General features: G+C 40.1%; 3 protein-coding genes across 6 annotated transcripts in view; 1 reads left to right on the plus strand and 2 right to left on the minus strand.

Moving 5' to 3' along the window:
• Positions 1-59197: 59197 nt before the first annotated feature.
• Positions 59198-148778, plus strand: GLS (glutaminase). 3 transcript variants are annotated; one of them, XM_070731954.1, is made up of 18 exons: positions 59212-59692; positions 78449-78539; positions 81050-81171; positions 81496-81625; positions 84245-84324; positions 89133-89296; positions 93580-93638; positions 103152-103184; positions 103636-103694; positions 104813-104879; positions 106843-106893; positions 107995-108171; positions 108862-108993; positions 109719-109811; positions 139872-139933; positions 142698-142774; positions 142865-142928; positions 146763-148778. In XM_070731954.1, the coding sequence occupies exons 1-18, from the start codon at positions 59337-59339 to the stop codon at positions 146920-146922; spliced, it is 1977 nt and encodes a 658-aa protein (XP_070588055.1). In that variant the 5' UTR covers positions 59212-59336; the 3' UTR covers positions 146923-148778. The 3 variants fall into 3 exon arrangements, with proteins under 3 accessions (XP_070588056.1, XP_070588055.1, XP_070588058.1); XM_070731955.1 differs by lacking the exons at positions 139872-139933; positions 142698-142774; positions 142865-142928; positions 146763-148778 and adding an exon at positions 112563-113670 and having other exon boundaries at positions 59198-59692; XM_070731957.1 differs by lacking the exons at positions 139872-139933; positions 142698-142774; positions 142865-142928; positions 146763-148778 and adding an exon at positions 116345-117503 and having other exon boundaries at positions 59217-59692.
• A 287-nt stretch (positions 148779-149065) lies between these two features.
• On the minus strand, positions 149066-191870 carry STAT1 (signal transducer and activator of transcription 1). Of its 2 annotated transcripts, none has more exons than XM_070731953.1 (24): positions 191782-191870; positions 189168-189296; positions 187767-187911; positions 186051-186149; positions 185424-185513; positions 184343-184421; positions 181428-181522; positions 179366-179517; positions 178040-178198; positions 177062-177154; positions 175550-175609; positions 173675-173704; positions 173494-173584; positions 170944-170982; positions 169799-169882; positions 166318-166416; positions 164596-164731; positions 162583-162632; positions 161229-161323; positions 160165-160304; positions 154454-154639; positions 153676-153745; positions 151407-151503; positions 149066-150296 (listed from the first exon to the last, which is right to left on the minus strand). In XM_070731953.1, the coding sequence occupies exons 2-24, from the start codon at positions 189293-189295 to the stop codon at positions 150273-150275; spliced, it is 2241 nt and encodes a 746-aa protein (XP_070588054.1). In that variant the 5' UTR covers position 189296; positions 191782-191870; the 3' UTR covers positions 149066-150272. The 2 variants fall into 2 exon arrangements, with proteins under 2 accessions (XP_070588054.1, XP_070588053.1); XM_070731952.1 differs by having other exon boundaries at positions 191645-191870.
• An 11223-nt stretch (positions 191871-203093) lies between these two features.
• STAT4 (signal transducer and activator of transcription 4) overlaps positions 203094-212235 on the minus strand; it is a 56014-nt gene continuing 46872 nt past the window's right edge. The window contains exons 17-22 of the mRNA XM_070755943.1: positions 206965-206972; positions 206684-206876; positions 206184-206375; positions 205981-206047; positions 204029-204137; positions 203094-203244 (exon numbers count right to left, since the gene is read on the minus strand). Of these exons, the coding sequence (XP_070612044.1) occupies positions 203218-203244; positions 204029-204137; positions 205981-206047; positions 206184-206375; positions 206684-206876; positions 206965-206972 (596 nt within the window). The 3' untranslated portion in view covers positions 203094-203217. The remainder of the gene's footprint in view (positions 203245-204028; positions 204138-205980; positions 206048-206183; positions 206376-206683; positions 206877-206964; positions 206973-212235) is intronic.

Here is a 212235-nt window from a genome sequence, read left to right on the forward strand (position 1 = left end):
CGCATCATTCCCATCATCATTTTCCTCCCACGTAGGACTGTATGACTGTAACTTGTTGCTTGTATCCTAAGATTTGTATTAATATTGATTGTTTCTTCATTGCTTATTTGATCCCTATGACAATCATTAAGTGTTGTACCACATGATTCTTGACAAATGTATCTTTTTCTTTTATGTACACTGAGAGCATATGTACCAAGACAAATTCCTTGTGTGTCCAATCACACTTGGCCAATAAAATTCTATTCTATTCTATTCTATTCTATTCTATTCTATTCTATTCTAGGGCTGTCCCAGCCCATTCCCTCTCACTCTCACTCTCCTCCACTTGAGAATCCTTGCCATCCTGCCTTCTGCTACCCCAGCTGATCTTTACCACCAACATTTTGCTCCTGCTGCTAACAAGGTGTGCTCAGCTTTGCTGCTTTGCATGGCTTTGCATGGCAAAAGGGAGGGGGGGGAGCGCAAAGCAGTTTAAAGGGACCAAAATCATGCCAAAATGCCTCTTTGCACCATACTCCTGTGATACACAGGGTGGGCTTAATGCTGTGGAATAGAATAGAATAGAATTTTATTGGCCAAGTGTGATTTCCCCCAAACAAATGGGGGGAAAGCCTAATGTAACTCTTCCCTTATCTGGAACACACCAAAACGCCCCTTTTCAATATGTGCCTGGGTTGTATAGAGCTGACTTTGCACTGGGGGGAAAAAAATTGCTTTTGGCTTTTTTAATAGCAACAACCATAATTTTGGACTCGGGTCTCTTTGTTCACCACTGGAGACTCCTTGTTTAAGCCATTCCCTATGCAGGAATCTATTGATTCAGAAAAGGGAAAGTCATCACTATTCCAAAGCAGGTTGTTCCATTGCTTAACAACTCATAGAAACATAGAAAATTGATGGCAGAAAAAGACCTCGTGGCCCATCTAGTCTGCCCTTATACTATTTCCTGTATTTTATTTTAGGATGGATATATGTTTATCCCAGGTATGTTTAAATTCAGTTACTGTGGATCAGTGATGGGCTACCAAAATTTTTACTACCACACTGTGGGCGTGGCTTATGCATTTTGTTTCAATGTCTTTCCGTGCAAATTGGGTGCTCTGGGGTGGAGCTCCAAATTTTGCTACCGGAACTGCATTCCTGACCGTTCCCCTAGGAGCCCATCACTGCTGTGGATTTACCAGCCATATCTGCTGGAAGTTTGTTATCTACTAGATATCTACTCATATGATGTGGAATCAGGAAAGCTTCTGGACCAGTAATGGGTTTCACTTAAGTTTGCTACCGGTTTGGAGATGTGTATGCGCAGATCAAACCTGTAGCAACTCACCACTGTTCTGCACCAAACAGAAGAATGGTAAAATTCCTCATTTCAGTTACATTATTTATATCACATTTATATGTCTGTCCATCTCACAAAAAGTTATTCTGCATGGCACATAACACATTTTGAAGGTAGCTAATCATATTTTAGTCTTATAGGGTGGAAAGTAACATTTATTTTCTCTTATGACACATTTTTTGGGGGAAAAAAGATCATTACCCTTTATTAAGCATTAAGTAATGGTACCATGAAAGCTTTGAAGTTTTTGTCCAAAGAATGCAAATGACTTACAAAGACTGAGTGACAACGCATATATTAAAATAATTTTCACATAAATGGTTTAATCCCAATGTCCTCAAGGTCTTAGAAATTCCAGAGCCATTGAATATATTAGAGAGGACTTTTACTGAGACTAAATCAACAATTTATTATTTTTTTCCAGTTTGATTATGGAAATGATCGATGATTTTTCCAAATTGATTATTTTAATATACTATAGGATGCAAATAACACAATATATTATCTAGCCGCAGTGACATTTACACAATATTACTTACACATTTCACTTTTTAAAAATACTTTATTGGCTTTTAAAATAGCATTTTTAAAAACAATATCCTAAATAAACTTTCAGTAAATCTGCATCAATTCATAAACAAAAGAAAAATAATTGGTCACATATGTCTTTTTCATCACAATATTTATATTCAAACATCTCTTTAACACATCAATCAATATAGTTATATAATGTTACTTGCAACCTAGGACAGTGATGGAGAACCTATGGCATGGGTGCCACAAGTGACATGTGGAGCCATATCTGCTGGCATATGAGCCGTTGCCCTAGCTCAGCTCCAACGTGCATGTGTGTGTCAGCCAGCTGTTTTTTGACTTGCACAGAGGCTCTGGGAGGGTGTTTTTGGCTTCTAGAGAGCCTCGGGAGGATGGGGGAGGGAATTTTTACCTTCCCCTGGCTCCAGGGAAGCCTTTGAAGCCATGGGAGGGAGAAACATGAGCTTACTGAGCCCACCAGAGATTAGGAAACAGGCCATTTTTGATCTCCAGAGGGCCTCCAGGGGGTGGGGGGTGCTGTTTTCACCCTCCCCAGCAATTGAATCATGCGTGTGGGCACTTGCACATGTGTGATAGTGTGTGCACATGCTCTTTCGGCACACAAGGGGAAAAAAGGTTCGCCATCACTGACCTAGGACATCAATCAATTTAATTGTATATTACTATTTACAATTACATGATTTATATACTGTATTTGCATTTTCCATCACTATTAACTCTGACTATCACTTATGGTTTTTCTGTTTATTTTTCTTAATTCCATCCATTTGTTCCATTGCCCCCATATTTGATAATATTCTGACCTCTTAATTCCAAAATAAGTTTGTCCATCTCAGAGCAATCATAAATTTTATTAATTATTGCTTTTCCTGGGGGTGTCTCAATATTTTTCCAAAATTGGGTAAAGACTATTCTAGCTGTAGCTGTTATGTGTAATATCAGTTATTTCCCCCCTTGTTATAATCTTTTTTGAAAATTCCCAATAGGAGCAGCTCTGATGTGAATTCTACTGTTACATATGTAATTTCCTGTAGCCATTTGTGTATTTTCTTCCAGAATTTTCTTGATTCAGAGCGCAACAGACATTTTAATATTATAATAATTTTAGATGGCTTCAAACTTTAAAGGTAAAAAAATATACTAACTATGCTTTCTGAAAATGCAAAGAAATTATATGTTGTATTTATAGAGAAAAGGATAGTTACAAAGAATCCAGTTAAAAGGAATAGGGAACCGGTGAAGATTAAAAGAGGCAGAGGAACTCTGAGGGAAAGAAAATTGAATGGGGATGGAAAGGCCTAAACAAGGAGCCTTCAGCCAAGCAGATTATAATTATAAACAAAAGTGATAATGACGCATTCTAGGAATCAACTTAAATAAGAGAATGCTGCAAAAGAATACATAATAGAGTTCCCCAACAATTCCAGCTTTGAGAACTGGTGGTGGGAGGGGTCTACTGGTCTGTAGCTTCTTGGTGCAGATCTGTTCTCGTCTCTTTTTGGATACTTAACAAACTGTGATCCAGTCTAGAACTAAGGAGACATTTCCTGACAGCAAGAACAATTAATCAGTGACACGGCTTTACTTGTCACTGGAAATTTTCAAGAAGAGATTCTCTGGAATGGTACCTGCTTGAGCAGGGGGGCTTATTTTGTTATTTTGCTTGTTTGTTTGTATGCTGCCCATCTCCCTAGGGACTCTAAGCAGAAGACCTCAAAGACCCTTCCAATTCTTTTAATCTGCATACTGTGTTCTGGATATTGGGTTGGCTCTTCACCAATCCCTCTGTTTTCAAAGATTACAGTCAGCAGCAATAAATCAGAAGGAGACTAGTAGCATCTTTTCAAACTAACAAGCAGCTAATCTTTGGGCTGACTTCAAAAAATGCTACCGGAATCCTTTTGATTTTTAGCTATCCTAAATTAACGTGGGTTTCCTATAAACTCACCAACAGCAATGTTAGATCTGGTTTTCTGCTAAAGGTGCTGCAATTCCAGAGGATTCCAGTGTGTGGCACTAGTGAACCACAGATGGAAATATAGCTTGCTTTTACTATTTTACATTTATGTTACTATTAGGGCATTTAGAAAATTATTGAACATTTCTGAAAAATCGGATTTTGTGTACAATTAGATAACTGAGTAAGAAGAAATAAGAGTTGTGATTCTAAGGTCGAAGTGTTATTAAATTATTTTGATGAATAGTTTTATTATAGAAGTAACTCAAGGTGATAGATATATCTACTACTCCTTCTCATTTTATTTTCTCCACACAACTGTGTGAGTTGGACTGAGAGAGAATGATTGGCCCAAAGCCAGCCAGCCCCCTTTCATGCTTAAGGCAGGACTAGAACTCACAATCTCCTCAGACTTTAATCAACAAACCAAAGTGGCATTTTTTAAACTTGCTAAATTAATGTTGCTAAATTAATTAAAAAAACCTCCCTATGTGACTATTATTTGTTGGGAGTTTAAAAATAAATTTTGATTTGTGATGCAGTCTTACTGGCATTCTGATTCTTATTTATTTATGGGAGATTATATATATTACAAATTCCCAGAGATAGGAAATATTGTGCCTTTCTAGACAGAACCTCCCCGAGTCTTCGGAGAGGGGCGACATATAAATCCAATTAAATAAATAAAAATAAACTGATCTGGTCAATTATTGCCTAAAATAGAGATATATGCAGCAAGCCAGATTTAGTCAAAACGATGAAACCTGCATCATGATATCACGATGCAAATACTGTCTTTTAAACTTTGCATGACAAGCTTAAACAAATAGAAAATAATTGGAATTTGCATTGATCCTATTATTATTTGTTCCCCACCTTCCCCTTGTGCACAGTTATGGTTTGATGAGTTTTATTATCAAATTAGATGTGCAGAATCTTTACTGAAAGTGGATGGAACAGACAAATATATTTTTGTTACTTAGTAATTACCCTATTTTTCAGAGCATAAGACGCACCTTTTCACCTTCCCAAAAGAGGGTGAAAACTTGGGTGTATCATACATCGAATGTAGTCCCACCCAGCCACCCCCACTGTTTGGTCTCTGCCTGCCAGCAATTTACCTCTTTGCAGCAGACAGCAGCAGAGCCTGATTAGCACAGGCCACTAATTATCTGCCTCCTGACACTCAAGATTTTATTGACGTTGCCTGCAAGCCCACTTGCTTAAATAAAAGTGAAACTAAAGCTGCACAAGGCAAGTTTCTGGGGCGAGAGGCAAAGGCTGAAATTGGATGTTTGTTTTTTTTGCTGCAAAGATAACTATATAATAACTATAAATGTTCATAGGTAAGTCCATAACTATTGAATGTTCAAATTACAGCTTCATAGGTAAGTCAATAACTATTGAATGTTCAAATTACAGGTTCATAGGTAAGTCAATAACTATTGGATGTTCAAATTATTAGTTTTATTTTTTTAAAGACTGCTTTATTATTGTTTTAGACAACTGAAGAAGCTTTTAAAAATAAATGCTTGATCTGAAGAGGCCCAGAACCATTGCATCTTCTTTTAAATAGCAGAGAATACTTCCAGAAAGCCACATCAATTTTAAAGATCTGTAAAAATATAATCTGAAATGTCCTCTTTTAGTATTAGTATTAAGTATTATTATTAAGATAAGGCAGCTAAGTTAAACCCTGACTTAGTCATGTTTGGAGTAGATCTATTTAAATAATTAGGAGGAGTTAGTGTGATTACATTTAAGAAAACTTTCTGGGATTAATATACTGCCATAATGTACATTTCTCCAACTCTTTGCTATTTCTATGGGTCAGGCACACATGCACAAAAATACACAGCAAACAGTATACAGTGATCCCTCGATTTTCGCGGTCTCGATTTTCGTGAAACGCTATACCACGGTTTTTCAAAAAATAATAATTAAAAAATACTCCGCGTTTTTTTTTCTATACCACGGTTTTCCCCACCCGATGACGTCATACGTCATCACCAAGAATCACTTCTCTGTCTCTTTCTCTTTCTTTCCTGTCATTCTCTCTCTTTCTCTATCTCTCCCCCTCTTGCTCTCTCTCTTTTTCTCACTTTCCCTCTCTTGTTTTCTTTCTCTTCGCCCGCGGGTGGGCGGGCGAACGGGTGAATGGCAAGCGGGCGGGCAAGCGGCGGGCGGGCGGGCGGGTGAGCGGCGGGCGGGCAGGCGAGCGGCCGGCGGGCGGGCGGCGGGCAGCGGGCGGGCGGTGAACGGGCGGGCGAACGGACGAGCGGCGAACGGGCGAGCGGCGAGCGGGCGGGCGGGCAAACGGCGGGCGGCGAACGAGCAGCGAGCGGGCGAACGGCGGGCGAACGGGCGAGCGGCGAACGGCAAACGGTGGGCGGGCGGGTGCCTACGGAGAACGGTGGCCACCAGCGCTGCTGCAGGAGGACCCGTGTCCGAAGAAAGCCGGTGAGAGGGGTAGTTTTTGGCTGTCCATAGCCAAAAATGGTGTTTTTACTTCCGCGCCGCTATATCGCGGAAAATTGATTATCGCGGGAGGTCTTGGAACGTAACCCCCGTGATAATCGAGGGATCACTGTATATCATCTGTGCTGTTTGCTGTTTGGCAAATTGCTGGGAGACAGAGGCCTTTTTTCTTTGTTTTCTTCCCCCAAAACTAAAATTTGTTTTTTACTCCAATGCATCTTATACTCCGAAAAATACAGTACATTTGTAAATTGCCCACTTCATCGCTAAAGCTACATTGTCAGATAAGCAAGCAGGATATAGTATAGAAAGATAGAAATCATGTCAAATAAGGGTGTTATCCATCACCAGATTAAAGCTCCTTTTGTGGCTTTTGACTTGATTCCCAGAGATAACTTTGGTGGAAACTGGAACATTTCTACATCTACTGACATCTGTTACTGTTAATTAAAATATTACAAAGTGACATCTCAGTGTGAGTTGGATGTGTCAGTAGGATAGCTTGTCAGCTCCTATGCTTTTATAGACAGGAACAAGAAAAGGATAGCTCTAGGCATATCTGCTATGGACACTTTGTCCTGTCCTGGAAAACTGAAATCTTACTTCAGTCATACGTTTCTGTGGTTGTTGAATTTTGTGTTGGGGATACGGCTCCAAAGCATTCACTCTTTGAATCTTTAATTCCACTGATCACAAGGGATATTAAGAGTAGAAACAAACAAAAGGATATTCATTTTGTTCCAGTTGCACTCACTAATGCCAGTTTTTCCCAACCGTGGCCACTTGAAGATATCTGGACTTCAACTTCCAGAATTGTGTGAGGAGGAGTGGAGGACTCTTCTTGTGAAGTATTTCTGGACTCCTTCAATTGTATTAATGTCTGTTAATGCAGTGTGGATTCCATACAGATGAGCTGTATTCAAGAATTGGTCTGACAAATGTTTTCTATGCTCTGGTTAGTAGATCGGTGCTTCTAGAGAAGAAGCTGCATAGAATTAAGTTTGTGACTCCTAGGGTTTTTTAGAATTTTTAGAATTATCCAACAATCTTTCAGAACACAAATCCCCTTCATTGCACCACTCCTAGAACAGTCACAGAAACCTATAAAGATCCATCCACTCATTCAACCATTTGGTCAGCTGTCCCAGAATCACTTGTGGTTGGTGGTTTTGCTTCATCAATAAATGGAACCTTTCTATCCAATCAGCCTCCAGCCTCCATTTTATTTCCAGCGCCTTTCTCCCGGCTTGGAACTGAACCAGATGGATTTTCCTTCCAACAGGCTGGGTTCCAGTCCTACACAGATATTCTGCTAAATATAGACCTCATAGAATGAACTGGAGAATTCTACCCTGAAAAGGTTACCTCAAAATCTGCCCCACAGTTTGCTTGATGATATCTTTTCTTGACAAGTATAGAAAAGGTGTGGAAAGCAGCAGTCAATCTAGGTTTTAATTCCCTTGCACTAGTGAATTGATTAAGCCTATTCATTCAAAATGAAGTCCTATAGTATTCTGTAGGGTTGACTCCCAGAGAAATAGGAAAATAACTGCAACCTTGAAAGCTTAAAAAAGCCCAAATCTATTATTTTCTCATATGTTGGCCTTTTAAGCACTTTTCTAAAAGAAAAAATGTTTATCCAGCATCAGTCAGCGCGGTCTGTAATTTCCTTGTCGCCAGTGTAAAATCTGCCCAATAAGACACCGGTAGGCCAGATAACATCCACAGGTTTATTGAACGAAGGTAAAGAGTAACGTGCAACTAGAACTGATTACAACAAAACAACTATGGCCACGCCTGGCAGCCAATCCCCAGTCTGTGTTTTCCCACCCAGGGTAAGGGGCGGGTACATTCCTCAACTGTCCTCTGGACACAACAAGTGTGTTGTAATAATGTTTTCCAATAAGAACTGTGTCTTTTAGATATGAAAAGATGAATGGAAGGTGTTCTGCCGGGCTCTCTGATAGGAGCCTCCCAAAAATTCAAGGGTACAAATTTCAGACACACACACATGTTTGAAAATTCAAAACAATGTTCTTTATCACAAAAGTCAAAATAAACTAAGCACTCTTTGTGTATTGCAAAGAGCACTCGTCCCAAAACAACCGGGTAGTCTGTACAATTTCCCTTAAGCAGTCATTAAGTACTTAGCTAGCAGCTGTGAAGAAACTTCACACCCCTTCTTCTTCCAACGAAGTGAGTCACACACACATGTTGCTCTGCTTTGTTTTCCAAGGCATGAAAAAGCAACAAAGTCCAGACACCACAGGATTCCTGACGAACTCGATCAGATATTCTTCCACAACGGCCAAACCCACATGCTGCTATTTATAGCAGCAGCCCTAATTACTGGAGCCCCACCCAAACACAGGTGGCCTCACTTATTTCTTGTAATATGTTCTTACTTGGTCTCTTTTACGCACAATTCTGCGCTTGCGTGGGTCCAAAACATCATCATCTGAATCAAGGGAAGATAAGGGAGATTGACTGCCTGGGCTGTGTGCCAAGCCCTCCTCTGCTGAGTCACTCCCACCTTCTTCTTCGTCCGAGGAAACTACACTCTGAACTGATTCTGTCGGCAATAACACAGGCCTCTGACATGTTGAATTTTCCCCTGCAACCACCTCCCCATTCCCTGGGGCAGGAGCTGGGCCAGAGCCAACCACAATAAAAGGTACCTTCGGAGGAACAGAATTGTGTTTGGATTTGAGGCATTAATTCTTAATGTTAGAAAGTTCTTGCAAGAACAAGATTGAATGGAAATAGTTTGAGAAGAGACTGAGCTAATCAGCCATGTTGCCAAAATGAACGCAGACTTCCACTTCTCCTCCAATGTATACTAGTTGGATCAGGAGGCTCCTCCAGCCACCTTCCTTGGATCACGAAGCTCTTCTCATAGTCACTCATGCCCTCGTCACCTCAACACTAGACTATTGCAATGTGCTCTACATGGGGCTACCCCTGAAGAGTGTTCGGAGACTACAGTTGGTCCAGAATGCAGCCATATGAATGGCTGTGGGTGCACATTACACCAATTCTCCATGGACTGCATTGGCTCCCAATTGGTCTCTGGACACAACTCAAGGTGTTGGTCATTACCTTTAAAACCCTACATGGCTTACGGCCAGACTATCTTCAAGACTGCCTTCTACCACATAGCTCTCGGCAACCAGTAAGGGCCCACAGGGATGGTTTTCTCCGGGTCCCATCAGCTAAACAGTGTCGGTTGCTGGATCTGCGGGGGAGGGCCTTCTCTGTGGCTACTCCAACTCTCTGGAACCGGTTACCTCCTGAGATCCGTACTACCCCCTGTTCTGTCTTGCACAGCAGCCATCCAGTAATTATCCCCAAATTAAAACTCAAACACACAGGTTTCAAACAAAACAAGAACCTTTTTACAAGACGTTTGTTGAACTGCACAAACACAAACAATGTCTTTTCCCCTGCTAAAATCCAGGTGTGAGGCCAACTTGATACGATAAAGTCACACACACTAATAATCACATCTTTCCGAGTGTTCGGAAACTTCAGATCATGCAGAACGTGGCCGAGAGAGCTATCGTAGGGCTACCCAGATTTGCCCACGTCTCTCCAACACTCCATGGCCTGCACTGACTGCTGATCAGTTTCCGGTCAGAATTCAAAGTGTTGGTAATGACCTATAAAACCCTACATTGCATCAGACCAGAATACCTTCAGGACCGTCTTCTGCCGCACGAATCCCAGCGACTGATAAGATTCCACAGAATTGGCCTTCTCCGGGTCCTGTCAACTAAACAATATCGTCTGGCGGGCCCCAAGGGAAGAGCCTTCTCTGTGGTGGCTCCAGCCCTCTGGAATCAACTCCCCCCAGAGATTAGAACCGCCCCCACCCTCCTTGCATTTCGTAAGTTACTAAAGACCCACTTTTGTCGCCAGGCATGGGGGAACTGAGATATCCCCCAGGCTTATACAGTTTACGCATGGTATGATTGCATTGTATGATTCCAATGTTGGGTTTTAGAATGTTTTTAATATTAGATTTGTTACACTGTCACTATTTTGTTGTGAGCCGCCCCGAGTCTACGGAGAGGGGTGGCATACAAATATATTATTATTGTTGTTGTTGTTGTTGTTGTTGTTGTTATTGTTATTATTATTATTATTATCTTGTAGCTTGAACACTTTGTTTGTTTGTGTAATATATTTATTGCCATTAGATTTTTATCCCACCTTTAGTAATGTGTACAATACAATAAGTAATGTTTATTTAATACATATACAGTATAAACATAAATAAAATACAACTGGAAAAAATAAAAATGATCCAGCTCCTTAACATCTTTCTACATGAATTGTGTGTGCATACTTAACAATTCTGTAAAAAATATGTCTAAAGAAAGAGGGATTACACATTTTCTGTAAACCCACACTTTGGAACACACATAAAATATTTACACACACACACCTATTTAAGTACATAGTATGAAGAAATGCTCAAATATAGGAATATTTCTATAAATTAATGAATTAATCTTGGTTGATTTTATGTGATACTCTGCTGCCATGTAGTGGGGTAATGATGAAACTGGAATACAGTACTTGGGTTTTATATATTAAGCTATTGCATTGCTGTGAATTCATAAGTTACTAAGTAGTATTTAGAAGAAGTGATTGACATCATGTAATGTGGGAGGGAGGATATATTGCTGATGACCATACTCACATCCCATAAGTCATAACCCTTCCTCAGCTCACTATCTCGGAGTGGAATCCACTGGGATGCAGACAGAAATCCTTCTAATTGTGAAACTGGGTGGAAGTTCATGCCTGCAAAGTAAAGTCTCAAGAATTAGAGAGTCTCAAGAATTAAGGAGACCTCCAGAATAGAAGCAGAGTGCAGGAGAATGAAGGAGTAATTCTGTCGAGTCACTCTGGTATAGCCAAATGTGGGAGGGTACATATTGCTTCTGCAAAAATGCAAATTTGAAAATATATACTATACATATGTAACATATTTTTGCTGATAATTGGAAAGGAAGGAAGCCTATTATAGATGTATTTTGAGCTTGTTATGCTCTCATCAGTTAAACATACCCTTGCCGGGTTTTGTGTAGACTTCTGCCTGCAAGGCAGGATATTAACCTCTAGGCTACAGGCTCCCCTCCAAATCAGCTTTTACCGGGGAAAGACCATATGTTTGTTTTGTGTGTGTATGTGTGCATGTGTGTGTTTCTGTCAAATCATCCTGATATACCCAAATATGGGAGGGAGCTTCCTTTTTGCCTCTTGGCCCCTCCAAGGGCCATACTCAAGGCAGCTAATTTTTTTTAGCTGGCAAACTATATTCTAAATGTGTAACATATTTTTGATGATAATGTCTCCCTTCATTATCAGCAAAAATATGTTTAACAATTCTGAATAATAAACCTGAATATGCCAAGACACATACACAAACACACATACACACGTATGTATGTATGTCTTGGCATATTTGGGTCTTTTCTCATGTAAGAGTGATAGAATCTTGATGACATTTCAATGAGGTCCCATTCATTATCTTCAGGTTAGTGCTTTCAGCTTCAAGCTAGGGCAAATGAAGTGTGGTCAGAGCTGCCGTCCTTCGATAAATACTGGTGGAGGTTTGTGGAGTGCTGGTTCAAAAGCTGCAAGCGGGTTAGTTGGCTGTGTTGTAACATCCTGATTGATTGATGGGGTAACACCTTGAGTAGTTGATGCAGTTGATGTTTGCAGATTAGGGGTGACATCTTGAGTAGTTGTTGCAGTTGATGCCTGCAGACTAGTCAGCTGTTTTGTACTGTATGTACTCATCTGCAAACACCAACTGCATCAACTGTTTTTATAGAGGGACGGCAGCTCAGACCGCATTTTGTTTGCCCTAGCATGAAGCCAAAAGCACCAGCCTGAAGATGACGAGTGGGATTTCATTGAAACATCGCCAAGATTCTATCAACCTTACATGGGAAAAGACCCAAATACGCCAAGACCTATATATCTATACCCATAAAAATATTTGAAAACATATACAGTGATACCTTGTCTTACAAACCCCTCGTCATACAAACTTTTCAAGATACAAACACGGGGTTTAAGATTTTTTTGCCTCTTCTTCCAAACTATTTTCACCTTACAAACCCAAGCCGTCGCCACTGGGATGCCCTGCCTCCGGACTTCTGTTGCCAGCGAAGCGCCCATTTTTGCGCTGCTGGAATTCCCCTGAGGCTCCCCCCCATGGGAAACACCACCTCCGGACTTCCATGTTTTTGCAATGCTGCAGGGAAAACCCAGCAGCGCAAAAATGGGTGCTTCGCTGGCAATGGAAGTCCGGAGGTGGGGTTTCCCAGTGAGGGGAGCCTCAGTGAAATCGCAGCATCACAAAAACACGGAAGTCTGGAGGTGGGGTTTCGAGGACTTTCGTGTTTTTGCAATGCTGCAATTTTGCTGGGAAACCCCATCTCCGGACTTCCGTTGCCAGTGAAGCACCTGTTTTTGTGCTGCTGGAATTCCCTGCAGCATCACAAAAACACGGAAATCCGGAGGTGAGGTTTCCCATGGAGGGGAGCCTCAGGGGAATCCCAGCAGTGCAAAAACAGGCGCTTCGGCTGGCAAAAGGGGTGAGTTAATCGCTTTTCCATTGATTCCTATGGGAAACATTGTTTTGTCTTACAAACTTTTTATCTTACAAACCTCATCCCAGAACCAATTAAGTTCGTAAGACAAAGTATCACTGTATACTGTATATGTGTATGTGTATGTATATGTATATGTATATATGTATATATGTGTATATATTTCTGAACTTCCAGTTGGTTCATTGGGCCAGTTTTTGCCATCCACAGCTTCCGGGAGGTTTCTTGAATTCTAGGAAGGGTGAAAAATGGCCCAATGGCCCAAATGAGAGTTTGGAAACAAAGTTCTGGTTAGCCCGTTGGCCCATTATTCACCATCACAGGCTTCTGGAAAGCCTCCTGAAGCCTGGGTCCAGTGAAAAATGGCCCGAAGGGCCTACTGGAAATCCAAAGGCTTCAGTCAAGTCTGCACCCATGTGTGGGGGCAGCATGGGGAGTTGTGCACGCATAGGTCTGAGAGAAGGCATTGCATTATGTGTGGGCACACACACATGCGCTATTGGGCATGCACCCACCGTTTTGGCACCCAAGCAAAAAAAAAAAAAAGGTTCGCCATCGCTGAGCTGGATCATTAGGGCTGGAATCAGGGCCTGATCTGAACATTAGACTCTCAATTTTAGAGTCTCATTCCAGGAATAAATCTTCGTCAACCATACAGCAACAAGGAAAACCACAGCAGCAGCTGTGTAAACAATGTAAGACTGGTCAGGATATAGATGTGAAATTTTCATTTAGCTCTTCTCGGGTTTTTGTAGGTCACTGTAGCTTGACTCAGATTAAAAAATAAAACCCTTTACTCTTTTGGTCAAAAATTAAATTTTAATCTGATCCATTTATTGCTGTGGAATATGGAGGCCTGTTAAAGAGGTGGATTAACTAAGGGTCAAAGCAGGACAGCAATAGGGAATCTTATTTTCTCAGATAAATTCGAGGTTACACAGCAAATATTAATATCCTCTGGCTCTCCTTTCCCAACGTAACACAAATAAATGGTCTTACTCTGAAGAGCTTGTATTTCAATAGAAGTATATGTAAGTCTTAATTTACAACTTATGATTGAGCCCAAAGTTGCCAGGTGAGAAATTTGTTAAGTGAGTTTTGCCCCATTTTACGACTTTTCCCACCCCATTTGTTAAGCGACTCCTTGCAATTCTTAAATTAGTAACATGGTTGTTAAATGAATTTGGTTTCCTCATTGACATTGCTGACCAGGTGGCCAAAGAAGATCACATGACTCTGGGACACTGCAACTGTCATAAATGTGAGCCAATGATCAAACTTCGAAATGTAAATCACGTGACCAAGAGGATGCCGCAATGGTTTTCAGTGTGAAAATTGGTCTTAGGTCATTTTTTTCAGCGCCGTTGTAAAGTTTGAACATTCACCAAATGAAAGTTTTTAAGTCGAGAACTACTTGTAGTCCTTGGGTTATGATAGCATTTGGGACCACACTCTACATTGCTCGGCAATGCAGTCACAAAATATGATGTTATGTGATAGTGTCACTGAGTGTCAGCAATTTCAGCAGCTCCAATTGCATCATTGAATGAGGTCGGTGCAGGATGTTAGGTGAGGATCTCACCCAGGGGTGGGTTTTGGTTTACCTCGATACCAGTCCACTCTTTTTTTTAATAAAACTTTATTGATTTTTCATAAAAAGAACATACAGACATACAAACATTTAAACACATAGTAGGGGTTACAATTACCCCTCTCTTCTTACCGTGTTTCCCCGATAGTAAGACCCCCCCGATTGTAAGACATATGGGGGGTTTCAGGGGGGTCGGCTTATATAAGCCATATCCTGAAAGTAAGACATATGTCTTACTTTCGGGGAAACACGGTAGTATAAAAGGAATTAAAGGGGGAAAAAACTAGACAAATACTATTGCTGCGCCCTCCTTCACCAGCCTCCTTTCCGGCAGCTCCCTGCGCGCCCCTCGCCTTTGCTCGCCACGGCGCCACCGCCTCTTCCCCTGCCGAGGCTCAGCTGCAAGCGGCCAGCGAGGCCGATCGGCTCCGAGGCGAGCGGCCGGAGCTGCGCCCTCCTTCGCCTGCCTCCTTTCCGCTCGCCTCGGAGCCGATCGGCCTCGCTGGCCGCTTGCAGCTGAGCCTCGGCAGGGGAAGAGGTGGTGGCGCCGCGGCGAGCGAAGGCGAGGGGCGCACAGGGAGCTGCCGGAAAGGAGGCTGGTGAAGGAGGGCGCAGCTCCGGCCGCTCGCCTCGGAGCCGATCGGCCTCGCTGGCCGCTTCCCTTGCCGAGGCTCAGCTGCAAGCGGCCAGCGAGGCCGATCGGCTCCGAGGCGAGCGGCCGGAGCTGCGCCCTCCTTCACCAGCCTCCTTTCCGGCAGCTCCCTGCGCGCCCCTCGCCTTCGCTCGCCGCGGCGCCACTGCCTCTTCCCCTGCCGAGGCTCAGCTGCAAGCGGCCAGCGAGGCCGATCGGCTCCGAGGCGAGCGGAAAGAAGAGTGGCGCGGTCAGGCGCCCTCCTTCGCCCGCCTCCTTTCCGGCAGCTCCCCGTGCCCGAAGACGAGCCGGCCCCGATGTACCCCCAAAGTAAGACACAGTGGGGCTTTTGGGGGTAAAAAGATAGTAAGACACTGCCTTACTATCGGGGAAACACGGTAGAAGTTAATTTTTAATACAGAAAAAAGACTATATTCTTAAATCGTTAAGTCAACATATTAATCTAGATGAAAAGAAGAATTTTTCTTACACATTCTAATAAACTTAAAATTAAGTTAATAAAAGAGAAAAATTCTAAAGTCATTTTTATATATTCATACATTTCTCATAACATTTAATTTTTATTTTTATTTTTATCTACCCACTTATAAACTTTATTCCAAATAGTATAAAATTCAGATTCTTCTTGGTCGTTCAATCTTCTTGTCATCATATCCATCTCTGCGCAATCCATTTTTTTTAACTACATCTTCTTTTTGGGGGACATTTTCACCCTTCCAATTTTGTGCATAAACTATCCTGTTAAAATATGTACAACTAAATAAAAATATCTTTTTTATATTTCTGCTTAGTTATGCCTAGAAGGTAAAATTCTGGGTTTTTTTCTATCTCTTGAAGTGTAATCTCTTTTAACATCTTTTCTATCATTTTCCAATATATCTTATATATATATTGGGGAAAAAAGATACCAGTCCACTCTTTGATGTGCCACGCGGGCACACTGTGCAAGCATGCGCACATGTGCAGTGCTAAAAAACCAGCTTCTATGCATGCGCAGAAGCATAAAACAAGATGGTAGTTTCTATGGCGTTACTGAGAGAATTGGTTCCGGGGCGTGGCATGCCTGTGTCACTGCCAGTTCCAGCGACCCAGACCGCCAAGTTACTACTGGTTCCAAAGAACTGGTCCGAACCGGGAGAAACATACCTATGATATCATCTGATCATGACTTCTAACTTGCTGCCACCTTTTCCATTTTGACTTGGCTTGTGGGAGTCCAGGAAGAAATATTAAAAATCATGATTATGTGACCAAAAGGAATGCTACTGTAACAGCCAGAACTCCAAGACCCTTTCGTAACACCCCCTTGTTCAGTGCCATGACAGGCACACAGGTGGGGGAGCCAATGGTGGTGAGCGGGGCGAACGGCCACGGCAAGCAGCCACTTACCCTTTTTTAGGCTATTCCCAGGCTTTTTTTGCTTTTGGGCATGGGGTTGCTTTTACTCCTGAACTGACTCCCATTGTCCGTGACTCGTGTCATGTGAAGGCTAAGTCAATCAACACAATGTTAATTGTATTCCTTATTCCTAGATTTGCACTCTGAAAATGCGGCTTCTTGTTGGCATTGTATTCAGAATAATAATAATAATAATAATAATAATAATTATTATTATTATTATTATTATTATTATTATTTATTAGATTTGTATGCCGCCACTCTCCGAAGACTCCAAAGACAGAAGCTGCCCACCCAGAATCAGATACGATATCAGGAACTGGAGATGTTTCAGAATGAAGACAATACAGCAGGAATTCTTGAGAAGACATTTACTTCTTGTTTGTAGCAAAACTATACTCTCTATATTCTATTTACATAACACCAACACTATCTTGCTAGATGACGCACCACCACTAACCACAATCATAAATCAACCACAGACTAACCACGGATAAACCACACCTGTGCAAAGGTGCATTACAGTATATACAGTTCTTAACCAATCAGGTCGTAGCATGTTATGCTGATCCACCATGACTCAGCATTCCTTTTAATTTACACTAATTACATTCTACTTCACTGTAACTGGAATATTACCTCAAGTACTACTCCTGATAGTTCTGCAGGCTAAGATTTCTTAAAGTATATTGGTCTCTTTACATCACCAAACTGCCAAGCAAATATTTCTTCTGACAGATCAGCTTAATGCCTTGGCCAGTGCTAAAGGAAATTCTCAGAAGGGCTATGACAAAGACCCAAGGTGGCTTGAAGCGGCACCTGGAAGGGAAAAGTCAGCCTATGCTTCTGTGCTTTAAGGCGTTGCAAGGCATGAAATCACTTATGGAAGAGAAGCTGTTGGAACACCTTGATTTATACAGGCCTAATGTGCGATTGCAACTTCCAACAGAGTGACAGCGTGGCCAAGTGGAGGTAATAGCAACCTAAACTAATCATCAGCAGGCAGAGAGATCGACCTAACAGCTCCATCTACAGTCCCCAGGGCTTTGGGGCACTATATGCAGCAGAAACTGGTGTCTTGGTATCAGATTATCTTTATGAGGTACTCTTATGATCTGTCTATACCTTCAGACAAATGTTGCTGCATTCAGGAATTTGTAGGCTCTGAAAGGTCTAGTTAAAACCCTAGACATGCATATTTCTTTTGTCTGAAATAGTATTGCTTGCGTGACTAAAAGTAATCAAACACTAGGAACTCTAAGGCACATTGGATATAATAAGCACTAATAAGATAAGTGGAAAAGTTAACCTCAGGAATACAAACCAGTGGTCTGCTAAAAATTAACAATTAGTGCTGGGAAACTCAGGGCTTTTAGATAGCAGCTATGATAAAATAACATTTTTTTAAAATGGATTCTGTTGTATCCTGTAATGGCTACCTTGTAACTCTGTAAATAGTTTGTTCCTCTTTCAGCGCTGTCTGAGCCCAAGCAGGAAGTCGCTCCTGATTGGCTCAGACGCGGCCGGTTCTGGCTTTGGCGGGAACCGCAAATATATAAAAGGAGCGGTTTCTCCAGCCAGAGTCAGTCGGTACTCGCTGAATTGTCACTTTACCTTGCTGAGCTGTCACTTATTCTCTGAGCTGAATAAAAGTACCGATTGCTCCAAACCCTGTCTCTGGGTCTACTTCACTGGCGACGAACGGACGGAAGAAACTTCGCGTGCAACAATGGACAAAATCCAGATCGGCCAGGCTCCGGAACTCTTCGATCCCGAGAAATCGACATGGGACGAGTACATGGCCACCTTCGAGATCTTCCTCGAGGCGGCGGGAATGCAGGACGCCGAAGCCGATCGCAGACGGGCTATTTTCCTTAACTACTGCGGCGCAGAAATCCGCAGACTAGCCCAAACTCTCACCGAACCAGAACAAGCAAGAGCCACAGCGTGGGACGTCCTACAACAAAAACTGGCGAGCCACTTCAAGCCGACCAAACCAGCCATGGTTTTTCGGCATCAATTCCACATGATGGTTCAGAGGGAAACCGAGTCGATCAGCCAGTTTACAACGCGGCTGCGAACGGTACTTGCTCAATGCAAGTTTAAAGACCCGGAAGCTCGCCTCACCGACGCCCTGGTTTTCGGCATGAAAAGCAACACGGTGAGAAATAAACTCCTCATCGAAGAAGAGCCGACTCTACAAACCGTAATTAAACTGGCGCAAACCGCAGAAGCAGCCGACGCGGCGGCGAGAGAATTGAAAGAGCACGGAAGGCGAGAACTCATTGCAAAAATCGACTCCGCGTCTCCCAGCGCCGTGGAAACAGACAACCCCAGCCAACAAAGTTCCAGCGGAGACAACTGCCTCCTGGTGCAAGACCAGCCGAGACACCTGAGAGCTACTCACCCAGCCCCCTGCGCGGGCTGCCGGGGAAATCACCAGCGCCATCGATGCCCCTTCCGAGACGCTACATGCCGCCGTTGCAACCGGAGAGGCCACATCGCCATCGCATGCAGAGCAACAGCGCCAGAGGACACATTTGCCACACCGCAATACCAGCGACCTCAAAACCAGACCCCCCAAGCGCGAGAAAGGAGACCATTCCGCAACACGGGTCAAAGGAACTACTCAACCGCTAACCGCGACTACTATAGAGGTAACTCTCAATTTTCCGTGAATAACACGGCAACCAAAAAGGGGGCTAAAATTGTTATATCACTGTTACTCAATAACCAACCTTGCTCAATGGAGCTGGATACGGGCTCTAGATATACCATCATGCCCTGGGAAAAATTTAAACTGTATATGCCTAATGTATCTAAGGCTGACCTAAATCAAACCTCTTTGGTGATTAGAGACTTTCAGGGGGGAGTAATCTCGGTCTTGGGAACAGCAAATGTACCTATCGCATTCAAGAATGTTAAATGTACCCTTCCCATGCTTATTGTAACAGGGGCCAAGCACTCTCTTCTGGGTTTAGCATGGATGGAACCACTGGGAATCGAGATTTCGGGTGTGTGTAATGTAAACTGTTATGATATGCCTAACTTTGTGAAAGAGTTCCCTGAAGTGTTCAGCCCCACACTGGGATTGTATAAGGGGCCCCCTATATCTTTCTCTATTGACCCCAAGGTCCCACCGATCAGACTAAAACCTCGCAGGGTCCCCCTGCCGCTCCTCCCCAAACTAGACATACAGCTGGACAAACTCATTAGCCAAGGTATTTTGGTCCCTGTGGAGCAGGGGCCATGGGAAACTCCCATAGTTACCCCTCTGAAGCCAGATGGCTCGTTAAGAGTTTGCGCTGATTACAAATCGACCCTAAACAAGGCACTCCAACACCACCCCTACCCCATCCCGGTTGTGCAACAACTGCTACACTCCCTGGGGGAGGGGAAAAGGTTCGCAAAGATCGACCTGGCGCAGGCTTACCAGCAACTTCCGGTCGATGAACAAACAGCAAACGCTCAAACAATTGTAACGCACAGGGGGGCTTTCAAATGCACGAGGTTACAGTTTGGGGTAAGCATAGCCCCAGGAATATTCCAGAGCATTATGGAACGCCTATTGTCAGGGGTAAATGGGGCCATTCCATACTTTGATGACATCTTAATTGCAGGGGAAAACCAGGAACAAGTAAACAAAAGAATAAGGGAAGTACTTAAGAGGTTACAGGACAAAGGTTTAAGAATCAAGCCTGATAAATGTGTCTGGGGAACCAACAGTATAGAATTCCTAGGATATAAAATAGATAAGGAAGGTATCCACCCCACAACAGAGAAGCTGAGAGCAATTAGAGAAGCCCCAGAGCCACGAGATAAGAATGAGTTGCAGGCATTTTTGGGCCTCCTTAATTTTTATTCCGTTTTTTTAAAGCAGAAGGCAACAGTAGCAGAGCCTCTCCATCGTTTACTCCAGAAGGAAGCCCGCTGGACATGGGGGAAAACTGAACGTGAAGCTTTTTCTCAAATAAAAAATTTATTAACCTCTAAAAGTGTAGTAGTCCAATATAGTGCTTCACTACCCATTAGGCTCATGTGCGACGCTTCGCCGTACGGCATAGGAGGAGTCCTAGCTCACGTTCTACCTAATAAGACAGAGGCCCCAATAGCATTTTTTTCTAGAACCATGACCAGCACAGAAAGGAATTATAGCCAGTTAGACAAGGAGGCTCTAGCATTAGTGGCAGGGGTAAAGAAGTTTCACAATTACATTTTTGGAAGAAGCTTTGAGCTAGTTACTGACCACAAACCCTTACTAGGCCTGCTAGCCCCCAACAAGCCCACTCCACCTTTCATGTCTCCAAGACTAATCAGATGGGCTCTTTTCCTCTCAGGGTATCAGTATGAGCTCACCCACAAGGGGGGGAAGGAAATCAATCATGCAGACGGCCTAAGCAGATGCCCCATAGCAGACTTAGTGGAAGACCCTGTTCCTTCCACAGATGTGTTAATGATAGAACTCGAGGAAAACCCACTAACCACAGCAAAAGAGGTAGCTGCACACACGCAGCAAGATCAAATCCTTAAACAAGTGGTGAACTGTGTTCTAAAGGGATGGCAAAATGATGTTGTGAAACCTGAATTGTGTGATTTTAAAAACAAAAGACTTGAATTATCGTATGTAAAAGGTTGTTTACTGTGGGGGGATAGAGTGATCATTCCCAAAAGCCTAAGGGGAAAGGTACTCAAAATGTTACATGTGGGTCATCCTGGGATTGTCAGGATGAAGAGCCTGGCAAGGGGGCATTTATGGTGGCCAGGGCTGGATGCTGATATTGAAAATTGGGTTTCAAAGTGTGATCCGTGCCAAGAGTCACGACCCAGTCCCCCCAAAACAACTCCGGCTGAGTGGGAACAGCCTGCTGGTCCTTGGTCTAGAATCCACATTGATTTTGCTGGCCCAGTGGGGTCTCAGTATTTTTTAATAGTGGTTGATGCTTTCTCCAAATGGTTGGAAATAATAGCAATGAACAACATAACCACAAGTGCCACTATCAAGGTATTGAGCAGACTGTTTGCATCCCATGGTTGCCCAGATCTCTTAGTGTCTGACAATGGGCCACAGCTAACAGCCAGGCAATTCGAATTGTTCCTAGATGGCCTAGGGGTCAGGCATGCCCTCATCTCGCCTTATTCGCCCTGGGCTAACGGATTGGCAGAACGTTACGTACGGGTGGCAAAGGAGGCATTGCGCAGATCAGGCCCTGGGGATGTGCAACAGAACTTGGACCAATTCTTACTCACCCAACACATTACCCCTAACTCGCACACACATGTAAGCCCTGCAGAGTTATTGATGGGAAGGAAGTTGAGGTCACCACTAGACAGGTTAAACCCAAGGTTCTGTGTTAATAATAACCAAATGTGTACAAAACCTGAAAGAGAAATGTATTTGGGACAAAATGTATATGTAAAAAGTTTTGATGGAAATGTAAACTGGATGAAGGGAATTATTGTTAAGCAAAATGCACCTAAGACCTATGTTGTTAAACTAGAGGATGGTCGTTTGTGGAAACGACACATAGACCACATTCGGAAGCGAACAGAAAATCAATTGCCACAAACCGCTGACATGGACTCTCCCCCTTCAACAGACTTTAGTACGTTGCCCGAAATAAGAGACACGCAAAGAGACTTATCGGGCCAGGGGGAACCATCCAGCGACGCCGAACCATCCTCGTCCTCCGAAGCCTTCGTTGGGCCCGCCAGGCCAAGTCCGCAACACCGGGAGAACAGCGGCGAGCCATCCTCCACAGTCGGTGGCGAAGGAGAAATTGAACTGCGCAGGTCAGCGCGAGCTCCTCAGAGGCCCCACCGATTGGACGACTTTGTCACATGGCTTTCTTGATGGATGTGTCCAACTATGAGGGGAGGGGTGTTGTATCCTGTAATGGCTACCTTGTAACTCTGTAAATAGTTTGTTCCTCTTTCAGCGCTGTCTGAGCCCAAGCAGGAAGTCACTCCTGATTGGCTCAGACGCGGCCGGCTCTGGCTTTGGCGGGAACCGCAAATATATAAAAGGAGCGGTTTCTCCAGCCAGAGTCAGTCGGTACTCGCTGAATTGTCACTTTACCTTGCTGAGCTGTCACTTATTCTCTGAGCTGAATAAAAGTACCGATTGCTCCAAACCCTGTCTCTGGGTCTACTTCAGATTCCTAGACTACTTTATTTAAACAAAAGAATTCAATGCTTAAGGGAAGTATTATCTCCTTCCCCCTCTCCTTATTAAGAGTTTTCAATATGTATTTGAAAGAACCCAATTAATTAAACATTGGTGGCTATTTCTTGTCACATGTCAAGTAACTATTTCTAGGTTTTTTTAATTGTAACCTTTCAAATGAAAGAATAATTTGCATATACAGTGATCCCTCGATTTTCGCGGTCTCAATTTTCGCGAAACGCTATACCACGGTTTTTCAAAAAATATTAATTAAAAAATACACCACGGTTTTTTTTGCTATACCACGATTTTTCCCACCCGATGACGTCATACGTCATCACCAAGAGTCACTTCTCTGTCTCTCTCTTTCTTTCCTCTCATTCTCTGCTTCAATCATTTTCTCATTTCTCTTTTTTTCTCCCCTTTTTTCTATCATTTCTTTCTCTCTTCCTTCCACTCTTCTCTCTCTCTCTTTCTTCCTCTCTCACACTCTCTTCCTCCCTCTCTCATCTCTTTCTTTCTTTCCTTCTCTCTCTTTCTCTATCTCTCCCCCTCTTGCTCTCGAGCGGCCGGGCAAACGGCGGGTAGCCGGGCGAGCAGCGAGCGAGCGAACGGGTGAGCGAATGGGTGAGCGGCGAGCGAGTGAGCGGCCGGGCGAGCGGCCGGGCGAGCGGCGAGAGAGAGAGAGCGGCCGGGCGAGCGAACGGGCGAGCGGCGAGAGAGAGAGCGGCCGGGCGAGCGGCCGGGCGAGCGGCGAGAGAGAGAGCGGCCGGGCGAGCGGCGAACAGCGGGCGAGCGGGTGCTGGGGGGGCGGGGGCAGCCGACATTCAAAGCAATCTTTGTCGGCTTCCGCACTTTCGTCGCTCCCCGCCTCCACCATCTGTGCATGCGCGGCCATGGAAAAAAAAGGGCGCGCATGCGCAGATGGTGTTTTTACTTCCGCGTCGCTATATCGCGGATAATCGATTTTCGCGGGAGGTCTTGGAACGTAACCCCCGCGAAAATCGAGGGATCACTGTACAGTGGGCTTGTAACGCCATCTCCCTAGGCGTCTTCATTCTGCCTCTCGTCTGGGATCTATTAATAAATCAATTTGTGCTTCAATATCATTATGCCTGGAACACGAGTTTAAAGGTACCTTGAAAAAATTCTCTTTCGCCCACTCTTGCTTAGCTGAGTCCTCAATGAAAATCTTTTGGTGTAGGTTCTATCTTTGCTGTATGCCAGTACAGGCAATCCTCGATTTAGGACCACAATTGAGCTCAAAAGTTCTGTTGTTAAGTCCGACATTTGTTAAGTGAATTTTGCCCCATTTTACGGCTTTTCTTGTCTCGGTTGTTAAGTGAATCACTACAGTTGATAAGTTAGTAACCCAGTTGTTAAGTAAATCTGCTGATGATGTCTTGAGACGCAGCAATGGTCATAAAGGTGAACCAATTGCCAAGCATCTGAATTTTGATCACACAATCATGGAGATGCCACAAAGATCATAACTGTGAAAAATGGTCATAATTCACTTTTTTCAGTGCTATTGTAACTTTGAATGATCATTAAATTAATGTTGTAAGTTGGGGACTGCCTGTATTTAGAAGGAGATGGAATGTCAAGTGTTGAAATGTTTAAGAAACTTTGATTTAGTCATTCTGCCTCTTGTTTATTTCTATTTTTTCATTGTTTTTTTTTTAAATTAGTTTTAGTTGGCTGGTAAAAAGAAAAGAAAATATGTCAGTTTATTGGGCATCTCTGCAGCAGCAGGAAGCACTTCAGAAATGTCCACCACTTATCAGACTGAGTCATTGAAGACTGTGAACTGCTAACGCACAGAGAAAGTTAATTGGCATGGGGAGCAGTTGACTCTCAAGTGATGTCAAAATGGATAATAGATGTCAACTTTCTTTAATGGATTGTAATATATGAAACTTAGATTTCATAGTTGTGTCAGCTACATTGAAGTCCAACTCCACCATGGGATTGTGCTATCTCAACTGATCTTCTTGCGATCTTTTCACCCCGCTGAGAGAAAACATTATCCATCCATCCTTGAGTTCCATTTAATTTATTGTTCCCATAGCCAAACCCTACTCTGCTTTGGTTGCAGCTGTTCCAAGATATTGTCAAATGGAGTCCTAACTGGTCAGTGTACTCCCTCATAAGTAAGCAGATTGGTTTTCTCCTCTAGCTTTGCCATTGTGCTCCTTCAGAATGTAACTAGAGAGTAGGGAGTAGAGAGAATGCTGGTAATGACCTTTAAAGCCCTACATGGCATTGGACCAGAATACCTCCGGAACCGTCTTCTACCGCACGAATCCCAGCGGCTGATAAGGTCCCACAGAGTTGGCCTTCTCCGTGTCCCATTGACCAAACAATGTCGTTTGGCGGGCCCCAGGGGAAGAACCTTCTCTGTGGCGGCCCCAGCCCTCTGGAATCAACTTCCCCTGGAGATTAGAATGGCTCCCACCCTCCTTGTCTTTTGCAAGTTACTTATGACCCACCTATATCGCCAGGCATGGGGGAACTAAGACATCTCCCCCAGGCTTATTATATTTCATGTTTGATGTGTATGTGCTGTATGGTTTTTAATTGCTGAGGTTTTTATATATTTTATTGTTAGATTTGTTCCATTGTTCTACTGTTTTTATTCTGTTGTGAGCCGCCCCGAGTCTTCGGAGAGGGGCGGCATACAAATCTAATAAATTGAATTGAACTGAACATGAGAATCTGGCTTCTGAGCTGTGTTTGGAAATCTCTCAGCTGGTTTATTGGCCATTCCCACAACATCTCACTTCTGCATTTCCCAAGCTTCAATTCATGCAGAATAAAGAAACATACTGTATGGGAATACAGCAGGACAGAAATGGAAGGAAGGAAGGAGAGAGAGAGAAAGAGAGAGAGAGAGAGAGAGAGAAAGAGAGAGAGAGAAAGGGTTAAAGGGAGAAAGAAAGGGAAAAAGGGGGAAAGGGAGAAAAGGAAGAGAAAGCACTGCCATCATTGGTCAAATAGCTAAATTCTAAAACTTAACAGCAGCTGGCAAAACAGGTATTTTGCTTCACAGGGAAGAAGCAGTGGAGACACAAATTACAGGAAAGCTGGCTAATAAGCAATAAAATCAACCCTCCTCTTCCATAACTTTTATTCAAGATTAGCTTGACAGACCCCATAGGAATAAAATTTCTCATTGTTTTTAGGGTGACTGTTTCAGTAGACTGGATGCTGCATGATGTTTCTGTATTTGAAGCTGACTCACACACTTTGATCTGCTTCCTCAGAAAACCAGGTAGACTTCTCCTTGCATGCAAAGAAATCAAAAGAAAGATGTGAGACCTTTCTGGCTCCTGATCAATCATCCCAGCAACAAATCAAAGCCAAATCAACATTGATGTTGAGTTCTGTTCCCTCAACCTCAGAGGTACATGTATATTTCGTGAAGCTCTGGGACTTTTTAAAAACAAAAAAATTGTGAGCAAAAATAAACCTCTTTTTCTTTTTGAACTACTTCTGGCGGGGGAGAGAGAGTAAAGTTTATCCCTTTCCACCACCAAATTAACAAATGTTCTACAAAGAAGGACAAGGTGAGGTCAGGAAATTAGTCACTTTAGAACAATGATGTGAAATATTACCAAGAAATAAGCCACAATAAGAAAAAGGATTTGTCCTCTCTATAAACTTTCTGACTGAATAATTCTTACACATGTCTAGTTAGAGATTATCCTCCTGTTGTCTCCAGGTATCAATATGGGGAGGTAATGTTCTTCCTGATTTATCAACAAAATCCAATAAACTGATGCTCAGACGAACAGATATCGGACTTTAATATACAAATCAATTATGTCCTAACCCCATATGGGCGTCAAAGGATATGAATTGTATTCCGGCTACATAGATGAATCAGGGTAAAAAGAGATGTTAGCCAAGTTCACATATCATGGTGTCAAGTGAATTCAATAATCCAATTGCAGTTAAATAAATTTTTAAAAATCTTGTTTAAGTTGTTTTACCACAAAACAATCAGTCATTGTTGTCCAGGTGTTTAATGTGTATCATCTCATCTTTCCATCATTGTAGCATCTAGTAATGTAATGTTATGTTTTGTCTAACAACATTCCTTTAGGAAATCTAATTATTCTGTTTTTCTATCAGCTTAATGTTACATTGTGACTCACATTCTTCTGTGGAACTATTAAGTCTGACTTTTTGACTCTGAAAGTCTCCTTTTCACCTAAATCATTTCCTCCTTCTTCTAGAATTTTCTGAGTAGCATTACGGAAGTGCTTCTCAATTATTTTCTGTTATTTCCCATCCCCCAGGAAGAAGTAACTATTTCGTGCACCCCCAACTCTCTTTCGGGATGCTTGTTTGCAATATTCGGCACATTTTCGCTGAAAAAATTTACCTGCCTTATCAGCGTAATTGGGGTGTAATGTATTTAAGTGATATGTTAATTTATTTGGCTTCATGCTGTCTGCTGCCAACATTTTTAGACACAGTAAACATATAGGTCTTTCCTTGTCTCCCACCACAGACACATACGCAGGGGTGGGCTGATGCCCGGACAGGGGAAGCACAGTGGGGTAGTGAAAATGGACCTCCACCCCAGAGCACCAAATTTTCACTGAAAGATGTTGAAAAAAATTGCAGGGTGTCCTGCATAAGCCACGCCCACAGTGTGATAGTAAAAATTTTGGTAGCCCTTCACAGTACATAGGCTTCATCATATTTCCCTGTCTTAGCTTTCAGGAGATTTACGTTTGTCTCATTATCTTTGTCTCTCTCCTCCTTTCTTTTCACACCTGTTAAATATTTTTCCATGGTGTCTCTTAAGGGTTTGTTATCTGTGCTTTTTCATATCTCCTGCTCTGTGCTGTGTCCTATAATTTGGTGCAAAAAAACCCTACTCCCTGCGGCAAAAAAGCACCTTCCCAGGGTCAGGCACCCCCCTCTGGCATTGCTGCATGCCCCCCCAGGGGCCCCCGCCACACTATTTGTGAAGCACTGCAATATGGAGGCATGCAAAAGATAAACTTTGGCAGGAGGTCAGCGTTGCAAAATCAGACAAAACTTCCCATAAGAGCTCAGTTTCTCTGCAGGTTAATCACTATAATTTAACAGCAGGAAGGCAAGCAATGACAAGCAGTTCAGTTTGCTAAAAAACCTGCCACAATGTAACTTGATCTACTTAAAATATAGCAGGCTTACCATGTATTTTATTTTATGTGTTTACCATGTATTTTATAGCCATGATTAATCACAGTGCTTAAGTGCAAGAGCTACTTATTGTATTGTTATTAATTAGTATTGATCAGATTTGATCAGAGAGTAGTGACTGAAATCAAAAAGAGGAATGCTTAATTTTCTTGAAATCTGTAGGTTATAGTGGTTAGATGGGGTGATCATGCTTCAGCTCCCGCTAGCCTGGAGGTTTGATGGGTGATGTCAGGCTAATTATTCACCTCAGCCTAATTTGCCTCACAATATCTTTATGAAGATAAACTGACAGAAGGTCCCATGCTATCTAATATGGAATACTATGACAACGTATATAATCCTGTTCTTGTGCCAAGTGGAATATTTTGAAATAGAATAGAGTAGCATAGAATAGAATAGAATAGAATAGAATAGAATAGAATAGAATTTTATTGGCCAAGTGTGATTGGACTCACAAGGAATTTGTCTTGGTGCATATGCTCTCAGCGTACATAAAAGAAAAAGATACATTTGTCAAGAATCATGTGGTACAACACTTAATGATTGTCATAGGGGTCAAATAAGCAATGAAGAAACAATCAATATTAATAAAAATCTTAGGATACAAGCAACAAGTTACAGTCATACAGTCCTAAGTGGGAGGAAAAGGATGATAGGAATGATGAGAAAAATTAGTAGAACAGAAGTGCAGATTTAGTAAAAAGTCTGACAGTGTTGAGGGAATTATTTGTTTAGTGGAGTGATGGCGTTCGGGGAAAAACTGTCCTTGTGTCTAGTTGCACTGCTTATGCTACAATGATTAATACTTCATTGTAGAAGGAGTCAGGGTCAGCTATTTGTGAATTATATTCTATACAGTTTCTTCCTGATGTCAGTTACTTGTTGGATATTTTGGGTCATACCTCTCAGAACTAATAAGATTCAGTTTTGCCACAAATGTTACAAGGGGCAAAAGGAAATCACATCTCTTTGCATTTAATTGATACCGGTGGTCCTTGACTTACGATCACAATTAAACCCAACATTTATGTTGCTCAGTGAGACTGATGTTGAGTTTGCCCCACTTTACAACCTTTCTTGCCACAGTTGGTAAGTGAATCACTGCAGTAGTTAAATTAGTAATATGGTTGTTATGTGAATCTGGCTTCCCCATTGTCTTTTATTGCCAGAAGGTTGCAAAAGATTGTCACATGGACATTGCAACCCTCATAAATATGAACCAGTTGCCAAGTGTCTGAATTTTGATCACATGACCCTGGGGATTCTGCAACAGTTGTGTGAAAAATGGAATGGATGATATAGACTAGAACAGAACAGAACAGAATTCTTTATTGGCCAGGTATGTTTGGACACACAAGGAATTTGTCTTTGATGCATATGCACTCAATGTACATGAAGAAAAATAGAATATATTTATCAAGAATCATAAGATATAACACTTAATGATTGTCATAGATTACTACTAAGCAATCAAATCATACTAGGAAACAAATAAACAATACAAATTGTAAGATACAAGCAACATGGTTATAGTCATAAGTGGGAAAAGTTAGGTACTAGGAAGGATGAGAAGATTAATAGTAATACAGTTTTAGTAAATAATTTGACAGTGTTGTGAGAATTAGTTGTTTAGCAGAATGATGGCATTCAGGGAAAAACTGTCCTTGTGTCTGGTTGTTCTGATGTACAGTGCCTTGTAGCATCATTTTGAGGATAGATGTTGAAATAATTTATGTCCAGGATGTGAGGGGTCTGTAGATATTTTCATAGCCCTCTTTTTGACTCATGCAGTATACAGGTCCTCAATGGAAGGCAGGTTGATAGCAATTGTCCGTCCCCCCCGCCCACTCTAATTATTTGTTGAAGTTTGTGTCTGTCTTGTTGGGTTGCAGAGCCAAACCAGACAGTTATAAAGGTGCAGATGACAGATTTAATAATTCCTCTATAGAACTGAATTAGCCGCTCTTTGGGCAGTTTGAGCTTTATGAGTTGGTGCAGAAAAAACATTCTTTGTTGTACATTTTGATGATGTTTTTGATGTTAGGTGTCCATTTTAAGTGTTGAGATATGATAGCCTAGAAACTTAAAGGTCTCTACTGTTGATATTGGGTTGTCTAGTATTGTAAAAGTATAGGAGGGTTTTTCCTAAAATCTACCACCATTTCTATGTGAAGAAATGAATGTACAGTGCCCTGTAGCATCATTTTGAGCATAGATGTTGAAATAATTGATGTCCAGGATGTGAGGGGTCTGTAGATATTTTCACAGTTATAACTGGAGGACTACCGTATTTAGAAATACCAGGTTGTGTTCCTGAGTCTGCCTGTTGCACCCATTCCTTCTGAGAAAAAGGAAAAAAAAGAGCTTGTAAATTAGACAAAAAGGGAGAAGGTCAAGATCAGAAAGGGATTTATTTCCTTCCTTCCTTTTCTGGACCTCCAGCTCATATCTCAAGATTAGTATGTAGGTCATATCAGGAATGATTGTCAAACAAGAATACAGGTCTGAATGGTTGTCAGCCCCTAGCACAAAGGTTAAAATGATAACTTCAGCGCTTTAGGAGAAGACATAAATGATGAGCTGGGTGGAGAGAGCTTGAGGCAGCTTGCTAGACTGTGAAGAGTAGTCAAAGAACTGAAATTAGGATGTTCAGGAAATCCTGTGGCAAAAATGGACATGGGACAGGAATCTTTTGCACTGCTTATGCTACAAATCTCCTATCATATGCTCCTCCTGAATATATCACAGGTCAATTTGGGTTGATACCAACTTATCAGCATTTGAAGTGTAGCACATATTCAAAACAATTCAGGAAAGCCAAGTAGAATCTAAAAACTGATGACAGCCTCTTCAGAAGGAAAGCAGAGAAAAAGCCACAAGAGGACTGCAGCAATTTTAAAATTAAAAGGACAGATGTGTTTTTGAAACTGAAAGACTCAAATATTTTGGTTTTTCTAATAAATCCCTTATGGTTTTGCTACCTTATTTGCTCTTTATGTGATTATTTGTCAGTACAGCATGTCTCTTCTAAGTACATATAGGTGAAACTCAAAAAATTAGAATAGCATGTAGAAGTTCATTTAGTTCAGTAATGCAACTTAAAAGGTGAAACGTAATATATGAGAGAGACTCATTACGTGCAAGGCAAGATCGTTCAAGCCATGATTTGTCATAATTGTGATGATTATGGAGTACAGCTCATGAAAACCCAAAATCCACCATCTCAGAAAATTAAAATATTACATGCAATCAATAAAACAAGGATTGTACATAGAATAATACTGGACCTCTGAAAGGTATAAGCATGCATATGTACTCAGTACTTGGTTTGGGCCCCTTTTGCACCAATTACTGCCTCAATGCAGCGTGGCATGGAAACTATCAGCCTGTGGCATTGCGGAAGTTTTATGGAAGATCAGGATGCTTCAATAGCGGCCTTCAGCTCTTCTGCATTGTTTGGTCACATAACTCTAATCTTTCTCTTGACAGTCCCCATAGAGTCTCTATGGGGTTCAGGTCAGATGAGGTTTCTGGCCAATCAAGCACAGTAATCCTACTATCATTGTACCAGTTTCTGGTGCTTTTGGCAGTGTGGGCAGGTGCCAAGTCCTGCTGGAAAATAGAAGTCAGCATCCCAATAAAGCTCAGCTGCAGAAGGAAGCAAGAATTACTCCAAAATATCCTGGTAGACGGCTGGAAACTTTTTCATCTCATTTGGAAACCAAGGACCCAGAGTATGGGGAGAGGCACACACACAGCAAGATGCTTGAGGAGTAGTGTGAAGTTTCCACAGTCTGTGTTGATTTGGGGAGCCATGCCATCTGCTGGAGTTGATCCACTGTGTTTCATTAAGTCCAGGGTCCGTGCAGCTGTCTCCCGGGATATGGGTAAAGAGGATACTTGATAGACATTCTTTTTCAGTGCATTGGTTTAATAATATATAATAATGTTTTTATTTGAATTGATTAGCTTTGCTCAAAGTCTAGGGAGATTCTTACCATCCAGGTCATGGTTGCCCCAAAGGTACATTTTCAGGAGGCAACTAGACTTTTCTTTTCTTTTAAGACTTTTTGTTTCTCATCTATAAAACTTGTTCAGCTCCGACTGGATGGTGAGGAATGGAAGGATTTATATCCCTTGCAGGCAACTGGTCATTTGCATCCTTTTAGAGAGTCATTGAGGCATTTAGAGTTTTACCTGTGTTCTCAGGGTCACTTAAAGAGTGCAAATGTTCCTGTAGTTTGCATTTTTTCCTAGAAATCCATTCATACCATTTGAAGGATGTTCATCCCAAAGTGTATGGTTAAAAGTCTATGGACTTTTCTTCTTTGAAGTCTCATCCAGCTTTTTGAAGAAGAAAAAAACAAGAAAAGCCCCTTTGGGGCAACCGTGACCTGGATGACTGAGAATCTCCATAGATTTTATCCATGCAGTTTGAGATGAACACCCTTCGAATGGTGTGGGAGTATGAATGGATTTCCAGGAACAAGTGCAGACTACAGGAACATTTGCACCACTCAGGTAACACTGAGGACACAAGATAAACCTCCAAGTGCCTCAAAGAGTCTCTAAAAGGTTGAAAGGATTATAAATCCTTCCATTCCATACCATCCAGTCAGAGCTAAAGAAATTTATTTATTTATTTATTTATTCATTCATTCATTCATTCATTCATTTATTAGATTTGTATGCCGCCCCTCTTCGAAGACTCGGGGCGGCTAACAACAGTATAAAAAGACAATGTAAACAAATCTAATATTAAAAACAATCTAAAAGACCTCAATTAAATAACCACTCATACATACAAGCATACCATGTATAAATTCTATAAGCCTAGGGGGAAGGGAAATTTCAATTCCCCCATGCCTGACGACAGAGGTGGGTTTTAAGGAGCTTGCGAAAGGCAAGGAGGGTGGGGGCAACTCTGATATCTGGGGGGAGATGGTTCCAGATGGTCGGGGCCACCACAGAGAAGGCTCTTTTTCTGGGTCCCGCCAAACGACATTGCTTAGTCGATGGGACCCGGAGAAGGCCAACTCTGTGGGACCTAACCGGTCGCTGGGATTCATGCGGCAGAAGGCGGTCCCGGAGATAATCTGGTCCGATGCCATGAAGGGCTTTATAGATCATAACCAACACTTTGAATTGTGACCGGAAATTGATCGGCAACCAATGCAGACTGTGGAGTGTTGGTGTAACATGGGCATACTTTGGGAAGCCCATGATTGCTCTCGCAGCGAAACATCTTCAAAGAAAAAAACAAGAAAAATCCAGTTGACTCCCGAAATGTGATATGAGTGTTCCTCCTTAGTTTTTATTAGTTGATCATATTTTAGTAGCATACGGTTGTTGGTTTTTTTTAAAAAAATGCAAGCTGATTTATAAAAGCTTTTTGTCTGATAACAGAGTTTGCCTACATTGTCAAATAAAAAGTAAATAAGCTTGATATTTTGAAGCTGGGAATAGACAATTCCCTCTGGACTGTGTGGGTTGTTTTTTTTTTTGCTGCACCCCCAATCTCTTGAGCTTCCAGTGTAATGGAATAATTATGTAGCAGTGTCAATGATTAATCAGGTCCTTTTCCTTGCTATAGTTTGGTCAATGTCATAAACCTTCAGTCATTGACAGAAGTGCTCACACATAGGCACGATTTGAAAGATCAGAATCTTATTCAAACATATTGTAAATGACCTTACAGTGTAATGGAGCATTGGGTAATGCTGCTGGTAGCAAGCTAAAAACAATCAAAAATAGCAGGTATTTTTTTTCCCTACAGAGAAGAAATTAATATCTCTTTCAACATCTATTAGTCATATGTGGCTGTAGGCATCCAAACAAAAATAAACACTGGAAAGAAAAAAACAAGATTCATGCTCACAGTTTGTAAAATGTGAACATTTAAAGCCTGAAGTATATTTTATTCTGAGTTTCAAGGATTATTTACATTTCTCAAGCTGGTCAATGAAATAAAACTAATTCCCCCCTTCCTCCGTCCCTTCTCATATGACTCAGTAACTATTATTTACATTGATAAAATGTTGATTTTTTTAAAATGTCCAACAAGATGGAAAAAAGTAGTTCCATAAATTATGCAAAAGAGATATTCAAGTCATATAAATGTTGTATTACATTAACTAATGCAAAAATTATTGTTTAATTGTAAAAAAAAAAATTATAGATAGATATTCATATTCCTTTAGAATTTTGCACCTTGAACAAGAATACCATATCTCTTCCTCCAGCCAAGGGAAGTCCTTGGAGATTCTCCAGAGTCTGTACATTAATATACATTACTCTTTTTATATAATAATAATAATAATAATAATAATAATAATAATAATAATAATATTTATTAGATTTGTATGCCGCCCCTCTCTGAAGACTGGAAAATAAAGTCATTTAAGTTAATAAAACCCTGGAGTTCAAAGGGACCTAGGAGGTCATCAATTCCCTTCATGCCACAAGATTCACTGCATCATCCCTGATAGATGTCTAGTCAACCTTGGCTTGAAAACCTCCAGTAAAGGAGAAGGAACCACTCCTTGCGGTAATCTAGTCCACAGTTTGACAGCTCCTACCCTTAAAAGGTTCTTCTTAACATTTAATTTGTAGCCACATCTTTAAAGTTTCATCCCATTAGTTCTATTATTACCTTCTGAAGCAAGTGAAAATCTGTCAAAAGGAAAAACACAGGACAACCTGTTAAGTTCCAGTTAAGATTTATTGCTCAAACCCATACACAAGAATCTAGTCAACTAATGGTCAGTATTAAATTGGCACTAGATAAGAATTAACGGAATTCAAGGGGTGCTGGACTTGGTTCGCTTGTGGGAGCATAATACGCCAGACTGATTGCTTCGTTGACTCTACTTCCTGTTCTATCGGGCTCTCTGGTAGACTCCTCCCAAAAATTCACAGGTACAAATTTCAGACACACACACGTTTGAAAATTCAAAACAATGTTCTTTATAATGAAAATTCACTTAACCTAAGCCCTCTTTTGGTATAGCAAAGAGCACTCGTCTCCACACAAACTGGTAGTTTGTACAAGTCCCTTATCAGTTCTGTGATACTTAGCTTGCAGCTGTGAGGCAATTCACAGTCCTTCTTCTTTCACAAAGTGAAACACACTTTGCTCTGGTTTAGTTTCAAAGCGGGGAAAAATCAGCACACAAAAGGTCAAAGTCAGTAAAGCAGTCACGAAACACAACGATCAGATAATCCTCCACAATGGCCAAACCCACAGGCTGCTATTTATAGCAGCCTCACTAATTACTACAGCCCCACCCAACCACAGGTGGCCTCATTTTCTTTGATAATCTCTCAGTTGTTGTTGCCTATGCATCGCTCTCCGCATGTGTGGCTGTATCATTAACTCTTGTTCTGAATCCAAGGAGGAGCTAGATAATTGATCTCCTTCTGAGATGTCTGCCACACTCTCCTCCTCCCTGTCACTCATGTCTTCTTGGTCAGAGGAGCCTTCATCATCAGATTCCACCGCGGGCAAAACAGGCCTGCAGCATGTGGATGTCTCCCCCACATCCACAGTCCTTGGGGCAGGAGCTGGGCCAGAGCTAACCACAACACTTCCAGGCTTTTCTTCGCCTATAGCAGTGTTTCCCAACCTTTTTTGAGCCGCGGCACATTATTCACATTTACAAAATCCTGGGGAACATTGAGTGGGGGGGGGGGCTAAAAAAAAGTTTGGACAAAAAATATCTCTCTTCCTCCCTTTCGCTCTATTTCTCTCTCTCTCCCTCTTTCTCTCTCTCTCTCCCTTCCTTCCTCTTTCTTTCCCCCTCTCTCTCCATCTCTCTTTGTTTCTCCCTTCCTTCCTCTCTTTTTTGCCCTCCTTCTCTCTCCCTCCTTCCCTCCCTCTATGTCTTTCCCTCACCCTCCTTCCCCCCTCTTTCTCTCTCTCTCTCTTGCTGTCTTTCTCTCTCCCCCTCTCTCTCCCTCTCTCTTTCTCTCTCTTGCTATCTCTCTTTCTCTCTCTCTCTTTTGCTTTTTCTCTTTCTCTCCCCCTCTCTCTCCCTCTTTCTCTCTCTCCCTCTCTTGCTATCTCTTTCTCTCTCTTTCTCTCCCCCCTCTCTTCCTCTCTTTCTCTCTCTCCCTCTCTTGCTATCTCTTTCTCTCCCCCTCTCTCCCTCTCTCTTTCTCTCTCCCTCTCTTGCTATCTCTTTCTCTCTCCCTCTCTCTTTCTCTCCCTCTCTCCCTCTCTTGCTATCTCTTTCTCTCTCTTTCTCTCCCCCTCTCTCCCTCTCTCCCTCCCTCTTTCTGTCTCTTTCTCTCTCTTTCTATCCCCCCTCTCCCTTTCTCTTTCTCTCACTCCCTCTCTTGCTATCTCTTTCTCTCTCTTTCTATCCCCCCATCTCCCTCTCTCTTTCTCTCTCTCCCTCTCTTGCTATCTCTTTCTCTCCCCCCTCTCTACCTCTCTTGCTATCTCTTTCTCTCTCTTTCTCTCCCCCCTCTCTCCCTCTCTCTTTCTCTCTCTCCCTCTCTTGCTATCTCTTTCTCTCTCTTTCTCCCCCCTCTCCCTCTCTCTTTCACTTGCCTGCTGGCTGGGCCAGGACAGAGGCTCCAGCCCTATGTCCATGCCCAGCGCAACGCCAGAAATGTACGGCGTCTAGCAACACGTCTAGCCGCCGCCGTCGGTGCCTCTGTTCCGGAGCTCCGCCTCACAGCTGATCACCCTGACGTCACCCCACGGCTACTGCCCAATGCCGCTGCTGAGAGAAAGAGAGAGGGAGAGAGGGGGGAGATAAAGAGATAGCAAGAGAGGGAGAGAGAGAGGGACCACCCTGCCGCCACCCCACGGCTACAGCAACATGTCCAGCCGCCGCCGGTCGGTGCCTCCATTCCGGAGCTCTGCCTCACAGCTGACCACCCTGGTGCCGCCCCATGGCTACTGCCCGCTGCCGCCGCCATCACCCTCCCGCTGTGCGCCACCCTCCCACAGCCGCTGCCCTCCCACCAAGCCCCAAAGCTCACCTGCTGCCGTCGCCAGGGAAGCTCCAGCCGGGCAGGGTGCTGCAGCTGCTGGAAAACTTGGAAGGTGCAAAGAAGGAAGCTCAGCTTCCGGTCTCACAACTTTTTGCTCTTCGCAAAAAGTTGCGAGACCAGAAGCTGAGCTTCTTTCTTCGCGGCACACCTGACCATGTCTCGCGGCACACCAGTGTGCCGCGGCACACCGGTTGGGAAACACTGGCCTATAGAACCATGAACCAATGTGACTGCCTTTCAGATATTTGAAGATTGATGTCATATCTTCTCGCAACCTTCTCTTCTGCATGCTAAACATGCCCAAGTCTTTAAATTATTTCTCATATGATTTGGTTTCCAGTCCTTTCACTATCTCTTGTTTTGCTTCAGTTTATCAATGTTTTTTTTTTAATTGGACTCTGTAGAACCAAAACAATACTTCAGGTGAGACCTGACCAATTCAGAATACAGTGAGCAATCACCATATTTTTCAGAGTGTAAAATGCACCAAAATATAAGACACACCTTGATATTCATCTGGCTAGCATCCTTAATCTGGTCAACTTCAGCACATTATTTTATTCCCTGCTTAGGGCTTTAAAAAATCCTTATTCAGAAAGAGTATCAATGAAAGAGCTTTCAAACCAGTAAGAGCTGGGAACATCATTAGCACCTTGTTAGGGCTGAAAAGAAACAATCTGAGTAAGCAGACCAATGAAAAAAAAACATGCAAAAACTTAGGGCTTGGAAAACATTCTTCATAGAGAGAAACAATGAATGAGACTGCAAGTTAAGAGCTGAGAAGATTGTTAGCAGTTAGTTAGGGCTGAAAAAAAGCTTTAAAAAAAGCTACATTCAAAGCATAAGATACAGCCAAATTTTCAGCCTCTTTTAGGGAGGAAAAAGGTGTGTCTTATACTCCGAAAAATACAGTACTTCTCTATATTTCTCTTGAACTTCCTAGAAGTATTGCGTTGGCTTTATTACCCTGTTGGGATATCTGTTAGGCTGTAACTGTTGAGTCATACCTTGGACATAACTATTAATATCATTATTTCTGTATTATGACACATGGGTGACAGCAGTCTGTCTTTTTCCCCCAAACAAAACACCCTTCCAGAGAAATATTATGATAGCCTTAGTAATATCAGTTTTGCAATTTCTTTGACATTCATGTGGAATTATATTTTTCACATATCTGTCTACATAACAGGTGAACACTTCCTGTAGATGTATATATATGCATATCCAGCTACATGGATCCCATCTTGATCTCTTCAGTGATGTGAACATGATACAATGGATTCTCATGATGTTAAAAAATGTAATTGAGAAAAATCGTCATTGTGCCATGCTGCCCTTTCTCAGCCACAATAGACAACTCCCCCCCCAAGCAGTGGAAACGATGGTAGAAATAGCTACTGATCCATGATTGTCTTGTCTGTACTATTCATGCACCTTGCCTCCAACCTGATTTTTAATAGACGAGATTCTTTCTTTTTGAATTATAAAATTTTCTCTGCCGAATAACTAAATTTGTTTTATCCCGTTGATAACCAGTTGTATTTTTTCTGGCTAGAAAATAGTCAGCTGAAAGCTTGCACAATAAGCTGGTGGAAATTGTACAACAATATATCTTTCCCGTACGTATCATGTACTTCCTTTGCAGCCAGCAAATACATCCGCTGAACTATTGTAATTTGCTGGAATGTTGCCACAGCTGAGGAAGTATTGATAAGAGAGAGAGATGGGGAGAAAATGAGTTACTAATCAAATACAGTTTGGATATGTCAAAAAGTATGCCAAAGAGCCAATGAAATTCAATAACTTAAAAAAAGATGTCAGTACCAAGCATCTATCTTTTAAAAAAAGTACTTTTTCATCAGTTTTGTAAAGAGATCAAGAAACTGTATTTCCATTTTTACTGAAACATTCTGGCAGAGATTTGAAATTGTTTGAAACATTTTGATTATGGGATGAATATATTCTAGTCACAAGGAATATTGCTATATTTGTGTAGACAACCATACCAATTAGGGCAAAGACTGCCAGAGTTTACCAGCTTGGCGATTGTGGATATTGGTGTCAGGGCAACTATGATGAAAATCTTCATACAAATCTTTACTTACCATGAAACTATCTGAATGACCTTGGGTCAACTTTTCACCTTCAACTTTACAGGGTTGCACTATGGAAAGGAGAACCATATATTCCACAGAATTTATTAAGAAAAAGGAAGAAGAATCTGGAAGAATTAAGAATTCTTATTAAGAATCTGGAAGAAAAGAGGGAGGCATATGCAGTTCATACTTAAAAAACATACTTTACATACTTAAAGAATATATTTTGCACTGTAGTAAAGAACAGCTTGCTTTTCTGTAAATTAGAAGTCAATCCAAATTGTGTAAAGCTACCCTGTGCTGAGTGATATTCTTCTAGGCTTTGGGAAAAGTGATGTCTAATGAACCAAATTATCTTGTTGGTGCAAGAGTGCAAAATTGAAATGCAATATAAATCAACATAATGTTTTTATTTTAGGCATAGACAATCTGTGACCTCCAGATATTTCTGAACTGCACTGAAGTCACCATAGCCGAAAATACTATTTCTTTTCCAAACTATCACAATGAAACTGAATAAACTTTTCTTCACCAACCTAAACAGAATAATTCGCAAGTTTATTTGGTTGAAAAGGAAAGCAAGAATGAAATCAAAAATAATGCAAGACCACAGGATTAGAGGTGGACTGGGACTCCCACATTGGGAAACTTATTATAAAGCAGCAGCCCTAACCTGGTTGAGAGAATGGATCCTTCTCAGAGATACAATAACTTTAACTGCTGGAAGGCTCAGACTTATTCATTTTATTTATTTTTATTTATTTATTTGTCAAACAAGTATAGCATTATAGTACATATTAGCATAACATAACGTAACATAACATAAGTAGAACGTAGTAATCGAAAGGATAATAAGAAAATAGTACAGGGACATTAGACACAAAGTGCACTTATGTACGCCCCTTACAGACCTCTTAGAAAAGGGGAGAGGTCAATTTTTGATAATGTAAGGTTGAAGATTTTGGGGTTGGGGGAGGCAACAACAGAGTCAGGTAATGAGTTCCAGATAGTGACCACTCTATTGCTGAAATCGTATTTTCTGCAGTCAAGTTTGGAGCGATTTACATTCCGTTTGTATCTATTATGTGCTCTTGTGTTGTTGTTGTTAAAGGTGAAGTAGTCACTGACAGGGAGTACATTATGATGTATGATTTTATGAACAACAGTTAAATCAGTTCGGAGACGACATAGTTGTAAATTTTCTAGATTTAGTATTTGAAGTTTGGAGGAGTAGGGTAATTTGTTACGTGAGGAGGAGTGAAGGACTCTTCTTGTGAAGTATTTCTGGACTCCTTCGATTGTATTAATATCTGATATGCAGTGTGGATTCCACACAGGTGAGCTATATTCTAGAATAGATCTGACAAATGTTTTGTATGCTCTGGTTAATAAATCAGTGTTTCTAGAGAAGAAGCTACATAATATTAGATTTACAATTCTTAATGCCTTTTTGGCAATGCTGTTACAGTGGGCTCTAGCACTTAGGTAATTGGAAATGAGTACTCCAAGGTCTTTGACTGAGTGAGGGTCCTCTGTTAGTTCAGTATTACCAAGTATGAATTTAGTATTCTGATTCTTTTTACCAATGTGTAGGATGGAGCATTTGTTGGTAGAGATTTGAAGTTGCCAGTTGTTAGACCATTCAGCTACATGGTCAAGGTCCTTTTGAAGGGTAGAAGTATTGTCAGTGGTATTAAATAGTTTAACCTCATCAGCAAAGAGAACACAATTGCTTGTGATATCATCACAGAGATCGTTTATGTAGAGTATAAAGAGAGTAGGTCCTAAAACACTGCCTTGTGGGACACCACTGTTAATTGGAGCAGGATTAGATATGGCATTACCTATTTTGACCACTTGTTGTCTGTTGGACAGGAATGCTGAAATCCAATCATGCAGAGGTCCAGAGTTGCCATAGGATTTTAGTTTCAGAAGAGATTTGTCATGAACTACTGAGTCAAAGGCTTTGTAAAAGTCTATATAGATTGCATCTATTGATCTACCCTACTTACACATGGGCTGGCACACTTTTCTTTTTGGAGATTAGGACAATTTTTTTCACACTTTAGACAACATTACTTTAGGAAAAGCTTACAAGAGGTATGGTCCCAAATAAGGAAAAATCACTACACCCAAATACCAAGATGGTTCTCTCCTACAGAAGCCGTATTCCACCCAAATACCTTAGATAATCCAAAACCATAACATATAGTTTATTAACAGATGAAAATTTATTTATTTATTTGATTTATTTGATTTTTATGCCGCCCTTCTCCTTAGACTCAGGGCGGCTTACAACACATTAGCAAAAGCACTTTTTAACAGAGCCAGCCTATTGCCCCCACAATCTGGGTCCTCATAAATTACCAATTAGTTACAAAAGAAATACTGAAAAATAAAGCTATAATCCTATACACCTACAAATCCAATCAAGATATAACAAAGATAAGGCGAAATAGTCTTCCAAAAAATAAACAGTCATACCTCGTCTTACGAACCTAATTGGTTCCAGGGGGAGGTTCGTAAGACGAAAGGTTCGTAAGACGAAACATTGTTTCCCATAGGAAACAATGTAAAGTCAATTAATCCGTGCAACCAAAAAAAAAACCCGCAAAAAAAACCACTGCCGCCCGGCTGTCACCTTTTAAAACAGCCTGGGGGCTTCTCAGCGACCTCCCGAATGCCGAATGCCAAACCCGAACTTCCGGGTTCGGCGTTCGGGAGGCCGCCGAGAAGCCCACAGGCTGTTTTAAAAGGTGACAGCCGGGCGGCGGGGCTTCCCAGCAGTCTCCGAACGCCGAACGCGGAAGTTCGGGTTTGGTGTTCGGCTTCGGGAAGCTGCTGGGAAGCCGCCCGGCTGTTTTAAAAGGTCACAGCCAGGCTGGGGGGCTTCCCAGCAACCTCCCGAACCCCAAACTGTTGCCGAACTTCCGGATTCGGGGTTTGGGAGGTTGCTGGGAAGCCCCCCAGCCCAGCTGTCACCTTTTAAAACAGCCGGGCGGCTTCCCAGCAGCTTCCCGAAACTGAACGCCAAACCCGAACTTCCACGTTCGGCATTCGGAGACTGCTGGGAAGCCGCGCGGTTGTTTTAAAAGGTGACAGCCAGGCTGGGGGGCTTCCCTGCAGCCTCCCGAACCCGGAAGTTCGGCAAAAGTTCAGGGTTCAGGAGGCTGCTGGGAAGTCCCCCAGCCCTGCTGCGACCTTTTAAAACAGCCGAGCGGCTTCCCAGCAGCCTCCCGAAGCCGAACGCCAAACCCGAACTTCCGTGTTCGGCGTTCGGCGGCTGCTGGGAAGCCGCCCGGCTGTTTTAAAAGGTCGCAGCTGGGCTGGGGGGCTTCCCAGCAGCCTCCTGAACCGAACCCGGGGTTCAGAAAAATTTTGCCTCTTCTTACGAACTTTTTTCGAGTTACGAACTGGCGTTCGGGAGGCTGCTGGGAAGCCCCGCCGCCCGGCTGTCACCTTTTAAAACAGCCGGGGGGCTTCCCAGCAGCCTCCCGAATGCCGGTTCGTAACTCGAAAAAAGTTCGTAAGAAGAGGCAAAATTTTTCTGAACCCCGGGTTTGTATCACGAGTTGTTCGTAAGATGAGGGGTTCGTATCTTGAGGTACCACTGTACTCTAGATAAAATCTTAACAGGCGCAGATAAACAAATAATGTCAAAACTTTATAGCTTTTTATTACAATTTGAACACTTTGATGAACAAGTTAAAGGTAATATGATTGCCTGGGCCCAAAATTTTGGATATCCAGTAACCTTAAGAGAATGGGAGAAAATTTGGACACTAAATTATAAATTAACCCAAGCATCAAATTACAAAGAAAATCTTTATAATATGTTTTATTGGTGGCATCTCCCCTCCCACATCCGTCTTGCCAAAATGTTTACATCCTTGTCCCCAACTTGCTGGAAATACAAGCAGGATCTTACTACCACCTATGGTAAACCTGTCCCAATTCAAAAACCTTCTGGCTAAAAATAAAAAATTGTTTGGAACAAATTGTTCTAAACCCTATCCCATTCAACCCAGAACTTTTCTTTCTAGGTATAATCAGGCACCAAATTGATAAAGAAGACAAGTATCTATTAATAAACATTTTAATTGTGGCAAGAATAGCCTTTGCTAAAAATTGGAAACTTGACCATACCCCCACGATTTTGCATTTTATTAATAAGACAATGGAGTGTGCTGACTTGACAAAGATGACCATGGAACTTCAAGACAAAGAAGTACCACAATTATACAAAGCCTGGGAGAAATAGTTCACCTGGCTAGATCAGAAAAAGAATCTCAAAATCTAACTGAATGACAAAAGAACTTAGAAATTTTTACATCTGATGTTGAAACCATACATAAATGACAACTCTAACAGGATAGAGCTTTAATCTTAGAAATCGAACTTTCTCCTATACAAACCTACGACTACAAAAACTTCAATAATCAACCGAAATGCAACAAGACTATAATGGCTGTGAGAAACAGAAGTCAACAAAGAGGTTGACCTGTACCTGTTGTACATATGTACAGTTGCTTTTCACTCTTTTTTCTTCTTTTCTTTGTTCCCTCCTTTTCTTTTCCTTCTTCTTCTCTTTTTCTATTCTTCCTTTTTACTTTTCCCCTTCTTATTATATTAAGATGTAATGCAAAAATGATATATCTGTATGTTTGCTTGTCCTCATATATTCTCCACATTTAAATTTTTCCTTTAAGACTACTACTTGTAGACACATTTGTACTGTTGTGTAGTTCTTTCTTTAATAAAGAAAATTATATATATATATTTTTCGTAGATTTTCACAGGTATATGTATGTAGATTGTTCTGAGTTCGGGTTTTACCACATGTAATATTTTGAGTGTCTATGCGACATTTCGGTACAATCATATTCACCATCATCAGGCTCAAGTTGTTAGCTTCGTGATGCTTTGAATGTAGTCTCTCTCTATATATAGTCTCTCTCTCTCTCTCTTTATATATATATATATATATATATATATATATATATATATATATATATATATATATATATATACCGTGTTTCCCCGAAAGTAAGACAGTGTCTTACTTTCTTTTTATCCCCAAAAGCCCCACTATGTCTTATTTTTGGGGTATGTCTTATATTGGAAAAAATAAGACCCACCCGGCCAACCCACCTACCCGAACCTGCAACACCCATGTCCGGTAAAAAGTAGTATTTTAAAAAATCTTCTTGAAAAATCTGGGTCTTCATTTTTACCCACCGGGGGGGACAAAGAGCCCGAAGCACCCTCCCCCCCACACAAACACACGGAGACACATCCGCATCCCCGCCTGCCCGCCCCGTCCGGGCCCCGCCATGACGTGGCAGCCGCGTCCGGTGCACAGGTCGGCCTTGACACGTGTCCGCCCACCCGGCGTCTCCGAAGCTTACCGGTCTCTGGCGGGCGCCGGGCTGCTTCGCTGCTTGTTCCCCGACGACGGACAACGTCCGGCCGGCTTAGCCGGGATGGGCAACACGGCATCCGCTTGAGACGCCGGCGGGAGCGGCGGGAGCAGCGGGAGCAGCAGGAACAGCAACATTTGGATCAGACGGAGGCGGCGGTGACGTATGGAGGGGGGGGCGGCGCGGAAGTGGGCAGGAGGCGGCAATACCCCCGTGTTTCCCCGAAAGCAAGACATATGTCTTACTTTCGGGGTACGGCTTATATTAGCCAACCCCCCTGAAACCCCCGATACGTCTTACAATCGGGGGTGTCTTACTATCGGGGAAACAGGGTATATATATATATATATATATATATATATATATATATATATATACCGTGTTTCCCCGATAGTAAGACCCCCCCGATTGTAAGACATATGGGGGGTTTCAGGGGGGTTGGCTAATATAAGCCATACCCCGAAAGTAAGACATATGTCTTACTTTCGGGGAAACACGGGGGTATTGCGGGGGGGGGAGCCCTGGGTCTTCCCCGCTGCACACGCTTTCTCGACGGGGAAGGAGGCTGAACCGCAGATATAACATTGGGAAGAAGGTGCAAGGAATCGCGCAAGGGGGGGATAGCGGCGGTGGTTTGGATTAAGCGATCGTAATCCCCCAAAAGGACGAACTCCAGCCTCGGAAGGCCAATGAACCGATGGCTATGAAATTAAGGCTTTTCTTTGAGAGAGAGAGAGAGAGTGGGGGATAGTCGTCGTCGGAGCGCTAAAGACCAGGGCAGAGAAAGCGCGAGCTGCATGCGGGAGAAGCGGAGGAGGAATCAGGCAAGCCGAATGGGAGCCTGTTCTGTGTGAGTCCGTTCCGGGTTTTGCTTACAGCCCCGGGCATTAGCAATAGCAGCGGCGGCAGGAGAGGCAGCCCTTTGCAATGTGGTCCGCCTGTCTCGGCACTTGCAGAGCGAGGATGTAGAGGTGGGTTTGCGGAGGAATTGCTGGCGGGGAATGGAGCGAGGGAGGGCAGGGGAGGGATTCCAATTCGGCTTGCCTGATTCCTCCTCCGCTTCTCCCGCATGCAGCTCGCGCTTTCTCTGCCCTGGTCTTTAGCGCTCCGACGACGACTATCCCCCACTCTCTCTCTCTCTCTCAAAGAAAAGCCTTAATTTCGTAGCCATCGGTTCATCGGCCTTCCGATGCTGGAGTTCATCCTTTTGGGGGATTACGATCGCTTAATCCAAACCACCGCCGCTATCCCTTCCCTGGGTCTTCCCCGCCGCCCACGCAAAGGGGAAACCCCAATCTTCGCCTCCTCGCTGCTGCGCCGCTAAAAGGACCCTTTCAATTTTTTTTTCAATGTAAGACATACCCCCATAGTAAGACATAGGGGGGCTTTTGGGGGTTAAAAAAAAGTAAGACACTGCCTTACTATCGGGGAAACACGGTATATATATATATATATATATTTGAATGTAGTCTCTCTCTATATATAGTCTCTCTCTCTCTCTCTCTCTCTCTATATATATATATATATATATATATATATATATATATATACACATACATACATACATACATATACCGGTGTATGTATGTATGTATGTATGTATGTATGTATGTATGTATGTATGTATATGATTCGACACAAAAATATGTAACCCTTCCCTGGTGCAGAGCTGAAGGGATTGGATACTGTAGCCTAGAAGTTAATTCTTTGCCTTACAAGGCAAAGGTTGCAGGTTCAAGTCCCAGTGAGGGTATGGCTAGCTGATGAGGCCAAAATAAGGCCGAAATAGATCTATCCTAGACTCCCTTAATTTTCAAATTTAGCAAAAAAATATTCAAAGCAGCACGAAGCTAACAACTTCAGCCTGATGGTGGTGAATGTGATTTCACCGAAAAGTCGCATATACGCTCAAAATATTACATGGGGTAAAACCCAAACTCAGAACAATCTACATATATATATATATAGAAGAAAGGCAGCTCAGGTCTCGCTGTGTTCGCCCTAGAACAAGGACAGAAGCACCAGCCTGAAGATGACAAGTGGGACCTCATCGAAACGTCGCCAGAAATTTCTAAATCCTACACGGGAAGAAACTCGAATAAGTCACCATAGCCAATAGTGAGGAAACATCAGTGTATAGAAGGAACAGGTTTGCCCCCATGACCTATTCTTATTTATTAGTCTGGGAAAGACCAAACCAATTACCTTGCTTTAAAATGTAAAACAAATCTTTCACTGATTTGTCCCCAACTAAAATGGCATGATCTTAGCCCAAATAACTACATAATTCATGATGACCACTAGCATACATCTAACAAGGATTGTTCTATCAAACACACACACACAGCCTTGACTTAAAATCAGCATTCTGCCTTGTAATTCTAAGTTTCATTTGGTTTAGATTATTCTGAAATGAAGCCATGTACCAGTAATTTCCCCAATGGCTGTAAGCAGAGTATTTATTTACCATTAAATATTATAGTCACATCAGCAAATTTTAAGGCAAAATGAGAGCTTTGAAAGGAGTGTCAAAAGATTACTTGCACACTCTGTCTACATACAGCGGCATTTTGCAGGCTAATTCATCCAGAAACCATGTTAGCTTACCAGATGTAATCTACTTTTATATACACATTTAAATCAGTCTAGGAGTACAGGGTATCAGGGAAGGTCAAGTCGATAAGATAAATGTATCAATGTTAAACGAGAACTTTCCCAATGAATGGACTGTGTGACTGTCTCGTGTGCGGAAGTGTTGCTACAAGAATTACCTGTCATCACTGTTTAATACTTTCTCAAAGAGATTTCATTGGGTGGGATGCAGTTGGGCTCATGATTAGGGTTTGTTTGTTTTTACTCATATCTGTTAATATTTTTAGAGTTTTGCAATGTTGGAAGTAATAGGATAAGCTTAGTTAAAATGTTCTTCCAAGGACTGGAGCTTCCTTATAGGTAAGATGAACCTACATATTTTAACTCCTTGTTGGCTGGTTATATCATTGAGATTGCTGAACCCAGGAGGAAAAAGCCCAGCATAATCTTAGCTTGCCAAATCAGATGAAATTAGTAACTTAGCACTATTGGCTAATATAAAATATTCAAATCTTTTGCCCCCATGACCTATTCTTATTTATTAGTCTGGGAAAGACCAAACCAATCACCTTGCTTTAAAATGTAAAACAAATCTTTCACTGATTTGTCCCCAACTAAAATGGCATGATCTTAGCCCAAATAACTACATAATTCATGATGACCACTAGCATACATCTAACATGGATTGTTCTATCAAAATTACACTCAAAGAGAAGATACTCAAGAGATTTCCACACAAGTCATTAATTATGAAATGTTATGGCTTTCTGTGGAACTGGAGACTGGGTGTGTTTGTGTGAAAAAGTCATGACGTTCTTACCAATTTCATTGTTCTTCTTGAATTAAAATGGGTTAAGGAAAGAAGATCACCATAGCTGCATCATGTTTGGATTGGTATAGCTCCAATTTGAAACAGCTAAGCCAGCAGAGCTACCCATTTTTGTCCTAAAGCAAGAAATAGAAAATTAATCACTGATTGTTGTTCTTCCCTTTGCTCAGGTTCTAAGTGTGCTAAAAGCAGAAAGCTCACTTTTTCTAAGACATTTGTATGTTTACGGGCAATCTGTTTTATTATAGTTACAATTTAGAAGTTATGTTAAAGTTTAATGTCTTACACTGTGACCCACTTAGGGTACTTTTTAATCCCAGCTGTAGTATGTATTCCCTCACTTGAGAATCACTGATCCAACTTAGAACATGGCTCTTTGACCAAACTCTAACTAGGTTTTCACATACAAGTTAATATGGCAATTATTAATGTGTCCACAAATATTAGACAAGAGTGATTTTTTCCATCGAAATAACTGTCTCGAAAGCAACAAGATTTCAATAATAAGATTGCTTAAAAATAACTGGAAAGCCAAAAAAACTGAACATAAATATAGACATGAAGAAAATCCTTAATTGTAATTGGAGTAATAAAACAAATGTGTTAATTTGGACTACATTCACAGAGAGAATGATTTAGAAAAAGTTTCCCAAAATTGAACAAATAAATAATGACATAGGGAATAAGGATTACACTTCTAAGTTTTTATTAATTAATTAATTAATAAGTTTGTTCCATAGTCAACCAGATGTTTATACTCGATTTGGCATCTTTATCTGCCTATCAAGTCCTTCCCAAGGACCAGGGATAGGCAGATGTTGATATTTGATAGTGTTAGAAGTACCACAACCACAACACCTTGTAGAATGTATGCTTGTAGGATGTATCCTCGAGGATGTATGTATCCTCTTAGGATGAATGTTACCTTTTGAAATTGACTGGTGGTGTGTAAAAATTGTAAAACTGTATGAAATATTGATAAAAAATTATCAAATGATTCAAAGTGTAGATTGTGCAGGAGAAACAGTAGGACATATACTCCTCTCATGCAAGAAGATCACACAAATCTAAAATTAAATAATGCTTGCAAGGATTTGTAGTTCGTAATGAATGATTACATTTTTATAAAACAGTACTGCATGTTCTTTTATAATCTTAACTCTTATATTTTGCTGGAAAATCAGTATGTATATCCACAAAAGAGAAAATACATATTTTGACCAAGACTTCCTAATGAATACTGAGACTGTCAGCTTCTTTAAAATGCTTTTATTCTTGGTAATAAAGCATACAGTTGCACTTGTGACTTCAGCTCTCGGCGCGACTGACTGAAACAGTGTCAGCTTGCTGCTTTTATACTTTCACTTTCCCGCTTAAATGCAACTGTCACCAACTTAAATTTTCCCGGTCAATTTTGACCCAATCAAATTCAACATGTCAAATTCAACTATTTACATTGACTCAATACATATTCAACACCCCTCCCTCCTTAGTTCAGAAAAAGGTTACACAGAAAGCCACGTGACAAAATTGTCCAATCAGTTTGGTCTGCGTACAACTCTTTCAGACCTGCGCAGATCATTCATGTCCTGGCAATCGGCTGAAGAAGAGATCGGCTCGTCAGCGACTGCACTGGCCGTTCCTGGCCTAGCCAGCAGAATGGTTCCAAGTGTTGAGTCTGCAGACACTTTGCCGGCCTCCCGGGATGCCATTCCCGCAACGCTAGATGGGTGCTGCGGGCTTGATGAGTAAATGTCTATGTCCATATTGTTTGATCCATAGTTGTTTTTCTGCACAGTCCATTTGTTAAGGTCCTCTGTGGGAAGCGAAGTTTGATAGTCTGTATTAGTGTCCAAAATTGTTTTTTGTTGTTGGGAGGTCGCTTGCTCCTGGCGCCTCCATAAATGGTCGATGTGCCGTTTCCACAGACGGCCATCGTCCAAACGAACATAATAAGTCTTTGGAGCAGTCTGTTGTATTATAGTCCCTTTTAACCAGTTCAGTCCCCCATCAAAGTTCTTGGTATATAAAGTCTGGCCAATAAACATAAATCTTTCAGGATTTGCATAAACATTTCTGTCTTCACAATACATTGAGTGTAATCTATCTATAGGGGACCTTAATTTTCTACCCATTAACAGTTCAGCAGGGCTTTTCTGCGTTCTTGCATGTTGTGTTAACAAAAATTGGTCTAGACGCTCTTGTACCTCCCCTGGTTCGGATCTCCTCAGGGCCTCCTTTTCCACCCTAACGTACCATTCTGCCAATCCGTTAGCCCAAGGGGAATAAGGTGAAATGAGTGCGTGTCTTATGCCTAATTGGTCTAAAAACAATTCCATTTGTCTTGAAGTGAATTGGGGGCCATTGTCTGAGACCAGTACGTCAGGGCAACCATGTGTTGCAAATAAGCAGCGCAGGGCCTTAATAGTGGCACTAGTGGTCACCATTTCAGATATATTTCTTTACCTAAATAGAGAAAGAGAATGAAAAAGGGCAGGGGTCAGTGTTCCCTCTAATTTTTTTGGGGGGTGGGCGGAAAAGTATAGTGTCTGAGCAGCAGTCCCTTCGGGACTGGGCGGCACTCTTTCCCTCTCACTCTTTCCCTCTCGACTTCTGTGCAGGTTTGAAAAACTCTGAGTTGATGATGATTTTTAAGTGAGCCATTGCTCACTGCTCAGCTTAGAGGGAACTATGGCAGGGGTAAAAACAGTAGGAACAGGAACAATTTCTGATTTTCTGTCAGTTTCCCCATTGAATTTCCTTGTGTGAATCCAGCAGAGATCATCAGAAATATTTCTTTTCTCCTCTGTCCCTCCCCATCCTTCCATTCACCCTTCCCTTTCCAGCAGACAGCTAGGTAACGCTGTTAGTTGGGTGATGGAACAAGAGATTGTAAGACTAGCTGGGAAACTATCACAGAACATTGAAAATTAATATTATGTGACCACAAGAGTGGTACGGTAGTGTAGCAGCAACCAGTAGCACTAAAGCAGCGACAATTTCCCTAAATTCTATTCCCTTGGGAATCATATGGCTTGGATTTTGGATGCACTCTGTAAGTTAACACATTTCAGATACCTTGATTCAATTTTTTTTTGCCTTATTATGCTCTGTTGCTCACAGTTAAAGGTATTCACAACAGAGTTTTAGTAGTACTGTATATATATATAACAAGATGGGGAGCCTTTGGCCTTCGAGGGACCACAAATCCCATCATGCTTACAAATTGGTTATAATTTCTGAAGCTGATTAAATTGGAATCAAACAATATCTAGTTATCTATTCCTGCTGGAGATGATTTCTAAAAAAACACTTTATTTTTGTGTGATAGGGAATTAACTTAAGGCTACTAAACAAAAATTTTAACCACTCTAAGATACTCCAAAAAGGCCATATTTATGTGTCTGCAGATTTCTATAGAGAGGTTTCCAACCCTGGCAACTTTAAGACTTGTGGACTTCAACTCTCGGAATTCCTCAGACAGCAAACTGGCTGAGGAACTCTGGGAATTAAAGTTCACAAGTCTTAAAGTTGCCTTGATTGGAGACCCCTGCTGTGCACTGCTTACTTTATCAGAATTATGCCATAAATTGAGCATCTCAATGTCTGGGACTGGTGGAACCACTGGATTTAAATATCATGTTGTACTCTAGAACAGTGTTTCCCAACCTTGGCAATGTGAAGATATCTGGACTTCAACTCCCAGAATTCCCCAGCCAGCATTTGCTGGCTGGGGAATTCTGGGAGTTGAAGTCCAAATATCTTCAAGTTGGCAAGGTTGGGAAACACTGCTCTAAAAGGCATAATCAGTGATTCAGTATGTATTTACCTGAGGACAAATTGGTATGTTTGCTCCCTGCCACCCCAGCCAACTTCGTACTAGAATCTTTACCATTTTGGAATATTGTTATGTTCTGCACAATCCCAAACCTTGGATATTTGGGTGCTTCTGGGCAGGAAAGCTGCAGAGGCATTACAGCTGATTTGTATTCCATGGTGATAGTTTCTCAGAAAATAAGTATGCATGGAATAAGCAGTTGTCTTTGCTCTATGTGGTTGTATCTGAATTAGTGAACTGCTTCCACCGGCAAATCATAACCTGGAGGCAATGTCTAATGATGCAACTTTTTTCCCCCTTTGTCAAAATGTTTTTCTAAGTGAAGCTTTTAACAAATTTTAAAGATAAACTACTCCAGAATAAAAATGTAAAAAAGAAGAAGCAATGTCTAAAATTATAAGTTAAAATGTTATAGAAATTTTTTTAGTGCACATAATTCCCTTTTGTTCCATTTGTTTTTCTGAGCATTAATCGCAACCTAAGTATATGTACTTTACATTGAACATTGAAGGATCTGCTTAAGTCACTTCATCAGTTATATTTATGTGTCTCATGGCTGTTTTCCAAGAATACATCTTCCAAATGTTTAAATTTGCCTTCTTGTGTGATGGGTGATATGTACTAATTATTCTGTGGACTACCGACTCAATTCTCACCGGCTCAAGGTTGACTTAGCTTCCCATCCTTCCGAGGTCAGTAAAATGAGATTTCAGACTGTTGGGGGCAATATGCTGACTCTGTAAACTGCTTAGAGTGTGCTGTAAAGCATTATAAAGTAGTATATAAGTCTAAGTGCTATTGCAATTGCTGCTGAAATTTCATTAGATTTTATTGTGGATATATACTGTGTTTGCACTTTTTATGTGTTCTTTTGCAGGAGGACTCATCATTCCTTCTTTCATATATGTATATCCTGTTTCAATCTGGTTATCAGATTACCTTTCCAAATGTTTGCTTCTGATGTGTTTTCGAGGTTAAAATTGCCATGGTTACTGTTGAGACTTCTGTTCTCTTTCCTCTGAGGAATCTGGTAAAAGGAACTATTCCCAGAAGAACTGGAATAATCCTGACAGATAATTGTAATTAGTACTAGTACTGTGTGTAAGTGTCTTTCTCTATGGGTGTATAGTTTTCACCATATGTAGTTAAAAACAACCCCAAGTATTATTTAATATATCCATTCATTTACTGTCAAAAACTGGATTTGACTGATAGGTTCACATGTTCTGAGAGCTACAGTATGTTCTACGCTGAATATGACATAGTCTGTTTAAATTAGTAACATAAAATTTTTTGTACCCTTTTCAAGTTAGTTACTAGTTTCTGCAACTTTTTGGAGATTCATCAAGAATATCTGATGAGAAAATTTATATTTTTTTCTATCTATTATTATTGATTATGCCAGAAAAACATCTTCCACTTTTCTTCCAGATACATTTCCCACTAATGGATTGATGTTTTTCTTGCACTGCAAAAGTAAAATGAAATTTAACAAAGGATTATTTGCAATTTGGATTGCTTGGGCTGATCTATGGATTGGATCCACAAAATCTTTCCAGTTAGAAAAACTCCTTGCATTGTTCAGAAACTTTTGATCCAGTAGAATTTGCTTGATGGATCAGATGTTATTCCTTATTTCTATCTTAGTTCCTTAGTTGCCGGCTAGTGGACTTGTTTAAATATTATTGCATGTTAGTATGATGATTCTGAACATGCAAAAGGAGCACAGCCTTAAGAAATATTACCTTATATTGCACATTTTTCCATTCAGGAACTACTTCTGATGAGAGAAAAAAATAGGTCCAACTGAGAATGAAGGATAAATGTACAATTAATATTTTATAGACAACATGGAATTATGGTGCTATAGATATAAATGCCTGTGGCTCTTACTAACATATAGGGGATCCACATAGAGTAGTATCATGACTAGTTGAATAAATAGAAAGCAAGCTGGTGCAACAAATAGAAAGTCAATTTTATTTTATAAATTCGCCTCAAAGAACAGATGGTACTAATTGTAGTTCAGAAATAGTTGAGCCATTTCCATTCTGAATTGAAATCTGCTTTACATATACAATCTCACCCTCTTCCTCCCTCTAAGGTGAGCTGTCAGATGAGCAATGGTTGAATCCTCTGGGAGTACATCTTTTCTTTCTGCCCATGTGTGAGTTGGCACATCCAAGTTCAGATGCAGCTTCCAGAATCTCACTACTTATAAAGAGGTTGCCAGTGAAGGATGCCAGGAGTTGGGGGGGGGGATGATAGATGGATGACAAATGGAACACCAACAGGACTTCCAACTCCTTTTCCTGTCCCTGCTGGTTTTCCAAATTTAAAAATAAACACATACTGTTAAGTCCAGGGATTGAAGAGGCTTGAGACAAGCTTTCAAGACAACAGATCCAGGCTGACAACTTCCCCTTTTATACCGAATTGTCAGATGGCTCAGCCAATCAGTGGTATCTATTTTCCTGCTTGAATAGCGGACCTTGGAGTGGTCAGGCAGTTTCAATATTTAACACTCCTCCACTCTTAGTTGGAACCATCCATTTAGTATGCGTAGTCCTGTAGCTAAGTGAGGCATGTAGGAACCCTAGTGGACCTGCATGGTTCAATAGTGGAGTTGGCTTTGAGAGGTTGGATGTGCTGTTGTCTCTGCTCGTGGAAACTCCTGGAAGCTTTCGGGGAGGGTTGTGGATTCTACTGGAACCAGTTCAGGGTTGGGACGTCACTGGAGCCCTGGGTCTTCAAAAAGGTGTTCCGTCGTCCTTGAGTTTAACTCAGCTGTAGGGAAAACATTATTTGGGTAATGTTGGTTATCTGCGTTTGCAGGTTGGTGGCAGCTCAGTTGGTCAATGTGCCACTGTCATTTTCTACCATCCACTAATAACACAATACAGTATAGGACTGGGGACCTATAAGGATCTCTTGGCAAAGTTCCTTGCAAACACTTGGGTCATTTATTTTAAATGATCTGGTTTGTTTCTGAGTGACCTGTTCCTTATGGTTGGAGTAATTGGGGTGCAACCTGTCTAGTACAGAGTGGTGCCACTGGCTCATTAGTAGCTTGGCTGGGCTTCATCTCATGGCTATGCTAGGTGTTATATGTTGTACTGGTAGAAATTTACCTACTCAAGCTTGCCAGTCACCTGGGCCTAGATATCCAAATGCCTCCTTGGCTGATCTGACCTTGCATTCAGCCTGACCATTACTGGCCAAATGGAAAGGAGTGGTCAATGTGTGGTGAATGCCTTGTTTGGCTAAGAAACCCTCTAATGGTGTGGCTGTAAACTGAGGCCTGATTCTGAAACTATCACATTTGGTAACCTGTGAGTGGCAAAAAGCTTTCGGAGCATTTGGATTACCGCCTTGGCAGTGGTTGACCCCATTAATATGACCTCCAGCCATTTGGAATATTCGTCAACCACTGCCAGAAATGTTTGGCCATGGACTGGACCCATGAAATCAATGTGGACCCTGAACCAGGATGCCCTAGGCCTCTCCCACTCCTGAACTGGGGCCTTGGGAGGTGACCCTAAACTCCTGGCAAAGCGTATAATTGACTACCAATTCTTCTATTTGCTTGTCCATGTTTGGCCACCAAATGTAGCTCTAGGCCAGTGCCTTCATCCTGACCACGAACATGACTGAAATAGAGGAGCCTGTGTCAACTTCCATTTCACAGGAAGACCCCTCCAGGAGCAGAGTTACATGGATTTTCTTGTGTCTAGTGGTACTCACCTGTCCAATCCTGGTATGGTTGGTCTCAGGTGCTCTGCTTTACTTGGCATGGCACTTGGGCTTTGGTGGATCTCATCTCTGACCTCATCTTGTTTCAGCTTGGTTTGCCTCTGGAGTGGCTTGATTGCTGGATGGTTGGTTTGCTCAGCAGATCTTAGCGAGGTGCCCAGGTCTCTCACAGTGCTGGTGAATGGTATACCATTTAATTAGCATTGGTGGGCATTTTTTTTTGGCCTTATTCTTCTGTCCTAACCATGTGCTGGAGATTATGGCTACTCCAAGGGTGGATTCCTTTTACCTTTTCCTACACATGCTCAGAAGGATAATTTTACTTCCGTGCATGTATAGAGAGCCAAAAAAATCACTAAAAATTACAAAAAAATTATGGCGATGTGCAAGGACCAGCACAGACAGCATTGGAGCTGTCACACCAAAATTGTGTCATCGACGGGCCACTACCAGAGCTGCCGCACCGGACCGCACCAGTAGGAACACACCCCTGGGCTACTTATCTGGAGCAGTGGCCAATGCATTTTAATTCTTGAATATAGGATAGCTAAATAAAGTAGCTACAATGACAGATCATTGTTTTTCTGTTTATATAAAGTGTTCACCTTCTTTCTAGCAAAAAGGAAGTTCAATAGTGACATACATGACCACACTTAGTTAAACATTAATTTATCTGATGGGGCACATTATAGTTGTATTAAATCTTCAATTGCTGTAGGTGCACAAAGCTAATGCAAACTATGCTCAAGGAACTGGAACATGTGCTTATTCTTCCATGACTATGTGGTCTACTGATGCATTGAGTATAAAGTGCAAATGGTTTCTTCTTAACAAATAATAATCTGTGCTAAAGATTACTATTTATTTCAAATGCTATAATACTTGTATTTGTATATAATACTTGTATTTTATATATGCAATATTTCTCAGTAACTTCCGGGTTCGGCATTCGGGAGGCCGCCAAGAAGCCCCCAGGCTGTTTTAAAAGGTGACAGCCGGGCGGCAGCGTTTTTTTTGCGGGGTTTTTTTTTTGGTTGCATGGATTAATTGACTTTACATTGTTTCCTATGGGAAACAAAGTTTCGTCTTACGAACCTTTCGTCTTACGAACCTCCCCCTGGAACCAATTAGGTTCGTAAGACGAATCTGAAGATCAGCAAGTAACTTGGAATCACATAACTGTAGGATGCTACAGCCAGTCAATATGAATTAGCTGTCGAAGGCCCAAATTGTCATCATATGACCTGAAGGTGATGCAATGGTTATAAATGCAAAAATAGGTTGTACAGCATTTTTTCTAACGCTGTCATAAATAAATAAATGGCTATAAACCAGGACTACTTGTAATCACTACCATTGTTTTGTCTTATTGAGCTAGAGAAGAGATTTTAGCACACGGCTTTGTTGATTATTGAATGTTATCTATACTTACTGTTGTCAATGACTATGAATCCTCAGTGTTATCATAAATATAGTACTACTTATTGATAGTTTCTCCTTCTCCCCAGAAGATGGCAGCATTCTGAAAGTCAAACTGTAACCATGGTAACTGTAGGGTGACATTACAGCTGTTCATTCTATAACACATTTGAAATCAGAAATAGAAAGTGCTATATATGTAATATGTGCTCAGATTAACACCTGCAGAAAAACGTCATTTGTTCTAATGCTAAGACGTCTTGAAAAATATCAGGTCCACACAGTAGACCTGATCAGAAAATCAACTCTGCAGGAAGATTCAAACCATACCTTATTGAGATAAACTATAACAACAGAATACAGTCTACTGCAAATTTGTTTATTTTCCTTCTCATATCTTAGTCAATCAAGGAGGTACCTGACTAAGTGTCCCTGAATTCTAACTATAAAAAAAAATGTTTCAGCCCACCTGGACTACAATATTTCTAGCCAATTTCCCTCAAGGTCACCTTCCTGTCACCCGATGAAAAAACCATCATGTGATTGCTGTCATGCTTATTTTCAGTTTGTCTCAACCTCTTCTTTGAGAGTCCTCTCCATTTATGCAAAGGAATATTTTAACACACCTTATGCCTGCAAATTTTAATAAACTTTGCCCCAGAATTATATATATATATATATATATATATATATATATATATATATATATATATATGTGTGTGTGTGTGTGTGTGTGTGTGTGTGTGTGTGTGTGTATATATAGGTGAAATCTAACATCTGTATTCTGCTTCTAAATGATTCTTTACCTTTGTTTCCATTCCAGCCAAATTCTCATCATCAAAAAGGGGAGGCGTTTCAGCCAAAAAGAGAAATACAGTAATAAAGTGTTGTAAGTATTACCATCATCAACTCAGTACTTCATTATCATAGTATGAAATATTATATTTTTGAGCATTATTGACCAACATGCCCCAATTTTGCTCTTATCCTTTTATAGGATACAAAGACTTTATCAGGACTTAGAATCTATAAAGACTATAATCAGGAGACATTAACCACTTGCTATAACAGTAATTTGATTCAGCAATTGGATGCTGCAAATGTCTTCTAGTAGTGTGTCTGACTGCCTGAGTTCTCCTGCTTGGTCTATTTTGCTGGTCTGATGGACTTTCTTGATAGATTTCTTTCTAACAAGCTGGTGGGAGTCTTCTCATTTAGGCTTTTCTTATCATCAGGGCTTTGACCATCACTCTGCTCTGTCACAATTTTTCCCCAAGCTGATGCTCTCCAGAACATTTTGCAGTACAATTCCATTATCCTCACTCAGCTCACTTTTATGACTCAATAGTATGCACAGAGATCTTTTACCTGCAACTGAAAAATAAGATTATGGAAGGCAGTCTGCAGGGAGAAAGTCTCAGATGGCCTCTTAATGACTAATTTATTAGGGCATCAGCTTTCGTGGATTGTAGAAAAGCTGATGTCATAATAAATCTAAGTATCTGAGGCGCCACAAGATTTTTCCAAGCGTTAACAGCACTGAATAGGAACAATTGCTTATCATGGTAATCAAGAAAGGAAAGGAATGCAGGGCATCAGGGACAGCAGGGGTCAGGTATTTTCCTCCTGATCCATGAATCTCTTGCTGGCCCCTTTTTGAACTATTTCTTCAGGCAATACTGTACTCTTCCCCCTACGCCCACTTTCTCCCATCCCCAGTGAACGCAAATGACCAGCTGTCTGCAAGTATAAATTCTTCCATTCCCCACCATCCAGTCAGAGATGAAGAAGCTTCTTGGATGATGTTCAAAGAAAACCCAGAAAGTCCAATTGCCTCTTGAAGGGGGAAAAAAAAGCACATTTGGAACAACCATGACCTGGATGAGTGAAAATCTCCATAGACCTATCTCCAGTGAAATGATGAGCCACAAAGTTTATAGTGTACTGCATTCCTGGTTTTAGATTGAATGTAACTTTATCAGTTATTCATTGCCACTTTTTTCAGAATATGCCTTAAAGCACTATAGCCCTCTGAAGGAGACCAGCAAGAGCAAAGAACAGCCCCAAATTGGCGGGACGCGTCCCTTGGCTCCGCTCTCGTCCCCCCTCCCCTCGCGCTCACTCAGCAGGCCCAGCTCCAAGTGCGCCACATCTTCCAGTTATCTGAGATGGGCGGGGGGAGGAAAGGGGAAAAAAATAGCTTCTTGTTAAACGAACATGCCGGATAGCCAATCGCCTCGGAAAGCGCCCGACGGTTACAGCCGCCACGGCCCAATGGGGTGGGACTTGAGGCGGAGCCCGTGGGGTGTGAGAGCAAAGCGCGGTCGACCGGCGGCGGCCGTGGCACTTCCCTTCTTCGCCGCCGGAGCTGCGAGACCCGCCAGGAAAGGCGGAGAGGACGGCAAGGGCTATCATGATGCGGCTCCGCAGCCCTGCGCTGCTGAGGGACCTGCTCTGGCTCAGCCAGACCGGCACCGGTGGGTTCAGCTGTTGCCGTCGCTCGGCGCTGAGGTGGCTCCATCCCGCTTGGCTCGGCGGGGCCGGTGGCCGCTTGCCTTTGCGGCTGATGCCCGGGGCTGCAGCCGCCGCCGCCGCCTCCCGCTCCTTTTGCACCAGCTCCGAGGGCATCTTGGAGCAGACGGGCAAGGGCCCTCCGGCCCAGCAACCGCCGGCGGCACCCACCACACCCGGCGAGATGCCCGCCCCGGCCCCTGGCCAGAACAGCCACAACGCGGGCGCAAGCAAGGAAGCAGGCGGCATGGGGGAAAAGTGAGTGGTGGCAGCGAGGGGCGGGCCGGGGCCGTTGGCGGGACTGAAAACCAGGCAGCCCTTGGGAAACAGAAGGAGAAAGATGCTCTGCCGGCTGGTAGTGGGCGCATGCCTGCTGGTGCTGGCGTCTTCCTCCCCTTGCCATGTGACAGGATGCTGCTTTGTAAATGTCAAGATACGGTAGGATTAGGAGGAAGGCAGAGCTGAAGATGGGACTGGGGATTGCCACGACAACCGTCCCTGTCCTCCCGGAGTGAGGGGGGGGGGAGTTTCTTTGCCATCCTTTGATCTCAAAGGTGCTTCAAGAGGTAACTGGGCTTTCTGGTTTCCCTTTGAAGACGTTTCACTTCTCGTCCAGGAAGCTTCTTCAGCTCTGAGTCAGAGCTTGAAGAAGCTTCTTGGTTCAGAAGCAATAAAAAAGCCAGAAAGTCCAGTTACCTCTTGAAAAAAAAAAAAGTTCCTTTGGGACAACCGTGACCTGGATGCCTGAGAATCTCCATAAACTTTGATGCATTTATTTTCCTGGAGAGTACAAGTGCATTAGAGTGCCTTCCATCCCCTGTCCTATTGCTCTCCTATATCTCCTATACCTTTCTTCTATTCCTATATCTCTTCTTCTATTCTTTCATTGATATGTTCTATTACTATATCTTCTTTTCTATTCTTTCTTAGATATATTTTACTATGAGTATCTCCTCTATAACCTTCATCATGTATTTTACTATGTGTGTGTGTGTGTGTGTGTGTATACACACACACACACACACACACACACACATATATACATACCCACTAAAACCCTCATTGTGTATTGGACAAAAAAAAAGTGTATAAAGTCCCTTTCACTCTCTAGTCAAAGTAAAGTGGGGGGGTGGGAAACACCGCCTCTGTGGTGTTTTGGGCATTGTAGCAGAACAGTGACCATTGCAAGGACCCCCTGGGTACCGATTTGGGTGGATTTTACTTAATCACTGGATAATTCCAGTCCTGGGGCAGCATACAAATCCAATTAATACATTTATCTCTTAAATTAGTGGGCAGTGAAGTTGCTGTAATTCAGCAGTTAAAAATCTCACCACCTGCTCAAGGTTGACTCAGCCTTCCATTCTTCCGAAGTGGGTAAAATGAGGACCCAGATTGCAAAATGAAGCAGTATATAAGTCTAAATGCTGTTGCTAATGCAATAAATTGGAGTTTGGGAAAGTGTCAGTGATGTTTTAGTCTTGCTGGCTTCCATTTTTAAAATTAAATGCTGCTATTTATTTGAGAATTTATATTTGAAACATGACTTAATAGGATATTTTGATCCATTAAACAGGCCTGTGAAAGGGTTCTACTGTTTTCAGTTTTCACTGATTTCATTGGAAGTGTTTATTAAATGATGTACAATTTCCTTTTTTATTTCAGTCAAGGTTTCTGAAAAGAGGAATGCACATTTTAATTACTTGTTCCTTCCTATAAAACTACTGATAATTTACAACATAAGTACTTGTGTATTGATCATAATTTTTTGGTAATACAGTTTTAAATTTAAAAACAAAATTGTTTCTACTACTTGCAGTAAATCTATAGAACTATGATTGCAGCTGCAATAGGTATTTTTATGTTTAATTTTTAAAATGGTTTTCAGACCAATCATTGAGAAATGTCCTATCTGAGTGCGGTGAGGAGGAAGCTAAGACTCAGTTATTTCAGTGAAATTAATGATAGAAAATGGTTTGCCTGCAATTTTGGGAAAAGCATAAGGCCTAAGGAATTATGGTCTTTGATTTGATTTGGTAATTGGATGTAAATTTGGGCAGGGAAATTTAGAATTACAGACTTGGAAGATGCCGTTTAGGATACTAAATCCAATTGTCTGCTTTCGTCTTATACTCCAAAAAATATGATACATGCCTATACCCATGAAAATCTACACGCACACACACACACACATGGTATATTTATTAATGATAATATTTTAGAGGCCTCAGTTTGCTATTTATATTATGGATTGTGACTTTGGTTATCTGCCATTTAGAGTGATTTTAGTAGATAGAAAACCATTTAAATGTATTAAACAAATAAATAAAATCCAGTACCAATAGGAAAAATAAAAAGTGGTAGTTATATAATGGAGGTCCCTGCTTTGTGCCTTCAAATCAATGATGAGCCTGTTTTACTAATCTAGATGAAATGTTAATATATATTATTGTTCTGTGTATAACAGCTCCTTTTTCCCATTCCCAGGTTAGATAAAGCCAAACCTCTTTGTGAGGTATGTAATGATTTGAAACCAAATTGAAATTGTGATTGGGCTACTTAAAGATCATTCAAATTTCATACAACACAAATCTAATAACCAACTTTAAAAAACATTTTTGAAAGGATTAATAAAAATAGTTTTTATTTAAAAAGAAACTGTTTCCCTTTTAAATCATGTTTGTGGAGATTCTCAGTCATCCAGGCACCTTTGATTGTCCCAAAGGCAACTTTCTTTGAGTTTTTTTCTTAAAAAAAAAAAGAAAATCAAGCAGTTTCTTTCACTTGTACCCATTTATCCTCCAAAACTGGATATCCTTGTTCTTTATTCCATAATTCAAATATAAAACTAAGGGAACTTTTACTTTTTAATTCCTTATAAAATTAGATTGTTAGTTTCTGTTCAAGTGCTGTATCTCTTAAACATTTTGCTGCTGCTAAAGCAGCCAGGGCATTCTGTTTCCTACGTTTCAATTACGGCCTGTATATTGCTGTATATTGCTAAATCTTGTAAAAAAATTATATTCAAAACACAATTCATTAGTAATCAACTAATTGACACTGATTTATTGTTTGGCCCAAGCATTCAAATAAAACATTTTCTTTCCTATTTTCAGATTTGGGTTGTTCCACAAGAGTAGTTTTTCGTGGGATTTTGGGTCAAAATGTACCTAGTAAGCAATTAATGAATGACCAGATGTGTTTGGTAATTTTCAAGGCTGGAAATGAAGATAATTGTATGATATCCTTAGGCCTAAAATTCCAGAAGTGTTTTACCATTCTGATCAAAAAACAATTGCATATTGTTCAAGGATATTCAGTAGACCTTAGCATCCCAATAGAGGAGAAAAATTGTAGATCAGGGTTGAAATGAGGGGTCCCTAGTGCTCTCTGAACTTGGTCATTTACTTGCAGACATTTCATTACCCAGCAGAAATCAACACCAAGATTAGACCAACAACCAAGAAGCAAATAGTACTCCAATCAAGGAACTGTCAAAGAAGCTAACAATAAAAAGTCTAGCAAAAGAACCAAAAAGACCACTCCCATCAATACTGATAGGGCAAGCCACCAGAATATAGACCCCACTGCCTACTAGGAACAAATTTCATGGAGAATTCTTTTTCGCTTGAAGAGTCAAAAAAGCCAAAAAAAAATTGGCTTGAGTCCCAGGAGAAGGGCGTCATAGAAATCTGATAAATAAATAAATAAATAAATAAATAAATAAATAAATAAATAAATGCCTTACATTTAATGAAACGCAAACCCTGCAGTCCAGCACAAGAATTTTATGCGTTCTGTGAAACAGGGTGCTGCTATCATGGTTTGGCCTACTTTGTTGCCTCTGTCTCTGTTCCCATCATCAGTGGAATTATGAATTCTAAATTGTCTCAGCAAATTCTACAAGAAAGTGTTAGGCTATTTGTCTGTAACATAAACTCAACAGAAATGGGATCATGTAAGACAACAATAAAAAATACACATGTTGTACAACCTAAGAGTGATCAACAGTTAAGAAAGTTAATATTTTGGATTGGTCAAGTCAAATTCCTGACCTTTATCCTATAAAAGTATAAAAGGACATGAAGTAGGCAGTTCATGTGAAGAAACAACCAACATCCCTGAATTAAAGCTGTTCAGTTAAAGGAACAGGCTCAATTTCTTATGTACTGGCCTGATCAACCATTATCAGAATGTTTAGTTGTAGCTAAGGGAAGCTACACCAGCAAATATTATTTTTCTAACCTTTCAATGTAACTTTAGATAATTTTCCTCAATAAATAAATGAATGAAAAAGCATAATATTTTTACTCATTCGTTGAATAGGATTCTCTTTATTTAGTTTCAGAATTTGTGTGGAAAGGACATTTAGGGTATATTTTATGCAGAATATTGAAAATTCTGCATAAAATTCAGGGTATAAACATGTTACTATATAACATAAATAAGCTTTAGTAATAGCATGAAGAATATTCAGAATAGCCATATCATCAGCAAATAAGGGTAATTTATATCCATTGCGTATGTCACCACACCTTAATATCTTTAAGGTCACTAATACAATAGAAGAAAATCAGGGAGGCAAGAAGTATAATTGTCAGATCCCAATATCAGTTCATAAATTGAGATTTAAATCTAAGTAGGTGAAGATAAAAAAATTAAATCCTGTGGACAAATGGTGAATATTATGTACTATTCAACTGGAAATTTGTATCAACTTTTTAATGTTGTTTAATATAATATTGAATACCACTAATGCAGTTTTCAGCTGTTCAGTTCTTAGGTCACAGAAAAAGCTGTTTCTTGCAACCTGATATCAGACTGATTTTTACAACTTGTTACACATTTGTCTCTTTTTAAAACTCTGAATCAATTTATATACTGACTGTTAATAAGTACTGTGCCTTCTTGTAGGCAAAGTATTTTTCAAGGCTACTTTCCCAGGGTTACAGATGCCTGGAACAGCAATAAGCTTCCTAAATAGGAGTTGCACAAAGCGGGTGGGGTGGGGCGGGGTAGAGAGAGGAGAGGATGAATATAAGTTGAAACTGAAAGAAGCTAAATCTCCAAAAAGTAAAGTACTGAACCTAATTGTGCTAAGGCCAAAAGAAACATATACTGTAACTGTTTTGAATATCCACTAAGGCTAGGGCTATTGCCTTCCACTTTCCAACCCTGGGAAGAATTACATAGAAATGCCCCTATGCTAGCATTGATTATTAGAGAAAAAGTAAGATCAGGATACATCATTATTTTATATCTATAGTATTTTCAATTTGATAGATTTCTCAAAGGTTGTAAAAGGGTCTATGATACTGGACTTCAATAATTTAATATATCACCCATATAGATACATGCATATAAAGTATTGCCACTTATTTTTAATCTGTAAGTATCAGTTATTTCAAATTTAAAATCAACTTGCAATGAGAAGACTTCCTGAATGTATTATTCCTTATAGTTTTAAAATCCTTCTGCCACTCAGCAATTTGAAAGTAAGTTAATAGTTAAATTATTTCTGGTCAATTGCCCATATACTTGAAGTGGCTCAGTTTTTAGAATAAAATGGAGATCTTCTAAAGTCTTAATTCTGGTTTCATGAATAGTAACATTGGGTCTCTTCAATGTTTTCAGGTCGTTTATCAAATTTTAAAGTTGGAACTTTTATTATTTTAAAGTTGATATGTATTTTACCTTTGAAGAGTGTTCAAAGACTTTAGTTGATGCAAAATGCAGTGACGCACGCAATAATGGGTGTACCAAGGTACGCCCGTATTACACCAACCTTATGTGAACAGCATTTCTTTACCAGTTAGTCTCCAGACACAATTCAAGGTGTTGGTTATCACCTTTAAAGCCATAAATGGCTCAAGGCCAGACTGCTTATGCGACTGCCTCCTGCCTCGCTACGGCTAGTAAGGGCCCACAGGATCGGCCTTCTTTGGGTCCTGTCCGCCAAACAGTGTCGGCTGGCAGGACCTTGGGGAGGAGCAGCTCTGACCCTTTGGAATCAACTGCTTCCAGAGATCCATACTATCTCCACCCTACCAGTTTTCCGGAAAGCTGTTAAAGATCTGTCTTTTCCGGCAGGCCTGTAATTAAGAATGATTGCGTGTAAAATTATTTTAGAATTTTACATATTTTTATAATATCGCTGTTTTATCATTGTTGTATTTTATTATTATTGTTTTTAGTATTTATAATTGCTGTTAGCTGCCCTGAGTCCTATTGGAGCAGGTGGCATAAACAAACAAACAAACAAACAAACAAATAAATAATCAATCCACATACACCAGTTTTTAAAGTTTCAAATTTATTGTTGTTTGGAAATAGACTGCAGTTTCAATATTAATTCAAAGTTAATTATTACAGTGATCCCTCGATTTTTGCGGTCTCGATTTTCGTGAAACGCTATACCACGGTTTTTCAAAAAATATTAATTAAAAAATACTCCATGGTTTTTTTGCTATACCACGGTTTTTCCCACCCGATGACGTCATACGTCATCACCAAGAGTCACTTCTCTGTCTCTTTCTCTTTCTTTCCTGTCATTCTCTTCCTTCCTCCCTCTCTCATCTCTTTCTTTCTTTCCTTCTCTCTTTCTCTATCTCTCCCCCTCTTGCTCTCGAGCGGCGAGCGAGCGGCCGGGCGAAGGGCGGGCGAGCAGCGAGCGAGCAGCGAGCGAGCGGCGGGTGGCCGGGCGAGCGGCGAGCGAGCTGACATTCTTCATCAGCGGGGGCAGAATTGCACAAGCGTTTTGTTGAGGGAAATTGCCTCAGTTTTAAACGCGAGGCTGCAAAAGAGGGAAGCCTCCGGCACACCGTTTCCTAAACCGCGCACGCACGGAGGCGTAGTTCTTTTTTGACAGCCGAAGCCGCCAGGGAAGGGTCTGCAGAAAACGCGCGGCCTGGCGTCGCCCTTGCATTCCTGGCTCCATCAATAAACACGCCGCCTCCGCGATTTCGAAAGGAGGGAGCCTCCTGCCCTGCCGCCCCCGCCGTTGGCTTCAGCTCCGTGAAAAGTTCAGGCTTTGGACACTCGCCGCCGGCTTCGACCGAACGGGGAGGAAGAGAAGGGAAGGAAGAAGGAGGGATGGTTTCCAGTTCGCCTCAGCTCTGGCTCGGGAAAATCGGCCAGGGGGCGTTGGGTGAAATAAAAGTGAGCGAGCGGCCAGGCGAGCGGCGGGTGGGGCCTACGGGGAACGTGGTGGATCGGGCGGGCGGGCGGTAGCAGCGAGGGCGCCAGAGGCGCTGGGGGGGGCGGGGGCAGCCAAAAATTGTGTTTTTACTTCCGCGCCGCTACATCGCGGAAAATCGATTTTCGCGGGAGGTCTTGGAATGTAACCCCCGCGAAAATCGAGGGATCACTGTACTGGGAAAGTAATACATTGGAATTAATACAGGATTTTTATCCAATCTATTGGAGCTTGGAGGAGTGGCAGAAGAATGAGTCTTTAGCTCTTCTTATCTGTCTGGGATAATCCATCCCCACCCCCTCTCTATTTTCTGGAGAGAATCACTTGCCTTGAGATGATTTAGAGAGAGCCATCCTCTTCACTCTACAAGGCAGATGGCTAATATATTACATCAATGCTATTTAAAGTAATCTGTAAGTGTTTGAGCATAAATAATTTACTATTCAACTATTTATATGAGTAACTCCATCCATAGGATCAGAATGGGGCAAGGGAAGCAAGTAACTAGATTGCCACAAAGGCTGAAAGACGCCTATTTGTCCCAAAGGTGCTTTTTCAAGAGGCAATTGGACTTTCTGGTTTTCTTTGAAGACATTTCGCTTCTCATCCAAGAAGATGAAGATGCTTTTTGGATGAGAAGTGAAAAGTCTTCAAAGAAAACCAAGAAGTCCAATTGCCTCTTGAAAAAGCAAGGGGGACAACCATGACCTGGATGACTGAGAATCTCCATAGGTACATCCCTATTTCTTTGGATAATTGGTTCTGTTGTCAAAGTCATCTTGTTAGGGTTGCCCTCTCCCTTTAAAAAAATGGTTGCAATATGCCTTCTTGTATCTTAAATCTCCCCCCCCCCCCTGCTGTGTAACAAGAGAATGAGGCAGGTTTTGACCTCCTGTCTGACCTTTCTCATCCTCCCACATCCAGTTGCCTTTTGTCAAGGCTAAATATTCCTAGCTCCTTTAATCCTTCTTCATAGGAGTTTGTTTCTAGCCCCTTAATCATCTTTGTTGTCTTCCTCTAAATCCTCTTAAAGTGTTATATCTACATAGTGTTCAAGTTGGATACTAGTCAAACCGGAATAAAGTATAATGATTAATTCTGCAATTAATCACTTGTATGTTTGTAGGTGGTGTCTAAGCATTTACCTTTTTACAATCACACCATGCTGCCAAATTTACAAACAAATATTAATCTGAGTACTTTTCACAAGTACTGTGACTATCCTATATATTTCCTCTTATACCTGTGCATTTCATTTTTTTGCTTAAAAATTGGGATTCATATTTATTAAATGTAATCCAACTGGCTTCTCTGACATGTCAAGATTATTTTGAATATTGTTTCTGCCTTCCAATACATTCAGTTTCTTATCTAATTTTGTGCTGTATGGCAAATTTGATAAACATTCTCCTACCTGTTTGTTCATGGCAATAAGAAAAATATTAGAGAATTTTGATACTACTCTCCAATGCCAAAAAACAACAAGCTACTGATTATTATTTTTAGTATGATTTGTACCAGTTGCAAGTTGACAACTATCATTTTCACATATTCATATATATCTTTATTTACCATATATATATTTATCTAGTATAATTTTTCAGTTTTCCTCTTCCCCCCTCTTCCATTTCATAGTGTATTGTCTGGTTTTCTCTTTCACTTTTATTTTCTCTCCTTCATTGATATTTCCCCCCTAAACATTCATAAAATCTTCCCTATATCTTGTAGTACGATCCTTCTGTGTCCTTTAGTGTAAGTATTAATCTATTCATTTCTGCGCAGTCTAAAATTTTCTTTATTATCTGTTTTTCTTCAGGCATATACATTGCTTTCCAGTTTTGTGCAAATATTATTCTGGCTGCTGTTAATATATGCACTATCAAATAAGTGTTTTCTTTACTGTGTTTTTCTGGCAAGATACCCAGTTAGAAGGTTTCTGATCTTAATTCTATCCTACATTTTAACATTTTTTCTAACCATACTTGTATTTTAGTACAAAAATTTCTTGCTTCTACGTTTGTCCAACAGATACGATATTAAGATCCTGGAGTTTGATGACATTTCCATTTTGCTAACTTATCTTTAAACATTTTGGCTAATTTCTCTGGTGACATGTGCCATTTAACAAAATAATATAAACACATAAATAAAAGCATATCTTAAAACAGTATTAACAAGTTAAAACTTAGAAGTAAAATTAAATCAGGTTAAAAATTTAAAGGATAGGTTGTTAAGAACATAAGAAGAGCCATGGTGAATCGGGTCAAAGCCCATCGAGCCCCGCATTCTGTGTCACACAGTGGCCCACCAATTGTACATGGGGATCTTGAACAGAAAAAGAAGGCAAAATCCTCCCTTTCCCTTGACCCCCAACAAATGGTACCCGAGGGAATCCTGCCTGCCTCGACCAACGTAGAGATGGCATTTGGACATCCATTTCAATAGCCACCAATACACTTGGCATCCATGAATCTGTCTTGACATCCTGCCTTGAAGCTGTCCAGGCTGACAGTTGTCACGACCTCTTAACAAGACAGTGGCACTGTCTTCAGGCACCAGCTATCCTCAGGGATGTTGCAATATACTCTGTCTTATACCCCCATGCTAATAATAATAGGTAGTTTTCAAATGGCTTCATTAAGTTTTCATTCATTTCATCCTTTGTCTCGTCCAAACCCATCTATCTATGTCACCTAATGTCCTTTCCCTCCCTCCAAATTGCATGTATTCAGAATGTTGGAATTTTTAAAAATAACTTAACTGTAGTTCTTTCAAATTTCATCATATAGCTATCACACCTCTATGGATATATGCTTTTATATCTATCCACTGCAACATTTTTTTCTATTTCCTATAATGCTATATTGGGTTTTTTATTATCTTTGTCCAGCAGACAACTGGAAGTGGGTAACAGTTGTAGCAGTAAGAAAAGTAAAAAGATAAAAAGGAACATTTGTGTTGTTCCACACTAAGGTTTGCTACTCTGTTTCTCATCTTTGTCCTTTATATAATGACAAGGGGAAAAGAGAATGAGTGCTTTTACATTTCACATTTGCAGAAGTGTCATGGGAATGTGGGTAAGAGTAACATGGGTAAGAGTAACATGGAATGGAGGGGACAAAGAGAAGTTGAAATTACTCAGTTGTTGCTGCTATTAAGTAACAATGGAAAAGATGGGAAGGTAGAGGGGTATACAGTGAGAAAAAAAATAGCTTTAATTACAGTAATTGCTGGTCTATGACTGTAATAAATATTTGATTTTATATGTACTTTATTAAAACATTAATAAGTTTAATCTCCTATGTAGCATTTTGAGGCAGATATCTCCTTAGAATCTCCAATATACTTATGAGCCAATGTAATTGTCTAAAAGCACTCAATGTGTATATTGTTCAGTTCCTAAGTTGTATTTGACTCTTTGCGGCCCACTGGACCATAGTATCTGAGACTTTGTCCGCCACTGTTTCTAGGAGTTTGCCCAAATTCATGTTCACTGTAGCAATGACACTGTCTAATAATTTCATCCTCTGTTCTCCCCTTCTCCTTTTGCCTTAATCTTTCCCAATATCTGTTCTGCCCCAGCTAAGAACGTAGCAAACATATCGTTTGTTCAAAAGTATTTTATTCAATAACCGACTACTAATAACTGTCTTAGTAGAGATCACACACACACACACACAAACACACCTGAAGGCAGTATTTTCTTGCAAAAGCCCAGCTGTTAATTAATTGTCATTAATTGCAAAATGATTAACAGTTGCCATAAGTTCGGAAAGTCTTAAATCATAGAATAGGAATTAGTCTTTAATAGCTGACGAAGTTTGGCAAAATGCTTAGAAGTTGTTTTCAATAAACAAACCAAAGCAGATAAGAAGAGCAGACATTTTCCAGACATGAAGAGCACACGAATTTCAAATGTCGTTTCCTGCAGAGATTCAACTGCCTCTGCTTTCCTTAAGTAGATTAGGGGTGTGGCCAATTAGCCCCAGGTCTTACTTCTAAGGAGACCTCCTCTGGATTAACCACTCCTGCCTTTTGACAGCTCTGCGTGCTCATGCATTAAGAGGAGAAGCCTCTTCTTTTTTTAATTTTTTTTATTTTACTCTACATTCAACATACAACTTTATATACCTTCAATACAACTTAATATGCATATATCATTTTTCAAGTGCAATAAACTAGATCACATTCCAATTTTGCTTTATATTGTTTCATCTGTATCCATCTTTCTTCTCTCCACTTCCCTCTTTCTATCTCAGGCAGCTGTTCCACCTCTACTACCTACTTTCTTACTCCTCCCTCCTTCTACCACCATTTCCTTCTTCCTCCTCCTTTCTCCTAGTCTTCATCTACTCTCTCCTCTCTCTTTCCTTCTTTCCTACTTCCCATCCACCCTCAAAGTCCTTCCCTAAGTGGATAATTCTATTACAATTATGTGACAGACTAGAATGCTTCTCTAACCTTCATAATCATCTGTCTTATTTCTAAGTCTCCTATCTATTATATTTAATTCTTAACTTTTGGTATATGTATTTTTAACTCATGCTACCTCCTTTTACCTAGTTTTGTCTTCTGGGTCTATCCCCAATCAATTCAATTTTTGTTCCAGGTTAGTTGCTACAGCTAGATTTTACAAACTAATTGTTATTTCTTGTGCTTCTTAGTTTCCAGCCTTATTAGTTCCTCTCCATTAATATCTTAGCTCATCTTTTCCCCCCCCCAGCCATTTCTAAACACCCAATAAAAAAATCAAAATGTAACTATCAATTTATCCTATGGTCTCATATTAACAATAGCATTATTTTCTTGTATCTTATTTTGCATCAGTATCATCAATATTATTATAGTTCTTACATTGTGGTTTACTCACATTATAGATTATTCAGATCCTATACAGTGATCCCTTGCCACTTCGCGGTTCACCTTTCATGGCTTCAGTGGATCGCAGGTTGCTGAAAGACGGGTGATGGTGATTTTGTGAGCACGGGTGGTGGTGATTTTGCCTGAGTCAGACCTTCTCCCCTAACCCGAACAGTAACGAATGGAGGGTAGGCTGCTTTAAAGGCTTGCAGCTGAGTTAGCTGGTCCTGGTGGCGGTGGTGGGGGTGAGGGCTGGGGCTAACTCAACGGTGCGTTTGCCTTGTCCCTGCCAAAGCAACGCTTTGCTGCTGGATGCAGAGCGAAGCCTTCAGGAGCCCCTTGTGAGTATTCCCTGAGAGAGAGAGAGACAGAGGCAGAGAGACAAGAGGTAAAGAGGGTGGGGGGAAGTGAGGGACAATGTAGGGGAGAGAGAGAAAATCCTACTTCGTGGATTTTCATTTATCGCGGGTGGTCCTGGAACCTAACCCCCGTGATAAACGAGGGATCACTGTATCAGAAAAACTTTGTATGTGAACACATTAGCTGTACAATTTGTGCTTACTTACAACAATTATATTATACATTCTCTTAATAGAAATATATCTATCTGCTATAAGATATGAGATTGAATAAACAATCATTTTTTAATTCCATAATCATATTTTTCTAATCCAAGCTTATGCCTCCTAAATCCAATCATATATCTTTCAATTAATTCTTCTTCACTATTAATAATAATTATAACAATGTATACATATCATAATATCAGAATCTAAGAAAAAAAGGGAAGAAAAAATATATAAAAATAGTGTTCTTATTGTTGATTCGCTATTCTCTCGCTAGCATCCATGCTCGTCAGAAATCTTTCATTAAGTTATATCAAGTTCATGAGTTATTCACATTATAACCAACATAGACAGCAGTAATAGCTTAAAAGATTATACTTTCTTCCACCAGTTAATTCATTACCTTCAAATCATTGCTGTCTTATTCGCTATCCATAATAATAACAATAATAATATTGAGAAGTAACAGGTAAAGAAATCTATTTCTTTTCTTTATTAAATCATCCATTTTCATGTTTCCATTCTATTTTTCTTAACTCATTTCTCCCCTTCTTTTTATGTTTTACCCCTTTATCTTTTCTGCCAAGCCTTTTCCCTCTTAAATAGTACTTGTCCAATTCTACCTTCAATTTTCCCCCTCTCTCCTCTATATTATCCCCTTCTTTTTTTTAATTGTTTCATTCAGTGCCAATATTTTCTCTCAACTCTCTTTTCATTATTGCAAAACCCAGTAGAAACTTCCTGAATTACAATATAGTTGTCAATTTGTCCATTTGGGGTATCTTTTTTCTTTTTATCACTATAGCTTTCATTCTTTTCCAAGGTCATCTTTTCTTCCTGATCTTCATGTTCTTTATTTTCATCATTACAAATGTTGTTAGCCTCTGGTTTATCCTTAAAAGTCATTATTATCCTTTAATTCTTTTTCCTTTCCAATTCTCAGCCCAAAAAAGTCTCCCTTTAAATCCCATAAAGCATCTTTTGTGTCTTTTATTTCCTCAGGAAGGTATTTTGAAAATAGCACCAATTTTTCATAATTGTTTATCTCCATGTCATCAATATGAAGAATCATTAGTGTTACAAAATCCAGCTGTTAACAGATATCTGCTTCCACGGCCTTTTTGGTATCTCAGGCCCCAATCTCTTATTCTTTTCAACATTAAAGTTTCTTCAAAGTTCAGTCTAATTCAGGCAGATCCAAGTTGTCTTTCAGTAGAATAACATATTACTCCTTACACAGTACTTCTGATATCAAAATAGTTTCCCTGTTGAAGGTCAACAGCTGTAAAAACATCCATGAAAATTTACCACCACTGCAATTATTCCTCCAGTCTGTAGATGGCACCCACACTTTCAAAACTCCTTTTTATTCTGTAGTATTTATCTATATTTTTAATCAGTTCTATCAATAAAATATTTTCATTGAAAAAACTTATTTGCCAGACAATTCAACAATCACTTCAATAAGAAAGTTATGAATCATCAAGGGTTAGGTATCAGTTCAATTTCACCTCCTTTTTTTTCAATTTCTCTATGGTCCTCTGTTGGCTTGATAGTCGCTTTTTAAATTTCCTATTCTTTTGTTCCCCTTTAATTTTTTAAAAACAATCCATTTTGGGCTTTTATCGGCAAAAAAAATACTCACCAGCTTCTGTATACTACTTTCTTCTCACTCTCCAGCACACTCTTATATCTTCCTTCCCAGGTGACTTCAATCTTCAACAATCAATCCCGCCATTTGTGGCTGCCGCAGTTAGGATGGCAATGTTGTTTTCCATCACTGCAGGATGAGAGGACTTTGTTGGCTCCCTGGGTGGTTTTACTTCCCCATCTAGCCGGCAGGCCCCTCTCTTTCCCCCCATCCTACAGGGTGGTTCTGGTCATGTTCTAATTGAGCCGGACCTCCTAGTGGCGGGGATATTGGAGTTCCCTAGCTGAATGCTGGAAACACCCATCTCGCTGTGGCATTTGGCCACACCCTCCTCAAGAAGCTTCTTCCACATCACTGTTATGAGGTCCTGGAGGTTCCGAAGGCCCTGGCTGAACCTCTGCCTCTGGCACTGAGTCCTTGCCAGCCTCTTCATTGTCCGATTCGCGTGCCAGCTGCATCACCAAGTTGGTCTCCTCTCGAAGGGATCTGCTATCAGCTGCATGGACCACAACAACATCAGAGTCTTTCCAACTCAGTATGCACACTGTTTTCAAAATACAGGTCTGTATAGTTCCATAATTTTATAGCCTTTGCTTTTGGCTAATCTTGACAGCTTACTTACAGATTTTGCTGTGTCAGTATTAGTTTAATCAATCTTCTGTTATAGTCTTGTCATAGGCACATACTTGTTAATTCTTTTCTAACTAAAGCCAAATTTCAAATGTTCTCAACTTATTTATTTTATTTTATTTGTATTTATTTATTGTATTTCTATGCTGCCCAATTCTGGGACTCTGGGTGGTTTACAACAGGATATAAAATACATTTAAAAACACTATAAAAGATTAATATAAAAAGAGTTTAAAAATCACATACATATATATCATTCAAGACTGGACCTCATAAAATTGTGAGATCAATGACCCTAAGCCTGCCGGAAAAGCTAGGTCTTCGATGCTTTCTGGAAGGTCAATAAAGTGGGGGCAGTCTGGACCTGAAGGAGACCAACTCTGTGGGATGTTACCAAACCTGGGAACTATGAGATAGAAGGTGGTCTCGGAGATAACCTGGCCCTGAGCCACGTAGAGGTTTAAAGGTAATAACCAACACCTTGAATTGAGCCCAGAGACCAATAGGAAGCCAGTGCAGCTTGCGGAGGATTTGTGTAATGTGAGTGGTGCCTAGGTGTACCCACAACCCACAACCACTCGCGTGGCTGCATTCTGGACCAATTATAGTTTCCCCGTGTAGAGTGTGTTGCAATAATCATGAGGTGATAAGAGCCTGAGCGACTGCAGAGAGACTCCTGATCCAAGTAGGGTCACAATTGGTGCACCAGACGAACCCGTGCAAAGGTCCCCTTAACCACAGCTGTTAGGTGTTGGTCTAATCTTAGCTGTGGGTCTAGGAGGGCATCCAAATTGCGAACCCGTTTTGAGGGTGACAATTTCTCCTCTTCTCCCCAGAGCCAAGGATGGATAGTTGATACATTCTTAGGAGGCAGCACCCTCAGCCACTCGGTCTTAAGTCTGAGCCTGTTGACACCCACCCAGACCTTCACAACTTCCAGGCACATCACATTCACTGTTTCACTGAACTGACATGGGGTGGTGATATATACAGTACTGTAACTGGGTATCATCAGCATATTACTGATATCTCACCCCCAAATGTTGGATGACCTCACCCAGTGGTTTCATGTAGATATTAAATATCTAAATATCTAAAGAGAGGACCGAGCCCTGAGGCACTCCCACAAACAAATGGGCCTACGGGTCAGCCACTGTCCTCCTGCCAACACTGACTGTGTATGACCAGAGAGGTAGGAGGAAAACCACCGCAGCACGGTGCCTCCCAGCCGTACCTCCCTTAGTTGTCCCAGAAGGATACCATGGTCAATGGTATCGAAAGTCAAGTAGCACTAAGATAGAAGAATGACCCCCATCTCCGGCTCGCCAGAAATCATCTATCAGCGTGACCAAAGCAGTGTCCATGCTATAGCCAGGTCTGAAGCCAGATTGACAAGGGTCCAGATAACCTGTTTCATCCAATGACCATAGGAGTTGAAGTGCCACCTCTTTCTCTACAACCTTTACCACAAAGAGAAGGTTGGAGACTGGACAGAAGTTCTTTAATTCTGCTGGATCTAGAGAAGGCTTCTTGAGGAGGGGTCTTACCATTACCTCCTTTAAAGGTTGTGGGAAGAACCCCTCAAGGACGCGTTTATTAAAGCCTGAAACCAGCCTTATGTCACCTCCCTGCTGGCCGAAACCAGCCAGGAGGGGCGTGGGTCCAACAAACAAGTGGAGAAATTCAACCTTGTCTATTGCTTGTTTAAACAATGTTATTTCTTAATATAAGTCAAATTTGATATTTTGGAACTTGGTTTTAATATAAAGTGTTAGGTCATGAACTTTATTCAGAACTGAGATTCAGAACTTCTTTAAAAGTCACTTTATGGCCTTGTAACAGATGTTTGAAGACCAGTATTATCTTTGTTGTACCAAAGTGACTTGTCATGTCTTATGGCTTCAAATAAGCTTCTCTATTTTTTTAGTACAGACTTTGCAGTGAATAAACATTCACTTCCACATAGTAAAGATAATGGTGACAACACCATGTCCACTTTCTGTCTTAGTACTTTTTGGTTATGCTGAATATGTATTTTTCTAAGTATTTAATGATGCTAAAACGCTGCTCTTAGGCTAAACAAATATTACATAACATTATTGAGCTGCGAAATAGATGGAGAAAAAGCTTATACTGCAGTTTAAACTGATAAGCTTCATCCAAGAATAGTCCATTTGAGATATTTTCTGTAAGTAAATTAAATGTTTGCCATGCTTTCTGTATGTGATAGTTCAGTGCCATAGCTAAATACTGAGCTAATCTGGTTGATTTAACTGCAACAGATGTCAATGATTTATAATCTATAAAGTTGTTTTAAAACTACTTTAAGAAATTGAACTAAGTCTTAATGTTTGAACATTTTAAACATGCGCATTTCATAAAGTTTATCCATGTTAAATGTTCTATGCTATGGAATTTAAAGTTTAAAAATTAATCTTGTATATTTCTGATTTTTAGTCACAAATTACCACTTGTGTCAGTTTTTCTTAAAAGTCAAATTCTTAAAAAAAATTTGAAAGGAGTTTGTTAGATTTTAATTTTAGCCTTATGTTTTCTGTAGTTGGAATATGTCTCTGAACACACTGTTCTTCTCTCCCTCGCTTCCTCCCTCCCTCCCTCTCTCTCTCTCTCTCTCACATACACACACTCAAGAAATATTAACAGACCAAAAAAAGAACTTTACATATTGTTTAGTTGTATTTTTTTCGTTATCTATCAAGGAGGCACTGATTGAAAGATTGAACTTGTGTATTAATTGGAAATTTATTATATAACATTTTAAAAATATTGGCATATATGGTTACTTGTGTCCTATTTTGATAGGAAAAATAAATAAAAATGTTCAAGGAAGAACAAATACAGTACTTAAATAATAATAATAATTAATGACACTTTACGTATACAGTGATCCCCCGGTTATTGCGTCCCCGACCATTGCGAACAGGGTAATTTGCGATTTTTGAACCTGGAAGTCAAAACACCATCTGCGCATGCGTGCCCTTTTTTCTATGGGCACGCATGCGTAGATGGGCCGGGCAGATCAGCTGCTGGGTGGCTTCCCTGGGTCTTCCCCCTCTTGCTGGTGGGAGAGCGAAGCCCCCCCCAGCACCCGCTCGCCCGCCCTTCGCCCTTCGCCCGGGAAGTTCGCCAGGAGTCAGCGGAGAAGGGCGCGCCTGCTTTAAAACGATCGGAGCCGGCCGGCTCCGATCGTTTTAAAGCAGGCGCGCCCTTCTCCGCTGACTCCTAAAGCGGGGAAGTTCGTCAGGAGTCAGCGGAGAAGGGCGCGCCTGCTTTAAAACGATCGGAACCGGCCGGCTCCGATCGTTTTAAAGCAGGCGCGCCCTTCTCCGCTGACTCCTAAAGCGGGGAAGTTCGCCAGGAGTCAGCGGAGAACGGCGCGCCTGCTTTAAAATGAGTCCCGAAGACAAACGCGGAAGTTTGACGTTTGTCTTCGGGACTCATTGGAAAGCTCCGATCGTTTTAAAGCAGGCGCGCCGTTTTCCGCTGACTCCTAAAGCGGGGAAGTTCGCCAGGAGTCAGCGGAGAACGGCGCGCCTGCTTTAAAACGATCGGAGCTTTCCAATGAGTCCCGAAGACAAACGTCAAACTTCCACGTTTGTCTTTGGGACTCATTGGAAAGCCGCGCGGGTGTTTTAAAACGTTGCCGCCGATATGGGGGGCTTGCTAGCACCCCCCCCAAACCCGGGTTGGGGGTTCGGGGGGGTGCTAGCGAGCCCCCCATGTCGGCGGCGACGTTTTAAAACAGCCGCGCCGCCCCCAATCTTCGGCTCCTCGCTAGCGCTGCGGAAGTTAAAAACACCATCTGCACATGCGCAGATGGTGTTTTTACTTCCGCAGCGCTACTTCGCGAAATCCCGCTCGTTGCGGGGGGTCCTGGAACGGAACCCTCGCAACGAGCGGGGGATCACTGTATGTGAAACTTTTACTGTATGATTTATATTTCATTGTATGTGTGTTTATGAAACTATGTTTCACAGTAAGATTTAATTAAGAATAGATTTTCATAGGAGTATATTTTATAGAATTGCATTGATTTAAGATTGTGACAAACTAATACTTGGTTTCTCCCCATATCTGTGTTCTCTCCTTAGTAAAGGAGGTCTGTTGCCTAGCTTGGAAGATTTGCTGTTCTATACTATTGCAGAAGGACAAGAAAAAATACCAGTTCATAAGTTCATCACAGTAAGTTTTTTTATTTTGTTTTTAATAAATTGTGTGCTAAGTAAATTACCCATATATTTTATTTATTTATTTGTCAAAACATGTACAAGATAATAGGTATGGTATAAACAAAAACAAAAGCAAAGTAGGTTTAGGTAAATTTGGATAGTAGGACAGGGATGGTAGGCATGATGGTGTGCTTATACACGCCCCTTACAAACCTGTTAGGAATAGGGTGAGGTTGATTGTAGATTGTAGGTTAAAGTTTTTGGGGTTTGGGGAAAACAACTCAGAGTCAGGTAGTGCATTCTATGCATTGACCACTCTGATTATTTATTTATTTATTTATTAGATTTGTATGCCGCCCTTCTCTGAAAACCCGGGGTGGCTCACTTCTGTTGCTGAAGTCGTATTTTCTGCAGTTTAGTTTTGAGCGGTTTACATTGAGTTTGAATCTACTTTGTGTGTGTGTGTTATTGTGATTGAAGCTGAAGTATTCATTGACAGGTAGGAGATTGTGGTGGATGATTTTATGAACTACATTTAGATCAGATCGAAGACGACGTAACTCTAGGTCAGTGTTTCCCAACCTTGGCAACTTGAAGCTATTTGGACTTCAACTCCCAGAATTCCCCAGCCAGCATTTGCTGGCTGGGGAATTCTGGGAATTGAAGTCCAGATATCTTCAAGTTGCCAAGGTTGGGAAACACTGCTCTAGGTTTTCTAAGCCCAAAATTCCAAATCTGGTGGAATAAGGTATTCTCCTGCAAGCAAAGGATTGGAATATTCTTCTCGTGAAATATTTCTGGACTCTGTCAATTGTATTAATGTCCGATGTGTAGTGCGGGTTCCAGACAGATGAGCTGTATTTGAGGATTGGTTTGGCAAATGTTTTGTATGATCTGATTAGCAGTTTAATATTGCCAGAGAAGAAACTACTCAAGATTAGGTTAACAATTCTTAGTGCATTTTTGGCAATTTTGTTACAATGGGCTCTGGCACTTAGGTCATTAGATATGAGTACTTTTATCTAATGAGGTCCTTAACAGAATGAGGATTGTCTACAAGGTTGTGTTCTCCAAGTTTGTAATTTGTGTTCTGATTCTTTTTGCTAATTTGTAAGACAGAACATTTATTGGTTGAGATTTGAAGTTGCCAGTTATCAGACCATTGTGATACTTGATCTACGTCTTTTGGAAGAGTAGAAGTTTTGTCGATGGTATTGAATAGTTTAACATTGTCAGCAAAGAGAATGCAGTTACAGTGATATCTTGTCTTACGAACTTAATTGGTTCCAGGACGAGGTTCATAAGGTGAAAAGTTAGTCAGACAAAACAATGTTTCCCATAGGAATCAATGGAACAGTGATTAATGCCTGCAAGCCCAAAATTCACCCCTTTTGCCAGCTGAAGCACCCGTTTTTGCCCTGCTGGGATTCCCCTGAAGCTCCCCTCCATAGGAAACCCCACCTCTGGACTTCTGCTTCTTTGTGATGCTTCAGGGAAATCCCAGCATTGCAAAAACAGGGGCTTCGCTGGCAATGAAAGGTCCGGAGGTGGGGTTTCCCAATGAGGGGAGCCTTCAGTTGGCAACGGAAGTCCGGAGGCGGGGCATCCCACCGGTGGTGGGCTTGTAATGTGAAAATAGTTCGGAAGAAGAAGCAAAAAAAATCTTAAACTCCGGGTTCGTATCTCGAAAAGTTTGTAAGATGAGGGGTTCGTAAGACAAGGTATCACTGTACTTATAATGTGATCACAAAGGTCGTTTATGTAAAGAATGAATCGTGTTGGTCCTAGAACACTGCCTTAAGGGACCCCACTGTTGACAGGTGCAGGATTTGATAGGGCACTAATATTTTAGTTTTCGAAGTAGTTTGTCAGTAGTTTAGTTTTCAGTAGTTGTACTGAACGAATCAATGGCTTTACAAAAGTCTCTGTAAATTGCATCTAGTGATTTACCTTGCTCAAGTTGTGAAGTCCATATGTTTTTGCAGTGTAGGGTTGCAAGTTAGTGGATACTGTTTTTCTGAAACCAAATTGTTTGTTAGAGAGTAGGTTGTTAGTTTCTAGGTGAAGGGTGATGGATTGATTTATGATTGATTCCATGACTTTGCAAATGATGCAACATAAAGAAATTGGTCTGTAATTTTCAATGTTACTTGGATCTCCTTTTTTGAAGATAGGGATGTCTGTGGCTAGTGACCATAAGTTTGGTAAGAGGCTAATCCTGAAGGATTTTTCAAAAATATATTTTTTTATTTTTGAAAACATACAGGTTTGGTAATGATCAGGTTATGGGAAGGTTACTAAAATGGAGTGTCACAGAAATTTTAAGTTTTAAAGAAGGTTGCATTATCATTTTACTCACATTTAGGGAGTGTGGATATATGTATTTTTAAAAAGCGCTGAAAACAGAAATGACTAGGAGCTATCTATTGCAGTCTATTGGAAAAGAAGATGGAATCAGAACTGCTGTTATATGAATTAGTATTCAGAGGAAGAAATATCTGTAACTCCTTTTTTATTTTACAGGCTTTAAAATCTACAGGTTTACGAACAAATGATCCAAGACTGAAAGAATGCATGGATATGTTAAGATTGACGCTTCAAACTACATCAGATGGTGTCATGCTAGATAAAGAGCTCTTTAAAAAGTAAATACTTTAATTGATTTGCTACAACTTGTTTATAGCTTGGAATAATTAGGCTAGTACAAAATGATGTAAATGAGCACTGCTCAGAAATATTGTTCAATATGCAATTCCCCCGCCTTTGATTTCATGGAAAGAAGAGCACATAGGGGACCAAAAGTATGCATTATGTCAGCAGTTGACATATTATCTTCAGTAAATTATATATTTGGATATAATTCTATTGTTTAGATTTCAGAAGTACTTTTATTTACTGTAGTGAAAGACTCTGTAGTGAAAAAGTGGTATTTTCATTCATGTAATAATAATTTTTTTTGTATTTCATAGATGTGTCCAAAGCAACATTGTGTTACTAACTCAGGCTTTCAGGCGAAAATTTGTCATTCCTGATTTTATGTCATTTGCCTCTCACATTGATGAGTTATATGAAGGTGCTAAAAAGCAGTCAGGAGGGAAGGTAAGTGTCTTATTAAAAATAATTGGTGGTAATATAGAGATAGCCAGCTGCAGTTCATAGTTTATTTATTTTATTTATTTATTTATTTATTGCATTTGTATGCCGCCCCTCTCCACAGACTCGGGGCGGCTAACAACAGCAATAAAACAGCATATAATAATAATAATAATAATAATAATAATAATAATAATAATAATAATAATAATAGTTGTTTGTGTCCTTCAAATTATCCTAAGATCATGCCACTAATTTTGGTGGAAAGATTCAAAATGTTCTCCGTGTGATTTTCATTGATCTGTGGACTGAAGGATGGCTTTAAGTACAAATAGCAATTGCTCATTCAACTTCTGTTCAAATTTATGGCAGTACTAAAGAAAAAGAGAATTCTAAGAGATTCTCAGAGTTCTTATCATTCTAATGTCTTGATTACAATTTGGCATTTGGCAGCCAGTGTATGCAATATCCCATAATCACTATTTGCATCTTTCAGAACTGGCTTCCAAAAGCAAAGTCAATGGGGAAGCCAGCAGGAAGTTGCAAGTCATGTTCAAGTGACGTCATGCTTAAGGACCCACAGTAATTTACTTAATAATTGCATCTAGTATTGATGGTGTAAATCAGTACAGTCATCTGGTATTTCACGTTACAACTTTCAGTAAGTGAGGAATATCTAAATAGGTTAGTGATAGACTTCTGTAAGCTAAAACATTCCCTGTTTTTCAAAACCTGCTAGTTCCCCAGAATAAAGGAAAAACAGGTCAAACTTATTCTGTTGTCATCTGTCCAAAGCTTTCTGTAGTATGCAGTCAGGCTAAGAAGTTACCAAGGCATGAGCTAAGCTAGTACTATTTTCTTTTTAAAAAATAACAGTTGGAATTTCCATTTTTCAAAAATTGTGTGTGTGTGTGTTAGGGAGACTAGGATAGATCTATTTCAGCCTTATTTTGGCCTCATCAGCTAGCCATACCCACTGGGACTTGAACCTGCAACCTTTGCCTTGTAAGGCACAGAATTATCCTCTAGGCTACATTATCCAATCCCTTCAGCTCTGCACCAGGGAAGGGTTACATATTTTGGGGTCGAATCACCCTGGGGTATTGAAGGAACATCACAGCTCCTTATTTGCTTCTCGGCCCAACCAATATATATAATACACAACTGAATATATATACTGCTCAAAAAAGTTAAGGGAACACTTAAGCAACAGAATCAGGCTTCTGTGAAATCAAACTGTCCACTTAGGAAGCAACACTGATTGACAAGCAATTTCATTTTTGTTGTCAGCACATTCAACTTTGTACAGAACAAAGCATTCAATGAGAATCTTTCATTCATTCAGATCTAGAATGTGTTATTTGTGTGTTCCCTTTATTTTTTTGAACGGTGTATATAGTAAGTTCATTTTTTATTATTAAAACATCAGCTGGATTTTTTTCTAAAATAATTTTTAAGTCATTTATGTAGCCTATCATTTTAAAATGTACTTTCAAATCAGTCTCAATTGTGTCAGATAATACATGTAATACATATATGTAATTCTATAGTGTTTTTAAATGCTATAGAGGCAGGTAATCTTAAGATTAATTTCTAAGTCTATTGTTCAAAAGTATTCAATATGTCCATAGTTAAAATATTTGCTTCATTCCATATTAGTCAAGTTTGATTTTGTTCTTTAATTAATTAATTAATTTTTGGTTAGTTTTTAAATTCTTTAATTAAATCCTCCCAATTTCCTTTGGTATGCAGTTTTTAAAGTCTTATCTTACTGTGTTTTTTAAAGAATTCAAAATCAAAGCAGTGTCCCAAGAAAAGGATTCTTCATAATTAATTTCAAAATCTTACTGAAATTTTATATTATATAATCTATTTGTAATTTTCAAATCAAAGATTTATTCACCCTTTTTGCTATTTATTCCAGAAGAAATAAAATAAGTCCTTAAATTTGTATTTAAAACTTATTTCACAAAGGTTTGAAGGAAATTCATTGGTGATATAAAATTTGATGACCCAAAAGTATCTAATAGCTAGCTTTCAAGCAATTTCCAAATGTGATTAGAAAAGAAAGTATGCAAACTTATGTCTGCATGATAACTCTGCAACTGACAATGTGTGCTTAGAGCGGTTTGGAATTAGCATGCGTCATTTTTATTATGCTTTTAGGAAGCTATTTTGGCCTATTCACATAATGTTAAACTATAAATCATGCCTTCTAAAACATATTAGTTGGGATCAAATATTGACAGTGCCAGTAGCTTATAATATAATGGCTTGCTGTGATATGTATAGTAAAACTAGATTTGAAAATTTGCAGATTATTAATTGATATATTTATGAAAGAAAAAGTGCAGCTAACCTTGAGTGAATTATTAAAAATAGTTTCTCTGAACTTTACCATTTTTCATATAAAATGGGCAAGGACAAAATATAGTGAACCTGTTTTTTGTTTTTGTTTGTTTGGTACAGCCTGCTTGAAAAAAAAATTGGGATAGTTTGGGGAAAAGGTTAGATAAATGTGTGCGCCTTTTATTATTTTACTAGTAATTTACTATCTGGGTTTCATGTATTCATTATTTGTAGCTGTATAATCTAATTATTTTACATTGGACTTGTTTTGTATAGGTTGCGGATTATATCCCACAACTGGCTAAATTCAGTCCTGACCTATGGGCGGTATCTGTTTGCACAGTCGATGGGCAGAGGTATTGTAGCTTAAATATCTGAACTGGTAAAATAATTTTAGTTGTAGGAACAGAAGTAGAGACACTCTTTGGAGAGCTAAAATACAAATATAAGATAGTTCTGCATAATCCATGATGTACCGTATTTTTCGGAGTATAAGACGCACTCTGTGGGACCTAACTGGCAGCTGGGATTCGTGCGGCAGAAGGCGGTCTCGGAGATATTCTGGTCCGATGCCATGAAGGGCTTTAAAGGTCATAACCAACACTTTGAATTGTGACCGGAAACTGATCGGCAACCAATGCAGACTGCGGAGTGTTGGTGTGACATGGGCATATTTAGGAAAGCCCATGATTGCTCTCGCAGCTGCATTCTGCACGATCTGAAGTTTCCGAACACTTTTCAAAGGTAGCCCCATGTAGAGAGCGTTACAGTAGTCGAACCTCGAGGTGATGAGGGCATGAGTGACTGTGAGCAGTGACTCCCGGTCCAAATAGGGTCGCAACTGATGCACCAGGCGAACCTGGGCGAACGCCCCCCTCGCCACAGCTGAAAGATGTTTCTCTAATGTGAGCTGTGGATCGAGGAGGACACCCAAGTTGCGAACCCTCTCTGAGGGGGTCAATGTTTCTCCCCCCAGGGTAATGGACGGACAGATGGAATTGTCCTTGGGAGGCAAGACCCACAGCCACTCCGTCTTGTCTGGATTGAGTTTGAGTTTGTTGACACCCATCCAGGCCCCAACAGCCTCCAGGCACCGGCACATCACTTCCACTGCTTCGCTGACTGGACATGGGGTGGAGATGTATAACTGGGTATCATCGGCATATTGATGATACCTCACCCCATGCCCTTGGATGATCTCACCCAGCGGTTTCATGTAGATGTTAAATAGCAGGGGGGAGAGGACCGACCCCTGAGGCACCCCACAAGGGAGAAACCTAGAGGCACCCCACAAGGGAGAAACAACCTAGAATTGTCCCAAGCCTGGCGACATAGGTGCGTCTTAAGACTCTTACAGAAGGCAAGCAGGGTGGGAGCAGTGCAAATCTTTGGGGGGAGCTGAGAAGGCCCACTGAGAAGGTTCTTCCCCTAGGCCCAGCCAAGTGACATGGTCTGACTGACGGGACCTGGAGAAAGCCAACTCTGTGGGAGTTAATCGGTCACTCGGGCTCATACGGAAGAAGGCGGTCCCGCAAGTAATCTGACCTGCTGCCATATAGGACTTTATTGGTCATTACCAATACTTTGAATTGTGTCCAGAAACCACTCGGCAACCAATGCAGTCCGTGGAATGTTGGAGAAATATGGGCATGCCTAGGGAGGCCCAGGACCGCTTTCGTGGCTGCATTTTGCACAATTTGAAGTTTCTGAACACTTTTCAAAGGTAACCCCATGTAGAGGGCATTGCAGTAGTTGAACCTCGAGGTGGTAAGGGCATGAGCAACTGTGAGTAGAGACTCTCTGTCCAAATGGGGCCACAACTGGTGCACCAGGTGAACTTGGGCAAACACCCCCCTCGCCATAGCCGAAAGAGGATGGTCCAAAGTTAGCTGAGGATTGAGTAGGACGCCCAAGCTGTGTACCCTCTCTGAGGGAATCAGAATTCCCCCCACCCATCGGGTAATAGACAGACAGATGGACATGTCCTTGGGAGGCAGAACCCACTGCCACTCCGTTTGGTCGGGGTTGAGTCTGAGTCTGTTAACACCCATCTAGACCCCAACACCCTCCAGAAACCGGCACATCACCTCCACTGCTTCAACATGGTGGACACAGGGTGGAAATGTACAGCTGAGTATCATCAGCATTCTGATGGTAACTCACCCCGTGCCTTCGGATGATCTCACCCAGCAGTTTCATGTAGATATTAAACAGCAGGAGGTGAAGTGATAACTGACATTTTGGGGTTTGAGATTCCCATATGGCTTTTGGAGATGCCAGCATTGCCGGGGGAGCCTTGATCTTGTGCCCTGTGGCTTCTCTTTCTACACAGTTGGATGCCCCGTAATTGGAATTGAAAATGTTTTCAGGTGGCAACGCGCAATCCCCCCCCCCCCCCGATTCCAAACAGCAGAGTGTCCGGCTGTGTATGTGTAGAGGTTGCGGGGCATGGGATCGCGATTTTTTTAGCAGTGCTAGCATCTTTAAAGGCTGCGTGTGAGTCTCAAGCCCCAAACTGTCAGTTGTGCAGAGACCAAAGGGAAGCATCGAATTTCGGGTGACGGACAGCTCTGCCTGCACACCCTATTTTTGGAATAGAGGAAAGAGTTTTGGGGCAGCAGTGCCAGCCGGAACTGCCCGCCACCTGAAATGCGATGTTCTTGACCCTCTCTTTGGGAGTAAAAAAATCTGTTTTATACTCCGAAAAATACGATATGTTTCTTACGGTACTAGAGAAATTTTTTTTAGCTCTACTTAGGGCATTCCGATTTTTAGTAGAAAATAGAATGATGTTTCAGAGCTTGATAGTTCCTTTTTTTGAAATGATTCTTTCAAATTTCCTAGTTCTTCAAAACGTCACTGTTGATAACTTGATTATAGGCTTTTTGTGCATTGAATAATCCTAATTTAATTACCCATGCTATGTTACAATGTTAATATAAATTAGAATTTTATAATCCATTCCTGGGTGTCATGCAAAACTCTTCACTTTTTTCACACACGTATTCAGTGGTACCTCGGTTCTCGACCACAATTTGTTCCAGAAGTGTGGTCGAGAACCGATTTGGTCAAGTACCGAATTAATTTATCCCATAGGAAATAATGGAAATGGGTTTAATTGGTTTCCAGCCCCTATTTCCTTTATTTCCTATGGGATAAAGATCTGAGGTCTAAGCACTCCAAGCTGTAGGAAGGGTGGGGGCAGCTGCAATACCGGCAGTTTCGGGGGGGGGCTTCTTTCCTCAGTGGTTCGTCTTCTTCCCTTTAAGCAGCTACACCAACTTTCTCCTTCCCGACGGTGGCAGCGGCTTTCCTTCGAGCAACAGCAGCGCCGGGAACGTTGCATGAGAAAGGGAAGCCGCTGACGTTCCCGGCGCTGCTGCTGCTCGAAGGAAAGCCGCCGCCACCGTCAGGAAGGAGAAAGTTGGTATAGCTGCTTAAAGGGAAAACGAACCACTGAGGAAAGGAGCCCCTCCGAAACTGCCGGTATTGTAGCCGCCCCCACCCTTCCTACAGCTTGCTTGGAGCGCTTAGATAGAGACTGGGAGGCTGTTTAGTGGTTGGCCAGGATGGGCGTGTCGGATTCCGACTCCCATTCCGTCTCACCCTGTCCCCTCAGATCTTGTAGCATTTCGGATAATAAACAAAATTTTCTGTGGCTGTTCGGTATCCGAATTTTTGTTCAGATACCGAAGCAAATTTTTGCCGAAAGCGTTCGAATACCGAGGTACCACTGTATATGGATTGCCATGATCCCCTTGTTGAATTAGTGATATTATAGATATTACTGAATTTTATTGACATACCCTGTTTCTTCAAGGCTAGAAAGCGTATAGCTACATTTTCACAAGGTAATCACCAGTTTTGGACAAGAAATTGATTCCTGCAAATAATTATCTTAGGAAAATATTATTATAAAAAATAAAAGATACAATAGTATTAGAAAGTACTTGTTAATGCGTTATGATAGACTTCTATGAGCTATGGGAAATTAAAATTTACCATAGCCATTTAATATGTTTAAATATGACCTGATTCACAGACCTTGAGCATGTTATCTTGGCTCATCAGAACAGGTCTTGAAAATGAAAAGGTATCAAATATCTAAGAATATTTAAAGGAGAAATTAAATTAGGAATTAACATGAATCTAATATAAATACCCAGTATTGTGCAATTCAACATATATTATGCAATTCTTGAATAGCCATTTTGAAACCAAAAAGTTTTGTTTCCATAAAGATTTGAAATAGCACAAACATTTTAGTTTGCACGGATAATTTGTACATTTGGGAGAAAGAAATTTATTTTTTCTATGGGTTTTAATTATACAAACTGTCATTTGCTTATATTTGATCTTATTTAAACAATTTATCTAAAATATTGTTGTATGCTGCTCCATATAATATTGACATGCATATTTAGTAAATATAAACACCAGCCAATTTCCTCTCTGGATATGGTGCAAGTTGAATTAAATAAATAAACAAACAAACAAATAATTGGTAACTATTGAAAGCATAACTAATGGTCACTGGTGTTCTATGTAGAATTGTCTGATCTTTCTTATAAATGCTGTATCTTATAGGAAAAAAATTATACTGTACTAAAATAAGATCATATATTAAAAAATAGTTTACATTTAGTGGCTAAAAGGAATCAGCTTCATTGAATGACCATAGTTTTTGATAATATGATAAAGAATAATGACAATGATGTTTCTTTCTCTACATTATGTATGCTCCCATTGAGTGATACAAATTCTTTATTCTGTTTACTAACATTTTAATTTTTGCTTTGGTTTATTACTAAATATATACCCTGCCTTTCTATTTATACCATCCAAATACTTTGGATGTTGAAATATTTCCATATGATAGTTATATCAATTCCTTGAACATTTAGTTTGTGTAATTTAATATTAAGAAGATAATTTATTTATTTGCTTAGGTTTACTCTGAGTATTGCAAGTCTCTCAAATAACTGTTCAGGATTTACTAAGTGATTTTTCTTTTTCTTTTTAATATGGTAGAATGTGCTTTCTACCATATTAAAGATGAAATAGTTTAGCAGTAGTTCATAATAAAGTCTTTTCCCAAAGACTTTACCTTTTCCCAGGAAAAATGTGAGTCAATGCAATAAATAATATTGTATTTATTTTACAGGCATTCCATTGGAGATACCAAAGTCCCATTTTGTCTTCAGTCCTGTGTAAAGCCTTTGAAATATGCTATAGCTGTTAATGATCTTGGCACTGATTATGTACACAGATATGTTGGTAAAGAACCTAGTGGATTAAGATTCAACAAACTGTTCCTCAATGAAGATGGTAAGTTATGTTAGTAATTATCATTTCCTAATATAGTATCTGGTGAAATAGATTTGTGTGACAGAGAAGTTAGTAGGTCTGGACATTAAATAGTTAAACATACGATAAACTGTTAAATTGTGCCTTACAAGTCATTGTTGATTCCTGGTCATTTCCAGGACAAGTCTCTGCAGTTTTCTTGGTGAAATTTCAGAAGTGGTTTGCTGTTGACTGCTGACTGGGACTGAAAGAGATTGATTGGTCCAAGATCACTTGATTGACTTTGCCTAAGGTGGAACTAAATTTCATAATCTGTCTACACCTTAAGAAGAATTTAGCAAATTGAAACAGGTCCACAAAATTGGGGGACTAAAAATAAATCCTATAAGGAGAGATGGAAGAAATGGGGAGTACTTAATATTTACCAGAGAAGATTTGAAGGGGCAATAACATTTTTAAATATCTGGAAGAATGATGTGCAAAAGAAGGTCCAGACACATTGTAACATGAATATGGTTACAGGTTACAAGAGGTCAGGTTCTAATTGAATGTTAAAAAATATATTGAACAGAGAGAGCAGGTACAGAGCAGGTACTAGTGGAATTTAGTACCCAGAGAAGTAGTCAGTTCTCCTTTGCTGGATGTATTTAGCTAGAAGCTAAGTGAATTTCTGTCAGAGATGTTTAATACAGATTCCAGCACTGATCAAGATGACCTAAATGACCCGTTTCATTTCTCATTCAGATTAAATGGTTACAGTTATGACAACACATTATTTCAAAAGATGGATGGAGAGTCTGTGGCTGGTCATATGTTCCTAACTACTGTCTGTAGCAACCCAGGCTTGAATGGCAAATGGTCGGGAATGCTAGGTTATTTTGTTTATAATATGTGAAGGGGTAGACATAAATTGTTCCAAATGAAACACAAACATAGATTTTAATAATGAGAATTATTTATTTATTTATTAGATTTCTATGCCGCCCTTCTTGAGGCGACTCAGGGCATTTGAGAATGCATTGCCACATAGCATGTCATGTTGTTTTAAATCAATGGGTATTTTGTATGGTATATACCAGTGATGGTGAACCTATGGCACGGGTGCCACAGGTGGCACACGGAGCCATATCTGCTGGCACATGAGCCGTTGCCCTAGCTCAGCTCCAAGGTACATGTGTGTGCCAGCCAGCTGATTTTTGACTCACACAGAGGTTCTGGGAGGGCATTTTTGGCTTCCAGATAGCCTCCCGGGGGGGGGGGTGTTTTTACCCTCCCCTGGATCCAGGGAAGCCTTTGGAGCTTGGGGAGGACGAAACACAAGTCTACTGGGCCCACCAAAAGTTTGGAAACAGGCCATTTGTGGCCTCCAGGGGGCCTCCAGGTGGTGGGGGGATCTGTTTTCACCCTCCTCAGGCATTGATTATAAGCGTGTGGGCACTTGGGCATGTGTGATAGTGCGCACGCACACTCTTTTGCCACCCAAGGAAAAAAAAGGTTCACCATTACTGGTATATACTATATGATACTGACCTATGTGTTCAGTACAAGATATAAACTTTCCTTTTTATGAGTGTTTCCAATTATTCCTGGATTAATTTTTTGTAATATTTTTTGTAAATAATTTTTGGATTAATTTTTGTAATTTTTTTGCATAAACTAGGAATTTAAGCTAGTAAGCAACTCTTTAGTTTAGTAAGAAATATACCAGGAACTAAAATTGTGACAAATAGAACTGTGTCTAACCACACCTATGATATATCAGTCACTATTATTTATACATATATGTTCATAGAAATGTATTAGTGTTTGATGAGAAGAAAATCACATTTCTTTTGAATCTTTTTATTGTCAGCACTTTTACCCACTAATTCATCCACTGCAGAAACAGTATTAAATTAAAATATTGTAAATATTTTTGCATGTTCTGCTATTCTGCAATTATTTAATAAAGTTACTGGTAATTTGTTATCTCATTTGCTTCTCTTCAATATAATTCTGAACAGTATATTGAATGTATGGTGTGCATCATCAAAATTGAATGTACATCAATTTTATTTATGCTCTGTAAATACTGTAAGGCTCAAATGATTTGGGATTTTAATAGATGGATAGTATTAGAAATATTTTCTTCCTTTCCTGATGACTTTCTCTTTTCGTGTGAGTTTTCCTATACTTGAAGAATGGGCTGTATGGATTTAATGGGACATAGGAAATATTCATGAATTAGCTTCCAGAGGTAGCCCCATAATTGTAAATGAATCTAACATTTCTTTTCCTTTGTAACACTGTATACAGATATTGCAGATATTCACTAGTTCTATATTTTTCTTCTTTTCTTTACCCCATACCTTCTCTAAGGGTATCATTAGCTGTTGAATGTAAACAACTGTTGCAGGCCTTGAGTTCCAAATCATTAGCTTCATATAACTGACTAAGCTTTTGAAAGCTAGGATTCAGTGACACCCTTGGCAAGATTCCATGTGTGCAAAAGTTTGCCAAAAGACATACGCTATGTCTAAAAATTACTGCCACATGCTAGCTCATAATTTCATTCAGACTAGCGGGCATATACTTTTTTTGACCAATGCTAAATAAAGTATATCTATATCAAAATGTCGCCTTAGTTTTCAAAATACTGGCCAAGAATGCAATCTTGAAAGCAGCTGAAATTCAATTTGCCTGCATTTGAAACCCTTTTAAATATTTTTGAACCCCTTGATTTTTTTTCAAAGATGTTTGAACCCATTTTGTACATGCTCTCATCTTAACCACTGATTACCAGCATTTTTATAGGAAAACTAGAAGATAGTAACTTTTGTACTTGATATTGTGCAATTGGTACAATAAAGCCCTTTCACATTGTATCTTAACTGAGCCTCCGCAGACATTCCCTAGTTTGACCGGCTAGGGTCAGGCAGAAACAATTCAGTGAACTATTGATCTCCAAGATACCCTAAGCTACATATAAATAGTGACAGCACTTTGGATTACATTTGGAAATCTACTGATCACCAGTGCAGTTCCTGCAGCAGAGTTCTGACATAGGAGTTCTATGACTAACCAATGAACGTTCATGGGACTGCATTCTGGATGAGCTGCCATTTGCAGGTGGTCATCAAGGGTTGACTTATGAACCGCAAATTGTAGTAATCTAATCAAAAGTTAGCAGTGGTATGTTGTACCATGAAAGGCTGTACTTGATGCACTAGCCAAAGTTATGAGAAAGTCCTCCGAGACATGGCCACCACCTGCTGTTCCTGAGGAAGCACAGCTTCTACAAAAGCCAAAGACGGTACAGATGGCCTCTGACTCAACAGTCATTCCACCTTATTTGGACTGAGTTTGTGTAAAAGATAAATCAGAAAATCTAAATAAATCAAAATCATTGTTGATTTTAGATGATGAATGTTAGTAGCAATTTGATGGTCAGAACTGCCAGAATCTCTGATTTCATCTTTTAAATGAGCCTATAGAGTTCTAACTGTGTGTGTTTGCATAATCATGTGCAAGTGTCTAATGTAATGGAGAAAAAAATTGCAGATATTTAATTGTCTAAAGGTAAAGCATTATTAAATTGAATTGTATCCGCAAGAAAATGTATATCTGGGAAGTGGATTAACTGTTTCCCTTCACATTTGTGATTTCAGTTTTTTTTTAACTTAGTAAAATATGGGATAGTAGGTGGAGCTCATTTAGGTTATTGACCCCAAACATTTTGGGCCCCAGAGACCGGTTCTGCAGAGAGTTTTTTCTGTGGAATAGAGGAGGTGTGATTTTATGTACTACTGTATCCCACAGATGGGGACTTCATTCGTTTGCGTGCTCTGGATTCTGGCATGCCGTGGACCGGTGCCAGTTCACAGACCAGTGGTTGGGGGAACCCTGATTTTTGTTGAGTTTGATAACAATCTCCCTTATTTTAACCAAATGACAAAATTAAAAGTTAAAAAAAGCATGAATTTGAAAATATTTATCAAATCCTGAATTGGATTGAAGTTATCTAACTAATAGTTATGAACAATCATAGTTGCCATTTCATTTTGGGATTGGATATACAGTAATATAAAGGATAGAATAAAATTGGACGATAATGTAAGAATGGGCAGAAGTTCATGTGATATTGGAAATCAGGTTAATATTAAACAAATATCAGAATTCATAATCTTAATTAGATGGAATGAATGGCATCAGCTGACTATGAAAAAATAGCTATGAATAGTGTGACCAATTTGTGCTGAAGCTTTGTTCATTTAATTTATTGAAAGATACATTTCGGTGATTAGATCCTTTTTATTATTTTACAGACAAACCTCATAATCCTATGGTGAATGCTGGAGCAATTGTGATCACCTCTTTGATCAAGGTAAAATATGTACAGTGAATATTTCTGACAGCTGCACTTTAAATAGTTTGTAAGAAATTATAAGAATTAGATTACATATAGACATGGGAATTTTTCCTGTATTGTTTCTTGCAGACAGACCATAGAAGCATATAGCCATTATCACTTGTGTGCCTCTGAAATTGTTTTCAGTGCTTGTTTTTCAGCTGCCTGTTGCTCCCCAAATTCAAAAAGGAGTTTTGGGATACAGAGCAAGATAATGTTTAAGGGGGAATGTTGCTGGTATGTTTCTATTTCTCTTTCCCTACCTCCTTCCCTTTTAATTTATAGTTTGAAACACTTTAATAAAATGCTTTTGAAACTGGGTTTAATAAAAGTTTCTTTCTTTGAAAAATGTATATAAATATACCTTTTTAGATTGCGGAATGAGGTATTTTGATGTGAAAATATAGTATTAGACAAACTTGGAATTTTTTTTTGAATAAAGAACACCACTCACTGATAAAGTTATAAATTGAATATTTTAGCAGTTTTAACATGTAGTTTCATGTTTTGGTAAATTTATTTTAAAGAATGAGAGTTATGCTTCCATTGAGAAAACTATTTTTTTCATTAAATAATTGATTTTATATTTCAATTTATACATTCATCAGATATAAAATTAAATCCCCTAGCACTTCTTTAATATTAAATATTGTTACTTTTGGGAGTAATATTTTTTCTCTTAGAAAAAAGTTTGGCTTAATAATTAGAGTACTATAGTTTTTAGACTGATTCGCACAGATTATTGTTAATCTTTAAATGTATATATTTATATACATTTATATATCACTAAGCTATCTCAGAAAGAGTTTTAAAGAAGATTGTTCCTTCTTCTTAACTTGGTAATAGAGAATGAAAATTGAGATTTTAAATATTTGATTACATCATATCATTATAGCTTTAATTATGAAAGGCTATTTTATTTTTTGCTCATGGTTTTCTGCTTCTTTGTAAAAAAAATCCTGCTTTAAACATTTATCTTTAATAGCTGTAGGTGAAGGAAAATGGCCTTAAATTTGACAGGTAAATTTATTCATGCTTTTTTTTCTGGAGGTTTAAATAACTTAAAATTCAGCTTGGCAATAAGATTTTAAAATAAATGATAGATCATCAAACAGTTAAGTGCATTTCTTATTCACACAATAAAGTTTTATACAGTACCCAATATCATATGAAGTGCACACATGTTTGGAAATTCATTTTATTAAAATTAATGGATTGTCAATCAAATGCATATTTTATTGGCAGGTAAAACCCACTTTAGGTTTCAGGCCATTTACAGTATATTGCAGTTTTCCTTTTTACTGCATGCAGTCGTAATATAGAAACACAGCAACAATGTTACAAGTCAGTATTGATTGCTTTGAAACTTTGCATGTAGTATCTGCATGTCTAGTGGACATAAAACCACCACATTGCATCATTATTGGTATATAGTGATTGTAAGACATTTATGTGTTACATCTTCTGGGAAGCTATTTTATAAAAGTAGTTTTATGAATTGGAAAAACCAAGAAATTAAATTAAAATTTCTAATCTTTACCCTAAGTTGATTTAAATCTTACTCTCATAAATTAGATATATTTTGAGGTGCTGTGATGTGTGCAACATTTTAACAGCCTCACAAAGTTATAGAAACTAGTTGTCTATTTTCATAGGAAACATCTTAAATCTTCTCTTTTTAATTAATTAGCTGAAAGCATTTCTGTCATGTTCATGCACTGGGCAAACATTTATGTACATTTTTCATCTTCAATTGAAGATTAAATCCTAGAATTTTAGTAATTTACCTGGGAAAAAGGCAATCCTAAATTTATAACAATCCTTCCCAAAAGAAAGAGTAGATTCTGTGTATGTGTATGAGCACACATACACACACATACATAAATTCTGTGCAATACCCTGTTTTCTCATTGTATCAACCTAAGGTCCATTTTGTGTGATCCTCCCTTCCTAAAATCTTATTCCAAAAAAAGGTCTAGATCAGGACAGAACAAAACGAAACTCCTGCAAACAAAATTAATTATTTGTTTTTAAAAATGGTCATGTATAAAATCCACTTACTGCCATCTGCATATAGAACCATTTCCTTTCTCACACTAAAATTGTGGTTATATATGCAAACAGAATTTAGGTGAGGTGAACCTGTGCCAGAAAGCAAACACCTCCCCTCTCCCCCTTCACTGCAAGCAGTGGGATAAAATTTAGGCTTATTTCAAAGGTATTAATGTTTTTAGCAAAAAATTCAGCTATTATTTACATCTTCTGCTTTTCATATTTTATTTCATTCTTATCACTAGAAAGTTGCAAAATCCCCTTACCGTAATTCCCAGGTTTGCAAGAAACCTGTGAGTTAGCTATGTTACAAATACAGATGAAATTCTTGGGTGTGCTCAAATATTTAATAATACTTCTTACCATATTAGTGTAATGTATTTTTATTTCTTGCTAGTTTTTTCAATCAACTGATATTTGAAAATAGCAAAACAAGGTCTGTTAATTCTGTTCATTTTGAATTGCAATTCAAATAGTTAAAGACTTTAAATGTGAATAGTTAAATCATATTTACCTATCTATGGCTCTTTTATTTGTATTCCATAGCAATACTAAAGACACTAATAAGAATACAATATCTAGGGCATAGATGAGGAATCTTGTGGTTTCTCACTTTTGGATTATGCTTTCATCAACCTCCATAGTAACCAAGGCTAATAGGAAATGGAGAGCCACAGGTTAGCCCCACTGTTCTGTAATATTTTTCTTGTCTATTAAAGTGGGGCTTACATGCAGAGACACATCTTCTCCCTTACATGTTTCTTGCTACTATTCTGGAAAAGGGAGTTTAAGATTTCTTTCTGGCAGCTTGCCAACTAGCTGCCTGGCAGTCTTTCAGTGAATGCTATAACTAGAGAATGATATCACCAGGATAGTGGTACTACTCATTAAGGCTGCAGCAGAAACATTCTTTTTCCAATGCAATTTGACCGAAAATACTAATTGCAGTTGGCATGTGGAGGATGTCCTATTGGTGTCAATAGCATTGCTTCTGTTTAGGATTGTAGCTGAGACAGGCATAAAAGTCCCTCTTTTCCTATGTGCTATAGTAGTAGTGAGAATTATGCTGCCCCACTTTTCACAATCAATAGCAAATAAAAAATTAACCAGCTCTGTAACATGAGATCTAGTGTAATGTATGGATGCAGCTATATTGAAATTATAAAATAGAAGTGGGATAAAATAATAATATGCCAAATCCAGTCTAATCATCTGGCTGACTATACAATCAATCATTATAATACCATTTCCATTAATCAGCCAATTGTACAATCAATCAATTGCAAAAGTCAGCTTTACTTGGAATAACATACATCCTGCAATGATACCTTTAATATTATTAAACAATATTTGCCTAACCCTGAGTCCTTGGAGGGCAAAAATGCTAAACATCTGGATGACTGGAGTAATGGCCTGACTTGGAGGCTTGTTTGTAAATATTGTAGAGATTACTTAGATGGGCCTTTGATTTTAATCTGGAAAGATATTCTTATTATTTTAGTGTTGTGCATGCTCTGTATCATTTATTTGTTAGTTAAGGTAGTACATAATTTCAGTCATTTAAGAGATCTGAATAATAAAAGAGCTGAGTAACATAAGACGTAACTTTTATATTGGCATTTGAATTCAAAAGTTTAATATATAAGCAGCCTTACATTCCTTATGACAACTGTTAACAAAACAATATGAAGAGGTCAAGAGACGGTAAACACTTGTGAGGTGGAAAAAAGTATTACTCTTAAGGATTTCTGCTCAATAGAATTACAAAACAAATATTGGCTAGGAATGCCATCTTAATTAGCATTAAAAGTATATTATTCATAATATTACAGATGAATCATTCCTTTGATTTTCCATTAACGCTGTTTTAGTTGAGATTTATACATATAAATTTATCAATTCAATCAATTTGTGTCACCCCTCTCCCCATCTAAACAAGTGACTCTGGATGGTGAACATTCAGAAAAAGATTCCTGTCATAAATACAAAATTAAAATGCACAGCAGCTAAGGAAGATATCACAATTGACTATTGTTAACACAACCAGAAGATGGGATCCTTCATACACTCTGGCCCCAAACCTGGGCATAGAATCAGGCCTTTAGGACATTATAAATGGGCCAACAGGATTGGGACCATTGTAATCTCTGCAGGGAGACTTTTCATAGTCTAGGTGCTATGGCAGAAAAGGCTCGTTCCCTGGTCCCTCTATTTATCATTTGTACCCGGCCAATTGTAGCCAGAATATGCCCATTCTGCTGAAAAGAAACATCTGGGAAAAAGTGTTTGGCATATTGTTGGTTTCTCTCCCCCCCCCCCCTTTATCTGTATTACTAGATAAAGTTGAGAGTATGTAATATTTTTATTACATACTACATTTTTGTTACATACTACATATAGTTTTATTATGGTCATATAATTATACCCATTGCTACCATCTCAGAATATGATTTCCTATGTTTTTAAACAGAGCTTTTAAGATTTTTTTTAAGGAAATATCTTTTTTGTGGTCAAAGATTAGTACAAAATAAAATTAAGCAATTAAAAAAGCATATAGTAATTAAAAAAACATTCAGTAATTAAAATTGCATACAACAACAACAACAACAACAATAATAATAATAATAATAATAATAATAATAATTTATTAGATTTGTATGCCGCCCATCTCCGAAGACTCAGGACATATAAAAAAGAACAGGTTATAAAATTAACAGAACTTAGCGGTCAGTCTTCTTTACATTTTGCATATGAGGTAGCAGAATTTAACTACACTAGGTATTCAAAGGGAATATTCAAAGGGAGAATGTGTAATAACATTTCTGGAATGGACATTTAAGCAGGAAATACGCTTAAATGTGGAGATATGAACTCTGGCTATGTACCAAGATAAAACAGGTAATATATTATAATTTTAACCATTTCAGTAATCCCTTTCCCACATGGACAAAACCTTAGAAAGCCATACAATCTGTTTTTTCTTTTCCAAAAAAATCCCAGAGCCTCTGATCACAAGGCAAAGTTCTATTGATAGAAGATTGGCTATGTTCAAATCAACTTCTTTTACCCTTAGTCTCTCAAAGAATCCATTCAATTTTCATGGGACCATACACAGTACTATAGAAATTAGTTTGAAAAAAACATTCTTCTAAGATGTTTGCCTCTTAATTCATATGTGGAATCCCAAGCTATATATTGCATGTATGTGCCCTAATCAATTCTATGCTCTCTGTGAATTCACTGTGTTACCTCATCTTAAATGAATGTGAAATAATCACTAGCTTTAGACATAAATATTGTAATTAAAAACAGCAGTTGGAGGTAAACCACTGTTAAACATAACACTTTCTAAGTGAGATTGTGGAAAAATGAGATGACTTAATGAGTCCAAAATATGGTGGCAAAAAATAATTTCTTACAATATTCTGCAATGGTATTCAAGTATTATGTATTATATTATACATATGTCACATGTTTTTGCTGAATTTTAAGGATAGCACTATTTTGGCCTTATTCGGGCCTCATCAGCTAGCCATACCCTTACTGGGATTTGATCCTGAAGCTATAGATTTGTATAGATAGATACAAATCTATATATTAGATTTGTATGCTGCCCTTCTTTGTTATATGATATACTGTAGTGTGGGCTATACGATGCTATTAGAAAAGAAAATTTCAGCACTTTCAGTAAACTCTTAAAATATGGTGACTCCATATACCTGTCTGTATAGTTTTCTTGCAATAATAAAGAAGTGGGTTTGCCATTTTTAGAATTTTTATCTCAAACTTTTGTTAATAACATTTGATGTAGTGAATTAATGTATAGCCTCCCTTTAAAATATATTAATTTTTCATCTTACTTGCAACCAATAAAGGGATTGTTGCTTTACTCTACATATGTTTTATCTCTATATATTTTCTTATAAAGATGTAAGTATAGTATATTTAGAATTGAATCAAATGAAATGATATAAATTATAAAATAAGACAAGGAATTTTAAAGCAGTTCTTCATTGAAGAATTCATCGTGATTCAAATATAGCAAGTCATAAATAATAATTTAGAAATAATGAGAACTAGATCCATAGCTGAAATGATACTCAACATAAATTTAGACACACTAATTTTAAATGCATGTACAAAAAATATTTATAGTATTAAAGGTGAGATACAGTACAAAATGAGACAGTGTAGTCCTGTGTTAGTGAAATGTTCTAGCCCATAGCTACAAACCCATTTTAATTGGATTTGAGGCTTATTTCTATGCTTTAAATGTTCCAACCAAATCCTGAACATAGGTCACCTTATACAGTATATGATAAAATGTAAGGTCATTTTTATGGAAAATTCCAGCACATATACTGTTTTTGAGACAACCTTCTGATACTGAAATACTATCATATAGTATAATTCATATAACTCCAATATGCTTTTTTATTAGAGTGGTGATTTAAAATACTGATATGGTAGGATATACACTATTTTACTATAATAAAACTAATTTGTTGAATAAGTAACTCTTTAAAAATAAGTTAACAATTTAGAAAATCCACGAAAACAAATCATACAAACTGCATAAACCAGCAATTCTTAGCTCAGATCTTAATATAATTTGATATTTGGTATGTCTCTATATTAGTGACCTAATATCTTAAAATTGAAACATATACAATTATTTTATGATTTTTAAGTTCCAATTGCATGCTGGTAGTATTTTGGCATACATAAATATGATTCCTACTTATTTAATGTTGACATGTGTATAATTATATAAAATATGCATGTGTGATGTGTCATTGAATTGTTAATCTTAAAATATTTTGTGTTCCAAGGCTTATATTTTGTATATACACAATAGTGTGCATATACACATAAATATACATGCAAGCATGCACACTATAAGTGTATACATATGTATATATTATGTTTGTGCAGTTAAATATTGCATGGAACATTTGTAGACAGATGAATTGCTTGTAATTTTATAAGTAAGTCTCCACAGATTGGGAATGTAGCCCTTTCAAAATAAAAGTTGCTTTTTTCTTTCTCATATTCCATCTTCAAACTGAAAACATATTTTCCATATTGTTAAAGTGGGGATGTGGGAAAATTACCATTGCAGTATTTAGTATCTTGTTTTAATGCTGACTTTACTTTTATATTTTCTTAAAGAAAAATGTGTCATGACCAAATGAAATGACATAGTTAAGAACATGGATTATAGATGCTATTGGGAAAAAAATCCAATATCCAGTATTTAAATGTTTAAATATGCTTATTCATACTTTTATTAATGGAATTGTAAAAAATATTGTTTTCTTGGGCATCAAAATACTCTGGAGCTTAAAGCCAAGAAAATTCTGAATATGATAAATGCTGAAATAAGTTTGCTTTGCTTACATGCTCAGACTCTGGCTTGGTTTATTGATTCTGCTAATGGTGTCAAAATCGTGAAAGCTTTGGGTTTTATGATTCGGGGGGTTTTTTAGGAATTTTTTTTGAGGGGTGGGGAGAGAATGAGATGTTACTATTGTCTTGCATTAAGCATCTTTCTCCTTTTGTAGGGAAGAAATGCAAAACTTGTTTCAGTTTAACTGTTTTAACCATGCAACAATGATCAGTATAGCACCCCATAACTAATGCCGACCCCCTCCCACTTTCCCAAGCAACATTCACTGTGCATTTAAAAGGTTTTTGTGGTTTAAATGTTGTTACATATTTTACAGCATTAGGATCTATGGAATATTTTGACAACTGCAACAGTTCAATGAAGTTGGTAATTTCTTCTTTTAATTATTTTTCATTGAACAGATTTGGAGTTACACTTTTTTTTAAAAAAAAGTTTGTTTTTCTAATGCTTTTCAACACATTGCATAATCTTTTAGCATATTACCGTAAATAGCCTTTTGACTCTATGGGTAGCAGCATTTTAATTTGATTGATGTTGACACAATAGTGTGGTATTCTTTCAGCTGGTGATCATACGTGAATGACTGTACATCACTAGATGAGCTGGTGCTTGTGGCTTCACGGATTGTCTGCAAGGTCCTAATCCACTGTAGAATGGGAAATGAGGCTGGCTTTATACATTTCATTGAGTAGAATGCTGGTACATACAGGCTTCAAGGTTTTTCCCCCCCTTAAACTAACATTGTGAAAGTAATGTTTCATGGATTATTTAGCTGAGGCCTTTAAATTTCAATTTGTCTGCTTTTAAAACAAAGGTAATTCCAGTAAATACTGGTTTAAATGTCTAGCAGCTTAAACATTAGGGATACAGATACAACTGCCAGAATATTCTTATAATAATAAATGAAGTTTGTTTGCTGTATCACTGTAATCTCATTTTAAAAAACCCCCCACATCTGCCCTCTTCAGTCTCATCTTTATAGAACTTTTAAACTATGATTTCATATTAATTTTTGAAATTTTGGATCTGGAAACCTAAATGTTTCTGTAATTAAAATACCAAATGTTGAAAAAAATAGCACATGCTCTTTAGGGTATATTTTTTATTTGAAAAAGTATCCTTTTCAGTATCCAGTTACAAATAAAACAAGATTTTGATCTTCTGACCTCAGTGTAGACATTTATGCCCTTTCTTACTTTGTGTTAAAGGCTTGTTTCCTCCCACCATATATTTTATGCAGACTCTGCTTCAGTCAAGGTTCATTAATACACAAGCATGCCTACATGCATACGATTTTAAACTTTACTATAGCAATAATCAATTTGTAATGTTTTCTTAATACAATCCTTGGAATTTAAGAACAGCATTATGTTAAGCAGTCTACTAGTCTCTGGTACCAAACTGGGAGTCAGTAAATATTCATCGCTTTGTGTTTTTCTTTATACTCTTTTAAGTGTTCAGCTTTGTGAACTAAAAAAAGAAAGAACATTTTTGTTATCCCAGTTTGTTAACAGTGATGGCTGAAATATACTAATGGAGGTTGTTTTTTTAAAGTCTGTGAAACATGCACATGCAGATGCTCCTATCAGCACATTTAGTCATAACCAATCTTTATTTTAATGCAGTTGTCTTTTTATTAGTTCTACCTAGCAATTAAAATTGTTCTACCTAGTATTTAAAAGCTGCATCCACAAAACAGTATTAACAGTATTAATTACAAATAGCTTGTAACAGCAAAAAGTTTTTTTTAAAATCATGGAAAATTAATGGATTAACTGATTACTTTTCAAATAAAACTAGGTTCAGTTCTATTATTTTACATTGGTAATGATTTTAACAGGCAATGTTAAAGTACTGTAATGCTTTGTATAACAATTCAGTAACCTAACTCTAGGCATATAGACTAACAAATAAAACACTAGTCTAATAATACATAATAGCATTTAAGTAACAATGAAACAAATTACTCTATAATTAAAGTTCCATTGTATTAATAAACTTTGTAAATGTATCTTCTTTCCTTTCAGCAAGGAGCAAATAATGCTGAGAAGTTTGACTATGTAAGCAAACCTTTTAATTGTTACAATTTATTTTCTGTAATTTTTCAAAATAGAGTGTTGCTGTGCCCCATATTTTCACTTCACTGGAGGCAAGCCTCATTCATTTTTAAAAGTGTTTTTTCTCTTCTGTGAAATTTAGAAGCATTTTCTATCCAGTTTTAAACTAACCACCAAATGTCATTGAATTTCAACTAGACTAAAAATGTATGTAATATTTTAACTGAAGTTAAGATTAAAAATGTGCAATTTGAACTAATTATAATTTTATTTTATAGTAAATAGTCACTTATATTAAAGCAGAAAATCTCTTCCTTCTTTCTTGTGGAAAACATTTGTTCTTATAAAATGACACCATTGCTTAATATCTAAACCTAACTTGGTTATTTGCACTGAATACTTACTATAAAGTATTTTTGGTATATGTTGAAAAAAATAATCATGCTTTCCTTAGGTGATGCAGTTCATGAATAAAATGGCTGGAAACGAATATGTCGGTTTCAGTAATGCCACGTAAGTATGTTTCCTAGATTAATTTTGACACTATGAGCAATAGTTAATATTAATGTACACATAGTATTTTATTTTATTTTATTAGTCAGATCTTTGCTTCAGCTAAGATTTTGGGTATAGGATAAATGTTCCTTTATGCTGGATTTTTGTAGAAGTACTGCACCTTATTGATTGATTGATTTGATTTGATTTTTTAATGCCGCCCTTCTCCTTGGACTCAGGGCGGCTTACAACATGTTAGCAATAGCACTTTTTAACAGAGCCAGCATATTGCCCCCACAATCCGGGTCCTCATTTTACCCACCTCGGAAGGATGGAAGGCTGAGTCAACCATGAACCGGTGATGAGATTTGAACCGCTGACCTACAGATCTACAGTCAGCTTCAGTGGCCTGCAGTATTGCACTCTACCTGCTGCGCAGTGTCTCTAAGGCAGTACTGCACCTTATGGCAGTGTCTCAAGGGAAAAGGGAAGAAAAAAAATATTGCTCCTGTCTTCCACTAAGAGTTGAGGATATAGGAGAAAGAGAGGTTATTTCTTTTTTACGTATTTGGTAAAACAACAATTTTGCCACACCATTGTTGCCCCCTTCAAACAACCGCAGCTCTCTGTAGAGAGAAAGTAAGATCTTTCTTCTCCTCAAAGAGTTTTTCAAGAAGCAGCACAAGGCATGCTTTTCTGTAATCATTCAGCTTGTAACAGAGAAGTATGAATTTGCTGTGCAGTTTCTGCTGATTGGAATGATGATGGTCAACTTTCTGACTTATATTGCATTCCTATGTTTCACTTAACATATAAATAATTTATATTGTATTCTCAAGTAGTTATGACTAAAATCAATATTTTAGGTCCATTGCTGAGTTGTAACTTTATTTACAAAAAACATTTCATTTAATACTGAATAGCGAATGCACTGTCCTTTGCATCGAGGCTTATAATATGCTACAACAGTAATTTGTTCTTTTTAAGGTACTTTTCACACAACAGTAGACTATGCCTTCCCAAACTACCCATGTTGCTAGAGTTACCAATTTAAAAAAAAACAAATATCCCACCAATAGTATTGTTAATAAGTATTTAGTGTTTTGATATCTAATTATATTTCTTTTCTTCCTTAGATTCCAGTCTGAAAGAGAGAGTGGAGACAGAAACTTTGCAATAGGATATTATCTGAAAGAGAAAAAGGTATGCTTTTCAGTTATATTTACTCCGCTCCCTGAAATGTATGTAATGTTAATTGAACAAACTACAGATAATATTTTATTTCTTCATCATGAGAGTAAAGGTAGATACAATATTGATATAATCAAAATGCAGGATTAGTAGTATCCGTCCATTTTGGTCTCTGTGATTTACACAAATGGATTGATGGGACCCGTACAAAGCCTCATGTGGAACAGAAACATTTATTTATTTATTTATTTATTCAATTTTTATGCCGCCCTTCTCCTTAGACTCAGGGCGGCTTACAACATGTTAGCAATAGCACTTTTTTAACAGAGCTAGGCTATTGCCCCCACAATCTGGGTCCTCATTTTACCCACCTCGGAAGGATGGAAGGCTGAGTCAACCTTGAGCCGGTGATGAGATTTGAACTGCTGACCTTCAGATCTACAAGTCAGCTTCAGTGGCCTGCAGTACAGCACTCTACCTGCTGCGCCACCCCGGCTCATTTGATACCTCTCCTTGCAAATTATATTACTTAGCGTGGCTTTCACTGAAGCAAGGGTGAAATGCTACCAGTTCAGGCCAGTTTGACTGAGCTGGTAGTAAAGAATGCTTTAAAAACTTTTTTAAAAAAAGTTCTGGTGATTGTTCCTTGCACAACTGATTTTCAGAACTTTTTTTTTTTAAAGAACTTTTAAAGCATTTTACTAGTGGTTCTCCGGGACTGGTAATTAAAATGCTTTAAAAAGTAGAAAGAAAAAGTTCAGATGATCACGCGTCACACAGCTGATCTTTGGAAAAATTTGTTTTTTTTAACTTTTAAGCATTTTTTTTACTACTAAAATGTTTTTAAAAGTTTTTTAAAAGCAAGAAATCTAAAAGTGCATGTTTCCTGCGGATTGCACATGATGCGCAGTGTGAGTCTGGCGCAGACTGTACATGCGTACACCCAGTATGCGCTTTGCATGCATTGAGCATGGATGTGCACAGCATGCAGCTGCTGTGCACACATTTGTGGGCAACAAACTGGTGGCAACCGGCGGAGGATTTCACCACTGCACTGAAGCTTTCAGTGTGTTTTCAACCAATGTGTTTCCCAATCTTTCTGGATCTGCATAGTGTTGTTTTTGCACCTGGTTCTCTATATTCAGCATTATGATCTTTAGCAATGTCTTTATAAATGCCAGCGCTGAGGGAGTAAGTTTTCATTTTCAGATGGGCATAAATTGTGTCTTTTTGATTCAGCAAATATCTCTTGTTTGGGATATTCCTTCAAGAGAGCTCTTAAAAAGCATCACCCACAGATATGACAAGTGGGTGATGCTTTTTAATATACATGCATGAAACAATAGATGGATATTCCCATTAGCTTCACAGAGATAATTCCTGAAATCCTTGTAATATTACTCATTATATTAATAGTAATTAATGTAATTTTACTTTAAAATTAACACAATGATGTTATGGCCTCATTAGCTGTTTTAGTCCATTTGGATTACTGAGAAATAGTGGGCAGGCGGGTGGAAGAGATCATCTTATTCATCTTACTTCCTTCTCCGTTTGGCTTTAATATCAGAGGAAATAGGAATGGGACAAAGATGGAAAAGAAATGAATATTATATTATATACTATATAGAATATTATTCTCTGGCCAAAAGCATGTAATTTTTACTAAACTACTTTACTAAAGTACCCACTGTAAATTCCTGATTGGTTAGATTGTAAAAATATGTTCCAAGGCGCCAGAATAAAAGCTTTCATTCCTTATTCCATGGGAAATTTGTCTTTTCCATGGTCTTAGGTGACCCTGTGAAACGGTAATTTGACCTCTGAAAGGATCCTGACCCCAGGTTGAGAACGACAGTCTTAGATAATCCTCAACTGAATTTTCAGAACAAAGCTTTTCTCATCCATTTTAGTTTACATATGATAACTTTTATTACTGTATCATGATGTACTAAAATATTCTATTATTTTTAAGTGTTTTCCAGAAGGCACGGATATGGTTGGCATATTGGACTTCTATTTCCAGGTAGCTAATTAATCTCTAGAATATTTGTTATCCTTGAATAAGAAAAAAAAATTATAGGTTAAAATTTTATTTATATAAATATAAATACTTGTTTGTGGCAAGTATGTTAACTAAATAATTTTCCAATTGAATATGTTATAATAAATCAGCATTTCTCATTCTCCGATCTTAATACAAATTAAGAGTTGATTGCAATCCTTGTCTTAAGAATTATATATTTTTGTAGTGAGAATGTAATATGTTTTGCAACCAATTTTGTAGTACTATTAAGAGAAGAAATAGTTAATTACATCCTTAGGGCCTTTAGGTTAACTAAAACATACTTTATTATCACTTCTTACTGATTAAAATATGAGATTTTTTCCCCACTCATTAAGTTAAACATAAGGTAGATTTGAAATTTGCACACTAGTAAATAATACAAATTGTCCTGCTTCTGTCACATGACTGATTGTACTGTTCATCTCTGCAATAACAGGAACACATAGTTTTTAAATGTTTCTTTTAAAAATGTCAGTCTTTCATTAGAACAAGCTTCAACATTGCACTGATTAAAAAACAGTTTTTTAAAAAAAAAATCTTGCCAAATTTATTTATTTATTTATTTATTGGATTTGTATGCTGCCCCTCTCCGAGGACTCGGGGCGGCTCACAACATATGAATACAATATACAATATACATATCTAAAAAATCCAATCAATATAGCTAAAAAACTTTAAAAACTCTAATGACATTTAACATCATTCATTCCCATTCACACAGCAAGACATACTACATTCGTCGTCCAGAGGGCTACTGTCTAATGGCCCCAAGCCTGTCAGCACAGATACGTCTTTAAACTTTTACTTTAAACTTTTAAAAGTTGTTTTATGAATGATATATTAATGGTAACTTTCATTAAAAAAACATTGCTACCATAAGGTGCCCCCTTCATGCTTGCTCAAATAAGCCTTTATTCTCTAATCTGAAAATAGTTGATCTTCACATGCTATATTGTTCATAGGGTAATAGACGTCCTTTCATTCATTTAATTACATAGCTTTCTGTTTGCGTAGGTTGATCAAAGTTTTCTTCTTCTTCTTGTCTTCATTTTTCCTAAGCTGTGCTCCATAGAAGTGACTTGTGAATCTGCTAGTGTCATGGCAGCTACCCTTGCCAATGGCGGGTTTTGCCCCATCACTGGTGAGAGAGTCCTAAGTCCTGAAGCAGTTCGGAACACTCTAAGTTTGATGCATTCATGTGGCATGTATGACTTCTCGGGACAGTTTGCCTTTCATGTAAGTGTTTATTAAAGAGGATCTATTATTAAAAAATGGTTAGTTGTTTTTTTTAAGAATTAACTTATTAAAACCAGTGCTAACAGCAATTAGCAAATTGACCTTGGGTGGTAAAAGACATTCCATGCAGAGGTGGATTCCTCTTGGTTCTCACCGGTTCTATAGAACCGGTAACAAACCGCTAGTGACGTCACGGAGCTGGTTCTGTCTGTGCAGGTCTGTGGAGGCCGCCATCTGTTTTGGGGAATTTTTTTAATTTGAAAAAAAAATTCTCAACTTTTTGCTGATTTTTTTCTTCTGCATATGCACAAAAGCCGAGTTTTTGGCACTGTGCACACATTGCCATCTTGTTTCTGTCTTTATTTTTATTTTATGTTTTTGTGAATTTTTGGCATTGTGCATGCGCAGACATGCAAAGTGGAGAAGGAAGTGAACTGGCGGCAAGGTAAGTTAGAACCTACCCCTGATTCCTTGTCATATAGGCTAGTTAGAACTCAAATGACAGAAATGAATCCAGAAAAACAAAAGTATTTTAAGGTATCAACTAAATATTCCCTGGTATCTAAATATGCTCTGATCGATACATTTTAGAAAACTATTGTTACCTTGACAGATAATATGTATATTTAGTGAATGCCGTTTAAGTATTGATAAGTATATATAAAAAGTTTAAAATGTATATTGATTTAGGTGGGTCTTCCTGCAAAGTCTGGAGTTGCTGGTGGCATTCTCTTGGTTGTTCCTAATGTTATGGGCATGATGTGCTGGTCACCTCCGCTAGACAAGATGGGCAACAGCGTTAAAGGGATACACTTTTGTCATGTGAGCAAATCTTCTTACTTGAATTGTTACTAGTCTGTAGCACAAGTACAATGATCATTAATGTTTACATCTATCTCAGTGAAGTAGGAGGTTTGCATTTTTGTTGAGCAGAAATGCTTATGTCTTCATTGTTAGAATCAAAGCAGATAAAAATGGAAGATTTTTAAAGCAAAAGAATGGATAATTTCAAACCTTAACAAACTGTACACTAAGCAGAGATAGAATGTCCATTTTGAAAATGGAAGAAATGTTGACAAAATGCATGCATTTCTTTTCAATCCTGATTGCCAAAATATTTTTGTTTCCCTAAATTGATAAAACATTTAATATTAATTGTGACAAAGGACTTTACTTAGAGTTACAGTATGTGTAATCAGTAATATCAGAGTGTAGCTGAATGAAACATTCATGAAACAGTCAGTTTTAAATTATGATAGCAATAGCACTTAGACTTGTACACTGCTTCACAGTGCTTTACAGCCCTCTCTAAGCGGTTTACAGAATCAGCATATTGCTCCAAACAATCTGGGTCCTCATTAAACTGACCTCAGAGGGATGGAAGGCTGAGTCAATCTTGAGCTGGTGAAAATCAAACTGCCAAATTGTTGCAGGCAGCCAGCAGTCAATAGAAGTAGCCTGCAGTACTGCATTCTAACCACTGAGCCACCATGGCTCTTAATAGTATACAGGGGTATAAATATAACACAATGTTTTTACTGTTGCAGGAACTGGTTTCTTTGTGCAACTTTCATAATTATGATAACCTGAGGCATTTTGCAAAGAAGCTTGATCCTCGGAGAGAAGGTGGTGATCAACGAGTAAGTTGACAGTATTTTATACTATTAATGTGTAATGTACATTATGCATAACGTCCAAATAGGATTGGTCAATGACATGTATTATATCAATACTCTGAGTTGTGAGTGTTCAGACACAATTCAGACCACATCTGGCATATCTAGAATTAACTACTAAATGCTAAGCTATATTACATTATTCACTGGCTTTTATTGGTTTGCTTATTTACAAGTAGTCCTTGACTTACAACCATTATTGAGCCAGAATTATGGTTGTAAGTCATGCCAGTCATTAAGGAACCTATTGTGTGACTGCACCCAATTTTACAATCTTTTTTGTGGTAGTTGTTAGTACCATGGTCATTAAGCAGATGCTACAGGCGTTAAGTGAATCCACGGTATCCAGTGGGCATTTTGTTTTGGCTGGAAGTTGGAAGGAAATGTTAGTTTCTAGCAAAAATCCGAAATTGTGGTCATATGACTGCAGGACACTGCAAATGGCTGTGAATGTGGCCAGTTGCCAAATAGACGTAATACTGTTGTGTTGCAACTTTGAAACCTGGTTATAAGTAGGATCTGGGGAGGTCTTCTGTAACTTCAAATGTAAGTTGAAGACTACCTGTCCAGTTATAATGTGGCTTTAGATTGAAACTTAGTTTAGTTTAGTGAAATAATTGGTATTATATAATATACTAAGCATAATATATTTAAACTGTCCTCAAACAAATCTGAGAATAGTTCATGTATCCTTTCTTAAAATCATTCTAGATAAAATGCCATGGCGCAAAGCTAGCATATTCAGTGGTATATTTTCACTTCATAATAATTATGGGACAAAGTTTTTTGTTACAGATTTTGATCTTAAAATAAAAATATATACAGTGGTACCTCGGTACTCGAACGCTTTGGTTCTCGTACATTTCGGATAATGAACAAAATTTTTGGCAAAAATTTGCTTCGGTATCTGAACAAAAATTCGGATACCGAACAGCCAGAGAAAATTTTGTTCATTATCCGAAATGTTACCGCCGGGGGCTGCTGCAATCTCAGCAGCTTCAGTGGGCTGAGGAGCTCTCTAAGAGCTCCAAGCTGCAGGAAGTGTGGGGGCTGCTACAATCCCAGCAGCTTCATTGGGCTGAGGAGTTCTATAATTCCTCCAAGCTGCAGGAAGGGTGGGGGCTGCTGCATTCCCGGCAGCTTCGGGGGGCTCCTTTCCTCATTGCTTCTTCTTATTACCTGTAAGCAGCTGCAAAAATTTTCTCCTTCCCGGCGGCGGCTTCCCTTCGAGTAGCAACAACGCTGGGAACGTCACGTGATGAAGGGAAGCCGCCGGAGCCATCTCAGCAGTTGCCGCCGCTCCAGCAGCTTCCCTTCATTATGTGACGTTCCCGGCGCTGTTGCTCCTCGAAGGGAAGCAGCCACCGGGAAGGAGAAAGTTTTTGCAGCTGCTTACAGGTAATAAGAGGAAGCAATGAAGAAAGGAGCCCCCCGAAGCTGCCGGGATTGCAGCAGCCCCCACCCTTCCTGCAGCTTGGAGATCTTATAGAGTTCCTCAGCCCCCTGAAGCTGCTGGGATTGTAGCAGCCCCCACCCTTCCTGCAGCTTGGAGTACCGAATTTATTTATCCCATTGGAAATAAAGAAAATAGATTTAATTGGTTCCCAGCGAGTTAACGGGTTGGGAACCAATTAAATCCATTTCCATTATTTCCTATGGGATAAATAAATTCGGTACTCGACCAAATCGGTTCTCAACCACACTTCTGGAACGAATTGTGGTCGAGTACTGAGGTACCACTGTATTTAATACAGATTACTTTTATATTGGTAACACATTTGATCCATATATTAGTGAGAAAATATCTCTAGTACTGTTCTTGACTCCCAGAATACCAGTGGGTAATCTCACTTGTTGTTGAACGGCTTCTTGGTCAATATTTTTTAAAAAACGTACTGCCTGAGATACAGAGCTTTGTATTAACTTTCAAACATGTCAGTCAGTTTACTGTTCTGACCATGGCTCTGATCCTCATTGCGAAGAAATCTGTGTTTTGAATGGCATTAATACCATTCAAAATGCTAGCAGTAGTCATTACGTAGACGTTGGAATTCCATTTGCACAGTAGAATGTGTAAGTTCACAGATAATTTTTATATTTTGCCCCATGGATCGAGTTTGGGCTGTGAAAAAGATTGAATTTAAGAATTTTGGCTTTGTACAGTTAACATATTTTAGTCCTTTACTCATTCCTCTAACATTTTTGATAAAGCTTTGGCATAAATAATAGCTGCCCTAGCAGTTTGAAAACCATTTTTGTCTAAAATAGAGGGAAGGTTGAATTGTCCAACTTGAATTAAATGGGGAGAAGCTGGATTTTAGGAGTGCTGTTAGCTACTCAGTAATTAATAGAACTTCAGGAATTCTACTTTAACATGAAAGTTGCTTAATGGCTAATTAATACAATCAGAATATTATGTTAATTAGCATCCTCTTATAAATGAAGTGGGTTAAAGGAGTCTTTCTTCCTGTTCACCAAGTTAAATAAATTATTTACTGTGGTTTGAAATTAAAAAGTGTGTGGCATAATAATGTCAGATTGAGAGAGATCTCTGAGAACCAGCAAGTGCTAATTAATAAATAAAATAAAATAATATAATTGTTATTTTATTTATATTTATATTTATATTTTATTATTTTTTTAAATAAAAATAATGCTAGAATGTTTTATTTCATTGGTAATTTAATATATACTATATGTTGCTTAAACAATCAGCATTCCTTTGGACCACTGGACTATGAGAGTCTTCAGCACGAACTTGCATTAAAAGAGACTGTGTGGAAAAAAGTGTCACCTGAATCAAATGAGGACATCTCCACAACCGTAGTGTATAGAATGGAAGGTCTGGGAGAAAAAAACTAGTGCACTGGGCTCTAGTTTCAGAGAGTTTGAGTTCAAACACACTCCAGTTTGTCTAGATTACACTCTGGTTTGTCTAGATTTTAGATTTATTATTTTGACTTCAGTGGGTTGTAAATATCCTTGAGACATCACAAATTGCTATACCAATAATTTTATACTAATTGCTTTAATATATTTTTTTCACAAAGCAATTTGAAAGAAATCTGAATGTGTGCTATTTAAACTTGTGTCATACTTAAGGAATGAATTGTAAAATGGGAATTTTAAGGGGTGCTGTAAAAGTAAGAAATCTTGCAATGCAATTAACATGTAAACAGCATATTTGTTAACCAAGAACATGAGAACCAAAGATATAGGAAAAGTTAAGTCCTGGATTATAAGTAGATATTTCTTGTTATTGTTAATTTATTCTAAAAATTACTTTTTGTCCTTTTCATGTACAGTGTAAAAACTTGATCCCATTTATTCCAATTAAGTTCAGTTAATTTCAGTGTAACTGGATGTAAGTGAAGTTAACTGTTCATGTAATGTTTTGCGACACTGATAAAAAATTCATAATTTTTATATAAAGCATATTGGTAAACTTATTTAAGGTTGTGTAAAAATATCAGTATGTTACTATATAAGGTAAGAAAGTCGTGTTGAATTAGACAAAATTCTAATTCTAGGGCTCTGCTTTTTCAATGGCCTCTGTTTTTCACCAGCAATTGATATCATAAGTCATTCTACTTCTGATATAGAAGGTGGTGTATAGCCATTACGACTAGAATTCAGCTGACAGCCACATTCCTCATGAATGTTTCTAATTCAATTTAAAAACCATAACAAGTTTATGACCATCCCTATATCTTAAGAAATAAATACCATGAGACAAATGCTCTGTGAATGACTTCCTTGGGTGATTGGTGATCTTGGTTTCTGATATTATAATAAGAAAGAAATAAAGCTTTTATTTCACTGATTTTTATATCCCCTTTATTTTTACACCACTTTTACTTTTCTAAGCTAAAAAACTGTTCTTAATATAATATTTTATACATATTAAACCATTTCTTTGTAGGAGATTGATCTCATAATAAATCTAGTAGTCATAAACTCAGTAGACTAGAAAAGAGGTTTTTTTTTCACTCGCTAGCATTTTTCTGCCAATGCAAGGATTTTTTTTCTTTTTTTGCATCAACTGAATATTGATACAGTTGGTCATGACAGAGTTGACCAGCTGGCTTGTAACTTGATCCTAATGTGGACTAAGAGAGAATGAATGAGTCAAACTCATATAGCCTTATGTTTTCATGCCTAAAACAGGATTAGCTCTCATAGTCATCTGGTTTCCAGCCTAATGCCTTAACCATTAGATCAAACTGGATATCATTTGGTTAGAAAACAAATAACGCTCAATATAGATAATGTTGTGTTGTATTGACTAACAGCCTTGATATGAGTAAATATTCAATATACTCAAACAATAAATAGTACCTTTTCTCATGTCAGGTTCTTTCTGTATTTTCTGACAAGACTTTATTCAACAATATTTTCTTCTGCAAATAAAAACTTGTACTCAAACTCAGTATTATTATTGACTTTAAAAAAATCAACATACCTATGGTATTTTTCTTATTTAGACTACTACCGTATTTTTCGGAGTATAACATGCACCGGAATATAAGACACATCTTAGTGTTTGGGGAGGAAAACAGGGAAACAAATCTGCTTACCAGACATTCATCTGGCCAGCGTCCTTAGTCTGGTCAGCTTCAGCACATTATTTTATCCCCTGGTTAAGGGCTTAATTTTTTTTTTAATTTTGAGAGAGTAACAAGTAACAAGCAACAAGCTTGCAAGCCAGTAAGAGTTGGGAACATCATTAGCACTGGAAAGAAACAGTCTGAGTTGGTAGAGCAATAGAAAAACCCCTGCAGAGACTTAGGGCTTGGAAAAGATTCTTCTTTGCAGAGAGTAACAATGAAAGAGTTTGCAAGCTAGTAAGAGCTGGGAACATTGTCGGCACCTGCTTAGGGCTGGAAAGAAACATTTGGAGCACATAGAGAATTGGGGGGGGGGAATCAAAGATAGGCTTTGGAAAACATTCTTCTTTGCAGAGAGCAACAATGAAAGAGTTTGCAAGCTGGTAAGAGCTGGGAACATCCTTAGCACCTGGTTAGGGCTGGAGACAAACTTACTCTGATCAAGTTAGAGCAATGAAAAAAACCCTGCAAAGATTTAGGGCTTAGAAAACATTCTTCACAGAGAGAAACAATGAAAGAGCCTGCAAGTAAGAGCTGGGAAGATAGTTAGCAGCTAATTAGGGCTGGGGGGAAATGCTACATTCAGAGTAAAAGACTAATTATCAGCCTCTTTTAGAGAGGAAAAAGGTGCGTGTTATACACCAAAAAATACGGCAAATATCTAAATATCTCAGAAAAATTTTAGGAAGGTAAATAATATTAGCATTTTCTAAGCCAGGAGTATGGAATCTGTGAACCTTTTAGGTGTTGCTGAATTATAACTTCAACATCCCTTACAATGAGTAATGCTGGCTTTGTTTGGGGGAATTGTAAAGCAGTAACTTGGAGGCAGCAAAATTTCTCTGTTCATAGCATGAGAGATTTGGAAGGGATGAGGATACCATAGTCTGTTCTTTGCAGTGTGCAGTTCCAAGATCCTTGAGTGAGAGCTGTCTGACTAAGAGCTCATAACCTTCATAGGCAAACTGCTCTATGATTGCACAAATTTTATTTTCAAGAATTTTTCCCTTACATTTAAATATCAGTTGGAAGTGCAACTTCTACCTAATCCTGATTTTTGTGGCAGTGGACCATCTTCCCTAAAGCAATCTAGAGTACAGTGTTCCCTCGCTTTTCGCGGGGGATCCGTTCCGAGACCGCCCGCGAAAGTTGAATTTCCGCGAAGTAGAGATGCGGAAGTAAATACACTATTTTTGGCTATGAAAAGTATCACAAGCCTTCCCTTAACACTTTAAACCCCTAAATTGCAATTTTCCATTCCCTTAGCAACCATTCAGATTATTACTCACCATGTTTATTTATTAAAGTTTATTTAAAAAAATATTTATTAAAGGCAGACAAAAATTTGGCGATGACATATGACGTCATCGGGTGGGGAAAACCGTGGTATAGGGAAAAAACCCGCAAAGTATTTTTTAATTAATATTTTTGAAAAACTGTGGTATAGACTTTCCGCGAAGTTCGAACCCGCGGAAATCAAGGGAACACTGTACTCTTTTCTTGAGTCTGCCCTAATAGGAATGCCCTCCATTCCTTGGATTGTTACTTTTGTTGTTTGAACCTCTCAGTATCCTGGAAATATGATGCCCAGATTTGTGCACAGGAATCAGATTGGTTTCGTACCATTGCAGAGTAGAGGAGAATAAGGATGTCATGTGCCTTGGGTACAATGTTTCTTCTAACATACCCAGCCTTACTTTGGCTTTCATAACAATTGTCTCACACTGTTGTCTCATATTCATCCTGTTTTCAGTTACCATGCCTAAGCCCTTTTTGATGGGGTTCTTCCAAGCCTTGAATCCCCCATTGTGTATATGTACCCTGCATTTTTATTCCCCAAATATAATAACCTACATTTTTCACTATTGAAGGGTATTTTGTTCATTTCAGCCCAGTCCTCCAGCCTGTCCAGATTTTGCAATCTCCTTCTCTCATCCTGCGTGGTGGCCATTTTATGTCATCTGGAAATTTGATCTACATGAGGAAAGTTTGGTCAATACCAGCACTAGAATGTGCTCTTGAAGCACTGAGGAATATAGGAAACAAAACCACAGTGCTAAATTACATTTAAAGAAGTTGTGATTTATCAATCTCTACAACTTGTGCTCTTAGAAAAATATCCATATTATAATGACTGCAATGTCCAGATTATCATGTTATTGGATTGCAAGTGATCCAGACAGATTGATAAAGGTAAAATTGATCTGATTGATTGATTTTGAATGGTGTCTTCATTCATATAGTGTATTTTTTTTCAGAAGACTGCTTTTAAACAGAATCAAACTTATACTGACATATTGCTGCCCCCATACATTTTTAACTTGCTTTTGTATTTTGTTTATGGTAAAATAATTTATGAGTTCTTGATTTAAAAGGCATGGAAATTGGAGTGCTGAGGTATTTTTAACATCAGACTATCAAAATGTTATTTATGGTCCAAGGCCAAAATCAGGAAAAAAAATTAACAATACAATATAATAAGAGGGAATTTTAAACAGTGAAAAAACAGCCAAGAATGAATAAAACATGGAATCTTTTTTTGAAATGAAAAAAAAACTGTCTGAGTTTAAAGTTAAAGTGCTCCATTTTAAACTTGAAATACTTCCTAAACTAATTAAAATTGGGGTGTTTAAAATTTAGAGGATTTCAGATTTGAAACATTTTACATCTTTCAGTTTAGAATTTTCTAAATTATATCCACCAGAGAAATTAACTACATTCCAGGAGAAATCAACATCAAGGGCAAGGCCTCAAAAATTGACAGAATATTATTGTGTTTAATCTGTAATTAGAAGTTTACTGCATTTGTGTTCGAAGCAAAATCAATTCATATTCAAGCATTTGTTGTATTCACCACTCTGCCCTTTCACATACTTAATGTTTCATTAAAAAATACAATGTGTTGTATCAACTTTGATCATCGTTCTATGATTTTTTTCCTCGGTTTAAATGATTTGTTATGTGTTCCATTTTTCATTTAAATTGTATGTTATTTATGTACTTTGAGCCCATACATATTGTATTATAATAAATTTTTATTTTAAGCATATTATTTTGCATTTTTGTTCTTTTTCATATGCAGTCTAAGCCATAATTTGATTCTGAGAATGAAAAGCAGTTTTGTAATTATTTTGAATAAAAATAGGTAAAGATGAAGGCCCACTTACTGTTTGAATACATTATAGGATTGGGGTGTTTTATATAAATTGAACTGATTTTTGTTTTTATTTTGGCAGTTCCTGCTGCCTTTCTTATCTTGCCACTTTCCATCAGCTTTGGAGGGTGACTTGAAACACATTTGTTTGGGCCCATAGCACAGCATGCTGTTGCTAGGTGCAAAACTCCCCATCTCCAATATTCGATTCAATTTTTGTTGTTGTTCCCTGGGCATGGGCAGAACGTTTCAAGCATAGCTTGTCCAGGCAGAGAAAAAAATATCCTTAGAGAGGATTAGAGAAGCATATATTTACAAAGACACACACACACACTCAAAGTGCTATTGCTAATATGTTGTAAGCCGCCCTGAGTCTAAGGAGAAGGGCGGCATAAAAATCAAATAAATAAATAAATAAATAAATAAATAAATAAATACTATCACAATGCTCAAATAAAAATGCCTTCAGGCAGGTATCTATTGAACATTTTATATCTGGACCTATGCATTGATCTTAATTCATACATTTCTGAGACTAAATGCATAAGCTTTAGACCATCTTTGTAAGGTGTGATTTGTCGAAGGCATGAGTAGGTAAGAGCTAAATCTCTCACGGATGTTTCTTTTGTTTTTAACCAAGCAGTTTCCAACAGCTGATTTTCTCTTTTTGACAGTGAGTTTCTCTTTGGAAATCTTATTTTTTTATTATTTTATTATTATTTTAAATATTTTGTCTGCCTATTTTTTATAGATCAAGTATGATTCCTTTGATTCATAATCTTAGAACAAAATAAAGAGAATTATCAATGCATACATACCTATGAAACTACTCTAGTAAGTTAGTGAAATTGCAGTTAAATTTGAATATGACATTTTCTGAATTAAATATTCTGCTTTTTACGGCTTCTTCATAGCTCTGTCTATTAATTGTGGTTTACTTTCACTTTGGAAAATGTAAGGTCTAGAAAAAGGACATGGAATGATGGTGGATAAAAAGAAGTCAATATAAGCACCTTGTAGCAACTGCAGCTTATCTTTTTCATGTCTTGATTCATACATGTCATTGAAATTACAATCCTCTGCCCTCTTATCCAGGAACTTTTATGAAGTTTATAACTAAGAAGGCAATTATCAATTATGATGCAAAGTGTTTTGTGGTATTACTTTATTTCAAGAAATACTTGAATTTATCCTATATTAGTTTAATTATTTGTTACTTTGGTTTCTTGAATTAGTTGTTTGTTACAATGAGGATGTATTTATGAAATGTTATAAGCACAGAGAAAGATCCACTATGGTGTAATGGTTAAGGCTTCAGACTAGAAATTGAGAGAGAGTAAATTCTAGTCCTGCATTAGGTACAAAGCCAATTGAGAGATTTCATGCCAGTTATTTTTTCAGCCCTAGGCAGGAGTGTGTTCCTACTGATGCGATCCAGTGCGGTCACTCTAGTAGTGGCCGATCGATCACACAATTTTGATGTGATAACTCCAGTGCTGTCTCTATCGGTCCATGGGCGCAGCCATATATTTTTAAATACTTTTTGGTGATTTTTCGGCTCTCTGAGCATGCGCAGAAGTAAAATCGTGCAAGGGGTTGCGAGCATGCGAAATGTCATGATATGCACCGATAGGAAAAGATAAAAGGAACCCACCCCTGGCCCTAGGAGACAGTGGCAAATCACTTCTGAAAAAATATTTTGCCAAGAATACTACAGCAACTTATCCAGATAGTCTCCCAAAATTGTGCCTAACGTAGGACTCGACACGAGTGTACAGAAAAGGGGAAACAAAACCTTAGTACTCTCTTTGCCCCAAGAAAAATTATTTATGATAAATGAATATTTCTTAAACTTTTGGACTGAGGTCATTGTTGCTTTAATTATTTACGCTGTGCCAAGTTCAACAAGATTCATTGGGTACTGATTGTATGCCAAGGGACTGGAGTAAAGAAGCAGGGTATAATAAACTAGAGCAGTAGCACTAATTTGCAGTATAGAATTCCATAGTTAGAAATATATATTGCTGCCATATGCTTCCATCCTTGTATAAATAGCAAGAATAGCTTCTGCTTGGAAAATGTTCTGTGTGTATCAGCAGTGGGTGCTTCCAGTTCAGCCCGGTTCTGCGAACTGATAGCGTTGGTGGCCGGAGACTCTGCCCACCCGCCTGGGATGCTTCTGCGCATGCATGTGCAGAAGCATCAAGCGGGAATGCACATACAAAGTGATAGCAATGGATTTTAGAACCCAGTAGTGGTTTGTATATCTTTTTTGCACTGCATGATAAAACATCCCTTCTTATATTTACATTTCCAGTATAAATTCAAACTACCTTTCTTTTTTCCAGTAACATTTATCAACAATGCTTCATTTATAAAATTTTCTTTAACCCACATTTTTCCTATTGTTCCTTTTCAAAATGTTTAGCCCATGGTTGTCCTACCTTTTGGCTTGCCTCGGCCACATTGAATGAATAGAAAGTGTCTTGGGTTGTTTATAAAATATGTAATCTAGTTAATGCAGGAGTCCCCAAATTTGGCAACTTTAAGACTTGTGGACTACAACTCCCTGAATTCTCCAGCCAGTGGCAGACCACAAGTTTTAAAGTTACTAAGTTTGAAGAACTCTGAGTTAATGTATATAAATAACAGAGGTTTTTAATTTTTGTATATCTTTTATTTTCTTACGGTCCTGCATTACTAATCATCCAGGTCCACATGCAGGGCATGGGTTGGGCATACCTGGTTTAGCCCATTTTACCATGCATTCTTTATTTTCCTGTTTCATGTGTGTGCTGGCCAGCTGATTTTTGGCGCTCTGAGAGTGTATTTTTGGCTTCCAGAGAGCCTCTGGAGAGGATGGGGAGGGCATTTTTGGAGCCTGGGGAGGGTGAAACACGAGCCTAATGGGCCCACCTGAAGTTAGGAAACAGGCCATTTCTTGCCTCCAGAGGGCCTCCAGGGGGCAGTGGAAGCTGCTTTTGCCCTCCCCAGGCATTGGATTACGGTATGGGCACTCGTGCATGCGTCACAGCATGCGCACATGCTCTTTTGGCACCTGAGGAAAAAAGGGTTGCCATCATCGCTATATGTAAAGTAATAGATTTGCTTAATAATGTATATTTAATAATCAGCAACTACATCACTTCCCATTAATATGGAAAAAAAAGATTGTCCTATTTGGTACCACAAAATAATTACATATTTTCCTTCAACGAAAGCGATATTTGTTCTTATGCTGCAGACCCGTATAAAAACATAGTGCTTTTACTATTGTTCATTTACATATGTTATTTTCAAGCTATTCTGTCATATTTACATGAAGTCATTCTTCAGAGCGTTCTTTAGGCATAGAAGAATTTATTTATTTATATTTCTATGCCACTCAACTTTCTAGGGATTCAGGAGACTCACAACAAAAACGAACATGAATTCGTATAAAAACATTTCAATTTAAAATAATTGCAGCCATCCATACATTCTTGAGGCAACCTTGCTAGTCATCCCCCCAAGATCAATGGCCTCAAGCCTGTCAGAAAATCCGGGTCTTTACAGTTTTTTGAAGGCCAGTAAGTTGGGGGTAGGAGATACCTGATTCCAGAGAGTTGGGACATCACAAAGAAGGCTCTCCCCTGAGCTGCCAGCTGACATGTTTAGCTGACAGTGGAACTGATCAACAGTTGAGTGCTCTGGAGAGACCCCACTGACCCATTCAAGAGATAGGCTCTTCCTGAAGATGTTCACAGAGGAAGTACACATGTGTGCAGAAGAAAAATCTTTGAACAATTATGCATTCATAATACTATCTGCAACACAATAACAGTAATTTGAATGAAGTTATTTGAACTATGGCATAAGCTATAGTTAATTGTGCATATTCACAGATAAAACACTCATGATCATTTATTAAGTTTATTAAAACACTGGCAACTGGTATCCCTGCAATATATAGTAAAATGAAATAAAAAGTAAAAATCACACTTATTAAAACTAATGGGAACAAATGAAGACTTTATTTTCGAAAAGTCTGTTCATGCCTTTTTAAAAGGCAAGTTAAACAATATGCTCAAAAAACCAAGATGGTGGCCACCATACTGCAATTGAAGTTCCACCCATTTTTAAAAACCACACTGTAGCTGTTCTTGACATTTTTAGCACCCTCAACTTGATAAAGCATATGTTACAAAAATTCATAGCTAAAAAAGGAGTCTCACCTCTAAGTTGAGAGATGAACTAATACAGGGAAACCTCCAGAGGCAATCTCAAATAGCAAACAGTGTGACCGGAGTGGGGAGAGGTGGGAGGGGAGGGAATGGGGACTCTAACTGATAGACAAGATACATACATATAATCTTAGTATTTGTTCACATATGTTAAGTTAGTGATGGTTAACCTTTGTTTGATCATGTGCTGAAAGCGCTCGCACATGTGACAACACATTTGCGCGCCTACATCCATAATGCAATGTGCATCTCAGGCTCCAAGTAATGCACCCATTACAAATCGAACTCCAAGCCTTGCTTTTCCTCAAAGAACAAATTTATTTAGATACATCATCTTGGCATTATTGCTCAAAAGCCAGTACTAAATTTCCTGGGCTTTTTCACCACAATTTAATTTTCAGTTTTTCAAGTTTCCAAAACAACTGCCACATTGTCCAATCAGGATGGGACCTGGTTGCTCAGCAACATATTTCCTTCTCTTCCTCCTCTGGTCAGCCAGATTTTGGAATATGGTTGACACATCAGTTGGGAATTCTATTTTGACTGAAGGCTCCATCTCCTGTTTAGCTCCAAATTGTGTCAAGCTGAATGCATGTCAGAATGCCTAAGGATACAAAGAATCCTACACCCCAATCAAATTCAGCCATTACAGAATGTGTGTCCCACCCCACATGTGTTGTGTCAGCCCGTGCAGCTGGTAGTAGATTCCTCCCAAGAAGAGGTTGATTTGGTGATGCACCAGCGGTCTGCGCAGCTGGCACTTGAGTTGGACAGTGAGGAAGCTGGCGAGGACTCGGTGCCAGAGTGAGGTTCAGCCAGGACCTTCGGAACCTCCAGCACCTCATATCAGTGATGAGGAAGAAGAGGCTCCTCCTTAATATACTGGTACGCAGAGCTGCCAAAAGGCAGGAATGGTTCCCCAGGAGGAGGTTTCCTTGGGAGTAAGGCTTGGGGCTGATTGGCCACTCCCCTAGCCTACTTAAGGGATGATGATAACAGCAAAAAGTCTGCAGGAATCAACATTCATTCATTCATGTACCCCTGTGTTCTCAAAACATCTGCTCAGCTTATCTTTTTTGGCTTTCTTCTTGCGGACTGCTTCTAGGCATTTTGCCAACCCTTGTAAGCTTATTGAGATATGCAGGACTAATTGATTGGACTGAATTTATGGACTTATGTCGCCCACATGCATCCCACCCTTGCACATGTGTGGCAGAGACCCAAGAACCAGCTGACTGGCAGGAGGCATACATGCATGCGGGGTGAAGCTGAGTTGGGGCAACGGCTCATGTACCCACGGAGAGGGTTCTGCGTGCCACCTGCGGCACACCTCCCATTGATTCGCCATCATGGCCCTGGGTGAAGTGCACAAAAGATTTTGGTGCCTATGCGACAGAAAGCATCTTGTATTTCTTTGCCTCGCATCTAATAATACCACACTAGTGAAATTAAAGGGGGATGATAAATATAAACTGATTTCCAGATTTTATTGTTATTCATTTCCAGATTTAGAGGCCACCTAAGGTCTTGAAGACTCTGGGTGGGTTGCAAATAAAAAGGATATTCAAAATTACAATTAAAAAAAAATAGTCCACTGGTCTGTTCAACAGATATAATAAACAATGAAAAAGACCCATCACACTCAGTAACTACCCTAAGACAAGGCCTGGGAGAACAACCAGGTTTTTAACCATTTCCTAAACATCACAAGGATGGGGATTATCAAATGCAAATTTACTGTGTATTTCTGGCAGATTTGCAGAAACTAATTGTTGTAAACAAAAAAAACACACACAAAGAGATGCTTAGACCTCTAATCTGTTAGGAAGGTGATTTTACCTATATTGACTTCAAGAAGATAAGTGTTGATAAAAAATATAGATAAAAAATGACGTCCTTTGAGAAAGAGATATTTCAGTTTATCTCTTTGTGACCATCTGTCAAATGTGAAACAGATAACTTTAAGTGAATAATGGGATTAAGGAAAGGACATTACACAGAGCTATTTCAGGAATCTGAAAAGGAAAGCTCATTCTTATTCTCACGCACTTGTTCTGATGGTCCTTCATATTAGATTACTTACTTAACGGTGTGGGGGTTATACTATGATAATCTACTGGTTAAATTGAATTGACTTTAGCATCTTTGAACCTGTAACAAATTTGTATTTAGCAAAAGAGAGAAGGCATTAACAGGTATCCCTTGCTTAACAACCACATTTGTGACAAGTAACTCCATTGCTAAGCAAGGTGCTCATTGAGCAAGATATCACATGAGTATGATTTGCCATTTTCTTGCCAGCCTTTTCATTGACTGGCTGTGAAGAACACAAATGGTAGTCATGTGCTCACAGAAAACTCTCAGACTTGTAAATTTCCACTGGTTGCAAAGCACCCAAATCTCAATAACGTAACTGCAGGAGCTGCAATGACAATAAGTGTAAAGACCAGTCATAAAATCAGTTTTTCAGCATCATTATAAATTTTAACAATTGTTAAGTGACAATTACCTGCATTTACCTTGGGTAATGAACTAAAGATTTTAAATTGCATCCAAAATCCCTGTCCTAGAGACCAGTGGTGGGTTGCTCCAGTTCTCCCATTACCAGTGGCGCAAATTTCCCCCACTCACAAAACTGGCAGCAATGGCCACCTGGCCACGTCCCTGAACTGGTTCTCCAATCATTGCTCCGTGTAATCGGCTTGCAAAGAACCCTCTACGCATGCGCAGAGGGTCATTTGTGTGATGTTACAGGAGCGCGCGTGCGAAGCGCTCACAAGTGCAAAATGTGCACTTCTAACACTATGTGAACTAGTAGGGAAGGTAAGTAGAACCCACCCCTACTAGAGAAGTATCACAGTTGTCACATCCTTTGTAAGCTAACAACTTGACTAAAACACGTACATACATAAAGAACAATAATTTCCAAGGAAGGAGGAGGTGTTATGGAAAGAAGCATTGAAGTGGCCTGGGCCCAAGCTTTATATTGATTTTAAAGGTAATCTGTGGTTTATTTCATCACAAATAGTTTGATAGGCAGCACAGCACTTTTAAGATTATTTGTAATGGAGTGTTTGAGTTCTTCAAGTGACCATTTTATAGCAATTGGTTTTAAGAAAAGAAATATATCTCTCTGGAACTGTGGTGTCCATTATTGACTGAGATAAGTAGGTATTCAGGGAGGCATATGACAAAGAAATGGATTGGATTCTCATCTCCATATTAACAACACCCTGTCTAATCCCGTGATATTCTTGCAGAAACATAAGTACGGTTTGAGACAAAATGAAGCTCTGAGGGACAACATCTTAGTGCCTGCTTAAAGCAAACTCCACTCTGAAAGTTAGAAACCGAACCATTCAAAGCCATACCTCTTATTTTGAAACCTGTCAGGTAACCTGGAAGGATAGCATGGTCAGTGACATTGAAAGCTGTTGAGAAAATCAGAGTTACTACCTCTGTAGATACTGAGACAGCCCAGCAGGTCAGCCAAGGATACTTCAGTCCTGACAGGTAAAGTCGTTTTGAAATGGATCAAGATAATCTGCCTTTTCCAACACTGTCCATAGCTCACAGGACTAACCCTCTTGTCACTTTACATCAGTAGTGGGTTCTAAAACCGGATGCTACCAGTTCATGAGCGCGCTTGTGTGCATGCACAGAAGTGTCCCGGGCAGATGGGCATGGCCCCCCGTTGCTGCCGCGATCAGTTCGCAGAACCAGGCCAAAATGGGAGCAACCCACCACTGCTTTACCTAGCCATGAATGTTTAGATGTTTAGACATTGATTTATCATTTCCTGGCTCAGAAATAGCCAAGGTGCCTACTATGGAAGAGATCTAACAATTCCCTCAAGTATGCCTTCTCTTAGGAAGTGTTTATGATACCCAATACATCTGTAATAATTCACTAGTAAGAAGATACAAATCAGATTAGAGCCCTACAGGACAGGTAATCCAAAGTATAGCTCTGCCCTTACCTCACCAAATCTGAATCCAGTGCAACTATTCAAGAGTTGCGAGATTAGCCCTTGAATTAACCATTCATTGGTAGCATCCAAACTGATTTGTCAATCAGTGAGATCACAATTTATACCAACTCACAGACATAAGGCTCTGGAAGCAAAATACAAAGAAAAATACTTTGTGCTGCACATTATAATGTGAGATCCCCCAAAATGGTCAATTTTGGGAATACAAAAGGTAATGGCACTATCCGAGGGGTCAATTATTGTTGTCATTGTTATTGGTTATTAGTTAAACTAGTATTTATTAATACTATAATACTTTTATATAAATGTTTGGGAGTCAATGAACAATCTGAAACTTCAGGAGTGGAATTGATAAGGTGAAAAAAATGGGAACCCTGCTCTAATAGCATATACCTTCAAAAATCTTTGTATTGCATCTCAACTAAATGCATGGTAATGCTTTCTCAACCTGCAACCTTTTTGTAAGGTTAGAGAGGGTGCTTGGAAACAATAGTGTAGCAAATCCTTTAAAAAAAATCCTCTACTTTCATTTATCAACCAGGGCATCTTTACTATACAGGTGAAACTTGAAAAATTAGAATATGGTGCAAAAGTTCATTTATTTCAGTAATGCAACTTAATAGATGAAACATAATATATCAGAGTGACTCATTACATGTAAAGCAAGATAGTTCAAACCACGATTTGTCATAATTGTGTTGATTATTACAGCTCATGAAAACCCCAAATCCATCATCTCAAAAAATTAGAATATTACATGCAATCAATAAAACAAGGATCGTACATAGAATAAAATTGGATCTATGAAAAGTATAAGCATTCATTTGTACTCAGTACTTGGTTTGGGCCCCCTTTGCAGCAATTACTGCCTCAATGTGGAGTGGCATGGAAGCTATCAGCCTGTGGCACTGCTGAGGTGTTATGGAAGACCAGGATGCTTCAATAGCAGCCTTCAACTCTTCTGCATGTCTCATATCTCTCATCTTTCTCTTTGCAATGTCCCATAGCTTCTCTATGGGGTTCATGTGTGTTTTCTGGCCAATTGAGGACATCGTGGTCATTGAACCAAATTTTGGTGCTTTTGGCAGTGTGGGCAGGTGCCAAGTCCTGCTGGAAGTCAGCCTCCCCATAAAGCTCGTCTGCGGAAGGAAGCATGAAGTGCTCCCAAATCTCCTGGTAGACAGCTGCGTTAACCCTGGACTTAATGAAGCGCAGTGGACCAACCCCAGCAGATGGCATGGCTCCCCAAATCAACACAGACTGTGGAAACTTCACACTGGACTTCAAACATCTTGCAGTGTGTGCCTCTCCATTCTTTCTCCATACTCTTAAGTTCTTGGTTTCCAAATGAGATACAAAAGTTGCTGTCATCAGAAAAGAGAACTTTGGATCACAGAGCAACAGAGCAGGTCTGTTTTTCTTTAGGCCAAGTAAAACGCTTCTGACCTTTATTGTTCAGGAGCAGCTTGACAAAAGGAATATGACATTTGAAGCCCATGCCCAGGATCTGTCTGTGTGTGGTGGCCTAGGTCCCCTCCTGGTGAAAGTCCCCAACATTTTTGAACGGCCTTTTCCTGACAATCCTCTCCAGGCTGCGGTCATCTCTGCGGCTTGTGCACCTTCTTCTTCCACACTTTCCCCCTCCACATAACTTTCTATTAATGTACTTTGATACAGCACTTTGAGAACACGTTTGCAATTACGTTTTGAGGCTTTCGCACCTTATGGAGGGTGTCAATGATGGTTTTCTGCACAACTGTCAGGTCAGAGTGTTTCCCATGATTGTGATTCCTACTGAACCAGGGTGAGATACCATTTAAAGGCTCAGGAACCCTTTGCAGGTGTTACGGCTTAATTAACAGATTAAAGTGGGACACTTTGAACCTGGAATATTGCACCTTTTCACAATATTTTAATTTTCTGAGATTGTGGGTTTGGGGTTTTCATGAGTTGTATGCCATAATCATCACAATTATGACAAACCATGGTTTGAACTATCTTGCTTTGCATGTAGTGAGTCTCTCATATAATTACGTTTCACCTTTTAAGTTGTGTTACTGAAATCAATGAACTTTTGCACGATATTCTAATTTTTTCAGTTTCATCTGTAGCTGTGCTGCCTGCACTTCTACCTGGTAATTCACTGGAAAATATTTAATATTTGTCTAAACCTCCACAATAGTGTGACTGGTATTTCTAATACATTTAGAAGACAGATGACATAAATATTGTACTCTTTTTTAACACGCTATTTAAATCTGCAGTTATTATTGGCGATACAACAATGTTTACAGTACTTTTTGCTTTTTATGTTCATTTAGGCTATTTATATTCATTTCTAATTGCTATTTCTATGGCTATCTAAACATATTCAATTCTATGGGCTAAAAAGAATTAATACAAGCAACATGGATAGCTAAAGCAATGCAAGGTCAGAAGATGTGAAGATTTCTGGTCCATAGAATCACCAAGAGTCAAACATGATTGAATGGATAACATCATCATCATGGATAATTGAGACAAGAATAAAGATGGTGATATTGGGAGATAAAACCACAAGAATACACAAGAACCCATTCACATTGAGTAGTGGACTCCCTTGTGTCCAGGGAATGTTTTCTCAGAAGACAAACACAGCAACTATGGCAGCTTGTATAATATGCACTTTGGCTGGGTATTTTAGATTGTAAAAAACAATTTCTTACTCAGAAAGTCTAAAAGTGAAACTATATTAATGTAATGTATTGAAGAATATGTGAAGCTAAAGGCATTCCCTGCAGTCCAATTATTTAATAGTTGCTATCTACCATTTGCAAGGCAACATGATGCAAGGTCTAGCCATAGAGATCTTAGACTTCCACTAGTCAAAGCTCTAGATCGTGGCTGTCCAAATAACAGCCCATGGTCTGCCAAGAAGCTTTGGGTGGCTTATTAGTGCTCTTTAAAAAATAAGTCCACTGCTGCCATCAGCACTATCAAGAAGGGTATAGAAACATAGAAACATAGAAGTCTGACGGCAGAAAAAGACCTCATGGTCCATCTAGTCTGCCCTTATACTATTTTCTGTATTTTATCTTAGGATGGATATATGTTTATCCCAGGCATGTTTAAATTCAGTTACTGTGGATTTATCTACCACGTCTGCTGGAAGTTTGTTCCAAGGATCTACTACTCTTTCAGAAAAATAATATTTTCTCACGTTGCTTTTGATCTTTCCCCCAACTAACTTCAGATTGTGTCCCCTTGTTCTTGTGTTCACTTTCCTATTAAAAACACTTCCCTCCTGAACCTTATTTAACCCTTTAACATATTTAAATATTTCGATCATGTCCCCCCTTTTCCTTCTGTCTTCCAGACTATACAGATTGAGTTCATTAAGTCTTTCCTGATACGTTTTATGCTTAAGACCTTCCACCATTCTTGTAGCCCGTCTTTGGACCCGTTCAATTTTGTCAATATCTTTTTGTAGGTGAGGTCTCCAGAACTGAACACAGTATTCCAAATGTGGTCTCACCAGCATTCTATATAGCGGGATCATAATCTCCCTCTTCCTGCTTGTTATACCTCTAGCTATGCAGCCAAGCATCCTACTTGCTTTCCCTACTGCCTGACTGCACTGTTCACCCATTTTGAGACTGTCAGAAATCACTACCCCTAAATCCTTTTCCTTTGAAATATTTGCTAATTCCTCCAGTTCCTCCTCACCACAGCACTCCCAGCTCATGCTGCTATACCACCACTACAGATGATCAGTTCTCCATTCTTTGTGACCCATATTATTTTTAATTTGTCATTGTGTCCCTCTTTTTTCCTTACATGTTTTATTCACCTGTTGTGCAGGTCCGTTATAGACGGACAAAGTAGAGAGCAAGTGGAGTGAAATATAAGAGCTTTTTGCGCAAGACAAATTCATTAGGAAAGCTTAAGAAAATGATATTCAGGGATGAACTTAGTTTCTGCACCAATCTGCTTCAGCTTCTTTTGATTTTGAAAGAGTGTGTCCATTCCTTCTGAAATTGAATTTGGTAAAATTGATAAGATGTCCATCAATAAAAGGGGGAGGGGGAAAATCTTCTAGACTGGCGGACATTGACACCTGATTGAGAGACTATGATCCCTTGTTGGATATTAAAATCATTTTTAATATTTTTTCCACAGTTCCCATGTGAATATGACTGTAGTTATTCTTGGGTGCAAACATTTTGTATCAATAGTGGCAACGGTTATTGATACCCTTGAAATTCAATCTGACATTTTTTCCCCTTGATTATTCTGAATACAGTGTTCCCTCGATTTTCACGGGTTCGAACTTCGCGAAAAGTCTATACCACGGTTTTTCAAAATATTAATTAAAAAATACTTTGCGGGTTTTTTCCCTATACCACGGTTTTTCCCACCCGATGACATCATATGTCATCGCCAAACTTTCGTCTGCCTTTAATAAATATTTTTTTTAATAAACTTTAATAAATAAACATGGTGAGTAATAATCTGAATGGTTGCTAAGGGAATGGGAAATTGCAATTTAGGGGTTTAAAGTGTTAAGGGAAGGCTTGTGATACTGTTCATAGCCAAAAATAGTGTATTTACTTCCGCATCTCTACTTCACGGAAATTCGACTTTCGCGGGCGGTCTCGGAACACATCCCCCGCGAAAAGCGAGGGAACACTGTATATGTAGTGAGTATCATTAACAATAACAGAACAGCACTGTATCACTATTAATAATCCATATTTTACGTAGCTGCTTAAACTTCAAAGACCCTCTGAAAAAGCCAGACTTAGGGGACAAGCGGTTTCAAAGAAGAGCGGCCACCAGAAATGTCACCTGTCACCTCTTTGCCTTCTTCCATTGTATATATGGACAAGACAGGAACTTCTCTAGTCACTTGGATCAAAGTTTTAAGAGTAACCTGTGCAGAAGTCTCAAGTACTCTATGCTATTAATTCCTCTGATATGATTCCTGAAGTCTGCAATAGTAACAGCTTTCATTTTAACTGATGAGGCAGACCCACAGGAGGATGGAGGTTCTTTACAGGAATAAATAGGGACCCGTCCCTCTAAAACATACCATCATCATCCTTTCGTCATCAGTAATTCATCAGTTCTCAAGAGAAGTTTGGAACGAGCAAGAGAAATGTCACTACTGGTATCTTTTGGCCTTAATAATTAGAAGGACATTCAAGAGATTTAGAAATCAAAAGTGTTGCAATCTCACCTTCCTGTCAGATATTCTTGGCTCCCAGAAATTCTGCTCTACTTTTCATTAATCTCATTGGACTGAAGGCCAGAAATAGCTCTATAATCTACTGCGACTGATTTTATTGCATCTCTTCAACTGGCTTTCTCTTTTCAAAACTTTCTTAAAACCACAGGGAGCTAAATAACTTTTTCTCATTCTGCACAGATAAATGTGAGACAAACGTAATTTCCAACCATGGTAATTATTAAAAAAAAAACCTAGACATTTCCAGTAAATTCTGAATGTCTTGTTTCCAAAATATTTCTTCCTGAATAGTGCAGCCAACAATGAGAAATAAAAGTCGTTCCACCCCACCCTAGGCACATAGCATTTTAAAGTGATATCTGTCACATTTGTATGGAAGCTGAGCGGTGAATCAACTCACAGCTCTTATTGACAGTCTGAATAGATGTCCCCAGGCCAGCAGAATGTCAGAATCCCACCAGACCACTTGAAAGGGCTTGGGAGCCTTTCCTGATTTAGCATTCATTCAGCTTCCCCAACTAAATAGTCCAGAAATGAAGAGATAGTGTGCGCAAATCCCTGCTTTAGACAGCCCATTCAAACAATGGAGGGAAAAAATAGACCCCAAAAGCCTTTGGAATGAAGTCATTGGTTTTCAATGAACAGGCAGCAAAGGTTTTCCTGTTTTGTTCTTCCAATCTTTGCAGCATTGCAAACAAATCCACGCATGAAGAAGCTGAATGTTAGGCTAGCAAGTTTTTGTTTAGCCATTCTGATTTCAAGCATGGATGAAATTTAATCCACTGGAAGATAAATTCTTTCCCTCTTGTTTTTAAAGAGGGAAATACCATCCCAAAGTAGGTATTAATATCCTGGAATTCTTGGGGATTGCCTTTATTCACTATGGGATGGAGAGACCTAATTACAAATGTGGAATATTCATAGCCGGCCCTTTGGTTCAACTCCACAGGAAACACATTCATCTCAGAAAGGATTCTGTTCTTTGCATATCTGAGTTAATCCCACTTTGAGCTGGATTATGGAAGGCATCTCCTGTTAATAATAGGTGCAAAGTCCTTCAGAGGGCATCAGCTGTTGAAGCATTTTCTACTTTTGGTTGCTTGCTCCCTGCAAAGTTCATCAGATCACTTGATAGCTTCTGAATTGGGGGCTGTGGGCTTTGTATGCCACTGAAATCAAGGATGGTTTTGTGAAAGTGATTCCTTTAAAAAAAGGTACCGTTTTAGTTAGAGCCAGTCCCTGTTTTCCTAGTTCAGTGAGGGTGAACCTTTTTTCCCCTCGGGTGCCGAAAGAGTGTGTGGGCGTGTTATCGCACATGCGCGAATGCCCACACCCATAATTCAATGCCGAGGGGGTACAAAAACAGCTTCCCCTGCTCTCCGGAGGTCCTCTGGAGGCTGGAAATGGCCTGTTTCCCAACTTCTGGTGGGCCCAGTAAGCTCCTGTTTCTCCCTCCCCAGGCTCCAAGGGCTTCCCTGGAGCCAGAGGAGAATAAAAACACCCTCCCCATCTCACAGAGGCTCTCTGGAAGCCAAAAATGCCCTCCCAGAGCCTCTGTGCAAGCCAAAAATCAGCTGGCCAGCACACACATTCACGTTGGAGCTGAGTTTGCGTGCCAGCAGATATGGCTCTGTGTGCCACCTGTGGCACCCGTGCCATAAGTTCGCCATCACTGCCCTAGTTCTACCTGGGTTTGTAGTCCAAAGAGAAAGTTAAGGGTATGCAACATACAGCAGAAGGGGTAAGCAAAGTCAGGCTACAGCAAATTCTCTTGTCCTGCTTAGCTTTAGTTTCCAAAAGAGACTTTTTATACTTTTTTAAAAAAAGGAAATTGGAATCTGTAAAACAAAATAGTCATTTCACACTGTGTTGATTTACAAGAATTCTTCTGGAACCCAAGGACATGGCTCATAAGCATCTGTGAAGGGATCAACAAAGAAAGCAGCTGAAGCCCCACAATTGAAACACTGCCTCTTTTTTTTACATATATTGTGCATGCGACAAATGTTAAACAGAACTTTGACTGCATGGCCAGGGCCATCATCTTCATTGTTTGCTCCTCCCTGCAAAAGCCTCCTCCCACTTGTGTGGCTTAGGAGCTACAGAGGAGCTACTTTGCCTTCTGATAAGTGGTGGTGTGATTCACTACGCTTACATCCCAGTTGTTTTGTGAAGAGGTAAAGCCGTTCACAGCAGCCATTTTGGAATCGCAACCACCAGATCCTTTCAGAATTTCCAAAAGTGCCCCAGCCCAAAACAACAGTATGTGTTTGCTCAATGAATTCAATTAATTGGGACAAATTATAAATTTTTAGAGAATGAACGTTCAAGAACAATACACTTTCTTATTTATATTAAATATTTGGCATGGACGAGGATTCCTTTATATTAAGAAATTTCTAGTGAACACTATGCCAGTCTGTGAGACAAGTATAAATTCCTCTAATCAGACATTTATTTGTTCTGCTTCCCTTCATTTGACAGAGTGATGAAATGGAAAATCTAGTTTCTGTGTTTAATCTGAAATCTAAAGGACTGGAACATTTTCTAAGAGCCAAAAGAGGAGTTGGCAAGGAAGCAAAGCAAAGGTTAAATGGCTGAGATGGCAGACATTAAATTGTTAGAAAAGTAATTCAGGTTTAAGCAAGACAAATCCATTCTAGGAATTTATTTTTTATCAAAGTAGAGCTTCAGATTGGAGCAAAGAAAGGGATAATTCAGTTTTGAACTGATCAGGGAAGTTTGTGTTCTTCAGGCTAGCTGACAACATTAGAAATTACAGTCATACCTTGATATTCGACTGCTTTAAAACTCATGAGATTTGCTACTGGACTCATTTTGATGTGACCATTTTGTCCCAGAACTTGTCATTTTTTTGATACTTGACACACAAAGTAAAACTTGTCGGTGTGGACTGTCTCATGACTTGCTACCCTTTTCAGCTGGAACAAAATATCATGTGGTTTGTTTGGTACTTGTAGTTTTTAGTACTCATCATGACTCCTGGAACTAATTGACAGTGAGTACCAAGGTACCACTGTATTCATTTGAAAATTTCTGAACAGCTTCTTGGAAAAAAGTAACAGGAAGAACTAGTGCTTTCTTGGATCAATGTAGTCTGTCTTATGTATTTAATTCTGTCTTATTAAAAATATTTATATAGCCACTTATATTATAACCTCCATCACTATAACTTTCATTAATTTTTTTTTAAAAAATGCAGTAGCTATATCATAATGATATTAAGAAAAGATATATTGAAAAAGCTTGCTGACTGATTGGCTTTGTATATCTTGCTTCAATAACTCTCTTAGTTTCTTGTTTAACATGTTATTTTTCATGTTTTTAAACTCCTTTTTCTGTTATTCCCTTGCAAATTTAAGTAGCCTGTTTTGTTTTAAATAGTCAATTATTTTGGTTGTTCTGCTGATGTACATATTCTAATTTTGAGAGGTAAATGCATTTCTGAATACCATTTCAGTTGAACTAATTAATTTTGGAACAAATTTAATCCAGATTTTTCAAGTAATAATATTCAAAACCTGCCCCCTTTTATAGCTTACATTTTTATAGCACTTTTGTATTGTGGGCTGGTTTGAATTTCTTCATTATGGGTTTGTTCAACATTATTTTATAAACATCCTAGATGAGATGATTTCTATAAGATTCGTGTTTCATAGAAACTTCAACTTTTTATAGCTTCTGTTCTCTGAGCAATGTAAGTAAAGAAGCTACTGGATTGCTATTCCAGAAGGTTAGAAAAGGTTGAAATACTGGGCCAAGATTATTTTAATTAACTCGCTTTCTGGGAAACACTAAACAATTGTGAATGTATTGTTATCTCATATGCCTCTACTAATTTCTCATTGACTTTGGGTATCTAAGGAAAATAGTCAAGGACTCTTTTATCGCCCATGCAAATAAATAAGTCACATTTTGAATCATGTTTACAAATACATCTGACACCAGTAGTGACTAATTTCCCACATCCTTGGATCTCATTCGTGGTTACAAATTCTTTAGTATATCAGGTATGAGACAAAGAACTGAGCTGTTTAGGAGCTAAAAATTGTTTATGATAGGAACTGAATGCAGACCATAACAACTGGCAATTTGACAGCAGTGGATGTAGCCTTTTGTTGAAATATTAGAAAAAAGACTGGCTCCAAAACCAACTAATCAGAAGGAAGTTAGGGATAGAATTCCTTCCAGGCTCCACATTGTGGGGTAGATATAGACAAATAAATGTCCCAAATGTGCTTTTTCAAGAGGCGACTGAACTTTCTGATTTTTCTTTGAAGACGTTTGGCTTCTAATCAAAAATGTTTCTTCAGATGAATAAACTTGAATGAGAAGTGAAATGTCTTCAAAGAAAAAACAGTTGCCTGTTGAAAAAGCAACTTTAGGGCAACCATGACCTGAATGGACGAGAATCTCCATAGACATTTAAGCATATTAATAGTATTATATGCTTATATTAATAATATATATTGCTTATCTGCATGATCATGATTTTCATGGAAACTATTGGAGTTTCTTTGACAACCACAGTAGACTCTTAAATATATAATAATGAAGGTGGGCTCAATCACAGAAAAATTGACCTTTTTCATTCTCAAACTCCTCTACTCAGTCTACATGGCTTCATGTCTCTTTGTATACGGAGAAGGGAACTATAGAATAGAATAGAATTCTTTAATGGCCAAGTGTGATTGGACACAAGGAATTTGTCATTGGTGCATATGCTCTCAATATAAGGGCATATGCATAAAAAGACGATACATTCATCAACAATCGTAAGGTACAACACTTAATGATTGTCATAGGATACATAAAATATACTTTTTTCAAGAATCATGCGGTAGTACAACCCTTAATGATTGTCATAGGCTACAAATAAGCAATCAGAAAACAATCAATATTAATATAAATCGTAAGGATGCAAGCAACATGTTACAGTCATACAGTCATAAGTGGGGAGAGATGGGTGATAGGAATGATGAGAAGACCAATAGTAATGTAGCCTTAGTGAATAGTTTGACAATGTTGAGGGAATTATTTGTTTAGCAGAGTGATGGTGTTCAAGAAGAAACTTCTTGTGTCTAGTTGTTGTGTGCGGTGCTCTATAGTGTTGTTTTGAGGGTAGGAGTTGAAACAATTTATGTCCAGGATGTGAAGGATCAGTATATATTTTCATGGCCCTCTTTTAGACTTGTGCAGTATACAGGTCCTCAATGGAAGGCAGGTTGGCAGTAATTGTTTTTTCTGCAGTTCTGATTATCCTCTGAAGTCTGTGTCTGTTGGGTTGCAGAATCGAATCAGACAGTTATAGAGGTGCAGATAACAGACTCAATGATTCCTCTGTAGAACTGTATCAGCAGCTCCATGGGCAGTTTGAGCTTCCTGAGTTGGCGCAGAAAGAACATTCTTTGTTATGCTTTTTTGATGACCTTTTTGATATTAGGTGACCATTGTAGGTCTTGAGATATGAAAAATATGATTGAGATATGAAACAAATATATCCCTTTGTTTGTGCAAAGAGAAGCCGAGAATGATCTGACATTAAAGACAAGGCTTCACAATAAAGGAGAGAAATTAGGAGACCATGAATTCTAGTCCCACCTGATGACTGGACCACAGGTGGGTTCCTCCCAGTTCAGACCAGTTTGCTCGAACCGGTAGCGATAAGCTGGTGATGTCACAATGATGTCATGGAACATGTTCATTCGGTGCTAATCCATGGGTGCCACCATCTTTTTTAAAAAAAAATTGAATTATTTATTTATTTTTTCTTCTCAGCATGCACAGAATTTGAGTTTTCAGCACTGTGCATATGGTCACGATCTTGGTTTTGGATTTTTTCTTTTTGGGTTTGTTAAAAAAAATTGTGGTTGCGCCAAGCACTCTTGGGCAAAGTGTCTACGCACCCACAAGGCGCAGCCACGTAGCACAGGAGGAAGTGAATTGGCAGCGAGGTAAGTTAGAACCCACCCCTTCTTTGGGCCAGTCACTCTGCCAACCCAATCCACCTCATAGGGCTGTTGTGAGGAAAATTGAGGGAGGGGGATTAGGTATGTTCATTTCCTTGAGTTATTTTTTACAATAATGATAGGTAAGATTTTTTTAAAAAACAAATAAACCAGATATTTCCTGCCTCGCAAAGAAGTTCTACCAGGCCATTTTTCTAACCTTGATACTTCATGGGTTTTTTAAATCTCTCACCTGGAGCAAAGGTCTCAACTGCTCTCAGACAAGTTAATGAACTCTGACAAGATCATTCATAGATATTTGGTGATTCAGCATGTGATTTTCTTTTTTTAATGCCCAGGCCATTGCTAGATGTTATCTGGGAACAGGAGTAACTGAGGGTGGGGAGCTCTACTTGCATAAAATATTTTGTGAAAGGAAAAATATTGTCATAATTTAGACCATAAAATTGTTTTGAAGCACAAAATGGCCCAAGTTCAGTAGATCAGTTATTATTATTATTATTATTATTATTATTATTATTATTATTATTATTTATTAGATTTGTATGCCGCCCCTCTTCGCAGACTCGGGGCAGCTCACAGCAATGATAAAAACAATATACAGTAACAGAACTAATATTAAAGTTTAAAATAACAATTTTACATTAAAAAGCCTAAAAAAACCCAATATATAAAAACGCATACACGCAAACGTATCATACATACAGCTACATAGGCAAGGGGGGGGTGTCTCAGTTCCCCCATGCCTGACGACAGGTGGGTTTTAAGAAGTTTACGAAAGGCAAGGAGGGTGGGGGCAGTCCTGATCCCTGGGGGGAGCTGGTTCCAGAGGGTCGGGGCCGCCACAAAGAAGGCTCTTCCCCTGGGTCCCGCCAGATGACATTGTTTAGTCGACAGGACCCGAGTTGTCATAATAAAAAAAACCAACTTTAGACCTAAAGTTTATTTACATCCTGTCCTAGAAACAATTTGCATTTGAAGTGTGAATGATCTTTTGGCTTTTGTTTTTTCATATTTATGGGAAGGTAGAAAGTGATCAAAGGAAGACTACTAAGTAAATATAATTATAATTATATTATAATTATATAATATAATTTATTATATTATATAATATAATAAAATGGTTGGTATTTAATGAGATAGAATTACGGCAAAGTTCTTCTGTATCAGGCATTTCCAACCTGATACTGCATGAGGCCCTGGACAGCTAATAATGTGATCCCACAAGATCATGAACTTTTAATATCATGTGATGCATATACATTAATGAAAGTGTTTATTTTATATGTGGCCCAGGACAATTCCTCTTACTCAGTGAGGCCCAGATAAGCCAAAAGGGTGGACACATATAATTTATGTATATGCAAGGAGGTCTTTTGAAATGTATCACTCTTTTAAATGCAATTTAAGGATATCTCAATTGGGTGGCTTTGAAGTTTATTTACTTGTTTTGGCAAGTGCGTATTGGTGGTATACAAAGATATAACAATGCATATATACATGATACTAATAAGAGAGAAACATTAGGACAGGGAACGGAAGGCACGCTGGTGCACTTATGCATGCCCCTTACTGACCTCTTAGGAATCGGGAGAGGTCAATAGTGGATAGATAGTCTAAGGAAAAGTTTTGGGAGTTAGGTAATGATACTACAGAGTCTGGCAGTGAGTTCCATGCATCAACTACTCAGTTACTAAAGTCATATTTAAATATTTAAATAAATAAGTATTTAAATATTCATTTTAGAAAATATTACATTGCCGCCTACTCGCCCATGGTGACTCAAAGCGGCTTATATGGATATAAAAACATCATAGTACAAAAAAAAGAATATATATAATCCTAAATTGGCCTTAAGGCCCAACCAGATTGATAGAACGGTTGTAGGTGTTTCTCACACTGACATGACAGGTTATACTGTATCTCCTTTCAAAAACCCCTCCCCAATAAAAGCCTGCCTCAAATCCCTGCCCCAACACTGGAAGTCTCTTTAACCCTGGCATTCTCCTCCCATTTACTATACACTTGTTACCCTCTGGGTCCTTTTAGACCCGGAGTATAAAAAGGTTGGTTCTAGCTACTGGAATGGTCTTTTTGAATACTTTTTTCACTAGTATACTAATTTGAAAATTTCTGAACACAATGAAATGAAAATTGAAGTGAAAATATAATGCTTATTTGTTTATTTTGCTCATCAAACCCCGCCCACCGTTTTTGTGGAATTTTATTCATTTTCATCTAGATTAGACTGCAAAATCTGACTTTTTTGACCATCTTTGGTATTAGGAAACTAATTTGAACATTTCTGAACACAATGATATGAAAATTGAAATGAAAGAATTGAGGTTTATTTGTTTAATTTGCTCAGAAAAAGGCCTCCCCCCATGGCTGTGTGCACTTTTTTCAATTTATAGAGAATAGCCTGCCAAATCAGAATTTTTTGACCATCTTTGGCATTGGCATACTAATTTGAACATTTCTGAGCATAATGAAATGAAAAAAAAAATGTTTTGAACACTTGGAGTTCTCTGGGTCATATGTGACCCGGAGTAAAAAAGGTTGGTTCTAGCTACTGGGATGGTCTTTTTGAATACTTTTTTCACTAGTATACTAATTTGAACATTTCTGAACACAATGAAATGAAAATTGAAGTGAAAAAATTAATGCCCACCACCCTTAGAAAGGACCCCTCAAATGAGAAAAAGTCATGAAATTTCAAGTTTCAGATATGTTTGTAAACCACAAACTTTTGGGGGATGACAATATCAACGCACACCTTACGCCCCCATGCCAATAACTTTGTAAATATTTTTTCTCTTTCCTTTCTTTCAGGTGAAGTCTGTAATAAATCTTTTATTTGCTGCATATACTGGAGACGTGTCTGCCCTTAGAAGGTAAAATAAATATTAGAAGGAAATGTTTGCTTGAGGCAGTTAAATGAAATGTGTGTCTGCTATAATTCTGTGTGTATATATTGGGCTTTCTCAATTCATACATGCATGTGCACTTGTCAAAGTAAATATGGGATCAAAAGGACCTTTTCCTCCAGAATTAAAGCAACCCCTTTCCCCCACACCCCACAAAATTCTGATTCACTGAAGTAGAGAAACCTTTCTTCCTGTGGAGAAGATTAATCAAAGCGATCGATCCGAACAAATAGGACAAACTTTATTTTATCCCAGTTCCAGGAGAGTTATGTTTTATTAACATGCCCGTGTATCTCCCTTGCTCTCCCAAAGTTTTCTTCCACTGTGAAAACAGAAGGACTCCACAAGTCAAGCTTGACTACTGCTCACAGGCACAAACTTGACTACACACACAGGCACGAACGCGCACACATTGTTGATTTTCTTGGCAGCACTTCAGAAGTTGTTTGCATTTTGGGGGCATTTTAATTTCCTTCCCAATATACTACCTTGCTCAAATTGCCTAGGGCTTTTCCACTCAAGCACTATCTGGATTTGATCTGCCTTGCTGTGGAGGAATCCTCTCAGCTTTAATGTAGACAGAAAGCACAACCAGATGAACCAATTTTACTTCATAGCAAGGTTACATGAACGGAATCCACCGAGTCTCAAAATACATCTCTCTCTCCCATTCCCACCCCCATTTTTACAGCCCAAGAAACTAGGGAGGGTCTCTTCTGAGATGTTTGCCATGCCCACATTCCTTTTGCATGCTAAGATACTTCTTGTCTGCCCATACTCTGGTTATGGCTCTTCCCCGTCTCCTAAAGTAATTTCCACATATTATCTCAAACCTGCCAAGGTAATTTAAGTATTACTACCTGCTATCCATAGATTGCTTGTCTAGCGGGGAAATCAGTTCAAAATATATGTCAAGTGCATGTGAAGGGGACATTTGAGGAGCAGAACAGTCAGATTAGAGGAAAATCTAAGGAAATGGGCCGTGGTAAAAATGATGTGGTGGTTCTACCTTAATTTTAGCACCTTAGGTGTTCAGGCTGCCTCTGTCTTATCCCAGTGATTGAAATAAATAAAAATAAACTGCTTTGTTGCTCTGGAATGCTTGAAAACTTATTGTGGACTAAGTCTGCCCAAGGCCCTCAGATTTTGCTGAGTTCCAAATAGAGTAAATGCTTTTAAACGATCTTTCTATGAGGGTCGCCCAAAAAGTAATGCACCACATTTTTTTTTCTTCAACAACTATTTATTGAATATAATGAAACTCATACACAAGAAAGAATGATGTTTCTTCTACACTCCCTATTTTTCCATGTATTCTCTGTCCCGTTCTATGGCTTTCCCCCAGTGAGACACAAGGGTGTGTATGCCCTGTCGGTACCACTCCTTGTTCTAATGACTTCACCCTTTGTTCTTCTGTTCTGTTCTTCTAATGGCCTCACCCTCTGTGCCCAGTGACTAATCGTACTTCTGTTGACTGCAGATTCTTCATAAACTGTACACAAACATTTGTGAATGTTCCCAACAGTTTCTTTCTCCGCAGTGAGAACTTCAATGATGACATGCTGCTTGCAACATACATCACTTATAGACACCATTTCAAAACACTGATGCAGCTACACTATCTGTCTGAAGAAATGCAAAATTTACCCAGGCACTCCTATCAATTCAAATAAATGTATATCTAAAGTTTTGCCTTTGTACCATTACTGAAGGCTGAGGAAAAAAATGTGGTACATTGCTTTGTGGGTGACCCTTGTATATATGGCTATCTGAGGGCTGGATAAGCCATTCTTAGTTAAAGAAAAAGAGGATCTAATAGCAAAAGGAGACATTGAAAAAAGGAGAATTTGTAGCTACAGTAGATGATAGATGCGATGGGAAGGGAAAAGAGAGAAGCTACACTGAAGAACTAAAATTAATTCAGTGCTTAATTCACTTCTTCAATTTTCCTCTATTCCAGCTCAACCATAGTTAAACATAATTCTAATTCTGGAGTCCTAGCATAACATAAGAGTGAAGAAGACTTCCAATTTCAATCAGGTCTGAACAATAGTTCCAAATACAGTAGTACCTCTACCGAAGAACGCCCCTACTTAAGAACTTTTCTAGATAAGAACCGGGTGTTCAATATTTTTTTGCCTCTTCTCAAGAATCATTTTCCACTTATAAACCTGAGCCTCCGAAACGGTAACCAGAAAAGGCAGGGAGAAGCTTCTGTGGGGCCTCTCTAGGAATCTCCTGGGAGGAAACAGGGCCAGAAAAGGCGGAGAGAAGCCTCTCTAGGAATCTCCTGGGAGGAAACAGGGCCTCCACCCTCCCTGTGGTTTCCCCAATCGCACACATTATTTGCTTTTACATTGATTCCTATGGGGAAAATTGCTTCTTCTTACAAACTTTTCTACTTAAGGACCTGGTCACGGAACAAATTAAGTTCGTAAATAGAGGTACCACTGTATTGTGAGCAAGGACTATGCTACAATGTTGTTCCCACCATGGGGCCAGAGGAAACAGAGATTTCTTTCCTTTCCTGTGGGCTCCATGCCCACCTGACATTTCTGGTTTGGTTGCTGACCCTGCCAACATAGCAATTATTTTCCTAATGAGCAAGTGCTCCATCACATAGCAAGCATTAAACAATCCTGATGTGTTCTCTGGGTCAAATGTTTAGGTGCAGCTGATAGTTTAACTCTATGCTATTTGTGACCAGTTTGTTCTCCTTCCATTTTTTCAGATTTGCCTTGTCGGGTATGGATATGGAACAAAGAGACTATGATTCTCGAACAGCATTGCATGTAGCAGCTGCAGAAGGTTGGAACCATTAATAGTATATAAACTAACTGTTACATTTGGTATGGGGAATATAATGATTTTATGCACTTATCTCTTTTTGTATTTTAGGTCATGTAGAGGTAGTTAAATTTTTGCTGGAAGCTTGCAAAGTGAATCCTTTCCCCAAAGACAGGTGAGCATCTGCATAAAAGATATACTACAGAATTAATTAACTTTTATTAAAAGTGATACATGCTAGCACTGGATTCGTAAGCAGTATGCTCCAAGAAATTCATACCCTAAAATTTTGATATTTCTCACAAAGTGTAATAAAACTTCTGCCCCTTTACGTTAGCCTTCAATTAAATCCTACTGGGTCAAGATGTGGAAATGGAATAAGCCTTAGGCTTCTTTGCCGAGCAAAATATACAGTCCTTTGGGTGGGAGATGTCAGTGGATCAAGGCAACAGTAAAATAACATACAGTGTGTGCATATGCATATGTACACATGCATCTCCTTGCAAATTAACACAGTTACCCTGTTTTTATTGAGTATAGGAGGCAAGTCTTAACCGCCCGAGTTCACTGGATTTGAGTTCATCTAAACGAAACACTGGGTTGGAATGCCCCACAGTTAACATTCCTGAGATGTGTATGCGTACTTACACCATTCTTGGTTTACAAAAATTAATCGTTAACTTTAATTTAAATTTCTCCTTTAGTTTTATGGCTTTTCAAGACTGCTGCAGACAGAACAGTCTCGTCTAGCATCAATTCATTTAGCAAACAGAGTTAAAATAAACAAACTTGGAGACCTTAGAATTGGGTCATATAAAGTGATATTAAGACTCCTGTTGGTGATAGAACACCACTTTGGATGGAACAAAAATTAATCGGTAGTGGGAATTATGCAATGGGATGTTCCTGGTGCAGTTCACTCCCCCCCCCTCTGTCTGTCTCCCTCTCTCGCTATTTAGCCATGAACACGAGCAATTTCTTAAATGCCTGCTTCCAAATTATATAGCATACTTTTCCTAGAAAGGCAAGGTATATTAAGAAGCTTCAATTTTAAGCTCAATTGACATTTACTATTTAAGTAACTTAACTTATTCTAAACAAAAACTACAAAATATGGATAAATATGGAGGCACTTTTTTTTTTTGCAAAGAAAGTGAATGCCAGTTCAGGTATATTCCAATTCTGGGTAATTGTAGTCTTTGTGAAGCCAACCAGCCTAGGTTTCTGGATAGGATGACAATCATTACCATATTTTTTGGACTCTAAGACGAACCACAGAACGAATTAGGTTCTTAAGTAGAGGTACCACTATATGACCCACCAACATTTCCACCCTCTTTTTTGGTGGGGGTGGGAGGTGCATCTTATATTCCGAAAAAAACGGTAACCTATCCCAAATAATATCTGGAGCCAGTTTGGGATAGCGGGTGTAGGCTAGAAACTGGGACTCTATGTTCCAGTCCTGCCTTAAGCACAAGGCAAGCTGGGTGACTTTGGGCCAGTTCAATGAGTTGACATGATTCATGTTGTAAGCCGCCCTGAGTCTAAGAAGAAAGATGGCATAAAAATTGAATGAACGAATGAATGAATAAATAAATCAATCAATAAATAAATAAATAAAATTCAAGCTACAAATACAATTAATAATAATAATACCCCAGATTTAATAATAGTTGGTAAAAAAGACAAAATAATGTCTAGATAGTGGATGTTGCAGTACCAAATGACAGCAAAAGAGAAGAGAAAGAACTGGAGAAAATCCCAAAGTACAAAGACCTGCAAATAGAAGTAGAATGACTATGGCAAAAGAAAACAAAGATAATACTAAAAGTAATAGGCACCTTGGGTGCAATTGCACATCATCCGAAGCACCACCTGAATGCTATTGGCACTGACAAAATACTTATCAGTCCATTGCAAAATCAGCTTTATTTGGAACAGCTTACATCCTTGCGACAATACTTTTATCCCAGGTTTTTGGGAAGGATTTGATAAGTGGATAAAAATGCCAAATCCAGTCTAAACCTCTGATAGTAATCTCTGGCCTTGTCAAATGACAGGCCACCTTGTTGATTTGCTTTGTTGTCCAGGAGAGGAAGACTAGGTATAGAAAGGCAGTTTAGGGTTGGGTAGTAAATGTGTTAGAATAGGCTGCCCTCAAAATCAGAATCAGATAGTTTTCTTGGCTAGTTTTCTTTTTCATTCATTCAGTGATACCACTGAAACCCCGATAGATATCTGGGATAGAGAAATGATCTGAGTAATTGCTCCTGCCTGCTAAGTCAAATGGGTTCTTTGAGTCCTTCGGGACTGGGCAGCATAGAAGTCAATCAATCAATCAATCAATCAATCAATCAAATCAATCGATTAATCTATCAATTAATTAATTTATCAAGACCATAAAGCAGCAAGACCAATTAATAGATAGTAAAATAACATTCTGAGAAATCCAGTCAAGCAACAAAGCTCATGTTAAAGTCTTTGCTTTGTCTTTAGGGCACAAAAAATAGTTGTTCTTTGCTGTTACCATTGTATCCATTAATCACCGCATTGTAAGAAGTCGCTTACATCAAAGGTCTAGTAAAGTTTAAGAAGACATTGCAATTGCCTTCAAAGTTGCATTTGCTAGAGCCTGAGCTAAAATTGCTCATTGGCTTAATTCTGGACAGTTTGGTAATAGCAATAGCACTTAGACTTATATACTGATTCACAGTGCTTTATAACCATTTCAATATATGGTTTTATAACCATTTACTGACCTCGGAAGGATGGAAGGCTGAGTCAACCTTGAGCCAGTCAGAATTGAACTGCCGAACTGCTGGCAGTCAGCAGAAGTAGCTTGCAGTACTGTGTTATAACCACTGCATTCTAACCACCTATGATGTTTGTTTGTCTTTCCATCACATTAAAATAAGACTTGACATGCATTCATTCAGACTGAAGATGAAGGCAGAATATTTAGTGGTAGCATAAAACAAATTTAAGTACGATTTACCCCAATTAAGCTACCCAAGATTGGTCTGGCCAAGTGATTGCAAGGTGTTTCACTGAAGGGAGGAATCATCAGATTTTAAGAGATGTACTTTAAAGAAGTCCATCTGTTCTGTCGGGCTCTCTTGTAGAATCCTCCCAAAAATTCACAGGTACAAATTTCAGACACACACACATTTGAAAATTCAAAACAATGTTCTTTATAATGAAAATTCACTTAAACCAAGCCCTCTTTTGGTATAGCACAGAGCACTTGTCTCCAAACAAACTGGTAATTTGTACAAGTCCCTTATCAGTTCTGTGATATTTATCTTGCAGCTGTGAGGCAATTCACAGTCCTTCTTTCACAAAGTGACACACACTTTGCTCTGGTTTAGTTTCAAAGTGGGACAAACCAGCACACAAAAAGTCAAAGTCAGTAAAGCAGTCACGAAACACAACGATCAGATAATCCTCCACAATGGCCAAACCCACAGGCTGCTATTTATAGCAGCCTCACTAATCACCACAGCCCCACCCAACCACAGGGGGCCTCATTTTCTTTGATAATAATCTCTCAGTTGTTGTTGCCTAAGCATCGCTCTCTGCATGCGTGGCTGTATCATTAACTCTTGTTCTGACTCCAAGGAGGAGCTAGATAATTGATCTCCTTCTGAGCTGTCTGCCACACTCTCCTCCTCCCTGTCACTCATGTCTTCTTGGTCAGAGGAGCCTTCATCATCAGATTCCACCGGGGGCAAAACAGGCCTGCAGCATGTGGATGTCTCCCCCACATCCACAGTCCTTGGGGCAGGAACTGGGCCAGAGCTAACCACAACACCATCAGACAGTGTTAACTTCCAGTCCAGGGAGACAGCTCAGCTGAAACTCTTGTTTTGGGGAGCCAGGTTAAACAGACAGATGTGTGTTTATTAAGGGTGGTGGTGGAAATCTTTGTATAAATACATCACCGAGTTAATTTAGAGCCTGTTAGAGATGCCTTTAGCATACTTACCACCTCTTGTAAATTTTCTTCCAGATGGAACAATACACCTATGGATGAAGCTTTGCACTTTGGACATCATGATGTATTCAAAGTTCTTCAAGAATATCAAGTTCAGTACACGCCACCTCCAGACAACTCTAGCAATGGCAAAGAAAACCAAACTGTACAGAAAAACCTGGATGGCTTACTATAACACTCTTCTGACTGAGATTCAAAGTTATCTATGATCTATTTAATTGTGGAAAATGAGTATGAAGAGTGTGAGTGTTTCTGTTGGATAGTGGTGTATATTTTCCAGAATACTGCTTTGTTCCAATGTTACAGCAGCTTTGTTTGTTGCACACAAAAGACAATAGTTTCTTTTTCAGAAAAAAAACCTACTACTATTCATGTGAGCAATATTACCTTGTGCTACGTGCAAGTGATAGAAATTATTGTTGACTATACGCACAGGGGGGGTTTGGGGGGGCAGGGAAGGGAGAGGGATATCTCCATGAAGCTTTACTCCATGGTCATACTCATGAAGCTTTTTTGTTCTGCTTGCTGTGTATACATGGATACTTTTAAGAAAGCTATCTGCAAGTGTACCTGAGCCATCATAGTTGTCGTCTTGCTAGATTTCGAGATGTGTTGCTCTTGTGGATTCAATCGGGCATCTTGGAATATAAAGCACTCAAAATGTTTTCCCACCATACCTGCTTACATCATGCAATTTCTTATGGACTGACGGATGCTGTGTGCGCTTAACTCTTGTTCCAAGTGTTTTTATCAGGGAATCTCTTCCAAGGTTTATTTGACCAAACAACGTAGAATAATATAAGTAGAGAATACTGCCCCTCTAGACTCTTTGTTCTGCTTCCCACTCCACCCCTCCCTCATTCAGCTGGTTGGAAGTTTTCCCCATGGTGAACTGTGACCTATGGCAAAACATTGTGATCACACTGTATTTGGTTTGGTCATAAACTATATGTACACATGCTAAACTGGATGTTGCTCAGTGAACATGCTAAAATTCATTTATGCTGATTTTTCAAGTGGGAATTCCCCGTTTAAGTAGATGACATCACAAGGCTGCCCCCCCTTTTTTGCCTTTTGCCCTACCATTTCATTCACAGCGACATCCTCCTTCCCATGTATCCTTTCAGTTTCGCCATATTGACCCTGTAGGATTAGCTGATCAGTTTTTCACTAGAGCAAAACATTGGCCAATCCCCATATACCAGATGCCATTATGAAAAACTCACTAATTCAGATCTCCTGTGGCCAGCACTTAGTTATTTTTAAAAATGTTATCTATATTGTGCAAAGTAGGGAATGTTGCTCCAGACCCACAGACCCATTTTAAAGTGCTAGAATGTATGTTGACCAGTCAACCTTTTAGTACTTTGTATTTTACTTTATTATTATGTTTGCTTTAAAACCAAATAAAAATGCTGAATAACCAACACATTTTAAAATGGCCATATTACCCAACAGCTTATTTTTCCCTTAGCCATTACAAAATACCCCACCCACCACCCCTTACTTAGCACCTACCAATCTCTTGCAACTATAATATAGGCTTTCCCTCTTATGAGTTGCATTTCATAAGTCTTTGTAGTTTATTTATATGTATATTTACATTATCTTCAGTTCCGTTCTGCTGTTGCCTTCAATTCCAAAAATAATGCAACAGTGAATTTTAAACATTTTATTTATTACATCTGAAAGTGAACTTTGTACCTTAGTACTAGAGTCATCTTATCGTTCCATCTCATTGGTGTGCGCGTGTGTTTGCGTTGCAGTGGACTGGCACCATTTTTAGCTTCAGGACAGGATTATCAGTGACTTTACTGACCTGATGAGCAATTGTGACTGATTTGGCTGGACATTTGGCTTTATTATAGGGAATAAACCATGATGAATGTATTCTTTGCTTGTCACCAATTTCCCATGACTTAGACTTGAGTGTAACCATTCTGAAGGTAAGATTTATTTTGAGGATTACAAATCCAAATGTGTTGCATTTTAAAATAATGAACAGGCCAAATAAAATAAAGTTAAAATAAAGGTAGAAAGCTTGGATTTTTCTTTTCATATCCGATCTGTATTCTGTGAAAGTGTACTGTGTTGTAAGGTTGTCAATTGTGGCACCATTGCCCTAGAACTTAGTTAAGTCTATCCTTTTTCTTTTAATATATAGGCAGGCAATGTATGTTTTTCCAAAGAAGCATTTGGCATTTGTTTGTTTGTTTATTTAATTGGATTTATATGCTGCCCTCTCCAAAGACTGGAAGGGAGTTAAGTGCACCGCGTTGTTATTAATGGGGCCAGCATGAAGAAAGTCCATAGAAGACTGAAATAAATGCACTTTATTAATTACTTAGCAATACCTATGATAGTTACAGGCAACATGACACAAAATATACCTTCTTGAAGTTCCTAGCACTCTGATGACACTTGTGAAGAACCTTCTTTCTCTCAATAACAAATACCACATTTTATGCAGTTTAATACTATAACAAATACCAGCAGTGTTTATTCTGATTGCTTTTGCCAATTTCTATAACAGCATGAGAAGCAGTTGCTGGGGTGCCTAGATTAAGAAAAATAAGTTAAGCTTACCAGTTCGATATGTGGTTAAAATTATCTGAAGAGGCCAAAAAGATTCAGGGACACTTTGCTTCAGGATTCATGTTACCTCAAAGGAACAGGTAATTGCTCTAATTAAACTTTGTCTTTAAAATCATAAATATTTTTGTGCATATGAAAACCCTTATTCTCTTATTCCTATTTTCTGCACACATAGGACTTCCTGTGCAATTGCAGAGATTTCAAGAGTTGCTTTTCTCTTTTAATATTTCTTGAGAGCTAGTAACTTGACTAGCAGTCTTTCTCCTAAAGTCACTGATTGCAGGGAGTCAGTACCATCTTATGACCTGTCAAAAGAAGCATGTGCATTTTGGCAAACTGGAATTCATTGCAGTGAGTTACTGTAAAAAGGAATGTTAACTTAGATTTTAATGCTTGAGAGGAACGGGGCAGAAAGTTGAAATTATTAGAGTCTCAAAAGAAAGCTCTGTTATAGAAATTCATTTTTATCTTTTATTCATCATAAGGGTAGCAGAAGTTGTTTGAATGTACCGACTGACTAGTGTTAGGTGAATGGCCAGCAACCCTTGAAAGTTGAGTGGTGTGGCAGCAATGACTACCAAGCATCTACCCCAAGATAAAAAGATAATCCTTGATTGTTCAGACCCCGAGGCCCTCCAGAGGAGTCAGAGACCTATAGCTTTTCACATACCGGTCCAAGCAACCTTATATATAAAAGCTGGAAATACTGAACACAACACCATGAAAATAGCTACGTATAGGATTACTAAATATTTTTAGTAGCAAGTAAGCATTTCTGAAGAAGGTTCAAGCCACTCTTGCTGTAAACCAGTAAAACACTACAAGATATAAAATCTCTTAAGAGTCTAATTGATGAGACTACTACAGGTTTTAGACACTGCAGATAAAGAGGACACACTTGGATTTTATGCCAGCTGGCTCAACTAGGGTTCACGGCATACAATCTGTGCACATCTGTAAGAGAGAAAACATAGATGAGCTATCAGGTTGAAAAAAAATCTCACCATCCATGCAAACAGCATTGCAAGTCAAGATACAAGCTTTGAGGAAGACTTGGATCACAAGTGCACTTAACATACAAGCTGGGTTGTTGTAATTTTGACTTCAGGTGGAAGGCCCAAACTGGCAGGAAGAGATGAATGAAAAAATGTACCTGCAGAATTCATCTATTGCCTTCTACCAAGGAGGACATAACTACATCATAGACCAGTGATGGTGAACCTTTTTTGATTCGTGTGCCAAAAGGGGGGTGGGGACACATACACACAGTGCTCTCGGCAGGTATTGGCACAACCATTTTTTTGCTCTCACAGACTTCAGAGCCTTTCTAGGAGCCTGGGGAGGGTGAAACAGCCCCCCCCCCGAGGCCCTTTAGAGGGCAGAAATGGCCCATTTCCCAGAAGGCCCGATAATCAGCTGGTCGGCATGCACATACGCGCCGGACCTGAGCTTGCTGCCCACCAATATGGCTCCATATACCGTCATAGACTGTACTATTTATCAAGGATACCTACAGATCTTTGTTTGTTTGTTGGATTTATATGCCACCCCTCTCCGAGGACTCGGGGTGGCTTACAACATATAAAAGGAAATAATAAAATACCGTAGCTAAATCCAATTCACAAAAACTAGGTAAACTAATTTAAAATCTCCAATTATGTTAAAAATCAATCATACCCATTCAGACAACAACCATACATAACATTCGTTGGCCAGGGAGCTAAGATCTAATCGCCCCAAACCTGGTGGCATAAATGAGTCTTGAGACTCTTGCGAGGGGTGAGGAGAGTGGAGGCAGTGCGAATCTCTGGGGGGAGCTGATTCCAGAGGACTGGGGCCCCCACAGAGAAGGCTCTTCCTCTAGGCCCCACCAAGCGACATTGTTTAGTTGATGGGACCTGGAGAAGGCTAACTGTGGGACCTAACTGGTTGCGGGGACTCATACAGCAGAAGGCAGTCCCACAAGTAATCTTACACATCTCTTGGTTGGAGATGACAGGCTTGTTACAAAAGCAGTTTAATGCATTGTTAGACCACAAAGCAACCCAATTGTCATTTACTCACCATAATTTCTGCAGAAGTTACCTCTTGCACTACCTGATCAAATTCTTCCGGGGACATAGGTAGAAGGGCTTCAGGACCAGGTAGTCTGGAAGGGTGTCTGAAGGATAGCAAAAGAAAAAAAACAATTAGTTTCTTGTGAATTTGGACATGACCAATTAGTCCTGTCACAACAATTGCCTCCCTATCACTATTGCTAGGCTTAGCCTGCAGATAACCATCACTATCGCCTACAAACCATTCTCAATTCAATCAGAGCTTTCTTGCCACACTGAAACACAAATGGCTTGCTTTGAGCCAGCAGCTTATTCAGCCTGTTAGTCAACATCAGCCCAGGTTTATACTGAAATCTATTAAACATCTATTAAAAGAGCAGAGCATGCATTTCCTGCTTGAGGCAACACAGAATTTGCGCTTTAGGGTTTTCACAAATAAATTCAGCAAGGAGGCAGAAAGGACAAGTACCTTTATTCTAAAGATATCACTATTTTGGCCAATTCATTTTTTTTTTACAAAAGGAGAAATGTAATGCTTATGAATATTTTATCCCCAAAGCCCATGAACAAAACAGACAGATGGAGACCACTTGGATAGTAAGGACGGAACTTCTCCCTGCTAGCTTAAAAACTCTGCAATGCTAAACTTGCCCATGGCTCGTAAGATTGGATTACCCCAAAGGAGCTGCAAAATAAACATATGAAACGTATGATTCAATACACCTGTTTTCTTACTTCACTGTCAAATAGCAAAGGGTTCATTTTTTCTAAACATTGCCTACTAGATTATTCATACAACAATTTCCCAAATTTGAAAACTAATTTTTTTCCTCTCTAAACCAGCTAAAATAGAAGACAAATTTGATAGAATTATCTAATTTCCTTTTGGCTTTCCTAGCAGATTTAGAGGAGGTGGAATTTAAGGAACATTCTTAATTGAAATCTCTCTGCTTGCCTACTGCCAACAAGATCATCCAAGACCTGTAAAGAGCTATAATTCTCTCCCCCCCCAATCCATATGATGCACATGATCCTGAGAGAAATAATATCCTGTACAGGTAGTCCTCGACTCAACGGTTTATTTAGTGGCTGTTTGAAGTTACAATGGCAAAGAAAAACCTTACTTCAGACCATTTTTCACATTTATGACCATTGCAGTGTCCTGGGGATCCTGTTTTGCAAACATCTGACAAGCAAAGTCAATGGGGAAGCCAGATTCAATTGACAAGTATGTTACTAACTTAACAACTGCAGTGATTCACTTAACACATGTGGCAAGGAAGGTTGCGAAATGGGGCAAAACTCACTTAACATATTTCTCACTTAGCCACCTAAATTTTCAGCTCAATTGTGGTCTTAACGTGAGGACTTAGCTGTATACTACTCTGATTTATTTGCAGGTCAATTGTTTTAAGGATCTTTAATGGTAGAAAACCAACTTATAACAATATTCTGATCATTACAGACAAACTGGACAAGGTACAAGTGCGTAAGTGTTGTACATAAGCCCTGTCAATACGTTAACATCTAATTTAGGGAAATATTTGCAGGAAGGGAAGAGGTTTATTTGCTTGCTGTGAAGAGGACATTGCAAAAAGGGATGCAGGGATGATGCTACACATAAACATTAAGCCAACAATTGAATTGGGGTGGTGGTGGAAAGCAGAATAGACTTAACATGGGAGAATAGCATGCAGCCGTCAAGCAGGAGTAGAATGTAGAAAGGAAGGCTATGTGAAAGCAACCAGCCAGCCTTTTCACTGTGAATGCTCTGTTCACCTTCCTCCCCTGACCTGGGACAACTCCTTTGCTATTTCAATTCCTTCTCTTCATCCTCCCCCCCAACTCACCTCTTCCTCCAATAAATTATAATACTGCCGCCAACTTTATCACATACTCAGACAGCCCCAATAAGCTGATAAAAACTCTATTAAAAACCAAAGAGGCACATTATATTATCCAAAATCTATAAGTTTATTTTGACACGTGATGCAAGAACAAAGTGGGTGAACAGGAGTCGCTTCCTGCAAACGTGAGTTATCAGTGCTGGTGGGAAAGTGGTCCAATCTTAGGTTCCAGAATCAGTACAGGCATAAACCAAGACCACCGTTTGGCTATGCTGCTTCCCAGAGGCCATGCCGATGGTGCACAACCATAGCACCTGAGCCGTCTTGGGAAGAATGTTTCTATTCTGTCACAGTGTGATATTGGCCAGGGCTAACGGTGACACCCCAGTACTTTCAAAGTGTACTCTGTTCTCTTCTTGGCAAACTCACACTTCAGATACAGAGATCAGTTCGGTTCTGATGTATCCTTTGCCTTTGCTCACATCCATGGGTTCCGAAGCTAGAAAGAAGCACACAAAAAGTTTATTTTTTGCATCTGGAAAATATAAAACATCCAGACCTAGCTAATGTCTAGACCAGAAGTTCTAACTGGAAGCCATATGATTCTTTGCTATTTCAAGAGGCCACTGGTGAAAAACATGTTGTTTGTATACACATCAAGTGCCAAGGGACCCCAGAGAGATAATATCTATTATATTTGAAATTAGTGTCCCGTTGATACCAGAAAATGCACCTCTTACTGTCCCTTATCTGTGGAGGTGGCACAAATGCAAAATGATTTGAGAAACACTGGTCTAGACATCTCTCTCAACTTCCGTTAATATCAATTTAGATGAGTGCAAAAAGGGGGAAAAAGGTTCACAGAAAGAATTTTGGTCATAAGGTAAACTTTCAAACTGTTATCGATGTAGACATGAGCCAAGCCCACTTATGAAAAGAAAAACTTAGAAGCATCTTGTGTGGAAACAATGCTTTCAAATGAAGGTCAGAGGCATGTTTCATATGGCACTCGATCTCACTCTTTTGCCTACTCCCGTGTCTAGATTCCAAAGAACTATTGTCGGATTCAGAGTAGAAGCAGGGAAATCTTGAGATTCCTAATGTAGTCTCCGGGGTTATGCCAAAATTGAGGCAGACAAGCATGCACATCTGGACATAAGAATGTTATCCTTGTGAAAAAGCAGGTTGCAGAGAGAAAACTACTCACTATCTTTCGGTCTGGTGTAGTATTTTCCGAATGCGTTGTCTTTGAGAGTGGCTGGATACAAGTACTTCAGTGGGTTCTCGGGGAAATTGTCTGCTGCCATCACTTTGTAATTGCGAATGATATCTGGCAGGCTGACTGCAGAGAGTTCCTTTTTTGTATAGGGTTCTACAGAGTGGAACAATTGATCTGGGGCAAGGCGAGAAGGTTTGGGGAAAGAACAGAAGAAGGTGATTTAATTTGATTTAATTTGATTTAATTTAATTTAATAAATTTATAAACCTCTCAACTGCTTTCGGACTTTGGGTGGTGTACAGCAATAATGTTACACGTTTTTCAATATCCAATTACATATTTTTCAATTGCCCCAAAGGTGCTTTTTTCAAGAGGCAACATGACTTTCTTGCTTTTTCTTTGAAGACATTTCGCTTTTCATCCAAGAAGCTTCTTCAGATCAATATTTTTCAGTTGTTTTATTTGGGGCTGCTTTTAACAGAAGCTTGACAATGTAGAAATTTATCAAAAACCTTTGCCAGAATTAGAGCAATGGAGTTTCCCCCCCACCCCCTACTATTATTTCCATACTACAGTGATACCTTGTCTTACGAACCCCTTGTCATACAAACTTTTTGAAATACGAACCCGGGGGTTAAGATTTCTTTGCCTCGTCTTAAAAACCCTTTCCATCTTACGAACACGAGCCCGGGTCCCTGGGCTCTTTTACTGCGTGTGCGCTCACTTACTGATGCAGGGATTCCCCTGCCTTGTGACTACACCCGATGGGATTTCCCATTCGTTTCCCGCCCCCCAACTGCCAGCTGAAGTGACTGGGATTTTCCCCTGGCTTTCCAGCGGCTGGCCAAGATGCCCCCCTTCCTGCTCCTTCTGGCCGGCGGAAGGCGAAGCGGTGGGGGGGCAGGGTGTCAGGCCGGCCCTCCTGCCCACCCCAGCTGAAAATACAAAGGCGGTCCGCTGCCGCCGCCGGCTTGAACTTCCCATTCCTCCACACCACTTCGCCCTGCCTCTCATCCAGGCTCAAGCGGGTGGCGGCAGACCTCCTTTGTGTTTTCGGCTGGGGCAGAGAGCAGGAGGACCTTCCTGACTCCCTTCTCCCAGCGCTTCGCCCAGGATGACAGGGAGGGTGAAGCGGTGTGGAGCAAAGGGAGGCTTCCCATTGCTCCACGCCGCTTTGCCGTACCAGTCATCCTGGCTCAAGTGGGCGGCGGCAGACCGCCTTTATGTTTTTGGCTGGGGGGGGAGCAGGAGGACCTTCCTGACTCTCTCCCCCCAGCGCTTTGTCCAGGATGACAGGCAGGGCGAAGAGGCATCCAGTCAACGAAGCAGTGGAAGTGATGTGCCGGTGTCTGGAGGCTGTTGGGGCCTGGATGGGTGTCAACAGACTCAAACTCAACCCGGATAAGACGGAGTGGCTGTGGGTTTTGCCTCCCAAGGACAATTCCATCTGTCCTTCCATTACCCTGGGGGGGGGGAAATTATTGACCCCCTCGGAGAGGGTCCGCAACTTGGGCGTCCTCCTCGATCCACAGCTCACATTAGAGAACCATCTTTCAGCTGTGGCGAGGGGGGCGTTTGCCCAGGTTCGTCTGGTGCACCAGTTGCAACCCTATCTGGACCGGGACTCACTGCTCACAGTCACTCATGCCCTCATCACCTCGAGGTTCGACTACTGTAATGCTCTCTACATGGGGCTACCTTTGAAAAGTGTTCGGAAACTTCAGATCGTGCAGAATGCAGCTGCGAGAGCAGTCATGGGCCTACCTAGGTATGCCCATGTTTCACCAACACTCCGCAGTCTGCATTGGTTGCCGATCAACTTCCAGTCACAATTCAAAGTGTTGGTTATGACCTTTAAAGCCCTTCATGGCACTGGACCAGAATATCTCCGAGACCGCCTGCTGCCGCACGAATCCCAGCGACCGATTAGGTCCCACAGAGTGGGCCTTCTCCGGGTCCCGTGGACTAAACAATGTCGGTTGGCGGGCCCCAGGGGAAGAGTCTTCTCTGTGGCAGCCCCGACCCTCTGGAACCAACTCCCCCCGGAGATTAGAACTGCCCCTACTCTCCTTGCCTTTCGTAAGCTCCTTAAGACCCACCTGTGTCGTCAGGCATGGGGGAACTGAGACATCTTCCCCGGGCATATACAATTTATGAATGGTATGTGTGTATGTATGTGTGTTTAGAAAATGGGGTTTCTTTTAAATGTTTTTAGTAGAAATTTAGATTTGTTGTAAACTGTGTTTTTTTTCACTTTGTTGTGAGCCGCCCTGAATCTGCGGAGAGGGGCGGCATACAAATACAACAAACAAACAAACAAACAAACAAACAAACAAATAAATAAAGGGAGGCTCAAGGCGGCGGCCGTGGACCTCCGTTGTTTTTGGCTGATGGGGGGAGCAGGAGGACCTTCCTGACTCCCTCCCCCCAGCGCTTCACCCAGGATGACATGTACGGCGAAGGGGCGGGGAGAACCGGAAAGCTCAAGCCTCCTTCAGCGGTGGCGGCCCAGGTTCCGCGTTTCTGAGTTTTGGGCTTGCACGCATTAATCGCTTTTCCATTGATTCCTATGGGACTTTTCACCTTACGAACCTCCTCCCAGAACCAATTAAGTTCGTAAGACAAGGTATCACTGTATATTCTCCCCACACCCCATAATATAGAAGTTGGTAGAAAGTCTATGGATGGGAACTGGGAAATTGCAGGATTACCATTGTTCCTTCTAGTTCCTGATTTACACTTTATAATCTATTTAGATTTCTTGTAATCTGTAATAATTTGAATCCTCTCCAGGATCTTTTCTGAAATTCTTTCAGACATCAATTTGTCTGTAGCAGACCACTGCCATCTTATGGCCTGTCCAGAAACTGAACTTTCTTTTTAATTAATTTGCCATCTATTGTATTACTGTGATCTGAGCAGAATATATTTACAGTGATCCCCCGGGTATCGCGATCCCGATCATTGCGAACGGGCTAAATCGCGATTTTTCAACCCGGAAGTCAAAACACCATCTGCGCATGCGCGCCCTTTTTTTTATGGCCACGCATGCGTAGATGGCGTCGGGCAGATCAGCTTCTGGGCGGCTTCCCTGGGTCTTCCCCCTCTTGCTGGCGGGAGGGCGAGCGGCGGGCATCAGCGAGGAGTTTCCCCACCGCCCACGCAAACTCCTCGCTGCCGCTCGCCCGCCCTTCGCCTGCCCACGCCGTTCGCTCGCTCTGCTTCCCAGCTGAGTCCTGAAGCGAATTGGCTTCAGGACTCAGCTGGGAAGCGGCGCGAGCGAGCGGCGCGAGCGAACGGCTTGTCCGCCGCCTGCCTGCCCGCGCACCCGCCGCTCGCCCGCCCTTCGCCCGCCCACGCCGTTCGCTCCCCCTCTTGCTAGCGGGAGGGCGAGAAGCTCCCCCCAGCACCCGCTCGCCCGCCGCTTGCCCGCCCTTCGCCCGGCCACCCGCCGTTCGCTCGCTGCTCGCCCGGCCACCCGGGTTCGGGGGGGTGCTGGCAAGCCCCCCATGCCGGCGGTGACGTTTTAAAACAGCCACGCGGCTTCCCAATGAGTCCCGAAGACAAACGGGGAAGTTCGCCTTTGACGTTTGTCTTCGGGACTCAGTTGGGAAGCCGCGCGGCTGTTTTAAAACGTCGCCGCCTGCATGGGGGGCTTCCTAGCAGCCCCCCAAACCCGGGTTGGGGGTCCGGGGGGTGCTGGCAAGCCCCCCATGCCGGCGGCGACGTTTTAAAACAGCCGCGCGGCTTCCCAATGAGTCCCGAAGACAAACGCGGAAGTTCGCCTTTGACGTTTGTCTTCGGGACTCAGTTGGGAAGCCGCACGGCTGTTTTAAAACGTCGCCGCCGGCATGGGGGGCTTCCTAGCAGCCCCCCAAACCCAGGTTGGGGGTCCGGGGGGTGCTGGCAAGCCCCCCATGCCGGCGGCGACGTTTTAAAACAGCCGCGCGGCTTCCCAACTGAGTCCCGAAGACAAACGCAGAAGTTCGCTTCAGGACTCAGCTGGGAAGCGGCGCGAGCGAACGGCGTGGGCGGGCGAGCGGCAGCGAGGAGTTTGCGTGGGCGGTGGGGAAACCCCAATCTTCGGCTCCTCGCTGCTGCGGCGGAAGTAAAAACACCATCTGCACATGCGCAGATGGTGTTTTTACTTCCGCAGCGCTACTTCGCGAAAAACCGATCATTGCGAGGGGTCCTGGAACGGAACCCTCGCAATGATCGGGGGATCACTGTATATCCTTGGGCAATGAATTATTTGCATGTTAATATTTAAACAGAGTTTTATTTTTTTAAATAAAGTTGTATTTAATTTGGGAATGTTACAGATTTCTCCTATACAATATTCTATTAGGGAAGTCTCAGAACCTAGTAGTGTTTTCATTCAAATGATATAATTAATTAAGTAGCTCTGGGGATTTAAATTTTCTGCTTTTGTTTTGGCAGTTTTATTTTTATTCTTCCTTCAGCAAGTATTCTGAGGTGGTCCTTGCTACTCTTTTTTAACTGAATCCATAATCTTCTGTTGAGGGGCTTCTGGAACTGAAATTGTCATGATGACATGTAAAACTGTTGGTCTGAATGCATTTGAATGTCCACCTAACCCTTGTCGAAAAACAAGGCTGGGTTCTCTTAGTGCTCCTGCCCTTCTTGTTGCCACAAAGTAATTCCTGCCTGAATTGTTGGAGGGGTCCCAGGAGAAGGGTGGCATAGAAATGAAATCAATCAACCAATCAATCAAAGTAAGTAAGTAAGTAAGTTGCACTCCTGTCATGGCCTCTGCCAGTCACTCTACAGATCTCAGGGGCCCTGGTCTCATTCAATACTTATTTGATTGATTTTTATGTATGAGTAAAATTTATAAGAGAGAGATTGAGGGAGAAAGATGAAAATATACCAAATGTAGTTATCTCCAATTTTATAGAAAGAAAATCTAATCAACATTGAGCAGATAGAGAATACTACTGCATTATTCCAGTATACTGTTATGGCAAACCTATGGCACGAGCCATATCCGCCAGCATTCAAGCCATTGTCCTAGCTTAGCTCCAGCACACATGTACGCAGCAGCCAGCTCATTTTTGGCTTGCATGGAGGCTCTGGAAGGGCATTTTTGCCCTCCTCAGGCTTCAAAAAAGCCTGTGGAAGGCAAAAAACAGGCCCACAGGAAGTAAAGAAATAGGCCATTTCCGGCCTCTGAAGAGCTTCGGGGGTGGGGGAGAGGCTGTTTTTGCTCTTCCCAGGCACCAAGGGGGAGCATTGAATTATGGGTGTTGGCATGTGTGTGCTTTCAGCACTTGAGGAAAAAAAGATTTGCTATCATTACCCTATACTGTTTTGAGATTTTTTTATTAAACAAAGGCAACCAGGTTCTTATTCCATAGGGGGCCCAGCTTCTGCCAACCTAGCAGTTCAAAAGCACGTAAAAAATGCAAGTAGAAAAACTGGGACCACCTTTGGTGGGAAGGTAACGGAGTCCCATGCACCTTTGGCGTTTAGTCATGTCGGTCACATGACCATATATGTGTGAGGGGAACTTTTACCCTTTTAACTTACTGGGAGAAACCAGATTTGAACTCAGTTAAACTGTGAATTTTTCCAAGTTGGAATACAGAATCCCCTTTCTAAAGCACAAGGGCTCCAATCATAAAGGGTATTTGGCAGGCTGGTTACAACACAAAGCCTTTCCTCCAGGTTTTGCTTACCATTTACTGGCCCATCCACCCAGGTGAAAGTGATCGCTCCGTCTCGACTACTTTCGCTGAACCTCAAAAGAAACGTCCCAGTCTCCATTTCCTTAAGCAGGATGCGCTCTTGCTCCTTGCTGACAAAGCCCATAATGTGCCTGCAACATGGGGAAGAAAGCGATTCATATCAAAGGAGGGCCCCTGCTTTGTAAGCGCAGAACTAGGACCGTTGTGTCACTTTCTGCGGAAAGAAGGAAGCGGGAGCTTAAATATTCAAGGAGTGTTAACCTTCATGAGCCCAGTGGCAGGCCTCCTCGCCATAGTTCCCTCTAAGCTGAGCAGTGAGCAATCGCTCACTTAAAAATCATCATCAACTCAGAGTTTTCCAAACCTGCCCAGAAGCCGAGAGGGAAAGAGTGAGAGGGAAGGAGAGAGAGAGGAAGAGAGGAAGAGAGAGAAACAGATAGAAAAAAGAGAGGAAGGAAAAGAGAAAGAAAAAGAATGGGAGTAAGGAAGAGAGAAAGAAAATCAAAATCTAGTTTGAAACTAGCTCAACTATTTAAGTGGCATTTTGATATTGATAGAGTTGCCCTATTATGAGCTCACTGTTATAGACACACAGTATTTATTTATTTATTATTTCTGTGCCGCCCAGTCCCAAAGGGACTGCCGCTCAGACACTATACTTTTCCACCCACCGCCCAAAAAAATTAGAGGGAACACTGCTCCTCGACACCCTTTCTATAAAGCTATGAGAAAGGCCCTCTCTCCATGTAGACAGAAAGATTTTGGTTATTAAAGGGAAGTCAGGAGATTTCTAGCAAAGGAACTACTTTATTCATTTGCCCAAAGCATAGCCAATCCGCTCCTCCTCCTTCCACCTACTGAGCATAAGTTATCCTGAGTCCTTGAAGAAAGGGGGCATATAAGTCCAATAAATGAGTTGGATAAATAAATAAGTGGAAGCCAAATTGCACGAAGGAACATGTTGTGCAAAGCAGATGCGCACACGCAAAATGTCACGATGCGAACCTGTTGCGAAAGTAAAAGAAAGTAAAAGGCCCTGAGCAAAAGACGCTTACCCGTCGTTCCAGAGGAAGAGCAAGTGTTTCCTAATCAGTTCAAGAATCCCTTCAATCCACAGCCAAAAGGAAAAGTTTTTATCATTCAAGTTTTCCTGAAATCACGAAAGACAAAAAGCTACTGAGTAAGGATCCCATTTCTTGCTGTTGTTTTTGGTAGACTTTTTTACTTGAAAAGATAACAGCTTCACTGATTTAACACACACACACCACACACACAAACACAAAAAACCCTCAAGAGTGCATCTAGGAGCTAAAAGCGGATCTATATACATCATATGAAGTGGATCTATATACAGTGGTACCTCGGTACTCGAATGCTTCCTTTCTCGTACATTTCGGATAACAAACAAAATTTTCGGCAAAAATTTGCTTCAGTATCTGAACAAAAATTCAGATACCGAACAGCCAGAGAAAATTTCGTTCATTATCTGAAATGTAATCCCGGCAGCTTCAGGGGTCTGAGGAGCTCTCTAAGAGCTCCAAGCTGCAGGAAGGGTGGGGGCTGCTGCAATCTTGGCAGCTTCTGGGGGCTCTTTTCCTCATTGCTTCCTCTTATTACCTGTAAGCAGCTTCAAAAACTTTCTCCTTCCCTGTGGCTGCAACAGCGGCGGCTTCCCTTCCAGTAGCAACAGCGCCGGGAACGTCACGTGATGAAGGGAAGCCGACGGAGCCATCTCAGCAGTTGCTGCCGCTCCAGCAGCTTCCCTTCATTACGTGACTTCCCGGCGCTCTTGCTACTGGAAGGGAAGCCACCGCTGTTGCAGCCACAGGAAAGGAGAAAGTTTTTGAAGCTGCTTACAGGTAATAAAAGGAAGCAATGAGGAAAAGAGCCCCCCAAAGCTGCCGGGATTGCAGCAGCCCCCACCTTTCCTGCAGCTTGGAGTAGCGAATTTATTTATCCTATTGGAAATAAAGAAAATAGATTTAATTGGTTCCCAGCGAGTTAACAGGGGCTGGGAACCAATTAAATCCATTTCCATTATTTCCTATGGGATAAATAAATTCGGTACTCGACCAAATCGGTTCTCGACCACACTTCTGGAACGAATTGTGGTCGAGTACCGAGGTACCACTGTACATCATATGAAGCCTAAAGGAAAGTTCATCATAGAGACTACTGCATTGTACATATACTGGAACAGCCTATCATCATATCTACACTGATGGAATGTAAATGGTCCAAACTATTCAAAAACAACACTTTTGTTGTTACCACAGGCATGATTCAGCCAGAACCAAGAATAATTCAGATGTACTCTTTTATAGTAGGAAGAAAATCCAATATAAAGCAATGCTTTATGTTAAGTTACATTGATCCCCATAACATTAGCCAAGGAATAGCGACTCATACCTTGCAGAATCTTGCCCATGAAATAAAGCCATCTGGAGTACATCCATTTGCTAAAAGAAAAAAAAATCAAGACATTTCTATCAGGTTTCTGACATTTATGAATTTATACTGTACTAAAATAGAATGCATTCCTGAGATTGAATCCAATGCAAAAATTATGTTTGGAATTTTAAGTATCATCATCTAAAAAAGGTCTGAGGAAATAGACCTCAGAACATGCAGCTTAGGGACCGCTTTCCTCAACTTGTTCCCATCCAAATAATCTGGCATTGGACCAGATTATTTACAGGACCACCTTCTGCCTCATACATCCCTGGGACTGTTTAGGTTGCACAGAGTCAGCCTCCTCCAAGCCCCATCAGCCAAACCATGTCTGCCGGTGGGTCTGCAGGGGAGAGCCTTCTCCCTGACCTTCTGGAACCAACTCCACCCCCCCCCCCAAGAGATCCACACCGCCCCCACTCTCCTTGCCTTTTGGAAGGCGCTAAAGACACACCTGTGCTGGCAGACCTGGGAACCCTGAGTGACAGTGTTGCTCCAGTCATTGTATGAAAGAAGAGTGATTGATGGTTGTATTGTGAATTTTTTATTATCTGCAATGTTTTAACTTCTATTTATTGTAATTGTCTCTATTTTATTCTTGTAAACTGCCCTGAGTCCATGAGGAAAAGGGCGGCCTATAAATCTAAGAAACGTAAACTTAATTAATTAATTGATTGATTGATTGATTGATTGATTAATTAATTAGACTTCTATGCCACTCAATCCCAAAGGGCTTAAATGTGCTGGACTAGCCCATACTCAGAACCTACAAGATGCCTGATCAATTATTAGTGCAATGATTGATTTTGAAGGATGTGCAAAATTGTTTTTTAAAATTTACGTTTCATACATTTGAAATCTTTACTTCAGCATTTCCTTGGCTGTTGTGAGGTCTACATTCTCCATCAAACAAAATTAAATAAAATTAAAACCACATGATTAAGAAGCCAGGGAGAGCTAAAATCTTTCATCACCATGCCTCTGTGCCAGGGGGGTAAAATTCAATTCCATTGAGGGCTGCATCAGGGTTATGTTTGATCTTGGGGGGCCGTGACCAGAGTAGGTGTGGCCAGCCCAAAGTCACTCGTGTTGGGTGGTGGCCCCAGCACTATGCTGCATGCAGCCCTCCCTAGCTCCGTTTTTGCTGGCAGAGGATTGCAGGAGACCATCACAGCTGAAAATGGCGCTCAGGAAGGCTGTGCATGGCCCTCCTGAGCTCCATTTTTGCTGGCAGATGTAACATGGGCTGATCCTTCACTGTTTCCAGGGTGGCCCACAGGCCAGATATAAGTACCTGTGGCCTAGATTTGGTCTGTGGCCTTGAGTTTGACACCCCTGCTCTATGGTATACAGCCAAGAGGTTCCACTAATGAAATTATTTTCATCTTTTGCATTTTGATCTTTTAATCACTCAAAAATGGATAAAAGATGAGAGGCTTAATGAAAGATAAGTGGTGGCGGCAGGAACAATTAAGCACTAACTCTAAAACCAGAGGCAATGTGAAGTATGTATGTGTGTTGATTGGATAGTTGAATTGTGGGTTTTTAACTGGGGTTATATAGTTTTACACTTCTATATTTGACATTATTTTTTATTGTTTTTGTATCTTTTTTTGTTATTGTAAGCCGCCCTGAGTCCTTCTGGATTGGGTGGCATAGAGGTAGAATTAGTTTAGTTTAGTTTTATTGGATTTATATGCCGCCCCTCTCCAAAAACTCGGGGCGGCTAACAGCAATCATAAACAATATACAGTAATAATCACATACTAAAAGCGAATTAAAAAACCCCTTAATATAAAAAACCAAACATAGATACAAACATACCATACATACAATTGTAAAGGCCTAGGGGGAGAAGGAATCTTAATTTACAGACAGATAGATAGATAGAACAGATTCAGAGGGCTTCTGGAAATGACGATTTGAGTCCTTCCAGTTTTCACCCTCCAGAGAATTTATAATGCCACTTACGAAGCAACTTCTCCCCGATCATTTCCAGCTGATCTGTACTCAGTCCCCTTTTTGTGACAGAAGAAAACTGCCAGCTCAGAACTTCAGAAAGCTGCGACCATCTTGCACATGTTGGACTAAGGAAGAAGGACAAATTCTAAAATGGAAGCAGATTAGGATTATGTAGAGCAAATATCCCCCATCTTTCTTTCAAGGAGGCTCAGATGACATCTCCACTTTGCTGTATTTCTGTGAGATGATACAGTTGACAGACTGTCTATCTACTAAGCTTCATAACTGGGCAAGGAAACGGCCTTTTTTGGTAGCTGTGTCTGAGCCCAAGGAGGACCTATCCTACCTACTTACCCATATGCCTCCAGAAGCTATTTTTTAGGAATGTCTTTTGGAAAGACATTACCCACTTAAATACGGCGCCTTTAGCAGACGCCAATAGGGTTTATATTTCTGATAAGTTTTAAAGCAATGACTTTGAACTGATCAGATCTCAATGAAGAATAAGCTGGAATAAAGGAATAAAAAATAAATGGGGACAACCTGAAGGTCACTCAATGAGCTTTGAATAAATAAACAACACACAAGTGAAGGGCACTCTAACTATGACACAGTGGTGCTTGCAACTGGCTGTGATGTGATGTTTAAGTTGGAAGCTTTGCCACTCAAAATGCAGGCACTCGGACATTATAAGGAGCATTGTTAACTTGGCAAAAGAAATATCTAGGATTGCATAAAAAACTAAGTATGTTGGCCACTCAATAAATCTAAACCAGGGATTATTATTCTTATTATTTATTAGATTTGTATGCCATCCCTCTCCGTAGACTCGGGGCGACTCGGGGATCCCCAACCTCTGAGCTGTGGCCTAGAAGTGGGCCATGTAAGGGGTGGGCAAGTTGGCAAATGCACAAAGCTCCATTTGTGCCACCTGTGAGGATGCCCACCACTTGTGTAGAACCATCACCTCTCCCCACACACCACTGGTCTACAGAGCTGGAAAGATTGGGTGAAGACCGCTGGTCTAAATCAACCCATGATGCCCAAACAAGCAGTATTAACAAGCTTAAAACCAGCCACTAAACTCAGTAATCAGACTGAGTTTGTATTTGTAAGGGGGGGGGGGGGGGAATCAGCAGAAATTTCTAAAATTCCTTATATGCAATTGCAAAATCAGAAAACGCCATTCTTATTAAGCAGTATCAAAGATTTGAAGGTTCCTGTATTAATTTTCATTACCCCCTCAAATGGAAAACCAGAATATTTTTGTTAGCTCTTTTCCCCCAAAAACTAGAATATTTTGGAACATTCCAAATTTTGAAAATATAATGATTTGATAGGAATAGGCATGTTATCTCCCCTCCTCCAGAAAACAACCATTTTTACCTGTATAATTATAAATCAACACTTTTTTCAATATCTCCTCAAAAAGCCATATAAACATCAATTTTGTAATAAACAAATGAATACAATAAGTTGGATTTATTTTGGTGAATAGAAAAAAAGCAACCATAGCAGAAGTGCATCTATAAGATCTGATTAGAAACTACCAAATATTAAAGCATTTTTATGATATAAAATGCTTTTCAATGCAATGTCATAAATATCGTTAAGTTCAACAAGACTAAGTTCCTCGTAAAAGCATTTTATGATGGAGGCTTTAAAGGGAGCCAATCTGAATGCAGGGATTCTTAGCAATTTCAATCTTAGAAAAAGTCCTTGTTAAGTTACCTTGGGTTCATTCGTCAGCATATTGTACCATAAAATGGAAGCCCATCCACTTGGTAATTGGCTGACGTTTGAGATCACAACAATTGGAAGGGAAGTGGTCTGGAAACGGAAAATTGCACAGACAAATTAAGCAAATATTCATAAATGGCGAATTCCACCTAAAGGCAGAATTAATGATGCTACGTTCACATATCACATGGTCATGGCTTTTTAAATAGCTTTGAATAAGATAGGAATGCAATACCACTTTATAATCCGTATGTGTAAACCAGTGTTTCCCATCCTTTTTTGAGCCGCGGCACATTATTCACATTTTCAAAATCCTGGGGAACACTGAGGGGGGGGGCGCAAAAAAGTTTGGACAAAAAAAATCTCTCTTTCTCCCTTTCGCTCTATTTCTCTCTCCCTCCCTCTTTCTCTCCCTCCCTCTTTCTCTCTCTCTCCATCCCTTTCTTTCTCCCTTCCTTCCTCTCTCTTATGCTTTCTCTCTCCCTCCTTCCCCCCTCTTGCTGTCTTTCTTTCTTTCTTTCTTTCCTTTCTTTCTCTCTCTCATTCTGTCTCTCTTGCTATCTCTTTCTTTCTCTCTTCCTTCCTTCCTTCCTCTCTCTTTGGCTCTCTTTCTCTCTCCCTCCTTCCCCCCTCTTGCTGTCTCTTTCTTTCTTTCTCTTTCTCTCTCTCTCTCATTCTGTCTCTCTTGCTATCTCTTTCTCTCTCTTCCTTTCTTTCTCTCTCTTGTTCTCTCTCTTCCTTCTCTGCGGAGGCCGGCAAAGCTTTTCCGGGTAGGCTGGCTGGGGGATAGGGCGCGCGCGCGCACGCACCCCCAATGTTCCAAAGAACCTTCTCCGACCTCCGCTGTGAGAAGGTTTTCTCTGAGCGCTCGCCGGAGGAGCTGGAGAAAGGGGCAGATCGAGCGGGAGGGCGGGCGGGCGTCAGCGGCGAGAAGCCAGGGGCGCGAGGGGAACGGAGGCACTGGGGGGTGGGGGCAGCCGCGGCGCCGGCCTCCGCACTTTCATTGCTCCCCACCCCAAACTCCAACACCCAGCTCCTTGCGCGGCACTGGAAAAGGGTGCTGCATTGCCGGCTTCTACCTGGTGCTGCCAAGGAATCTCCAGCTGGGCAGGGCTCTCCTTAAGCTCTTTTTCCCTAGGAGCTTGGCGGCACACCTGGCTGTGTCTCGCGGCACACTAGTGTGCCACGGCACACCGGTTGGGAAACGCTGGTGTAAACTATGAATTCAGCCAAAACTTCAATCCAGTCTTCTCTAAGTATTAGGCTTTTAATTCTATCTGCCTCTGACATGCAGAGAAGATATGAGTTATGGCTCTAAACCAGAGGTGTCAAACTCAATTTCATTGAGGGCTGCATCAGGGTTGTGTTTGACCTCGGAGGGGGGGCTGGGTCGGTGTAGCTGGGGCATGGCCAGGAAGGGCATCCGGGCTCTGTTTTTGGCCACAACAGCCTCTTGCAGTTCTCTGCCAGTGAAAATGTAGCTCAGGGGGAACTGCGCGCAGCCCCAAGCTCTGTTTTTGCTGGCAGAGGTCTGCAGGAGGTCATTGTGGCCGAAAATGGAGCCCGGAGATGCTGCATGTGGCTCACCGAAGCTCCTTTTTCCCTCGCAGAGGCACCATGGACCAGTCCTTTGCTGTTTCCAGGGGCTTCCCGTTAGCCAGATCTAAGCAGCCGGATGGCCGAATCCGGCCCACGAGCCTTGAGTTTGACACCCCTGCTCTAAAACCAAAAGAACTGAATGGCATAAGTTTGACATAAGACTGTTAACTTCACAATATACAACAGTGTCATTTCATCATTAGAGCGATTCAGGACTTAAACAAAACACACATCGAAAGATCTGAGCAACAGCTGCAAAGAATAGGGTAATGAAATAATGAAAACTAATTAGAAGGTAGATTGAATACCTTTAGTCTAGCTCCAAAAATAGAAACAGAGGTTTGGGGTTTAGCTCTAGAACATCCTACCCCAATCAATACAGTAAGCCAGGGAAGGAAAATCTGATTTTAGATGTAAGGCTGCTTTAATCACTGAGGATCATTTTTCCTAAATCACCACACACCAACCTTTCCTTAATTCTAAGACTTTCATCAGCATCATAGGATACAGCAACAAGGACTGTGCATTGGAGAAGCAATGATTACAGCCACTATCACTTCAGTTTTCATTTATCAATTCAGTGAAATGGACAATGGAGGAAAGCAACTAAGTGAACAAAGAGTACCATCCAATTGCTTTTTGGGGTATGATGACATCATCTCACGAACATGATCCTTAATTGGCACTATTTACATTAAGACATTTGACACAATAAGTTCTCCTGCCATTTATATGGTAACACTGACATGCACACCATCACTTCCTGTAATAAAACAATCTCCAAAATATTGCATCTAATGGTACATGGGGCTTTTTAACCATGAATATTCAATGGGTAATTCCCAGCAACATCAAGGGGGAAAAGAAGAAAAGTTTTTAGACTATCTTTGTGGAGAGGCTTGTTTGGTAATGACCTATAAAGCTCTACACGGCATGCGGCCAAGTCAGATGATGTCCACATCTGCTCAGTTACAGTTACATTTACATCTTCCATCGAGTCTAACAGAAGAGGCATGTTATGGGTCATGTCTGATAAGGAATATTATTGGACACTGCAGATCTAGAAGGGTGGCCTTTCCTGCTATGGCACTCGCCCTCTCAGGTTACATTGGTTTTTGGAAGGTGCTGATGGTAGGCTTGATATAGTGCCTGGGGATCTGGAAGTATAATGCTGACCATGAAATTTTTAAGATGGATTGCCCTCGCAGGCAGATGAGGTTATGTTTTAATGGTTTTTAGAATAGAATTCTTTACTCGCCTAGTGTGATTGAACATACAAGGAATTTGTCTCTGGTTCATACAAATAACCAAGCGATAAGTCATGGATCATAATTAGTTAAGATTCAATCATAAGATGCAAGCAATTGATAAATTATAATATACTAATAGAAGGCTGTAGGAAAGATGAGAGTTGAGAAAGGTGACAATTTTAATTAGTTTTTTTAAACTAAAAATAATTTGTTTGCGTTTTTACTGTATGAGCTGCCCACAGACAAAATGTGAGATGGGCAACTATACAAATTGAACAAACCTATGGACCTAAAGCTTGCACATTGCAAGCCCTTGGAAACTCTTTTTTTGATTAACAGTTTTGATTGTTAGTGAAAACTTTTTGATTCTTTTTGACTGCGGAAAATTAGTAGCACAGCTTCCTGGTATTTTGAGCTGAGATACTAATAAACGGTGTAATAATCCTAAAATAATTATATTGGAAATGTGTCACGTGCACATGAAATGACCATCCTTATTTTGTGATCTTCGATCTTCCTTCAAATGTTAAATGTAGCCCTTGGCCACCAAAAGATTACCTACTTCTTCTGAAATGAAGTTATTGATATGCTACCCCATGCCTTTAATTTTTTAATCTACTTACTTCCAATTCAATTACAAGGCCGTTCTGTTCCAATGTTGTCTCAAAGCAGAGTGAATGGAGTTCTTCAGTTACAATGAGAGGACCCTTAAAAAAATAAGAGAGGAAATTTAGTTTAATGTATTTAACTAACTTTAGCTACTTGAGAGCCTTCTATTTTATTCTTTCAAATATTTCAGCATATCTCTAAAATAGCTTATCTCTAAAATAGTTGAACTATAAAAATACAATCCCAAATTAAATTAATTACAAAAATTAAACAACCTCTTCTAAACTATTAAAGCAACAGTTATAATCTGGAACTTTAGAAAGAAGAATGGGACTTATTAAGATGGAACCTGGACTAATAAATTGACTTTTAGGACTTTCTTGAAGTGCCAGCTCTGATAGCAACAAATCAATTTCAAATAACAAGGCCATTAATCAGTTACTTTGTTAAAATTTATTAGATATGGAGTCATTACAGGAAAGTTCCTTTCATTTGATGTATTGGGTACCAATACATCAAAAAAGTGAGAAAGAACCACCTTGTTCCTAAAAGTGTGAATAGTTTGATACTAATGCAAGGTCCCATTTAAGAAATTTGATTGACTTTTTAAATGGATAAAAAGGAATCTCAATTCCAAATTGGTTCTATACATAAAACTTTGAGTTTGCCTAATTCAGATGAGAATTCTACCTGTATCAATTTCACTCTATGCCATCTGGCATACTAAAATTTTGCATCTCTTTCCTGAGACGGACCTCAGGATTTCTACAAACCTCATCGCTGATCGCTCCTGATCTAACCTATGTGCAGGTTCAAAACAGATAGCTTAAATCCTTATTTGGGGTTTCCAAACTTGGCAACTTTAAGACTTGTGGACTTCAGGTCTCTCAGAATTCTCTAGCTGGTATGGCTGAGAAATTGGGAGTTAAAATTGGAAGTTGAAGTCTGCAAGTCTTAAGAGTTGCCGATTTGGAGACCCCTGTTCTATGTGACAAGCTGAAAAACAAGAACCAGTGAACCTGTTGCTATTACACAATTAGTGATGCAATTATTGGCTTTTCTTTCTGCAGCGTGGAAGTCTAAAACACAGAATTCTGATTTAAGAGTTTTTAAATAGGCTATAGAGATTCACTGAAGTATTAAGGCATATTTTACTTACTTCATTAGATCTTGAAACATTCTTTTGTTCTTTTAATTGCTACAAAAGAAGAGAATTTTATTAGATCGTACACCTATCAACATTTTTAGATGAATGGTTCAAACTTTTCTTGCTCAATGTAACCCCTTTCACTATCTTCTATGTATTATGGCTCCATTTCTTCCTTTAAGAGTATCCCACATAAAACCATCCCAACTATAGGCAACTTTTAACAATTTCCTTATAAACCCGCCAGGATGAGATTCACTAAGAAGCTTCTAATAGAAAATTGAAATGCAGATGATCCTATTGATTACTGGTATTATAGAAGTGTATCATGGAGATTTTGATTTTCAAACTTTTAAACTGCAGAAAGAAGAATGGGAAGTATCTTGACAGTAATACAATAACTATTTGAACTGGCAGATAATATTAATAAATCAGATTCTTTTCAAAAAGATTGTACTTCATCTCAAAGAATTAATGCGTTCAAGCCTGGAGGCCCTGGTTATGGATTAAACCCTGTCTCCTGAAAGATGAGATGTTGCATGGATTCTAATTCTTGGTTTTGCTTGACAGCAAGGTTGATAATCTTACTCACGCAAACATGTATGTTACATGCACCAATAACCCTATTCATTTTACATTCCTGGGGACAGAAATGTTCTGTATCAATTAATTCTCTGTCCACACTGTTCAGTTTAAATGTTTATCCAGAAAATCTGGGAATTTAATGCCAAGTAACTTAGATCCTTTCTTTGATGGATGCAAACCATCTCTTTTGTAAGTTTTTCATTGGACCAGGCTGCAGACACAATAACTAATAAAACCAAAGCCTTCCCTTTTATACCACTCTTTTAACCACACATTAAACACTGCTACACGTTGGCCTTTTCCTTTTTGTTACTGGTAAAATCTCTGAAAAGATAAGCCTATAACCTATCCTACTAAGTTCATACCCCAAGCTCTGGAAAATCATTCTGCACAGAAAGTACATCTTTTTTGAGACAGATCATCTGTATCAAGATATATGACAGCATCAACATCACAGTCCTTATTGGCGATCTTGACTATCTTAGGAATACGCATCATCTCTGCTGGCAATAACACCTGACAAATACCTAACCTCTTTCAAAACCTCCAAATCCTTTCCTAAATTTACATCCTCTACAAATGAATCACCAACCAGAAGGTGGCATCTCTTTTGAACACCTTGCTCTTCTTGTGTGACTGATGTGTAACACCTGATTCACACTTTTTCCTTTCCGAAGTAAGTTCTTCATCTCAGACCACAATCCCCTGCCTATTTGAGTTATCATTATCACAACTACCTTGATCTGTCATTTTAGCTTTCATATTAAGGTCAGCAAGGGCACTATATCTATTATGATATCTGTTATGCTGAGACACAGAAAAGGTTTGTGTTTATGGTATGCAGCTCTCACCCTGCCAGAACCCACAGTTGCCTATACTGCCTTTCTCCTTCAGGGTCTTTATGGTAGGGGGGGTTGATAGCGTGGCAGCTCAATCGAGTGGAATGGCTGAACTGGACACCTATTTTCTGCTTGGACTGCACAGATTAGAGATTATAGTTAGGTAATCTCTCCATGTAGACCAGTAATTTGTTTACAAAAAAGACAGTATCCAAATTTAAAAAGAGTACTACGAAAGACAGCTTCAAAACAAGTATTACAATGAACTAAGCTGGTCATTTTGAAATAAAATAAAATCACAATCTCAAGCGCACTATTATTGCTATTATTGGATTATAGCTATATGATTTGCACGCCTAATGGCACGCAGGCCACTACCTTTGTCCTTTGTACTTCCTGTCAGTCTCCCCTATTCACAGCCAGCAGCTCCTCCTACCTGCTTCTGGGAAGTAAAACATCTCAAGTAAATGATATTACTACTACTACTCATTATAATATGGATATGACTCAACAGCAATGAATTCTGAACCAAATTATTTCCCATTATTAGATCTCTGTTCAAGGAAGCTGGTTTCCATTGCAAATAGTCGCTCGGGGTCTAATTCTGCCAAATGGTAAAAAGTACTAAAACTAAAGCAAGACAAAAGATAGAATGACAAAATGGCCAAATGGCTACTTGAAAGAATCCCTGAGTCCATTCAAAGAAAGATGAACTGCCACCCCTATTCAAAGTCTACACAAAATAGTTCATACTTTAGAGCCAAGCTCTTAAATCATGAACTTCTCCCTCATGAATGAAGAGAATGGTCAGAAACTATTTGTAGCATAAACTGGCATCCTTGTCTCAGCCAGGGATCACTAGGATAAAGTGCTTTCAATTGGAGTTGACTATTGAGTTGAGTTCATGGTAGGTTATTATTTTTCTTATTATGGTTTTTATTTCTTGTTGCAGTTACTCTCTACATTTGTACTATTACTCTGCTCAGTGCTATTCAGAGTCCACAAGATTGGGAAAGGCTTCAAAAGTTATAAATAGCTCTATGAAAAAGCAACATTAAGTGCAAAATTATAATTAGCAAGAAGAGAAAACAACAAAAAAGCATATCAAATAATCACACAGATACCACAAATACCTCACCAGGTGTCTAAATTCTGCTGATAGGCTCCCATTTGACTCTTCCATGTTCAATACTTTGGTATTCGTTCCCAAGATGTTGAATTTTCTAAATCTTTAAACGAGACAAGTAAAAACATATGACATAAGTCTATTTGTTGTTTAACAAAAAATGCAAGAACAGGCAAAAATTGATTGAACGTACCCTTTCACTGTGACTTTCTCATTGACGTCTCTGCAAAAGAAAAAAGTCAGTTTATGAAGTGATAAGGCAAACATTATTCCATAGCAGGAGTGTCAAACTTAAGGCCTCGGGACCAGATCTAGCCCACGGGGTGCTTAGGCCTTGAAAACAGCAAAGGACTGGCCTCTGCCAGTGAAAATGGAGCTTGGGAGGACGGCGAGTGGCTCTCCCGAACTGTTTTCACTAGCAGATGTTGCATCATGCTGTCGAGGCCAAAAATGGAGCTTGTGAAGGGTGCAGGCGGCCTTCCCAAGCTCAATTTTTGCTGACAGAGGGTTGCGGGAGGCCATCGCAGCCAGAAACGATACTCAGTAATCCATTTTTGGTGGCAGAGCATTCAGGCCACCATAGGCACTCCCTACACAAGTGATGTCGAGCTGGCCATGCCCCTAACGTCAAACACAACTCTGATGCAGCCCTCAAGGATACCCGTTCTATTTGTTTGTTGTTAGTTGTGAAGTTGTGTCCGACCCATCGAGACCCCATGGACATTCCTCCAGGTCTTCCTGTCCTCTGCCATCTCCCGCTTTATAAGATTTCATAATTATACTTCAACATTCTCCAAAAATAATTCTATTATATGCTGCACAACTCCTTTTGGACTCTGTGTTCACAGTACCACTCATGTGAGTCTCATCATGGACATTCAGGGTTCTATTTGTGCAAGCCTCATTTTGAGTGTTTGTGGCCCAACTCGCAGGAGCCTCATCACGAACATTGCAGGCACTTGCATGTCCACAAAGGCACCTATCCCTTTCACAAAAGCATCCCCTCCTTTCCCTCACTCCCAGGTCGCCAACCCAGAAAGGTTAGGGAACTCTGTACTGGATCATCTCAAGCTCACTACAAATCCTTGCAATCAATATTTTTTTTTAACATTCTCTTAAAAATAAATTGACAGTATTTAACCTTGATGAGTAATCAGTAAAAGCAGGTAACGTATTTTTTGGAGTATAAGACACAACTCCCCTTCCACCCAAAGAGGCTGAAAATTTGGGTGTGTCTTAAACTCTGATTGTAGCTTTTTTGAAGTTTTTTTTTCAGCCCTAATGAGGCGCTAATGATCTTCCCAGCTTGTAGGCTTTTCCATTGCTAATAGCTCCAAAGAATGTTTTTTCCAGCTCTAAGGAGATGCCAATAACCTTCCCGGCTTTTTTATTTTCCAGACCTAAATCTTTGCAAGCTTCTTTTTATTGCTACTGTCTATGAAGGTTTTTTCCAGCCCAAATCAGGGGATAAAATAATATGCTGAAGCTGACCAGACGTTAGCCAGATTAATACCTGGTAGGCAGATTTACCCCCCCCCCCTATTTTCCTCCCCAATATATATGATGTTCCTTCAATATACCAGGGTGACTCGACACAAAATGTAACCCTTCCCTGGTACAGAGCTGAAGGGATTGGATACTGTAGCCTAGAGGATAATTCTCTGCCTTACAAGGCAAAGGTTGCAGGTTCAAGTCCCAGTGGGTATGGCTAGCTGATGAGGCCAAAATAAGGCCGAAATAGATCTATCCTAGTCTCCCTTAATTTTCAAATTCAGCTTAAACATGTGACATATATATATATATACACACACACACACACATGCATACATACATACACACACACACACACACACACACACACATGTGCGTCTTATACTCCAAAAAATACATACTCAGAAGTTTTAGATACTATAACTAAATAAGAACTGTACAACTATGAGAAATGGAAATCATGGGAGTTCTCTGCCTGCCAGACAGAGATTGCAACAGAGTATATTGTCTAAGTTTGGAAAATGTGGAAATCTAGAGCAGGGATCATTCACCTGAATGGTGATAATGGATTACTTACTTATCAAACTGAACTTGCACTTTCAATTTGTAATTCAGCTCTTGAAGCTTCACCAGCAATCTGGAAGTTCAAGGCAACACAAAGGTAAGAATTAAAAAAAAATCTGTCTTGATTATCTTCCTGAAGATGCATCAGCATAAGGTCTAATTTGGATCTTTGTAACAGAAAATTCTTTGGTTCTTGAAGATCACAGTAGACATAAATGGAAGCAAGTAAAATGATAATTTTTTGAGGGGGAGTGTTAACAGGTGGTGAAGACTATGGGTAGAGTTGTAGAAAGATTGCCTCTCCCATTCTTACAAGATTTAACTACTTAATAAAGGAGGCTATTTGTAGCTCAGGGTTGACATGAGGGGTCCTTAGTGTCATCTGAGCTTGTTTTCTTGCAGATATTTCATTATCTAAACTAGGTTAACATCTAGCACTGATGGATGTTACCTAGATTGCATAATGAAACATATGCAAGAAAACAAGCAGGCTCAGAGAGCACCAATGACCCCTCAAGAAGCATCTGTCATCAGAGGAGGCACCACTGAGTTGAAAAGCCGTAAGGTGCACACCAACCTAATATTTTACTTATAACTACAGAAGCCAGACCTAGTTTGAGCTAACATGAGTAAGAGCTCTGCATGCAAATTCATTCAATGCAACCCTACATGCATCTACTAAAATCATATGGGAGACAATTGAGTCTTGTTTCCATATAAATAGTTAAAGAATTCTATCCCATGGCACGGATAAGATTATAAAGCTATATTTCATTTTGGTTTCATGTGTTTTATAAAATCCAGCCTTTATGATTCCAGTTTAAGATCTCTCTCTTCTTGAGGTGTGGTGCCAATTATGAAATGAGCCCAAGAACCAGAACTTGAGTATTTCAATATCTTCAATAGAAGAAAACAGCAGAATGCAGAATCAGGTCTCAAGCAAAATCTACATCTAAGTAAACATTAATATGCCCTAAATTGGCAATTCTGTTAAGTCGGAAGAGTGCGGACATAATGACTGAGGCAAGATGGATCAAGAACCAACAAGCCTTTATTAAGGGTAACAGAGCAACAGCAAAAAGTGACAGTTCAGTAGGGAAAATAGCCAGCAGCCTCTGCTGTGTCTGGCAACTCTTTTAGATGCGTCAACCAATAGAAAGCCTCTAAACTCCCACTTCCACACAGCTCCCACTCTGGCCAATTAGGGATGTTCCTGAGGTAACTCTAGTGTCCTGAGGGGGCGCAACAAATTCAATTTAAAATAACATTCTGATGAGAAACACTTTTTCTTCAGTATGTTGTTAAGATGCAGCGTATTTTTTCTTTCTAATTGGCTAAACTAGGAAACCATAAAAATATTCTGAAAGAAAGCAGTAGCAAACCATTTTGGTAAACTTCCATTGATCAAACTTGACTTGAGGGAGTCTTTCCTTTTACTTTAGTTTGGAATTAATCACTTCCTTTAAAGTTTTTGTTTAAAAAAAAACCACCATAAATGAATCACATCAGGTATAAAACAAATTACCTCAACTTTACTGTAAACTGTACTCCAGTCTTCAGAACCAATGGTCTCTGAGGATGTGTAGGCATGCAAGGTTGTCTTTCTACAACAAAGGAGCTGGATAGAAGAAAAAAAATTATGGTTGAATTGTTTTGAAAGGGGAATAGAACATTATGCCAAAAATGAACAGATCCCCAATCTTCTATAATGCAAATGTGAACATTAAAAAAAAATAGAGGCAAAAGGTTTTTTTTTTAAATTATTTTTTTGTGAATAAACATCTGGGAACAAAATTTATAAACAATAATCTCTAAATAGTTAAAAATAAAATATAGTTTTAAATCAAATTGTATTAATATATTTTCATGGTTTTCTAAACCAGCTGTTCTCAATTTTTGCAGCTGGGTGGCCCTGCTGAGTGTTGGGGGAGGAAACCCAGCTGTGCAAGCTGGCCTGTACGTAGTTCGATTCACATGAGTGGTGTGCTGATGTGTATGCGCATGCTTGCCAGCCCAGCACTCGTGTGAATTGAGGTGGGCATGTGTCCTGGTCCACGCCCATTTGGGCCGTAGCCTGCGGGTGCTTGTATGCCCCTGCTCTAAACAAATCTTTTTAATCCACAAATTTTTGTCTAGGTTGGGGAAGCCTGGTCCATCCCATCACAACTCTTTGGCATTTTTCTTCTAGCCTTCTGAGTTTTTCAAGACTCTCTGGAGTTTGTGAGGAAAACTCTGGCAGTAGGAGACACCCTTCAATTTCTTTTAAATTTGATGCAAATATAAATTAATGTAATTTAAACAAAACTGCACGATTTCAGACAAAAAATATTTCACTACAGTGGTCCGCACAGACTTTCTGGGAATAATGTGACTGCTCATATTTCAACCAAATTATTTAATTATTAAGATAAAAGATTCCTCAGCTTGGATGGGAAGATGAAATATATTTTTCTAAACAAGGAAATGCCCATTCTGACCCATCTAACACAGGAAAAAAACATACCTTTGAATGAGTTTCTTAAAGAGATTCCATGTCCACTCATACAGCCCTTTCTTCTGTTGGGTAATGGGATCGGTATCATAGGTGAATTTCTGTTCCAGCTCCTCCAGTTTTTTAAGCTGTTGAAGAATCTGCTGAAGGCTCTCAGCCACCGTAGTAAACCTATCATTACAATGATTGTATGTGACCATTGCTACATTTCTCCTTGGGGTAACAAGCACAGAAACCAGCGATCTTTAATTGTCTAGGGGCAACGGTCTTTACAAGGGTCTTGAGACACATATCTCAGAGCATTCATGGTATGCTTGAATCCATATTCAATTGTTTGGATCATGGATTCCACTTCATTCCCTCAACACTGTCAAACTATTTACTAAGTCTGCACTACTATTACTACTAGTTTTTCTCATCATTCCTATCATCCATTTCCTCCCACTTATGACTGTAAACTTCTTATTAATATTGTTTCCTCATTGCTTATTTGATCCCTATGACAATCATATTAAGTGTTATAACTCGTGATTCTTGACAAATGTATTTTTTTCTTTTATGTACACTGAGACAAATTCCTTGTGTGTCACACTTGGCCAATAAAGAATTCTACTCTATTCTATATCAGTAGTACTCCCTAAGTCTTTCAACCATTATTAATGTCCACATCTTAGGGACATGAACCAAGAAATTTGCCCTGCTGCAGAAATGCAACTATTGGAACATTTGCTGAGAAGTATTAGACCTGGTAGCATTGCAAGTGTGTTGGAATCCAAATGTCTATCAGAGTTTGTTGCAGAAAATTAAATCCAGAAAGCAGACACAGGCAGACTGACGGAGCAGGATTAATTTAAACAAGAAACTTCTTTATATACAAGAATAAAAGATGAGTCTTTACCAATGCAGATTCTTCTTCAAGCAATTGCAGGCAGCAGAGAATTAGTTTCATTTCAGTAGAGCACAGAGCGAGCTGAGAGAAGAGTGGACTGAGCCACTCAGTTTCGATTCTCTGCACAAATTCACAAGTGTTTAAGCTCCCATTGGCTGATTTATTTGCTATGCCTGTTCATTGGCCGACCTTGTTACCATTGGCTCTCCCAGTTCTAACAGTGTCATAATTCTCAAAGGCACACAGTGCATTTTATCAATAGAAGAATGTAACCTACATATTTTTTTAAAAATGTGGAAAACTCACAAATATAACAAGAAGAGAGGAATAGCAGAATTCCAACACTTCAAGAAAGTATAAGTTTTGAGATCAGATAGTTTTCTTTCCTACTTCTGGTTGAATTAATTCTGAAAATTCCCGATTGTACTTGCTATGCTTCAGAGACCTACCAGTTTTGAAGCTGATCTAGACAGGCATTGGGTGGGCCGCCAATACAAGCCATCTGTTGTCGACGCTTCCATTCAACCAGCTCTTCTGTTATCAGAGCATTTTGGGTATTTTCAATCATAGGCAACGAAGTGGATATCAAGTGTAGCACATCCTAGAGAGAATCCAGTAAGAAACATATTCAAACTATTATCCTACTTTTAGATCGATCCTGGCAAGATCCATTTGAAATGTCAAGGAATGTATCTCTTCAATTAAAATAAAAAAGAATTCTAACATTCACATGAGGCACAGTGGGAATTTCCTAGAATATAGGAAGATGTTGTAGTCCAGAGGTGTCAAACATGGTTTCATTGATGAGTTTGACATCCCTGGACTACAACAATTGTATATGGATTCAGGGAACAGGGTGAGCATGGAAAACTTGACATCACTTATGTTGGAGCGCCTGTGAAAATGGACTTCCAAGCTCAGTTTTTGGCTGTGATGGCCTCCTGCAGCCCTCTGCCAGCGAAAAGGGAGCTCAGAGGGCCCGTGCGAGCTCCATTTTCGCTGGCAGAGGCACTGAGGGCTGATCCTTCACTGTTTCCAGGGCAGCCCCATGGGCCAGATCTAAGCACCCTGCAGGCCAGATCTGGCCTATGGGCCTTGAAATCGGCACCCCTTGTAGTCTTTAGCCAAGGGACATACTTGTGTTGTAATAAATGCATCCAAAAGGCAGGCTGCAGATTTAACCCTCCACACCCTACTTGATACAGCTGTTGTGTAGAAATAACACAAGGAAGAAGCACTTGACAGTTCTTGGCTGAATTGTGAAATACATAGCTAATAAATAAATAAGAGGAACTAGAGGTCAGCCTACAAAGCTTTTCAATTTTCTTTAAAACTGTGGTGGTCCAAAGCAGCATTGGATGTTGTGTAGTGACATCAATTAGGTCCCACAGAGTTGGCCTTCTCCGGGTCCCGTCGACTAAACAATGTCGTTTGGTGGGTCCCAGGGGAAGAGCCTTCTCTGTGGCGGCCCCGACTCTCTGGAACTAGCTCCCCTCGGAGATTAGAACTGCCCCCACCCTCCTTGCCTTTCGTAAACTCCTTAAAACCCAACTTTGCCACCAGGCATGGGGGAATTGAGATATCTCCCCCGGGCCTATACAATTTATGTATGGTATGTCTGTGTGTATGTCTGCTTAATAACGGGGATTTTTAAAATGTTTTTAAATTATTAGATTTGTCATGAATTGTTTTATTGCTGTTGTGAGCCTCCCTGAGTCTACGGAGAGGGGCGGCATACAAATCTAATTAATAATAATAATAATAATAATAATAATAATAATAATAATAATAAACAAGATAGGAATGGAAGTCAGAGGGAAGGAAAAGTGAATGACTGTTAAATTTATACTTGTCAACTCTACCATGTTGAGGAAAGCAAGAAATCAATGCCACAGGAAGGCTAAACTACTTTTTAAAATACTAGCTGTAGCTAATAGACTACTGCAAGTCTAATTAAGCTTTATTGCCCCTGTCCCCATGTTCAAATGAATTAGGGAGCTGAACAGCCTGAACTGCTTTCATATTACCTCTGCTTTTTTCTTTTACTTAAGCCCTGTTTTTTTTTTTCATTTAAATGTTGCTTTGACCTAGCTTATCTCAGTCAAGGACAACTTACCCTCTATACCAGTGATTCTCAGCCTGTGGTCTGCAAATTCTGATGTGTATGTGTGTGTGTCTGTGCCTTGGGGGAGAGGGGTTTGAGAAGGTTTGAAGAAATATTGGGAGAATTGGCGCTAGACTTGTGGTTGAGGGTCACCACAACATGAGGAACTGCATTAAGGGATCATGGCATTAGAAAGGTGGGGAACTGAGAGGCAGTGACTGCTTTAAAGGCACCCAGTAACTTCCAAAGCTCTTGATAAATTCGAATTTCCTTGGTCCTATTCTTTAACTATTATACAGCACTGTCTCACAAACACTTTGGCCTTCAACCATCAGGAGGGGAAACAAAAAAATTGCTATTTAGACCAATGAACAATCACGGCTCTCCAAAGAAACTAACTGCATCACCTGTCTCTTACTGTGAAGCTGCAGGTACATGGTGTGGAGCTGTACTTGCTCCTTTTTATGCTCCTCATGGGTCATCATATTGTTGGGTTCACATTCTGCAAAAAAGATCAATCCAGAACTTTATATGTCTTTTATATTTAAAATGGCAGAACTGTAAAAAGAAAGGAAATAATCCAATGAACAATATCAAAGTCCTGACCACACAGAGTTTTACTTTTGTTGGCCAGAGTTCTTTAGGTGAGAAGTGGTGTAATCACAACTTGTAACCTTCCCTGCCAGCATCACCATTGATTTTGCTTGTTCAAAACTGGCTGGGCAATGTCACAGATGACTATCATGTGACCACAAGATGCTGCAATTGTCATGTGAGCTGGTTACCAAGCACCCAGAACACAACCATGTGACTGCAGGGATGTTGTGATAGTTAAGTGAAAGGACTGGTCATAAGTCCCTAACTTTTAACAGTCACTAAATAAATGGTGTAAAGCCAAAGACTACCTATAAGGTTACCTGGCCAAAGGGCAAGACACTAGGAATGTCTATGTACAAAAGCAAAGCATTAGGGGAGAAACATACTTAAATCTAGGCCAAGGATAGACAATTTGCAGCATTTCAGATATTGATGATCTGCAACTCCCCAACATGTGATCTTCTAGATCCCCACAAGAGGATCTAGAATGGAGTAGAACCTCTGGTCATGACCATAATTCATTTCATATCTTTGGTCACAACTCAATTTGGTCATGACCCGAACCTAACCCAAATTAATACACAATTAATACAGGAGCCACACAAGGTTGCTGTTGATTGGCACTTACAAAAATAAATAGCACGGAAGGGAAAATCTGTTGCGGCCACATTTTATTGCCACCCAAATATGTGTTCGTGACCAGATTCAAAAGGTTTGTGAATTTTTTGGTCGGAACCCAATTTGGTTGTGATCAGAAGCATTTAGAAGAGGTTCTACTTATGGTATTTCAAACATTAGAGTCAAGGCCTAAAATTAGCAATAAAAAGCAAGATCCCATGTATTCTGACAAGCTGAAACCAGAGATTAGATATGTCTCCCATCCTGGGAATGATGGGATCTGAAGCTCTGCAGAATCAGACCCCAGCAAAATCCAAGCTGCAGACCATAGAGTGAAACTGGAGGGAGATGGAATACAGGGAAACCACTGGATTCAATAATGTTCAGAAGGGTTACACCTTGCTGTGTTAACTTTTGATGACAATGTTACTTAGATCTGCCATCTTCTGCTTCTTCTCTTCTCTTTGTACCCTAGGACAATCATGAAGTGTTGTACCTCATGATTCTTGACAAAATGCATCTTTTTTTTAATGTACACAGTGACATATGCACCAAAGACAAATTCCTTGTGTGTCCAATCACACTTGGCCAATAAAGAATTCTATTCTTTTCTAAAATGCAGGAGAGGGGGAAAGGAATTTAGAGTAATAAAGTTCAGGCATGGAAATAAGACGACAAATGGCAAGAGAGGAGACACATTGTCAAATATCAGAGCTGCCAAATTGGAATAAGTCAGCTGCCAGGATAACTGGCCTGGGAACAGAATGTGAAACCACATCGAGAGTGGGGGGGGGGGTTGTGCCATATCATGCCGCTACCACTGCGATGCACGTGCAACTGTGTGTTCCCGGCGTCTTTGCACATCTGAGCTAGATTTTGCTTCTGTGCATGCGCAGGAAGCAAAATCTCACAAGGGGACGCACACCTGAGATTTCGGTGGGGTTTTTTTTGCTTCTGCGCATGTGCAGGAGCAAAAAGTCACCAAAATTTCCCTCTCTCTTTCATGCATCCCCCTCACAAGATTTTGCTTCCTGTGCATGCGCAGAAGCAAAATCTCACTCGGACGTGCACGCACACCAGAGACACGGAGCTATGCACGCAGCTCCATTTTCGCTACCGGAGCTATGGTATGGGGCATACCAGTAACAACCCGCTACTGATCGAGAAGCACCAAGCATCCAAGCAGTTCCCAAAACATCAAAATGGCATACCATTGGACACCAAGGAACTGGTCAAGGGATGAAGGCCAGGAATGCTCAGATCTAGCTTAACTTTCACTATAATTTTAGTGAAAGAACCTATCACTTCAACCATATGGAGTCGAGGGTCTTTCTTTACTAGAGACTAAAGTTGGGGCAGGTCTGACATGGCTCATTCTTTGTGCTTAAATTCTTTTGCCTGTTTTATGTTAACCAAACCTGGTTGTCTTTCATCAAAGCCTTTGTGGCTTTGATGAGAGAATTGATGCTATAACTCTGAATGGTACTTTGGCTTAGCTCTAGTAACACTACTGAAACTATTTGAACTGAGTTCCGATTTTATAACCTGAATTGGCCAATATGTAAATTGCTTTACCGCACCTCCAACTATTTGTTGGGATCGTCTTAGGCAATGAAAACATTCAACAAAAGGAGTTTAGCTACTGCTTTTATTGTTTGCTTTGACTCAGGAAGAAAAATAAACGAAAAGCTTGTTTGGAATTCTCCATGGAACAGTATTAAGAAGAATTCTAGCTTCATTCCAGTTGAACACACGAAACTGGGATATTTTGAGTTGTGTTGTTCTAAGCTCAAAGGAAAATGTTGGGAGTTTGTATCAATTCTATTACAGTCAATCTATCCCCAGGTAACAAACAGCTGGGAGAGGATGGGGGTAGCAATCTAACACAAGTGGACATGGAGGGGAACCAAAGGAAGGTAGGATGATTTGGGGCAATATGAGCGCAAGCGGCAGATCTTGATGTTTGTAAGATCTGGACTTTCACAAAATGAAAACCAAGCCTGTAACAAATGCTTAACAGACTAAGACTTCAACTGGACACAATTTCATTGTCATGGAACAATGTCTAACATAAGAAACAACAGAAGGCTAGAAACTGCCTCCTTACCTCTGACTTGCAAGGTTTTACATTTGAAATCGTATTCATCTTGAACATCCTCGAGATTTTTTATCATTTGCTCTATTTCCTAGACAACAAATAAGCTCATCAGACATTCAAAATCACTTAATGCAAAACGGTGGTATTTATGAAAAGAAATGTAATGACTTCAATGATTCATTTCACAACACTGTTATCAAAATAGGTCTTTGCTGCCCTAGTTTATCTTTATGACAAAGTCTTAAGATAGGTTGAGTCAAAAAATATGACCAAAGCAAGGCTGACCAGTGAATCTTCAGGCTTAGCAGAGTAACAGATGTTAACCAAAGAGTCCTTTTGTCTCAGGTAAACCAAAATATTCACTGGAATAACCAGGAATAGAAAACCTGCTGCTGTCTAAACAACAACCAGATTTGGATAGATTTAAATTCAAGATCTCTAGCAAATGCTACCTTGTAATAGGCATCAACTAAGTTCATAAGCTGGAGAAGGCTGGTACATGTATCTCTTTTCTTTTCTTTTTTATTTAATTTTTTATTTAATTTTTAACAAGTTTATATTACACACAAACCAGTGCATAGTGAAATGTGCCCACCACCCAATGTGGTGCATTATATTTCCAAATTCTTTGATTGCGTTCCTGACCTATTTCCAATTCTGCCAATAGTGGGGCATGATCTGATAACCAAATACTTTTAATATCTACTTTTATAACTTGTATATTGCCCCCCCCCCTTCAATTCATTAATATATAGTCTATGCAGCTAAATGTATCTCTTTTCTACCTCTATGAGTGTCCCACAATCAACTGGTGCATAAAAAATATGACTACTCAACAAGTTTTGTCATGTGACAATAGCAATAGCAAGATTTTGATAATAGCATTGGGGGACTAAAATCTATCCACTGTTCCCAGACAACCACTCAAATCGTTCTCCAATGTAGCTTATTTTTGCATATACCCCCAGTCTCTGCATCTGAACAAACACTGTGTTCCCCTTGGGGTTATGATATAGCAAAAAAATAAACAGCTTCCAAGGGCCAACTCTTTTAATGCCTTACTAATAGTAATGTAATAGTAATGTCTTACTATGACACGATCCTTCACATTTGTGACTTTTCCATCCAACTCTTTCACTTTGCCCAGCAGCACAGTATTTTGCACACTGTCCGTTTGCATCTGAAATTTGAAATGAGGGAAAAAACATCAGGAATTGAATATATCATGATGTAGAATCCCCTCTAATAAGGCAAATCTGCACAGCAGGAATATTTCATGACCTTTCTTGGGTTGGTTCCTTGCTTTCCATTCTGAGAAAATTCTAAGTTGGGTAGACATGTTAAAATTAGAAAGTGAAGTGCATGATCTATGCCCGTGATGGCGAACCTCTAGCACGTGTGCCAGAGGTGGCATGTAGTGTCCTCTCTGTGGGCATGTGTGCCGTTGCCCCAGTTCAGCTTCGCCGTGCATGCACGAACGCCTTCTTCCAGCCAGCTCGTCTTTGGGTCTCAGCTGCACATGCACAGAGCATGTGCATGGGAGGTACATGTGCATACATGCATGGGGCCCACATGAGCATTGCTTTTGGGGGGTTTGGCCACGCACATGCGCTTTGGGCACTCAGTCCGGAAAAGTTTAGCCATCACTGATCTACATTGAAACTACACAATGTTCAATACAGGATGCTCTTTTCCAGGCATAGAGAGGACAGCCTACCTGATCTGTGGCCTCTGCAGCTTTAAGGATATTCCTTTCTTCTTGGAGACATTTGGAGATCATCAAGGCCATGTACATGGGTTCTTCCACAAAGGTATTCTGGATTATAGCATAAAAGGGGAATGAGGGACTTCCAGGGTGGATAAATATTGTTGATATAATTATTTAAAAAATGAATCCCCCCCCCCATTTAAATTGTATTTTTTATTTTTTTAATCAAATTTATTTTAATAAAATGCTTCTGGAGTAAAAATCTATCTAAATATAGTTTTCTATTTAAGATACATTAATAATTTAGTTGATTTGGCATGAATGAAGCTTAGCTATGTAGCATGAGACTGTGTGTATATTCTGCAATAATTACATTTTTGGTAAACTCATTCAATGAATCCAAGCTCTGCAAGCTGAGATAACATGCACTGCATTGATGCATTCACACAATTTCATGGTAAATATGAGATAAATCATAAAACAAAGTTCAGGAATATTTCTTTATCCCACTGTTTTGCAAATCTATGTACCCTACAATCAGTTTGATAGTTTGAAGAGAAATGCATCTGTACCACCAGGGTCTAAGTGTGAGGAGGAAGGGCGAGCAGTAAAAATGAAAGTGAAACCTTCTAAGCAGCTTATAAATAGAGCACCTGTCATTTCAGATCCATCATGGCAGCACCTGTTAGTGGGCATCCACTCACCTGCTGCCTTCCACCTCCCTCACTTTGTTATGCCTCTGCCACATCGCCAGCTGTCCCATTAAAGTGAATGGGACTATTGGTGAGTCAACAGCGGGTCAGAAGAGGAACAGCCATGGGAGAGATGACAGCTGCTCTTTTAAAAATTATAATTTAAATCGGGTTAATTTCAATCAAGCCTTTTCATTAGTGATTTAAATCATGATTTACGTTGACTTGATTTAAATCAAATCCACCCTGGGGACTTCCAGTATTTTTTTTAATATGCTCACTACTGTCAAAGCAGGTCTCTATTCTACACTCTCCGTTATTTATTTCCATTAAAGAAATGGGTGTCAAAATTCGATTACAAATCACATATTTGTAAATCCTAGTATCACTTTTTTTCACTACTAAGCTAAGACATCCTTCAAACCGGAGAAGTGTTACTTGATATTCCACAGAAATGCTTTCTGCTACTGCATTTATTTAAAAAGCAGCTCCTCAAATTTAAGGCCGAAAAAGAAATGTGTCTGTCGTACCAGAAAAAAAATTTAGAGACACAAAAGTAAGATCTAGCTTCCCACCATCCAGCTAATTCAGCTGGAATTTCCTTCTTCATGATGATGATGATGATGATGATGATGATGATAAATGCGTGTATCACACATGGAGGTAGTTATTAGAAACTACACTGCAAAATATGTCAAACAAAAATGACATAGAAGAATAAAACACCTAAGACTCAGAAGCTTACAACTGTAATTAAGAATTATAAGCTATATGAACACACATGTTCCCTTTCTTCTTCCAGAAAAAGATGTGATAGAAGATAGTAGCTATAATGAGGACACTAACAAGAATTGAGTGAGGGGAGGGAAGGACTTATTCACAGACTCATTGTTATATTCTGCTTGGGATGGCACAGCAAAAAAATTTAAAAGCTTCCTTTCATTACACTGTAGAAATAATCCACGCACTATCAACAGAATTATCCTCAGATATTTTCATAAAGGCAAATTAGAAAATGCTGTTGTGCACTGACCTGGAGGTTTCGTTTACTCTTTCTAATGTTGTGTTGTAATAAAAAATTGTTCTCCTGAGTAAAACGGCCATATTGATCATCCAGCTGTGACAGGAGATTCTGGAAGAGCAACGTAGCCAATGAAAAGTCTTCAGCAGCATGGTCCCTAGAAGAGGAAGCATGCGAACAATAGCATTAGCATATCTTCCATCTCTTTATACTGCACAAACCCCAACACGCTTGAAAAACCCGATTTATTTTTCTTTGCCCTTTTGCTTAGATTAGCAGTCACAAACTGACCCAACTTTACAATAGTCCCCAAGGTATTCAAAATCTGGCGGGGGAATCCATAGTGAATACACATGAACAATATAGAGTACTGTACCAGTAACAGAACCCAGCTGGTTGAGCAGCAATGGAATATCATGAGGGACAATGGCAGTATTTCTAATTCAGTTGCATGTACAAATCTAATTAATAATAATAACAATAATAACAATCACACTATTATTATTAAATTATTACCATCATTATTATTATTACTACCATTATCATTATTATTGTTGTTGTTGTTGTTATTATTATGTCAATACAACTCAGCAAACAAGATCACTATGCTGGATTTCATATTTCATCACCAGTCGGGCGCTTCCCAAGCACCTAGGACTGCGTGATGTAGCGGCGACTTATGTTTGCCGATCCCAGTAAAGCAGCCTTTTGCAATTGACAGATGGAGATTTTGTCAATTCCGATGGTTTTCAAATGTCCGCTGAGATCCTTTGGCACTGCGCCCAGCGTGCCAAGTACCACGGGGACCACTTTCACTGGCTTATGCCAGAGTGGTTGCAGCTCGATTTTTAGATCTTCGTATTTCACTAATTTCTCTAGCTACTTCTCCTCAATTCTGCTGTCCCCTGGGATTGCAATGTCAATGATCCATACTTTCTTTTTCTCCACAATCAAGATACGAACAGGAATTATATGTGCAAACTGTAACTCCAGACAAATTCTGAAGTACTGGACAAGCCACAAAAGAGTCCAAGATTTAAAGTGGAATTGCAGTGTAACTGAATATAATTTATCTTAAATATGCTGCTCTTAGAGTTCTTGAGTGAAACAAAATGCTGATTTATACCAGTTGTTCAAGCTGAGCACTTTCCTCAACATGCACACATGGTTCAGAATTTTTGTATTTTGTGCTGTTATGAAATTGAGAATATAGCTTCCCATTTCTTCATTCACAATATTTAAGAATATAAAATATGAGACTGCATAATCCAATGAAATTTACTTCCTCAGCAAAGTTCCATTAGTTTCTATAGAAATAATTTAACTTCTCATGATTGCTGACTGCATCTTATTCCTGCTTAGAATCATAGCCTTATTTTTTTTAATATAGTTTACACAAATTAAGACTCTTACCAATCTTGGCTTTCTAGCCACTGTGCCAAGTATTGCCTGATCTCCATAGGAAAAGTATCATCATATAGCTGATGCACATGTTCCAAGTATTTAGAATCCAGCTGTTGCAGTTTGGCCCACTGACTCATTCTGTGGAATCAAATGCACAATTATGTAATTAAATGTAGATCTTATTTATTCTTCCTTGCAATCAGCAAAATTTTCAATTAGTTAAGGAACTATCTGAAAGCACATTTCCTCCTTTCCTATTTACATAATGCCATACCACACTAACACACAAAAATCCTCTTTCTCTTTCATTAATGTTAACCACTGTTTATGTGAGGAGGTCAGCATACATTATCACTACCCATTATTTGCTCCCAGAATTGGCCTATTTGGAAATAAGCCTAATTAGCTCTGAAAGTTCTTAATACAAGAGAATTGTAAGATAAAGGAAAAATAATCATTAAAAATCCAATCAATTTAATTTATTTATTTATTTATTTATTTATTCAATTTTTATGCCGCCTTTCTCCTTAGACTCAGGGCGGCTTACAACATGTTAGCAATAGCACTTTTTAACAGAGCCAGCATATTGCCCCCACAATCCGGGTCCTCATTTTACCCACCTCGGAAGGATGGAAGGCTGAGTCAACCTTGAGCCGGTGATGAGATTTGAACCGCTGACCTTCAGATCTACAGTCAGCTTCAGTGGCCTGCAGTACAGCACTCTACCACTCTCAGTGGATTAAGAACAAACCTTACTTATCATGAGATACAGATGTGCCCAAATTAAGTTATAAGAACATGGTCGCATGCAGTGTAATAAAAATTGAATAAATGAATGATAAGCATGCCCTGTTTATATGCAACTTCCGATACATCTGAAGAACACATACTGCAGCCCCAGACTATGATTGATTCAGGGTTTGTATAACCTGTAGTTAATCAAGCTGTCTGTACCAGAGGAAAGGATTCAAAAAGGTTGGCTTCTCAACATTCCAACAGAAGCAAAATTGTGTTATACTTTATGTCATATTGATCCAGCTAGGAAACTTGCATCATTTACTATACAAACCTTATCGATTTTAATTTAATAAATACTACGCATTTAAACAGTAGCATGCACTGTTGCTCACATACAGATAAGGCTTGTTCCTGCAACACAAACCACATATGATATTAGTGTCAGTCATATGGACCAAGTTACAGGCTGTCCTCAACTTATGACGTAATTGACCAAATGTTACTATGTTTTTCCCCAAATTATTCTAAATACCCTCCCCTCCTCAGTCAAAAAGCCACTTTCAAAAATAATTTCCAAAATTCAGCTGCAGGCTAACCTGATGAAAAAGCTTGAGATATAACTGTTTACCAGTAAAGATTGTTATTTCAGGTAGGCGAGTAAAAAATTAATTTAATTTTCTTGGGCTCCAAGATCACTCAGACTGTGACTGCATCCATGAAATTAAAAGAGATAATAAAACTATGGCAAACCTAGACAGTATATTAAAAAACAGAGATATCATCTTGTTGATAAAGATACATATAATCAAAGCTTTTCCCCAGGAGTAATCTCAACTGCTGTGGGATTTAGACCAAAAGACGCTGAGGGACAAAGAGCTGAATTATAGAATTGGAGAAGATCCTTGAGAGTCCTTTGGACTCCAAGATCAAATCAGTCAATCCTAAAGCAAATCAACTCTAGCTGTCCTTTGGAAGGATGTAATACTGAAGCTTAAGCTCAAATACTTTGGGGCCATTTAAATGACAAGGAGAGGCTCATTGGAAAAGACCCTGATGTTGGGAAAGATTGAAGATCCTAGGTAGAGGCAGATATAGGGTCTCCTGCTTGGGCAGGGGGTTGGAATTAGATGACCTGCAAGGTCCCTTCCATCTCTGTTAATCTGTGAAGAAGGCAAAAGGAGAGGGGGCCTTTGAAAGGATGAGAGGGTTAGATCTCATCAACATACATTTGAGCAAACTCCAGGGGACAGTGGAGGGTATGGTGTGGTCATAGAATCAAGAGAAATTGGACACAAGGCAAAGCGACCCTTAAGTTCTGTCCAATTTGACAAGGAAAAATTCTGGCCAGGACAAGAAATATATCTCTATCTCTCTATCCTACCTACCTACCCACCCTCTCCATCCCTCCCTGTCTCTCTCCCACCCTGCCACTCCCTCTTTCCCTATCTCTTCCTCTGTATCTCCCTCCCTCCCTCTCTTTCTTTCTCTCTGTTCTAGGGAATTCTTTGTCACTTCTTCTGGCTTCTTCACAGCCAGCGTTTTTCAGCCCAGGCTGCAAACTAGTGCAAACATTGGCAGTGTCGACTCTCACACAACTGTCTGCACCCCTGCCCTAATTCCAACAGCCCAGCTGATAAATAACAAGTTTAGCAATCCTAACAGAAAAAGGGAGGGAGGGAGAGAGAAAGAAAGCGAGAGAAAGAGAGAGAGAGAAAGAAAGAAAGAAAGAAAGAAAGAAAATGGATCACCTGGCGACCGATGAGGGTTTCAGATTTCGAGGGCTTCAGATTCCAGATCTTAAGATGCAACGCGTGAAAGACCTGGGAGGGAGGCATGCAAAGGCTCCCGCACGAAGGCTTATGCCTAAGACTTAATGCAGATCTACCTGGCGCTTCCAGAACCGAGGATCCTGAACCGTCCCCCACCAGCTTGCTGTCTGCTAAAACGAAAGCACCCTTAAACGGGAAGTAGGGCACAGACCAATCCGCAACAAGCTATTAGAGGGCGTAAGCCAATCAAAACCGGTCCGAGGGGGAGGGGGGATGGCTGTTACGATGAGTTGTCCTCCCTCCCCCCGTTTTTCTACAAATTGGCACGGAGGGGGGGAGAGAGCGAGCGAGGAAAAGAATATTGCGCGGGTTATAATTTTTCAGCGATCGTTTTAATTTTTCCTTTGAGAAGTAAACGGTATTTTACTCGATTTGAAAAGGTCCTCGGCCTGCATTGTTATATACAGCTTCAGCTGGGCGTAAATCCTATTGAATTCTGTGCTATTACCTTCTAGGTCTGATTTGCTGAACGCTTATTTTAGAAAGATGCGCGCAGGAAACGGCCACATATGCAAGACAGTTGCAGGCAGGCAGGCAGGCAGGCATTTGGAAAAGGAGTGGTTATGAATCAAGTCTTCAAATGCTTGGCTTACATTCCGAACAGAATTTGGACCTTCCTCTCAGACTTTTCTGTCTGAGGCGGCAGATCTATCTATCTGTCTGCTTATGTTACGCTCCGAAGCCTTTTGTATTTTTAAAAAAATATTGCATTTTAAAGTGACCAGATGAAAAACGTTCTCTTTACTTTTCATTTCTCTCACGCTTGTTTTTTTCTGTCTGCTTTAAAAATGAATAAAATTAATTTAAAAGGTCATTTAAAAAAATAGTTCAACTGCACGTAATTGTTCACCTTAGTTTCAGCCTTTGGAGAATACATCGCTGTGAGGTAATTGTTAAACCTGAGACTCGGTTGAGGGAGAAAGTGTCATATAGGTCAGACGTTTCCATCCAACCTTGGCAGCTTTAAGACCTGTTGACTTTGGACTTGGCAATTGCCAGAATCACTCAGCCAGCTTTGCTATTGGAGTTGAAGTCTTAAAAGGTGCCCAGGTTGGAATCTGGTGATATAAGTCAGAGGAAAAAACACTGCAAGCCTCAAGCAGCGATGTTACCCTTTGATTTTTTTAATCAACTGAAATCGGCCTCATAACTACGCCAAAACCCTTGCACAAAATCCTAATTCACACTTTGACCATCTTAAATTTTCCCACATATCTTTATAAGCAAATGTGCATAGAATCCAAGTGGAACTTTGAATTTAATCGCAGGGCAAAAAAACCGGAAAAAATTGATCCGTGTAGATTTTCTTCGCACACTTTACTTTCGCTAGACCAGGGGTAGGCAAAGTTGGCTCTTCTATGACTTGTGGACTTCAACTCCCAGAATTCCTGAGCCAATCATGCTAGCTGAGGAATTCTGGGAGTTGAAGTCCACATGTCATAAAAGAGCCAACTTTGTCTACTCCTATGCTGGACCATTCGAGGATTACCAATGTCATCTCCACCAGTCCGGCGCCTTGGACTACAACTCCCATGGCCAGGCTAACGAACGTTGCCGACCCTAGTCCCCCTTGCCTGCTGGGGAAAGGTTATCAGCATCTGCTGTGGTACCAAAAGTGCTTTTTTTCCAAGAGGCAAGTGGGACTTTCTCGGTTGGTTGGTTGTTTTGTTTTGTTGTTTTGTTTTGTTCAGCTCCAGCTGAACTGAAGAAGCTTTTTGGACGAGAAGCCAAACGTCTTCAAAGAAAACCCAGAAAGTCCAGTTACCTAGTGAAAAAAAACAAACACCTTTGGGACAACCATGACCTTGGATGACTAAGAATCTCCATAGCCATCCACTGTAGCGTGGCTGGTTTTATTTCTACCCTGCACCTGATTTCTCATAAAATAAAATAAAATGTACGATGCCGGGAAGCTCCGCTTCCCCTCTTTCCCTCAACAGACACATTCATGCCAAGATAAACATTTTCTTGCTTATCTTTTGACCCCCCCCCCTCTTTATTCTTTTCCCCAATGAAGGCGAATCCTCGGTCGCCGTTGACAAGACTTTTCCGGCAGGAGGGGTGAGCTATATCTAGAACAGCCTAGCCACGTGTTTTCTAGGAAAGAACGCCTGGTCTCGGAAAGCAGTCTGAGGCAACGAAAGTGAAAGTTAAAAAGGGTCTGGAAGGGAGGGGGCGGGTTTGCGGTTTTCCTTTTTGGCAGAAGGGGGGACACACACACGTTGCTTTGCAAATGTTTGCCATCTTTATCAAAGCTCCCCCTCTCCATTTGGGCGCGTTAAGATTCGGCGAGTCCCATAACGGTCTTGTTTAGACGTGGGAATCAGAAAATTGGTATCGATGAGAAGGCGCGTTTTCGGTTCCCTTGTCTGCTTGACCATAGATGGGGGCATGGGGGCTTTCGAAGCGACTTCTTTGTACCGCACACAGGGATCCCTCTTGACGGGACGCCTAAAGGGGATGCTGTATGTAAATTATCAGTTTGCTTTTGGTGCTTGATCAGGTGGTAAGTTTCCATACCAGCAGATTTGAAAAGCGTGCAAACTGCAAAGCTTAAGTTTAGACTTCCCTTGTCTGCTTGACCAGAACCAACAGATCAGCCAGTTTTTCTGTTATCTTCTTGCTCAAGTGAATACAGTGGTACCTCTACTTAAGAACTTAATTCATTCTGTGACCAGGTTCTTAAGTAGAAACGTTCTTAAGTAGAAGCAATTTTTCCCATAGGAATCAATGTAAAAGTAAATAATGAGCGCAAACCCATTAGGAAAGAAATAAAAGCTCGGAATTTGGGTGGGAAGAGGAGGAGGACAGTCACTGCCGAAGGAAGGAGGTGAGGGGAATTTTAAAAAATCCAAAACTTTAAGGTTTTTTTTTTTAAAGAGGGACTCTGAGGCAGCGAGGAGGAACACGCACCTCCAATACACCCAGCATGAGGCTGCCTCCGATACACTGGCTGTTGCTGCTGCTACCTGCTGCCTCTGCCTTCCCATGCTGAAGGGCTCCCCTCCCCTCTCACTCGCTTACTTTGTAGCCTTTCCTTCACTGTGGTGACTCCTCAGCTGCCCAGAGCGAAGGGAGTGTTTCTTTTCTCTGGGCGCTGGCAGAGATTTATTCCCTGTCCAAGCGCCCAGAGAAAGGAAAATGCTTCATTCGCTCTGGACTGCCAAAACCTCCTTAAGCGCCACCAAAAGGCTCCTCTGGCAGCCCAGATGGTCGGGATTAAAGGGGGAATGGCAGGAAATTGGCGCAGCCTTTGTGTCGTTCTCAAATTTCCTGGGAGATTTTTCCCGGCTTGGGTTCTTAAGTAAAAAATGGTTCTTAAGTAGAGGCAAAAACATCTTGAATACCGGGTTCTTATCTAGAAAAATTCTTAAGTAGAGGCGTTCTTAAGTAAAGGTACCACTGTATATTAAGGACTCATTATAAAAAACATGAAGGCATTAACAAATATCCATTCAATACAGTAATGCCAAAGGTATGGGGCAGTAAGACTTTTGGACAAAGAATTCCCAGTTTATAGATATAAGTCCAGAGTCTTGAAATTCCTATTGAGAAACATGTATCTGTTTCTTATCCCAAATGCCAAAGAAAATGCCTGTGGAAATGGGAAGAGTTCTGCAAAATACCCAACCTCCAACTATATATTCTCTAGCGATTTATTTATTTATTGGACTTCTACGCCGCCCCTCTCCGTGGATTCGGGATGGCTCACAACACGCTTTACATGTTTACAGGTGAAACTCAAAACTCGAAAAATTAGAATATGGTTCAAAAGTTCATTTATTTCAGTAATGCAACTTAAAAGGTGAAATGTAATACAGTGATCCCTCGACTTGCGCGTTCTCGATTAGCGCGAAATGCTGCAACGCGGTTTTTCAAAAAATATTATTTAAAAAATAAAATATTAAAATATTATTTTAAAAAAAAAATTTTTTTTTTTAAAATTTTTTTTTATTCTGTTCCCTGAATGGAGACCGCCGGCCGCTCAATCGGGCCGGCAGGGAACAGAATGGAGCCTTCCGCGGCGGGGCTGGTAAGGGGGGGAGCCGAGGGGGGAGCAGCAGGGAGCCCACGTTGGAGACCCTCCGCGGCGGCGGGGGCTGCTGCTGTTGCTGCTGGCTGTTGTTTCCGCCGCTGCCTCTCTTAAGCTCGCCTGGGGGCGGTTGGGGGGGTCGGGCCCCGCGTCTCCTGGAGGGTGGCGGCGCAGCAGCCTGCCTCCCCCGCGCTTTACTGCGGCCGCATCGGGGCGGCGACCTGAGGGGGCGCCGCGAGCGGGTTGCGGAGCGGCGGCAGCAACTCCTGAAGGGGGCTCCCGCGCGAGCCAGCCGGGAAATCCTCGCACCTTCCGCCCGCTCTCCCGACAGGCACTAAACTTGCAACTTCTCCCCGGCGCCGGCCGTGCAATCCAACATGGCAGGGAGCGGAGGCGCGGGCGAGACCAAACGCCGCGGAAAGCAGAGGGGAGGACGCGGGGTCGAGGCGCCTCGGGCCGGCCAGCCCGCATCGCCGCTTCTCGGCCCGGCGCCCCTCGGGTTGGACTCTCTTTCAGCCGCCGCCAGTCCGGAGAGCGTAGGCGAGGCGGCCCGCGGTTCACCATCCACATCCTCCAGTTTGTTGTTCTCATGGCGCTCTGGCAATTCTCCATTCCTTTCATCCTTCAGAGCTTTTAAGAATGACGGTGAGCGGGGCGAATCGGGCGGGCGGGGGGTAGCGGCAAGGAGCCCGGAAAAATCACCATTGCATTGCCAGCCTCCGAATTTGCGTCGCTCCACCTTCTGCGCATGTGCGGCCAGGGCGCGCATGCGCAGGTTTTTTACTTCCGCATCCAGTATAACGCGGAAATCGGTTAGCGCGGGAGGTCTTGGAACGTAACCCCCGCGCTAACCGAGGGATCACTGTATATGAGAGAGTCTCATATACAGTGGTACCTCGAGATACGAGTTTAATTCGTTCCGGACCTGGGCTCTTAAGTCGAGCAGCTCTTATCTCGAACGACTTTTCCCCATAGGAATTAATGTAAATAATTTTAATTGGTTCCAGCCCTCAAAAAACTCACAAAGTTAGTCTAAATTATGCAGAAAGACATGTTTTTAATGAAGAAATGTACATGTACATATAAATGAATAATGAAGTTTCTTTCACTTAACTTGTAAACTTTCTTAAACTTTTAAATTTACATATGTTCAACTTCTCTGCCACCCAATCCTGTAGGACAGAGGTCCCCAACCCTTTTTGCACCAGGGACCAGCTTTAAGCGATCAAGAGAGGAATGGGTGAATGAATGGACGGAGGGTGGGAAGGAAGGAAGGAAAGAGGGAAGGGACAGGAACAGAGGAAGGAAGCAAGGAAACTTATGAAAGGGGAGAGTAAGAGAGGAATGAGTGAAGGGAGGGAGGGAGGGAAGAAGGTGGGAAGGAGAAAGAAAAGAAGAAATAGAGGAAGGGAAGGTAAAAGAGAGAAAGAAAAAGAGCAAGCAAGAAAGAAAGAAAGAAAGAAAGAAAGAAAGGGGGAAGGGACAGGAACAGAGGAAGGAAGCAAGGAAACTTATGAAAGGGGAGAGTAAGAGAGGAATGAGTGAAGGGAGGGAGGGAAGAAGGTGGGAAGGAGAAAGAAAAGAAGAAATAGAGGAAGGGAAGGTAAAAGAGAGAAAGAAAAAGAGCAAGAAAGAAAGCTGCAAGCCCCCCCCCCCGAGCCCCCCAGGCCGGCTGCAACCTTTTAAAACATGCGCGCCGCTTCGCAGCTGTCTCCTGAAGCCGAACGCGGAAGTTAGCGTTTGGCTTCAGGAGACAGCTCCTTGGCGCTTGTATCTCGAATTTGGGCTTGTAAGTAGAACAAAAATATCTCTCCCCTCCCAGCTCTTATCTCGAGTTGCTCTTAAGTAGAGCAGCTCTTATGTCGGGGTTCCACTGTATTATACTTATATATGGAAGACCAAGATGCTTCAGTAGCGGCCAAATCAACACAGACCGTGAAACTTTTGCATTTCACTTGGAAACCAAGGACCCTGAATATGGAGGAAGAATGAAGAGGCACACATAGCAAAATGCTTGAAGTCCAATTTGAAGTTTACACACTCTGTTGTCATCTGCTGGTGTCAGCCCACTGTGCTTCATCCATCTGCTAGGAGATTTTGGAGCACTTCATGCTTTATTCTGCAGATGAGTTTTATGGGGATGCTAACTTCAATTTTCCAGGAGGACTTGGCACCTGACCACATTGCCAAAAGCACCAAAAACTGGTTCAATGACCATAGGATTACTGTGCTTAATTGGCCAACAAACATGCGTGGCCTGAACGCCATAAAGAATCTATGGGGCATTGGCAAGAGAAAGATGGGAGGCATGAGACGGAACAATGTAGAAGAGCTGAAGGCCACTATTGAAACATCCTGGTCTTTCATAACACCTCAACAGTGCCACATGCTGATAGCTTCCATGTCATGCCGCATTGAGGCAGTAATTGCTGCAAAAGGGCCCCGAACTAAGTACATATGCATGCTTATATTTTTCAGAGGTCTGATATTGCACTATGTACAATCCTTGTTTTATTGATCACGTGTAATTTTCTAATTTTCTGGAATGGTGAATTTGGGGTTTTCATGAGCTGTACCCCATAATCATCACAATTATGACAAATCATGGTTTGAACTATCTTGCCTTGCATGTAATGAGTCTCATATATTACGTTTCACCTTTTAAGTTGCATTACTGAAATAAATGAATTTTTGCACCATATTCTAATTTTTTTGAGTTTCACCTGTACTTGTAGCCCCAGGAACTTAAATTGGTTCCATTTATTATTATAATTTAAATTTTTATTTATTTTTATTTGTCAAGTACATATTGGGAATATACATAGATATAACATAGTTCATATACATAAGATGGGCACTGATAAGAGGGAACATTGGGACAGGGATGGTAGGCACGCTGGTGCGCTTATGTACACTGAACTTCAACTTACAGTAAAGAGAAATGGGGTGTGGCGTCCTAACTAAGATATGTTTCCTCCAGCTAGCCCCTCCAGCTATGTTGCATTATAGTTCTTATAATTTTCAGACAGTGTGACCACTGGCCATACAACCTGGGAGCACATAGCTATGTCAATCCAAGGCTGTTATACTAAATTCCTGGTTCCCAATACCCATGCCCCACAGGGGGACAATTTGATTTTTAATAGGGGCAATTGGAACCTTGCTTAAACCAAGTTAATGGCCTTTTTAGGCTTCGTTCACATCAGTAGGCATTCACTTTTTGAATAGTAAGACTTATATGTTACGGGGAGGGGGGAGTTGAGGGTTTCAGAGATGCTTAGGTGGGACATGGGCAAAACAAGGTTGAACCACTGTACTAAATGGTGGAAGGATTAAGCTAAGATTGACTCAGCCTTCCATCCTTCTGAGGTGGGTAAAATGAGGACCCATATTGTTGGAGGCAATATGCCGATTCTGTAAACCGCTTAGAGAGGGCTGTAAAGCACTATGAAGTGGTATATAAGTCTAAATGCATTGCTATTTCTAAATGCTAAGAAAGCTAGCTTTTATATATCTAACACTTCAAGTTTCACAATTAAACAGAGATTGACTGGGCAGTTTTGACTATCGCAATGAAAGCAAATATGTGTCCCATGGAAGTATTGCAGGATCCAATCTGGGTCCGTCACTGGTACCAGGGGTTTATTCTTCCCAGCTTTTGGATTCGTGTTGGAGTGTTTTGACACTTCCCAGGACAGGAGAGATGCCAGGATGCCACAGTGTTCAAAATGAACCAGCTACCAATTAGTACACCCCCTTCTTAACTAAAAGAAGAGTGGATATTCAGTACTTGTCTGGTATGTGCCTCAACCTGCCCCCTCAGTTCACGTGGTGGAGGGAGAGACTCCTTTCTTCTCTGTAAGAGCATAGAACCATTGCTATTCTGGCCTGTCTGGTGGAGACCACCAAATTCCTTGCAGTTGGACCCGTGACCAATTCTGCTATTCAAGCATTGAATATAATGGGAGCTGAAAGATCAGGGTGAACCAGACATTCTTCAAATAGCATAATGTACAGCCATGCAGAGTAATAGATTTCAGCTGTGGTAGTTGCTACTTGGAGCAAAAGTTCGAATGGGGAGTAGGAGAAGGGTGGGTCTCTCCGTTGATTATTTAACAGAAAGAAAACACGCTTATGCAAGCAGGTGTGCAGCCTCATCTAGTACAGCCTGTGAGAAAATAAAAGTTTAAATTTATAGCTGAGAAGCAATTAGCACTTGGGACTTTCCTAATTCACTACTTTCATTATTACCCATTGTGCTGCCTTAGTGTTCTGAATGTAGCTGCTATGTCTAAAAACAAATTGGTGGCAAAAATTGAAATACTTTGTAATCGCAGTTGATGAAGATAACCTTTATGGGAACATCTGAAAGTGGGGATCCCTTTGATGGTGATAACCTTGGCAAAGATAGCACTTTCTTGCAGACTGTTGCTTCTTGTAGTCAGTTGGTCGTGAAGGGCTCCTCCCATCTGGCTGATCATAGCAAAAGGAAGGGGTTTTCCAGAAGCACAAAAGAGTTTACAGTAATGAGAAAAATCAATCTGACCTACTTGACACAAAAGAGTCACCCTAAAGTCAGCCAACTTTGCTTTCTCAGCATTTAAAGCTTTGTGGGCTCATGAAAAGAGTTGTTTTTATTTCTATGGCTAATAATTGTCTTGTACAATGAGGTCTTAGTTGCTGTTGATTGTGCTGTACCACTCCTAGCTGTTTTATAATAATAAAGTTGAGAACCAAAGCAATACATTACTGTAGCATTTTCAACTCAAAATATAAATTCATCCCAATTTCAGGCAAATTGATGATAAAAGAGATGCCAGACCCCTTTTCTCCCTGCCTGAAGGGCCCAATGCTGGGCTCACTGCAACATGCTTTAAACTATTTTCAGGCCTGTTTGAAAGTCACAGTAAACCAGCTTCACTTTGTGTTTAGGTGTAAACTGTAAATGGCTGTAAACGTTAGGAATGTTGTTAAAAAGGCCAAATACATTCCCGTTTATGCATCCTTCTTCACTTTAGATCCCATGAAGACTTTTCATAGCAAATTTGTCTTTCTTACTATTGCTGCTGCTTTTGTAAGGAAGTCATAACTGTTAACATACACATTTTACTAAACTGAATGTCCTGATATAGAAACCCCTTGTGTGAAAGTTTATGCTTTTATCATAGCAATGGTAAAATTTAGATGAAGGTTCCCGTGGCAAAGAGTTTGTCGTGGCATAGATTAGATGGTTACCTCCCTTCTCTACTTTACCTCTCAAAATCATCTCATTTATTTATTTATTTATTTATTCATTCATTCATTCATTCATTCATTTATTAGATTTGTATGCCGCCCCTCTCCAAAGACTCGTTTATTATCTGATGACCCTTTATTATCCCATAAAGACATCCTCTGCAAAGACTAGTAAAATGGCCTGTAATGAAATCAAGTACCTAAAGACCCCCTTTGCTAGAGTGGTTTTTCTCTAAAGATAGTAGCTAACCTTGAGAGATAGGGTAGCACAGAGAAAAGGAGAAAGGCTCCAAAGGATATAAACTGCATGGGGGGAGAGGATAGAGATAATTGAGATTTTCTTCTTTTGTAAAAATTAAAGACATAAGTTTGCACTAGTTTGAATGTTTCCTAAAATACTAAGAAACCCAAGTTCTTGGAATTACAGGTAAGTAGTTCAGGGCATCACATGTTGAAGAATACTATAGGAAGTGTGTACTATGATCTCAGTTATTCCTGCCATTCCTGGTTCTACAGAAGCATTATGTGATTGTAATTTTTTTTTACATTGACTATGGTTTTAATAAAATTGAATACATTTTTAGATATTGGGAATTGTAAGAATGGGTGGATTGGAGAGACCATAAATATAAGCAAGCAAGCAAACAAATAACTCAATAAATAAAGTTAGAAAGGGTTTATATAAAATCAGAGTTTTGTGAAATATTGGAGAAATATAGCATAATATAGCATTGGAGAAATATAGCATAATAATGTAACATGCTATACAACATAGGTCTTCAAGTTTGGCAACTATGTTGGCTGGAGAATTCTGGGAGTTGAAATCCACAAGTTTTAAAGTTGCCAAGTTTGGGGACCCCTGCAAGTTAAAATACTGGAAAGTATTTTATTTCCTGATTTGGAACATCACTTTCTGAGAACACTAGATCATCTAGGGGCACTCTGGATTTCAGCTGACTGTTAATTTAGTTTTGTTATTACAGTAACCTGGCTTTAAATAAAAATTTACAATATGATGTTTCATTTTCAATCACACTGTTGTTGAATTTCCATAATATGCTGTTTTGAAACTTTGTTGTTTGTAAACAATTTGGTAAAAAACATTGAATTATCACAAATCTAGGATATACAGTGATACCTCATGATACGAACCCCTCATCTTACGAACCCGGGGTTCAAAATTTTTTTGCCTCTTCTTATGAACTTGTTTCTTCTTACAAACCCGCCACCACCGCGAAGCCCTGCCGCCCGGCTGTCGCTTTTTGAAACAGCCAGGGGGCTTCCCAACGTCCTCCTGAACGCCGAACCCGGAAGTTCGGCAAAAGTTCGGGAGGCCGCTGGGAAGCCCCGCCGCCCGGCTGTCACCTTTTAAAACAGCCGGGGGGCTTCTCGGAGGCCTCCCGAACGCCGAACCCGGAAGTTCGGGTTTTGCGTTCGGATTCAGGAGGACGCTGGGAAGCACCCCCGGCTGTTTCAAAAGATGACAGCCAGGCGGCGGCGTTTTTTTTGGTGTTTTTTTTTTCGTTGCACAGATTAATGGATTAATGGATTCCTATGTGAAACAATGTTTTGTCTTACGAACTTTTCGTCTTACGAACCTCCCCCTGGAACCAATTAGGTTCGTAAGACAAGGTATTACTGTATTGAAAAAGCATAATTTTGTTGTATGTGGATTGGACTAAGCATCTGACTTAAACTATTAAACTATGAAAATACTGCATTAATGTTGCACTTAATAAACTTCCTATTCTTCACATATGAAATATTTTTTTATTATCAGGTTTGAATAAATCAATTTATCTTAATATCTAAATTTTAGAAATGAAAAATATCTTAACTGAATAAGCCACAAGTAGTTAGGTCAATGGAACAAAATTAACCCTACATTTTAATGTATAATGTAATGTATAATGTAATTATCAACATATATATGATAAATCAGATTAAATTAATAAGAGTGTGTGATGTGCAAATTCAACTTAGTTATATCAATGAAAGTTTGACTAGTACAGTATATGAGGTTCATTCTAGCCATGTAAAACCATTACCTGAACCAGATAAAATATTTGTTTAAACAAATTAACAGCTACAGTCAAGACGAGAATTCTGAATATCTCTTGGAAAAATATATTTACAGTATAGGAAAATTAAGAACATTCTTTATAAACATATTAATACACACAAACGTGTTCCTCTGTATTTTAAAATCTTCAGTATCTGAATGTCACTCAGATGCATAAGGAGAATTCAACTATAAGAGAACAAAGATATAAGTGTTGGAATTAATAGATATTTTTTTCTTAAATGCAATATGAACCACAGCTTCTTGAAAATAATTAAAATGTAATAGGAACTCAACTTATTCTCATAAGGAATTTAAAAAAATGAAAATGCCATGGGCATAATAATTGGTACTTCTTAGAAGTTAAAAGACATTGGATTTTAGTGTCTTCTCAAGGAAGCTATTTATTTCAATTAGTATCACGGAAGTCTTCAATCTCATATTGGTCATTCAACTTATCTGAATGGAGAAAAATACTCAGGCATTTTGTGTCATTGTGTACAGCAACAGTGAACATGGACAGGAAAATGAAAGTAGGGAGATGTCTGGATAATTAAAACTGCAGAAAAAACAATTGCTACCAACCTGCCTTCCACTGAGGACCTGTATACTGCAAGAGTCAAAAAGGCTACAAACCCTTTACATCCTGGACATAAATTGCCTATTACCTATCTCCTCCTTGACTATAACCTTGTTGCTTATATCTTTACAATTTATATTGTTTTATTTAGTTTCCTAGTATGATTTGATTGCTCATTTAGTATCCTATCCTATCCTATGATCCTATCCTATGATAGTATCCACTAAGTGTTGTACCTTGTGATTCTTGATGGATGTATCTTATCTTTTTATGTACTCTGAGAGCATATGCACCAAAGACAAATTCCTTGTGTGTTCAATCACACTTGGCCAATAAAGAATTCAATTCAAATCTATTCTAAGAATAAAAATAAACAAAACCTGTGTAACGTACAGCAGTTTCCATTACAGAAGGGCTCAAGTGTTCTCTCAAAACAGCATAAACACTTGGTGACATGGGAAGAAGATCTGATGGAGAAGGTGGATCTGTGGAATTATTCAGACTTTTAAAAAAAGACAGTTGTTTAGTGAGTGAACACATGATATACTTTGTAACACCTTACTTTTATTCTCACAAGTTTGCAATATCTTCCCTTCATCCCATCAGCCCCTTTCTCTCAATCAAATTATTTTTTTTTAAAAGTTTAGGTTTCTAAGTACCGTATTTTTCGCTCTATAAGACGCACCTGCTGATAAGACGCACCTAGTTTTTAGAGGAGGAAAATAGAAAAAAAATATTTTGAGCCAAAAAGTAGGCTAAAATATTTATTACAATAACACTGCCCTAGGGGAATTGGGAAAATATACAAACAAGCCCCCCTCTCTCTTTCTTTCTATCTCTCCCTCTTTCTCTCTACCTTTCTTTCTCTTTCTCTCTCTCCCTTTCTCTGTCCCTCTCTCTTTCTCTCTGTCCCTCTCTTTCTTTCTCTCTGTCCCTCTTTCTTTCTCTCTGTCCCTCTCTTTCTTTCTCTCTGTTCTTCTCTTTCTTTCTCTCTGTCCCTCTTTCTTTCTCTCTCTTTTCTCTCCTTCTCTCACTCACTCTCTTTGTATCTCTCTCTTTCTCTCTCTCCTCTATCTCTCCCTCTTTCTCTCTCCCCCTTTCTATCTCTCCTCTCCCTTTCTCTGACCCTCTCTTTCTTTCTCTCTGTTCTTCTCTTTCTTTCTCTCTGTCCCTCTTTCTTTCTCTCTGTCCCTCTCTTTCTTTCTCTCTGTCCCTCTCTTTCTTTCTCTCTGTCCCTCTTTCTTTCTCTGTCCCTCTCTTTCTTTCTCTCTGTCCCTCTTTCTTTCTCTCTGTCCCTCTCTTTCTTTCTCTCTGTCCTTCTCTTTCTTTCTCTCTGTCCCTCTTTCTTTCTCTCTCTCTCTTATCTCTCCTTCTCTCACTCACTCTCTTTGTATCTCTCTCTTTCTCTCTCTCCTTCTCTATCTCTCCCTCTTTCTCTCTCCCCCTTTCTAACTCTCCTCTTCCTTTCTTTCTCTCTCTTTCTTTCTCCCTTATTTTTTCTGTTTTTCTGCTGTGGGCGGTTTAGGGCCCCTCAAACCCCGACGACCTCGCCCCCGGATCCTGTCCGGGACAGGGCAGCTTCCTCTGACAGGCGCCGCGCGGGGCCGAGGGGGCTCAGCAGGAGGCGCAGCGGCGGGCGGAGAGAGGGAAGGGGGGGCAGCGGCGTCCCTCCTGGCCTTGGCGGGCCGCCCGACCCTCCCCACCTCCTGCAAATGCGGCGGGCGGCGGGGGGAGAGCGAGGAGCCGGCTCCGGTGGGCGCGGGGCTTGGCTGGCTGGCTGGCGTGGGGAGCGCTGCTGGTGGTGCGAAGGGAGACCCTCCTCCGGGAGGGAGGGGGCCAGGCAGCAGCTAGCCAGCCGAGTTCGCAGCCAAACTTTGCACAGGCGGCGGCCGGCTGCGAGCGACTGGCTGGGTTTTGGGTCTTAAGCGATTCCCGTAGCCTTCCCAAAGGCTTGGAATCGCCAACGCTCCTCCGGTGCCGCTCCGCCTCCTAAACCTGTGGGGTGGAGGCATCCCCCGGCCCAGCACTTCCGGAGGCCGAAAGGCGCGGCTCTCTTCGGGGTTGGGAAGAGGAGAGGCGGCGACAGAGGCGGCGGTCTCCAGATGAGTATATCGCCGCCGCCCCCCTCTGCTCCAGCGCCTCCCCTCCCTGCCTGCATCTTCGCTCCATAAGACGTGGCTGATTTTTCATCCTACTTTGGGATGAAAAAAACTGCGTCTTATGGAGCGAAAAATACGGTATTTTTTAAACATCTCAGTTAAATAACAACATCCTGCAACCTGGGACATTTTCTATATTAATTACTTTAAGAAATAACAACTTAAACTAATGGAATAATTACTCACATTTTGGAGACTGGAATGAAAACAGAGGGGACATAACCTTTAGTTCCTCCTTCTGTAGGTCTTGATACTAAATGTAAAATATGATGCACATTAAATCTGGATCAAGAATAAAATGTGTAAGAAATTCTGGGTATGTAGGAGGAGGTCACTCCACACATTTAGCTTAATTAAGGGAAGGGAAGACATTCAGAATAATTTCTGACCTTCATTAGGCTGAGAGCTGTAGTGCCTTCCAAAAGCTTTGTCTTTGGGGATATTGGGATAAAGATACTGCAATGGGTTTTCAGGAATGTTATCTGTCGAAATAACTTTGTAATCTCGTAATATGTCTGCAAATGGCAGGGCAGTTAAGCGGCCTTTGTTATATGGTTCAACAGAGTGAAATTTCACTTCCCCTGTGAAGATAATAAAGTTGTTAATAAGAGGATAGATTTATAAATAGAACTATAATATACAGCAATCAAATTAATAAGAGTATAGATTTGCAGATTTTATAAACAAATAAACAAAAAGGACAAAGCACAACTTGGAAAATAAAATGCCAAATCCACAAATACTGCCAAATCTATTAAGCATCATTACTTCAGCATGTCAGATCAAAGGATCAGAGTTTTCTTATACCTATCCACAAAAGGTTTAAGAAATCATAAAGGAAAGATGAAGCTAAAGTGAAGTGTTATGTATTTTACAGTACAGAACTTACCATTTTCAGACTGGGATACCCAGGTAAATGTAATCCCTCCTAAATTACTTTCACTAAACCTCAGTAAAAATGTCCCAGGTTTTTTGTCTTTCAGCAAAGCTCGCTCCTTCTCTTTGTTCACAAAGCCCATTATACACCTGCAAACAGGATGTAAAAATACAACTTTATGTAGATGCATATCTGAAAAAAAGGACTGTGGAATTCACCTGAGAAAATGTTATATAATCCCAGATAATTTCTATTTGGCGGACCAAAATGGAAGTTCTATAGGATTAATCAACCTTGTAATCTAGCAAAAGAACAAAAAACCACACATGATTAGAGAAGTGGCACTGGAGGAAGGAATTTATTTTTCAGCTGCCACTCTGACACAAATACAGCAATGGTATTTTGTCTGGTGGCTGAGCAGGTGACAACATTTAATTATTTTTGGTTGATCTGGAAAAAACTGATTGAAATTGATTATTACTCAGATGAGAAACCATAAATAATTTCCCAGTTTGCAGGCTACATTGGAAGGTTAACAACAACAAAACATCCTGGAAGAAGCAGCAAGAAACCACTTCTATACTGCTGCTAAGGAAACTGCATTGATATGAGTACAAAGTCACAAGACTCAACTTGTATTTGAATTTGAAAAAGAATCTGCTTCTTTCTGAAGGTAGAATAAAAACTTCAAAGAAGCAATATATAGCCAGGAAGCTACAAACCTCAATATCCCCTTCTCTACCATTGCATTTCCCACTATCATTAATGCTTTCCAAACTTCTTTCAAAAATAAATAAATACTGTTGGAGGATTAATAAAAGGAGGTGTGCATAAGTGCACTAGCGTGCCTCCCGTCCCCTGTCCTATTGTCTCTCCTATACAGTGGTACCTCGAGATACGAGTTTAATTCGTTCCGGACCTGGGCTCTTAAGTCGAGCAGCTCTTATCTCGAACGACTTTTCCCCATAGGAATTAATGTAAATAATTTTAATTGGTTCCAGCCCTCAAAAAACTCACAAAGTTAGTCTAAATTATACAGAAAGACATGTTTTTAATGAAGAAATGTACATGTACATATAAATGAATAATGAATGGGTGAATGAATGGACGGAGGGTGGGAAGGAAGGAAAGAGGGAAGGGACAGGAACAGAGGAAGGAAGCAAGGAAACTTATGAAAGGGGAGAGTAAGAGAGGAATGAGTGAAGGGAGGGAGGGAGGGAAGAATGTGGGAAGGAGAAAGAAAAGAAATAGAGGAAGGGAAGGTAAAAGAGAAAGAAAAAGAGCAAGAAAGAAAGAAAGAAAGAAAGAAAGAAAGAAAGGGGGAAGGGACAGGAACAGAGGAAGGAAGCAAGGAAACTTATGAAAGGGGAGAGTAAGAGAGGAATGAGTGAAGGGAGGGAGGGAGGGAAGAAGGTGGGAAGGAGAAAGAAAAGAAATAGAGGAAGGGAAGGTAAAAGAGAGAAAGAAAAAGAGCAAGAAAGAAAGAAAGAAAGAAAGAAAGAGGGGGAAGGGACAGGAACAGAGGAAGGAAGCAAGGAAACTTATGAAAGGGGAGAGTAAGAGAGGAATGAGTGAAGGGAGGGAGGGAGGGAAGAAGGTGGGAAGGAGAAAGAAAAGAAGAAATAGAGGAAGGGAAGGTAAAAGAGAGAAAGAAAAAGAGCAAGAAAGAAAGTAAGAAAGAAAGAAAGAAAGAAAGGGGGAAGGGACAGGAACAGAGGAAGGAAGCAAGGAAACTTATGAAAGGGGAGAGTAAGAGAGGAATGAGTGAAGGGAGGGAGGGAGGGAAGAAGGTGGGAAGGAGAAAGAAAAGAAGAAATAGAGGAACGGAAGGTAAAAGAGAGAAAGAAAAAGAGCAAGAAAGAAAGAAAGAAAGGGGGAAGGGACAGGAACAGATGAAGGAAGCAAGGAAACTTATGAAAGGGAGAGTAAGAGAGGAATGAGTGAAGGGAGGGAGGGAGGGAGGGAGGGAAGAAGGTGGGAAGGAGAAAGAAAAGAAGAAATAGAGGAAGGGAAGGTAAAAGAGAGAAAGAAAAAGAGCAAGAAAGAAAGCAAGAAAGAAAGAAAGAGGGGGAAGGGACAGGAACAGAGGAAGGAAGCAAGGAAACTTATGAAAGGGGAGAGTAAGAGAGGAATGAGTGAAGGGAGGGAGGGAGGGAAGAAGGTGGGAAGGAGAAAGAAAAGAAGAAATAGAGGAAGGGAAGGTAAAAGAGAGAAAGAAAAAGAGCAAGAAAGAAAGAAAGAAAGAAAGAAAGAAAGAAAGGGGGAAGGGACAGGAACAGAGGAAGGAAGGAAGGAAACTTATGAAAGGGGAGAGTAAGAGAGGAATGAGTGAAGGGAGGGAGGGAGGGAAGAAGGTGGGAAGGAGAAAGAAAAGAAGAAATAGAGGAAGGGAAGGTAAAAGAGAGAAAGAAAAAGAGCAAGAAAGAAAGAAAGCAAGCAAGCAAGAAAGAAAGAAAGAAAGAAAGAAAGGGGGAAGGAACAGGAACAGAGGAAGGAAGCAAGGAAACTTATGAAAGGGGAGAGTAAGAGAGGAATGAGTGGAGGGAGGGAAGAAGGTGGGAAGGAGAAAGAAAAGAAGAAATAGAGGAAGGGAAGGTAAAAGAGAGAAAGAAAAAAGAGCCAAGAAAGAAAGAAAGAAAGAAAGGGGGAAGGGACAGGAACAGAGGAAGGAAGCAAGGAAACTTATGAAAGGGGAGAGTAAGAGAGGAATGAGTGAAGGGAGGGAGGGAAGAAGGTGGGAAGGAGAAAGAAAAGAAGAAATAGAGGAAGGGAAGGTAAAAGAGAAAGAAAAAGAGCAAGAAAGAAAGAAAGAAAGGCAACTTCAAAGAAAGGCTCACTGAGCATCTCTCACTCTCTCTCTCTTTCTATCCCTCTCTTTCTCTCTCTCCCCCCCTCTCTCTTTCTCTTTCTCTCCCCCTCCTGGACTCCTGGATCACTCGCTTCTCCGGCCAGCAAGCCGGCTGCCCGGAAAAGCATCGCGCCTTTTCACTGCCCTTCCCTGTGCTTCGGAAGCCGCTGAACGCCATCAGAGGGGCGCGTCAGCGGCTTCCGAAGCACAGGGAAGGGCTTAAGCCGCCGCCCTTTTCCCTTCCCCGTGGGAGCAAACATGCTTTGGGGGGTTTGGCTGGGGGGGAGAAGTAGCACCTTCCTAACTCCCTCCCCCCCCAGCCAAACTCCCAAAGCATGTTTGCTGCCACACGATTTAGCCAGGACAGGAGCGAAGTAAACGTGGAGGATTGGGGAGCTGAAACCGGGCGGTTTCAGCTTTCCAACCTTTCACCTTACTTCGCCGCTAAATCGTGTGGCGCCTTCCTCCGCCGCCGCCAGCATCCAGCTCTTCCTCCGCTTCCCGCTTCTCTACAAAATGGACAGCTGGGCGGAGGCTGAGGAAGGCGAATGCGGCTTGGAAGCGGGGGGGGGCGGCGGAACGTCTTTGGCCACTTAGCTCTTCCTCCGAAAGGAAAGCGTGGAGGCTGCCCTCTCTCCTCCCATATTCCGCCCCCCCTCCCAGCTTCCAAGCGGAGCGGCCTGAGGGGGTCCGGTGCGGCGCTGCCTCCTCCCGCCCCTGCTCGGCGGGAGCCGGACCCGGCCGCCGCCCCCCCCCCCAGCAGAAGCCAAGCCCCCGTGCCGCTTTCCTTCTTCCCGTTGCGGCTTCCAAAGCAGCGCTGGGCGAAAGGGAAGCCGCCGAACGCCGTCAGAGGGGCGCATCAGCGGCGGGAGCCGGGACCCGGCCGCCCCCCCCCCAGCAGAAGCCAAGCCCCCCCCCAGCCGAGCCTGGTGGCAAGCTCGCCCCCAACCCCCGAGATCGAGCGCACAAAGAGGCATCTCTCGCCTTCTGCCGCTGGCCGCCCCGCTCTCTTTCGCCCAGCGCTGCTTTGGAAGGCGCGAAGGGAAGAAGGAAAGCGGCACGGCGGGCGGCCAGCGGGCAGAAGGCGAGAGGTGCCTCTTCGATGTGCGCGGACCCCCCCACTCCCAGCCAGCCAGAAGCCAAGCCCCCGTGCCGCTTTCCTTCTTCCCTTCTTCCCGAGCGGGGGCCGGGGCGCGGGAGGAGGCAGCGCCGCACCGGACCCCCTCAGGCCGCTCCGCCTGGGATGGGGCTCAACCCGGGCGGAGCGGCCTGAAGGGTCCGGTGCGGCGCTGCTTCCTCCTGCCCCCCGCTCGGCGGGAGCCGGGACCCGGCCCGCCACCCCCCCCCAGCAGAAGCCAAGCCCCCGTGCCGCTTTCCTTCTTCCCGAGCAGGGGCGGGGCGCGGGAGGAGGGCAGCGCCACACCGGACCCCTCAGGCCGCTCCCGCCCGGGATGGGGCTCGACCCGGGCGGAGTGGCCTGAGGGGTCCGATGCAGCGCTGCCTCCTCCTGCCCCCGCTCGGCGGGAGCCGGGACCCGGCCGCCGCCCCCCCCCCCAGCAGAAGCCAAGCCCCCGTGCCGCTTTCCTTCTTCCCTTCTTCCCGAGTGGGGGCGGGGCGCGGGAGGAGGCAGCGCCGCACCGGACCCCTCAGGCCGCTCCGCCCGGGGATGGGGCTCGACCCCCCCCCAGCAGAAGCCAAGCCCCTGTGCCGCTTTCCTTCTTCCCGTTGCGCCTTCCAAAGCAGCGCTGGGCGAAAGGGAAAAGGCGGCGGCTTAAGCCCTTCCCTGTGCTTCGGAAGCCGCCGAAAACGCCGTCAGAGGGGTGCATCAGCGGCGGGAGCCAGACCCCGGCCGCCCCCCCCCCCAGCAGAAGCCAAGCCCCCCCCAGCCGAGCCTGGTGGCAAGGCTCGCCCCCGAGATCGAGCGCACAAAGAGGGCATTTCTCGCCTTCTGCCGCTGGCCGCCCCGCTCTCTTTCGCGCCTCGCCGCTCACCAAGTGCCGCTTTGCTGCTTGCCTTCCTAAAGCATCGCGCCCCTCTGACGGCGTTCGGCGGCTTCCGAAGCGACGCTGGGCAAAAGAAGGGCGGGCGGCTAGCAGCAGAAGGCTCTCTGGCAGATCGAGCATGCGAAGAGGCACTTGGTGAGTGGCACTTGGCGAGCGGAGAGGCGGTCCGCCTCCCCTGCCACCCCACTCTGGGGCTCCTTGGCTTCTGCTGGGGGTGGGGGGGGTCCGCGCACATCGAAGAGGCACCTCTCGCCTTCTGCCGCTGGCCGCCCGCCGTCCCGCTTTCCTTCTTCCCGTCGCGTCTTCCAAAGCAGCGCTGGGGGGAATGCTCGTATCCCGAATGTGAGCTCGGGGAGTCGAGCAAAAATGTCTCTCCCCTCCCAGCTCGTATCTCGGAATCCCTCGTAAGTAGAGCAGCTCGTATGTCGAGGTTCTACTGTATCTCATATATCATATCTACTATTCTTCTATTCTAATCTTCTTATACTACTCTCATAATATCCTTCTATTCTCTAATTGATATACTGTATTCTATTCCTAAATTTTCACTTCTATTCTTTCTCTAATATATTTTACTAGAGTATAGCCTCTATAACCTTCATTGTGTATTGTTGTGTATTGGACAAAATAAACAAATAAAATAAATTCTTTCAAGTCATTTGCTAATTGGAATCGTTGGAATCACAATGCATCGGTTAAAAAACATTTGAAAA

The sequence above is a fragment of the Erythrolamprus reginae genome, chromosome 1, assembly GCF_031021105.1.
Source record: "Erythrolamprus reginae isolate rEryReg1 chromosome 1, rEryReg1.hap1, whole genome shotgun sequence".
NCBI lineage: Eukaryota > Metazoa > Chordata > Lepidosauria > Squamata > Dipsadidae > Erythrolamprus > Erythrolamprus reginae.

Bases quoted from the DNA above. Each gene is read 5' to 3' on its own strand.
- GLS (XM_070731954.1), top strand. From the start codon at position 59,337: ATGATGCGGCTCCGCAGCCCTGCGCTGCTGAGGGACCTGCTCTGGCTC. The intron at 89,297-93,579 runs GTAAGTTATGTT...ATTATTTTACAG, and splicing joins ACTGTTCCTCAATGAAGATG to ACAAACCTCATAATCCTATG. The intron at 142,929-146,762 runs GTGAGCATCTGC...ATTTTCTTCCAG, and splicing joins AATCCTTTCCCCAAAGACAG to ATGGAACAATACACCTATGG.
- STAT1 (XM_070731953.1), bottom strand. From the start codon at position 189,295: ATGAGTCAGTGGGCCAAACTGCAACAGCTGGATTCTAAATACTTGGAA. The intron at 177,155-178,039 runs GTATGTTTTTTT...TCTTCTATCCAG, and splicing joins TTTAAGAAACTCATTCAAAG to CTCCTTTGTTGTAGAAAGAC. The intron at 173,585-173,674 runs GTACGTTCAATC...TCTCGTTTAAAG, and splicing joins GAGAAAGTCACAGTGAAAGG to ATTTAGAAAATTCAACATCT.